Source organism: Sus scrofa, chromosome 1, assembly GCF_000003025.6.
Source record: "Sus scrofa isolate TJ Tabasco breed Duroc chromosome 1, Sscrofa11.1, whole genome shotgun sequence".
Classification (NCBI taxonomy): domain Eukaryota; kingdom Metazoa; phylum Chordata; class Mammalia; order Artiodactyla; family Suidae; genus Sus; species Sus scrofa.
In genome coordinates this window covers 251,803,664-252,034,380 of record NC_010443.5, presented here as the reverse complement: position 1 = coordinate 252,034,380, position 230,717 = coordinate 251,803,664, and the positions used below count along the sequence as shown (strand labels likewise).

Here is a 230,717-nt window from a genome sequence, read left to right as displayed (position 1 = left end):
TAAAAATATATATAAGTAACTTAAAGACAGTCAAGTCTTTAAGTACTGGGGAGTTGTCAAGTTCAAGGTACAGGCACATATTTTCCAAAATTGTAATTTTTGCTTGAAAGCTCAAATTTTGTGAATTGGCAACAAATGCTTTTGGTTATTTTTCTCGACTTGCTTTTTTAATTTTCAAAAAGCTGTCAAACAGCCAAGTCTGAATAAGAATATTTGTCTTTTCAGCTCTTCTTTCTGGTGAAAATCACATTCTCTGGAAGAAAAAGAAAAGTAGCCAGTTCTCCTTGAAACACAGAATTGCACAGTGCTTTTCTTGCAGACAAAACACGTAACCTTGGAATGCATCCGGCTTAATGCATACTGCCAGATTCATTACCCGGAATATTAAAAAGAATCAAGAGTTAATGAGATCAATACTTTTTACTGCTATTATCAAAGACACTGTAAAGCGAAACTGGCTTTTCCCCTTGTGAATATGTGGCAGTCAGGAATGCAATGACTATCGTCCATTTGGAGTTTTGGTGTCCTTGCCTTGATTTATACCAGTAGTTTTACCTGCTATTGCTTCTGTACCATCAGTCCAAATACCAATGCAGTGAAAAAGCCATGATATCTTAGTATCATCACGGCAAGGATTTTGAACTATGATCTTCCTGAACGGGTCTCCCGGACTCCAATGTTGCAGTCTTGGGAAGGTCAAGGCTTTCACGTTCTTGAAAATTTCCACAGTGTCTATGTGGAGCTGCAACAAAATCATAAGAACAATGCCACAGTGGGGGCCACCCATGGAACCCAGACTTATGACCTGCTGTTCTGGGTTTTCTTTATTCCTAGTTGAGCTAAACTGTCAGGAATGGGAAAGTAAGATCCTTATAAAACTTTTTTCCCCCCAGGGCCTGGAAAGATGGGGCAGGAACAGCAGGAGGTGTGGCCTGGTGGCCCTGCCATCATTAGAGAAGCATAACGGAACACATTCCAATGTTTCTGAAAACCTGGTAACAAGGGTTGCCAGAGGGCACTTTGCCTTGAAACTCTTCCACCCACAATTTTGTAGCTTCTGCAGCTCCATTTGGAGATTACAAACCCATCCCTCCATCTGTCAGGTCTATAAAACAACTCTTCTTCCATCCTGCCTCTGTTCAAGGTATTGGTGAGAGCTCAGGGCAGGGTGGCCTTCTTGTATCCTGACCGTCAGCTATGACTGAAGCTACGACTCCAGAGGGCTAGCAAGGTCCTTTCCAGGATGCTGGTGGCCTTACTTGGAGAACAGCATTCTTAGGATTATCAGCAAAGCTTGTTCCAAAGTAAAGGAATGGGAGAGGCTGGGCCTGAGCCCCTTGGGGGTGGAATTCTGAGAGTGTCTGGGAATTGCGTTTATGGTGTCATTCCAAGACATCTCGGCTTCCTCTATTGCTGGTTGAGGATTCACCTTCCTTGAATCTGATAGCTTGGTTATCATTCATCTTTCTGCGCTTTTAGCTTCCAAAAATGTATTTATTATTTCACTGAGTCAGCTCTAGGATGATAACAATGGGCCTCTTTTTTTCCTGGCACCATCATGCCCTATTGGTCATGGTCCATACCTGGACAAATGTGTCATATTTAATCTCTAAAAGGGGGCCCAGGGCCACTTTACATAATTGTGTGTCTATTTGACAAAAGTGCCTGATCCGGCAAGTGAATGGGGTCTGACACCTTGCCCTGTTTTGCTTACCAAACTCTTTTCCCACAGGGTTTTGTCTGTCCAGAGTGGGCATCATTTCTCTCTTGTCTTCACAGAATGGGTACCTTTCTTTAGCTCATCCTAAGGTTCTTTTTTTTTTTTTTTTTTTTTTTTTTTTGTCTTTTTGCCACTTCTAGGGCCGCTTCTGTGGCATATGGAGGTTTCCAGGCTAGGGATCTAATCGGAGCTGTAGCTGCCAGCCTACACCAGAGCCACAGCAACAAGGGATCTAAGCCGAGTCTGCGACCTACACCACAGCTCACAGCAACGCTGGATCCCCAACCCACTGAGCAAGGCCAGGGATCGAACCTGCAGCCTCATGGTTCCCAGTCGGATTCATTAACCACTGAGCCACAGTGGGAACTCCCACCGAGATTCTTCTGTAGAGGCTCTATCAGGACCTACTTTGAGCCATCCTGGATCCCTTGAATGATGTTTTCCTTCCTGTCTGGCCATTGTGTTCTACTTAGAAAGGCCTCTACTATGGCCTTCCAGACACAAGTCCCATTGTTTCTTTCTTTCCTGCTCAAAGTGGCCCCTGGAGAAGTGGGCCAAGAGCTGTGCTTCATCCCTACTGGACAGCTGGGATGTCCAACTAAATTGCAAGGACTGAGTTCTACCAACGAATCTCCTTCCTGCATCCAGTCTAATGCACACCATCTTCCTGGGCAAAAGGAAGGCCTTTGTTATATGTAAATATAGGGAGGAGTGTCTGATAAGCCAGAGGCCAATATGCTGCTGGCAAGCACCAAGCACTCACCACGGAGACCTCGTGAGTGAGAGCAAAAATGTGGTTTTACTCTCATCATGACCAGATGACCCCGACTCTGACAAGATCATACTCAGTCACAGACGTGGCTACGCCTGCTCTTGCTACAGTTCCTGTTGGGCAATCTTTTGTCTAGATCTGCTGTGTGCAACAGCATCTGATACAGATATTTCTTTTTTCTTCCTGGCCCTTCACATCAAAGGGTGTTGTGAGTTTTCTGCATTTGCTTGCCCTGAAGTATCTCCCAATCCCTGGTTCCTTTCGTCATGGCCTAGGTAACTAGTTCCTTTACTAAAAAGCCTTTAAACATTTTCATCTAGGGAGTTCCCATTGTGGCTCACTGAGTAAAGAACCCAACATAGCATCAGTGGGGATGAGGGTTCAGTCTCAGGCCTCGCTCAGTGGGTTAAGGATCCAGTGTTCCATGAGCTTTGGTGTAGGTCACGGATGTGGCTTGGGTCTGACATTGCTGTGGCTGTGGCATAGGCCTCAGCTGCAGCTCGTATTTGACCCCTAACCTGGGTACCTCCCTATGCCACAGGTGCGGCTGTAAAAAGAAAAAAAAATTGCATCTGGGAGTATGGTTGATTTTCTGCCCCTGGCTGGTTCTCACATCATCATGAAATTACAGAACCCTGGAGACAAAGAGAACATCCCATCAGCTCAGAGGCAGAAGTGGGTGGTTGGGAGAAGATGTTGGCAGTGAATGATTCTGGAGTTTTTAACAGCAACAGAGGAAGTTAGAAATCAATGGAGCCATTTCTTCCAAACTCTGAATGGAAATTATTTTCACTGTTGAATTTTATTTCCGGTCAGAACATCAATTAAAGATGAAATAGACTGAAGATATTTTCAGACCTTCAGGATATCTAGGAATTGACATCCTTTCTCAGGAATCTACGAGAGGAAGTACTCCATCCCAGTGAGAGAGTAAACAAATGAAAAGGAAGGCATTCATCTCCATGGGAGATGGAGGTGAAGGGAAACCTTCGGGTGAAGGCTGGCAGGACAGCAGGTGTGTGACAGGTACAGGAAGCCACCAAGCCAGGGAAAACAGGTCAGGGCTCCAAAAGAAGCAATGAGTAGAATATTGAGAGGAGATTTGCAAAATGGAGAAGGGCTTGAAAAGGCATTAGTGATAAATATCTAGAATACCAAGCAAAGAATGCATACCTTCTGGCTTGACTATGGATGATGCAAACACTGACTATTAATCTCAAATTAATATACAAGCATGTTGAGAGTACAAGGGGGTAGGACGTGTTGGAGTGGCTGAGTGTGTGTGTGAGTGTGCGTTAGCTCAAGCGGTGATGGTGGAGTTGGAGGAGCGATGAAGCACCACCTAGGCCAAAGCACTAGCCAACTAGTAAATAACATCTGAAACTGATAAAGCAAGAAAAATTGCTGTGAGCATGGTATTGAGATATATGGAAGTATGTGCTTAAAGAATCAGCTCAGGAGTTCCCATCGTGGTGCAGTGGTTAACGAATCCGACTAGGAACCATGAGGTTGCAGGTTCGATCCCTGCCCTTGCTCAGTGTGTTAAGGATCCGGTGTTGCTGTGAGCTGCAGTGTGGGTTGCAGACATGGCTGAGATCCCGCATTGCTGTGGCTCTGGCACAGGCCCGTGGCTACAGCTCTGATTAGACCCCTAGCCTGGGAACCTCCATATGCCACAGGAGGAGCTCAAGAAAAAGGCAAAAAGACAAAAAAAAAAAAAAAAGAATCAGCTGAAAGACTTGAAAGTGGTTGAAAGTGGTTTTCTTTGGGTAGCAGGAGATAGGAGGGAGCTTTGGCGCAAAGGATTGCTATTTTCATTTTATGATCTATTGTTCTTATAATAAACCTTATAAACTTAAATTATAAGCAGGTCTAATTTTGAATTACCTATTAAAAAAAAAAAACCCCGAACTAAAACCTAAATATGGGAAAAAAAAGACGTGAGAATGATGGGATTTATGTGATTTTTTTCTTTTATCTAATTTGCCTTATTAATAAATAATCTGGGAGTTTCTGTTGTGGCTCACCAGAAAGGAATCTGACTAGTATCCTTGAGGATGCAGGTTCAATCCCTGGCTTCACTCAGTGGGTTAAGGATCTGGTTTTGCTGTGAGCTGTGGTGTAGGTCACAGATGCAGCTCAGATTTGGTTTTGCTGTGGCTGTGGTGTAGGCTGGTAACTGTAGTTCCGATTAGACCCCTAGCCTGGGAACTTCCATATGCCACAGGTATAGCCCTAAAAAAGAAAAAAAATTTTTTTTAAAAAGGCAAATTAAATAAACAAATAATCTGTCACAGTTCCAAAACAAAGACCCAAACTATTGAGTGGGGTTTTTGCTTTTTTTTTTTCTTTTTTCTTTCTTTTTCTTTTTTTTTTTTTTTTTTTTTTTTTTTTTTATGGCTGTGCCCGTGGCATATGGAGGTTCCCAGGCTAGGGGTCTAATCAGAGCTACAGCTGCCAGCCTGTGCAACAGCCACAGTGAGGTGGGATCCGAGCTGCCTCTGTGACTTGCACCACAGCTCACAGCAATGCCAGATCCTTAATCCACTGAGTGAGGCCGGGGATTGAACCTGTGTCCTCATGGATGCTAGCCAGATTCATTTCCATTGAGCCATGATGGGAACTCCAGATTTTTTTATGGAACCTGTGGTATATGGAAGTTCCTGGTCCAGAGATTGAATCTGAGCCACAGCAGTGACAATGCTGAATCCTTAACTGTTAGTCTACCAGGGAACTCCTAACAAGTGAAACAAGAGGTCTGGGCAGAAAAGATTGCTCCCCTGCTACCTTGGGCTGGTTCCAGTACCCATGTAGCTTTGATCTCTGAACTGCAAGCAAAAAAAAATCCCATTTCCTTCCTAAGCATGGTCAGAGCTCTCTGTGTTCCAGTCACTCCTCACTTCTGGACCTTCCTAAGCCTCAACAGTTGTAGTGGGTTAAATTGTGTTCCTCAAAAAGATAGGTCCAACTCTTCACCCCAGGTATTTGCAAAGGTGACTTTATTTGGTAATAGAGGCTTTGTAGATATCATTACATCTTTGGGATCTCAAGATGAGGTCATCTTGGTTTTAGAGTGGGACCTATGATGATGTTCTTATAAGAGAAAAGAGAAGGAAATTGGAGATGCACAGACAGAGCAGAGACAGGGAAGAAGGCCCCAGGAAGATGGAGGCAGAGATTGGAGGGATGCAGCCCCAAGCCAAAGACCAGCAGGAGCCCCCAGAAGCTGGAGAGCAAGGGAGGAGTCTCCCCTAGCACTTTTAGAAGGAGTATGGTTCTGGCAACACCTTGACTTCAGACCTCAGGGCCTCAGCTCTGAGGGAATCAGTCTGTGGTCCTTTGCTGCGGCAGCCCTAGGAAGCAGTGCAACACACAGATGTAGATGGAGGAGAGGTAAGTCTTCTAGCCTCTGGCTTGTGGTTTTGTTTTTTTTGGGTTTTTTTTTTTGTTGTTGTTTTTTTTTTTGTCTTTTTGCCTTTTCTGGGGCCACTGCCGAGGCATATGGAGGTTCCCAGACTAGGGGTCTAATCGGAGCCATATCCACCAGCCTACGCCAGAGCCACAGCAAAGGGGGATCCGAGCCGCGTCTTTGACCTACACCACAGCTCACGGCAATGCCAGATCCTTAACCCACTGAGCAAGGTCAGGGATCGAACCCACAACCTCATGGTTCTTAGTCGGATTCGTAACCACTGAGCCACAATGGGAACTCCCTGGCTTGCATTTTTCAGGTTCTCTTCCCATCAAAGAAACATTTGCTCAGCTCCTGCCATTTGTCAGGCCCTGGGCTGGGCCTTGCGGCTGAGACAGGAACATGGGGGCAGAGGGGTCAACATCTCAAAGCCTTTGGGCTTCATCCCCTGAACCAGAAGGCCAAGGAAGGATTATAAAGTTGAGTTCAGGGCTTTGGAGCGGCCCAAAAGAAATAGCAAAAAGACAAAAAAAAAAAAAAAAAGAGGAAATAGAACTTGGAGCATAGGGTAGTAGGGAGAACGGATTTTCGTGGGGACTTGGGAAATGTCAGTTAGGACCAGGATTTTCAATCAGGGAGCATTGGGCCTTTCACTGAGTCAGCCTGGGCAGGAGAAGCCTGTGCTGTCTGCAACAGAACATTCAACAGGCCTTCTGTTTTCATCCTCTAAATTACAAGAAATCTCAGGATGAGAAAATCTTGGCATGACAAAACACTGTAGGGTGATGGATTTAAAATGATTTTTTTTTCCACCTGCAGCATATAGAGGTTCCCAGGCTAGGGGCTGAATTGTATCTGTAGCTACCAGCCTATGCCACAGCCACAGCAATGCTGTGGGATCTGAGCTGCGTCTGCGACCTACACCACAGCTCACAGCAACGCTGGATCCTTAACCCACTGAGCCAGGCCAGGGATTGAACCCACAACCTCGTGGTTCCTAGTCAGATTTGTTAACCACTGCGCTGAGACAAGAACTCCCAGATTAACATCTTTTACACAGTACAATCGTATACCATCAATATCCTCCACTGAAGGGGAAAAAAAAAAGCCTCTTTTTTCCTATTTAATTTCATTTTGGGAAATCCCTGGTACCTAGCTATGCCACATTTAATAAATGCTTTTATTGGTTTGCTAGGGCTGCATAACAAAGTACCATAGACGAGGTGGCTTAAATGATGCCCATTTTACTATCTCACACTTCCGAAGGCTGGAGGTCCGAGATCAAGGTACCAGCCAGTTTGGTTTTTCTCTGAGGCCTCTCTCTCTCTGGCTTGCAGATGGCTGCCTTCTTGCTGTGTCCTTACTTGGCTTTTTCTTCTGTGTGCATCTGTGTCCACATCTCTTCTTATAAGGACACGAATCACATTGGATCATGGCCCACCCAAGAGACCTGATTTTCACAGAATGACTCCTTTAAAGACCTGATCTCCAAATTCTGTGTTTTGGGGGGGTCAGGACTTCAACATACAAATGTGGGGGCGGGGGGAGAGAAACTTTGGCCCATAACATGGTCTGGGGTCACAAAGATCAGAGCCCTGTTCTCACTGTAGTAAGCCGTTTCTTGAGATGACGGGATCCGTTTGCTCAAGTCATTTGTACCATCAGAATGGAGCCAAAAGTGACTTCACTGTGGGACACTTAGCGAAGTTACCTCCCTCTTCCTTATTATGTGGCCTGTTTCCCAGGGCTGGAGAGAGATTTCAGTCATTCTTTGGCATGATTGCTGGCCATGGGGACTTCTCCATCTGATCTTTGAAAGGGATGAGGACATGGGTGGGTGGAGGTTGAAACTTTGTTTAGATAGGAGTACATGGCGAGGCTGAATGAAATGGTATGATCTCAGAGGGTGTGTTGGAACTGGCGAAAAACGATGAAGGTCAATGCTTTGGGGCTTCTGGAACTATGTCCCCCTTTCCCTAGTGCAACTCTCTCTATGAAAGGTCAGCACACATTCATCAATTTGACATCACGGAAGAAAAGCTTCCTTCCATCATGTTTTTCCTTGTATGACTCAAAGTCCATTTATTAAGGGCAAAGGCTGTGAATGTACATGTCTATTTCCTAATGAAACAAAGTGAGGGGAACATTTTTTTGGCCACATATTGTTTGATCAAAACACATATTTCCAACTAATCAGCTCTCCAATAAAACAAACAGGGTAACAACCTTCTATTGTTTAAAAATCCTCCGCCCTCTCCTCAGTCGAAGTAGTCATTCTTTTGCTCCTCTGTTCAGTGAATGGCTGTCTTTTTTCTTTGCCTCGTCTTTGGCCCCACACTAGAGAGTCTCAAATCTGTATCTACTGTCTAGAATTTCCCCCTGAACTTCAGGAGTTTATTGCCAGTTCTCTCTAGGTCTTGTCACTTGACACTTGTAAAGGAAATCTACACTCTATGTTGAAAAGTGAACTTATTTTTTTTTAATGTGTTTTATTGAAGTATAGTTGATTTGCAATATTGTGTTAATTTTGCTATACAGCAAAGTGATTCAGTGATACATATATACACTTCTTTTTCATATTCTTTCCCAGAGCAGGTGGGAATTAGCACAGATTTTGGATCTCAGAAGGCAAAACAACGCCTCTACCAACATCCCCTAGACATTTTCTGCTTTTACACAAGGTGTATAGAAAGTTCTCAATAACTAGCCCTCATTAATTAGCACCCAGTAAATACCTCCCATTTGTTCAGAATGGTCCTGGGATGTCCTTTTGTCTAGGTGAACTTAATAGAGCATCCCTCTCATTCTCTAAGCTGTCCTTGTTTGGTTGATAAATCATGTTTATCCCAACCCTGGTACATATTGGAGGAAGGAAGGAAGGAATTCCTTCCTTCATCCAACAAAGATAAGTGTTTCAGCTGTCGCATTCTGCATCACATTATGCAGCATCATTCTACCTGGAAGCATAATTCAGCCATAGAAATAAAGATTCAGGTTTTCTCATATGGAAGTAGAAAGGGGTCTCTTCTCTCTTCAGTCCTCTTCTCCTCTCTCTTAACTTTCCCCCTTTTCTTTTTAAAAAAGCTGAACACAGTGATCAGGCCTGACAGACCAATGGGGCTGTCACATTTCAGATGGAGTGACTGTCATGACAGAAACCAAGATCCTACAGATCACCCGATGTCAGGGTTGTTTTCACATTGTGTGTGATTTGAACCTGGTGATGACATTCATAACATGTCTCTGTAGAATTAGCATTGGTACCATTCGACCTGGAATTTGAGTTGCCTTAATCTGTTTCAAATGGAAATAATGTTATTATAGTTATGGGTTGAGTCTGTTTGTCCTTTGATCTTTCGATTTCAGAACACCTAGAGATATGGAAAACAAGTCCTTTAACGTGTGTAAAATCGGCGCCTGCCACCCCCTTGGGAGACTTGCCAGGAATAAATGCACAAGAGAGAAGCTCTTTGCATGAGATTCTGGGACTCCTCTGGTGGGAGGTGTAGGCAGGCTCAGCAGTGTGGTGGAAATCTCTTCCAGACAGAAAGTGTGATCCAAGCACTCTCATTAGCCTTAGTAAAAGCTGTCAAGGCAGGGGACCTGCTGGGGGCTGCAGAAAGCCCTCTAAAGCTGCAGGCCCTGGCTGCTGGGTATTTACTTAACACCCTTGAGCGGAGACAAAGGGAAGTTTATGGGGTAGGATCGTGCTAAGCCAACAAATGCCTACAGAAGGGAGGAAGCTAATTAAGGGGAAAATCAGAAACCTGCTGGGATTTCATTTCCTTAAGTGCTGTGGATTGTCGTGGGCCAGTTTATCTGGCTCTGCTGCTGTTGTCCTGTGGTCCTACTTCTCCCCGGGTAAAGCCCCACCAAATGTCAGCTCCCCCCACCCCTGCATTCGAGAAGGTCCGCTGGGACAGCTGGTGTAATGGGACTGCCAAGCTGAAAACTGGGGCTGCCAGACAATCCAGGTAGAGCTGTCAGAACAGAAAGGAAGGGAGGGACCAAGTGATCTCACTTTTATGTGGTGTCTACAAAAGTCAGCTCCCAGAAGCAAAGACTAGAATGGTGGTTGCTGGGGGCTAGAGGGTGGGGAAAATGAGGAGATGCTGGTCAAAGGGTATGAACCTCTAGTTATAAATTCTGGGAAGTCAAATATACAGCATGGTGACTGTGGTTAAAAATACTCTAATGTATAATTATACTTTGCTAAGAGCGTAGTTTTTTTTTTTTTTTTTTGTCTTTTGTCTTTTTAGGGCCACACCCTGGGGCATATGGAGGTTCTCAGGTTAGGGGTTGAATGGGAGCTACAGCTGCCAGCCTACACCACAGGCCACGGCAACGCTGGATTTCTTAACCCACTGAGCGAAGCCAGGGATCAAACCCGCATCCTCGAGGATACTAGCTGGATTCATTTATCACTGAGCCACGACAGGAATTCCTAAGAGCGTGGATCTTAAGTGTTCTCACCATGCACACCCACCCACACACACTCACACACACAATGATAACTATGTGAGGTGATGGATGTATTACTTAGTTTGACTGTGCTGACCCTTTTACGATGCATACGTATGTCAAATCATCACTCTGTAACTGTGTGCCCTTCATGGAAGACCCACTGGGGCACAGTCTGTGGAGCTGATTCTGCAGACAGGCCTGCTGTGCTAAGGCTGGTCAAAGGCAAGGCTCAGGTGTGACTCCAAGCTTGGAGCACAGGGGCTCAGACTCTTCGTGGAGACCTGCAGTGGGTAAGTACCTGTCTTCAAGCTCTGCCTGACATCCTAAGTCATCGCTAAGGACGTCACTTCATAAAGAAGTAAACTAGGCTCACATGAGTGAGGTCTCCTGAGCTCCTGAATGAAAAGCCAATATCTTTCCAACTCCTGTGGAATCTGTCCTTTGAGATTGAGGTCTCATGTAGCATGGTGGAGTGTCATCATATGACCAACTTGCCTTTGCTTATTTTGATAGAGTGGTCAAGTGAGCATTTGTTGGCACAGTAGTTCTTGAGGAAGAGGAACATAAAGAGGAGTTACAGCCTGGGCTGGGGTACAGACAGACCCAGCTCCTTGTGGCTGCTTTGGCATTTTCTAGACCTTTTCCCATCTGTAAAGTGGAACTAACAGCCATTAGGGATTAAATGAGATTTTTAACCCTGTCTTTACATAGTAAACCCTCCTTCAATGAGAACAAATGGTTTATGATTGAATTTATTAGGGAAAAAAGAATCACAACTACTCCTTACCAATGCTGGAGACGGGGGTCTGGATTTCCCTGTTCTACTCGTTCCCACTGGCTCTGGGGGGTTAGCACTTGGTCACCCGTTGACAGATTGTGGCTTTGCCTGAAAATGCTCCCATCTGTAGGCTCTTGTGTAATAGACAGACATCTCATTAAGGCTCCCAAGACTGATTATGACCCTGAGGTGGGGATGGTGTACATAAGCTCTGAGATATAGGTTATACAAATTCCATCATCATAGGAAAAAGAATATCTAAACTTTTTTTTTTTTTCTTTTTCTTTTTAGGCCACACATGTGGCATATGGAATTTCCCAGGCTAGGGGTTGAATGGGAGCTGCCAGCCACTGGCTTACGCCACAGCAACAGCAATGCGGGATCTGAGCTATATTTGTGACCGGTACCACAGCTAGAAGCAACGCGAGATCCTTAACCCACTGAGTGAGGCCAGGGATCGAACCCTCATCCTCATGGATCCTAGTCGGGTTCTTAACCCACTAAGCCACACCAGAAACTCTTAATCATTTTTGAATATTACTAGGTGCCAGGGACTGTCCTAGTGTTTTTTTTAATTAAAAAATTTTTTTAGAAAAGTCGATTTACAGTGTTGATTTACAGTGTTGTGTCCAAAGGTTTTAAATGCATTTTCTCATTTAAGCCAATAATGACCCTAATGAATTGTCAACATGTCCTCCTTTATTAAAAAAATCTAACGTGCAAATTATCAGGGGATTCTTTTACATTGCAAGCCCTTTTCCCCTGCTATAGTGTTTCTCTAGCTTTATTAAGAAATAATTGACCAAAAGTACATCCGTAAGGTATACAAGGTGATTCATTGTGAAATGATTTCAACAATCAAGCTAATTAACACATCAACTCATATAGCATATGTCTGTGTGTGTGTGTGTGTGTGTGTGTGTGTGTGTGTGTGTGTACAAGGAAGGGAACATAAAGAGGAGTTACAACCACATTTCTTTATTCATCAGTGGACACTTAGGTTGTTTCTGTATCTTGGTCATTGTGAATAATGCTGCATGAACTTGGGAGTGCAGATATCTCTTTGAGATACTGATTTTGTTTTCTTTGGCTGTATATTCATAAGTGGGATTGCTGGATTGTGTGATAGTTCTATTTTTAGTTGTTTGAGAAGCGTCTATCCTATTTTCCATAATGGCTTTACCAATTTACATTACTACCAACTGTATCCAGGGGTTTCCTTTTCCCCACATCCTTGCCAACACTGGTTGTCTCTTGTCCTTTTTTTTTTTTTTTTAATTGATGTATAGTTGATTTACAGGGTCATGTTAGTTTCAGGTATACAGCCAGCACAGTGGTTCAGATACATATGTGTATATGTTGGACTTCAAGGCCTCTTCAAGGAGATAGAACTCACAGCCTCTGGCCAAGACAAGAATTACCAGATTCTTATCATTGCTCCACCTGTCTTGTTGTAATGCCCTCTCCCGCATCCTGAGCAACCTGGCCTACTCCTTCCTGCCCCCTACTAGGAAATGCATGCGTGGCCCACTCCTCACCCAGTGCCTAGAGGGTCAATATATGCCCCCAGCAAGCCAGCAGGTATATCAGAAAACCCCATCTTTCCCCAACCAATCAGCAGGTTAGCAGGTGTATCTCAAGACCTCTCCTCCCTCCCTAGGCTATAAAAACAGATATGACCCTGTACCCAGGGTTGGCTCTCCCTGATTATCAGGAAGTCATCCTGCTGTGCAAGTTGTGTTTCTCTTCTTAATAAACTCTTCTTTCTTTTCACCCCACTAGGAGTCTGGAAATTCTTCTTCCTACTCACATGCATAGACCATGACACACTCTCTCTCTCTATGTATATATACATATACATATCTCTACAGATAAAGATTCTTTTTCAGATTCTTTTCCCACATAGTTTTTTTTTAAAATACTGTATAGGAGTTCCCGTCGTGGCTCAGTGGTTAACAAATCCGACTAGGAACCGTGAGGTTGTGGGTTCGATTCCTGGCCTTGCTCAGTGGGTTAACAATCCGGTGTTGCTGTGAGCTGTGGTGTAGGTTGCAGACGAGGCTTGGATCCTGCGTTGCTGTGGCTCTGGTGTAGGCCGGTGGCTACAGCTCTGATTAGTCCCTTAGCCTGGGAACCTCCATATGCCGCAGAAGCAGCCCTAGAAAAGGCAAAAAAAAAAAAAAAGAGACAATAAATAAATAAATAAAAATACTGGATATAGTTCCCTGTGCTGTACAGTAGGTACTTTTTGATTATCTTCTTTATATATAGTATATATATATATATGTGTGTGTGTTAATCCCATCCTCCTAATTTATCCCTCCCCTTGTCTCATATTTTTGATAATAGCTATTGTAACAGGTATGAGGTGGTATCTCATTACAGTTTTGATTTGCATTTCCCTGATAATTCATAATGTTTTAATAGTGATTCAAAATATCAGTTGATTTACCAAAATTCCAAGTGTGGTTGTTCATACGCTTCTTCTCTGCAAGGCAATGTGCATTGATGGTTTTGGGGTTTTGAATAGCCTTTCAGATTCCAGTGTAAGTTCTGTTTCTTCTAATTCTTAATCTAGCGCATCAGGAAAGGAAAGGGGAGACTTGGGGGACCCTGGGAAACTGCAGTTAAGAGTCTCACTGGTCTCCCTGCCAGGGCTTCTGTCAGGTCTGCACTCAGGCTAGGCAAGATGCTGCTTCTAAAGCAACTTGGAGTTGATTCGACATGAAGCAGCCTGGTAGCAGAACTTGACTTTTTTTTTTTTTTTTTTTTTTTTTTTTTTGTCTTTTTAGGGCCACACCCACAGCATAGAGAATTTCCCAGGCTAGGGGTCAAATTGGAGCTGCAGCTATTGGCCTACACCATAGCCACAGCCATAGCTGTGCGTTTATATTAAAATCCCTTGGGGGAGATTTAAAAAAAAAAAAAAATGTCAACACACGCCTGGGCCACACTCTAACAGATTCTCTGGAGCAGGACCCAGGCATCAGTGTTTTTTTTTTTTTTTAAAGGGCTCTCCAGAGGATTCTAATGTACAGCCAGGGTGAGAGCTATTTCTCTGCAGAATGGAAGGAGGCAACAGAGCAATGCTTCTCAAACTGAAGATGCATACAAGTTACCTGGGGAAATTTTATTAAAGTGGAGATTCTCAATCTGTAGATCTGAATGGTGCCTGAGATTAGCATTTCTAACAAGCTCGCAGGCCTGCAGACCACATTTTCCCTCACAAATGAGTAGAGATCCTGTTCTCAAACTTGGCTGACTCTTAGCACCAGCTGGGAACTTTTTTTTTCTCCCCATCTTTTTGCCTTTTCTAGGGCTGCTTCCCGAGGCACATGGAGGTTCCCAGGCTAGGGGTCTAAACGGAGCTGTAGCCACCGGCCTACACCAGAGCCACAGCAACTCGGGATCCAAGCCGAGTCTGCGACCTATACCATAGCTCACGGCAATGCCAGATCCTTAACCCACTGAGCAAGGCCAAGGATCGAACCCGCAACCTCATGTTTCCTAGTTGTATTCGTTAACCGCTGTGCACGACAGGAACTCCCCAGCCGGGAACTTTACAGTAAGTTGATGCCTGGGCAGCACCCTAGACCAATGAAATCAGAATGTCTGGGAATGGGACCCAGGCATGAGTTTTTTTTTTTTTTAAGCTTCCCAGGTGACTCCATTGTACTCAAGGGCTGGAAACCAGTGCAGGAGAGGCGTGGTAAGTTCATCTAAATCCTAAAGAAGACTGGTTTTAACCATGTTGAAAACCCAAAGGGCAGAAGCCGTTGACCCCTTCACTGATGATGTCAAAATCTAGTATCACTGAATTTTTACATCATAATTTTTTTCACTTGGTAAAAGGGGACATGCTTCTCTCTTGATTCTCCCACACTCCCTCCTACACACCTGCTCTGTCAAACCCTCGAGGTGGGGGCACATGTGCTTCTGCAGTTTCCTTATTCCCAGCGCGGGCCTGGTTATCCTGTCATGTCATGTGACTTTGCTCAGACATGGGCTGTGCTGACTTTCTAAATAAGACATGAAGTTCCCACTTTTAAAACATGTAAAGACCAAAAAAAAAAAAAAAAAAAAAAGAGTTCCCATCGTGCCTCAGTGGTTAACGAATCCGACGAGGAACCATGAGGTTGCGGGTTCCATCCCTGGCCTCACTCAGTGGGCAGGGATCCGGTGTTTCTTTGAGCTGTGGTGTAGGTCGCAGATGCAGCTTGGATCTCGCATTGCTGTGTCTGTGGTATAGGCGGGTGGCTACAGTTCCGACTCGACCCCTAGCCTGGGAACCTCCACATGCTGAGGTTATGGCCCTAGAAAAGAACCCCCCCCCAAAAAAAAACCAAAAAAAGTGAAGTCATAGGAAATCTTTTTTTTTTTTTTTTTTTTTTTTTTTTGCTATTTCTTGGGCCACTCCTGTGGCATATGGAGGTTCCCAGGCTAGGGATCTAATCGGATTTGCAGCCGCTGGCCCACGCCAGAGCTCGGGATCCGAGCCACGTCTGCAACCTACACCACAGCTCACGGCAACGCCGGATCATTAACCCACTGAGTAAGGGCAGGGACCGAACCCGCAACCTCATGGTTCCTAGTCGGATTCATTAACCACTGCGCCATGACGGGAACTCCAGGAAATCTTTTTAAAACAAATCATTTGGGGGAGTTTCCATCATGGCTCAGTGGTAACAACCCGACTATTATCCTTGAGGTCATGTGTTCAATCCCTGGCCCTGCTCAGTGGCTCAGATCTGGCATTGCTGTGGCTGTGGTGTAGGCCAGCAGCTACAGTTCTGATTTGACCCCTAGCCCGGGAGTTTCCATGTGCCCAGGGTGCGGCCCTAAAAAAACAATAAAAGAAAATAAAACAAATCATTTGGTGCTCATGGAAACAAGAAGCTTATTGACATGGTCTAAGAAAGCTGTCTGGAAGGAGTGCCCACAGCTCTCAGTGGCTCTTGGTGATCAGGTACCAGGAGCAGCCCAGCTGGCTGGGGGCACATCAGGGTGATGCCATGGAAGAGCAGCTAGATGGGGAATCTTAGAATCTCACTCTTGGTTTCACTCCACTGGGACAGATATTTCACTTTTTCCTCAGTGATCTAATAGAGAACTTTGATTTGCCAACAAGACCTAAAAATAAATTCATGTACCAGCACTATTTGGCTTGAACTTCCTTTTTTTTCCCCAGCATGTGCTAAATTGGGTCTTGTGTAAGTATTTTACACAGACCCTAGTGCTTTTCTCCTGAAATTATGCCAGACTGGGACATAACCAGGCAAGCCTTACCTAGTGATTTTTCTGTTTCCTGAGGATGTGACATGTAAGCTCTCTGTTTTTCTTGTCTGAGTCCTTTGGGTTGTCTTCCAACAGAGGTCTCAACACTATATTCATAGGTAAGTTTTATAGCTGTTTCTGCAGAAGGGAGGGGGCTTCGTCTGTCACAAGGAGAAAATTCCTCCAATTACCTTTGGAAGAAATTAACAAGCCAGAAAAGGTCTTTTGTATTTACTGCCATGTTTGCCATTTTATTACTACATTTACCATGTTGACTTTTACTGCCCTTTCTATTTTATTGTTTAGATTTACTGTCAAGTTTATCATATTATATGCTTAAGGAATCATTAGGTTCTCAGCTAGAACCACCGGCTAATGTTCTGCTGAATTTCTGATTCTTGGAAAATATCAAACAGTATCTTTTTGTTTACATTGCTAAATTGGATTATTTTGTTCCATAGCCACAGATAACTAATATAATAAGTTAACACAGTTATAATCACTGTTTTAAAGTCCTTGTCAGAGTTCTTGCACAGCAGGTTAAGGATCTGGGATGGTCGCTGCAGTGGCATGGGTTCGATCTCTGAGTGTTCAGGGAAGTTTTTCCATGTTTGTTGGTCAAACTGAAAGGTTTCTTAACCCTGTGAAAGTTCTGGTGGTTGTTCAACTTACAGATCCCACATAAGCTGTCTTTCTGTTACTTGCTTTTATGTGTTCTCACCCTATACACACACAGCTTATTATTTGTTCAAACATTCAAGGTGTGGAGTTCCCGCTGCACCACAGTGGGTAAAGAATCTGACTGCAGCGGCTCCGGTTGCTTTGAAGGTACGGGTTCAGTCCCTGGCCTGGCACAGTGAGTTGAAGGATCCAGTGTTGCTGCCCTTGCAGTGTAGATTGCAGCTATGGCTCCAGATTCATTCCCTGGCCCAGGAATTCCATATGTCGTGGGTGTGGCAATTAAACAAAAACAAAAACATTCAAGGCGATTCCCATGAAGATTTATGGAGTAATTTATCTGGGCACCTCATTCCTTTCTGGTGCTCCATGCAAATTCTAGCCACTTTGACCTTCCTGAACCCTGATCTTTGTAACCTCAGCTTATAGAGACTGCTGTTCTCTGGATGGATTTTTCCTCCTTGTGTTCATGTCTGGTAAATGTCTCCACACAGAAAGCTGGGGTAATCACTGGATTCAACTCACGTGTTTTCCTTCTTTCAGGAGTGACAATCTTGTGCTGCCAATTGTATGGTGTCTAGAAACAGCTGTTTTGTAAATTTTGCCTAGTTTCTAATGGTTTACTATAGAAAGGCTAGGCTGGTATCAGTTATTCTATCCTGGCCAGAAGTGGAATGTAAAGGATTTTTAGGTACTATCTCATAAAATTAGAAAGCTTCTGGAGTTCCCATCGTGCAGCAGTAATGAGCCTGACTAGTATTCATGAGGATGTGGGTTTGATCCCTGGCCTCCATCCGTGGATTAAAGGATCTGGCATTGCTGTGAGCTACGGCTCAGATCTCCCACTGCTGTGGCTGTGGCATAGGCTGGCAGCTGTAACTCCAATTCGACTCCTAGCCTGGGAACTTCCATGTGCCTTGGGTGCTGCCCTAAAAAGACCAAAAAAAAAAAAAAAACAGAAAACATTTGGTAAGCTTCTTCTCCAAAGCTGCCGTTCATCAGCAAACCTCCAGTGCATTTTATCGTCAGAGGTGGGTAATAAATTTGCTATTTCTGAACCAATCTCTTTTGTCATCAAATTATGCTAATTATAAATCAATCACTGTGATGATCCTAGTCCCTGCTTTGTTTAGTCCCCTCAAGAGTCACCTTTGAAATTGAAGGTGGAATCACGTGACCTCAGTATTTGAACTCCTTGGGGGTGGGGTGGGGGTGGGGCATGCATTTCCGAATGAAATGTATGGGTAATGTTAAGATTACAGAAGTGGGGGGGACTAAATTCTGGGGTAAGTAACATCTCCATTCACTGCATCCAGTTTATAAATGATAAATGGAAGGACAGAGAGGTTAGGTGACTGGACCAGCATCTCCGATATAGGATTAGGATGGATCCATTTCACTCCAAAGGCCGCTCCAGAGCACTATGTTTAAATAGACTATAAATTATAAAACACTTTCATATACCTTCTTTCATTTTAATTGTTCCATCAATCTAATGGGTGAGGAAAGCAGATATTGGACCCATTTTACAGATGAGGAAATGGAATCTCAGGGATAAGAATGATTCAAGAATACATGATTTGTGCAGAGCTGGGACTAGAACCCCAGACTTTGTGTTCTTCCATGGAATACAGTCTTTCTCCTGTACTTTTAGTTATTTAGCCCAGTCGGACCTGGCCTCCCTCTGCCTTTTCTCTTACCTGTTAAAGAGAATAGATTCCAGATACTTCATTGTGAACCATTTGGTTTTTGTTTCTTAATTTTACAGTTGAGTTCCTCTGATTGGGAGTCAAAAACCACATAACAAAAGATAAAATAATGTGTTTGTTTTATTGCTTTTCTTGGTGAAAGGTCTTGGCTCATGAGATAAATTCACTTTGCTTGGCAACTTGAGGTAATCAGAAATTGATTACTTGAATCATTTTAATCTCTTTATCATTGAAATCTTTTCATGCAGAATTAAAGATGGTCATAGGTCAGAGACTAGAGGGAGAAGATTGTAATACATGCTTTTTCTAAAAGTAAACAGTTAAAAGACAGTATCTTGGAAAAAACTAGAGCTTTGGAGACTGGGAACCCGAATTAAATAACATCACAGCTACTTAGTTACTTAATGATTTAAAGCCTCAATTTTCTCAGTTATAAAATGGAGATAATAAGAAGTACTTGGAAGGGTCATTTTAAGAATTAAATGAAATAAGGAAGGTTCCCACTGTAGTGTGATCACATAGTTAATACTCATTACCTTAATACTATGGAAAATTCTGGAGCTTTGAGAGTAGTGTACTAACATTTTTATCTTTGTCAGGTCCTTTCTCCTAGGCTCATTAAAATACATCAGTCAGGTAATCAGGGTCCAAAGTCTTAGAGAAACTGGTAAGGCTGAGATAGCTACTTTCTCTTAGCCTGAAAACCTTGAACTCTTGAGTTGAGAGCCATAGTTAAGGGGACAGAACCTGGAGCCAGAATATCTGAATTACTCCCTGGCTGTGTGACCTGGAATATCCGTCCAAGCTTTAAGTTCAACTTCTACAAAATGAGGATGATGATAGAAAATATATCTACTTACAGACTTCGTTTACAATGAAATAAGACCATCCCTGTAACATATTCAGTAACTTACACCTAGTAAGGACTCCCAGAGTGCTGCTCAAATTGGAGAAGGGCCTGGCGTGATGTGGGGAGTGAAGACATTTCCTGCTTCTCCATGAACTCTACATTTAACTCCCAGGACCTAGGGTTTTCCAACCACCCAGAACTATTTATTAGCTTCCCCTGAATGCCTCTACCATTGTCCACCCCCATTATTTAAAAAATCTCTGGAGAATTGGACTGACCCTCTCTCTCTGGAAACCAGATGACAGAGAAGGCTGCTGAAGTGGCCAAAGGGAAATGTTCGGCAGGCAGACTGACTCTGGACAGAGGATGGGGACCCCTCAAGAGAGGATGAGAAAAATTACAGAGTTAGGAGTTCCTGCTGTGGCTCAGTGGTAACAAACCTGACCAGTATCCATGAGGATGCAGGTTTGATCCCTGGCCCTCATGCAGTGGGTTAAGGACCCAGTGTTGCTGTGAGCTATGGTGTGGGCCATAGATGCAGCTTGGATCTGGCGTGGCTATGGCTGTGGCTGGAAGCTGCAGCTCTGATCCTACCCCTAGCCTGGAAGTTTCCATATGCCACAGGTGTGGCCCTAAAAAGAAAGAAAGGAAGGAAGGAAGAAAAATTTACAGAGTTAGAAAATGCTGCCAGCAAGAAAGGAAGGAAGGAAGGAAGGAAGAAAGAGGGAAGGAAGGAAAGAAGGGAAGGAAGGAAGGAAGAAAAAGTTACAGAGTTAGAAAATGCTGCCAGCAGAGGAGGGTGAGGGCGTGGACTCGGGGCCAGAGGAACTTGGAGGAGTATTCAGTGCATTGATGAAGAAGCTGAGAGAGTAATTCTGGGTAATAGCATGTTTCTCGGTGTGAGAATGGAGAAGTGTATAAAGGGACTTGAGGAGGTCAGATAACATATTCCGCTAGTGGCTGCCCAACATGATGCTAGGTGGAAACGAAAGAGTCCCCAGACATCTCAGAGGGGGAATTCCATTCATTGAGCAGCTCTAAGAAGCCACTCAATGTCACATCCGTGTCATCTCAGTTAGTCCTCACAGCAATTCTGTGAGGCAAGTACTATTATCAATTCTATTTTGAATAGACATTCGGTATGTTTCCTAAAGTCACATGACTAGTCAATGTTAGAAAAACCCATCTTCTATCATTCAGTTTAACACAGGTACTTTGCCTTCTAGGAAACCTGGGGAATAATTCCACTGCAGATGGCAACAAGTTTATGTGGGCAAATTTAAGCAGATTATAAAAGAAACACCAGTTCACTAAGAGCCTAAATGCAGCAAAGAGAAATAGAGAAAGTATATTTGGTGCAATGAGAACAGTTCTTGCTAAACAAGGATTTATATGCTCTGTAAATGCCAGCTTGGAAACAATTTAAAATTATTCGATTTTTCAAAGAATAGCAATATGCATTAAAATAATTTTTGTCTTTTTTTTTGTCTTTTGGTCTTTTTGGGGCCTCAACTGCAGCATATGGAGGTTCCCAGGCTAGAGGTTGAATCAGAGCTGTAGCCGCTGGCCTATGCCACAGCCACAGCAATGTCAGATCTGAGCCACATCTGCAACCTACACCACAGCTCACAGCAACTGACCTTGCTCAGTGGGTTAAATAGTGTAAAATATACCCTTCTCTCCACTTCATCCCCCCAATCCTGCACCCTCCTACTCCCCCATAATAAGAGAGTACATCCTACTGTATCTGGATTCTTAGGCTTAACCAAGACATGGAAACAACTTAAATGTCCATTGACAGAGGAGTGGATCAAGAAGATGTGGTACATATACACAATGGAATATTACTCAGCCATTAAAAGGAATGAAATACTGGCATTTTTAGCAACATGGATGGACCTAGAGATTATCATGCTAAGTGATGTCAGCCATACAATGAGACACCAGCATTAAATGCTTTCACTGACATGTGGAATCTGGAAAAAAAGGACAGAATGAACTTCTTTGCAGAACAGATGCTGACTCACAGACCTTGAAAAACTTATGGTCTCCAAAGGAGACAGTTTGGCGGGGGGCGGGGGGGTGCACTGGGGTTGTGGGATGGGAATCCTATAAAATTGGGTTATGATGATCATTGTACAACTACAAATGTAATAAATTCATTGAGTAAAAAAAAAAAAAAAGGAATCTAGGCTTAAGAAGTTTTCTTAGAACTCTTAAGGAATCCATACGGTTCGAGGAGCACTTCCCAGAATTTCTCACCAAACCTCAAGGAGTTCCTGCTGATGACATATGGTGGCTTCTGTGAGCTCAGTCTCTTCCCTCCATGTTAGTCAAGAGCAGATCAAGGCTATTTACTGATTTTTACAATCCACCCAGGTATTTGGTGTGCCTTGGAACCAACTCCTGCCTCAACAAATCCATCCTGATGAGAGAGATCTAGACCAAGACCTTCAGGTCCCCTGCCTCGTGCTACAGGATGTTGGGGGAACCTCACGCCTCTATGACTTTTCATTGGCTCCTTTTCTAAATGACAGCTGGCCTGACCAAGTGACCTCAGAATTGGCCTGAGGCCAGCAGAATACCCTCCCCAGAACAGGATTCAGTCCTCAAGTCATCACCCTCTGTCATCACCCTCTAAAAAGAGGCTGTATAGATCCTTCTGAGGATTTCTGGAGACCCTTGACCAGGCATTTTCCATCTGATCTCACAGAATTCTTGTCTATTAGCTTAGTTTTGCCTCTTTACTTTCCTAGAAGCCATATCAGCTTTCTTTGGAAGATTAACCTACCACTCAACTGAGTTCGGATTCTCCTTTTTTTTTTTTTTTTTTAATTTTTTATGGGCATATCTGTTTCCCAGGCTAGGAGTCAAATTGGAGCTGTAGTCACTAGTCTACAGCACAGCCACAGCAATGCCGGATCCAAGCCGCGTCTTTGACCTATGCCATAGCTCATGGTAACGCCAGATCCTTAACCCACTGAACAAGGCCAGGAATTGAACCTGCATCCTCATGGATACTAGTCAGATTTGTTTCTGCCGATCCACTATGGGAAATCTTTGGAAGTTCCATGTCTATAGCCTCTGCCCTTTGCCTGGAATAGTTTCCAGAACCATTCTCTAATGGCGTTAGATGTGTCTTCAGCTTTTCCATGTCTCTTCATAAATGCTTAAACCAACAGGTAACTTACTTGCTCTCTTAGAGAGTGCCCTCTGAGCTGGGTTCCACAGCCATACTATTCATTTCAGGATGGAAAGCACACCTTTCTCACTCACCCCTTTCTACCAGCTGTCCCCAGATAGGGTTCTCCTAGTATTGATAGCTCTGGGTATTTTCCGCACTTCTTACTTCTTCCTTGGAAAGGGTATTAATTATCACAATATCCCACCCTACACCAGGGTGTTAGTGCAAGGGGAAGAGGGTGTAGAAAGATGCTGTAGGAGTTCCCATTGTGGCGCAGTGGAAATGAATCCGACTGGGAACCATGAGGTTGCGGGTTCGATCCCTGGCCTCACTGAGTGGGTTAAGGATCCATCATTGCCATGAGCTGTGGTGGAGTTTGTAGACACGGCTCGGATCCGGCATGGCTGTGGCTGTGGCCGGCAGCCGTAGTTCTGATTGTGGGTACAGCCCTAGAAAAGATAAAAAGTCAAAAAGAAAAAAAAAAAATGCTGAAGTTCCTGTCTAGTGGGATATTATTGGTCATACTTTTTTTATTTTTATTTTTTATTTATTTATATTTTTATAACCGCACCTGCAGCTTGAGGAAGTTCCTGGCTAGGGGTTGAATTGAAGCTGTAGCTGCCAGCCTATGCTGCAGCCCCAGCCATGCCGAATCTGAGCTGCATCTTCAACCTACACTGCAGCTTGCGGCAGTGCCAGCCCTTTAACCCACTGAGTGAGGCCAGGGATCTAACCCACATCCTCCTGGACACTAGTTTGGGTTCTTAACCCACTGAGCCAAAACGGGAACTCATATTCTTGAATAAATTTCCCTGATACCTGACTTATCTGATGCTGAAAAATATCCAGAGAATCAGCTGCCTCTGCCCCCACATCTCCTACCAGTAAGATCTTTGACCGTCCTGATTTTCTTCTGTAGAGCAGTATTTCCTCATGGTGTAACTCTGAGAGAACAGAATGGGGTATGAGAAAGTTGGGATCTTAATCCCTGTAGCAAACGTGTTTTGTGGAAGCATGTTCAGGACTGGGTTCATTCTCATGTGTGATTTAGATTTTTTTTTTTTTTTCAGGAAATAGGATGCCCTTATGCTTGGCTTATGTAACTCACTCTAAAAATTGAATGAGATTCCGGTTTTGAGATTATGAATGTGCAGTGCTGAGACAGTTCCTTTTGCTCGCTGACCAGTCCCTGTGGGCAGGTTTTCAATTGCCATCCCCGGTGAGCAAGCAGAGGAAGTGAGTAAGAGAAAAAGTGATGAGGAAAGAGAAATAGTGGACAGATTCCAGGTTTCCTTTTTTTCCCCCCCTTCTTCAAGAGCAGGATGGGCGGGAAATAATCATAGTTTTAGAGGTTTATAAGTGTGATTACCTTAGGGCTATAGAGATGGAATCTTTGAAAAATGAGTCAAAATAACCTAAAATAGACATCTTTGGGGGAAATTTCATATGAGGAAAGTACAGAAATAGCTGTAGGAATTTCTTTTCCATTCTACCTGGAATATTCCTTTCCTGCCTTCTCCCACACCTACCAATTCTTTTTTTGTAAGAGTTGATTTATAATATTCTGTCAATTTCTGCTATACAGCAAAGTGACCCTGTCCTACACACACACACACACACACACACACACACACACACAAACCCACGCACACACATTCTTTTTCTCACATTATCCTCCATCATGTTCCATCACAAGTGATCAGATACAGTTCCCTGTGCTCTATAGCAGGTTCTCATGGCTTACCCACTCCAAATGCTATGTTTGCATCTATTAACCCCAAACTCTCAGTCCATCCCACTCCTTCCCCCTCCCCCTCAGCAACCACACGTCTGTTCTCCATGTCCATGAGTTTGTTTCTTTTTTGTACCTGCCAATTCTTTTAAGCCACCCTCTAAGAAGTGGTAAATTTCAAAGTAAAATTATTCACATGCAGAACCGAAAATAGCATAGCAGCATGGCTAAGGTCAAATTTGAGAAAGTTATCCTTTTTTTACACATTCCGCAGTGTTTGGGGGAAAAAAAGAGGAACATAAAAGTGTGGAGAAATAGATGTCTTGGTGTGAGAATAGTTTTAATAGGGAAAAAAGGTCACAGCCTCTGGGGTTTGCTACCCAAGAGGAAAGAAGTCATCTGTTGTCTTCATCTCAGGATCTGGCTCTTCTTCCCAGGCCAGGTGCTTGGCTTAAGTTATTTCCCTCCCAGGAGATGCTGAGGGAAGGGGATGCCACAGTTTGGGAGCTTGATTCCTAGCTAAAACATCTATTCAAAGCTCCCAGCCATTCTCTGCTTTGAGTGTGCTTGGCAGGGGACATTCCTTTGTTAGGGGAAGACCACCACAAACACCTCATTTGGGACTGGGGAGCTGCGAAACCACGTGGTTTCCAGGAACAAAAATCCTCTGCTGCTGCTATAAAAAGTTGACTCCATTGTGGCCAGAGATGGATCTCTGCAGACTGTATTTCCTTTTGAAAAGCGCTGCTTTTCTAAGTATATCTTAGACTGCACTGATATTGAAAATTACACACACACACAACACACACACACACTCACACACACACTCACACACACACACACACACACACACACACACACACAAAGGAGTCCCTATGGTGGCTCAGCAGTTAACATACCGGACTAGCATCCATGAAGATGCGGGTTTGACCCCTGGCCTCGCTTAGTGGGTTAAGGATCCAGTGTTGCCGTGAGCTGTGGTATAGGTCAAAGATGCGGCTCGGATCCCAGGTTGCTATGGCTGTGGTGTAGGCTGGCAGCTGTAGCTCCTATTCAGCCCCTAGCCTGGGAACCTCCATATGCTGCAGGTGTGGCCCTAAAAAGACAAAAAAAAAAATTGTTTTTCTTATGAAATGTGTGCGTGCCTATGTTTTCACAGTTATCTACAGGCTATATATACAGTATAATATATATTTAATATATTGATTTATGCATATGTCATATATTTCTATATATGATATATTTATATTGTACCTATAAAACATAATATGTTATAAATTATAATTATATATAATACTAATATATAACATTATAATAATTATATAATTATTTAAAACAGAATATAATTACATATGATTATATATAACGTAATTATGTATAACATACTATATATTATATAATATTAGGGTATAATTATATATAATTATATAAAATGCAAATATAATGTAATTATGTATAACATTATTTTATATATATATAACATATAGTATATTTTATATTTTCACTTAAATACAATTCTGTAATGAAAATCAGTTGTCAGCTAGGTCATTGAGGGGTCAGGGAGTTACTATGCTTATTTTAACTTATTTTGAAAAGACCTCTAATGAAGATTGACATTTCCAAACCTCTTGGCATAGGAAAAAAAGGATCAGAACTTGGCAAATGGTAGTGGAGGGGAGGGTATAACCTGAGCGGCATCAAAGATGAGTAAGTGAGAGCAGAAGTTCCCGTCGTCCCTCAGTGGTTAACGAATCTGACTAGGAACCATGAGGTTGTGGGTTTGATCCCTGGCCTCACTCAGTGAGTTAAGGATCCGGCGTTGCTGTGAGCCGTGGTGTAGGTCGCAGACACGGCTTGGATCCGTGTTGCTGTGGCTCTGGCGTAGGCCAGCAGCTACAGCTCTGATTCGACCCCTAGCCTGGGAACCTATGCCGAGGGTGTGGCCCCAAAAAAAGAGAGTAACAAGAAATTTAGCTTTAAAAAAAGGAAATGTTAGAAGGGCAAGTAGACTGGTGAGAATTTAAAGCGGGACTCGGTAGATAGTGCCATGATGTGTGTGCAGTGAACCACGTGATTTCTGTAAATGAATAGGTCTGAAGCTTGGAATTTACAGTAGAATTTATGTTTTAAAGCTAGAAGGAAATTTGGAAGGAAAAAGAAAGCTATCAAGCACTGTCTATGCACTGAGCAAAATGCTTTCATACATGTATTTTTAGGGGAAGTAGTAGCTCTAAAGCTAGACAAAGATTCAAATCTCTGCTCTACTACTTTTTTTTGTTTGGTTTGGTTTGGTTTTTGTTTTTCAGGGCTGCACCTGCCTCATATGAAAGTTCCCAGGCTAGGGGTCGAATTGGAGCTACAGCTGCGGGCCTACACGGCAGCCACAACAGCAACACAGGATCCGAGCCATGTCTGTGAACCTGCATCCTCTTGGATCCTAGTAAGGCTCATTAACCACTGAACCACGAAGGGAACTCCCTGCTCTGATACTTTTTGACTTTGTGATCCTGGGCAAGTTCATGAACTTTTCTGAGTTCCAGTTTCCTCATGTATAACAATGGGGAGAGGAAAGCTTACTTTGCAAAGGTTTTGTGTGAAACATGAAAATGTTAAAACTTCCCTGAAGTGCATGGAATGTTCTATCTACTCTATGGGAATTTCTGTCATGGCTCAGTGGTTAATGAACCTGACTAGTATCCATGAAGACATGGGTTCGATCCTTGGCCTTGCTCAGTGGGTTAAGGATCCAGCATTGCCTTGAGGTGTGGTGTAGGTCGTAGACATGGCTCGGATTGAGCGTTGCTGTGGCTATGGGGAAGCTCTGATTTGACTCTTAGCCTGGGAACCTCCATATGTCACGGGTGCGGCCCTAAAAAGATAAAGGACCAAAAATATTAAAAAATTCTATTTACTCTATGAATGTTAATTTCTGTATCCCTTTAACAGAGAGCAACATTGAGTCTAAGTAGATTGGGTGCCATCTTTGAAAATGAGATTTGGCCAAATTTAGGTTTCATTTTCCCTGGTCTGATTTCCTCCCACCCCCTCGCTCTCCCAAGCCCCATTACGCTTTGTCACCACTTGAGTTTGAATGACCTCTACTAGGCAACCTGGACACATCTGGTCATTGCCAGGTCAGTTTCTAGGAAGGCAACTACTCCTTTCTGTTTCCCAGAAAAGCACAAAAAGTAGAACTGTCATGGAGACAGCAAGGCAGATGGACTGTAAACTGTCCCTGAGGGTACAGAACTTAGCCCAGCAGTTAAGTTAGAGAAGGCATGTGAGATCTGGGAGTTCCCTGGTGGTCTAGTGGTTAGGCCTCTGTGCTTTTGCTGTTGTGGCCCAGGTTCAATCCCTGGTCTGGGAACCGAGATACCACATTCAAGCTGCTACACACAAAAAATAAACACATAAAATAAAAATTTCAACACCCTTCCATAACAAAAACATGAAAAGAGGGTGTACCTTTTGTGACTTGGCAGGTTAAGAAACCAACTAGCATCCATGAGGATGTGGGTTTGATGCCTGTCCCTGATCAGTATGCTAAAGATCTGGTGTTGCCTAGAGCTGTGGTGTAGGTTGAAGACGTGACTTAGATCCCTCATTGCTGTGGCTGTGGCTTAGGCTGGCAGCTACAGTTTTGATTTGACCCCTAGCCTGGGAACTTCCATACGCTGAGGGTAAGGCCCTAAAAGAGAGAGAGAAAAAAAAAAAGTGAGACCTCACACAGGAGTAAGAGGCGGGCAGTCAGATCTGAGTGGGACAGTGAAAGCATTTATTGAGGAAAAAGTGTTTCTTGGTGAGCCCCTGGGATGGTGAAGCTAAGCCTTTGGGTTATTCTGGATATAAGGTGAAAGCTAGGTTTTCAGCTAAGAGATACTATTGCCTTTGTCCTTTCCTGGCGTAATTGTCTGGATATTAACAAGGCTCGTGATTGAACTTTGAACTCACCGATGGGAATGCACAGGAAGTAGAAGCTCTGACCCAAGCATGCGGAGGCTCCAGTGTTCTCTTAGTCACTCTGGATGGATTTAAAAGGGCACTAGCCCAACTTCCTTCTCTTTCCCCATTTGTTTTCTATGGCAAAATGTACAAGGATGACCATGTCTGTGTGTTGTACAAGTCAAGAGCCATGTGACTTGTGGTTTTCTGAGCTTAGCCGGTAGCTCTCTTCAATGCGTAACATCCACCCTGCTCCTTGGACTAACCCCTAGGAGCAGATATGTAGATGTGTTGATGTGTAGACATGAGACATAGTACCCTCCACTGAGGCTGTGGTCCTGGTGGACAGACGGGAAACAGACACGCTGCGTGGTTTGTTCTCAGACAGTAACTGGAAAGATTGATGTCATTTTATAGTCCATATTTCACAATAAGGCACTAAGCCCGGCTTTCTCTCCTCTCAGAACTGAACCATGTGCCCAAGCCTTAAAAAGGAAAACTAAAAGCAGAACATGAAGAATATGTTCCATTATAAGCTCAGGAGGGAGGTGAAAAGTTGAAGCAAATGAAAAACAGAGTCGTTGTCAATGGTTGGATATCATGATTCCGCAAACTGATGTGCTCAGCCATGAACCGACTGCCAACTGTCTTTTGGGGGCAAAAGAAAATGCTCCATGCGAGAAGAGAGAGATTTAACTCTTTTTCCTAAGCATGATAAAAATGCAAGTTTTCCATCTTCATCCAGTTCCCATATGCTCCAGAGAAAGAGCTTGAATAAAAAGTGGAAAGAACAGACCCCTGTCACAGGGGCACGAAGCTGGTATAATCAGAAGAGGGAAAAGGCTATATTATTTAGGATAAACAAGAAGGGGAGAGCAATTTAATTGATTCCTGATGTTCAGCATAACATAAGCCAGAGCTCTTAAAACCTGGTGGCTTATTTTTATTTGTGAATAGATTTGATTTTTTTTTTTTTTTAAATGGGTTTTCCATCTGCGTTGGTGGAATTCCAGTCAAGAAACTTCTATCCTGGCTGCTTTGATCTTGTGCTCACCTTTCAAAGGCAGAAAAAGGTCTTCTTTTTCCTTTATGTAAAAGTACTTCCAGCCAATATTTAATATGAAAGAGATGTTTATCAGACCTGGGATGGGCATATTGAAGCTATTCAGAGGTTAGGGCTTTCTCTCCCTGTCTCTTTTTTCTCTCCTACACATGCCCCCCCCACCCCAACTTTTTTTTCTATCAGCTTAGGACCCTTGACTATACTTCCTGTTGTGAGTTTGTACAGCTGAGACAGATAGGGGTGGCGGTCTAAAGTTGCTACAAAAGTAAGTGAGAAGAATAGGAATTAGAGGGGGGGTTTCTCCATAAGACAGAAATGTGCATTAATTCAATTGCAAAACCTCTGACAGACAGCAGGCGTGATTATTTCAGAGAGCTGACAATTTTAGTACTGTCTGTTTGCCAGATCTTGATGTGAAGTCCAGACTTAGAGGCGGTATTTGGAAGATAATTCTCCATGGGTACATTTTTCCCCCTCCTCCTCTCGCTAGCAAAGCTATCTGTCTCTAAATTATTTAAATTCAGCAAATCACATAGGTCTCTTTGTGAACTTTTGCAAATAAAACAGAATGGGTTATTTTAAAAACCAACTGATGATGATAAAACAGACTTTTTTTTTCCTCAAGTGAAAGAGGTTATCTAGTGCCTGGACACAAAGCCTGGTCACCTGAGACAATTCTAGAGCAAACTAGAATTTTTTCAGTCCACTTTCCACATAGTGTTTTTATACACTGTGATACTCACCAGTTAACTTACATATAATGACAGTTGATTTTATGCAAAGTAAACATGTTTCGTCTAACGTTTAAGGCCAAACACTCAGCCAGACAGAAATGCTTCCATTTTAAGAAAAATGGATTTTTTGCAAAATAAGACACAGTAGAATATATATGTGCACGTTGTAAGAGTTAATTTTTTTTTTTCCTCATCTTTTCTAGGGCTGCAACCTCCGCATATGGAGGTTCCCAAGATAGGGGTCTAATCAGAGCTATAGCCGCCAGCCTACACCACAGCCACAGCAATGCCAGATCCGAGCCACATCTGTGACCTACACCACAGCTCATGGCAAAGCAGGATCCTTGACTCACTGAGCGAGGCCAGGGATCAAACCCGCAACCTTATGGTTCCTAGTCAGGTTTGTTAACCTCTGACGGGAACTTCAAGAATTAATTATTTAAACCCCCAATTACTACAAAATTCCTCTCAATTACAGAATATAGCTTAAATAGACTTTTATTAACCATAACTTAATTAATAGGTCACTTTCCAGTAATATCAATTGAAATAAAAAACAGCAAATATGTAAATAATTTTCTTTTAGGTCTTAAAAATAATACATTTCTAAACGGTTTTCTTTTAGCTCTTTGTTTTGAATGAAACAACCACCACGGACTTGGCCAGTATTACCCACCTCTGCTACCGTCAGGTTTTGAAGAGTTTTCTTCCTTTTCTGCTAACACCAGAACTCTAAAACCATGTGGCAGAATTAAGTCTTTTTACACCAGGGCTATAGGATGGAAGCTTTTGCAAAAAATAATTCATAAAATTGTGGTGAAGGATAAAGGAGGCAGCACGTCAGCTTTTAAATATCCATTTATCACTCATTCCAGATGATGGAACAGAAATGCTGGAGCAGTAGGTCAGCTGTTTTAACGCTTCCCCCTGAATCAGAGGGAGGGGACTTTATGGATCCCAGCTGTGCTTATTTTTGGGTTTCCTGGCTCTTTACTGTCCTGTAGGGTGTAGTCTACATGTCCCAAGTTCAAGAGAGAGTTTGGTCCAGAAGCTCTTGCTTAAGTTAATTTTCTTTTCTTTCATTTTTTTTTTTTTTAAGAGTATTAGATATTTGTAGTGCTCAACATATTGCCAAGATCCCTTAAATGGCAGGTCAAGGTGGGACCAGACAGGAGAGACAGAGAGAAGGGTAGGGAGAGACAGAGAGAGAAGGAAAGAAAGAGAGAGGAAGAGAGAAGGAGAGAGAGAAGGAGAGAGAAGGACAGGAGGAAGAAAGACTACAGACCAGACAGTGAGCCCCGGGTGTTGCATTAATTTCCAAAGAAGGAAAGAAGAAAGAGAGAAAGGAAGGAACCAAAGAATGAGGAATTCAGAGGACTGAAGACCTTACCTATTATTTTACTTCCTAAGTTTTCATTCACATCATTATCATCTGGGAAGCTTGTAAAAATGAAGAGTCCCAAAACTCGCTGACAGTTTCGGATGTCTGGGACACAGGAATCTGCACTTTAATAAGAAACAACTTAATAGTCTTTATAATGTGATAAAGGCAGTTCCTCCCAGGTATTACAGCCTGCAAAAGTCACCTGAAGTGAAGCAGGGGCAACAGGTGCCTAAGGAAGTCACAGAAGCAGAAAGAAGAACGAACCTTTCCGAGGGACCCAGGGGAACAGGGCCAGCGAAGTGTGTTGGGTGCTGGACCCAATGACCTAATGAGATGCAGCAAAGAGGGGGTTAAAAGAGGAAGGGAGTACCTACAATGATGCTTTTTATGGTCCAACATCCAGATTTGTCTCATGAGATGAAGACAGGAAGAGGAGAAGAAATAGGAGATGATAAGTTGCTAATTAAAGTGGCCAGAATTTGTGGCTTGATCACTTGATGAGTCCGAAGTCCCAACACTTCTTTTTGAGATTCTTACTGCACAATAGGAAAATCATCAGAAAGTATCGTCGGAAATAAAGGACTGGTGGAATTCATCACCCGTGTTCCCAGAAGTTCTGCTGAGGTGGCTGCCTTTTAGTAGAAAAGAGAGAAGATGGAATTTTAGAATAGCTGAAAGAAAAATTGGATCTAGATGAGATAGGGTCTAAAGTTGCCCATGGAAAGATGGAAGGCTCTGATTCTCTAACCCAGAAAACTTCGAAACGTCAAAGTTTAAGTGTCCACTTTAAGAGTTTAGAGGTCAAATTGGTATCGGAGTTGGCCACTGATGATTACAGAATTTTTACATCTGAGAGACTTGGGGGCGGCAGTAGGTTTGGAAGGGAGCCTGGAAATGGGTTTGTATAGCGCTTTACTGAAGTTTGTGAAAATCAACTGTTCACCTCAAAGGACGAGGGATGATGGATATTATTGGTGGTAGGTGAGGGTAGTGAAAGCTATTTCAGTCCTTTTTTTTTTTTTTTTTCAAGAGCCAGTAATGAGGCTGCTACTCCTTGAAGCAGATTCACATAAAGCCTCACTAAAATATCTTGGAAATCACAGAGAAAATGAACACATGAATCTTTTTTTTTTTTTTTTTTTTTTTTTTTTTTTTTTTTTTTTTGTCTTTTTAGGGCCGCACCCATGACTTACGAAGGTTTCCAGGCTAGGGGTCCAATTGGAGCTGTAGCTGCTGGCTACCCCACAGCCACAGCCACGCCAGATGCTTAACCCACTGAGTGAGGCCAAGGAATCACACCCACATCCTCATGGATGCTAGTTGGGTTCTTTAATAGCTGAGCCACAGCGGAAACTCCAAAACAAGAGTCTTAAGGAGACTGATAAAAGTGTTGCCTGCATTCTGGAGGGGAGTTGGCTAATGACAAAAACCTTGAGTTCTCCCTGCTTAATACTTATCAGGGAACTCTGTGATCCAGTTAAGGACCATGGAAGTGAGATCCCAAAGAATTTTGAAAATCCTTTTCTCTCTGGGCAAAGCCATTTGACAATCAGGAGCTGAACACTGACCTTTCTTTCTCTCTTGCATTCCTGCTGTGAACAGTCCTAATTACTCCTGATCATCATCCAAGTCAGACGGCCCTTCAGAAAAGGAAAAAAAATCGCATTATTTTCAAAAATATTGCTCATGTAAGACAAATGTTTCCCCTGTGTATAATTTTTAAAGTGCTGCTTGTTTTTATTTATAGGCATTTTATTTTTCATTTTAAAAAATATTTTGGGGCGTTCCCATCATGGCTTAGCAGAAAAGAATCTGACTAATATCCATGAGGTTTGATCCCTGGCCTCGCTCAGTGGGTTGAGGTTCCTATGTTGCTATGAGCTGTGGTGTAGGTCACAGACTGGCTTGTCCTGTGTCGCTGGGGCCACGGTGTAGGCCGGCAGCTGCAGCTCCGATTCGACCCCTAGCCTGGGAACGTCCATTTCCTGTGGGTGAAGTCCTAAAAAGCGAATAAATGAATAAATAAATAAATAAATAAAATATTTAAAAAATTTTTATTAGACTATATATTTGATTTACACTGTTGTGTCAATTTCTGCTGAACAGCATAGTGACCCAGACATCCATATGTATATATTCTTTTTCTCATATTATCTTCCACCCTGGTCTATCCCAAGAGATTGGATAGAGTTCCCTGTGCTGTACCGTAGGACCCCATTGCCTCTCCATTCTAAATGTAATAGTTTTCATCTACCAACCCCAAACTCTCAGTCCATCCCACTCCCTCCTCTCTCCTCCTTGGAAACCACAAATCTGTTCTCTAGGTCTGTGAGTCTGTTTCTGTTTTGTAGATAGGTTCTTTTGTGTACTTACAGGCATTTTAAACTGCTATCAAATTCCCTTATTGAATGAGGGGAACAAACTGCCATCTCAGGACTCTTGCACTTACCTCTGCTTCTACCTGGGATGCTCACCTCCACTCCTGCCTTCCCCCCTTATCTGCTTTCCTCAGGTTTCTGCTCAGGTGCCATCCTTACGGAAGGTCTTTCCTGACCATTATATATGAAAGAAGTGCTGCCTAATTGCTCTGTGCTTACTTTAATCCTCTTCATGGCTCTTCAAGCACCTGTATATCCTTTATTTACGGGTTGATTTTCTGTCTCCTCCCACTAGAATATAAGCTCTTTGAGGGAAAGCTCTATTTTGTTCATGCTTCAGTCTCCAAGGTCTAAATGAGACTTAACCACATTTATTAAGATATATTTTGTTTTCTTCTTTGACCTGGTTTTGGGGTGACTTATGAGTAAATTACAAATCACTTTTAAATGGCTAGAAATAATTTAGAGAGTTATTTTGAAATCTTATAATACTGCCATCTATTGTATATTGTTGCTGTTTGAATATTTTCATCTAAAGTTGTTAGTCAATTTTTTTTTCTTGTTTCTTTAGGGCCACACCTGTGGCATATGGAAGTTCCCAGGCTAGGGGTCGAATTGGAGCTACAGCTGCCAGCCTACACCACAGCCACAGGAACACCAGATCCAAGCCACATCTGCAACCTATACCACAGCTCATGGTAACGCCAGATCCTTTACCCACTGAGCAACCAGGGATCAAACCTGCGACCTCATGGTTCCTAGTCAGATTTGTTTACGCTGTGCCACAATGTGAACTCCCAGGATTCTTTTAAAGTTCTATTTAGTTCCCCCCCCTCCCATTACTACTCTTAAGGGTGGCCATTTATCTGGTTTTTCAGAAGAGAACTACTCTTTTTTTTTGGTGGCAGATTCTCTTCTTTCATTTAGTTATTTTTCGCTGTCCACTCCTTTGAGCGAAGGGCTAGAATGATCAGCAGCAGTAGCCAGCATGGGCTTCCTTGAAGAGCTTGTTGGATAGTGTTTAACATCCTTGGTGGTGCTCTTCCCTCCACTTCCTAACTCATCTAGAGCAGGTGGATATAAGGGTTCTGGATGAGATGGGTCAGCTGGACTGGGTCAGAGAACTTTCTTCTTTTCCAGATGTGCAAGCTAGAAGCAGACCTGAGGAACAGTTGCAGGAGTGTCTCTTTAGTGAACGTCCCAAGTGAAGTACAGGCCGAATGATATGCCGGCCATTCTGTACATGGGCCACTCAGAGTGGCTTTTAGCATCCTGTGGTTTGCTCTCTGGTGACTAAGGGATCCTCAACCTGCCACTCACATGACCTTTGCTCATGGGATCCCAGGGACACTAACAGCTGGTTAGAAATGTGGTTGCCAATAGGAAGCAAGAGGGCTTCTTACAATGACTAAGCATGTGTGGGGTTTCATTGATATCCTGAGCTGTCCGCTCCACCTGCCATGTGGTTTTGCTGTGGAAACTTCCATTTAACAGAATTTTTGACTCTACTCTGCTTCAGAAATCAGCTAGAGAGAAGTGTCTGCTGTATTTATTTGAGTTGTCCTTACCAAATAAAGTCTTGGAGTGCTCTTGTGGCCTAGGAGGTTAAGGATCTGGCATTGTCACTGTGGCAGCCCTGGTCACTGCTGTGGGGTGGGTTTGATCCCTGGCTTGGGAAGGGAACTTGCACATGCTATGGGAAAAAACAAAACAAAAACAAAGCCTGGAAATGAACATCATAATTGGCCACTCTGTATGACTTAAAATTCATTTAAATTCATTTCTGTGGCATAAGGGTTCATCATGGTAAGGATTAACCATTACACCACAGTATTATAACACCGTGCTGTGGTGCAATGGCTAATCACAGCTTACCGTGCTCTTAGCCATGTCTGAAGGATATTAGCCTTGCTAATAGAAGGAACAGCCCTGGGCAGGTGTGTTTTGTTGCACAGGAGTCTCCCCTTCCCCATGTTGCAGTTGTCAGGGAGGGGAAAGGACATCTAACCCAAAGGTAGCCAGTCCTACAAGGAGGCCTGGAACCAAAAGTTTCTGTCCAAATGGGGATAGGCTGGGCCCATCAGATTCTCATTCTCAAGAATTCAAATGAGGAAATAGGGTGAGAATCAGGCAGTGGCTGAAAGAACAGAAGATAAAAGTGTGTATGGAGGGATCTTGAGATACTTCAGGGACCATAATCAAGTTAAAGTTAGGAAGAAGAAGACAATATTTCATTTAAGTCAAAGATATACAAGAATTTCCGCTGCGGCACAATGGAATAAATGTTTCTGCAACACTGGGACACAGGTTGGATCCCTGGCCTGGCACAGTGGTTGAAGCATATGGGCGTTGCTGCAGCTATTTCATAGATTACAACTGTGCCTGGGATCTGATTCCCCAGCCAGGGAACTCCATGTGCTGTGGGGCAGCAAAAAAAAAAAAAAAAAAAAAAAATCAAAGATGTACAGTCAAGGTTGATGAATTCAGTTGATAGTGTGAGAGGTAAGAAGACACAGAGAGAACAGAGATTGAAATAGCACTGGAGTCACATTAAAGGCATGCTTTACAGTGAATATCAACCAGGCTGCTGCTCTCAGAGATTCATTCCAGTCTCCATGAGATCACTCAGAGCAGCAGGTGCACCTGAACCAATGTGTCCCTATGACAACTACATCCTTTGCCTTTTGGGGGAAGATGATTGGGTTCTTAATCATCAGATCATGCACATTTCAGAAGCTGAGAAAATAGAAAAAAAAATGTCAGCTACTTTATGGGAAAAAATTCATTTCTTTCCCCTCTACTTGATGCATTTAAAATTGCACTGAAGAGAGAGAGAGTATTTTGTTCTGAAATACTCAGTGAGAGTCATTAGCCAAGTAGGTGAAGTTGTCCTGATGATCAAAAATGACAGATATACCTCTTACAAAATTCAAGCAGGCAAGTCTTTTAGAAATAAATAAAAATGAAGTTTTAATGTTAAAAGGTTTCCCTCAATATATATATATACATATTTTGGTCTTTTTGTCATTTCTTGGGCCACTCCCACGGCATATGGAGGTTCCCAGGCTAGGGGTCGAATCGGAACTGTAGCTGCCAGCCTATGCCAGAGCCACAGCAACGTGGGATCCGAGCCGTGTCTGCAACCTACACCACAGCTCACGGCAACGCTGGATTGTCAACCCACTGAGCAAGGGCAGGGATCGAACCCACAACCTCATGGTTCCCAGTCAGATTCGTTATCCACTGCACCACGACGGGAACTCCCCTCTTAATATTTGAGCAGAGATGTTTTCTCAATATTGGTTGATGAAAGTTTCAGCTTAGTTGTCAGAGAAGAAAGCAATAAGGTGATGGCTGCAATAACTTATGGAACCTAAAGAGAGGCAAAAAGACCCTGCCCAAATGGAGTGCAATTGAGGAGACGTTGTGGAATGGAAACTGTCTGTTATGAAGAATGGAGAAGGCTATGGTGAAAGATTCAGGAAATAGGAATATTAGAATAGACGCAAGGGTGCTATAGGAAAACAGAGCCCCAAAACACAACGGCTTGAATAACATGAAAAATTTATTTCTCTGTCAAGAAACAGTCTAGGGGTGAGTAGTCCAGGCTGGTGGGATGGCTTTCCTGTGTTCAGTCAGTCATTTAGGAACATCCTTTCTTCTATCTTGTTGCTTCTCCAGTCCCTTAAGGGTATTGTCCTCCTTAATTATTTGAAATTGGATCAAGCTAGAAGAGGAAAGTCCAGAGATGGAGAGCAGGCAATTTCCTTTTAAGGAAATGATACGGAAGTTGCACACATTTCTTTCTCTCCTACTCTTATATTTCCACTGGTGAGAACTAATCACACGATCATAACTGGCTGCAAAGTAGGCTGGGAAGTGGAGGCTCTCGCTACTGTCCATGGGGCAGGTAAAATTCCACTATCAGGGAAGAAGGAAAGAAAGACTTTCTGGTAACCACTAGCAATGTGGTTACCAAGATCCTCCCCACTGGTGATTAAACCTTTTGAAAAGGGTGGAAACCCAGGTCAATAATGTCTTTCTGTAAGAACCCAAAGTTATCTTTGTGGGTTACGGGCCCAAAGACACGTCCCTGAAATCTGGCACAATAACAGAGATGGACCTTCTTAGTTGCCACCATAAAATGTCAACTATTGTTTAAATTGTTTTCTTTTCCCTTCATCCCCAAGGATTCTGGGTGAAAGTAAACAATCTAGATTCTCTCTTTTAATGCCCTGAAAGATTAGCTCTGCTCAGGAATATTCTCACATCCCAAACTTTTGTTTTCCCCCAGAGCCTTCTTCAAGGGCTCCATGAAACACAAGGCAAATTCTCTCCAAAGGGCCCAAGGACTCTTAGTTCTTGCCTTCTTTCAGAACTTCTTGGGGACCTCAAAATCTTAAATACATACTGGAATTTATTGACTTATGTAACGTAAAATTCAAGGGACAGACTGGAGGTACACCTTGAGCCAGGGGTTCAATTTTAGGTCATGAAGATAATATCTTACTTCCTCTTGCCTCTCAGTGTGACTTTTCTGAGTGTTGGCCTCTCCCTTTGGTAAGTTTTCATTCACGTTGGCCTCCAACATGTCAGGCTTTAAGTGTCATGGCTCTCATAGTAGCAGGAGAAGAGAATATACCCCTTTCTCTTCAGCTCAAGGAAAATACCCAAGACTGTACATCCATGGCCCTAATAGGATCTCTGGCTCATGTTTGAATTAATCAATGTGACTGTGGAATTGCAGGCTTTGAATGGTCGGCACCACATCTTAGGAAAAGGTTAAGTCAACACAAAACAGTGGAAAGGAATGTCAGGGTGCTGTTAGAAGAAGGCAGCCTGAATGCCAGGCAGGAAAACAACAACAGATGTCCACTGCCCATCCATTTGCCTGTGAAACTGGCAAATCCAAACTAGGCTTTGGATGACTCCTAAATACTTGCCTTTGAGTAAGGATAGTCTTGAAAGCTTTTTAAACTACTTCCTTTCCCTCACTCTTCCTCCAGCAGTCATACTCCAAGTGTTTGTCATTATCGCATCCCCCTGTCCTTTCACCTTGAGGGCAGGCATATGCTTTCCTGCAAGGACCCCTGATCATGACTTATGACACAGTAATTGCTGGTGTGCAGTGCTAACTGCTCAGTGTTTCCACAACCCACTTCTGTCGTCTGTAACTTCATGCTGTACTTTATTTCCAATGAAGGGACCACTTAAAAAAACTTTACGTTCCACTTTAATGTAATGGGAGACACCCAAAGTAGAGCACCCATAACAAGAGTAATTTATAAGGGCTTCAGGAAAGAAAACCTCCTTTACTTCTTGAACAGAATAATAGATTTCTCCAAGGCTCGGTAGAGACTGGCCCTCTTGATAAGTGGTTATACAGCCTGACATATTCTCTAAGGCCTGGAATAAATGTTTGCCACCGTAATATGAAGATCTTGTTCCCTTAATTAAGGCTAAACAGAGAGCGGAGAGTCCAATTTTACTATTGTTCTCTTAGAACAAGCTAGACTAGCTGGGACTTAATGTTGTGTAGGGTGAGGTGGTTAAGATCACAGACTCTTTCGACTCCAGGGTTGAAATTCTCCGTCTACCACTCACTGCCTGTTTGACCTTAGGTAAGTACTTGACTTCTCTATTCCTTAGTTTCTTCATCTATAAAGTGGAAATAAGAATAGTACTGAAAAAAAAAATAGTATGACCTCACAGAGTGTATGTGATGCTTATATGAGTTAATATGTATAAAGTGTTTAGGGGAGTCCTCATTGTGGCTCATTGGGTTAAGAACCTAACTAGTGTCTGTGAGGATGCTGGTTTGATCCCTGACCTCACTCAGTGGGTTAAGGATCCAGCATTGCTGTGGCTGTGGCATAGGCTGGCAGCTGCAGCTCTGATTCCACCCCTAGCCTGGGAACGTCCATCTGCCCCAGGTGTGGCCCTGAAAAGCAAAAATAAAACAATAAGACAATAAATAAATAAATAAAATGTTTAGAATATGATAGTTCTTATGTAAGAACTATAAGAGCTGTGTAAGAACAGGAGTTCCCATCCTGGCACAGTGGTTAATGAATCCACCTAGGAACCATGAGGTTGCAGGTTTGATCCCTGGCCTTGCTCCGTGGTTAAGGATCCAGTGTTGCCATCAGCTGTGGTGTAGGTCTCAGATGCAGTTCAGATCCGGCGTTGCTCTGGCTGTGGTGTAGGCCAGTGGCTACAGCTCCTATTCAACCCCTAGCCTGGGAACCTCCATATGCTGTGGGAACGGCTCTAGAGAAGGCAAAAAACCAAAAAAAAAAAAAAAAAAAAAAAAAAAAAAGCTGTGTAAGTAAAGAGTAAGAACTTTGTTAGGTATCATTATTTCCTTTTTCATGAATATTCAGATACAAATATTCAAAGGAATAAAGCGAGAGGAGTATTATTCAGTAGCTAGTTCCTTGAAGAAACAACTCAAGCACAAAACCCACCTTTTCTTTTTATGAATCCTGCCTAAATTATCCACATCTGAGTAAGAAAGTGGGAATGACACACTAATGGAAAAACAGGCTAACAAGCCTACCCTCGTTTCACATTCAAGGGGTGGAATAATTTATGGGAAAGCTCTCAAGGCTTCTAAATGCTGCAATCAAATCACTATATGGAGAAAGCAACAAAATCAAATTCCAAACAATGAAAGCATCAGTTTCTTAATGGAACAGTTCCAACCATCTGGCATTCATATGTTTGCAGGGCGGTTATTGTGCAGACATAATGACCCAATCCCACCTCTAGGCAAGAAGCTTTCATGAAGGAAGTTTACCCTGGCCATTTGTGGCTGGCTAATATTACCAGAAGAGGTTTTTTGGGTTTTGTTTTTGTTTTTGTTTTCTGTAGCTGTTCCACTGGTAGTGTTTCAAATTCAAACTTTTTTCTTTTTTCAAGAGAACACAAAGAGAAGCCACTTCAAATGCATTTCTAGAGCGCAAAAGAGCCTGTGGAAGATTTCAGCAAATCAGAAATAAGTTTGCCAGCCTACGTGCTGCTGTCGCTGTGGCACAGACTGGCAATAACGTGTTGAGGAAGAAGCACCTCCTGATACCTGTTGGGCTTCACTTTCCAAGGAGAAATTTAGAAGAGGGATATTAGCGGGATCAACCATAGCCTTCATCACTGCAGTTTATCTCAGGATCATCATTGGTACTTTTCTCCCTCCTCCCTCCCTCTCATTACACATTCTAAGTTCCCCTTACCCTCAGCTAACACGTCCGCCAGTCCTGGAAACTTACCTCATGGTGTGAAAACCCACATTCCTCAGGGGTCTGTGACCTTGGTAACCATCTTGGATTCTGATGGCCCCATCTGTCCCTTCACAGTTGCGACTGGGGAAGGGGGTACCAAGAGGCACCCACCTGAGCCATGCGAATTCCACACCTGTTCCTCCCTGTCCCTGCTGAGTAACAGTAGTTACTTCCTGGTGTAATTTACAAATAGTAAATTGTCTCCTGCTAATTATCAGGGTGCATTATCCCTTAAAAATGATGATGGTGGGAGTTCCTGTCAAGGCTCAGCAGTAACAAACAAGCCTAGTATCCATGAGGACGCAGTTTTGATCCCTGGATTTGCTTAGTTGGATAGGGATCCAGCATTGCTATGAGCTATGGTATAGATCACAGACACAGCTTGAATCCCGAGTGGCTAAGGCTGTGGCATAGGCTTGCAGCTGCAGCTCTTTACTCAATCCCTAGCCTGGGAGCTTCCATAAGCTTAGGCTGCGGCCCTAAAAAGATAAAAAAAAAAAAAAAAAAAAAAAAGATGATGATATTTTGTGTCTGCTGGTCTCTAGACACAAGGACCCCAAACCCCAGGGGACTTTTGTTTTAAGACTTTTGATGCTGGTAAGCATTCAGAACCTCTACCTTGCAGATCCCAAATTTGTGTGATGGAAGCACAAAGTCCCATAGTGGGTCATTGAGATGGATGGTAAGTGGGGTCCCTTCGGCTTCCACCCTCTGACTTCATGGATGCATGTATTTTTCCTATCGGTGACAAAGCACCACATAAATGTCTCTGATTCAGTGCATACAGTGCATCCTGAAAGAGAGTCTCCATCCTTGCAGGGTACTGTCTCCAAGTTGGTGCTTCAGCTGTGTCTTCAGGAGGACATTTCGTCCCTCCACAGGAAGCTCCTGGATGGGGCAGTAAACCCACATGATTTGTTCTTACGCCTTCACTGTGAAATGAATACCTTGGCTGAAGGTCGAATGGGATTCCATGCTTGTGGATCAGGCGTTCCATAAACCTCAGATAGTGATGCTGGCTGAGGCCCTGAGGGCAGGGCAGGCAATGCCATATCCAGAATAGGGTCTATTCCTAGGGAAATGAACCACTAACTCTTCTAGGATTAAAGAGGCCCAACCTAGTCAACCTGCCACCAAATTGCCCATTGATCTTCTTAAGAAATCATTCGTACTGGGAATTCCCCTCGTGGTTCAGCAGTTAATGAACCCAACTAGGATCTGTGAGGATGCAGATTCAATCCCTGGCCTTGCTCAGTGGGTTAAGGATCCAGGGTTGTCGTGAGCTGTGGTGTAGGTGGCAGATGTGGCTCAGGTCCCACCTTGCTAAGGCTGTGGTGTACACCGGCAGTTTTAGCTTTGATTTGACTCCTAGCCTGGGAACCTCTATATGCTGAGAGTGTGGCCCTAAAAAACAAACAAACAAACAAAAAAAAAAAAAAAAAGAAAGTCAATACTAGGGCCCTCAGAGTTAGTCTAGGCTTATGTCCATACTTGGGGCTTTGAAGTGGTCTCTGTTGCTGGCAGTTTGGATATTCAGAAGCATTAGAGGGATCAGCTTGGGTGAATGGGAGTCTACACTGTTGGACGTAGGCATAGCCTCTCTCTCTGCCATGGTGGCCACTTTATTCACAAGTCCATTGTGCTGCTGACAAGGGCTGTCTGTCCCAGTGTCCCTGCTTGTGGCCATGAGCAGGAATCCTACCCCTTCCCTCTCCTTTACCAGATGGAAAAATTATGGAAGGAGGAGGAGGATCATGTTCATTCAAGTTCATCTTGAAATAGATTATGACACCTGGTATAATTTCCACTTGCCAAAACCTATCCCTAAAGGATCAGATATATGCTCCCTAGGTTGAAATTTCTACAGGTCAGTTTAGATCTCTTTCTGGGAAGAAAGCCAGTTATTGTGATGGCTGTTAATCTTCTAGAAACCAAGTCCCAGAAATGGGTTTTAGATAACTTTTCATAGACATTTTTTTCTAGATACTTTCTTAGACATTGGAGACAAATTAACCTCATCAGCAAATTCTATCAAGGTTCAACTTCTATCACTTCCTTCCTTCTGATCATCCTGCATCTTCCCAGGGGTTTGAAAGTCTCCAGTGTTACTGAACCCTCTGGAGTCCGCCTATACTCTGCAAATTAGCAGTGGCTTCTGTGAGGTCACCTCTTGTTCTGCATGGCAATCCTCTCAAGCTTGTGGCTGTATTTTATATCAAATCCGTTCCTATTCTAGGGCTTGCAATCTTGTCATGGTACAGGGCAAGGTGGCCAGGGGTTCTAAGCCATCATGGATAATAACTCCATACATAGTGGGTGTTATAGGCTAAATTGTATCGCTTCCAAATTCATACTTTGAAGTCTAGCCCTCAGCATCTCAGAATGTGACCGTATTTGGAGGAAAGATCTTTAAAGAGGTAATTAAGATAAACTGAGGTCATATGAGTGGGACTTTAAGTCCAATAGGCCCGTCTTTATAAGAAAAAATAAGGACACAGACACACATAGACTGAGGGGAGACCAAATGAAACCATGTGGAGAAAATCTCCATCGGTATCTAGGACAGAGGCCTCGGAAGAAAGAACCCTTGATCTTGATCTTCCAGTCTCTAGATCAGTGGGAAAGTGAATTTCTGTTGTTTAAACTACCCAGTCTGTAGTACTTTTTTGGGGGTCTTTTTAGGGCTGCACGCACAGTGTCTGGAAGTTCTCAGGCTAGGGGTTGAGTTGGAGCTGCAGCTGCTGTCTTACAACACAGCCACAGCAACAACAATGCAGGATCCAAGCCACAGCTGTGACCTACACCACAGCTTCAGCAATGCCCGATCCTTAACCCACTGAGCAAGGCCAGGGATTGAACCTGCATCCTCATGGATACTAGTTGGGTTCCTTATGCCGAGCCGCAGCTGAACTCCCCAGTCTGTAGTACTTTGTTATAGCAGTCCCACCAAACCAATACAGGGGGTGATAATCTCCGTCAGTAAACTTCAATTTTTTTTTTTTTTTTGTCTTTACTTGGGCCGCTCCCGTGGCATATGGAGGTTTCCAGGCTAGAGGTCCAATCGGAGCTGCAGCCGCCAGCCTACACCACAGCCACAGCAATACAGGATCCGAGCCATGTCTATGGCCTACACCACAGCTCCCAGCAACGCCAGATCCTTATCCCACTGACCAAGGCCAGGGATTGAACCCGCAACCTCATGGTTCCTAGTCAGATTTGTTAACCACTGAGCCACGACGGGAACTCCAGGAAACTGAGATATTAAAGAAGGATTTCTCTCTATTTTCAGTTAAAGATTCTGGATCTCCCATTCCTCATGGGTGGTGGGACAACACAAACTCTTTTTGGAGTTTTCTTTCATTCTTGGGGAATTATAGTCACACACTGCTATCTAGATCAGCCACCGTTCCAGAGTTTTATATAATGACAACAGGTTGGAGGGGCCCCTCTAGCGTGGATCTGCAGAGGTGGCCTCCGAGACTTCCTTTGTCCACGTCCACTCCTACCCGTAAGACACAAGCATCTGTGACTAAGCGATTCCAGGTTTCATCTACCTAAACACACCTTGCAGTCTTTTCCTTCTAAGCAGCTGGCTGTCTCCCCAACAACATTGCTGGGAAGCAGGACAGAGGTGCCTTCTGTTCTCCAGATACACAGACCTCTCTGTGTCGCCCGCACACTCCAAGTGTATTGTTTTTCCTTCAGGTCTATACATACTGTTTATGACTGTAAGTCCCCTTCTCCTAAGAGCTTAGGCTTTCTATACAGAGTTTTGGCTCTTGTTTTCTGTTTTGCTGCATACTCTCCTGAGCAATGAGCCCAGAACCTATGATTATTCCACAATGACAGAAGGAAAGTGGAAATATGGGGAGAAGAAAACCTGGAATAAAAACCTCACAATGTAGTTTTGTCAAATAATTATTATATCCCACGAAAGTCAGAAGAAACACATACTATTGATTATAGAAATATATTTTACAGTTATAGAGAATTAGGGCACTAGCCATTGAAAATCACAGGCTTTTTACATAGGAATAATCTACTGACTTGCTTATTGTTAAATTTTTTGGACAATTATTTAAGAACTTTTTTAACAAGTGCTTGCAATTTGTTGAATGTTTTGAAAAAATCAAGCTGTACATTTTTATTATAAATTAAAAATGAAGGTCTTAAAATTTTTTCTATATAGTTGATTTACAATGTGTTGGGTTCTGGTCTACAGCAAAGTGATTCAGTTATATATATATACTATATATATATATTATATATATATATATATATTCAGTTATATATATATTCTTTTTCATTGCAGCTTATTACAAGATATTGAAAATATAGTTCCCTGGGTTTTACAGTAGGAACTTGTTGTTTACGCTGACTTGCTTACTGCAAAGTGAATTTTTCTTAGGATATGTGTATAGTGTGTCTTGGTTTCATGTCAGTCATTCTCTGTGCTTAGATGTTATGGTATTTATATATGTTTCATCACAACAGTAGCCTCCAGAGGATGTAATGGCTGACCATGAATCCGTAATGGTTTGTTGTTGAAATACCATTGTATGGATAGATCCAAATAATTACATTTGTGTTTAAAAATATATTATTTAGGTGTCATTTACAAATAACAAATTGCACCAATCTCGAATGTTCCGTTCACAGAGTTCACACAATTACACACACCCAGGTTACCACCACACAAAGCAAGGTATAGGACATTTCCTTCATCCCAGCAAGTTCTCTTGTGTGCTTTTTCTATCAGTCTCCACTTCCTGCACAATCATTGCTCTGTTTCTCACATCCTAGATAAGTTTTGGATAAGGAATGTCAGAGAAATGAAATCATAGAGTATGCACGGTTTTGTGTCTGTCTTCTTTTGTTCAGTATGTTTTCAGGATTCATCCAGAGCATCGTGTGTATCAGGAGTTTGTTCCTGATATTGCTGACTAGTCTTCCACTCCTGTCCATTATTATTATTTTTTTAACTTGTGGAATTTACCCTGCCTCTGCTTCTGGCAGAGTAAACGTTGTCAGAGAAATGAGGAGGGTAGAGCTATTCAGCTAAATGTAACCAGGGCTTTGAGGTGGAGTTTGTGCAAAGACGTGTGACATCTCTAACTTGTCCACTCTAGGCCAGTGCCCACTTCAGAGGACATGTCATCAGAATCTCTGCTTTTCTCAGGAGTTTCCATCGTGGCTCAGTGGTTAACCAATCCGACTAGGAACCGTGAGGTTGTAGGTTCGATCCCTGGCCTTGCTCAGTGGGTTAAGGATCCGGCATTGCCACAAGCTGTGATGTAGGCCAGTGGCCTACAGCTCCAATTAGACCCCTAGCCTGGGAACCTCCACATGATGCGGGTGTGGGCTTAAAAAGACAAAAAACAAAAACAGAATCTCTTCTTTTCTCAGACAACCTACACAACCTACAGGGTGTCATCAAATCCCTGAAATTAGAGTTAAAATGCATATGAATATATATTTTAGCTAAGCCAAGGTAACTGATAGAGTCCTCACATTGAGTAGCTCACAGAACAAAAAAATTCTTTATCACATAAAAGTCCAGAGAGGTGTTCACAGCAGCAGAGAGGCTGTCCTTCACACGACATTCAAGCATCAGGATTTGTGGCTGCCCATCATCTTGCATCCATGGCTTTCAAGGTTGGTGTAGGCATCGCCACCCCAGTCAATAGCAGAGACAAAGCATCTGAGGAAGCATGCATGAGAGGAGTTTTTGGTAGTCCTAGAATCGTATGCTTTATGCTCAAGTTCTGTTGGAGAGAACTCAGTTATATGGCCTCAGCTAACTGCTTCAGAGGCTGGGGAATCTCATCTAGCTGGTTCCCCCCAAAGTGAGACTGGATATTGTAGTTGCCTCTGCTACAATATTCTACATGTATGTGTAAAGTAGTTTCATAGCTTTGATTTGGCTCTGAAAGGGGTCTATATCCAAAAATGTTTCAGAGCCTCCTGCTTGGGGACCACCACACCACTGCTGCTTCCACCTTGCTCTAAGTGGTGTAATAGGCTATCAAAGCAAAACAACAGAAATGACCTAAAATACACAAGCCTGGGGAAAACCCCTGTCCCACTTTTGCCCAGAATGGCACAACACTGCTCATATTCCTTGCAGGACTCATTGATGTGTCAAAGAAGACATCATGTCTGCTACTAGAACTCACAAAAATCCAGCATAGTAGAATTGGTCATATTTTATCTGAATGAAACGAGCAGCCTCTTTTATGGTTTGTGCTTTTCGTACCTTGTGAAAGAAATTCTTCTCTACTCTGAAAAGATGAAGATGTTCTAAAATCTGGAAGTTTTACTCTGCAAATTAAGTCTTCATATCGTGAATAACTTACAAATGCTTACAGTGTGAGGTAGGGATCCCATGTTTTTTAAAAAATGTATTTGGAGGAATTCCTGTTGTGGCTCAGTGGGTCAAGAACCCAAATAGTATCCATGAGGATGTGGGTTTGATCCCTGGGCTTTGCTCAGTGGGTTAAGAATCCAGAATTGCTGCAAGTTGCAGGGTAAGTCACAGATGTGGTTTGGATCTGGCGTTGCTGTGGCTGGGGTGGGGCTGGCAGCTACAGCTCTGATTAGACCCCTAGCCTGGGAACTTCCATATGCCACAGGCGTGACCCTAAAAATAAAAATAAAAATAAATATGTGTATATATATACATATTGGAGAGTGCTAAAGAGAACGACAGAGAATGTCTTTGCTTCACTGATTTGCATTGGTTTCTCTGTCCCTTACATGTGGTTCTATTTCTGAAGCCACTATTCTCTTTCGTGAGATTATTTATCAATCATTGCGTCAGTCCTACCTTGTTTCAGTTGGCGAAGCTTTAAAATATTTTGATATCTGTAGGGACAATTTTCCACCATTACGCTTCTTCAGAATTGTCTTAGTTATTCTTGGCCTCTTCTACTTCCACATGAATTATAGATTCACCTTGTTGAGGTCTATGAAAAACCCTGTTACAATTTGGAGTAGCCTGCACTCCGTTTTCGGAGGCTTCTCCTTCACGAATAAATTATCTACCCATTTATTGAGGCCTTTTCTGTATTTCAATAAAGTTTTATAAATTTTCTCCATACAGGTTCTATACTTTTCTATTAATTTTTATTCAAGTTATAATAAAGATGTGTTGCTGTGATAAGTGAGGCTTTTAAACACTTACTGTTTCTAACGGGCTGTGGCATCTTTGCATATTGATCTTTTATTCAACAATGTTGTGGGAGTTCCTGTCATGGCTCAGTGGTTAACAAATCTGACTAGGAACCATGAGGTTTCGGGTTCGATCCCTGGCCTTGCTCAGTGGGTTGAGGATCTGGCATTGCTGTGGCTCTGGCGTAGGCTGGTGGCTACAGCTCTGATTAGATCCCTAGCCTGGGAACCTCCATATGCTGCCGGAGCGGCCCTAGAAAAGGCAAAAAGACAAAAACAACAATAACAACAACAACAACAACAACAAAAACAATGTTGCTGAACTCTCCTAGTTGCTCTAATACTTTATTAGACTTGCTTGAATTTCTTAGAAGACAGTTATATCATCTACAAATCATATTTTTGTTTTCCAAACTTTATGTCATCTAATTTCTGTGTGTGTGTGTTATTATTTTGACAAGGTGCTTTAGTACAATGTAGAGTAGAAATGGAAAAGCAACCCTTGTTCTGTGTCCAACTTTAAAAGGAACATGTTTAATGAATTAACTAACATTAGGAACAATGCTTCTAGAATTAGGTCATTGGTGGCAACTCTGTGATGTTCAAGAAATTCCTCCCTTTTCTGGTTTGCTAAGATTTTTAAAAAATGAGTGGCAAATTGCATTATATATTTTCTAATATTAAGCCGTCCTTACATTGTGGCATCAACTTTATGTGCTTGTGATGTATTTTCTACTTTTTATTTTTAATTTATTTTATTTTATTTTTATGGCCGCCCTGTGGCATATGGAAGTTCCCAGGCTAGGGGTCTAATTGGAGCTTAAGCTGAGGCCTATACCACAGCCACAGCAACAACCCACCCAAGCCACATCTGTGAACTGTGCAACAGCTTGCAGCAATGCTGGATCCTTAACCCACTGAGCAAGGCCTTGGATTGAACCCGCATCCTCATAGAAACTAGTTGAGTTCTTCTTTTTTTTTTTTTTCCTTTCAAGATTTTCAGATTTTATTTTATTTTTTTATTTTTTTTAATTTTATTTTCCCACTGTACAGCAAGGGGGTCAGGTTATCCTTACATGTATACATTACAATTACAGTTTTTCCCCCACTATTTCTTCTGTTGCAACATGAGTATCTAGACATAGTTCTCAATGCTATTCAGCGGGATCTCCTTGTAAATCTATTCTAGGTTGTGTCTGATAAGCCCAAGCTCCCGATCCCTCCCACTCCCTCCCCCTCCCATCAGGCAACCACAAGTCTCTTCTCCAAGTCCATGATTTTCTCTTCTGAGGAGATGTTCATTTGTGCTGGATATTAGATTCCAGTTATAAGTGATATCATATGGTATTTGTCTTTGTCTTTCTGGCTCATTTCACTCAGTATGAGATTCTCTAGTTCCATCGACGTTGCTGCAAATGGCATGATGTCATCCTTTTTTATGGCTGAGTAGTATTCCATTGTGTATATATACCACATCTTCCGAATCCAATCATCTGTCGATGGACATTTGGATTGTTTCCATGTCCTGGCTATTGTGAATAGTGCTGCAATGAACATGCGGGTGCATGTGTCTCTTTTAAGCAGAGTTTTGTCCGGATAGATGCCCAAGAGTGGGATTGAGGGATCATATGGAAGTTCTATGTATAGATTTCTAAGGTATCTCCAAACTGTTCTCCATAGTGGCTGTACCAGTTTACATTCCCACCAGCAGTGCAGGAGGGTTCCCTTTTCTCCACAGCCCCTCCAGCACTTGTTATTTGTGGATTTATTAATGATGGCCATTCTGACTGGTGTGAGGTGGTATCTCATGGTAGTTTTGATTTGCATTTCTCTTATAATCAGCGATGTTGAGCATTTTTTCATGTGTTTGCTGGCCATCTGTGTATCTTCTTTGGAGAAATGTCTATTCAGGTCTTTTGCCCATTTTTCCATTGATTGATTGGTTTTTTTGCTGTTGAGTTGTATAAGTTGCTTATATATTCTAGAGATTAAGCTCTTGTCCGTTGCATCATTTGAAACTATTTTCTCCCATTCTGTAAGTTGTCTTTTTGTTTTCTTTTGGTAGTTGGGAACTCCTGAATTTTTTTTTTTTTTTCTTGTTAGGACCTCACCCACGGTATATGGAGGTTCCCAGGCTAGGGGGTGAATCAGAGCTGTAGCTGCCGGCCTAGCCACAGACACAGCAACATGGTATCTGAACCACGTCTGCCATCTATACCACAGCTCGCGGCAACACTGGATCCTTAACCTACTGAGCAAGGCCAGGGATCAAACCCACATCCTCATGGGTACTAGTTGGATTCGTTTCCACTGTGCCACAGTGGGAACTTCCTGATTATGTTTTAAAAATAAATTGCATGGGGAGTTCCTGTTGTGGCACAGTGGAAACGAATCTGACTAGGAACCATGAGGTTGTGGGTTTGATCCCTGGCCTCACTCAGTGGGTTAAGGATCTGGTGTTGCCATGAGCTGTGTAGGTTGCAGACATGGCTTGGATCTGGCATTGCTGTGGCTCTGGCATAGGCCGGCAGCTGTAGCTCTGATTCGACCCCTAGCCTGGGAAGCTCCATATGCTGCAGATGTGGCCCTAAAAAAAAAAAAGAAAAATATATTGCATGAGAGTTCCCCTTGTGGCTCAGTAGGTTAAGAACTAACTAGTATCCATGAGGATGCTGGTTTGATCCCTCTCCTCGACCAGTGGGTTAAGGATCCAGGGTTGCTGCAAGTTGTGGTGTAGGTCGCAGACGCGGCTCAAGTCTGGTGTTGCTGTGCCTGCGGTGTAGGCCAGCAGCTGCTGTAGCTCTGATTTGACCCTTAGCCAGGTGTTGCCCTAAAAACAACAACAGCAACAAAACAAAACAAAAAAACCAAAAAACATACAAAAAACACATTGTTGAACTTGGTTTGATAATATATGTTAGAATAAAACATTTTATTCTTTTTAAGATTGGCTTATATTTTCTGTTTTTGCCTGATTTTGGCATCAAGATTTTATTGGCTCATAAAATAACTGGGGTGTTTTCCTTCTTTTTCTATTCTTTGAAATCATAGGAGTAGAAATTATCTATGAAGATTTGGTAAATCTTTCCTACCAAATTTTTGACCCTTTTCTTAGGTAGATTTAGCTGTATGAATTCAGTTTATTTAGTGGTTATAAATATATTCATGCTTTTAATTTGTTTGAATCTATAGAGTTTTATGATTTACATTTTATTAAAAATATCTATTTCAGCCAAGTTTTTAATATTCTCTATTAGAAATAACACTTGAAACTTCATAATTATAATCACATTCACAGTCTTGTTTCTTTTCTCTTTTCCCACTATCAGTGTTACTAGAAATCTATTAATTTTATTATTGCTTTATAGAACTAGCTTTTTGTTTTGTGACCCTATGATTTCTTGATGTTTATGTCTATTTTTAGTTCTTAAATCATGCTCAAACATATATGTTTCCTTCTTCATTTTCTCCCCCGCCTCCACTGCCTTTAGATCAAAGTGTTTTTCTTTGAGTGAGGGACACTTGCAGGGAAAAGGTTTTCTAGCCCTGGATCTGCTTGAGACATGACCCAGATTTTTGCTGTAGAAATACGTGATAAGAAAAAGGTGAGCGGGAGTCACTCTCTTTAGGGTTTTCAGGTCATTGCAACCTAGTCCTCACACAGGGTTTCTGCACACACAATCCCATCTCCCACTCCCTGTTTTCCTTATGTCACTTCTACCCTGAAGAGTGATTTTATTTTTTCATTTCATGTCGTTTCATTATTTTATTTTTTTACTCCATTGGTTTGCCTCACCCACCTCTGCCACTGACCTTTTAAAATAGAAAGATTCCCTAAGGAGAACGATTTCTTTCTAGTCAAGGGGAAGAAACACTGGAGAGGTGTAAACAGCCCATTTTAAGAAGGAAGAAACCTCTGCCCGAGAGGCACCTGAAAAACTTTCCCAAGCAGGCTGAAATCTCTCAGGGTATTGTTTCACCAGAATATATTCCTTACATCAGTCTCTACAGTAATAGACTGGAGGGAACGTTTCCAACAGATCTTTTTGCTGATAGTTTTGAGTACTCTTTAGTAGAAAATTTCAAAGGCTCTTTGCCAGATGGAAGGGAGCATGGGGAGGCAGAGAGAACTGGCATGACCAATGAACCCTTCTGGACAAATGAGAGAGCCAGAGGCAGTGACAGCCAATTTTTCAATCCTAAATGCTTTGCAAATTATAGTCCTTGGACCACTAGATAACATCAATAATTTGACAAAGTCTATGGTTACCCTTTAAGATATTCATGTAAACTCTACTTGATAGAGTCCTCATTCAGCTCCTCTCCATTTTGCTGAAAATACTTTTTCTCCTGTGTGACAGCACCAGCTGTCTTTGGGTCTTTGGCTCTGCTGAAGTCATTTGAAGAAACGGATCTAGAGAAACCTTGCTTGGCAGAGGATAAGAGAGAAGGGTTAGGACAGAAAGCTTTAGGATGCCTATCTAAGAAAGGGAATCCGTTTGAATGGCAAGAGGGTCACAGACAAAAACATGAAAGAAAGCACATTAAGTTATCCTTCTACATCTCTGTTGAAACAACAGCATCTACTTTTGTGTTGGAAGAAGCATGTTCTAAGATTATCTGACTTCAACCCAATAAAATAGACTGGATTAGTATTACCTTCCCATTTTATAGATGAGAAAACTGGCTTGTTTGGAACACAACGCTAGCCTTGATGGATTAATCTCTGTGCTGAACTGGATTCCCTATTGGATTTTTCTTTCTCCTTTTACCTACAGTGGATTTTAAAGTTATTGAACTAAAACTGGCTGCAGAGCATCTCATTCAGACAGGTCCACACGTGTCAGAGGGACAGGTCTGTCCAAGGTGACTTTGTACTTTGTTTTCCATTTCATTTTAGGTCACTGTAGGCCAAATAAAGAGGAAATAAAGTGCTTTAAAGCAAATAACTTGGAACTCCAGGACTTGTCCACTCATGTCTTGTGTGGACAAAACCCCTCATTTGATGTTAGAAAGGAGCACAGAGTTGTTAAGGGAGTTAATATATAATCAAAGCAGAAGGAGCCATTCCTTAAGAGGGAAAGAGGTAAAATCAATATATTAGAAAACATTCAATGAGTTCCTGTCCTTGTGCAACGGGAAACGAATCCTACTAGGAACCATGAGGTTGCGGGTTCCATCCCTGACCTCATTCAGTGGGTTACGGATCTGGCATTGCCATGAGCTGTGTAGGTTGCAGACATGGCCTGGATCTGGCGTTGCTGTGGCTCTGGCACAGGCCTGCAGCTGTAGCTCCAATTCGATCCCTAGGCTGGGAACTTCCATATGTCATGAGTGTGGCCCTAAAAAGCAAAAACAAAAAAACCCCCCCAAAAACATTCAAGCTGAGTGATAGGCAAGAAATACATTTGCACTTTACCTTTGATTTATGAGGAAGGGCTAACTAACCATTGAAATAATTAATTTCTGAATTAAATAATTATTTGATAGTATTGCTATAACTAATACAATAATTTATTTTAAATAAAATTTAAAAATATTTTTTCCTAGATATGGAAGTTTTGGTATTGAGAAACCCAACAGTAAATAAAGAGTGTGCAGTAGGAAGAAGACAGGAAAATTAACTGAGTTTTCTGAGATGGATAGAGCTACAGTTGAAAACAAAAGATCCTTTCAGTATAGTCTTTCTTTTCTTACAAATATACTGTGGACTATACTATTATTTTTCGATTGTATAGTGGACATTTTCCTATTCATCCTTGTATTTTTTTTAAATTTTAGATCAGCTCTCATTATTTGTGTGATGAGAGTTTTTACATGCCTTTCTGTATGCTGTACATGAACATATTAGCCCTGTACATGTATTAAAATTTCTATTTTTTCACCTAGTCAGGATTATTGTAAAATAAATTATAAATTGGTAGGAAAGGAGAAAACGCAGAGTCATTTAAAGTTTTTTTTTTTTTTTTTAAACAAAGGGGTTTTGATAGATTGTTTGAAAAAGGAAAGAGCTTCAGATAGTAATTGACCAGCAGCCAGGGTTTCGCCCTGAGCATCCTGTGAAAACCGCAAGAAGAACTCAGTCGGGGTTCTAAGCAGTCACTAGCGGGACATGGTCAAGTTCTCTTCGAAGAATACCTCTTGAGAAGCCTGAGAAGTTTCCATCTCTTCCAAGAAGTCTTCCCCTCCCCGCCCGCTGCTGCTCGCAAGGACCTCGCTTTTACGCAAAGCCCAAGGTCACCCAGTTACCAGCTCAGCCCTCCCTCGCCGCCGTTCTGCGTTTCTTTCTTGCATGTACTCGTTTCACTCCTGCCAACTTCTCTGCCATACTGCTGTCATGGTCCCCCACGTGCCCTTTCAGGCTAGAGTTTACTTCGTTTTTTACCCTTAAGCAGCTACTTTTGTTGTGTTGTGGCTTTGGCAGTGGAGCGGAAGGCAGAGAATTGCCAACATCCAGGGAAGACAAGGGCAGGAGGTGGTAGGGGGTGGCGCGGCTTGAGAGCCCCCCAGTGGACTGGGTGTTGTTCCAGAACTCAGAGAAATCGCTGTGGCTGCCACTTTTCCTGAGAGCGATCGCCAGGCTTTCTTCCTGCGAGGCTCCCGCCCACACCTCCAGGTGTTCATACCCTCCCTTAATTACTCTTCTAAAATTGATAGTTTGCACTTGCAAAGTTACACTAGGAAAGCGGAAGGGAAGTTTATAATCATGGATATGGAGAACTAGAGGAGCACAGTCACACTTGCTTTGGCCTGCAGACCCAGTCAATCGAAAACTCAGAAATAGAAACGTGTACACCTTTCCGCCAGCAAAATTGACTCCGCGTTCTTTGCAACCTCGGCTTAAAGGCTGCGCTGGGAAAAACTGTGCCTCCCGGAAAGTTTGGAAACTGAACTACCAGAAAGGCCAGATATCGGGGGTTTTGCGGGCCCCGCGATGTTTTCCAGAGCTTTTCAAGTGGGAAGAAAAGAGCGACAAAATGAAAATGCAACTTGTGGGGGAGGCCCCCCGAGTCCTGCGCCGAGGTGAGCGCAGAAGCGGGTGGGGGCGGGGATCCGGAGCTGGAGGCCGTGGGTCTCCAAGCCCGCGGGTGGGTCGGGGAACGTAATGAATGGGAGGCTTGGGCTACCCCTTCGCCCCCGTCCCGCAGCCGGGGCGGGGAGTCCGGCCACTGAATGGGGGAGGAGGAGCGCAGACGGTAGGGGCTCTGGGGGCGTCGCACCAGGTAAGGGAAATGAGCGAGGGGGAGGGAGTCGGAGGGTGCGGGAGTTGCTGACTTGTGCTACGTGGAGCCGGCAGAAAAGAAAGAAGGCGGAGGAAGAAGGGGGCCGGCGTCGGCGCTGCTCCCGCGGCCCTCCCTCCGCGCCCCCTCCCCCGCCGCGCCTGCCAGCGCGCCAAAGCCCGAGCAGTCGGGGCCGAGAGGCCGCAGGCGCTCCCCGAGCCGCGACACCCCTGTCCCCCAGCGAAGCCCGCCCGGATCTCGGGCGGCCTGGGCTCCGGCGCCGCCGAGCCTTCCCCGGCCTCCCGGCGCGCGCGGGACCCCGGCGGGGTGGGCGCAGGGGGCGGCCCCGCTCCGGGCGACGGCCGAGGGGCGGGCGGAGGGCCGGGCTCGGCTGGCCGCGGGGCGGGGGCTGCGGGGATTGACCGCGCAGCCCGAGGCCAACCCCGGGGCGGCGGGAGTAGGACGCGCGGCGGCGGCGGCAGGCGCAGGTAAAGGGACCCGCGCGGCGCGGGGTGGCGCGGGCGGACGGTGTACCCTGGGCGCGGAGCCAGCGGCCGCTGCCCAAAGGCGCGCTCCGAGTGCGTGGTCCCGCTGCAGTTGGGCTTTGTGGCTGCGAGTGCGTGTGTATATGCGCGCGTCTGTGCCGGGTGTGGGTGGGTGTGTGTGCCCGCCGGCCGGCCGGCAGGAGGCGAGGCGCTCCCGGCTTCTCCGACCAACCAGTTGACCGAGCCCCGGCAGGGAAGTTGCTGCAGCCGCCCGGGTCATCGGCCCTCCCGTATCCCCGGGCCCCAGGCTGTGCGCGGTGTCTGCGGCTGGGACCCGCCCAAGTGACACGTAGGTGGTCTCCGGTTACCTGGGTCTGGGTGGGGTAAGAAAAGGCGGGTGAGGGGGGCGCTCGACTCCCCCCTCACCCCCCGCCGCGTCTTGGTGGACCCGGACCGCTGGGGGTCCCGGCGCCCCGCAGTGCGGAGCTCCTGAACCTCTTGCTTCTCGCCGACCGCGCAGCGGTCTCTCCCCGGCTGAGGACTTTAAATTTCCGTCCAGCCGCCTAACACGTTTTGCAAGTAACTGGGGAGTCTAAGGCAGGGGAGGAATCTGGCTTTAAGTTGGTGGTTTTGAAATGGACAGGCTCCTTTGGAGGGTGTGTGCGTGCGTGTGTGTGTGCGCGCCTGTGTGTAAGACTAGTTTGTTGTGAATGGATTTTCCATTTATTCTTGTTTTTCTTGCTGCCATTTGGACTTTGATGTGTAAGAATGACCGTCTCCTGACTTGTTGCCTTCAGTCTGGGGCCTGAGATTGCTGCTCTCTGCTGCTACTTTTCTTTCTTTTTTTGTTGTAATCTATGGAGTTTTCGTGAATGTGGATTTCCAGTGAGCGCTTGCTTGTTAAAGTGTCACTATGAACGCGTTGTTCCCACTGGAATAGATAGTTATGTACAGACTTGAGTCTTGAAAACAGGTAACTGCAGTGATTAGGGCAAAATCTTCTATTCCTTCAGGCTTTCACAGTCTGTGTTTTCATCTCTTTGCCTAAGTGTGGTTTGCCCAGCTTAAGTATAACTGTGAAGCCGGAGGTCTGTGATTCAAAGCTTGCAATTCCGGTTAAAGGGAGACTGCACTGGAAAAACTGTGAAGTTCATTCTCCTAAGGAGCTAGTCCTTTGTCAAACAGAGTAGTAAGCCCCAGGGGAAAAGGGTGCGTATTGGAGTTATGGCTCTTTGGACCGAACTAAATTGCATTAACACACACAGGCATAAGGCCATGTGGTTATTTCTGCCCTCGATTCTCCAATTCTGGGGAGGCCAGAGCATATTTACCCCAAATGCAAAATTGTGAATAAAGATCCAGCACTCTAAGATTGTAAAGCCGTGCTCTTCCTGATTCCATTTAATTTGAGGATAAAGAAACCAAGTAGCCAGAGAAAGAGGTAGTGTGTGCCGTGGGTGGGAAGGCCGCCCTGAGGGGCCAGGCAGGAGGACTGGGCTGTCAAAATCGGAGCCCACAGGCACACCACGTCCCCTAGCGGTGTGACCTTGACCAGTCAGGTCAGCTGTCCTTCTCAGTGTCCTCATCTGGAAAACAGAGGGGTTTGGTGATCTTTGCTGTTCCTTCCAGTTCCCCACATAACTAGAACCTGGTGGCTGGTTATCCCAGGGTAGAACAAAGGAAGAGAGTAAAGGGAAGGGTGAATAGGTTAGTCCAGCTGGGAGGAGGGGTGGGCAAGAGGGCGGAGGAGGTGGAAGAAAACCAGCAGTGGGGTGGATGCTGGGAGTTGAATTGCCCCCGTTTTTTCCTCTCGTCCTGCATCAGGGCCTCAGGACTACCCCTCTTCCCATCAGTCTTCCATTACCCATGTTATTTAAAGCCCGTGAGCCTACTTAACCTTAAAGTGGACTTGGAATCTGTAGTCTGACCTGACCACCTTCCCATTTGCTCCGTTGTCTCTCAAGAGGTGAGGTGCAATGAGTACCCAGCCCATCTCAGTGCCCCTGCCGGTGATGGGAAAAAATACCTGAGATGGGCATGTACATGGCAGCTCTTTCAACACCTGCAGGTTGAAATGTCTGTTTTTATTTGAATACAGTCTTTTCCAAAATGTAGTTTGATTGTAAAAAAAGATGATACTATAGACTTCGCAAGGTTTAGTGGATCTGTTCTATTAGGCAAGAAAGTGAATCTCTCACTTGCTAAGTCTTTTGGATGCATAATGACAAATCAGTCTGAAGTTGGTGATTATTAGGCACAGGAATCTTATTTCAAATGCTTAGTAAGGAAAGTTGCAATCTGGGTGGAAAACACTATCATTTTCACTGGGAAGCTCCAAGTGTTCAGCAAATAACAAGACGTGAAATTTAGTTTAAGGTCAAGATATCTGTGCTTGATGTGTGGCCTGTCTTCCTTTAATTTTAATTTTTATTTTATTTTTTGGTGCCCATATGCGTGCATACTTGAACATGGTTTATTTTAAAAGTATAGTGTGATATAATAAAACTAGATTTAAAGTCTGAAAGTTTCCTCTGGGCTTGTTATCTCAGCATCTCACTTGGTTTCCAATTTTTACATTCCACGCACCCCCTGCCCCCAAGTCCCTGAAATCCCTGTAGTGTTATTATTAAACTCTCTCATGGAGAACTATTATGGATGCTTTAGGAAGTTGGGAGAAAATGAAATTTTCATTGGATAAGGGATTCCTGAATTCCTTCAACAGTGGCAGATACAAGGATGAGAAAAAGTTCTAGAGAGAGAGCTGCAGTACAGAGGGAAGAGATGTAGTGAATTTCAGTCTATAGCAGCTGGATTGCATAACTAGGCAGCAGCTGTAGACTCCAAGAACCCTGGCGTGCCAGGGAAAGGAAAATTAAATTCCGGCTCTGGGGAAGAGCCCACAAAAGGGAGTTGAAAGATGAAAATGATGCTTCTCTTAACAGATGAATGCTGGGGAGTGAACATGTGGTGGGAATGCTGGGTAATGAGGGCTGGAAAGATACAAGATGGTAAATTGTGGTGGGGGGGACTTGGATGTTGTTTTATAGAATTGTGTTCCCTGGGAAGGGAGAAGGGATGTATGATTTAACTCCTGGTACAGGAAGACCCTGAGTCACAAATATTGGGGCATAGGGAGGGCTGGAGTCATCAAGGGGTGCCTGGGTTCTTGTTATATTCCCTTGTAACTCTCGGCTAATGAATTTTAGGGCACTGCTGCCAGTTTACCCAGATTACATAAAGGTTATAGAATAAAGACTATGCAGTTTCTTGCCCCATCTTGTCCCCCACATTGGGAGTGCCCTTTTGAGAAATTTAGTGAAAATTCGTGATGTTACCATGTCGCGTCTGGGCCCTGTGAAGCCCTTGAAACACACGGGTTAAAATAGCTCTCCAGGCACACAGCTACCCAGGAAAGCATTTTGTGTTGTTTTGTGCTTGTTTAGGGAAGGGCCTGCTAGTTAATGCTAATTTAAACATGACCCTAATGGCAACCGCTCTTCTTGACTCTGTTTACGTTTTTCATAGTACTTAACCACAGTGGTTGAATGTTTGTAGCACGGAAGAAAATTATTATTCGTTTAGAGATGGGGTTAAGGCCCTTGTAAAAGGTGGGGGGATGCTGGTGGAGAAAGCTCCCTTGGTGCTGTAGTGAGGGCTAGCACAGCCCTGGAGATCTTTTTTTTTTTTTTTTTTTTTTTTTTGCTTTTTAGGGCTGCACCCGCATCATATGGAGGTTCCCAGCCTAGGGGTCTAATCAGAGCTACCACAGCCACAACAACGTCAGATCTGAGCCGTGTCTTCAACCTACACCACAACTCATGGCAACACCAGATCCTGAACCTACTGAGCGAGGCCAGGGATCGAACCTGCAACCTCATGGTTCCTAGTTGGATTCGTTTCCGATGCGCCACGATGGGAACTCCCCTGGACATCCTTTTTTAGGTCCAGTCTCCAAGAAGCTTGCTGGGTGTTGTAGACTAATACTTCTTTAAGAACTTTCTGGTCATCTGCCTTTTTTTTTTTTTTTTCCCTTCTTTCTCCTAATTCTCTAGAGCTTGTTATAGGAGGAATCTCTATGTGCTCCATTTGGGAGAGACTCTTGGCAATTCTGGAGGTTTCCTCTCACACCCCAGTGGTCACAGGTGGGGGTGGGTGGCTTTTCCGCTGCTAAGTGGAGCTGATCTGAGTAAGTCTTCTAATTGTCCTCGAATCTGGAGGTGCTACCAAGGAGACAGATGATGAAAGGAGGTTAGGTCAGCTGCTTTTTCCTATCTTCTGCATACAATTTGAACTCCCAGCAGCTTTATCTCCTGCAAGGGAACTTGGGTTTGGCATGTTTAATCAATTAATGAAATTTGTTAAGTTGAAAGAACTCAGTTTTTTGGATTTTGGTGGGGTGGGTGAGTAGGTAAGGGAGGTGTGGCAGTGGTGATTTTATTTAAATTTCAGCCCTGCCCCCCCCACCCCCAGCAGGTTAGTATGATTTCTAAGTTATGTTTATTATTATTATTATTATTATTATTATTAATGACTCATAGGGGTGGGGCAAAGACAGTGGTTGGATTTTGGCTCCTGACATCTGATCAGTGCTGGAGAAACTTTGACGTTGATAGAAAATTCAAAATTCTTTCGGAAATAAGAGGACTGTCTTAGTACATGCATGGATTTAGGCTGCACTTTATTTTTGTGGGACTGTTTTTAAAAAGTGATGTAATGACAGGCAGACTCTTAACTCTGGTCCAGTGCTAAAATAAACACGTGTAAGCCTGACTGAGGTAGCTCAGGCTCTGTTTGTTTTATTTAATGTGGAGGTAAAGGAAGATGATTTCAAAGCCAGCTTCTTTCTCTAAAAGAACGTTTGACTAATAAAACCTGGTGGTGGATCTCTTTGGGATGGGGTCGCCAAGGCTGAAATGCTTGTTAAAGAAAAATCGGTTCCTCATGGCCAACATGTGTGCCTCTGCTTCTGAAGGTTTAGGATTCATTGTACAGAGGGTGCGATTGTGAACCATTGCCTTTTAGCAAGTTTTCCTTTTCCCATTTTCTTAAATATCAAAACAATGGACTAGATTTGAGGTCATGTAAGTCCGCCATACGGAGTTTGCTTTCTCTGTTTCAGTGGTTCTCCTTGACCCATCCCTAAGCTGCCTTCTTGCTGAAAGCCGCCCTAATGGAGAGATATTCCTGGTTCTTTGAAAGGACAAATGATTCAGGGGCAGGGGAAACTTGTTCTTTTCTACCCACGCAGCACCAAATTGCCTGTTGCTATCAACCAAGCATTGCACTAGGTACTAGATAGAGGCAGGGAGTGGGGGTAACTAATGCAGGATTCCTACCCTCCAGGAGAAGCTGGGTTTACAGACACATTAACAGATGATTGCCATTCAGCACAACATGTGTGATGAGTGAGAGAAGAAGCACTATGGGAGCACCCAGCAGGAGCACTTGACTCTCAGGGGGGTTGGGTGGGGATGGGAGTGGGAGAAAGAGGATTAGGATCTGGAAGGAAACTAGGAGATAAAGTGAGAGACCTAGAAGAGAAAAAAGGGACCAAGATAGAAGGAATCAGGAGGCTTTTTAATTCCCATATTATTGCTGAATGAGTCAAAGTTGCATTCTTTTTATGTCTGTAAGATAGGAATAAGCACTGATAGAATCTGGTTGCTAATGCTAGATTTTGACGCTGTGTTCCTTAATCTTTAATTTGTTCATTTTTTCCATAGGCAGTAGATATTTGTTGCCCACCTACCATGTACTGGGGAACTATAGGGAACAAGACACAGATGATCCCTTCTTGCAAGGTTCTATCACTCTATGTTAGCGACCCAAGTTCTTGGGAACATCTTTGGATATGGAGCATGTTTGTTGAGGGAGTTCGTCTTCAACGTTAGGAAGGTTTTCTTCCAACGTGACCTCATGTTTTCAGGTCAGTTAGCTTTTCTTAACAAGATGAGAAGGAGACAGAGCCTGGTAGTCTCATTTTCATTTTATAAACTGGGAATTTCTTGGCCCTGATTTACCTCTTAGTTGCCAAGTCTAGGGACAGACATAACGGTGTCTTCTCTGTAGCCCTGGCTGGCTTCCCTCTCGTTTTGTATAGGCTTAATTTGGACCCAACTTGTGTTTGAATTTCTGTATTCAGTATATGACTTGCTTCCTAGAATAATTCAAATGTAGCCTGAGGGAGGGAAGTCAGGCCTCTTTTGAGGTCATGCTACCACCGTGTATCTGCTTTACTCATGCAGTTTACTTACTCTGTTTAAGTCACTCAGGGGCATGAACACTTTAGAGAGTGTTCTAACTGGAAGAAGGTAGCTACATTCATTTATAGAAAAATAAGGGTTTTGTAATGATTCAAATGACATAGATGTGTCTAAAGTAATTGTAATATCTCTCTGCTCTTTTTTTTTTTTTTTGTCTTTTTAGGGCTGCACCTGCAGCATATGGAGGTTCCCAGGCTAGGGGTCGAATCGGAGCTGTAGCTGCCAGCCTACGCCACAGCCACAGCAACTCAGGATCCGAGCTGCGTCTACGACCCACACTCCACTCACAGCAACACTGGATCCTTAACCCACTGAGTGAGGCCAGGGATTGAACCTGCAACCTCATGGTTCCTAGTCGGATTCGTTAACCACTGAGCCACGATGGGAACTTACCTCTGCGCTTTCAAGCTTACCCATCTGATGTAACCAAGCCCTCTGTCATCAGTTTGTTACATAGCCTTTCATACATGTACTTTCCCTTAGACCAACCTACGAAAATGTTTGTGTTCATATATATTGAAGCATGTGGGGTTTGTGTCTGTCCAAGCACGCGCTCCCTCCTGCCTCTGTTGTTTTTAGAGAGGCTGTGGTGGAGGCCGTCGCCACGGGCCAGATGTTTGAAGTCCCAAGAGCCCCCATGGGTCTTCCTGAATCAGGACCGTGTGATAATACTTGGTTCAGAGTTCTTGTCCCGGAGATAGGAAGGTCTGACTCTTAGGAACGGGAACGAAGAAAACTGTTTCCAGCTGCGTGACAACCACAGCAGCAAATATCCTTGCCCACAATGTTACTTCCACCAGGACTCTGCCTCATCCGGGTCTCAGGCAGAGAGAAGACGCGAGTTTACGAGCAAGTGTTCAGCATCTGCGAACCTTTTGTTAGGCGGAAAGCAAGGCAGCTGTGGAAGGTGGATGAATGACTTCAGGGGCAGAGCAGATGTTGGAGGGGGGGGAGTTACTCCTTATCAGCAGGTTTCCCTGTGGGAGTATGAAACCAGGACCCCGCTAGAACTGGCCAATCAGCAGATGATAAGGATGGAGGGTTCTTAGGGCCGGAGCAACACAGCTGAAACAGAGTTGCCTTTTGTTAAGGGGCTGCTTTGCCATGTTGGACTATGATTTGTGGGGACAGAGATTATTGTCATGTTAAGAAAAGGAGGCATTCATTCTGTACCCAGTGTTGGTTGTAGTTCTGCAGAGAACTGCTGGCTTTACTTTCTGAGTAGACACAGAGATCCCAAGGTTCAAAGGCTAGGGCAGGAGGACCTGACTTTTGCAAATTCAGTCAGATCTGTGATCTCCTCACTTCTTCTGAGACCCTGTCAGTTCACTTTCACGGAGCTAAAATCTCTGAGCACTTTGGTGACTCATTCCCTGTGCTCAGCTGAGGACACTACAATGAAAAATTAAAGAAAGAAAAACAAGCACTGAGAAAGTATGGTCCCCGCTCTCAAGTGGCTCATAAACCTGGAGAGCCATGGATACAGATGCCTGAGATGAGGCAGCCAGTGATAGGTGCTGGAAACTGAGACGTAAACAAAGTGCCATCTGAATATCTGAGGATGGAGAGAGTAACTCTGCCTTGGAGTAAAGATTTGCAGCAAAGAAGCTTGTTCCACACAGAAGAGTCATAGACAGACCCGAGAGCTTTGTGTGAGTGATGAATTACAATTTGTGGCCCAGTAGTGGTTTGCTTTGGGTCAGTCTTAAAGAGCCAGCAGAACGGTGCAGGGAGCTGTCGGGGACAGAAAAAAGGGCCTGTTGATGTCATTAATACAGAAGGGGACATGAGAGTATAAGGATTGTTCCAGTGAGGCAGACTGGTTTTAGATGCCACTGGTTTTAGATGGTTTTAAATGAAAGAGGCAGAGATTTATTTTTAGATGGTAGCTGAAAATCTGAGTTTGAAGCTTTTTTTTTTTTTTTAATTAAATTTTTGGAGTGTAGTTGACTTACAGTGTTGTGTTAGATTCAGGTATACAGCAAACTGAATCAGTTATACATATATCCATTCTTTCTCAGATTCTTTTCCCACATAGGTTATTATGGACTATCGAGTATGTTTCCCTGTGCTATATAGTAGGTCTTTGTTACTTATCTATTTTAAATATAGTAGTGTGTTTATGTTAATCCCAAATGCTTAATTTATCCCCCCCCTTTGGTAACCATAAGTTTGGTTTCAAAATAAGATGTGGTACACATATACAATGGAATATTACTTAGCCATAAAAAAGAACAAAATAATGTCATTTGAAGCATCATGGATGGACCTAGAGATTATCACAATAAGTGAAGTAAGTCAGACAGAAAAAGGCAAATATCATACGATACAATTTATGTGGAGTCTAATAAAATTGATACAAAAGAACTTATTTATAAAACTGACACTTCGATGAGAAGCCAGAATGGGGCAGTATTCAGGAGTAATTGTTGTATGTCAGAGTAAATACCTGTGAAATTTATGTGATAAGCTTGAGAGAAGTTTCAGAGCAAGAAGAGTGACATATACTCAATGTGTTTTTAAGAATTATTTAAAAAATTTTCCCCAGGTTCACTGAGTTGTAATTGACAAATAAAGAAAATATATTTACAGTGTACAATGTGACGATGTGATATTTGTGAAAGGATTCTCCTGCATTGATACATGTGCTTGGTGTCTTAACAAGGACAATAAGGCATATTTTGATTTCTCAGGTAATTTTTCTTTCCAGCAGGTGGTTTAAATAGCTTTGCACGTTGTCAGGCATTCATTGAATGTCCATTAAGTCTTGTCTTGCTAAGGTAGCTCTGAGGTGATACAAAGGAGATGGAGCTTCAACTTGATGTTCTGTTGAGATGAATAAAAGCTTCTGAAACAATCCATTCCAGCAAAGGAAAAAAAAAAGTCCTGAAAAGAACTGGTAGGTTGATGGTGAGTTGGGGCCTGAGAGGAACTGCAAATATATAGCTTTAGTTTACTGCCTGGATACCAGCATTAAAGACAAGTGACAAAACTCCTATCCTATAGAGGCCAAAATCTCAGTCTAAAGACCAGACTTTAAGAAACCCCAAGAGGTTTGTCATGGGGGTTTATAAAAGCTGGTCAGGTAAATTTAAGCTTTAACTTCCTGATTAAGGTAAACATAGGATAGAGTAGAACTTTTCTTGATTAAAAAAAAAGATCTTTTCCAATTAAAGACATATTTTCATTTCAGGGAATTCTATTAGCGTGCCCCCCCTTTTTTCTTTTTTCTTTTTTTAATTAGCGTGCCTTCTTGCATGTAAGCCAGAACAAAGGTAAATCTGTTCTCAGCCTCTTTCTCTGTAGGCATTATGATTCTTTAAAATTATACTCATTTCCATTTGAAAGTAAAAACAGGACCTGCTCATTTTAGGATTTGGAAAGTACAGAAGACTCATCCATGGTTCTACTGCTCACTCCCTTATTCCATTTTGGGATAACTTTTTGCAGTTTTTTAAAACATTTGATCTTCCTGAATATTTAGTAGCATTTTGCTTTGAATTGGTTATGTACACATGCCATTAAAATCTTTCATCTTAGGAGTTCCTGTCGTGGCTCAGTGGAAACAAATCTGACTAGTATCCATGAGGATGCAGGTTTGATCCCTGGCCTCGCTCAGTAGGTTAAGGAGCTGGGTTGCTGTGAGCGTGGTGTAGGTTGCAGAAGAGGCTCAGATCTGTGCGGCCTGGGAACCTCCATATGCTGCAGGCAGTGTGGCCCTAAAAAGACCGAAAAAAAAAAACCAAAAAAACCCCAAAAATTTCATTTTAAATTTCCAGCGACCACATGATAGTCACAGTATTTAATAGCTGTCATATTCAGTCATTTCCTATATCAATTTGTTTCTTTTAAGGGTTTGCGAATCTGCCTATCTTTCGGTACTGATGTCCTTACTTTAAACAAGCTCCATGTATGAACTTCCCTTCAGAGTAGACTGTGGTTGTCTAGCCTTTTGCCACCCACTATCTCCTCTTCCTGAAATGCTCTGTTTCCAGGTATTCATATGATTGCTTTGTCATCATTTTCATGGCTTAACTCAAATGTCACCTTCTTAGGGAGGCCTTTTCTAATTATCAGTACATTTAAAATTGTATGACCCTTCCCATTTATCCAGCTTGCCCGATATTTTCTTCTCTGTTGCATTTATTTTCTTTTGACTTCTTAGATGAGAGAAGATATTAATTTTTTTTGTCTTTTTTTTTTTAGGGCCGCACTGGTGGCACATGGAAGTTCCCAGGCGAGGGGTCGATTAATTGGGAGCTGTAGCCACTGGCCTAAGCCACAGCCACAGCCGCAGCCACAGATCCGATCTGAGTCTGCAACCTATACCATAGCTCACGGCAACACCAGACCCTTAACCCACTGAGTGAGACCAGGGATTGAACCTGCGTCCTCATGGATCCTAGTCAGATTCGTTTCCACTGAGCCAAGATAGGAACTCCAGTTTCTTAAAAATTCCTATTTTATTTACTGCTGTTTTCTCCCAATGCTTAGTATAATGCCTTATATGTAGAACTCAAATCTTTTGAATTAAAAATTTGTTTGAACTGAAGCTTTTTGAATTAAGAAAACAGTCTATTTACCCTCTCCTGAGCATCCTAGAGTAAATAAGACACAATCTTGAAGGTAGGAAATTTACAATCTAGGGCAGGAGACAGCCTCTGAATTAGGAAAGCTGGGTGACCTAGAAGAGGCTAACAGGGAGACTGACCTTGTCTTGGAGGGTAAGGAGAGTTTTCTGAGAAAGTGACATTTATATGGAGGCTTGAAAGATGAGTTCAATTAGGTAAGTAAAACTGAGAGGTGAGGATAGAGAAGGAGGGAGCCATTGATTCAGATATTGATGGGGTGACTGGAAAAAAAAAATCAAGAAAATAGAATGCTGGTTCCCACTTCTTGAGTTGAAGTCAGGTCATTTGATTTAAATGACAGGTTAGACATCAGCTTTGTTATCGTTTTAGATATGTGCGAATTCATCTTCAGCAATTTTAAGATAATCAACAGTACTTTTAATTTTGAGTCAGTCGTTATTGAGGGAGGAATTGTCATACCCACATCTGAAAGTAGCAATTAAAAAAATGAAACTAGCTTAACTTCTATGTCTTGTGCTAATATGATCACCGTAAAAGTTTAAAGCAGTGCAGGGAAAATAAACATTCTTGTGAATACCTGACTTTTGGGTGTGCTACTAGTGGTTCTGTATGACTCGGCTGAATATTGCTTTATTGTTTACAAGTAAACATGAATTACTGGTTTTATTTATCATGGTAATTAAGTGAGGTTTGTACAGTTTTTACTTCTTGTCTTTTTAAGGGTTTCCGTGTTCTTATGATTGAAAAGAGCATGGTTTTCTGTGACAAGTGAAGATTATATTTAGTAATTCAGCCACTGTAATAATTTTATTCACATCCTCTGTGCTCTGATTTTGTACTGGAGCTGTCATAGACTGATACTGGGTCTCTCTCTACAAATGGGCTTTTGTCAGTTTCTTTATAGCAATTTCTACATGTTAATGTGATACCAAATACATAAAGGTGACTGTTAGACCTTTATTGTGTGTTTATCAATGTAAAATAACCCTCTATGCATTTGGAACCACATTCTCCTTTTTTCCTGGTATTAATGTTGCCAGTCTTTTTTTTTCTTTGTCTAAAATGACTTCACTCACCCTTTTGATTTTAAACTTTTAGTGTTATTTTGTTTCGTCTATTTTTGCTTGTAAGCAACATTTAACCTGCTTCTTAGAGGGAAATTTACTGCTTCAATGTTTATTGCTATGACCACTCTGTTAAGTTTTTTTGTTTTGAGAGCTACTGTGAAAAGCATTGGTTTGCTTCTTTCCACTAGTATTTAGCTGCATGGCCTTAGATAAATTACATAATGTCTCTAGGTTTATAGAGTTCTTTATTTGTGAAGAAACAACATGCACAGACAAATCTTCAATTAATGCTTTAAAAGTGCCTGGCACATTGAATAGATTAGCTGACATTCTTATTATCATTGTTGATGGATTGAGTCACATAAAATTGTTATTTGACTGCTTTTGACCTATTAAAATGGCAGTTTCCTGCAGTTCAATCTAATAAGCTTTCTGGACTTTATTTTCTGTCTTTTTCTTTGTACCATTTGTTTCATGTATCTGAAATGTTTTTAAACGACTGAATCTAGTTTTCAGCTTACTAGCGATTCTTTGTTTTCCAAATACATTCATGAATCTATGTTTCTCTGGTTCTCAAAGAACTAAATAACTTTTGATCTCACCCTTTGGCACAACAGAGAATTTTGTATGCCTTTATTTCTTTTGCCTTCTTGCCCCTTCTTAATTTCCATTGTATTTGTGTGTGTATATGTGAATATATATTATATATATATATAATATATATATATATATAAAACACACACATATATATATTGCCTTCTTGCCCCTTCTTAATTTCCATTGTATTTGTGTGTGTATATGTGAATATATATTATATATATATATATATAAAACACACACATATATATATTTCAGCTTGTAACTTAAATTTTAAGCATAGACTTTAAATTTTTGTATTCTCTTTTGTAACAAAATCTGTAGAGTATTTTGTATGTGTCTCTAGTTAGTTTTGCCCTTCATTTGCTCTTGGGACTGTTCAGTGCCCCCTGCTTATGCTGGCCTGAAAGATGCCTTCCATGTAGTTGGGGGATGTCCTCACAATTACCTGGTCACTTGTGTCTTTTGCAGTCCTGGGTGAGATCCACAGTTTTTCCCACATTCATCACAGCATCTGTCTTGTTGAATTTCCAAAGGTGCGGTGTGAATCTTTCAGATTCATGTGGTCCAAGAACGACGGTTCTTACCCATCCTTCACAAGGTGTATTTAGTGGAAATCATGCCTTGATTTTCGCTTTTTCCTGCCTCTTTGTAGAACAGTTGCCAATTTTGCCATTTTGTGCACCTTTTTGACCATCTGAGTGGGACGTTGGGAGGAGTTGTTTTGGGACAGTCAGTTCCATGACGTTCAAACTTTTTGGACCATGAACCATAGTTAGAAAGGATCATAAATATATGAAGAAATGACAGTTTCGTGCCACTTGCCACATATAATTAACATGACCCCCCATTTCTATTATAGTCTGTTCATTTTCATTTAAAAGAAGTTCTGGTCTTTTCATTTAAAAGAAATGTCCAGCAGTTTTGAAAACAGTGATCTGGTCATGACTGGTGGTTTGAAAAACACGGATGGGGTCCGTTGTTATATGTAGCTATGGAATGAGGGTCATTCATTATTCTATATAACTTAATGATTTACCCAGGACCAGGTCTTAAGCGAATAGCTGGACTAGAGTAGGGAATCAAGCAGCTGTTATCACTGGAGGCATGAAACATAAGACTCCGGTGGGAAAGGATGATGTTGACCAAATGGCCACCCAAATATGTATGTACAAAATATGATGAATGTTTCAAAGAAAAAGCACAGGAAGTTTCAAAAGAAAGGCAATTTATCTGACTTTGGGGTGATTCAGGATTTCCCGAAGGAAGTGACATTTGATTAGATCTGCAGAGTGTGAAAGGGTTAACGCTGAAGGGTTGAGGTGGAGTGTGTGTGTCTGTGGGATGGTAGAGTCATGGAAGAACTGAGTAATGTAAGCAAAATACTTCCAGAGGACTGGAGGGGGCTGACAGACAGACAGATGGAAGGCAGTCCTTTTTGTCTGATGAGTTGGCGTTTTCGTGATACTTAGCGGGCCTTCCTGTTTGTGTTTGTGTTTTGTTTTCCCACAAAAGTCAAAAGGAATAGGAGGGATATTTTAGGGGAGGTGGGCATGTGTGTGTTTGAAGCAGTTTTGTATTAGAGCAGTTTTTGTGCGTTGCTCAGTAAGCATTTGTTGAAGGTATGCTCTGCATTAGAAACTGTACACAGCTCTGCATAGATACGGATAGATAGTTTTGGTTGGATTAAAAAAGATACTCCTGTGTGGTATAGTTACCAATCTAGTAATCCCTCAAAATTTGTAAGAAAGTAGAACAGGAAGTTAAGTTTCAGTAAGTGAAGATCTGATGATTGAATGAGCCTTTCATAGCTTTCGGTGATTTTTTTTCTTTCTTTCTTTTTTTTTTTTTTTTTTTTGGTCTTTTTAGGGCCAACCTTGCAGCATATGGAGGTTCCCAGGCTAGGGGTCAAATCAGAGCTGTAGCTGCTGGCCTACACCACAGCCATGCCATGTCCAAGCTGCATCTGTGACCTACACCACAGCTCAGGGCAACACTGGACCCTTAACCCATTGAGTGAGGCCAGGGATTGGAATGCGTTTCCTCATGGATGCTCGTTGGGTTTGTAACCGCTGAGCCACGACGGGAACTCCTCGATGATATTTCAATAATCGTTTGGAATTAGTGTTAGGACTTTTATTTTTTATTTCCTTATTTTGCCATAGTTGGATTTGAGAGTTCATTCCCCTGCCTTCTTTTTTAAAAGTCAGGTGAAGCGCTTTAAAATATTTTAAGTTGGAAATCCACAAATTCATTGGGCTCATGGAGACTAAGTAAGACAGGCAGCAATGATTCAAGTTGCAGTTTTCCCACTGCTGTCCATGGGGCCTTCGGTGGTACCCACCCTTTCCAGGCCTCCAGGTGCTTGTCTTAAAATAGAAGATTTGGACTCAATGTGCACAAGTCATTCTCCCCGTTGTATTAGGCAGTGACTTCATACTTTTTATTTTTAACTTTGCTCTGGCTGTTTCATCTTCAAAGAATTGATGTTTTTATGCCCTTGAGCCGATTTAGTCTGACAAGCTCAAGCTAAATGTGGGAGAACTCTGGGGTACTTGCATCCTCAGGTGTAGTGTGAAGGGAGTCTCAGGTGGTACAAATATCCTTTGACATTGGGCACCGCCACTGATACTTCTGGAGACATGGAAGTGGGGGCAAAGATTAGAACGTCCCTGAGCAAATCTTTCTGACTTTAACATCATAGTTTGTAGTTTACCCGCACTTGAAATTGCATTGGTCTTTAACCTTTCCTTTTTTTTTTTTTTGCTTTTTAGGGCCACACCTGCAACTTGCAGCATAGAGAAATTCCCAGGCTAGGGGTTGAATTGGAGCTACAGCTGCCAGCCTACACCACAGCCACAGCAACACCAGATTTGAGTTGCATCTGTGACCTACACCACAGCTCATGGCAACGCTGGATCCTTAACCCACTGATCGAAGACCCATGTCTTTGTGGATGCTAGTCTGGTTTGTTACTACTGAGCCACAACGGAAACTCTTGGTCTTTAACCTTTCAGATTCAGTGAAGGTGAAAAAAAATCATTATTTTAGGATTATTTGGTAGATGTTTGCTTTGGAGGAAATGTGTGGTATTTAAGTTGTTACAGATATAAAACCCACATTTTATGAAAACCTATTGAGCACTGAGTGATGTTCTTTCAAAGAGATTTAAAGGGCTCAGGAATTCCATGGGAGACTAATTCAGTTTTTTTTTTTTTTTTTTTTGTCTTTTGTCTTTTTAGAGCTGCACTCGCAGCATGTGGAGGTTCCCAGGCTAGGGGTCCAATCTGAGCCGGGTCTGCGACCTATATCACAGCTCATGGCAATGCCAGATCCTCAACCCACTGAGTGAGGCCAGGGATGGAACCTGCAACCTCACGGTTCCTCGTCGGATTCATTTCCTCTGCGCCATGATGGGAACTCCGAGACTAATTCAGTTTTGATGACTATTCCAAGTATAAGGAATATTAGATAGGGAAGGGGTTTTCTGTGGAAGGGAATGAAAAGTACTTGGCAATGTAGCTTTTCTTACCAGGGTATTAAATCAGTTGATTAAAATATATCAGTCTTTCGATTTCACTTGTTCTTTTTTTAGTACCCTCTTTTAAAAAATTGAAGTAGAGTTGATTTATAATGTGTTAATTTCTGCTGTACAGAAAAATGACTCAGGAGCTCCTGTCGTGGTGCAGTGGAAACGTGTCTGACTAGGAACCACGAGGTTGCAGGCTCGATTCCTGGCCTTGCTCAGTGGGTTAAGTATCCAGCGTTGCTGTGAGCTGTGGTGTAGGTCGCAGGTGCAGTTTGGATCCTGTGTGGCTGTGGCTGTCGTGTAGGCCGGCAGTTGTAGCTGCGATTTGACCCCTAGCCTGGGAATCTCCATATGCCGTAAGTGCCGCACTAAAAAGCCGGGGGGGAAAAAAAAGGAAAAACGACTCAGATATATATAGATGTATATATATATATGTAATAATAAAAAATGCGTGTGTATATGTGTCCAAGTGCTAGGTAGACAGTAGGACCTTCTTGTTTATTTCTTCTGTATATAATAGTTTGCACCTGCTCACCCCAGACTTCCCATCCATCCCTCCCTGACCCCCACTCATTTTTATTTTTGAGGAAACAAAAGATAAGATGGGAGTTCCCATCGTGGCGCAGTGGTTAACGAATCCGACTAGGAACCACGAGGTTGTGGGTTCGATCCCTGGCCTTGCTCAGTGGGTTAAGGATCCGACATTGCTGTGAGCTGTGGTATAGGTTGCAGACTCGGCTTGGATTCTGCATTGCTGTGGCTCTGGCATAGACCTGTGGCTACAGCTCCAATTAGACCCCTAGCCTGGGGACCTCCATATGCTGCGAGAGCGGCCCAAGAAATGGCAAAAAGATGCATGCTTTTTCTTTTTGAGTGCTACTTAATTCCTCACTCAATGGGGTAACTGTGGGAATCTTACTTAGTGTGTTTTGTGTTGGTTCATCAGCTTCTGTGCTTTTATTTGCTGTTGAATATCTTCTTAAGCTGATACTGTGTGGAAACCTGGCGGGGACCTCAGGCTCCCAGTCTGCGACGAGGCAGGGCAGGTCACACAGGCAGCCTGTGGGATCAGGTTGGGCATGGGGCCAGGCAGGTAATAGGAAGGGATGTTGCTCAAGGCTGGTACTAAGAAATAGGTTGGAGTCATGGGGTTAGGTCAGGGTCAAGGCAGACAGAGCCAAGAAGAGACACCGAGTGTTCTCATGCCCTGACTAAAGGCATTCCAGATAGCCCTATGGGAAGCTGTGTAGACAAGTCTAAAGCTCCCTGGAGGAATTTTATTTTCAGAGTTGGGAGTATGATTGAACAGCTCTGCTTGTTCAAGGGAACCTGGATCCTCTAACAGGATTTTGTCATCCTGACTTGGGGAAGTGCAGTCCCACAAATCTCCAAGTGTTTAGCCATCTTGAAGTAGAGGGACACAAGTCATAAGTTCTTCCTTGATTTAAGGATTAGGGACCTTGAGTTCCTTCTCCAGGAGCAGGAATCTGCTCAGGGTTCCTGTCTATTCCTGCAAGAGATTTCCTCTAAAGCAGATTGAACGTTCTATTAATTTGGGGGAAAATAAGTGTTAATCCTGGCCAGTAGCTGTTATGACAGAGGTTAGTGGGCAGTTTTGGGCTTATTTTGTACAGGGAGAATGCCTAGAATTGTTACTATTATTTTCTTGGCTCCCCCGTGGTGTGTGGCGTTCCCAGGTCAAGGATCGGATCCATGCCACAGCTGCAACCTAAGCTGCAGCAATCCTGGATCCTTAACCCACTGTGCTGAGGATTGAACCTGAGTCCCAGTGCTCCCAAGATGCCGCCAATCCTGTTGTGCCGCAGAGGGAATTCCAAACCCCTTCCTTTTTCATCCCACTTTGATGGTGCAATAATTCAGCTATTAAAAAAAATTTTCAGTCAGCACATCCTAAAGTGTTCAAAACTGTCCCGCTCATTTAAAAATAAGTTTTTATGTAAGACACTGACATTCTTTAAAATGTTTTAAAATTATTTTCAAGACTACATTATGGCAATATTTAAATAAACAAACCCTTCATACTTGCAGTTCTCTAATGTAATATATATTTTTAATCATGTTAGTTTTATGGTCTCTTCCCATTATGGTCTGTTTTATGATCTAATTCTACTTAGAGGTAACAAATATGTTTTTGTTTCTACTCACCGTTTTCTATCTATTGTTATATGAGGCAATATAGTCTGAATCATTGTATTTTTAATAGCTTAATAGTAATCCATTAAGTTGTTAAACTGTTGCTTATTCAACCATTGTCCTATTTTTTGGACATTTAGTTTTATTTCTCATTTCTTTGCTATTTTGGAAAATACTGCACCCGGCAGCTTTCTACTTAATTTTCTGAACCTAAGAGTGGGATCACTAACTTAAGAGTAATATTATTTTGTTTCCCAGTAGATTAAAAAAGGTATTAAGAGGAGTTCCCACTGTGGCGCAGTAGGATTGGCAGTATCTCTGCAGTGCCAAGGTCACAGATTCAATCCCTGGCTAGGCATGGTGGGTTAAAGGATCTGGTGTTGCCACAGCTGTAGCGTAGGTTGCTGCTGTGGCTTGGCTCTGATCCCTGTCCTGGGAACGCCATATGCCGCAGGGTGGACAAAAAGGGAAAAAAAAAAAGGTTATTAAGAGGGAGTTCCCTGGTGGCCTAGTGGTTAAGGACTCAGTGTTGTCGCTGCTGTGATTTGGGTTCAATTCCTGGTCTGGGAATTTCTGTATCGTGTGGGTGCAGCCAAAAAAAAAAAAAAAAAAGATTATTACGACAATCTTTAAAAATTACAAAAGCAGTATATGTTCATTGTAGAAGACAAAGGAAAATATAAGGAAGGGAAAAAAAGCAGCTATGATCCCCACGTGGAAATAGCCATTGTCAACTTTATGGGGTCTTTTCTTCTGGTATTTTCCCTGTACATTTTACTAATTGGTTGAAATCCTGCTGAGTACAATGATTATCCTGTCTTTTGTCTTAATGGTATATCGTAATTGGAGGTGACCTTAATTCTATTCAGTAGTTTCTGCTTCACCGCAGTGAACACCTTGGTGTACGAGGCTTTTGCTGCTTTTCAGATGTTTTGTTTTGGGTAGGTTCCCAGTTATAGAATTTATTGTCTCAAAAGATAGGGATGATTTTTGTACTAGTGGTGAGAAGTGATTAAACCAAGTCCCTAAATAATGATAACATTTCATATTCTTCCCAGCACAGTTTGAGAAAAATTTAAACACAGAAATCTGCGTGAATGAAATGTAGGTTTGTAGAACTTGGAAAATGATTGGAGCAACGGGAAGCTTTGATAATAATCGGTCCTGCATAACACTGAGTGGAACTCATCAGAACGTACTGGTGGATCTGCTTCTTTTCCTCCATGGTGATAGCTTTCACTCCTTTACAGGTTTTTTTTTTTTTTTTTTTTCCCTTCCAGGGCTGCACCTGAGGCATATGGAGGTTCCCAGGCTAGGGGTCGAATTGGAGCTCCAGCTGCCGGCCTATGCCACAGCCACTCCGGGTTCGAACTGTGTCTTTGACCTACACCACAGCTTACGGCAACGCCAGATCCTTAACCCACTGCACGAGGCCAGGGGTTGAACTTGCATCTTTATGGATGCTAGTCAGATTCGTTTCCACTGAGCCACAATGGGAACTCCTCCTTTACAGTTTCACATTCTAACAGAAAATGTCTCGAAGTTTTCCTTGGTCCTGTATTCATCTAGTGCACAGATTTAAATGTGGCAGTAAAATCATTTTGCTTTTAACTGAATTCACTTTCTCAACTGATTGTGGAATATTCCTGGTTACTATGCTTCTGCAAAAGAAGTGGTTAACTACTAGCAAATGGAACAAGTACTCTAAAAATGGATAGGAAAGAAAGACGGAACAGTATTTTTTTGTCTTTTTGTACTTTTAGGGCTGCACCCAAGGCGCATATGGAGGTTCCCAGGCTAGGGGTCCATTTGGAGCTGTAACTGCTGGCCTACACCACAGCCACAGCAATGCAGGATCCAAGCAGCATCTGTGACCTACACCACAGCTGATGGCAACACTGGATCCTTAACCCACGGAGTGAGAACAGGGATTGAACCCGTGTCCTCATGGATGCTAGTTGGGTTCTCTAGCCACTGAGCCACAACGGGAACTCCACGAGTGTTATTTCTTAAAAAAAAATATTTTTGGTAAGAATTGAGAAGCGGTGAGTTCAAGGTTATACAGCTCGATGCTGTATCCTTTCCTTGTCATCAGGTAAGTGTGGAGCTGTGTGCTATGAGTGCCAGCCTCACTAGGTAGCAGGAACAAGGATCAGCCTGTGACCATAGGCGGTGGGAATGTCTACAGGCAGGTTCTGTAATCTTTTCAATTCAAGGAGTAGAAGGAAGAGAAATGAAGGCCATGACATTTTATGCCTTTGGCTGGCGTTTGCAAAACTGGCAGTCTGTGTGCTCAATGAATTTGGCCCCATATGCCTTTTATTTGTTCAGTACAAGGTGTTAGAAGGTGACATAGGCAGCATTATGATTGGTCCTAATCATGTGAATTTAATATCTGTTTTCACTAAGTACTTCATTCATTGCTGATACTTGGTTTGTCCACGGAGATATTTGTGTTTGTGACACCTGCCAAAGTATGGTCACAGTATAGTGTGAAATACGTGTAACTTTCAGAGGCGGCATAGAACAGGTCGTGACCAGTCTGGGTGGGCTGGAGGGTCGTAAAAGGTTTTTCTGAGAGGTGATTCTGAGGCTGGGACAGGAAGGATGGATTAGGTGTTTGCTAGGCATGGAGTTGGGACAAGAGGAAGTGTTCCAGGAAGAGCCAGGTGCATGTGCAGAGACAGTTGTGGGGACCAGCATTATGTGTTAGGGGAGTTCTGAACAGAGCCAAAGTGCTGGTCCCTCCCCTCCCCTCCCCTCTCCTCCCCTCCCCTCCCCTCCCCTCCCCTCCCCTTCCCTAGTGGGAAGTAGCTGGCAGATTCAATATGCCTAGGCCCAAGGAGGCTGGACTTGAGGCAATGGGAACCTGTGAAAGAAGGGTTTAAAACTGAACATCGAAGTGCTAGATTTCTGTTCCAGGAAGATTAATCTCCACACAGCCAAGAGAAATGGTGGTAGGCGGAAGGGGCTTGGAATATCCTGGGGGAGGTAAGTCGGGTCTGAATCAGGGCAGCGCTGGTGGCTTTGGAGGGAGGGAAGCAGATGTGAAAGATGTATAGGAGGAAGAACTGACACAATTTAGTGAATGAGTAGATATGGCAGGTGCGGGAGAGGGAGGAGTGAATGGTGAGTGAATGGTGATTCCATTGACTAAGATGGAGAAGTCGAGAAAGGAGGACATGGGACGTGTATGAGCCATGACATGTGCTGCAGACTGGGTGGCTTAAACAATGGGCAATTTTCTCATCACTGTGGAGCCTTGAAGCCCAAGACCAAGATGTGGGCAGGGTTGGTTTCTTTGGAGACAGCACTTGGCTGGTCGATGGTCACCTTCTTGTACCTTCACATGATCTCTCCTTTGTGTGTGTCTGTGTCCAGATTTCCTCCACTTGTAAGGACACCAGTCATATGGGACTAGGGCCCATCCTAGCACCCTCATTGTAACTTGATGACTTCTTTAAAGACCCCCGTATCTAATGAAGGGGTTAGGACTTGAGCATATGAATCTCTGGGGGACACAGTTCAGCCCGTAACAGGAAGGATGAAGAGTGTAATTGCTACATGTCGAGTTTGAGATGCCTTTGCATCTGGAGTGGTGGTTCTGGAGGGCACTTAGATATATGTGAGAACACAGCTCAGAGAAGTCCTCCAGATTTGGTAGTTAAAACCATAGGAGTGGTTTTATCTTGGACTGTGGTCCCATTCTTATCTTATTTTGAGAATCATCTGGGGGAGCTTTTAAAATAAACCACATGCAGGGGCCCCCCTTTAGACCAGTTGACATCATCTTTGGACAGACACTGTGGCAGCCACCTGGTGATTCTAATGTGTGTCCAGATTTGAGAGGCGTGTCTCGGGCATGTGATGGGTGAGCCAGAGATGTGCAGAAGAATGGCCCAGATCACTCAGTGATGATGAGTGGAAGGGGAGAGAAGGGGAAGGGCAGCATTTAAAGAGGCTTCTTGCCTCATGTCTCCTGATTCCCCCATGATGGATGTGACAGTTACAGAGCTTATTTGAGAGGATTAAGGGCTTAGAAGAGATACCGTAAGAAATGGAAGAGCAAAGAGAAATGACAGCACTAATGGCAGCTATTGTGGGCTCCGCTGAGGTCAGACTAACTGATGAGCAGCGACATCTTCATTTTGTCCGAATGGTTTCTCCGCGGAGCCTTTGGAGGCTGTGAATGGGGGCAGGGCAGGCTGTTTGGAGTTTAATCAGAATTGCGTGTTAAAAGGCAGAAAGGAGTGTGGGAGGTATCAAGGCGGGGGTGGGGGGTGGTGGGGTGGGGGGGGTGGACCTTGGCGTTTATTGCTAGAACTGAGGCTGGACAGGGCTGATGACAGGGGCGGGGGTGGGGGGGGGATGGAAGGGTCAGGAAGCTGGATATTTTGACATCCAAGGGCAGAAATAGTGCATGTGAGTGCTAACAGCTGTACGAATGTACAGTTCCAGTTAGAAAGGGGGATTTTGAAGTGGATCATGGGGAAATTCTGGCTAAGGAGGGGCAAAGCAGAAAGGTCAGATTTGGGGGCATGTTGAAATTATCCTTGCTAATGACTTGCTTGAAGACTGAGTTGTTTGAAGGAGGGAGTGGAGGGTGGGAGGGATTTAACTGATAACCTTTAATTTAAGGTCCCTTCCAGCCTCATGATTTAATAGTATGTCTTTTTTTTTTTTTTTTTTTTGAGCTGCTATCTTTTCCCCTCCCTTTAGTAGTTTTGGAATCAGAATACAGAAATCTGGAAAGTAACCATTTAACAATTCTGCTTTTATTGATCCCCTTATCATTGTAAATGTTTGACAGATTATGGCCTCTCTCCATGCCTTTGGATGGATTCTGTTAATGCATGTTTCATAGAGTTCATGCGGGGTGAAGCACTGTGTTGGTCAGAAATGTCTCCACCAAACGTCTGGCTTCTGAGGCCAATAATGGGCAATTATGACAGGAAAGAGAGGAGTTAGTAAGGTTCTTTTTAAGGTAACATTAGTTGGATTCATCTTTACCACATGGCAGAGGTCATCGTTATGACATTTCCCATTTTGGGTTTGGAGTTTAACCTCTTTATTGTGGATTTGTTGGTCCTGGGCATTTGAGTTTTGTGGTAGGATGTTTTGTCTGCAGTTTGCATCTGTATTTGGACCTAGAATGAAGTATCCTTTTTAGAGCTAGGACCCCAAACAATGGAAAGAATTGTATGGGACACGTTCCGTGTTCAGTGGTAGAATTTCCTGTTGATGTTGGAGCCAATAAATTTGACCCTCATCCCAGCATATAAAAATGACTCTTGAATTTTTGTTGTTGCAGTAAATGCAGACAAACTACTCTGATTTTGAGTTGGCTTATGGGGGGGGAAGAGCATTTTCTAAATCACACAGAGCTTCGTTATTAAAACAAGAAAACTCAAACATTAAAATTCTAAGAGTGAAACTTGAGAGCATTCATAAAGCTGCAGGCTGAATCCAGTTGGCTTGTCCTGTACAGTCACAGAAAGCCCCCTCCTCTGTTGTTGGGGCTTTATTCTTTCTCTCCGCTCATCCCATGCCTTCCTTTTCCTCTCCCCCCCCCCTTTTTTTTTTGGGCAAGTTCTCAAATTGAACAGTTTCTCAGTTTTTTATCACTTACCTCCAAGAATAAAGTGTGAGTGAATAGTTGCTTTAGGATATTTGTTCCCTTGAATTCAGCTGCATCTAATTCTCTGCTGCTCTCTTCATTCACCTGCTGCCTCCCAGATACTCTTCACCCTTTAGGGACACCTTGAACTGGAACCAGAAGAAGCGATTACCAGTACTTGGTTCTAATCCCAGTTGAACCATCAGTTGAAGTCATTCCAGATTGTACTAGTCGTTTTGTTTCTGCCTTTGTGGACCTACAAGAGATAAAGAAAGGGGAAGGGAGAGTGAGAGGATAAGCGAGAATGAATGGATTTGTGTGTGGTTAAGCAATAACCATTTGGCTCTGTAACCATTTGAAGGTAGAGCCATTGGTTTTCACCTTTTGCTTTGTGTCAGAACCACTAGAGTTTTATTTATTTATTCATTTTCTTTTAAAAGTAATTTTTATTTTATTTATTTCTTTATATAATGATTTTTATTTTTTTTCATTATAGCTGGTTTACAGTGTTCTGTCAATTTTCTATTGTACAGCATGGTGACCCAGTTACACATACACGTATAGATTCTTTTTTCTCACAATATCATGCTCCATCACAAGTGGCTAGACATAGTTCCCAGTGCCACACAGCAGGATCTCATTGCCTATCCATTCCAAAAGCAATAGTTTGCATCTATTAACCTAAAGTTACCAATCCATCCCACTCCCTCCCCCTGCCTCTTGGCAACCACAAGTCTGTTCTCCAAATCCATGATTTTCTTTTCTGTGGAAAAGTTCATTTGTGCCGTATATTAGATTCCAGATATAAGTGCTATCATATGGTATTTGTCTTTCTCTCTTCACTCAGTATGAGAGTCTCTAGTTGCATCCCTGTTGCTGCAAATAGGTCACTAGAGTATATTTAAAATGCAGAATCCAGGGCCCGTTCACAGAGATTCTGATTCAGGCAATCTGGGAAGGATCCAGCAGTCCACATTTTGAACAGATTCTACCCGTAGGCCATGTTTTCTTTGAGAAACTTTTGGGGACTTTAATTTTTATAATTCTCCACGTCACAGTAATAGCATTTTTCAGAGCTGGACCTGTTTGAAGTGGCGAGTATGGCAAACTATAGATTTTATTTCTATAGTATGTTCTCTGAACACCTCATATCTGAAAATTAAAATAAGATCAAGTGAGATGTTGGTTTTAGGTGTTCTGCGTTGGTCACAAGCACTCGGCAGGCGTACTGTATTGTGTTTTAGGTGCCACCGTTTAAGAATGTTAGTGCTTGAGTTCCCGTCGTGGCTCAGTGGTTAACGAATCCGACTGGGAACCATGAGGTTGCAGGTTCGATCCCTGACCTTGCTCAGTGGGTTAAGGATCTGGCATTGCTGTGAGCTGTGGTGTGGTTGCAGACACGGCTTGGATCCCGCGTTGCTGTGGCTCTGGCATACGCTGGTGGCTACAGCTCCGATTCAACCCCTAGCCTGGGAACCTCCATATGCCGTGGGAGCGGCCCAAGAAATGGCAAAAAGACCAAAAAAAAAAAAGCTCCCTCAGTGGAGAGCCAAAAGGGGTTGTAAAGGATCTGTGAGATAGGAATTAGGAGAAAGGAAAGAAATAGGTGGGTGACTCAGTCTCTACCTCACTGCCTGATCCACCTTCAGGGGTTGGAAGGATGAGATTCAGTTTGATTATAGAAGAGCAACTGGGTCTCCAGATGGGCTTTTCCACCAGGATGATTTGAACCATATTTAAGAGAATTTCTAGCGAGCAATCTGCCCAAGGACTTCACGGCTGGCCTTGGAAGGGAGTAAGCTTCCCGTCACTGGAAGTGTTCCAACAGATCTTGGAGAATGAGATGAAAGCTTTGGGGAAGAGGTAGAACTAGACCGCTTCAGAAGTTTCCTTCCAATTGCGAGGTGCTGTTTATTTTATGAACATCACACTTAAACGTCTTAGGATACGGGAATCCAAGAGCGAAAAGAAGACTGGGTAAACTCTAGTTGGTCAATTGATTATACACACACACACTCTCTCTCTCTCTCCCTCTCTCTCATGCTTACAAATGATAAATGCCAGGCTAATTTTGAGTTGCCTTTGAAGTTTATTATTTGCAGGTGTAGAAACTCTAAGTTTTAGCTTGTAACGTTTCGAGAAGTAAAGTGCTCTCTTGAACTGTCTTTGATGATTTGATGTTTATACATCAGGTCTGCTGTGAATTTGGAAAGCACTACAGAATCACTTCTTGAAAGATCAGAGCAAGGCTGGAGAGAATAAATCAAAAGCTTTCTCCCAATAGTTTGTATGTTCTTGTTCTTTGGCCAGTGTTTTGCCTTTAGGGATCTGCTTATAGAAAGAGAGGCAGCGTCATGACATTTGGTGTGAACTCAGGAGGCAGCATGAGGTTTTCCTATCATTAGCTAATAACATAGATTTAAGGTCACAGAGATGTATGCTGCCGATGGTCTGAGTTTTTATTCCTGAAGAAATTAAGAGATTAAAATCTGTGGTTTCTAGTTCAAGGATATTGTACATAAACACACAAATCATGTATCTGATGTGGATTTCAATGTCGTTAAAGAGAAGTGGCAGCAGCCAAGCCTTTTTTAGCTTTGCCCCTTTTTTCTTGGCTGCGTTGGTCTTTTGCCCTTGTGTTGAAAGGCCATAGTAAATGTTGACTTTCCCCCTCTAAATGCCAATAATTGTAAATTTAAAAGTGTTTTCAACTAGGTGGTTTTAGCCCCTATCCTTTTTTCTCCCCCAGTTCTCTTGCTTTCACTGCTCTTGTTCCCAAGACTCAAAATTGAGGCCAGATGTGTGTCAACATTGAGAAACCTTGACTGGCTCTCTTGTTCTCTTCCTCCCTGATGTTAATGCATGAAGGAAACTGCGACACAAGGGACCGCCGCCCTTATTAGCAGGCTTCTATTATTCCTTCCGTTTATTCCCTGGCAGATTCTGTTTGAGATCTGTGCCTAGTTTTGTTCTGTGTTTTAAAGTTTAAACATTTAAAGGCAACGCTTGCCCATAACATCCTGTCTCTGAAAACACTGTATATAAATATATGGGTATGCTGCATATTTAAAATTTTGATGATTTTTTTCTTTATCTCTTTACCCTAATATGTTATTTTGATTTTCTTCCTTTTTTTTCTTTTCAAAATTTTATTGGAGTATGGTTATGCTAATTTCTGCTCTACAGCAAAGTGACTCAGTTAAATATATATATATATGTATATATCCTTTTTATATTTTTTCCATTATGACTTACCACAGTATGTTGAATATAGTTCCCTGTAGGAACTGTATATTGTAGGACTGCATTGTTTTGATTATTTTAAAATGAGGTTTTCTTGCACAGAATTTTACCCAGAATCTAAGGCCAAGTGACCCACCTGTGTATGTATCTACAGGCATATGTTAAAAATTGTTTTTGTAACTGTGAAACAGTAAATGAAAATATGTAGAATGTAAGCAATGTAGACGATGTAACAGATGAAAATATAAAAATTATAAAGCATATAACTAAGCATCCATAATAAAACCACTTTCAATGTTTTAAATACCAACTCTTTTCCCCCTCTGCATTTATATATATATATATAATATATTTGTGTGTGTGTGTGTGTGTATATATATATATATATATATAATTTTTTTGGTCACTGATTAGAAACTATAGGGAAAAATCCAAATTCTTACAAACCAGGAATATTAGCTGTTAGTATTTTTGGTAAATGACATATTTAGATACACTGATATTTTGGTATTATTAATCTTTTAGTTTTTAGTAACTTTTCTTATTGTAAAGCAATACCTATGTAATTCAGAACCTTTGGAAAAGATAAAAAGCAAAAATCAAAACATGACAAATATTTCCACTTAAAGATAAACATCCATTTTTAAACCAAATTTTTTCAAGTTGAGTACATGTCTATAAATGCATACTTTTTATAAAATAAAAACACTTGGGAGTTCCTGTTGTGGCTCAGTGGTTAACAAATCCGACTAGGAACAATGAGGTTGCGGGTTTGATCCCTGGCTTTGCTCAGTGGCTTAAGGATCCTGTGTTGTTGTGAGCTGTGGTGTAGATTGCAGACACTGCTCGGCGTTGCTGTGGCTGTGGCACAGGCTGGTGGCTACGGCTCCCATTAGACCCCTAGCCTGGGACCCTCCGTATGCCATGGGAGCAGCCTTAGAAAAGACAAAAAGACAAAAAAAAAAATAAATAAAAATAAAAACACTAGAGAAGACACTGTTCTGTAGGTTTTTTTTTTTTTTGTGTGTGTGTTTTTTTTTCAGCTTAGCAATATATCAGACATTTTTGTCAGTAAATACATTATTAACATTTGTTTTGGTGCGAATTTCTTTTTATTGATCTTGCCTTTTCCTGTATCTGAGGGTTCATGTCCACCAGCAGTTCTGGGGCATTTTTGTCTGTTGTTTCTTTGAGCAACACTTCTGTTCTCACAGTTCCGTGGTTCTGGATCTCCACTTAGATGGTTATGAGACTTTTTCAGTATCATTCCTGCTCTGTATTTGCAAATGTTCATCCCTGAGCCTCTGTCTTCCAGTCTGTGTCATTTTTTTGGTAGGAGCAGTCTCACTAATTTTTCTTATTAGTTGCACTTAATCAGGTATTCATCTCACCCAGTAAGTGAGTAACTTAAAATACCCGTTTTTTGTTCCTAGAAACCCTTGAACCTTTTTTTGAATTCGTGTGATGTTTAAAAATGTACCATTCTTTCAGTAAATCTTCTTTTATTGTTAGGCATATAAAACATTTTAATTTTCTAGTCTGTATCTGAGAATTCCATTATCTGTAGACTTTTGTAGATTTAATTCCGCTATTTGTTGTTTTCTTGATGACTCTGGTATGTGCTGGCTTGCTTCCCCTTGTATTCTATGATTTTTCTTTTTTCTTTCTTTCTTTTTTTTTTTTTTGACGTGAGCTTATGTTTCTAGGAACTTTTTCTCTAGGAATTCTTTGAAAACGTAAGGTGAAATACAGAGAACTTGTATTTGCTTCTGCCAGTGCCTTCAGGGCACCATCAGCTCATGTCCACATCAGCTTAACTACCCAGCTTGAATTCTGTTGGTCGGTCACACAAATTGTATGAATTCAGGCCCCCAGTGTATTAGGGGTAGATGTCTGGGTATAAATTCTTAGTGAAGCTGCCTTCCTGCTTAGATCCAAATCGGAGACCATGGTGTTTCTTTGCTCTCTCCCTGTGTGATATGGGTCAGTATTCCCCCGCCATTCACCTATTGAGGGTGGGATGTCCCAGCTTTTTGCAGAGGTCTTTAATCTGACTTCCACTTCCCACTTGACTTCTGCTTGTAAAAATCAAAACCCGCATTCACGTGGGATTGAGGTACAGCTGGTTGCTAGGTTACGTGTTCTTTTACTTTGCTCTCTGGACATATTTTGGCTTCTTGGGAGGTTCATTATTTTTTTTGGCCAACTTGGCTAAGTATTTTAAAATATAGGTAGGAGAGAGAGAGAGAGAGAGAGAGAGAGAGAGAGAGAGAGAGAGAGTGTGTGTGTGTGTGTGTGTGTGTGTGTGTTTGCATGTTTTCACACACCTAGCCGTTTTAGATGTTTTTGTTCAGGGTATTTTGTCCTCACTATTCCTGGAAAGAAAGTCTACAGTATGACGTTTCAAGAGGAGGGCATAGTTCATCCTTTGAATATATTTTTACTTAAATAATCCCCTTCCTCGGAATCTTAGGTTGCTTTCAATTTTTCTGTTAGAGACGATTTCCTCGTATAGCTATCTTAGCATAGATTTCTGATTATTTCATTAGGATAAATGTCTTGCAACAAAACTGCTAGGTCAAAGGGTATGTTTGTTTTTTTGTAGGTATTGCCAGAGTTATTTTATTTTTTTATTTTTATTTTTTGTCTTTTTGCCATTTCTTGGGCCACTCCCACTGCACATGGAGGTTCCCAGGCTAGGGGTCCAATCGGAGCTGTAGCCACCAGCCTATGCCAGACCCACAGCAATGCGGGGATGGATCCCAGCCATGTCTGCAACCTACACCACAGCTCACGGCAACGCCAGATTCCTAACCCACTGAGCAAGGCCAGGGATCGAACCCGCAACCTCATGGTTCCTAGTCAGATTCATTAACCACTGAGCCATGATGGGAACTCCAGCCAGAGTTATCTTGAAGGATCCAGATAGTTTTTTCACACTGAAACTCCCAAACACAGCTCTTGAAAGTGCCACACTTTGTTAACCACTGTTAAAAATTTAAACAAATCACCAATATATCAGGGGAGATGGCATTTTATTTTTAAAATTCAGATTTCTTTTCTCATTTGAGATGATGAAGCACAACTTTTTCTTATGCTCATTAAGCATTTGTATTTCTCATTAATTTCTAGTTCATGTTTATATTTTTTCTACTAGGATGCTCATGTATAATTTTTTTATTTCTTTAAATTATGTATTTAATATATATAATTATTCTTTTTTGTTTTTTTTTTGGTCTTTTTAGGGCTGCACCTACAGCGTATGGAAGTTCCCAGGCTAGAGGTTGAATTGGAGCTGCAGCTGTCATAGCCACAGCCACATGGGATCCCAGCCATGTCTGCAGCCTACACCACAGCTCACTACAACGCCAGATCCTTAACCCACTGAGCGGGGCCAGGGATTGAACCTGCATCCTCATGGATGCTGGTTGGGTTTGTTACTGCTGAGCCACAACGGGAACTCCTATAATTATTCTTTTAAAAACTTTTAAGATATTAATGGCTTTTCATATAATGTAAAGCATTTTTCCAGTGTGCATTTCTTTATTTTTCTTAAATATGAAGAGACTTTGTTTAGATATTCTCTTTTATCAAGATTTTAGGGGTTTTGCTGAAATTGCTTCCCCTTATTCTAGGATTATATAAATGTTCTATTATGTTTTCTGTTAGGTCTGTTAAGGCTTTATTTTTCATAGAAAATGTATTTGTTTATGTAATGTGAAGATTTGTCTCTCACTTTATACCACTGTGGATTTCTTATTCAGGCTGGTTTGCTGGTGCTCCTCTTTAGAGGTATGATTTAGATAAAGCCAAGTCATTTGGGAATTTCTACATGTTGAGGCTGTAACTTTTGAAAATGGGATTGGCATGATATAGAATTGGTATGATACAGAATTGGAAATGTAAGTGCTTTCAGTGGTGAATTCCAAATTCATGATGGAAGAAAAAGCAAGCGAGTGGGTTAAGGAAGAAAGAATGGGTTAAGGGATATGGTTAAGAAGAAAGTGAACTATAATGCTTAACCCTCATAGGGTCATCTTCCCACCAGTTTGTGTGTGTGTGTGTGTGTCATTGTCCTGATGGCTACCAGAAAAAGAATGTGTGGGATGGACCAGAGAGGCTCTTGAATTGTCAGGGTTTACAGTGATTTGAAAAAGCTGGGAAAACTTTGTTACTAACACTTTGTTTATTGTGTGAAATGCCTTTTTGTATGCAAGGGGTGCTCAATAAATATTTGTTGCATGCATGCCTGCCTGCATGAATGAATGAACGAATGAATGAATGGGGAGCCCTTGGTTAGGAAATAGAGCTGTGTTTAAATACTGTGTCCTTTGGGGTCAACCATTTTTTTGGTTCATTTTTCGTGTCTAGTGTCCCCATGTCTTAATTCATTTCTCCTTTTGTTCTACAAGCCTTGTATGAGGACTGTCTCTGTGCCAGGCACACTGACCATTAGGATAGAACCATAATGATGGTGCTGACTTTGTCCTCAAGGAGCTCAAAGTCCAGTCATTGCCATACAAGTGAGGAGTTCCCATTGTGGCTCAGTGGTTAACGAATCTGACTAGGAACCTTGAAGTTGTGGGGTCGATCCCTGGCCTTGCTCAGTGGGTTAAGGATCTGGTGTTGCCCTGAGCTGTGGTGTAGGTCGCAGATGTGGCTCGGATCCCGCGTTGCTGTGGCTCTGGCATAGGCTGGTGGCTACAGCTCTGATTGGACCCCTAGCCTGGGAACCTCCATATGCCGTGGGAGCGGCCCTAGAGAAGGCAAAAAGACAAAAACAAACAAACAAACAAAAAAAACAAGTGAATAGAGGTTAGTGTGACAAATACCATCTCTTGGGTGCAGGGGGCAGAGGTGATGGCATATAGCAGGGCACAACCAGCTGTCTGCCGAGGGCAATGTGCATGTTGGGGGGGTGACTAAGAGGGAGATTTCTGAGACTTGATAATGAAAGACTGAAAGGTAAAGAGGCGTTTTCCTTGTGGATAGGCTGTGGAAGAGGACCTTCCAGTTAGTGAGAATAGACATGAGAAGATGTGAAATGTGCTGTTTCCAGGAACTCCAAGTAGATGGGTTGGTGCATAAGGAAGACTTACTCTCACAGGAGGCAGAAGCCAGATCCTGGGAGGTCTTGGGGTGTGTGCAAAGGAATCTGAAGGTGGCCTCCTCCCTCCCGATTGTTAAAGACTCAAAGGATTTCTTTTCAGTTAAGTTGTTATGGGAAGTTAACTTGGTGAGAGACAAGGAAGTGAATTAAGATTATACATAGAGGCCCCTGCAATTGTCCTGGGGAGATGACCTGAACTAAGTAAGGGACTATGGGGGATGGAGAAGAGAGAATGGATTTGAATTTATTGAAAAGTATAGTCAACAGGTTTTAGTGACGTGCGCAGTGTAGGAAAATGAGTTGGATTCAGGGTTTTTTTTTTTTTTTAAATGGTCCCACCCAAGGCAAACGGAAGTTCCCCAGCCAGGAATTGAATCTGACCTGAGCCACAGCTCTAGCAATGCTGGGATCCTTTAATCTACTGTGCCAGGCCTGGGATCGAACCTGCCCTGCTTCAGTGACCGAAGCTGCTGCACTCAGATTCTTAACCCACTGTACCACAGCGGGAGCTCCCTGGGGGTATTTTTTAATTGGAGGCGCTGAAATTATACAAAGGTCAGTTGGAGGGTGGGAGAATGTTCGGGAATGGGGGGTGCATATTTAAGAATCATGAGCCTGCAAGTGTCTGTGGGATCCATTGGTATGAGTAAGATGGCCTAGGGAGAGAGGGAGCAGAGGGAGAAAAGGGCTAAGCAAAGGGCTCAGGGGTGCACCAGCTGCTGCTGAAACTTGGCCTCTGTCTACTAGTGCTGAATAAAAATGCAGAGACAGAATTTTGGGTGATGGAGGAAAAAACATAGCTTTATTGCTTTGCCTGGCGAAGGAGACCACAGCAGGCTAATGCCCTCAAGACTGTGCCCTCCCTTGGGAGAGATTAGGAGATGGTTTTGTGGTTTTGGGAGTGGAAAATAGAGCCACAGATAAAGATCAGGGTTGATGCAAGCTTGTACTGCAGTTGGTGTTTAGTGACCCAGGCCTGGGTCTGGTGGTCCTCTTCTCTGGTTTTCATTTGTTGGGGGTTTTAGAAGAACTCAAAGATAAGTATATTCCTTGTTATGTATATTCATTCCTTAAGGAGAAACCAGGACCCTGGCTCAAGGCTGCAAGACTGCACAATTGTTTCTTAACTGTTCCTCCCTGGTCTCTGTATCTCCCCCCCCATTCCCTGATTAGCAACTGTTTGAACCTGACCTGTGGAACTCAGGGAAGGTTTTAGAGGCTGAAAGAGACCTGTTTCCTAAAAACAAGAAATGGGGGACACAGAAAGGCTTTTGTGCCCAGGAGCCCCACAGGGCCCTGCTTGATTTCACAACCTTTCCAGGTCCTCAGAGGAAGAGGATCCTGCAAAGAGGCCTGAGAAAGAGCCATCAGAAAGTTGAATCAGAATCAAAGGAGTGTGGTGTCAGAGCAAGGCAAATTTTAAAAGAAAGCGATTAACTATGTAGAGTGCCATTAAAGAGTCAAGTAACGTAAGGACAGAGAAATGTCCTTATTTATAGAGGAAAGTGATATTTTCTCAAAAATTTTCGAGTAGTGAGGGCAGAAGCCATGGTATATCCTGTAAGGATGCAAAAGCATGAGCATCGCCTAGTCTTTCAATATTCTTGGCCTTGAAAAGAGAGAGAGGATGGGGGAGGGGACAAGGAGAAGGGGAAGAAGCAGAAGCAGTAGTTGGGGTCAAGGGGTATTTCATTCTTTTTTTTTTCTTTTTTTAGGGTCACACCTGCAGCTTATGGAAGTTCCCAGGCTAAGGGATGAATTGGAGCTGCAGCTGCCAGCCTCTGCCACAGCCACAGCAATGCCAGGTCCAAGCGGCATCTGTGACCTACATTGCATTGCAGCTGTGGCAATGCCAGATCCTTTAACCCACTGAGCGAGGCCAGGGATCAAACCTGAATCCTCATGGATACTAGTTAGATTCTTAAACCACTGAACCAAAATGGGACCCCCCTCCACACACACACACACTTTTTTTTTTCTCTGTGTTTTCAGGGCCGCACCCGTCCATGTGGAAATTCCCAGGCTAGGGGTCAAATCGGAGTCACAGCTGCTGGCCTACAGCACAGCGACAACAGCATGAGATCCAAGCCACATCTGCGACCTACACCACATCTCATGGCAACACCAGATCCCTGACCCACTGAGCAAGGCCAGGGATTGAACCCACATCCTCATGGATACTAGCTGGATTCATTTCCACTCCGACACAATGGGAGCTCCCCTTTTCTTTTTTTAAATGGGAATTATAGCATGTTTTTACTGTGAGGGCTGGGAACTGAGGAGAGAACAAAGCTGAAAAGAGAATAATTGAATGAAGCCAGCTTAATTCCAAACTAGACGTGGCCAAGTAGCGACAGGATGGGTGGGAGAAATATCTTACAAAGTCAATCTTGGCCCAAATTGGTGACTTACTACTGTCATCGGAAGGTGCAGGTTTCAAGGCAAGCATTTCACAAATGTTTACCAGCACACAGAACTCTGGTAGCTTTTCTCTTGGGTGTATGATACAGCCTTGTGTATGTCCTCATGATAGGGATGGAGTAGGCACAGGTAGTTTTAGAAGTGCTAGTAAAGGATCATAAATAGAGAGGGAAATCTAGGGGACTTCGGGAGATCACAGTAAGTTAATAAATTGCTCAAAAAAACCCCCTCAGAACAAGGCCAGCTTGCTGGACTAATGGAAATGTGAGAATTGCCTCAGGTCATTGGGTGGGGGATGGGATGAGGCCTGCATTCAGATTCAGACCAAGGGCAGGAGTTTGAGGACCTCCCTTCTGCGGATTCGAATACACACCTTACAGGATGCTAAGGAGGAGCTACTGCTCCCAGAAAGGAAGAGGCAGGCTTTTCCAACCCTCACTCCCCTTGGAGGATAAACCTGAAGCCCACCAGATCTTCTGGGCAGAGCTTCCTTGCCTGCCCACTTGCATCTCTCACAAGGGTCCTATCCTAATAAATCTATTTCTTGCCCATCACGTTGTCTCTTGCTGAATTCCTTCTGTGGGAGACATGAAGAACCTGAACCTCAGTGAGTGATTCTCATTTAAAACTGTGGGTTCAAGTCCCACTCTGGGTTCTGGCTAGATTCAGGCCGTCAATACTGTCAGTTTCACTCAAGGAACCAGTGGTTGGGTGTTTTCTAAGTCTGAATCGTTGGGGTAAACTTTATTGGAAATGTTAATATGATTTTGACACCACGAGCACTATAAGAGTATTATATGTCAGTGGGGACAGTATGCAAAGGCATATGAAAGGGGTGTGTAAATAAATTGAGTTACTTTTGCATTCTTGCTGTCTAGCCTAGTTCTGTTCTCCATTACAATCTTGTTTCTGTAAGCCACCAGAACCTGAAGTACAGTTGAAGGTTTGGGGTATAATTACTAAGGTATGAGGCTCCAGCATCTTACCTTCACTTCCATAAAGACCAGTCAGTTTCCATGCACCAGATGATGTTCTTGGGACAGAAGGAAGCTCCTGACCCCTCCAAGCTGCATGGCTTCCAGGATGCCACTGCCCATTCTGTACCTGCTGCCATCACTGTTTAGCTACTGCACCCCTGATAGTAGTTCACCTTATTCCCCTCCCCACCGCCCGCACCTTATTCCCCCCCCCGCCACACCTTATTCCCCCCCACACCTTACCCTCTCCCCCCCACTGCAAATAGAAGGAATTATTCTTTTTCAGTAGGAAAAGTCTTGAGATCATTTTCAGAGAAGCCTGCATGTTTATAACTCTTTGGCATGAAATAAGCCTTTCTCTTTTAATTTGTGGTACATTCTGTTAGGCAAGTTGTAGGAGGTTTCCCTGGAGCATGGGTTCTAGGATGGTTTGTGGGCTGCCCTGCTGGTCTCAGCTCTTGGCAGCCTTTATCTGAACAAGCACTTGAGGTGTGATGCACCCACGAATGCTGTCCTACCTTGGAGTGTTCTGGTTTGCCTGCTAAACTTCAGGGATTGGGAGCAGCCCCAACTCTGTCCTTCTCCGTTGGAGACTGGATCTCTGTGATGTAAATACTTTCCCATTGAACCACAGGACTTAGGGATTGGAATTCCCAGAGTTCCTCATCTTGGTATGCAAATTAGACTTAGAACTAGGACTTAGGTGTTTTCAAGAGCATTCACACACCCTTAGTACTTTAGACTTTGGGCAGACACCCGTTTCTAGAGCTTGTATTCCTCTTTTACTGATAGCTTTAATTTCTTTGTTCTGTTAGCCTTGGCAGGAAAAAACCTATCTGTGTCTGCAGCTTTAGATCCTCAGGTTTATCTCACCTTGATTAGGGGTAAGAGAATGTCTTCCTCTCTCAGAAGACAATGGACTTTGTTTTATACTCATCCTTGCTATTCCGCCTTTGTTTCTTTACACTGTGTGACATTTTCCCCCCTTTTTTTTAATATGTATTTTTTTATTTTATAAATGATTTTTATTTTTTTCCATTATAACTGGTTTACAGTGTTCTGTCAATTTTCTACTGTACAGCAAGCTGACTCAGTTACACATACTTCTTTTTTCTCACATTATCATGCTCCATCATAAGTGACTAGATATAGTTCCCACTGCTACACAGCAGGATCTCATTGCCTATCCATTCCAAAGGCAATAGTTTGCATCTATTAACCCCAAGTTCCCAGTCCCTCCCACTCCCTCCCCTTCCCCTTGGCAACCACAAGTCTGTTCTCCAAGTCCATGATTTTCTTTTCTGTGGAAAGGTTTGTTTGTATCGTATGTTAGATTCCAGATATAAGTGATATCATATGGTATTTGTCATTCTCTTTCTGACTCACTCAGTATGAGAGTCTCTAGTTCCATCCATGGTTTGCTGCAAATAATTTTTCCCTCTTTTAAAAGGCAGATTCTTTCTGAAATGTATTCTTACTTGCCTCTGGTTTTGTGCGATTACTTTTGATGCATGGTGAATGCCGACTGATAAAATTAATCGCTTATTTTACCTTATAGTAACTACATGTACGTGTTACCATCATTTACTGGTTAGTGTACAGATTGGGGTGTCTCAGGAATAAGTTTCAAAATTGATTTCTCAAGGGAATTCTATGAGGACAGTGTAATAGATAAATATAGATGAAGATGTAATTAGAACTTTATGTCATTTTAAGGAACATAGGACAGCTCAGCACTTCTATGTGTTTGATTTTAATGTATTAAAAATTAGAAAACACAGTGAACAAGAAGGGTTAATTATTATAATTGCCTGTCTTCATGTTTCCATTGTCCTAGATGCACGTAGCTAGATTTCATTGACTTCAAAATGACAGAACTCTCTAGAGACCACATATTATAGAATAACATTACTGCCATTTTAATTGAAAAGCGACAGAATTTTTTTTTTTTTCCACTTCACAGGTTTTGTGGACAGTATGCCAACACTATCCAATAGAAATTTTTTGCAGAGGTGAAATGTGCTGTTTTTGCGCTGTCCACGGATGGCAAGTGACTATCATATTGGACAGTAAAGGCCTTGACTTGGGAGTTAAAGCCATCCCTCAGTTCCTAGCAGTGGAGCTTCTAACTGGTTTCAGAAAGCTGCTGCTTCTGAGCAGACCCAGCTCCACACTGAGGTGCCAGCTGGGCACGTGGTCCAGCGCCTGCTAGATTCCAGCCCTGCCTCTCCCACTCGGCCACATGTCCTTGTGCAGTGACAAGGACCATCCCTCTGATCACCCCCAAGACTTTGCACCTTGATTGCTGAAAGAGGAGAAAACGCTGGCCCCGATTCCCAAAGAAGTCTCCCCAATCCAAGGGGGGCCCATTCTTCTTGCGTTACACATCAATGCTAAGAGGCTTGGCTAGTGACAAGGAAAATGCTCCTGTTAGAATTCTTCCTGTACCCAGATCAAACTGGATTTCTGTTTTCCCATGTTTAGGAGGCCACGAACTAGCCAGTGGATTATTGATTATGCATACTGATTTATGAAAACCCTTTTAGCACAGAACTTGTGAAAGTGATGGGAGAAAGGGGGTAAATGGATTCCTGTCTGGTCTTTTCGAAAAGCAGAGCTGCATGGTAAGGAGCTGGTCCCTGTTGCTCTTTGGTCCCCACCCGCCTTCCTGGAACATGACATAGAGTCGGGGAGTCTGAACCTTCTAACTTACTTCTTCCTGTTCTTTTTCAGCAAGCAAAGCCTTCCCTGGACACTGGTGGCTTTTCATTCAGCTCCATCTTCACTGCACTTAGAGCTATTACACTGTTCTTAATATATGTTATTCCCAGGCTGGTTGCTATTCTTGGTTTCAGAGCCATTTTGAGTTTTTGCCTTTTTGTCTTTCTGTGTATTTTAACTGGAAATTGAGTGGGGACATATCAGGGATGTGGGCTGATGTCATCTTTATTCCGAAGTCCATTTATGGGAACTTACATATGAGTTATTTAATCATAGCTTTTGATCCTAAGGAAATGCCGCTGAGTTGAACTGATTGACCTCAAAGATTTTAGATGTTCATGTTTCTTAAGAAGATTGACACAGCCACCCTGAGAATCAGGCAGTGTAGAGGAAGTACCTTTTGATCAAATTATATTTCCAAATGATATACAACCTATGTGTCCACATCCCTCTGACGTCTTTTAAATTTATAGTTTAATAGCTTTAAAAGACCCCTCTGGAGTTCATGTTGTGGCTTAGCGGGTTAAGAATCCCACTAGTATCCATGAGGATGAGGGTTTGATCCCTGGCCTTGCTCAGTGGGTTAAAGGATCCGATGTTCCCACCAGCTGTGGTGTAGGCCGCAGATATGGCTGGGATCTGGTCTGGCTGTAGCTGTGGTGTGTAGGCCAGCAGCTGCAGCTCTGATTCGACTCCTAGCCTGGGAACTTCCATATTCCATATGTGGCCCTAACAAAGACAAAAAAACAAAACCAAAACCAAAACCAAAGCCCTCCATATGAGTTAGATATTGCCTTTCCAGTAGACCTATAGTGTGATCTTAAGCTCATGAACAGGAAACGAATATAAAAAATCTCAGACGTGTTGGTCCAGTCCTTTTCTAAAGGAGAGTTTGCAGTGGACTTTGTCAAAACTAAACCTGTTGCTTTTGGCAGACACCCTTTTCACCCTTCAGATAGCTGGCAATCAGTAGCTTCACTCCACGAGTGAATTCATGTGATGATGTGGTGGGTACTCATTGTCGTTCTCTTATCCTTATGGATACACACTGGGATCAAGTCCTGCTTAAAAATAGCATGTTCTTTGCAGCTTCAGTAAGTGTGTTTTTAAAGAAGTGTCCAAGGCTCATGCATGGTAACACCTGCCCTCAGATCTTTTCCTTGGAGTTTCACTTAAAATCTTTATTGCATAATTCATCAGCTCCTTCCTGAGAAAATTTCTGTCTATCCTCATCATTGAATAGGTGAAATGACCCTCAATTTTGATTTCACTCTATTTTATTTGCTAGAGAAAATTCCAGATACCTGGTATCAAAAGCACATGAAGCCGGCTTTTAGTTAACAGCACTGACCACTTATACTTCATATACTTATCAGAGACTTTGTTCTTGAATTATCTGCATTCCAGTTCTATCAAAGGCCACATGAGGCATCAGGTTTAATAAATGGACATTCCAGTGAGTGGTTCTCGAGGTGTGGTCCCAGAACTGGCAGCACCGGCATCACTTGAGAACCTGTTAGTAAGTGCAAGTTCTTGAACCCATCCCAGACCTACCACAGCACCTGATTGAGACTCAGGGGGTGGAGCCCAAGCACTGATGTTCAAATAAAACTTCCAGGGAATTCTAGATTTATAGAACTCTAATAAAAGACAATAGCATGTAATCAGAGGTTGCTTCAGAATCTTTCTTTCTTTCTTATCTTTTTTTTTTTCTTTTTTTTTTTTGTCTTTTTGCCTTTTCTAGGGCTGCTCCGGCAGCATATGGAGGTTCCCAGGCTAGGGGTCCAATCGGAGCTGTAGCCGCCGGCCTACACCAGAGCCACAGCAACACGGGATGCGAGCCACATCTGCGACCTACACCACAGCTCATAGCAATGCCGGATCCTTAATCCACTGAGCAAGGCCAGGGATCAAACCCACAACCTTATGGTTCCTAGTCAGATTTGTTAACCACTGAGCCACCACGGGAACTCCCAGAATATTTCTTAAGGAGTTAGGGTTAGAGTTAGGGTGAAAATACAGAAGCCTGGATTCTATATCAAAAGCTTGGAGGAGTGGATGAGGAGAAGTGTTTTTGTGTAGGTTTTTTTCAGTTGATGTGTGAAATGCCCTCTGAGGAGCACGGATTTTTTATTTTCAGCTTTCACTGAGAATTGACTGAAGAAGAAATAATCATTAATATTTCATATTAATATGTCTATTAATAATCATATTAATATTTTGTATTGTATGGTAGCTCTACTAGTAATTAGAAAAGAATAGTTTCTCTGTCCTAATAGTTATTGTGTAACTCTTTTTCTTTTTTTTAAATTTTTTTTATTGATGTATAGGTGATTTACAATGTTAATTTCTGCTGCACAGCACAGTGACTCAGTTATACTATATTCTTTTCCATTATAGTTTATTACAGGATATTGAATATAGTTCCCTGTGCTATACAGTAGAACCTTGTGGCTTATCCATTTTATATATAATCGTTTGCCTCTGCTAATCCTAAACTCCCAATCCTCCCCCCCCCAACCCCCTTCCACTTGGCAACCACAAGTCTATTCTCTATGAGTTTGTTTCATAGATATGTTGATTTGTGTCATGTTTGAGATTCCTTATATGTGATATCATAGGGTATTTGTCTTTCTCCTTCTGACCTCTTTCTTTGGTTGACAGAGAGCTCAGAGTAAAATTGCATACAGTTTTGAAATTTTATCTATTTCCTCTGCCTGTTTCAGTTCCTCCCTATTTTATTGAGATATTATTGACATATCGTGTAAACTCAGAAGACAAAAAACCAAAGCCAAAACCAAAACCCTCCGTATAAGTTAGATATTGCCTTTCCCGTAGAGCTATGGTGTGATCTTAAGCTCATGAACAGGAAATGAATGTAAGAAACCTCAGATGTGTTGGCCCAGTCATATGGCCAACAGATGATCAGAATCATGATATATTGATGATTCTGATCAGAATCATGATCAGAATCATGTATATATTGCAAATTGATAACCACATCCATCATCTCAAAAACTTATGGTTTTTTAGGAGTGGTGATAACGTTTAAGATCTACTCTCAACAACTTGCAAGTATCTTAATTACTCTCACCATGCTGCACGTTAGATCCCCAAACTCACTCAGAGCTGAAAGTTTGTAGCCTTTGACCAATATCTCCCCATTTCTCCCATCCTGTAGCCACTGGCAACTAGTGTTCTACTATTTTTGTGAGCTTGCTTTTTTAGATTTCACATCTAAGTGCGATTGTGTAGTATTTTGTCTTACTCTCTCTGACATTTCCCAGTGCATAGTACATTCTAGGTTCATCTATGTTATAGCCGATGGCAGTATTTCTTTCTCTTTTATGGCTGAATGTTAGTCCATTTTGTATGTATTATGTATATATACCATAATTTATTTATCCATTCATCCATTGATATAATACTTGGTTGTTTCCACATCTTGGATTTTGTAAATAATGCTGCAAGGAACAGGGAGATGTGGTTATCTCTTGGAGATAGTGATTTTATTTCCTTTGGATATATACTCGGAAGCAGGATTGGTGGATCATATGATAGTCCTAGTTTCAATTTTTTGAGGAAACTTCCTACTGTGTTCTATAGTGGTTGAACCAATTTACATTCCCATCAACAGTGTACGAGGGTTGGTTTTTCTGCAATGATGTTGCCAACACTTGTCTTTTTTTTGATGAAAGTTACTCTAACAGATATGAGCTGATACATCATTGTGGTTTGATTTGTACTGTCTGGTATTCATGAGGAATATTTTTTCATATATCTGTTGGCCATTTGTCTGTCTGCTATGGAAAAATGTCTGTTCAAATCCTTTGCCCATTTTAAAATTGGATTGTTTGTTGTTTTGCTGTGGATGTGTGAGTTCCTTATGTATTTTGTCTGTTTAAACCCTTACTGGATAGATGATTTGCAATTTTTTCTCCCATTTGGTAGACTGCCTTTTTATTTTGTTGATTGTTTAATTTGATGTACAAAAGTTTTTAGTCTGATGGTAGTCCTACTTGTTTTTTGCTTTTATTATTTGTGCTTTTGGTGTTACATTCAAAATATGTTTGCCATGACCAATGTCTAGAAATGTCTTCCCTATGTTTTTTTCTATTAGTTTTATAGTTTGAGGGTCTTACATTTAAATCTTCAGTCTTTTTCAGATTTATTTTTGAAGATGGTGTAAGACAGGAGTCCATTTTCTTTCTTATGCACATGGATACCCAGTTTTCCCAACATCACTTACGGAAGAGAGTATTCTATCCCTGTTGGCTCCCTTGTCAAATGTTAATTGACCATATATGTGTGGGATTATTTCTGGTATTGATTCTCTTCCAATTGTCTTTGTGTCTGTGTTTATGCCAGTACCATACTCTTTTTTAAACACTGAACTGTAGTTGGGAGTTCCCATCATGGCTCAGTGGTTAACGAATCTGACTAGCATCCAATAGGACGCAGGTTCGATCCCTGGCCTTGCTCAGTGGGTTAAGGATCCTGTGTTGCTGTGAGCTGTGGTGTAGGTTGCAGATGTCGCTCAGATCCTGCATTGCTGTGGCTGTGGTGTAGGCCGGCAGCTGTAGCTCCAATTTGACCCCTAGCCTGGGAATTTCCATATGCTGCAGATACGGCTCTAAAAAGCAAAAAAATAATTAAATAAATAAAAATAAAAATAAATAAAAAAATAAAAACAAAAAATGTAATTGAACTATAGTTGATTTACAGCATTGTATTATGTTCAGGTGTACGGCATAGTCATTCAGTAATTTTACAGATTATACCCCATTAAAAGTTTTAACAAGATACTGGCTGTATTCTCTGGGCGATTTTATACATAATAGTTTATATCTCTTAGTCCTGTATTCCTAATTTTCCCTTTCCCCTCCCCTCTCTCTTTTGGTATTCACTAGTTTATTTTCAATTCGTTTCTTGTATCCATGAATTTGTTTTACATTTACATACGTTTGTATTATTTTTAGATTCCATGTGTAAGTGAGATACACTATTTTTCTTTGCCTTATTTCACTAAGCATAATATTCTATAGGTCCATCCACATTGCTGCAAATGGCAGATTTTAATTCTTTATTATGGCTGAGTAATATTCCATTGTATGTATACACATATTAAATGTAAATGTCATTTCAGTTACAAATATTTTTCTTTACCTATTTATCTGTTGATGGGCCTTTGGTTGCTTCCATGACTTAGAAATAGCATTGCTATGAACACTGGGGTGCATGTGTCTTTTCAAATTAATGTTTTCATTTTTTCCACATTAAAAACCTGGGAGTGAAATTGCTGGATCATGTGGTCGTTCTGTTGTTAGTATTTTTCATAGTGGCCTATACCAATTTGCACTCCCACCAGCAGTGTACAGGAGTTCCGTTTTCATTACCAACATTTGTTATTTGTGTTTTGATGATAGCCATTCTGACAGGTGTGGGATGATAACTCGTTTTCATTTGCATTTCTCTAATAATTAATGATGTTGAGCATCTTGCCATGTACCTGTTAGCCATCTGTATGTGGTCTTTGGAAAAATGTCTCTTCAGGTCTTCTGCCCATTTTTTTCCTTTCTTTTGTGGCCATCCCACAGCATATGGTGCTCCCGGGACAGGGATCATATCTGAGCTTCAGTTGTAACCTATGCTGAAGCTGGGGCAACATCAACTCCTTAACCCACTGTGCCAGGCTGGGGATTCAGCCTGCCTCCCGGTGCTCCAGAGATATCACCAATCCCATTGTGCCACAGCAGGAATTCCATTCTGCCCATTTTCTGATGTGGTTATTTGCTTTTTTGACCTTGAGTTGTATAAGCTGTTTATATATTTTGGATTTTAAACAGTTATCCGTCATATCACTTGTATATATTTTCTCCTGTTCTATAGGTTGTCTTTTTGTTTTGTCAGTGATTTCCTTTGCTGTACCAAATATTTAAATTTCTCATTTGTTTATTTTTGCTGTTTTTTTTTTTTTTTTTTCTTAGGAAATGGATCCAAAAATTGTTGCTATGGTTTATGTCAAAGAATATTCTGCCTGTGTTCTCCTCTAGGTGATTTGTGGTTTCAGGTATTATATTTAGATCTTTAGTCCATTTTGATTTTATTTTTGTATATGGTGTGAGGAAATGTTCTAATTTCATTGTTTTACCTATAGCTGTTCAGTTTCCCCAGCACCAGTTACTGAAGAGAGTATCTTTTCTCCATTGTGTATTCTTGCCTCTTTTGTCTTGGATTAATGGGTTTACCTGTAGGCTCTCCTCTGTTCCATTGATCTATGTGTTTTGTGCCAGTACCACGCTGTTTTTTGATTTCCACTGTTGCCTTGCTGCTTTTCTGACTGGATGATCTCTCTGTTGATGTAAGTGGGATATTGTCACCTATTTTGTTGTATTGTCAGTTTCTCCCTTTATGTCTGTTAATATTTGCTATATAAAAGCTATTTAGATGCTTTTGCATTGGGTGCATATATGTTAACGAGTGTAGTACTCTCTCCTTGTACTGATCCCTTCATCATATAATGACCTTCTTTGTCTTTTGTTATAGCCTTTGTTTTAAAGTCTATATTATTTGATAGGAGTTTTGTTACCCCTGCTTTCTTGTCATTTCTGTTTGCATGAAAACAAATGAACAGACCACAAAGGAAGAAAAAAGAATTAAAAATGTTTTCGTAGTACGTTTGTGTTTCTTCTTTTTTGGATTTTGTGTATCTAGGGTAGGTTTTTGATTTGTGATTACCACGGGGTTCATATACATTAACCTGTAATTATATCTAGTTGTTTTATACTGGTAGTCACTTAAGTTCAAATACTTCCTAAGAGATCTACATTTTTTACTAACCCCCCCAACATTTTTGTGGTTTTGATGTCCTATTTTATGTCTTAATGCTCATCCCTTTACTGTTTATTGCAATTACAGTTGCTTTTCTAGCTTTCTGTTTTTTAATTTATGTACTGGCTTATTTATGTGGTTGATTCTCAATCCTTACTGTGTATTTATTTGCCTCTTCTCTTGGGATTTTCTCTTTTCCTTTGAGGGTAGGTCTACTATTGATGGACTTTTTTTTTTTTTTTTTTTTTTTTTTGAGTGGTCGCACCTGCAGCAGACTCTTTGTGTTTCCTGTACCTGGATATCTGTTTCCTTCTTTAGGTTTGGAAAGTTTCCAGCCATAATTTCCTCAAATACGTTTTTGATCTCCTGCCCTCTTCTTTTCCTGGAACCCCTCTAATGGGAATGTTGGAACCCTTAATGTTATCCCGCAGAGCTCCTACATTGCTTCCATTAAAAAAAAAATTGTTGTCCTTTCTGCTGTTCTGATTGGGTGGTTTCCATTATTCCATCTTTTAGGTCACTTATACATTCTTCTGTATCGGCTATTCATTCCTTATAGTGTGTTTTTTTTGATTTCAGCTGTTGAAGTATTCATTTCTGACTTGGTCTTTTTCATACTTTCTCATTCCTTGTTCAAATGTTCTGTGTTCAGATCAATTCTTTTTCATAATCCAGTTAACATTTTTATTACCAGTGTTTCGAATTCATTATCTGGGAAATTATATCTGTTTCATTATTTTTCAGGTCTTTTCTTTTGCTCTTTCAATTGGGCAGGTCCTCTGTCTTTTCATTTTGTCTAACTCTATCTCTCTCTGTGAATTTAGGGAAGACAGTTACCTATTGTGGTCTTGAAAAGGGGTGTTCTTATGTGGGAGAATCCCTATACAGATGGCGTTTGGCCAGTGCCTTGGGTGAGAGCCCTGGATTTGAAATGGACTCCAGTCCTGTTTTTCCTCAGGGTGTGCAGGCAGCTGTCACCTTGCTAGGGGGTGGGGCTGAAGATGGGAGGGGCTAGAGTTGGATCCAGGTGTGAGGTGGGTCTTCCTCTCTGCTCAGGAGGCTGTCACCACCCTATCATGGGTGAGGTCCAATCCCACCTTGCTGGGGCAGAAGCCCTGAGGTTTGAGCTCATGATCCCTTTTTTCCCTTTAAGTGTCTATTTTCCCTTCTTCTTGCACTAGGAATTTGCCCCAGAAGGGGAGAGTGCTGAAATGAGGCCTGCAGGTAGACAGGGGTCCAGTGCACAGCCTCTGTGGATGGCTGGGGCTCTGCTCAGATGTAGCCTCAGGTGCGACTCCCCTTTGTCTCTCACACCCAATCATTTCCCCTTTCTTCTGTCACCCCTGCCCTGTTGTGGAACTCTCTGCATGGCTGGCAGGAACCTGTGTGGATCCTCAAGGAGTGTTGGAGGGTCAGCTGTTGGGGGGGGCCATCATCCGAGATCTGGGCAGCGTCTGGAGCGCTGCATAAATACGTGGCAATGATGGCCTCCACCGCTCCATCTGGACTCCTTCCCAAGTCTGAGTTGTCTCTCCATCCCACAGTTGAGCCTTGCCCTTGATACTGGCTGCTGTAGATCCAGTGCCACACTGTGGTGTGGAGTGAATGGGGATGGAGTGTTCCTTTGGCTTGGACTGAGATGCTCAGCCAGATGGTCATGGGAAGCCTGGCAGCTCCTAGAGCAGACCTCTCTCTGTCCTGCCTCTGGGCGATCAGGGCTCATGCATGCTTCTTATGAGTGGAGTCTAGGCTTCTCCAGCCTCTCTGTCTGACTCCGTGGTCTTCCAGCTAGCCAAGGGGGCTTGTCTTCTTTGCACAGGACCCCAGAACTGGGATGCCCAGGCTGCCCAGTCTGTGGCTTGACCCACTCACTCCCCAGGGCAGATGTCCACTTGTGTAATCTCCCTTTTTCTCTGAGTCCCTTCCCAGGGGCACAGGTCCCATCCTGATTGCTTTTCTTCCCTTCCTACCTGATTGCTTGTGTATCTTTCTTACAGCTTTGGTTGTACAGGAGTCCTTCTGCCGGTTTCCAGGTTTCAGTGAGGATTGTTCCACATACAGATTTATTTTTGATGTGTTTGTAGGGGACGATGGCACTTTGTACTCTTACTCTGCCATCTTGTGCTCTCTCCCCAGCTGTTTTGATTATTATAGCTTTGTGTAAGGATGCTTCAAATTAGGAATGGTGATGTTTCCAGGTTTATTGTTCCTTCTCAGAAATGCTTTGGCTGTATGAGGTCTTTTGTGGGTTCCATATCAATTTAAGACTGTTTGTTCTACGTCTTTCTTTTCTTTTATGGCCACACCTGCATATGGAAGTGCCCGAGCTAGGGGTCAGATTGGAGCTGCAGCTGCCAGCCTATGCCACAGCAATGTGGAATCCAAGCCATGTCTGTGATCTACACCACAGCTTACAGCAACATTGGATCCTTAACCCACTGAGTGAGGCCAGGGATTGAACCCACATCCTCACAGAGACGGTGTTAGGTTCTTAACCTGCACAGCCACTACAGGAAATCCTGTTCTGTTTCTGTGAAAAATGCCACTGGGCTTTTGATTGGAATTGCATTGAATCTATAGCTTGGGTGGTTTGGATGCTGTAACAACATTAAGTTTTCTTTTTCTTCCTTTTTTTTTTTTCTTTTTAGGGCTGCACCATGGCATGTGGAGCTTCCCAGGCTAGGGGTTGAATCGAAGCTGTAGCTGCTGGCCTAACCACAGCTCACGGCAACGCCAAATCCTTAACCTGCTGAGAAAGGCCAGGGATCGAACCTGCAACCTCGTGGGTGCTAGTCAGACTCATTTCCACTGAGCCACAATGGGAACTCTGACATTAATTTTTCTGATCCATGAGCACAAATTATCTTTCTGTTTTTTTGTCTTCAATTTTTCTCATCAAATGTCTTGTAGTTTTCAAAAGTATAGCTCTTTCACCTCCTTTGTTAAATTTATTCCTAAGAATTTGTTTTAGATGCTACTGTAAGTGGGATTTTCTTTATTTTTCAGATGTTCATTTTTGGAGTATAAAAACACAACTGATTCCCCCCCCCCTTTTTTTTTTCTTTTTATGGCCTCATCTGTGGCACATGGAAGTTCCTGGCCAAGGGTTAAAATGGAGCTGCTTCTGTGGCCTATACCACAGCCACAGCAACACTGGATCCGAGCTGCATTTGCAACCTCCTCTGCATCTTACAGCAACACTGGATCCTTAACCCACTGAGCGAGGTCAGGGATTGAACCCGCATCTTCACAAAGACAATGTCAGGTCCTTAACCTGCTGAGCCACAATAGCAACTCCCACAACTGATTTTTTTAATGTTGATTTTTCTATCTTGCAACTTTACTGAATGAGTTTATTACTCCTAACAGTTTTTTTTTTTTGATGGAATCGTTAGGCTTTTCTATATATAAGATTATATAGTCTGCAAGCAGACAACTATTTAATTGTTTGCTGTCTCTTTGGATGTCTTTTATTTTTATTGCCTTATTGCTCTGGTTAGGACTTATCTGTGTTGAATAGGAGTGGTAGAGTGGTCATCCTTGTCTTGTTCCTGAACTTAGTGGGAAAGATTTCAGCCTTTTATCACTGAGTATGATGTCAGCTGTCTGTCTGTCATATATAGGTTGAGGTACATTCCTTCTCTACCCAGTTTGAGTTTTTATCATGCACGTATGTTGAATTTTGACAAATGCTTTTCTATATCTACTGAGAGGATAGTATTTCTTTTTTCTTTTTTCTTTTTCTTTTTGCTTTTAAGGGTTGTACCTGTGGCATATGCAAGTTCCTAGGCTAGGTGTCATATCAGAGCTGCAGCTGCTGACCTATGCCATAGCCATAGCAACACCAGATCCAAGCTGCATCTGCGACCTGCACCACAGCTCACAGCAATGCCGGATCCTTAACCCACTGAGCAAGGCCAGGGATTGAACTCACATCCTCATGGATACTAGTCGGTTTCTTAACCTGCCGAGCCACAGTGGAAAAAATTCCAAGCATTGTATAATTTTTATCCTGTATTCTATTAATGTTATATATCATAGTGATTAATTTTCTCATGTTGACCCATTCTTGTATCCCAGAGGTAAATCCTACCTGATTGTGGTGTTTGATCTTTTTAATGTGTTGTTGAATTTGGCTTGCTAGAATTGAGAATCCTGTAGTTTTCGTGTAGTGTCCTTCTTTGGCTTTGGTATCAGGGTAATGCTAACCTTGTAAAATGAGATTTGGGGTGTTTTCTTCTCTACAATTTTTTCAGAGTTTGAGAAAGATTGGTATTTTCAGAGTTTGAGAAAGATTGGTATTGTCTTGAAATGTTTGGTAGAATTCACCAGTGAAACCTTCTGGTCTTAGTCTTTCCTTATGGGAGAATTTTGTCTACTTTTGAAAAAATCTCCTTACTCATTATTGGTCTGTTCAGTGTTTCTGTTCATGATTCTGTCTTGGTAGGTTGAATGTTTTTAGGAATTTATCCATTTCTTCTAGATTATCCAATTTGTTGGCATACAGTCATTTGTAGTCATGCCTCTTGTTCTTTTGTAACTAGTTGTAACCTGGCTGAAACTTGTTTGGAGATAGATAAGGTCCAGAAACAAAGTAATTGATGGAATAACTGCCTTTGCTTTGAAACGAGCTTCTTGTTTGGAGCTCCTTTCCTAGTTCTGGGCCACATTTCCTTATGTCTCTTCCGTGCGATGGGTGTACTGCCATCACCAGTCGCCTGGCTGTGAAAGAGTTAATGGTTCCCAGTACCAGCCACTGACATAGGCAGTAGGGGAAATCTGGCTCACTTTGTTTCAAAATACACCATACCTCAAATAAGTACAAACAGCTGCAGTGCAGGATCGGGGCCAAAAGAAATCCGTGTGGTGCTCTGAACTCCACCCTAGAAGAGTTGATGTAACACGGATCTGAGGTCGGGCTCTAAAACGAAACCATCAGGCCCCAGGAGACGAGTTGAGTCCTTGCCTGGCATTCCCAGTCACCTCCACAACCACCCGTCAGAGAAACTGGCGTGGTTCAAGGTGACCTTGCTCTTTGCCCTGTGGACTCACTTTTTCTGCCATGGGCCAAACACCCTCCATCGAGTTTCTCAGAACCCAGAACTACCGTAGTGTGACATGAAGATGTCGTGGAACCCAAAAGATTTATAGATATGTTAGCAGTTCATTTTATTTCCCTGTCTTGCCCTAAAACAGCCATCATGCTCGCTCTGGCCCTACAGCACACTCTCCTTTTCAAGCCCTAAGAAAGTGTTGGTCAGGCAGAAACTGCTGCCACTGAGTCTGGTTATTTCTTCACCTCTCAGATTTTTTAGGTAATGTCAGTTTATCAAAACATTTTTTTGGAGTTCCCGTCATGGTGCAGCGGAAACAAATCTGACTAGGAACCACGAGGTTTCGGTTTCGATCCCTGGCCTGGCTCAGTGGGTTAAGGATCCGGCATTGCTGTGAGCTGTGCTGTAGGTCGCAGATGTGGCTCGAATCTGGCATTGCTGTGGCTGTGGGGTAGGCTGGTGGCTACAGCTCCGATTTGGCCCCTAGCCTGGGAACCTCCATATGCCATAGGTGTGGCCCTAAAAGGACAAAAGACCAAAAAAAAAAAAAAAGTTTTTTTTTTTTTTTTTTTCCCCTGAGTCCCTTTATATCAGAATTCCCTTTTCATGTTATAGTGCCTTTCTGCTCTTTGGAATGACTGTATAATTCCTTTCATACGAGTTTCTGTATGACACTTCATTCTCTTCATATTTGGGTTTTTCCTGTAATTTTTTTAGACATGCAGGACAGTATCTTTCGGGCTGATGGTTGGATGGCTAGAGGTCTCTCAAGTGGCACCTCACCACTGTTTCAGGTCTCCAATTGGTTTCTAGGTCACATCTCGGGCAGAGGGGCTTTGTGGCTACTTTGTGGTTTTATTATCTCTTCACAGTTTATAAAAAAAAAAAAAGGCTTCTTTTCCTTTCCATTTTCTGCTGCTTTGGTGATAAGCAGTGTCACCCATCATTTCAAGAGATGTCCACTGTTACACGTAAAACCCTTTCATAAAAGGAAAACAGGTGTTTCGAACACCACGCAAGTTTGGGAGGGGAGGGAAGGGCTCCTTTTTGGTTATTTGTTATCAGCGTCATATGTGAATAGAGTCCTTTAATTCCCTTTGCTTCACATTGCTGATTTCCTCAACAAGCGTGATTCATGTTGGAAATGTTACTCACAGCATTGTTCCATCAGGGAACAAGGCCAGCCTTGCCTTCCTGATTTCCTAAGGTGCCAAAAGCACGGTATGTGCATCCTCAGGAAAACGACAGCATTTACGTATCCTCAGCTTAGATGGGACCAGCGCATCCTCTAGCCCAATACGAATCCCACTGTTTGCAAGAGACCCACCCTGTCAAGAGGGACCTCACTGAGGAAGAGCGATGAACATTGTAGTGGGAAAGGGAATAAAATGAAATGCCTCGTTTTTCCCGCGGTGGGTTAGATACTGGGGTTGTATTTAACAGATCTGAGTCCCCTCCCCCCAAACTAGGAGCAGGATGTCTTCAGTCTAGACTTAGACCGTACGCTGATTTTGTTTCTGAAAGCTCTTATCTCTGGTTTAATGAGACGTTCATGAAGGAAACTCGTTTCTTATTTGGCTCTTGAACTCCGAAAGTAAACAAAACTTTCATATTTTTGAATAGCACGTTGTGGGCCAAACAACATCTGGAAGCGATTATGCTCACCAGTTGGTAGAAGAAATTTCATAATCCACCCTCCTCAAAGAACATGGTACCTCGTCACATTTTCCCCACATCCTGGAAACAGAAGAACATCCTAAGATGTTCTTAGGATGCCATTTGTGGGGTACCTGCCCTCTTTGTCTTGCATTGAATGTAAATGTGCGTCTCCGATATGCTAATATGTCGCTAGCTATTGAAAATACAGCAAAATTGGGTGGAGTGATGCTGTTTGGGATCCAGACTTCTCCTTTTTCAAAAGACCTATTTGACGTTTTGGCAACATGCCTCTTCTCCTCTGCCATTTGTCTGAGATTTCTTTTCCTGTCTTCTCTAAAATTAGGCACATGTGTGTCTGGGGTAGTCATGTCATTTGTAACAGTAACTTCTAACCAGATTAAAACAACTTTTTGGAAAAAAAAATGCAGTTTCTTCTTGGGCATGTTGATTCTTTTGGTTCATGGTGACACATGAGCACTGTCTCCTGATGAAACACATTTTATTTGAGAGGATGGGGCTTCTTCTCCTCTTGTCCTTGATCCTGGCTTCCTGCTCCCCACTCCTCCTCCTTTCTCAAACTTACAAAAAAGTATCCAGTACAAGTACGAAAATGCACAGTCAGTTAAGAATGAATTCCTTAACTGATAGGATTCCTTAACCACCCTCAAGATGTTTATAATGTATTTCCTAAACACAAGGACCTTCCCTCTACATGGTCCAAAACAATCATTGGATTTCAGAAATTAGCATCATCATCAAACTATCATCAGCTAATTTTCAAAGCCATGGTTTTCCCCAGTTGTCTCCATAATACCCTTTATAGTGAAGGATCCAGTTCAGAATCTGGACTAGTTGGTCATGTCTGTTAGTCTCCTTTAATGTGTGTCAGTGTCTCCGTGTTGTTTCAGTCTTGGTTTTTTCTTTTATGACCTTGGTCTTTGAATGCTCATAGGACAGTTATTTTATAGAATGTCCCTCAGTTTGGATTTCATCCATGCTTCCTTTTGACTAAACTCAGATTCTGAAACTTTGGCAGGAACATCACAGAGGTAACGCTGTATTTTTCTCAGCACATCCTATCAGGTGGCACGTAATGTATATTTGTCCTAATTCCTGGTGATGTTTACTTTGATTCCTTGATTAACACAGTACCTGCCAGACCTTTCCACTGTAGAGATACTATTTTTCTTTGTAAGGAATGAGGATTTGTGGGAAATATTTGAGTCTAGGCAAATGCCCTGTTTCTTAGCAAACTTTTACTGGTTTATTTATATTAAGACCAACTCCTAGATTCCTGGTTTATTCAAAGGGCTGTCTATCAATCTGCTCGGTCATTTATTTTGAAGCACAACATTATCCATTTTAGGCCAGGGAGGGGCCCTTCAAGCTAATTTCCTTATTCTTTTAACATGTCTTCATCACTCTTGAGTGCTGTAGATCTTTCTGGCACAAGAAGATGTTCCAAGTTATGGTGTACTTCCCTGAACCCAGCTCTGGACTCACATTTCTCCAGAAAGCCTGGGGCTTTTCAGTAGAGAGTGGTGCTTAGAGCCCAGGACCTAAGGGCTAGGCGAATCATAGTTATTGGGGTGTCACTACTCCCAGGCCTCTGAGTTGTGTACAGACACACACACACACACACACACACACACACACACACACACACTCCACCACACACACGCTTAAGCCTCTATTTTTATTTCCACAGCTATTAAAAACCGTGAGTATCTGCCTCTCTCTCCCCCTCTTCTGGATGCTTCCTTACATTTCAGGCTTTGATACGTGCTTTTGGCTGACTCCCCACCAGACATCCTCCTCACCTCATTTAGCCTCTGATGCTCTGCATTGGGCTGCCCTGGCGTTGTTACAAACACACGATTTTATATATGTATATGGTAATATATAATGTAACATTTTATATATAAAATCATATGTTTGAGACAGCTCAGATTTTCCTGTAAGCCGGTGTTTTCCATTCAAGGAAAATGTTCTTTAAATACTGTATTTAAAAACTCTATAGGAGTTCCCGTCGTGGCGCAGTGGTTAACGAATCCGACTAGGAACCATGAGGTTGCGGGTTCGGTCCCTGCCCTTGCTCAGTGGGTTAACGATCCGGCGTTGCTGTGAGCTGTGGTGTAGGTTGCAGACGCGGCTCGGATCCCGCGTTGCTGTGGCTCTGGCGTAGGCCGGTGGCTACAGCTCCGATTCAACCCCTAGCCTGGGAACCTCCATGTGCCGCGGGAGCAGCCCAAGAAATAGCAACAAAAAAGACAAAAAAAAAAAAAATACTCTATAAAATAGCATTTCTTCTTTATTACACGACTTAGGCTTTCTAGTAATATTTTTCATTGAGGACATACATAAACTGCACATATTTAAAACATACAATTTAGGAGTTCCCCTTGTGGCTCAGTGGTAATGCACTTGATTAGTATTCCTGAGAACTGAGAGTTTGATTCCTGGCCTCACTCTGTGAGTTAAGGATCCAGCATTGCCATGAGCTGTGGTGTGGGTCGCAGACGTGGCTTGGATCCCACATTGCTGTGGCTGTGGCATATGTTATCTGGTCCCTGTTACTCTTAGTCCTGTACACTATTCTTCTGTAGAAAATTAAAAATGCCCATTCCACCTCAGAGCACAACACACACACACACACACATATGTACAGTCTTTCTTTATGTATATGTTTCTCAAACGGGAAAGTATATAGTTACATGATTTCAATAGTTTAATTTTTATTGGCTGTATAAAACTAAATTGCATGTAAACATTGTTTTAGCAACTCACCTGATAGGAATTCCCATCATGGCTCAGCGGAAACGAACCCGACTGGTATTCATGAGGATGCTGGTTCAATCCCTTGCCCCACTCAGCGGGCTAAGGATCTGCCATTTCTGCAAGCGGTGGTATAGGTCTCAGATGTGGCTCAGATCTGGCGAGGTTGTGTCTGTGCTCTAGGCCAGCAGCTGCATCTCTGATTTAACCCCTAGCCTGGGAACCTCCATATGCTGCACCTGCAGCCCTAAACAACAAACAGACACACAAACAAAAAACAAACTCAGTTGACAAATGCTGTATTATTAGTTTGTAAAATTTTCTAGTCATATATGATATTGCTTTATGCCCCCTTGTAGCAAAATGTTTGTCCTTAATTCTTTCCAAAGCATAAATTCCTAGTTGTAGAATTGTGTATCCCCTAATGAAGTTTACTTTTTAGGATCTTGATGCAAACCGTACACACGTACACACACACCTCCAGATTGTATTCAAGAAAGGTTGTAAACATTTTGCACCAGAAATAAACTTGAGTGCCTCATTTTGTTACATTTTGGAAAACACATCAGAAAACCATCTTTCAGGTATAGCCTTTTTATGTTGTGGTCGTTTTCAATCATGCTTCTTCAATTCAGGCCCTCAGAATTGATTTTGACTTATTTTCTCAAAGGCACTTGAAGTTTAAGCTCCTGGACATCTCCAGTAGTGGAAGATGCCTCTGTCAGCAGAATCCCGCTGTCACCAGCTGTTATTCTGGGCTGAATACTTTTCTTACCCCAGCCATAGACTTTTCTGCTCCGGCCAGCTGTTTTGACACTTTGCCCTCCGTCCCATTTTTCCCCTCTTCTTCCCCTCTTTCCATTCCCCTCCCCGTCCGTCTCTTCTAAGCCATTTGGCAGTTACTTCTGCTGGTAGAACATGCACTTGCTTTTAGAAGTGTTGCCCCCAAACTCCTTCATGGGCTCAGGTTGAAAGAGTCTAGCTCAGCCTGAGTGTTGGTTATAGAGGTTGTAATCTTCTCCTGAAACCTGTAGACTGCAAACACTGCAGCCCGGTTCACAGGCTCCCTCCAGAAACATTCCTCCATTGAAATGTATCCACCCTATGCTTCAGGATATTTACTTTCTAGGTTGGAACTTTTGATTACTGTTAGTCTTTGCACGGGTCTGGGTTCTTAGGCAAATGGCTTGGTGAGGTGAAGGCTTGGAGATACTAAAAAGATCAGGAGTTGAGACACCATGGGTCTTGGGCAATGGAAAGAAACTGGGTAGTAAGTCTATCTCTTATTCAAAGAGTAATTCTTTTGGTTGTCCTGTCTTCCGAGAGGATTTTCTAGGTCTTTTGAGTTGACTTCTCTTCCTTTGTCCTCATCTCATCTTCTTGTTCTCTCGCTTTGTCTTTTATTTTATTTATTTATTTATTTATTTATTGGTCTTTTTGCCTTTTCTAGGGCCACTCCTGTGGCATATGGAGGTTCCCAGGCTAGGGGTCTCATTGGAGCTGTAGCCACCGGCCTACGCCAGAGCCACAGCAGCGCAGGTTCTGAGCCGTGTCTGCGACCTACATCACAGCTCATAGTAATGCCGGATCCCTAACCCACTGAGCAAGGCCAGGGATCGAACCCGCAACCTCATGGTTCCTAGTCGGATTCGTTAACCACTGAGCCACAACGGGAACTCCTGTTTTTATTTTATTTAAAAAAATTTTTAATTGTTAAAATTTTTTATTTTTTAGGGCTGCAGGTGCAGCATATAGAAGTTCTCAGGCCAGGGGTCCTAGCGGAGCTGCAGCTGCTGGCCTACGCCACAGCAATGGCAGATCTGAGCAGCATCTGCAACCTACAGCACAGCTCATAGCAGTGCTGGATCCTTAAGCCACTGAGCCAGGCCAGGGATTGAGCCCAGGTCATCATGGATCCTAGTGGGTTTCCTTATTGCTGAGCCAGAATGGGAACTCCTTTGCTCTCTCCCTTTATGATTGAGGACATTCAACGAGTTCATTTTTCTTTTCTTTTTTTAAACTTTAAGGGTGTGTTTCTCCTTCTGCCCGATATCTGACCCATTATTCCTAAGCTTCAAAATGTTCACATTTTCTAAGAAGTATAGCACAAACTAGCTTGAGCTTAAAACTCAAATGGAGTATGGCCAAGACGTCCTTGGCCCTCGTGGGGACAGCTGTTCTGAGACTTTACCGAAAATTTTGCTTTACAAATTCCTGGTTATTTTGACATATTTCAGGATAGCATCTTTCCCCAGCAGGAACACTTTCCAAAAGGGAAAACTGTATGCCAGTCATACAGTCTTTGACATCAGGACAATGAGTTTTCTTTAAATAGTTTTAGCCACTTTCTTCCATCTGTAGCATACTGAACTCTGAACCATTAAAAATACATGTAAAGCAGTGTGACTGTGGTGCGAGTGTTTCTTTCCCTCGAGCAGTGTGAGCTGGAAGGGCCAGCAGTATTCCTTCCTTTGAATGCATCAGCTGAGAGCCATATGGAAAGAGCGGTAGACTTTCAGGCCAACTGTAGCAAAAAAAGGTCCGATTGGAGAGCTGGAGAAGCAAATGGAAAAACTGATCCTATATAATGTGGAAAAGGAATGATTTAAGAGCATGAAATAGATTGTCTTCAGTGAGTATACTGAAGCAAGAACTTGGGCCTGATCCTTTGAAGAAGTTTCTGCCACCAGAGGTAGACGGTGGTGTTTTAAAGCAAAGCATGAGGAAATCATTTGGCCTCTCAAGGGCTGTCCTACCTTTGTTGTTCTCAATCTGCGTGTGAAGCAAATGGACTCTGAAAATGATCACAGCTTTCTCCGGCCCAGCTGGACCATTTGCCTCCCTGGTTTTATGGGATGCAGTGCTAAGGATAGGATGCTCAGATAAAACATGCATGGCTGCCATTCTTTGTCACCCATTTTTTCCTTTTCCTGTTTTCGTTCTTTAAATTTGGCCTGAAATTCCTGTTTTATCCACATTCGAAAGAGAACAGTGTTGACTGCCTCTCAAAAAGTGAGGAATTTTTTCCTTTTTCTTGAGATTTCCTGGAGGTCTTTTTTTTTTTTTTTTTTTTTTTTCCAATCTTCATTCATTATGAAACTTAAGGCTTGAACCTAGCCAAAACCCAGATCGGGACTTGAACCCGTGGTTTTTCACTCTCCTGGTGTCTGGGCTTAACTGGGGTTCAGGTTCTTTGTGCCTCAGTGCAGAAAGAATTCAGCAAGAGACAAAGTGATAGGCGGGAAATAGATTTATTAAGATAGGATGCTTGTGAGAGAGGCCAGTGGCGGGCGAGGGGCCTCTGCCCTCAGGATTAGGTGGGCTACAGTTTTATAATCTAAGGGGAGTGGGCGTGGGAAAATACCGCCTCTTCCTCTTTTCTTTGAGTAGTAGCTCCTTCTCCTTCTTCTTGGTATCTAGTAAGAGAGTATTTGACCCTATAAGGTCAAACTAGGACTGTCATTGTGTTTTTTCAAATCAGCTGAAGGGTGGTCCTTCAACTCCTGCCCTTGGTCTGAACCTGAATGCAGGCCTCACCCCATCCCCTACCCAACGACCTGAGGCATATCTCCTGCCTCCACTAGTCTAGCAGTCCTGCCTTGGTCTGATAGCTTTCTTGAGCAATTATTAACTTGCAGTGGTCTCCCCAAGTTCCCTAGGTTTCTCTATCTTATGGCCCCTTGTTGGGTCTTCTCCAACCACCTGTGTAACTATCCTGCTCCATCCCTATTGATTAGAGTTAAATGCTTTTCAGCCAAATAGCTTCTTTTAATAGTTGTAATAGCTGCATTTTTGGGTCACCATAATTATCACAGGTGTCGTTCCTAGACTCTCCTGAGCACATTATTTTGATTTGTCACATGATTTCAGGGTGAATTATATCCTGACTATATTTAATACAAGTGCCTTGTTCTTGCTTTTGCAAGTAAATGACAACTTAGCTGAAAGTGTGCTTTTTGAGTCATTCCATATTTTTGACAAAGTCTTGTCATCTGCTGTGGTCAAGCTGATGACTGTCCAGTGTAAGTTTTTCCTTTTGTGATTTGATTTTTTTTTCCTCTCTTAGTTTTTTTTTTTTTTTTTTTTTTTAATCTTTTTATGGCTGTACCTGCGGAACATAGAAGTTCCTAGGCTAGGGGTTAAATCGGAGTTGCAGCTGTGACCTCTGCCACAGCCACAGCAACACTGAATCTGAGCTGCCTCTGCTACCCTTTGCAGCAGCACCAGATCCTTAATCTACTGAGTGAGGCCAGGAATCAAACCCTTATCCTCATGGACACTATGTCAGGTTCTTAACCCACTAAGCCACAGTGGGAATTCCCCTCCTTAGGTGTTTTTTTTTTTGTTTTTTTTTTTCTTCTTTTTTATTTTTTTAGTATCTCGTTATTTTAATTTGATTTTCTTCTGATAACTGAGCCCCTTAGTTTTTTAATGATAATTCTTTTAATTAAATTTGCTAAGTTTAGTAACTTAACAAACCTGTGCCTCAGTCGTAGATCATACAGTTCCTGTTTTTCTTGGAATGAGCTGTTTCTTTTAATTATGGCAACATATAAATGACATAATTTACTGTCTTAACCATTTTCAAGTTCAGTAGTGCTCAGTATATTCACATTGCTATGAAACAAATCTTCAGAACCCTCTTCTTCTTGCAAAACTGAAACTCTCTACCTATTAAACAACAACTCCCCATTCCTCCTCCCTGGTAACCACTGTTCTGCATACTGTCTATGTGAATTTGACTGCAGTAGGTGCCTCATACATGTGGAATCACAAAGTATTTGTCTTTTTGTGACTGGCTGATTTCACTTAGCACCATGTCCTCAGGGTTCATCCATGTTGTAGTGTGTGCCAGCATTTCTTTCCTCTTTAAGGCTGCATACTATTCCACTGTATGTATACACTACGTTATGTTTATCCATTCATTTGTCCATGGACATTTAGGTTGTTCCTCCCTTTCAGTCTTTTTGAATAATACTGCTCTGAACAGGGGTATACAAATAACTCTTTGAGACCCCGCTTTCAGTTCTTTTGGATATATACCCAGAAGTGGAATTGATGGATAGTATGATAATTCTGTTTTTAATTTTTTGAGGAGTGGCAAGTCTGATTTCTGTAGCAGCTGATCATTCCTACTAGCAGTACATAAAGGGACCAAATTCTCCACATCCTTGACTCTTTTGTTAAACAGCTGTTCTCATGGATGTGAGGTGTATCTCATTGTGGTGTTGATTTTCATTTCCCTAATGATTTATCGATGTTGACTATCTTCTGATGTGCTTTTTGGCTATTTGAATACCTTCTTTGAGAAATGTCTATCCAGGTCTTTTTGTTTATTTTTATTTATTAATTTTATTTATTTTTAAGTTGGGTTGTTTGATTTTGTTGCTACTGAGTTTCTTTATATAGTCTGGATATCACCTCTTTTTTTAGATATATGATTTGCAGATTTTTTTTTTTTTTGCTATTTTAGGGCCACACCCAAGGCATATGGAGGTTTCCAGGCTAAGGGTCGAATTGGAGCTGTAGCTGCTGGCCTGTGCCACAGCCACAGCAATGCTGGATCCATGCTGCTTCTGCAGCCTAAATCACAGCTCATGGCTATGCCAGATCCTTAACCCACTGAATGAGGCCAGGAATGGAACCCACATCCTCATGGATCCTGGTAGGGTTCGTTAACCATTAAGCCACAAAGGGAACTCCTGATTTGCTAATATTTTATCCCATTTTGTGGATTGACTTTTCACTCTTGTGTGTTTTATTTATTTATTTTTGCACAGACATTTTAAATTTCAATTTAGTGCATTTGTCTATTTTTTTTTTGGTTGCTTGTACTGTAGTGAGCTCTTTAAGACTAAGAACTTAACGTCTTTTAAAAAAAGTTTACTTTTATTGTTAAATAGTGTCTGTTCCATTGGCTTTTTCTGGGTGTGCCAATTATTCTTATATTGATTCTCTATTTTCTGTGCCTCACAGCCATAATTTTTTTTTCTTTTTATGGCTGCACCTGTGGCACATGGAAGTTCCCAGGCTAGGGGTTGAATTGGAGCTGCAGCTGCTGGCCTGTGCCACAGTACAGCAACACTGGATACGAGCCCCATCTGCGATCTATGCGACAGCTTACAGCAATACTGGATCCTTAACCCACTGAGCAAGGCAAGGAATTAAATCCGCATCCTCACGGAGACAAAGTCGGGTTCTTAACCTATTGAGCCACAACAGCAACTCCAACAGCCATAATTTCTAATCATTCTAATAGCTATTATTATTTTATAAGCATGTGTGATTTTTTTTTTTTTTTTTTAAAGCTCATCTTCCTTGGCATCAACTTGGTTTTCTATAGTGGCCCTTCTGTCTGTTGTCACTTGAAATACAGACAGAAGGGCCACTAGTTTTAGGAGTAGTATGTTTTTTTTTTTTTTTTTAAATCTAAGTTCTCCGTGTTGTAATTTAGAGTGTCATATAGCTATATGAGATTTGCTAAGAAAAAGGAGTTCTTTTCTCCCTCTCTGCCACTGGACCTTCTTCGTAGCTACCGTGTTCATCTAGTTTAGCTGTTTCATTGGGTGTGTGCATTGTGTCACTTAGATTGTTACTTGTATTTTTTGATCTGTCAATTTCAAGAATTTATAGCCTTAACCGCTTACAAGATGTGCTGAATACGTACTCCCCTCCTGTTCCTTTTCATCCTAACAGGGTTGGGTCATGATTTTGTTCGGGCCGTTGTTCATTGTTAATGTTACGATGATCTCGTGAATGTTCGCCGTGGAGCCATCGCAGAGTCTACGCGTCCTTTCCGTCTTCTGCAAATTCTTTGTTCTCCTTTCAATTTTCATTAGTCTTCCTATGTTGTTTGCTTGATTTTTCTGTGTGCTTACTATTCTATTCTGTGTGCTTAGGATTCTGCATGCTCATTCTGTCTCAAACTCTGTCCATTCTGGAAATCTCTCAACATACCCAGACAGACAGTTATTTTGTCATACCTACTTTGCGAGTCTTCTTACCTGTCATTCAGCAATGTCCTTTCACAGTTAGGCCAAGAATTCCCTTTAGTTTTCTCCTAATTTGAACTCCTGTTCCGGTATCTCATGCCTTCTTTTTGATTGGTTTCCACCTGTTTTGCCAAAGAATACCCTGGAATGGGATGGTCGATTGTAAATCGCTTTGCTCATTGTTCATTGTCTTCCAGCTTCTAGATTGCTGTTGAGAAATGCAAAGACTTTCTGATCCCTAGTCCTTTGTTTACGAGCTCCCCCCATCACTTTTCTGTCAGGATCGGTTACAGGAATTTTTAAAAATCTGTGTCTTTTTTTTTGCTTTTTTAGGGCTGCACCTGAGGCATATATAGAAGTTCCCAGGCTAGGGGTCTAATCAGAGCTACAGCTGCCGACCTATGCCTCAGCCACAGCAACGTGGGATCTGAGCCACATCTGCAACCTACACCATAGCTCATAGCAGTGCTGGATCCTTAACCCACTGAGTGAACCCGCATCCTCATGGATCCTAAGTGGGTTTGTTAACCGCTGAGCCCCGAAGGGAACTCCCCAAAAATCTGGTATTTTTTAAAAAAAATCTTGATGATGTGCTTAACATGGGCATATTAAAATCAGTACAGGTGGACATGAGGGTCTTAGGACCTTTAAAGTCAACAAACTTAGGATGTGTCCCTTTAGGAAATGTTTTCAGTTAGTTGTTTGATTACCCTCCCCCAAATTTCCTTTGTTTTTTTGTTCCAGAATTGCTTTTATTTGGCTATTAGATCTCTTGGACTCATCCACTACTTTTCTCATTCTTACTGTTCTATTTTCTGTATTTCCAGTGTGTGTGTGTGTTTTTCTTTTCCACCTGCACCTGTGGCATGTGGAAGTTCCCGGGCCAGGGACTGAATCCAAGCCAGAGCAGTGGCAGTGCTGGATCCTTAACCCATTGCACTGGGCCAGGGATTGAACCCATGCCTCCATTGAGACAGTCTAGATCATTAACCCACTGTGCGTCCACTGCTTGTTTTTCAAGTTTCCTGTTTTTGTTTCAGTGGGTGCAGTATCTTCTTCCTGATGTTACCATTGTTAAGGTCTTTCCATCTTAGATTCCAGAGAAGAAGCTTCCAATCTCAGGCTTTAGATATAAGGCTGGCTTCAGATGTTATTTAGCTCTGGCAGGGGAATAGGTAAATACTGAGAAAGATAAGCCATAGCTCTTACCTTCGTCTGTCGCATCATCATGTTCATCCAGGTTTGAGATTGAAAGTTTTTTTCCTGTTTGATTTCTGCCAGATTGTAGAACTCTCTGAAAAAGGATACACAAATTTCAAATCTGAAATATTTTCCTACTTGACCTCAATGGCTCTATTTATGTAACATTTTGAGGATAAATTTTATCCATTTCTGGTTTGAGCATTGATGACTTCTTTCCTCTTTTAGTACTTTTTGTTCATCTGTTCTATTTGGGGATGGGCACTTTGACATTTTTACCTATGTAGGTCCCACCCTGAGCTCTGGTTTATCTTCTGTTTCACTAATACCATTTTCTGCTGTTTTCTACCTTATCAACTACCTTCATTCAAGTTTATAAATCATTAAGTCTTTTGTTAAGGCTGACTCATTTCTGATCTTGTATCTTTCTAAAGTTACCTAGTATACCTATGTATAAATAGGTATACCTATTTCTTAAGTAAATATTTGCTCTGATTCTAGAGTCTTCCCTTCTCTTGAGCCTCATAATAGTTTCCATTTGCCTGGTAGATTTGGATTTGTCTTAGAAGAAGGTATGCATACTCAGTATCAGGTATTGCCCTGTATTCTCTCAAGAGGCTGAAATAAGTCACTGTTTGACTAAAGTCCAGATGAAGGAAAAAGGTTGAGTTTAGAGTAGAAAAATTTGCCCATTAGAAATTCATCTTCTTATGAGGCCTAGGGAAGCAGCCAGCTTCAGCTCCAGAAGTAATCAAAGGGAACATTGGCCTCAGAACCAGCTCCTTTTTTTCCAGGCATTTGGTGTGACACTCAGTAATTAGCAAGATCATTGTCACTTGGCATGGTTGCCCATATCAGAAGCCAGCTGGTAGTGTTTTTCCCCCACATATTTTCTGGGCTAGTCATTATGGCCACATGTAAATTAGAAGTAAATACAGCCAGAGATTACTTGCTTGGTTGGAGCCAGGAACCCCTTCTAAGGACTTGAGTATATTTTAAATGTACCCTAATGCTCTCTGGCTTGGTTCGCTGCAGCTCTTGTCCCTCTGAACAAGGAGTATCATTGCGAGTCTATTGGGGCCCCGTGTAATTGCAGTTTTCTATGAAGGGAAAGTTGAGCCTTAAATGTTCTCCAACCTCCCATATTGATTCTTTCCAGTATATGTTTCTGGAACTTCCCACAATAGCTGGTATCCCTCTGTGGTGCCTATGGTTGGTTCAGGATATTTCCCATTCTTATATTCATTGGTTATTTCTCTAGGAATCTAGTGCAGACGCGTGAGCCTATGTAGCTTTTTTACTTGTAAATTGTATTGTATATATCCATTTTGAACTATATGGAGGGATGCTACGGTAATTCATACCCAGTGCCTGTAAGGAAATGGGTGAAGGGGCAAGTAAATAAGCGACAAATCTCATGTTCTGCAGGTTCCTGTCACGGCTCCGTGGAAACGAATCTGACTAGTATCCATGAAGATGCAGGTTCGATTCCTGGCCTCGCTCAGTGGGTCAAGGATCCGGCGTTGCCATGAACTGTGGTGTAGGTTGCAGACTTGACTCAGATCCCACCTTGCTGTGGCTCTGGCATAGGCTGGTGGCTACAGCTCTGATTCGATCCCTAGCCTGGGAACCTCCATGTGCTGCAGGTGTGGCTCTAAAAAGACAAAAAAAAAAAAGTAGTTCTGTGGTTTTGAGAAGAGTGATAGAGAGTAGAAGGCATGCCTATAATGGAGAATGGGGATAACTAGGGAGGAGGAGAAGGGGGAATAGTAATGGCAAGGGACACCTGGGGTTAACGGGGCCAACTCACACTGCCTTGTGGATTCCTCCAGCTGGAGCTCAAGCCAAAGGAGCAGAGAGTTAGGTTGAGGGCAGGTTCAAAGAACCGCAGGACAGGTATCTAAGTACTTGGAAGATTTCAGAGAGGGATGGGTTTTTTTAAAAAAAATTTTGTGCAAGTCTGTAGTTGATGGGGCTCAGGGAAAGCTGGAGACAAGTATGTCAAAATAATCCAGCTTACTTGGCGAAAGACTGAATGGCATCCTTTCTTAGCATGTTGTCTTTTTTGTCATCAAGTCTGTTCCTCCATGATTTGTACAGTTTTGTAAATAGGTTGGGAAGTAAATAGGTTTCATATGTAACTTTAAGACATTACTACTCTTTGAGGTAGCCTATTTATTTTCAGAGTTAGGTAACTATATCCCATCTTTCGTGAATCTTCGAGTATTACACACTGTTATCTCAGAAGTAAAGAGGTCTTCATCTGGAAAAAAAGAAAGGTTTTCATGAAAGCCTCAAAACTTGATTTGTCTCAAAGGCAGTTCATTTTCTGTCTTAATTTTCTTCTTCAAAATATGAAACTAACAATCTCTGTTATCTACTGTGTAGTTTGGGGATATGTCACATAAGTCAGAACACATCATTAAAGTTTAGGGATCATCATTTAGGGACACATCATCAAAGTTTTATATGGATGAGAGCAGCCCATGGTCCCCTATTTTACGGTTTGGGGAAATAGTTACCCTGCATGGCATCTGACTTGCATCCTGCTTCCTTCAGAACTTTCTGACTTTTTTTTTTTTTTTTTTTTTTTTTTTCCTTTTAGGGCCTCACCCACAGCATATGGAGGTTCCCAAGCTAAGGGGCCAATTGGAGCTACAGCTACCGGCCTACACCACAGCTACAGCAACTCAGAATCCAAGCTGCGTCTGTGACCTACACCATAGCTCACGGCAATGCCAGATCCTTAACCCGCTGAGCGAGGCCAGGGGTGGAACCCGAGTCCTCATGGATACTAGGCAGATTCTCTTCTGCTGAGCCATGATGGGAACTCCCCTGACATTTTTGCTGTAAAAAAACTCCAAGCATTTTCTCTCCCTTAATTTACATTCACTTTGAGGGTTTGGCTATGGAAGGCCCTGGAGTGGGTCTTGGTTCAGGTCTTAGGCCCATCATTTCCTGGCCATGTGACTGGGCGTGATGCATAACCTTTCAAAGTCTTGGGTTTCTCATCTATTAAATGAGTTACTGCCCAAACTGTATGTGAAACGACTGGGCCAGCATCAGCATCCGGTAGGTATCTGTTAAATTCCATCTCCCGCCCTCTCCCCTTTGCTGTCAACAGTGATGCCATGTGGCATATTTGTCATACTCCTTCCCCATCTGAGTGGCCACTCTTTTGGGCAATGCCATGTACTCTGAATATTGAATACATTTTAAGGTTATGTTGCTTCATGACTTAGCTGGGCAGAAAGAAGATTGGACCTGCACACACAGTGTGAGTCTTCAAGAATAGAATCTCACTTGCCTGCATCTTTTGGTTTTTGGTTATCATGCTATTAATATATTCATCTATCCATCCTACACATGAAAGGACAAGATGATGTGAATTGTAAATATGTGGAAAAAGGAAAAAGAGAGGACTGGGGGGTCACACAAAGTGATGCCAGGAGTAAGTGGCGTACAAAGCAGGGCACTGTGGGGCCCTGTAATTTCCCAGGGTAGCCCCGGCTGCCTGGCAGCCATCCTGAGAGAAGAAAGGCACTCTGTGTATTTATGCCTTTCTCCTGGGCTGTTATCTAAACTTGGGGTGATAAACAGCAGCTCTTTTCCCTCCTAAAACTGGGACCAAAGAGAACATCACGGTCATCTCAGGGTAGCTATGGAATTTTGTGTGGAATATTAGAACAGATTGGCTTGAACGCTTTACTTCTTATTTATCAGTAAAAATAATTGCTTTAGGAATTCCCAGGTGGCTCGGTGGGTTATGGATCCAGCATTGTCATTGCTGTGGCTCCGGTTGCTGCTGTGGCACTGGTTCAATTTGTGGACCAGGAAATTCTGTGCGCCAGGGGTGCAGCCAGAAAAAAAGCCACTCCAACAGAAAGTGAGAGGTAGAAATCAGGAAGCTGCCACGGTTCTAAAAAACTGAAACCGAACGTGATTGCACTGGGAAGGATGATAACACGAAGACAGGAGAAAAGTCAAAATGTAAGGTTCATAGACATTGCTGCCAAATCTAGATTGTTTCTTAGGAAACAGTTCTTTTGAGGTTGTCTGACGTGCCCAGCATCATCCAACTACTGGAGAATAGTGCCAGAAGATTTGGCGAAGACTTGGGTTAAATATCCAACTCCACCCTTACTTACTGCTCAAGACTTGATCTTGTGATCCTGGTTCATAGCTTGTACTATTATGAAGCGTATCATTTCCCAATAGTTTAAAAGTGTTCCAGCATCATCTTGCATGCTGGTGAAGCTAGAAAGTATATTTACAGACAGAAGCTCCTTGTAGGCAGCTCATTTTTATTCATCATGCCCTTACTTCACTTAGAAGTCCCATAAATATCTTTTGAGTAAAACGGTGGTATTAGGTGGTATGGAAACAACCCAAAAATGAATTTCTTTTTTTTTTTTTTCCAGGGCCACACTACGGTATATGGAAGTTCCCAGGCTAGGGTCGAATCAGAGCTGCAGCTGCCAGCCTACACCACAGCCACAGCAACACCAGATTCGAGTCGTGTCTGCGACCTACACCACAGCTCATGGCGACGCATGATCCTTAACCCACTGATCGAGGCCAGGGATCGAACCCGCAACTTCATGGTTCCTAGTCAGATTCATTTCCGCTGCGCCATGACAGGAACTCCAAATTTTCTTAAATGAAAATATTTTCTTTAGTTTTGAAAATATTTTCTTAAGTACTTTTTTAAATTAAAATATAGTTGACTTACAATGTTGTGCCAATTTCTGCTGTATAGCAACGTGACTCAGTCCTATATACATTCTTTTTGTTAAAATATTCCTTTCCATCATAGTCTATCCTGAGAGACTGGATGTAGTTCTCTGTGCTATACAGTAGGACTTTATTGTCCATCCATTCAAAATGGAATAGCTTGCGTCTGTTAACCCCAAACTCTCAGTCCACCCTGCGCCTTCCCCCTCGGCAACCATACGTCTGTTCTCCATGTCTGTGGGTCTGTTCCCATTTTGTAGACAGATTCATTTGTGCCATATTTTAGATTCCACACATAAATGATACCATGTGGTATTTGTCTTTCTCTTTCTGACTTCACTTGGTATGAGAATCTCTAGCTGCATCCATGTTGCTGCAAATGGCATATTTTGTTCCTTTTATGGCTGAGTAATAATCCACTGTATAAATGTACCACATCCATTCATCTGTCAATGTCTTGGCTATTGTGAATGGTGCTACAGTGAACATAGGTATGCATGTATCTTTTTGAATCATAGCTTTGTCCGGATATATGCCCAGGAGTGGGATTGCTGGATCATATGGTAGTTGTATATTTTCTTAAATTTTTTAAATGAAAAAATTCTTGGAGTTCCCGTTATGGCGCAGTGGTTAACGAATCCGACTAGGAACCATAAGGTTGCGGGTTCAATCCCTTTCCTTGCTCAGTGGGTTAAGGATCCGGCGTTGCCGTGAGCTCTGGTGTAGGCCGACAGCTACAGCTCTGATTCTACCCCTAGCCTGGGAACCTCCATATGCCGTGACTGCAGCCCTGAAAAGACTAAATAAATAAATAAATAAATAAATAAAAATAAAATAAAAAATGAAAAAATTCTCCTGTCTGGACTAGATTGCAATGTGGAAATGATTACATCAGTATTTTGATGGAACTTAGGCCATGCTTTACTGCAAGGAAGTTATCATACTTGTGAGTTATTCTTAATACACATTTTAATAGTGGAAGTTTTGGTTATACTTTGTGCTTATCCAGCATCCTCTCCCTAACGATGTTGAGGGGAGTTGAGAGACATCCTTCCTCATACACACACTGACACGTGAGGAAGTCTGATTTTCAAAGCCTCTCTTCCTGCCCAGTCCAGATACTTGACTACTTCTTGTGACCAACTCTGATAGCCTTGGGGCAGTGTCTTGCCTTTCTTTAATTCTGCAAGTGGTCCCAGGTTCCCTAAGGAAACGGACACATGGAACCCATTTCCTTATGCCTTTTGGGGGACTGGGAATGTTTGATGCTCTAGGGCTGGTTCTGCCTTTGACGAAGAGTCTGCTTCTGTCATCGCTCTTTTCCAGTTCTCAGTTTTTTCATCTGCTGATGGGCAGGGCTGAACTGGGTGCTCTCCAAGAGACTGGATGCTAGCAGTCTCCTTGCCTTTTGTCTATAAACTGTCAGCTCTTAATTGGGAGCCCCTCACTTTATGACTTAGTGACAGGATGGCCTTTCCCCCCTGCCTACACTCCCCATCTTCACAGTTTGAAATCACCTGCCCAGAACATCTAGCTAGCATGCCGAGTGGGATTCAGACTTAGGAAGATCCAGCCACATAATGTGGTACAGGACTCCTGGTGTTGGGGCGTTAGCGGCTCTCTCCCAGCTTCCACTTTTCACTAAGTGGGTAGTTGGCATTTGGTATGGGGGATTTTCACTTCCTGTGGCCAGCGGTACTTCCCTCCCAAGTGCTCATCCTCTCAGGCTAAACGTGGGTTTGCCATCCTTTTCCAGGTACAGTTGCCCCTAGCATGACTGCGATCTGATCAGCAACCACCAGAACCTGACTCCTGTGTCCGGCGCCTTAGTCCTGGGGCCTGGTCACTGCCCATCACTCCGGACCTGCCATGGCTGCTGCTTTCACGTCCATGCCTGTCATTTCACAGCCCCAGGTATGTGATTCAGGACCAGCATAGGTTTGGGCTTGTCATTGTATTGTTGAATATTTCAGTTGAGTTTCGGAAAGTGTGTTGGATTCTGGAGGTCATGTGTCTACAGAATGATCATTTGGTGGGGATTTGGGTAGGGGAGTTTTTGTGAAGGGGGTGCTTTTGGTTCTCAGTGCCTGGGATGTCTGGCTGCCCCTGTAGGCCCCAAACTTCCCATCAAGACAGCCAATAGTGTATATGTGTGAGTGGGTTGCTTTGCTGTACAGCAGAAATGGACACAATATGGTAAATCAACTATAATTAAACAAAAGTACTGTTAAAAAAATGGAGTCTTTCATGTAAAAAAAAAAAAAAAAAAAAAGACAGCCAGTAGCAAATCCTGCTATTTTCCCTCCTTTGGCTTTTTTAGGGCTTATCTCAGAACAGATCTAATCTTCCAGCAAGTTTTCTGAATATTGTCTTGATGTCCTCCTCTTATAATGATGATTATTTTCCCTGGATATGTTTGAGTAACTTTGAGGAGAAAAATGCAATTCTAGAAACTTCTGAGCAGCGGTAACATGAGTTCCTCTTTCTGTCCAGGGAAGAACAGTAACATAGCAGGAGCACTGTTCTGTCTGTTTTACAATCTGACCTCTTCAAGTATTAACAGACTCTTGAGTTTCAGCAGGCTCCATGGTACCCTGGGGAAGCAGACTTTGGAGTTCTTAGGGCTGCGTTCACATCTCAGCTGCTGGCTCAGGGGCCTTAGTCATGTTTACCTTGCTCGGTTTCCATTTCTTAGGTCATCGTACCTCCCAGCCTGGTTATAGGGATTGAACGAGGGTCTCTATGCGAAGCACTCAGTAGGTGTTCAACAAGTATGGTCTCCCATTTGCTCTTCCTTTAGCATCTTCTCTTCCTTAGAGTGTGACCTCCTGTGTCCTTGATGAGAATTGTTTTAGGCCAAGTTGGAAGGAAAAAGTACACCTTTGAGAAAAAGCCACAGTTGAAATTTGAATCTTTGTGTTGTGAAATGTTGTTCCATGCTTTTTTTCCCACTGCATCATAATTTGCGGGATACTAAAGTGTGTGTGTGTGTGTATTGTATATAAGTTTTATGTGGTATGGGAGCCTTCATAAGGAAATGGCTATCTGAAGTAACAGACCTATGATTTTGATGCTGGTTTTGTTTTTAAAATTGAAGTATAGTTGTTTTTCCAAGTTGCGTTATTATCAAGGGTACAGCAAAGTGATTTAGTTATGCATATGTGTATTTGTGTGTATATATACATATATTCTTTTTCAGATTCTTTTCCATTATAGTCTATTTGGAGATACTGAATATAGTTCCCTGTGTTCTACAGTAGGTCCTGGTTGTATGTCTTTCAGGTAGGGGTATGTATATGGGTGTGTGTGTTAAGAAGGGGAGGAAGGGAAAGGAAGGAGAGGGAGAAAGGGGCATTTCTACTTTTATTTACTAGAAATGCTTTTCTTCTCTAAAAGACCTTGGCATTTATCATATGGATGCGGTCCTTGCTGCTTCCTAACACTGTAAAGTTTTTAGCCTCATTTTTCAGGCTGTTTAGTGTTCTCATCATCATATGTATTGTTCTTCTCTGGTAAATGGATCATTGCCTTTTCACCACTTCATTTACTTTGGGTGTTTGGTTTCCATTCCCCTCAATATTGTTCTTGGTGCCCGAGAGACATGGTGAAGGGGTAAAAAGATTTAGTGCCGGTTACCTGAGGTCACCATTTCAAAGTCTGCTGCAAGTCCCCTGCTAAGACTAGTCTTGGCGTTTTATGGGGGTAAGTTAGGCCCTAATACAGGTTTTCTGGACATTTCAGCAGCCCAACCTCACACTCTCATTGGTCGGCATTTCCAACAGCATCATCTTTTTTTTTTTTTTTTTGTCTTTTTTTTGGTTTTTTTTTTTTGTTTTGTTTTGTTTTTGTTGTTGTTGTTGCTATTTCTTGGGCCGCTCCCGCAGCATATGGAGGTTCCCAGGCTAGGGAATCGGAGCTGTAGCCACCGGCCTACGCCAGAGCCACAGCAACGCAGGATCCGAGCCGCGTCTGCAACCTACACCACAGCTCACGGCAACGCCGGATCGTTAACCCACTGAGCAAGGGCAGGGACCAAACCCGCAACCTCATGGTTCCTAGTCGGATTCGTTAACTACTGCGCCACGACGGGAACTCCCCCAACAGCATCATCTTATCTACACATCTTCCCTCTTACCCAAGCTACTCTCAGCCGTGATTAATATAAACACTTTTAAATGACTCATTTAATGAAAATGTTTAGCACCGCCCTAGGTAGAAAGAGGTCATATTTAATATAAACTCTTGGGGAAATGTGTACTCTTATAAGTTCTGTGTGAGAAAGTAAATTACAGTCATTCTGGAGAGTAACTTGAAAGTATCTATTAAAATTAAATATAGAACTACCATATGATCCAACACTCCCACTCCTGGGCATATATCCAGAGAAAACCACAATTCATAAAGATACATGTACCCCAGTGTTCATTGCAGCACCATTTACAATAACCAAGACATGAAAATAGCCTCCGCGTACATCTACAGAGGATTGCGTAAAGACAATGTGGTGCATATATACAATGGAATATTACTCAGGCATAAAAAAAATAATGTCATTTGCAGCGACAAGAATGGACCTAAAGATTTTCATATCGAGTGAAGGAAGTCAGACAGACAAATATCATGTGATAACACTTATATGTGGAATCTAATAAAAATGATACAAAAGAACTTATTTAAAAAACAGAAACAAACTTACAGATTTCACAAGCAACCTTATAGTTGCCATAGGTGAAACTGTGGCGGAGGGGAGGGAATAACACATACACCCTAGTGTATAAAATAGGTGGTTAATGAGAGCCTACTGTATAACACAGAAAAGTTGCCTCAATAGTTCGTAATAACTTCCATGGGAAAAAAAGAATGGCTATGTTTATATGTATGACTGATTCACTTTGCTATACACCTGGGACTAATACAACACTGTAAATCAGCTCTACACTAATAAAATAAAATTTAAAAAAATTTGTGTACCTTTGTACATACGCTGTTCCCATCTTGGTACCTATGTTAGAAAAGCATGAGCCCAAGGAGATGTACGGGAAGATATTCATTGAAGGCCAAGAAGTCCAAAACTTGATAATATTCAATAGTAGAAGGACTTTAATAAAGTCAGTTACGTTGATATGATTTAAATATTATTCAGTAGTTAAATGATGGATGTCCGTCTATCTCAACACAGCTCTGTCTCCTCTAGGTGTCCAGTAGAGGGGGAGAAAAAGCAAGATTCAGACTAATACTTACAGGAAGATGTCATTAAAACTGTAAAACGGGACCATGTGTTTTTAGGGATAAGCGTTAATGTAAATGCGTAGTGAAAGGTCTGGAACGTATACTGTCAGTGGGAGTGATGTTGCCCCCAGCAGGGCAAAAGTTGGATCTTGGAAGATGAAAAAAATCGCTCCAGAGCCTAACCCTGCCTGATGAAATCCTGTTCCTTAGTATTTAATTTCTCATGAGGGAGAATTCAAAGTTAATCAACATTTTTTCCTTGAGAGTCACCAATAGTTAAAAAAAAAAAAGTAAAAAAACATGGGTTTAGAAGGATGTACAGGACTCTCCAGTCACACTACCTGGGTTCAAATTCTGGCTCTAACAGTTACTAACTGAGCCTGTGGGGGAGGGTGGGAGAAGGTATTCCTTCTCTCAGTGCCTCAATTCCCTCATCTGCCAAATGAGCATCATCATAATAAAACCAACTTCATAAGGTGGTTTTAAGGTTGAAATGGGATCATGTGTGTAAAAAACTTAGTATCTGACATATTGCTCAAGACATTGCTGTGTTGTTCAGCAAGCACAGTGGCAGGCCTGGGGATGCAAGAATCCGTAAAATAAAGAAGGTTTTTACCCTGTCAGAGTTTAGAAGTGTGGTGGGAAATACCAGAATAAGGAAACAAAAAATTACAATACTGGGTGACAAATGCTATGATATAGAAAGTACAGGTGTCCAGGGTTTAAGTGGAACGCTGGAAAAGAGGATCAGAGAAGGCTTCTCAAAGGAAGACTGCCAGGTTGGGAACTTAGGAATGAGTACGAATTATACCAGTAAGGGGGAAAACATAGCCTGTGTAGGTTTCAGGTCTCCCAAGGTGAGCGAGTACACAGCATTTGGATGTTAGTTGAGGGGTAGCTGGAGTAGAGTGGGGTGTGAGTTTGTCAACAGTGATGTCTAGAGCCAGCTCTCCCAGCTCACAAGATCTTATTGTTCAACTTTCTCGTGAGCCCACTGACTACATGCTTGTAGCTTGAAATCAGCCAGCGTGGAGTATTTACACCACGGAAATTGGCAAACACAGGCCCTCATTCCTAAGAGCCCATTGTTAAATATTTATCAGCCTCCTTCTGGCTGTAGAGGAGGTCGGTGAATGGGTTACAAGGTTGTAGATGATTTTGCAGGGCCTCGTGGGCCACGTTAAAAGTATTTAACATTACCCTCAAAGAAGCCTGCATAGCTCTGGGTTCAAACCTTGACGTTTGACAGTTTTGTTGAACTGATTCATGAATGAATCTTGATCAAGGAAGTGAATGCCTTCTTTTTTTTTTTTTTTTTTTTTTTCCCTCATCAGATGATGGGAACAGGAGTAGTCTCTGATGTTAGAGGAACTCAAGTCCTCTCGGAAGGAGTCAGCTATGAGCTGGGCTGTGGGGGGGGGGGCGTCACAGAGAGAGGCAGCTTACTTTTCTGGGAGATGTGGATCATTGGGTCACCTGGTTCCCAGGATCCTCTTGTCAATGAGGAGCCTCCTGATTATTTGTCCACGCTTCACATGTGATTTGTGCAGTTAGATTTTAATCCACGGCTGATTTGCTCTTGCCCCCAAGCCTGTACTCATGTATTCTCTCCTATTATCAAGGGTCCTCCCCCCCCCCCCCCCCCCCCCCCGCCCCGTTCAGAGAAGGTAAAAGTAATTCAAATACAGCATCTCCTTAGGCAAAGCATAATAAGCAGCTCGCTCAATCAGTTTAGCCTGGTATTGTCTGGCACATCAACTTGCATTCTTTTAGGGTGAATTCAGGGACGTGGGCAAAGATAAGCCCACATTCAAGTGTGAAAGGCCTGACAATCCTTTCCTAAGGCAAAAACAACAATTAAAAAAAAAAAAAGCTTTTGGTTTTGTTTGTTACTCTATTCATTTGGTAACAAAGAGCATTTTTCTAAGCAAGGCTGCCTAATACTAGACATAAACTAATTAATATGAACCAAATAGCTGGTGATTGTTTCCAGCAATAATAGGGAAGAAAGCCTTCATTGTCACTCCTGCTGGAATTGCTGTTTAGTCACTGAAAGATATGCCTTGTGCTTTGAAGTGGGGCGAGTTTGTATTCCCTGCTTTGCTCCTGCCCAGACTGTAAGACGGATTTTTGTTTGCTCAGGCAGAGAGAGCGAGCACCTTGTTCTTCTGAAGCCAGCTGAATTCCAAGGAGAAACTGGGCTTGCAGCCGCAGGAAGACTGTGTTTGTAGCTGCTGTGTAGTTGTGCTGGTCCATATAGAACACCCAGAGGAAGCTCCGGAGATGTCTGCAGACAGGACCTTGCTCATCATTAAGTTAAACTGATGTGCTCTTACCCTCAGGGATGGGAGGATGGAGAGGATGGAGGTAGACTAGGTCACCAAAGAACTTGCCACTTTTTTTTTTTTTTTTTTTTTTGGCCACCTTGCAGCATGTGGAAGTTCCCATGCCAGGGATCAGACCTGCACCACAGCAGCGATCTGAGCCACTGCAGTGATAGCACCAGATCCTTAACCCACTATGCCACGAGAAAACTCCAAAAAATTGCCACTCTTCGGGGCTGCTTTCTGTTTTTCAAACTCTTTTGCACGACTTCAAGGGTGGTTCACCCAGTTACTGTGGGTAGAATCTGGATTAAAAGCTTTCTTTTCCTTTTGAATGGGTCACTGGTTCAATCCATGAATGGGTGGTTTGGCCTCTCTCAAACCCAGGGCTGGTATTGGAGACCAGAAAAGTTGTCTGAGAATTTCTAAGGAATTTGGATCTCACACCTGCCATTCCACTAAGGAAGGAATCTGCCATCTGTGTTTTACAAGGTATTTCATTCTGCCTCGTTTGCTGAGTGGCTATCTTGGTTTTAAGCCAAGGAAATGAATGTATTTTGATCTCATCAAGTGATTTCCTGTAGTTTTCATTAAAGACATGAGGTAAGATCCTCAGTGTCTTAATTAATTAATAGATTTGTTCCCCTAATTCTTACCCAGTGTTCTGACTAACAAGTAGGTCTCTACTTTGTGTCTGTTGGAAGACAGGTGTTTTTGAGCCTCATTACTAATAGGTTTTTTTAATTCCATCATATTTCCAAAATCTATGTTTTTAAAACCTCTAAGTTTTTATTTCTGATATTAGAGAGTGGATACTTATGGATTAAAGTAGTTGAATTCCATGTTCAATGGGTTGTGTTTCTTGAGATTGAAAGACTTCTTTTTTTTTTTTCTCTTAACTTTGTATTATGCAGTTTGCAAACATTCACAAACATCAAGAGAATATAAAGAATGCCATTGTAGCCAATCAGCTAGATTCAGCAGTAATTAACATTTGTCCATACTTGATCACTTTCTCGCATTTTGAGGGGAATGAAATAAAACAAATCCTTGGCATCCTGTCATTTTATCTTAGTCCTCATGCCTCCGTGTGGATCTCGAAGGAAGAATTCACTTGTGTCACCACAGTACCATTCTCATATGTCACAAAATTGGAAACAACTCTTTGGTATCATTTTCTGCTCATCCATATTCAGAGTTTCCAGTTGCTTTTCTCAAGTGATTTTTGCAGTTGGTTTGTTAAGTGTTATGTTTTTAAAACTTTGATTAGATCAATTTATTTTTTTGCCTGAAACTATTCAGTGACTTTTTTTTTTTTTTTTTTTTTGCCTTTTAGAGCTGCACTCACAGCATATGGAGGTTCCCAGACTAGGGGTCAAATCGGAGCTGTAACTGCCAGCCTGTGCCACGGCCACAGCAACGCAGGATCTGAGCCGCGTCTGCAACCTACACCACAGCTCACGGCAACGCCGGATCCTTAACCCTCTGAGTGAGGCCAGGGATCGAACTTGCATCCTCATGGATCCTAGATGGATTTGTTAGCCACTGAGCCATGAAGGGAGCTCCCTTCAGTGACTTTTTAAGGTTTATAAAGGGAGTTGTTACAGTTGTTAAAATCGTCAGTCCCCAAAATAAGGAATCGTGTCTGTGTTGACTGTACTTTCTTTTGGACTAAAGTGTGAGCAGTTAATTGCAGTATGAAGTATGTTTCTAAGGTCACCCAATGAGGACATGATGTGGTCTGGCTTTGCCGCACATGTAACTGAGAAAAGAGAATGAATGATCTTAGATCCAGGTGACTTTTGGTTCAAATCTCGGTTTAATGGAGTTCCCGTCGTGGCGCAGTGGTTAACGAATCCGACTAGGAACCATGAGGTTGCGGGTTCGATCCCTGCCCTTGCTCAGTGGGTTAACGATCCGGCATTGCCGTGAGCTGTGGTGTAGGTTGCAGACGCAGCTCGGATCCTGCGTTGCTGTGGCTCTGGTGTAGGCTGGCGGCTACAGCTCTGATTCGACCCCTAGCCTGGGAACTTCCATATGCCATGGGAGCGGCCCAAGAAAATGGGAAAAAGACAAAAAAAAAAAAAAAGCAAATCTCGGTTTAAATCCCGTAGCTAGGGGATCGTTCAGTATAGGTATCTCTCCAGCTAATTTTTTTTTTTAAATCTCTAGAATTCAGTAGTACTCACTGTGTTCACAGATTTAAATGGTGAAATATCTGTTAAGTGCTTTATACAGTATCCATCTCTTAATAGATCCCCGACATATGTTAGCTCCTTCCTTTTCCCTCATAATTATTCTTGGAGTTTCTGTACAGGGAGAAAGTGATTACCTCTGCATATGGGCTGTGTATATGACGAGCTTATGTTGCATGCCAGAAGGTCCATCAGAAGAAAGCCAAGTTAGATAAACACTCTACAGAAAACTCCAATGTATTGCCAGGAATAAATGCATGTGGAGATAAACATTGAGATTTCTGACTTACTCCATCGTGAACCATGTTTCTATTAGAAGTTAAATTTGTTCTCATATTGCAGTGTGAATTCATCTATGCCCCCTTCTGTGTTTATAAACTCGGAGCTTGAGAGGATATCTTATTTCAGAATCTGAGGGCACATTTTGAATTTTCTGTTCATAAGACGAAATTGTACTGGGCTACCTACGGTAAACTACAAATGAGACCTTTCACGTTTGTTTCTTTTTCTTTCTGATACATCCTTTCTAATTGGTTTAGTGTTTAATGATTAATGGTGCTAACTCTTTATCCTTCAAAGGGATGTGGCTTCCTCCCTCTTACTGCCCATTAGGGTTCTCCTCGCCTGTTTTCCTCTTGTCATGCTTAGATTCTCCAGCTATTTTTCTTTGAACTTTAGTTGCTGCTTTTCCATAAATAAATGCTAAGGTGGGATGATGTCCTGCACTTTTTACCAGCTGAGGAAATGATAATCATAGGGTCTAGGAGATTTATGTCTTTAGAGGACACAATGCTGTCATTTCAAAAAAAAAAAAAAATCAGGAGTTCCGATTGTGGCTCAGTGGTTAACAAACCTGACTAGTATCTGTGAGGACATGGGTTTGACCTCTGGCCTCGCTCAGTAGGTAAAGGATCTGGTGTTGCCAGAAGCAGCTTGGATCCTGCTTTGCTGTGGCTGTGGTGTAGGCCAGCAGCTACAGCTCTGATTTGACTCCTAGTCTGGGAACCTTTATATGCTGAGGGTACAGCCCTAAAAAGACAAAAGACAAAAAAAAAAAAAAAAAAAAAAATCAGCCTTCGTTTGCTGCGTGATGATACAGCCCTTTGGTAATTGCGTGGCATCCCTTAAAGAACTGCCTATAAGATAGACTTATTACATGTTGTAAATGCTTATTCCATGTAGTAAATGATTATCCTAGGCAGGCTCAGGCTGGGCAAGAAGTAATAGTGGGTTGTTATCTGCTCCTGAGCATCAGATAAAATGTTTAGGAAAGAGCCATGGAGGAGATGAATTCCTGAAAGGTGAGCTATTAAGCAACTTTCAGAGATCCAGATAGCTTTTGGGAGCTAGAGCTCCTGTCCCGTAGGCAGAGGTACCCCTTCTGGGTGTGGGTGTTGGTAAACTAGAAGATAACTGCTTTTAAAAGTATTTGCACCTTGGAGTTCCTGTCATGGCGCAGTGGTTAACGAATCCGTCTAGGAACCATGAGGTTGCGGGTTTGGTCCCTGCCCTTGCTCAGTGGGTTAACGATCTGGCGTTGCCGTGAGCTGTGGTGTAGGTTGCAGACGCGGCTTGGATCCCGTGTTGCTGTGGCTCTGGCGTAGACTGGCGGCTACAGCTCCGATTCGACCCCTAGCCTGGGAACCTCCATATGCCATGGGAGTGGCCCAAAGAAATAGCAAAAAGACAAAAAAGACAAAAAAAAAAAAGTATTTGCACCTAGATGAACTGCCACCAGCCAGCGCAGGGAGGTTTGAAACCTTAGTTTAGGCCTGCAAGGAAGAACCATTCATCTGGATTCATGTTTGGGTCCCAACTCTAAGGGATTTGCATCTCCTAGAACCCTGTTTAGCTAACCCTAATTGTGGTTGATCAGGTGACCGAAGTCACCTGGCAAAACCAGTGGAGGGGAGGGCCCAGGAAGTAGCCGAGGCCTCTGCCCTGTTTTCAGGGCTTACGTCTGACATGCTGGTTTGTACATGGGGGTCCAGTGGGTCTTCAGCACTCAGCAGTCACCGTCAGACATGCGTAGATGCATCTCCGAGTGACAAGTCAGGATGGAGAGACTGAGCTGCTGGCGAGGTCCCTGTCTCCTTCAGGACTACCTTGGAAAAGTAGGACAACACAACCTGCAGCTAGAAATTCAGCTCTGTCTCAGTGGAGAAAGAAAAGGTAGAAAGAACAAGATGGTGAATGATAGGGAACTTGGTGAGGTTGTAGTCCTAGGTACAGCAAGATATTTAATTCAAATGATATATCAGGAATATATGCTTATAAGAACATTTTTTGCATGATTTTTTTCCTCAAACTTATTCAGGTTTCATCAAATATTTAAAGTATTGAATGCTGCCTGTTTTTGGTTGCACATCATTTTGCTTTCCTCCAAGCTGGTCACAGAGAAAGCATAGACAAGCTGTTTGTAAGAAGAGAAGAATACAGTAAGTATAAGATGTAGAATACACCGGCGTTCCCGTTGTGGTGCAATGGTTAATGAATCTGACTAGGAACCATGAGGTTGTGAGTTCGATCCCTGCCCTTGCTCAGTGGGTTAAGGATCCGGCGTTGCCGTGAGCTGTGGTGTGGGTCGCAGACGTGGCTTGGATCCCGCACTGCTGTGGCTCTGGTGTAGGTTGGCGGCTACAGCTCCAATTGGACCCCTAGCCTGGGAACCCTCCATATGCCTCGGGAGCAGCCCTAGAAAAGGCAAAAAGACAAAAAGAAAAAAAAAAAAGTGTAGAATACACCAAACACTTACAGCAGAGGTATACAAATCTATTTTTAAAAAATCGAACACCTGAAACTAATACAATGATATATCAGTTATATTCTCAATTTTTAAAAACTCTTAAGTGAGAAAATTACCCCAAGTTGCTATATAGAAGTGTGTTATAAGTATCAAGTACTTAAGAATAACTCTAATAATAGAACTGGTGTAAGAACTCTGAGATTATTTATAAAACCTTATTAATAGACGTTAAAGAAGTCTTAAAGAAATACCATGTCAACATATTGTAAGATTTCATTGATTTCATGTCACTTCTCTTAAAACATATCTCTAAATCAAATGCAATCACAATCAAAATTCCAGAAAATTGTTTTGAAACTGCCACCCTGATTCTAACATTTATATAAAAATGCAAAAGGTCAAACCTAGCCAATATAATCTTAAAGAAGATGATCTAGGTGGAAAAAATTGATCTTCCAAATAACAGAATTGTTGTAAAGTTATAATTAAAAAGTCACTGTGAAAGGGATAAACCATTGGAAGAAATAGAGTGTAAACACCAATCCAGGGAATTGCCATTATGGCTCAGAGGGTTAAGAACCTGGACTAGGATCCATGAGGATGCAGGTTCCATCCCTGGAGTTCCATCACTCAGTGGGCTAAAGGATCTGGCATTGCCATGAGCTGTGGTGTAGGTTGCACATGAGACTTGGATCCCAAATAGCCATGGCTGTGGCATTGGCTGGCAGCTGCAGTCCTGATTCGACTGCTAGCCTGGGAACTTCCATGTGCCGTAGGTGTGGCCTAAAAAAAAAAAATTAATTAATTAAAATAAAATTTCAAAAACAAAAGAAAACAACAACAGAAAACACCTATCCACACATACCATTGTAAGGAAATTAATTTGAAACAAAATAAACATATTCTGCTGTTAGTCTATGGGGGGAAAATGCAAATAGAAGTGTTTTGTTTTGTTTTTTTTTTTTAATTTTCTTCATACGAGGAATTATTTGTCTTGTTTTGATCTCTGATTTCAAGAAGGTTGCATTTTAGGTGTGGTGTTTGGTTTATAAAGGTTTAAGCCCTCTGGGTTACTTAAAAATTTCAGGAGAAATAGATGTTACAGAAACTGAATAATAACTCAGTCCTTAAGAGAAGGTGGTGTTTATCTCATTTTACAGATGAGGAAACTAACTCCTGAGAGTGTTAAATAGTGTTGAAGTCATATTAGTAAACAAAATAACTGGAATTTGAACCCAGCTCTCACTGATTGTGTGGTCTAAGCTCTCAGGCTCTATCAATCTGTAACGTTATCTCGTTATATCAGACCTTTTGCCGTCTGCTGGGAAATTGAAATGTTAAATGATGCATCATTGTGCATTTCAGGTTTTATCTGTTAATCATTCTTTGGCCCTGGTGGAGCCTAGCGATAGTGCTTCCTACTCCTCCTCACCTTCCTTCTCCTCTCTGCTCTAGTGACAACGGAACCCACTTGCTTGGACTCAGACTGATTAAGGCGTTTTTTTTTTTTTTTTTTTTTTTTTTTTTTTTTTTTTTTTTTTTTGCTTTTTAGGGCTGCACCTACGGCATATAGAGGTTGCCAGGCTAGGGGTGGAATCAGAGCTCCAGCTGCTGGCCTATGCCACAGCCACTGCATTGCAAGATCTGATCCACGTCTGTGGGTGGCCTAGAGCACAGCTCATGGCAACGCGGGATCATAAACCCACTGAGTGAGGACAGGGATCGAACCCACAACCTCATGGTTACCAGTCGGATTTGTTTCCCCTGTGCCAGTGGGAATGGAACTCCGGTGTTTGTTTTTTAAATATGTTAAGCATACAGAGAAGTGTAGAGAGTACTATAGTACAATAGAATATTGATTATACCCAGCTTTGTAAAATTTTAACATTTTGATGCAATTGTTTCAAAACCTTTTGAGTGAAGGTGGGCCAAAAGTATAGACGTCCAGTTACAAAAAAAAAAAAAAAAATTGCTGGGGATGTAATGTGTAGCACAGTGAATATAGTTATTAATACTTATATTGCATATTTGAAAGTTGCTAAGAGAGCAGAGCTTAAGTTTTCATCACAGGCAAAAATATTCTGTCATTATGTGTGGTGGTGGATGTTACCTAAACTTCTTATGGGGATCATCTCACAATATATACAAATATTGAATTAGGATGTTGTACACCTGAGACTAATATAAAGTTATATGTCAAATATGGCTCAATAAGAAAATATTTCGGGCTTTAATAAATAAAACAAGTCATTACAGATCAAGTTGAGTCTCTTGTAGTCCTTTACAGTTCTATTAACCTCCCTCTGGGCTCAGACCACATGTTGATATTTGTCATTTCCCAAATGTATTTGTGAATATATACGTATATTGAGACAGTGTTTAAGTAATATATAGTATATTTCAGTAAATTTTTAACATGTCTAAGAATGACGGATTGCTTTAGTCATCACCATACATAAAGCTCTAGTACGAGCATTTTGACTGCATTATAGTATACCCTTCTGGTTATTTTGTAATGTATCCATTCTCCAGTTGCTTCTGATATTTTGATATAAAAAAGGGGCAATGAATATTCCTATATACATCTCCTTAGACTCATGCGAGAGTTTTTCTAGGGTTAGAATCTCTCAATCATGTATATATGTCCAATTTAAGTGGTTTTTGCCAAACTGTCTTTCAAAGCTGTTGTACTAAATTTTATTTCCACCGTAACTGTGCGGCAGTCTTCGCCAACTCTTGATATTTTCAGACTCCTTGAGTTCTGCCCCCTGATGCAGTGATTAATTGGATCTGACTCCAGTTTGTACTTGACTTTCTCTGATCTCCTGTAAGGGTGATTGTCTTTTCATCCGATGGTTGGCCATTAAGGCTTCCTCTCCTGTGAATTGCCTGTCCCCATCTTTGCCTACTCTGCTATTGGATTGTTTTGCTTTTTGCTTTTGATTTGTAAGCTTTTTTTGTGTGCATTGCTAATAAACATTTTACAATTCTTCAGCTTTTCACTGATGGGAAAGTCTTTTGTGGCACAGGAGTCTTGAATTTTTTAATGTTGTCAATGTTTTTGTCTTGGTTAGAAAAATCCTCTTTTCATAAATTATAAATGTATTCTTTATTTCCTTTTTACAGGCCTTTATATCACCTGAAATTGATTTCTGTGTATGTTATGTCATAGTCAATTTGTTTTTTCATATAGATGAACAGTTACACTATTTACCCCATTGGTGGGTAAACCCATGTGTTTTTTTGTTTGTTTGTTTGTTTGTTTGTCTTTCTGCCTTTTCTAGGGCCACTCCTGTGGCATATGGAGGTTCCCAGGCTAGGGATCAAATCAGAGCCGCGTCTGCAACCTACACCACAGCTCACAGCAATGCCGGATCCACAACCCACTGAGCAAGGCCAGGGATCGAACCCGCAACCTCATGGTTTCTAGTTGGATTCATTAACCACTGTGCCACGACAAGAACTCCCCATGTCTTTTTATATCAAGTTATCATGGAAGTGTGTGTTTCTGGTTATTGGCTATTCATGTTTTTCTGTGCCCATATCATGTCTTACTGCTATCAATTTAAAATAAAATATGCATTCTTTAGGGCATCTGGTTCTTTGTTTTCTAAGTTGGATGCTCTGGTTCTTGTGTACTTCTGTAGCAATGTTCAGGGAGCCTGTTAAGCTTCATGAAAAACCCTTTTGTGGTTTTCATTTTATTGCATTGAATGTATATATTAATTTTGGGAAAATTGACATCTTAATATCTTTTTCTGCCCCTGAAGTATTATGTCTTCAGTTATTTAGGTTTCCTTGTAAGCTTTTGAATCTTTAGACATCTTCCTAGATACCTTAGACCTTTTGTGGTCGGAAATATGCTTGTTTTTGAAATCATAATTTAAAATTTGTTTCCAGAGTTTCTGTAGGAACACAGTTGGCTCATATCACTTGATATTTAACCCAGCGAATTTGCTAAACACTGTTAGTACAGTTTATTTATAAAGTACCTTGTATTTTATATGTAACTGATTAATTGTTTGTGAAAAACAATAGGTTTTTCTGTTCCAATTCTTGCTATATTTGGCTGTGATCAGCTGTACATGGTAAAATCAGCTGGTGATCAAATCAGCTTTGTTTTGTTTCTGTCTTTGAAGGGGAAATACTTTCATCAAATATGACAGTTGCCATACATATCATATACCTTTTACCAAGTTAGAGAAGTTTCCTTCTAATCCGAGATTGTCATATTATCCTGAAAGGGTATTTAAGTTTACCAAACACATGTTCCCATGTCTCGTGAGATGATCCTTGGCCTTTTTTCTTTTCTTGAACATTTTTGTGTGGTGAATTCTATTACGAGATTTTTAACTTATAATGTCAACTTTGCACTCTGGAATAAACCCTATTTATTTTTTGGCCACATATGCAAAGTTCCTGGGCCAGGGATTGAATCTGAACTGCGGCTGCGACCTTAGCCATAGCTGTGGCAACACTGGATGCTTAACCCATTGCACCTGGGCTGGGGATCAAACTTGCTTCTCAGCAGCAACCTGAGCAGGGGCAGAGACAAGGCTGGATGCTTTAACAACCCACCCTGCCCCATAGCGGGAACTCCTGGAATAAACTCTATTTAGTTACACCTCCTCCTCTTTCTCCCCCATATATCTAAAAATAGATATATATTTTATGTAGAAACCCTCATTTATATTCTTAAATAATACTGGTTGATAATTTATTTCACTCCTAATCTCCTTTTTGTTTTTATAACATGGGTATCCTGGTTTCATACAAAGATAACCAAATAGGAGTTCCTGTCGTGGCACAGTGGTAATAAACCTGACTAGTGTCCATAAGGACACGGGTTCAATCCCTGGCCTTGCTCAGTGGTTAAGGGTCCAGCATTGCTGTGAGCTGTGGTGTAGGTCACAGATGCAGGCGGCTTGGATCCGGCGTTGCTGTGGCTGTGGCGAAGGCCGGCATCTTCAGCTCTGATTCAACCCCTAGCCTGGGAACTTCCATATGTCACAGGTACAGCCCCAAAAAGCAAAACAAAAACAAAACAAAAAGAAACCAAGATAAGCAAATAAACTGAGACTATAAAATCAAAAGAGTAATATCAAGTAATTTTAGGTAGGTTTCAAAACAGATGGAAGTAAAATATCGAACCATAGTAAGATGAGAGCAGAGGCATTGGAGTGAAAGCTTACCAAGGGAAGAGGATTGCCTTCAGACTTCAAGTCAAGTTTGCATGTTAAAATCTTAAAAATAGGAGTTCCTGTCGTGGCTCAGTGGAAATGAACACGATTAGTTAGGAACCACTGAGGTTGCGGGTTTGATCCCTGACTTTGCTCAGTGGGTTAAGGATCCAGCGTTGCGGTGAGCTATGGTGTAGGTCCAAGACGCAGCTCGGATCCCGCATTGCTGTGGCTGTGGTGTAGGCCAGAGGCTACAGCTCCAATTAGGCCCTTAGCCTGGGGACCTCCTTATGCTGTGGGTGCAGCCCTAAACAGACAAAAAGACACATACACACACAATCTTAAAAATAAGCCTTAAAGAATAGACTTAGAAATGTAACTGAAACCGGTAAAGGTGGAAAGGGAGAATGCAAAATCTCAACCAGTTCAGGTTTGTCTTTAGTCTGACATTTTTGGGTCCAGTCCTCTGTGGACTCTTCTGCCGATTCTCACACATGGTATCCTTCCTGTGTGTTTTTATTGTTTGCGATGATGAATTCCCCTTCAGTGGGGCTGATCTGAGAGAATCCTGCGTGGCTGAATTGGAGAGGTTTGATGCTCGGTAGTGCCAGGCCCTTGGACGGGAGGGGGTGGAGATATCACAGGCCAAGGACTGTGGTTTGTGTTGACTTCTCTTTCTGTGGGTTCTCAGACTCCGTCTAACTTCACATCCCCTCGGTGCATGATTTACAGGCTTGGAGTCTTGATTTCTCTCCCCCACCCCTTTTTTGTTGCCACCCTGTGGCAAATGGAGTTCCTGGGCCAGGGACCAGATCCCAGCTGCAGTTGTGACCTACACTCCAGCTGTGGCAGCGTCAGATCCTTAAAGTCACGGTGTTAAAGGATTGAACCCGTGTCCCGGCAATGCAGAGACGCTGCCAGTCCCATTGTGCCACAGCAGGAACTTTGGGGGCTTGATTTCTGATGGAAACCTTTTTATTTATTTGTTTCCCAATCTGGAGCCTAAGCTAAAACAGACAGACTTCCTTGTTTTCTTCGGAGCAGTTGGGTAGCTTCCATTTTTCAGGAAATGATGTGGGGATCCTCCAGATTCCGAGCTTCAGGACTGGGTCTTCGTCCTAAGTCACTGTCCCAGTCAAGGCCAAGGACTCATCTTCTTTTTCCCTGAAATATTTAATGCCCATATTAATTATGGACATATTTAATGACCATAATCTTGACAGTCTGCCGCCAGAGCAGCCTGTCACCCTAGTTTGTTGTTCCCTTTTAGCTCAGCAGCGCATCTAAAACACTACTTGTATTTTTCTCCAGCGTGTCTTAGTGTTTTTAGCGTTTTATTTTTTTCTCCCATTTCTTCTTGGGACTGACTCAAAATTCTCTTTGGAAATCGAGCAAAGATGATGTCACTCACTCTGCCTGTTACGAGGGACTATAATAGATACAAAGCATTTTCGTTGATTTAGTTTATGTTCCATAGTGTCTTTTTTACGTGTATATACTCTATTCATGTACAGTGTTTCTTTATAGAAGCAGCATTTTATGTACTTTTTCAGATAAACTTAAAAAAATCTAGAAGCTGTATATTCTTCGGCTACTTTGAGGATTCTTTTCTTTTCTTTTCTTTTTTTTTGCTTTTATTAGGGCCACAATGACGCATATGGAAGTTCCCAGGCTAGAGGTCGAATAGGATCTGCTGCAGCTGCTGGCCTACACCACAGCCACAGCAACGTAGGATTCCAACTGAGTCTGAGACCTACATCACAGCTCATGGCAATGACGGATCCTTAACCCACCGGGGATCAAACCTGTATCCTCATGGATGTTGAGTTCATAACCTGCTGAACCACAGTGGGAACTCCTGGGGAGTCTAACTTTAAAATATTTTTAGTTTGTCTCAACATTGTTCTGTGGCCTCTTTTTTGGTTCTACTGGCAAATCATTCCTTTTTTAAAAATTGTTTCTAATTTGAGGCTCTAAAAGTGCGAGAACTATTTTTCTTGTTAATAGAGACTTAATGGCGTTTCATAAATTCTGCGCTGTCTTTTTTTTTTTGTGTGTGTGGTAGATTTTTCAAAGTAAAGAGAATTTAATGCAGGCAAAATTTGGATAAATTGGGTATGTAAATGAAGAAGAATTGAGAATCTGTTTGAGCAATGTAATGCAATCAGTTAAACCAGACTAGCAAAGGTAGAAAGCTCGATGGCTAAAGGAAAGGTGGGAAGCAGTCGGGTAGCCAGAATCTAGATGCCAGGCCACATCACCCAACTGCCCAGCGGGATTTGAGCCACGAGGGAGTTGCAGCTTCTTCTGTAGGCTATGAGGCAGAGCAAGAAAGAGAAATTACCTCTTATCCTCCAATTCTTTTCCAACATTCCTGTTGCAGAACTAGTCAAAACCCAGCAGTCAAAGGAGATTGAAAAAAAATATTTTCCTAAAATACCAAGCAAAGCAGAATGAAGCAGAAAAAGGGAGCAACACACAAATGAAAGGCACACTTGTCCGCATACATCTATGCCTTCACATTTTCCAGCTATAAATCCAGTTACTCAATAGCTTTAATGAATGGGGAATGTACAACTCTGATGTCTCAAAAAACCAAAGATTTCTAGGATACAAATTTTCTTCTTTAATATCAATATTAGTGATATTGATAGTGCTAAAGTAATGTTACTGTATTATTGTAACTGAATAATTACTTATTACTTTTAAGGAAAAGCATGAAGTCCAACTACAAAGCTCTTCATGACCAGTATCTTGATGTTTTCTCTTTGTTATTTCCTCTCTTATTTGTTAGCTATGATCCTGTCTTTAATAGCTGGATTTTAAGGGTCTTTTCTTCAAGATATGTGATGGTACCGTTGTACCTGTTTCTCCCGTGTTTCCCTCTCTTCTAAGGAATTTCCTCATCTTAAAACATTTCAGGATGAATTTTTTGAAAACAGGAGCTAAGGGAGAGGGAGGTTCCATGGCTGGAGTAGAATCTGGGAAAGGGCAGGGAGATGCCAGAGGAGCCTTAAACACTTAACACTTAAACACTTCCTCAGAGCCGGCCTTCCAGATCCAGACTAAGAAGGGAAAACCTAGGCCATCTTCCACAATTCTCAGTGAGACTGAGAGTCATGGAGGCCCTCTGTTCAGAAACTGAAGCCTACTTGCTGTGCTCAGCAGAATGTGGCCCCAGAGATGACTAATGATGATGTCATTGATGCAGAATACGAGCTGCCTTCTCCTGACAGATCTAACTCCCTGGGCTTCCAATGCAAGCATGTTAAAACCCCACCTCCTTCTCTCCCTGGACTTGTTCTGATTTAAGAGGCATTTTGCTTGTGTTTAACAAATGAAAATTGTGCATGGAATATTTGGTTTTCGAATAGTGGTACACATAGCTTAAAAGGAGAAGAGACTTGTGGCTGCCTGATGGGAGGGGGAGGGAGTGGGAGGGATCGGGAGCTTGGGCTTATCAGACACAACTTAGAATAGATTTACAGGGAGATCCTGCTGAGTAGCATTGAGAACTATGTCTAGATACTCATATTGCAACAGAATAAAGGGTGGGGGAAAAATGTAATTGTAATGTATACATCTAAGGATAACCTGACCCCCTTGCTGTACAGTGGGAAAAAAAAAAAAAAAAAGGCTCACCAGTGGAGACAGTTTTCAAGAGGGAGGCTACAAGAAAAGTAAGGATTTATTATGTTCCATAGAATAATTTTAAATATGGAATATTTTCCTTATAAGCATTTATTCACCAAAGCTACCTGAAAGACAGTCATATTTTATTTTTAATTTTGTTATAAAATAATCAAGTTTGAAATTGTTATATAAACATGTCAATTAATCCAGAAAAGTTGAAAGCTGTGTTTGGGATCATTTGTGTCTTAAGTGATGCAGGTGTTAGGTGGAAAACACTTAAGTAAATATTAATAATATTTAACATACCTAATCTTTCTCAGCTTTCCGGCACTCTTGTATATAAAAGGTGGTAAATTTCCTACCTTTTTTCCCCCTACTATTTCTCTTAGATTTCTGTTTATCTGTCTTCTCAATGTACAAATTTATCAATCTAGGTCAATGACTATGGTCTTACTTGGGCAACAGGATGAATTATGATTATTATTGTTATGGCTTGATAGGCATTTGAGCGGTGCTTTCCTGTGAAGACTTTATTTTTTTATTTTTATTTTTTATTTATTTATTTTTTTACTTTACATATTTATTTTAATTTTTTTTCATTTTTTTATTACTCAAATGAATTTATCACATCTGTAGTTGTATAATGATCATAATAATCTGATTTCACAGGGTTTCCATCCCACAGCCCAAGCAGATCCCCCATCCCCCAAACTGTCTCCTCCGGAGACCGTAAGTTTTTCAATGTCTGTGAGTCAGCGTCTGTTCTGCAAAGAAGTTCCGTCTGTCCTTTTTTCAGATTCCACATGTCAGTGAAAGCATTTGATGTTGGTGTCTCATTGTATGGCTGACTTCACTTAGCATGATAGTTTCTAGGTCCATCCATGTTGCTAAAAATGCTGGTATTTTGTTCTTTTTGATGGCTAAGTAATATTCCATTGTGTATATGTACCACATCTTCTGGATCCACTCCTCTGTCGATGGACATTTAAGTTGTTTCCATGTCTTGGCTATTGTAAATAGTGCTGCAATGAACATTGGAGTACATGTGTCTTTGCGAGTCGTGGTTTTCTCTGAATGGATGCCCAGGAGTGGGATTACTGGATCAAATGGTTGTTCTATTTTTAGTTTTCTGAGGAATCTCCATACTGCTTTCCACAGTGGTTGCACCAATTTGCAATCCCACCAACAGTGTACGAGGGTTCCTTTTTCTCCACACCCTCTCCAGCACTTATTGTTTGTAGACGTTTGGATGATGGCCATTCAGGCTGGTGTAAGGTGGTACCTCAGAGTGGTTTTGATTTGCATTTCTGTAATAATGAGTGACGTTGAACATCTTTTCATGTGTTTTTTGGCCATCTGTATGTCTTCTTTGGAGAATTGTCTGTTTAGATCTTCTGCCCATTGTTGGATGGGGTTGTTTGTTTTGTTGGTATGGAGCTGCAGAAGTTGTTTATAAATTTTGGAGATTAATCCCTTGTCAGTCGTTTCACTTGCAAAGATTTTCTCCCATTCTGTGGGTTGTCTTTTTGTGTTGTTTAGGGTTTCCTTTGCTGTGCAGAAACTTTGAAGTTTGAGTAGGTCCCATTTGTTTATTTTTCTTTTTATTGTCAATACTCTAAGAGGTGGATCTGAGGAGATGTTGCTGTCATTTATGTCAGAGAGTGTTTGGCCTATGTTTTCCTCTAGGTGTTTGATAGTGTCTGGTCTTATATCTAGGTCTTTAATCCATTTGGAGTTTATTTTTGTGTATGGTGTTAGGGAGTATTGTAATTTCATTCTTTTCCATGTGGCTGTCCAGTTTTCCCAGCACCACTTACTGAACAAGCTGTCCTTTCTCCATTGTATAGTCTTGCTTCCTTTGTCATAGATTAGTTGGCTGTAACTGCATGGGTTTAATTCTGGGCTTTCTATCCTGTTCCACTGATCTATATGTCTGTCTTTGTGCCAGTACCATGCAGTTTTGACGACTGTTGCTTTGTAGTATAGTCTGAAGTCCAGGAGCCTGATTCCTCCAGCTCCATTTTTCTTTTTCAGGACGTCTTTGGTTATTCTGGGTCTTTTGTACTTCCAAACAAACTTTAAAATATTTTGTTCAAGTTCTGTGAAAAATGTCGTTGGTAATTTGATAGGGATTGCATTGAATCTGTAGATTGCCTTGGGTAGTATAGTCATTTTGATAATATTAACTCTTCCAATCCGCGAGCATGGTATATCTTTCCATCTCTGTGTCATCTTTGATTTCTTTCATCAGTGGCTTGTAGTTTTCAGCGTACAGGTCTTTTGTTTCTTTAGGTGGGTTTACTCCTAGGTATTTTATTCTTTTGGATGCGATGGTAAACGGGATTGCTTCCCTAATTTCCTTTACTGCTTTTTCATTGTTAGTATATAGAAACGCTATCGATTTCTGTGTATTGATTTTGTATCCTGAAACTTTGCCAAATTGCTGCATCCCATAGGTTTTGGAGTATCGTATCTTCGTTGTCATTTGCTGCTAGGTATTTTTTAATTTCCTCTTTGATTTCTTCAGTGATCCATTGGTTGTTTAGTAGCATGTTGTTGAATCTCCACGTGTTTGTGTTTTTTTGCAGTTTTTTTCTTGTTGTTGATTTCCAGTCGTATTGCATTGTGGTCGGAAAAGATGCTTGATATGATTTCAATTTTCTTAAAGTTACTGAGGTTGGATTTGTAGCCCAGGATGTGATCAATCTTAGAGAATGTTCCATGTGCACTTGAGAAGAATGTGTATTCTGTTGCTTTTGGATGAAATGTCCTATAAATATCTATTAAGTCCATCTGGTTTAATGCTTCATTCAGGGCCTGTGTTTCCTTATTGATTTTCTGTCTGGTTGATCTGTCCATTGCTGTAAGTGGGGTGTTAACGTTCCCCAGTATTATTGTGTTATTGTGGATTTGTCCTTTTAAGGTTGTTAGCAGTTGCCTTATATATTGTGGTGAACCTGTGTTGGGTGTGTAGATATTTAAAATTGTTATAACATCTTCTTGGATTGATCCTTTGATCATTATGTAATGTCCTTCTTTGTCACTGAAAATATTCTTCAAAGTCTACTTTGTCTGATATGAGTATTGCTATTCCAGCTTTCTTTTGATCCCCTTTTGCATGAAATATTTTCTTCCATCCTCTCACTTTCAGTTTGTATGTGTCCATAGAAGTGAAGTGGGTCTCTTGAAGACAGCACATATATGGGTCTTGTTTTTGTATCCATTCAGCCAGTCTGTGTCTTTTGGTTGGGGCATTTAGTCCATTAACATTTAAGGTAATTATTGATATGTATGTTCTTATTGTCATTTTATTAATTACTTTGGATTTGTTTTTGCTGCTCTTTTTCCTTTCCTTCTTCTCTTGTTCTTTTCTGCCTATAGAAGTTCCTTTAGTATTTGCTGTAAGGCTGGCTTAGTGTTGCTGAATTCTCTCAGCTTTTGGTTATCTGTGAAGGTTTTGATTTCTCCTTCAAATCTGAAGGAGAGTCTTGCTGGGTAGAGTAATCTTGGTTGGAGGTTTTTTCCTTTCATCACGTTGAGTATATCATGCCACTCCCTTCTGGCCTGCAGAGTTTCTGTTGAAAAATCTGCCGATAGCTTTATCGGGATTCCCTTGTATGTTATTTGTTTCTTTTCCTTAGCTGCTTTCAAGATTTTCTCTTTGTTTTTAATTTTGGTCAGTTTGATTAGTATGTTTCTCAGGGTGTTCCTCCTTGGGTTTATTTTATATGGTACTCGTTGTGCTTCCTGGATTTGAGTGAGTGATTCCTTCCCCATGTTAGGGAAGGTTTTGGTTATTATCTCTTGGAATATTTTTTCTGTCTCCTTCTCTGTCTTTTCTCCTTCTGGCACCCCTATAATACAGATGTTGGTGCATTTCACGTTGTCCCAGAGTTCTCTGAGACTCTCTTCATTTGTTTTCAATCATTTTTCTCTTTTCTGTTCTGCATCCATAATTTCCACTAACCTGTCCTCCACCTCGCTTATTCGTTCTTCTGCCTCCTGTATTCTGCTGTTAGCTGCTTCTAGTGAATTTTTTATTTCAGTTATTGTATTTTGCATCTCTTCTTGCTTAAGTTTTATATCTTGTATCTCTTTGGTCAGTGTTTCCTGTAAGTTATCCATCTTTGCCTCCAGTTTATTTCCAATGTCTTGCATCATCTTCAGCATCAACAGTCTAAAGTCTTTTTCCTGGAGGCTGAGAATCTCCTCATTGCTTAGCTGATTTTCTGTGGTTTTTCCTTTCTCCCTCATCTGAGTTATAGTTCTCTGTCTTTTCATTTTTATATGTTTTTGGTGTGGTGACCTTCTTACAGGTACTAGAGTTGTAGCCTCTCTTACTTCTGATGTCTGACCCCCTGAGGCTGAAGTCAGTATGGGGGCTTGCTGTAGGCTTCCTGATGGGAGGGGCTGATGCATGCCCCCTGGTAGGAGGAGCCAATTCTAATCCCTCTGTGGGTGGGGCTTAGTCTCTGGATGGTATTAGAGGCATCTGTGTGCCTGAGGGGTCTTTAGGTAGCCTGTTTACTGAGGGGTGGGGCTGTGATCCCTGCTGGATTGTTGTTTGCCCTGGGGCTTCTCAGCAGCTGACTGATGGGTGGGGCCATATTTTCCCAAAATGACCACCTCCAGAGAAAGGCACTGCTGCTGAATATTCCGGAGAGCTTTGCTTTCAATGTCCTTCCCTCACAACAAGCCACATTCACCCCTGTTTTCCCAGGATGTCCTCTAAGAACTGCAGTCAGGTTTGACCCAGATTCCCTTGGAGCCTTTGCTTTGCCCTGGGACTCAGTGCACATGAACGTCTGTGTGTGCCTTTTAAGAATGGGGTCTCCATTTCCCCCAGTCCTGTGGAGCTCCTGCACACAAGCCCCACTGGCCTTCAATGCCAGATGCTCCGGGGCTCTTTCCCCCTCTGCCAGATCTCCACACTTGAGAGTTTGATGTGGGGCTCAGAACTCTCACTCCTGTAGGTGAGTCTCTGTGAACCAGTTAGTTTCCAGTCTGTGGGGCTTCCCACCTGGGAGATATGGGGTTGTTTATATCACGAAATTGCCCCTGCTACCTCTTGATGTGTCCGCCTCTTTTTCTTCTGGAGTAGGGTATCTTTTTTAAGGTTTCCATTTGGGTGAAGATTGCTCAGCCTTTAGTTGTGCATTTTGTTGTTTTTAGGAGAGAAGTTGAGCTCCAGTCCTTCTATTCCGCCATCTTAATCCCATTTCGAGTGCTTTTTCAATCTTTTTGCAGGGGAGGGAGGAAACGTATGGAAGGTTTGATTATTTTAGATTCAAGAAGTAGAATGGAAGAGTTCTTAGAGGTGTCTTATTTTACAAATGAGAAATCAACACTGAGAGCAGTTAGGAGACCTACTGAAGGCCAGATTAGCTGGTGAGCGTCAGGATCGGAAGGAAGTTCTCACCCACTCCAGTATTGCACTTTCACAGAGGTGGGGAACCAAAGTAGCTTGATTTATATCTTTTTACGGGTCCTTTTACCAGCACAGGTGAAAATCTCTCTTTAGGATGTCACTGGAATACATATTTGCATTCTTATCTAAATACTTACTAAACCATATAGTTTTAATAACCAGCTGGTGAGCTTGTGCTAAGTGTTCCCTTTCCACTTGGCTTATGACTATGTAGCTGTCTTTCGGGAGCTACCAAACCACACTGGATGGACTGTGCATGGCCCCATAGTTGGTGCCCGGGTGTGTCATTTTGTTTCCTTTCAAGGCACAACCCAGGGCAGTGCCATGGCCATATCTGGCATTCCAGAAGTGCTTGTGGATATGCCAGTTGAATGAATGAAGTGCATTGCCAAGGAGAGCACCATCTGTGCCTCTTTAGAGTTCAGGCTTGGCACATTTGTTATGACTTCTTTTGAGATCACATGATAGGGTGAGGTAAATTTCTGAGCTTTGGAACATCCATTCTGTGGAGCAGCTAATGAGTTCTCCTCCATCTGCCCCCTTATCCTGAGATGTAATTGGTGGACGTGAAAAGGGCCTGAATGTGGACTTCTCTTTTTAGCCTTGAGGATAATTTATTTTTTGAATCATTCTGTTTTATTTATATCTTTGTTTCTTGGGCAGGGCAGACTTCTGTAACTTATTTTAGAGAAATTTCTAATTATAATGATTTGGATTTTAGAGTAATAGACTTTAAACAAATATTTATTGAGTTTTGTATGATTATGTTTTTGTTTTCCTCCAAATTTCTTGCAGCAAATACCACTTTTCTAAGGAAGAAAAGACATCATTTATAATCTTAGCTGAATACATCTCACAAATTGTTCTTCTGGCATCATTTATGTCCCCCCCTGCCATTTTTTACTCTATTTTCCCCAGTAACATGAAAAGTAGTCATCCCACTTTTAGTGTATTAACTACTCAGTTTGGTGGTTTTTGAATCCCCATATTTAAACATTTTTGAAAATTATCATTACAGTTTAAATGAATGTTTTGATTCATACCTGAGTAGTAAGAGAAAATGAACGGATATTTAATACTTCGGTTCCATTTTTAAATTCTTATTGATACAGGGATTTTAGTTCTAATGTATTAAGTATACTTTCAAGAGTTATTTTTGATATTTGCTTTGTTTTATAACTATATGAAGATCGGTTGCTTCGACTCAATTAGGTTTTGTGTATTTTCGATGCTTGCTGCTAGTCGTTTTATTCTATTGTGTTTTTCATTTTTGTTTTTTTTTATGGCTTACTTGAATTTGTATTTTTTTAGGAAGGAAATATAGATAACGATCTCTCCTATCTGTGGGACTGTTCTGTATTGTCCTCAAATGAGAACATCAGTATAGATGGCTGAGGAACTTGAATTTGAATCTCAGACATTTTCTCCACATAGCAGAGATTGTTTTTTTTTTTTTTTTAAATTGAAGCATAATGAAGATTTTGATGTTTGTGTTCTGTCCTTTGGAATTCTACAGCAGAATCTTAGTGATACCTTATTTTCTTTCTTTCTCTCAATATTTAATTTGTTTGCTTTTTAAAAAAGTACTTAAACATTTTTGAATGATACCCTTGAAATGCCAGAATCTAAACTAGCTATATCTGAATTTCAGTTGATTTTAATTACCTCTTCTGTAATTTGTAGAAACTTAAACCAGTAACCTGAGGTCTTTATCTTTAAGGAACAACTTTTCACGTACTTGAGGCTGTGTTCCTTAAGCTTCATCCTAGTTTTACTTGGAAAGCTAGTTACATTAGGGATTTTTCCTGTGCGTGTCTTCTTTACTTTTATTCTTATCTTTGACCTTCTTCTCGAAGTGCTGAGTGAATTTCTTAACTATGTTTTCTACTTGCCATTTCAGTTTTCTGGGATTTTTAAACTTCATTGCCTGAATTACGGTTTTTAATTCAGTTTTTCACCTCTGGGCACAATAATGGAGTTCTAAAGATGTGCATTTCAGTGTACTTAATCTTGAAACCCGTGAATATGCTACTTTACATGGCAAAAGGGACGTTTCAGATGCAGTTAAGTTCAAGATTTCGTGATGGGCAGATAATCCTAAATTATCTGGGTGGGCTCATTGTAATCACAAGGGTCCCTAAATGCGGAAGATGAAGAAGTGTCGGTGTTGGAATGATGCTGTGTGAGCAAGACTTGGCCGTTGCTGGCTTTGAAGCTGGAATGGGGCCAGGTGACAAAGAATATGGGCAGCATGTTGGAAAAGACAAGAAAGATTCTCCTCTAGAGCCTCTGGGAAGGAATAGAGTCCTGCCAACACCTTGGTGTTAGCCTTATGAGCCCCACTTTGGACTCCCGACCTCCAGGACTGTAAGATAATGAATTTCTATTTGTAAGCTACTAAATTTGTTAGCAATTTGTTGCAGTAGCAATAGAAAGCTAATATAATCTCTGTATTTTTTTTTTGACTGGAGTTTTATTTATTTATGTTCTGTCTTCATAATGGCTTGTTCTGTTTTCTTTCTTGCTTTTTTTTTTTTTTTTTTGTTTTTTTTTTTTTTTTGGCCATTTCTAGGGCTGCACCTGCAGCATATGGAGGTTCCCAGGCTAGGGGACTAATCGGAGCTGTAGCTGCCGGCCTATGCCAGAGCCACAGCAATGCCAGATCCGAGCCGCGTCTGCAACCTACACCATAGTTCACGGCAACACTGGTTCGGATCTTTAACCCACTAAGCAAGGCCAGGGATTGAACCCACAACTTCATGGTTCCTAGCCGGATTCGTTACCCACTGAGCCATGACGGGAACTCCTTCTTTCTTGTTTTTTAAGGCTGCACCTGTGGCATATGGAAGTTCCTGAGGCTAGGGGTCAAATTGGAGCTACAGCTGCCAGCCGTACTTCAGCCACCGCAGTACAGGATCCAAGCAGTGTCTGCAACCTATACCATAGCTCACAGCAATGCCGGATCCTTTAATCCACTGAGTGAGGCCAGGGATCGAACCCATATCCTAGTTGGGCTTGTTTCCATTGAGCTACAATAGGAACTTCCTGGCTTTCTGTATTTTCACTGCTGGTGCCCTCACAAAACAGTTTGAGAAGACCAATCAGAAATAACATGTCATCATTTTCATTTTACCTTTGTTTCCCATAAATCTGCTTCAAGGGAGGTGTTTTATTTATTTATTTTTAGAATGATCATCTCCTCCTCTGAGATTGCTTTCTCTCCACTGTGTTTGATACGTTTTTTCCTGTTTGCTGTATCATTATAGCCGTGACTACCTTGAGTTGTTTATAGTCCAATCATTGTTGAATTAGATTCTCCCAGAGCTTGATGTAGGTTTTTGCCTAAATCCCTCAGGTCCCGAAGAAGTAAAGAAGCCCATTCAACCAGTCTTCTGACGGCCACATGACTCTAGATGCTGCTAGAGTCTCCCTCTCTTACTCTCCAGATCGGTTGCATTTTAGATGGTAGAAGAGGGGATTTAATTCTTCTTTCAGTTCAGTCCTGTTGTACTGAATCTAGCTAAAATTCCTCTGAATTTTTTCTCAAATGTATTCTACCCTTATAAATGTTAATTCCTGGTACATTTTCTACTTGATCCTTACCCAGAATTTTCTCAGTATAGGATTTTACCTACAAAAGACTTTATATATAGTTTAGTCCTGTTTTCTCCTTTCAAAGATGATGAAACCAAGGTTTAAAAAAATTGTGTAAGTTATATCATTAAATAGGGTACAGTTTTTATGGTATCACTACTCAATTTTTGAGAGATAAGATGGTATAGAACCAGGTCACATGCCATTTGCTAAGTAAACATACTGGATTCCTTCAGAGAAAATTTGTCAGTTTTATTCATCTTAGCAATTGGCTTGGAAAGATAATTTAGGAGTTCTCACTGTGGCACAGTGGGTTAAGAATTCAACTGCAGCAGCCCATGTCACTGCAGAGGTGTGGGTTTGCTTCCTAGTCTGGCACAGTGGATTAAAGGATCCGGCATAGGTCACAGCTGCAGCTCGGATTCAGTCTCTGTCTGAAACCCAGGAACTTACGTGTGCCACAGGTGTGGCCATTAAAAAAAAAAAAAAAAAAAAAAAAAGACAATTTATTTTTTATTTTTTCATTCTTAACTGTATAGTTTTTCTCAGTGGGAAAAGCGGAGAAGCTGTACATACCACTGCTTTTGTCGGCAGCTGGCATTCCAACTTTGGAATGCTGTGACATACTATATGCTTCATGTTTGATTAAGCAATGTCTTTGTCCAGAGGGCTAAAGGAAATAACAGAATTTTAATTTATGTCTATGTTTTTTTTGGTGTGTGTGTGTGTGTGTGTGTATCCTTGCAGAAAGGAAACTTGTGAAATGTGAACGTTTTTGAAATGATCTTTAATTTATTAAAGCAACCTGTATATTTAGCATCTAATCTAGTCGATGGTGCTATACAACAGTGAGTGAACAAGAAAGCTAGAATCTCTGCCCTCACAGAGCTTACAGCCTAGTGTGGGGAGGTGGCAGTAGAAAATTAAGCAATTATTAGTGTGTTAAGTGTTGTTACAGGAGTAATGCAGGGAATTTTGGTTGGAAGCACCTTGTGTAGACGTGAGATGATCCAGGGAGAATGACTGGAAAGAGTGGTGTTTCAGCTGGTACATGAAGAATGAGTATACGGTGAAAATCAGGGGAAGAGTGTTCTAGGCCCGTGGTCCTCAAAGTACAGCATCAGCATCATCTGGGGCCCTGCCTCAAATCTGCTAAACAGAAATTTGGGGGATATGGCCACCAGTCTATATTTTACAAACCCTCTGGGTGGCTGCTGCACAACACTGCTGTTCTCACTGATGGCCAAGAACAAGAGGTGAGAGAGAACCCAGTACATTAAATGGAGCGAAAGCAGAGACCTTGAAGTCATTAACAGCTTGAGTTGAGGCCGGAGAGGCAGAGGAGGCCTGATACGACAGTCGGAGAGTTTAGATTTTTATCCTAAGTGCACTTGCTTACAAGCCACAGAAACCTTTTTAGTAGAGGAGCAATTTGGGCAACTTTGTCTTCTAGAAAGATCACTAGAGAAGAAATTGGTGCCAGACAGAAAGGACACTTAGGAAGCCTGTGTAGTAGTACTTTTGGGAGCTCTGAGGACGGAAGAGTAGATAGGTTGAGCAGGTACTTAGGAAGGAGAATTTACAGGGTTTTGGTTATTGCTTAAATGATGAGAATGAGAAGAGAAGGAATTTCCAGGTTGAGCACACAGGCCCCTGGAAATTTCCAGGTTCTCTAGCCTCTGGAAACGAGAACATGGGAAGAACAAGTAGGGGCTCATGAAGAAAGTTATAAGTTTGAGCTTGATTTTGAGCAGAGGCAGAAGAAATTGTGGGGTAGTCCATTTGATATAACCGTGGGCAATTTGATATTTGCCTAGACCTCAGGAAAAAAGCAGGGGCTAAATATAGAAATGGGAATATTACATATATATATATATATATATATATATATATATTCATAGAATTCTTAGAGGACACATTAGAAAACTCTGTGCAAGCGTGTTGAATGAGGATATAAATAGTGCAGAAACAGTGATGTTGCTCAGAGGATGGGGACCCTCAAAAATGACCGAGAAGGACCAGCCAGAGAGAGGGATCATGACCAGAAGAGTATGATGTCATGAAAGCCAAAGAAAGAATTTTCTAAGAGTCTCCCCAGTCATGTGTCTAATGCTTTGAAGCCTTAGTTAAGATAGAGACTAAAACATTTCCACTGGAATGGCCACCGGATTGTCGTGACTTTGGAATGTTATATGAACGTCAAGAATTGACTAGAGTGGGGAGTTCCCATTGTGGCTCAGTGGTTAACAAATCTGACTAGCATCCATGAGGATGCAGGTTCAATCCCTGGCCTTGCTCAGTGGGTTAAGGATCCGGCATTGCCATGAGATGTGGCGTAGGTCGCAGATATGGCTCGGATCCTGCGTTGCTGTAGTGTGGGCCGGCAGCTGCAGCTCCGATTAGACCCCTCGTTTGGGAACCTCCATATGCTATGGCTTCAGCCCTAAAAAGGGCAATACAAAAAATTGGCAAGAGTGGATTTGATGGCAGAATGGAGGGAGAAGCCATACCACAGGTAACTGAGAAATTTATGTGTCTCCAGTGAGACATTAGAGAGCAGTTGGCTGTGAAGGGAAAAATAATCCAGGCCCGAAAGGCCAACATGAGGTCCCATGGGGCTTTCTTGTGTGTCTGTCTTTGGTAGAGATTAAATTTATTTGACTATCGATAGGAAAGGTTCAAGGGAGAGGAGAAGGAGTGAAGGGGGAGGTTTGAAGATACAAGGAAGAGAAAGGAAATAATTTCCAGAACAAGGTTCTGGAAATAGTAGGAATAGATAGGGTTCAGAACACTTGGATGGCAAAGGAACACCTTTTCTGTTGTGATGGAAGGGGAAGAAAGGATGGATTCTTGGATAAGTAATTGTAAAGATAAAGAAGTTGCAATCCAATGATACCTAATTTTCCACTTCTGGCAACTGCTAATGGAAAGAGGGGAGATGGGAGCTCAAAAGGGAACAGTAGATATGTTTAAAATAGTCATGATGAAGAAGATACAGAATAATAATTAGAGAGGAAATTGACTGCATGTGGCATTAAATTCTCCGTTGAGGCCAGACATCATGACTTTATACCAGAATTAATCTTCTAGATAACTTGATTTTCTCTCACATTTCTCAGAAACCTTGGCATAAGTTTTGGAAGCGGGAACCAAATGCATTCATCCAAGACTGGTGTCATTCTAAGAAATTGTCATAGAAGTACAGTGGAGCAAGTAGCTTAGAAGATAAGGTCTCTGTTTACTTACCTGAAGTTAGGAAATTCAAGAAGATCTTAAACCTGAAGATTTTTTTTCTCAGTGGCAAAACTTGATCTGGATGACTAGATGTGAAGCTACTTACCACCTTTATTTATCAAATTTAGTGCATACTTTTAGAAGTTTTACCTCAGAGATTAATATGTATCACTATGGAGTGCTGCCCCAAATTTTGATGGGGCTATTGTTTTACCTCATATATCAATTTTGTCCTCTGTAACTGTTTTTAAAACGAGAAGATTTTTGAATTCTGAAGAAAACGTGTTGCTGTGTTAGCAAAAAAAAAAAAAAAAAAAAGAGAGAGAGAGTGAGAGATTGAAAGGGTATATTATGAAATATAACCTGGCATAGTGGGTTAAAGGATCTGGCATGGATGCACAGTGGCTTGGATTCAGTCCCTGGCCCAAGAACCCCCATATGCCATGGATACAGCCATTTGCAAAAATAATAATAATGGTTAGAACTGTCATATTTACTAAAAGTAATTTATTAAGGGCAATGTAAAATAGGTTGGATGTGAGCTGTCTTCAAGAAATCTCCTCTAATTTTGGGAGTCACAGACAAACTTAAGGCTTCCTGAAGGGTGATTTATTCTATTTGCTGTATAATTTTCTGGTTTCTCCTTTATGTTACTTTTTCCTTTCTGCTTTCATTTTAGTAGTTACTGACTGCCTATATTATTCTATTATAAACTTCCTCGATCCTTTTTAGATTCAAGTGAGTATAAACAATTAATGAGCAAATTTATTCTAATTGGTGATGTTGAAAAATAAGAAAACACATAATGAAACGTCACTCCATATTTTAGCAGATAGACTTTATCTGAGTATACCTTGCTTTTTTGGTAGAGCAGTGCTATAAAGTGTCATGTGCTCTTTGGAGATTACCTTAAGCAACGTATTTCTTATGTGCTCAAAAAGAAAAATTTCTCACACGTCGTAGATTGGTTGACAAATGCTATTCTGGGGTAAGGAGTTGTGGGGATAGACAGGGCTGACCACAGGAATGCCAAACAGCAAAGACTGGCTTTGGGCAAAGAAGCTTTGATGCGTAGTGACCTCGCCGAAATGTTGGGACTGATGGTCCACATGGGGACTTGGTTACAAGATGCCCAACACGGAGGGAACGTGCTATGTGAGAAGAGAAATGCAGAATAATAGGACAATAATACCCTATCTGTAAACCAACTATGTTTACAGATGCCCTAAATAACAGGTCAAAATAGATTTACTATGGTAAATAGTCCACTTGCAGTGCTCTGCAAAATTCTCATCTGTCTCGTGTATTTTAAGCAAGATTTCTGGGTCATGTGGCTTTTCCAGTCGGCTGCAGTGATGTGCAACCACCAAGCACAGACCTTGTCATTTATTTCATTTCGACTGTCTTTAATCTTGAAGACAGTAAAACAGTGAGAAACTTTGGGGTTTCGACATAATCATAGAACATTAGCAGGACCAGATTTTCAAAATCTTTGCTTTTAGCCTGTTTTTTTTTTTTTTTTTTTTTTTTTTTTTTTTGCCACATTTACCATAGAAGCCTTGTGTTATCTATGCATCTTCAAATTTGGATCTGTGGTTTTTCTCTTTTTTTCATCTGTCTTCCTTTCTCTTTAGTTCACAGCCATGAATGAACCGCAGTGCTTCTACAACGAATCCATCGCCTTCTTCTATAACCGGAGTGGAAAGTACCTTGCCACAGAATGGAACACAGTGAGCAAGCTGGTGATGGGACTTGGAATCACCGTCTGTATCTTCATCATGTTGGCCAACCTCCTGGTCATGGTGGCAATCTATGTCAACCGCCGCTTCCATTTTCCTATTTATTACTTAATGGCGAACCTGGCTGCCGCAGACTTCTTTGCTGGGTTGGCCTACTTCTACTTAATGTTCAACACAGGACCCAACACTCGGAGACTGACGGTCAGCACGTGGCTCCTGCGTCAGGGCCTCATTGACACCAGCCTGACGGCATCCGTGGCCAACTTACTGGCCATTGCAATCGAGAGGCACATTACAGTTTTCCGCATGCAGCTGCACACGCGGATGAGCAACCGGCGGGTGGTGGTGGTGATCGTGGTCATCTGGACCATGGCCATTGTTATGGGCGCGATACCCAGTGTGGGCTGGAACTGCATCTGTGATATTGAGCATTGTTCCAACATGGCGCCCCTCTACAGTGACTCGTACTTGGTCTTCTGGGCCATTTTCAACTTGGTGACCTTTGTCGTCATGGTGGTTCTCTATGCTCATATCTTTGGCTATGTTCGCCAGAGGACTATGAGAATGTCTCGGCATAGTTCTGGCCCCCGGCGGAACCGGGATACCATGATGAGTCTTCTGAAGACTGTGGTCATTGTTCTCGGTGAGTTGTGCCTCGACTCTAACTTACTTTACGGATTCTCAGTATCTTAATATAAACCAGAGTAGCTTATTATGACAGGGGCAAAGTGCAATATGAACATCCAGTGGGTATGTGTGCAGGAATCAAGGAAGGACAGGGCACCTTTAGAGCAAATGTCTCTGCTGAAGTCAGCATCCAGATCTTTCTTTATTCTTTCTTTCATTGTTTCTCTGGGACCCATACGGAGTTGATCTCAGGGAAAGAATATCTCAATGATGTGAGAGAAATGTTGATGACGTGGATGATGTTGTGGATGAGTTTGGCTTTCAAATATTGAAAATATCTCCTTTGGAAAGGTTTCGTTACAGCCCAAATTGTGGCACTTTTGCCTGTGGTCTCTTTATTACAGATTCTCCGAAAGTGTTTTTTACTGTCCTCTGAATATGCTTTCATATATAGTTCCTTTTAATGAGTCTATTTCTACATCAGGTATCTTTCACACTGTGTAATTGTTCCCACATACATGTGGGTAAGTATATCAAGATTTTGCATATACATTTACCTGCACAAAATGGGTTGGAATTGAGTACCATTCTGTGATAGTCATCTTCGTGAAAACTTACTTTCTTCCATTCATTTTGTTTGTGGTGGTGGAAGTTAATTCATATTCAAGGTGAAAAGCAAGATTTTGTTCTTTTATGCGATGTATATACAAATAACTTTGGCCTTGAAATAACTGTTGTTTTTCCTGGATGCAGAATGCATGGTAATGATCATGTATTTATTTATTCATTTATATTTTCAGCAAATAGTTAACGAACACCTCATAAGTTCTAGGCCCTGTGCTAACTCTTAGAGACTTGCCCACGACGAAGACGCTCAGAACATTTCTCTTGGAGCTCAGAGTGCCTGGCTGAACAGTTCTCCAATGAGCATTTTTCAAAATTTTATGTTTTCTCCATGGACTGTATTCATCTTAATGTTTGATTCCATTTTAAAAAAATAGTTAAAAAAATCATTAGTGTTTCATCTTTCTCCATGGAAAGTCAGTGGCAAGTTCCTCTATCACTGTTTTGTTTTTTGTTTTTTTTTTTGTCTTTTGTCCTTTTAGGGCTGCACCTGCAGCATATGGAGGTTCCCAGGCTAGGGGTCTAATCGGAGCTATAGCTGCCAGCCTACACCATGGCCACAGCAACGTAGGATCTGAGCCATGTCTGCCACCTACATCACAGCTCATGGCAATGCCAGATCCTTAACCCACTGAGCAAGGCCAGGGATCAAACCCACAACCTCATGGTTTCTAGTCGGATTCATTTCTGCTGCGCCATGCTGGGAATTCCCCTCTATTGCTCTTTATTCCAGTTTGTAAACAGCGTTGAGTGGTTGCAACCTGGGATTGTGTGGCTCCTCTGAAACTCTGGGAGCTACTTTAATTGTAGCCCAGGGAGGAGAGCCCTAATTATGACTAGAAGAATAAAGACCAGGCCTGGGCATTGCTAACACAACTCAAGCTGGAGGTAATATCCCCACTGAGGCCAGCATCACCTCAGATGTGATTCCTATACAACAGCTTGGAAAGTCACTGGCCACAATGGCTGCTCTTCTTCCAACCCACAGAGTACAGGAGAAATACAAAAGTGCTTTCCCCTCTGTATTTACTTAGCAACCAAAGCCTTGAAGATATCTGGGGCTCAAGTATACATTCTGCACGATATGGAGGAAACCCATCTTCCATGGGTGTAAACCCATGAGTTTACCATGAGTGCTATTTTTACATCAAATATCATGAGATATTTTACTTCTGTATTGACTCAAGTATTTGTTTGCTGCTGATCTGAATGTTGGTTGAAACTTTTCATATGAGTGCACTTTTAAAATGATCTCAGGTACTGCTTATAGCTCATAGAACCACCAGCAGAAAAATGACTATGGACTATGAACCTGCCAAGTTCTTGTTTTAATTTTGACCTTTGTATAATGCCTGGCATTTTTCCGACGTGTGGTATGCTTAATGGTTCCTATAAAATTAACTTTTGTGCCTCATTGGGTAGTTTTGCAGGTTAAAGAAGAAATATTTTGAGTTTCCGGAGCAACAGTTTCAGTGTTCTGCATCCCTAAGTGCCTCTTCTGCCCCACCACACCAACCCCAAACTTGACAAATAATGCTGCCCTCTGAGGTTAAACAGTGGACTCTATAAAGATTGAATACCTGTAACTGTCTCTGGAATAACCAGGGTTATTTCTATAGATGGGTGATGGAAGAAGTGTTAGAACATGGAAAACTTCAACTAGGGTGATGGATGAAGAAAGTTGGTGAGGCGAGATGTGTATGGAATTGTAATATAGGAAGAAGAAATTGCATAAGTGGATGTAACCTTCAAATATTTTTTTAAATTGAAGGATAGTTGATTTACAGTGTTGTGTCACTTTCAGGTGTGCAGCACAGTGATTCAGAGACTCTTTTCAGATTCTTTTTCTTTATGGATTATTACGAATCATGGAGTATAGTTCCCTGTGCTATATATCCTAGGTCCTTGTTGATTACGACTATAGCCTTTCTGAGAAAAGCAGCGAGAATGGGCCGGTGGGTGGGGGTCGGAATAGATAATTCTCAATCCTATACTGTCCTGTGGTTGTCCAGGTGGCGCCTGGCACCATTCATACCACATATGCCCCTGCTTGAATTCTGTGTGATCATAACTGCCTGGAAGAGATGGGTTGGTCTTGTAGGAAGAAGAATTCTAGTCTCCTTGAAGCTCTTCTCCTAGTAAATGAGTTGTTTGACGATTAGGATCTGGGGGTACATGTTTGGTTTTTAATACGTCTTCTCTGCCAGATGGCAGCTTTGTGACCACTGGCAGGGATTGTAATGCCGTTGTCCATTTTCTCCACATTACCTGGCATAGGGTCTGGCACAAAAGTAGGTGCTCATCAAATAACTGCTGTATAAATGAATGTGGTGACAAAACCAAGTTTGCGAGCCTTCAAAACTGAGGTCTGGAGAGAGCCATGGTGGATTCACTAACTCGGTGCCAGTTTATTCTGTCATGTGGCAGGAGCCACACTTACCTGCACTCCTGTCACATCTCATGCCTTCCAGCCAAATATAACAACTTGGGAAGTGACTGGCCACAATGGCTGCTCAATAAATAATGCATATTTTATTCATTTATTCTGAGGATGATTACAGTTTGATTAACTGTCCGACCTTCGGTTTCCGTTTCACTGCATGGAAATGACCTCTGGGTTTTAGACCTATTCAGTCATCTTGATCAACAAAGAGATTTGTTAGCATAAAATCAAGGGTTTTTTTGAGATTTAATGGTGACAATAGCAATAGCATGTTGGAGATGTCTTTTTTCTGTGTGTTTTTTTTAGGACCATATCCAAAGCATATGGAGGTTCTCAAGCTAGGAGTCTAATCGGCTACCCCACAGCCACAGCACCGCCAGATCCGAGCCACGTCTGTGACCTACACCAGAGCTCATGGCAATGCCGGGTCCCAGACCCACTGAGCAAGGCCAGGGATTGAACTCGCAACCGCATGGTTCCTAGTCGGATTCGTTTCTGCTGCGCCATGACGGGAACGCCACAATAGCAGTTTTTAAGTGCAAGGTTGTTATAAGCTGTTTTTGAGTGAGGACTGGGTCTAAATAATTTTTTTATTTGTCAAATCCATATGGCATTAATCATGTGCCCAGCACTACTCTACCTTAGAAATTAGTATTTATAAAGAGCAACCCTATGGAGTCTAGGTACCATTCTCTATTTGTTATCTTCATTTTGAGGTTGAAAACTGAGGCACAGAGAGGTTAGGTAACTCACCTAAGGTCGCACAGTTAGTTATGTATAGGAGCTGAGTTATGTTTCAGGCAGTCTGGTTCTAGAGCCCAAGTATTTTTCACCTCTATGCTATGCTGACTCTCTATAATAAAAACAGCTACCAGCACATGCGGGATTTTGTTATAATGTTTGAACAGCACTGTGCTATTAAATTGAAACCTTGTGATTCCCTCTCCCCATTTTTTTTCTCTGTTGATAACTGCCTAGCCGCCTGTGCTTTATTTCCTGAGTCGGAGACAGCTTTAAGGGAGCATTCCTTTCCCCCTTTTGCTTCTGAGACTGATGCTTCTGACTCTCATCTCACGGGCCCTTTTCCACTGGTTGGTGTTGGAGCACCCGTAACTGAATGCTTCTGATGGAGGGAGTGTTTAGTTCAAGGTGTAGTTAACTTGAGGTCTCATTGTCCCAGCGTGAAGTCATGTAATCCTTCCCCAGGCTTGAATTCTCCCCCCTTGACATTTTACCAAGAATTCCTTTTGAGTCTGTTCCACGGTTGAATCAGAGTGGCAGTCAAGAAGTTCTTCCTTATTTGACCACAGTCTATCTTGAGTTGCAAGTCCTTGCCTTTCTCGCTCTGCTCCTTGTGATGACACTCCTGTTGGGGATAATTAGAGAAGAGAGAAACCAGGATTTGGAAAGACAAAGCAATGGTTATGGTGTGGAGGTTTTTTGCATCTTAATCATGGGAGAGAATGAGGGACATAAAGCGAAATAAAACCAGGTGGGGCTTCGCTCTTTGGGAGAAGACACTGTTTTTTTAGTTTGATCTGTCCTGGCCAGAAATGATCACTGCTGAAGCTAAATTATTGCTCATCACCTGTGTGCCCTGTGCTAGGGTCAGTACCTGACACTGCCCTTCATGCACTGTTTCTAATTCCAAGGAACAGTGTGTTTTCCCCATTGCATACTGAGGGAACTGAGTTAAGATAGGGTAACTTGTTCAGGAAAACTTATTTTGTAAGTAGCAGAACTGGTAAACCATGACCTCCCGTCATAGGATGCTGTTCACAGGTCCCGCAAGAGACTGTGACTGGTATGAATAATAGTAGGTGGGGCCAAATGACTTTATGTTCACTCTGATGAAAGACAATTTGGCTAATAGCCTGTTAGCAAATCTTTATGTACTTCTCTCTCTCTTTTTTTTTTTTTTTTTTTTTTTTTTTTTTTTTTTTTTTGCTTTTTAGGGCTGCGGTTATGGCATATGGAAGTTCCCAGGCGAGGGGTCAAATCAGAGCGACAGCTGCTGGCCTACACCACAGCCACAGCAGCCCAAGATCCGAGCCGTGTCTGCCACCTACAGCACAGCTCACAGCGATGCCAGATCCTTAACCCACTGAGTGAGGCCAGGGATCGAACTCTCATGGATCCTACTAGTTGGGCCCGTTACTGCTGAGCCACGACCGGAACTCCCGTGCACGTCTCTTTTCAATTTAATTCCACAAACATATATGTTGAGTGCTAATTATGTGCTAAGGGATAAAAAGATGTATAAGGTAAACTCCATTCTTTTTTTTTTTTTTTTGTCTTTTTGCCATTTTCTTGGGCCGCTCCCGCGGCATATGGAGGTTCACAAGCTAGGGGTCTAATCAGAGGTATAGCCACCAGCATACGCCAGAGCCATAGCAACGTGGGATCCGAGCCGCATCTGCAACCTACACCACAGCTCACAACAACACCAGATCCTTAATCCACTGAGCAAGGCCAGTGATCGAACCTACAACCTCATGGTTCCTAGTCGGATTCGTTAACCACTGCGCCACGACGGGAGCTCCTCCATTCTTTTGTTTCTTTCAATTGAGATGACAGTGGTTTATAACATAAGTTAACATATATGTACAGCATGGTTTCTTCAGCCTTCTCACCACCAAAAATTGAGTCTCCTTCCATTAACATGCTGTTGATTTCCTTTATCCATTTCACACTCCTCCCCACCCCTCCTCTTCTGGTAAGTATGACAGTGTTCTCTGTATCCACATGCTTGCCTTTGGTTTATTCATTTATTTTATTTCGTTTTGTTTGTTTGTTTTATTTCACATATGAATGAAGTCCCATGGTACTTGTCTTTCTCCGACTTCTTTCACTTGGCATAATTCCCTCAAGGTCCATCTATGTTGTTGCAAATAACAAGATTTCACCTGTTTTTATGGCTGAATAGTATTCCATTGTGTATATATACCACATCTTCTTTATCCAGCCATCCATTGATGGGCACTTAGATTGTTTCCACATCTTCGCTATTGTAAATAATGCCATGATGAACATAGGGCTGCCTATTCCTTTTCAAATCAGTGTTTTCATATTCTTTGGATAAATACTGAGAAGTGGGATAGCTGGATCATATGGGAGTTCTGTTTTTCACTTGCTGAGGAATCTCCATGTAGTTTTTCATCGCGGCTGCACCGATTCCCATCACCACCAACAGTACAGGCGGGGTGGCCTTTTCTCCCTGTCCTCGCCAGCACTTGTTATTTCCTGCCTTTTTGATAACAGTCATTCTAATAGGCGTGAGATGGTATTACATTGTGGTTTTGATTTGCATTTCCCTAATAATTAGTGGCTTGAGAATCTTTTCATGTGCCTCTTGGCTATCTGTATGTCTTCTTTGGGAAACTGTGTATTCAGCTCCTCTGCCCATTTTTAAACAGTTTTTTTTTGTTTTTGTTTTTGTTGAGTCATATGAGTTCATATATATATTTGTATGAACTCCTTATCGGGTATATCATTTGCAAGTATCTTCTCCCATTCAGTAGGTTGTCCTTTTGTTTTGTGGATGGTTTCCTTTGCTATGCAGAAGCTTTCTGGTTTATTTTGGCTTTTTAAACTCTGTTCTTCACAGAGGTTATGGTGTACCAGGGGAGACTCAGGAAAGTTGCAAAAGCCGTCGGATCCTATGCTAGTTGATGTATGGGCAGAGTGGAGGGAAGGGAGGCTTGGTCTCCTCTTGGTGGTATTGAGTCTTGATGCCTGTGGAGGAGCTTGCCATCCTGTAGGGGGAGGGGGGGTAGAGGAGAGGCTAAGCACCTGCTCACCTTTGGGGAACTGAAAATAGTCAGGTATGATTACCGTATGGTGGGTATGCTGGAGAGAGTTGGGCTTAAAGCCTTCATAACATACTAAGGAGCTTGGGTTTCTGCCTGTAGGTGACCAGAGATCCGAAGGATTCCTTAAGATAAAGAACACCAGTTCCTTTTAGGGGTCCCTGTATAAATTATCATGCAAACTGAGACACTTTTGGGAGTGAACACAGGCACTCACCAGGACACTGGAACAACGCAGGACTTATCCAGAATGTATGGTCACCCTCCTTCTAGGCTCTCTTCCTGTTTGTTTATAGTCTTCCTACATTTTTTTTTCTGTTTTTTTAAATGCAGAGCTCAACACTGGACTTGTTCCACTGTAGAAAGATAGTAAAGAACAACTTTTTTCCCCTTGTTAAACCAAGGATCTGTTCAGATTTAGAATTTTAGAGCTGAAAGGGTCCTTTGAAAAATCACACTGTCCAGGGAGTTCCCATTGTGGCTCAGTGGGTTACAAACCTGACTTGTATCCGTGAGAATGCAGGTTGGATCCCTGGTCTTGCTCACTGGGTTAAGGATCCGGTGTTGCTGTGAGCTGAGGTGTAGGTCTCAGACTTATTGCTGAGGCTGTGGTGTAGGCTGGACGCTGCAGTTCCAATTAGATCCCTAGCCTGGGAACTTCCATATGCCGTGGGTGTGGCCTTAAAAAACAAAACCAAACACACACCCCCCCCCCCCCGCAAAAAAAATACCGGACACATGTTCCAATTTCCTAATGTTACAAATAAAGAGACCAAAGCTGCCAAGTTAATTGAGAAATGCGGGTCTGAGTTAGCTGATGGCTCAAACCAAGAACTAGGCTTGTTACCTCCCAGAGGGTGCTATTCTTACTGCCTAGGCCTCCACCTTCTTCGGGTCCATCCACACTTTCCATCATTTTCTTCCTCGTGAATATCAACATGTATTTATGTGGCTAACCAGGATTAGGTGTAAACATTGTGGCTATAAAGGTACCTGGAACCCATCCAAAGGGTCCCCTTGAATTTGGCCTTGTTATAACTAACTGGTGATTTCTGAAATGAAGCTTTGACAAAAGTCATTGGACACTGAATTACTAATTATGTAGTTTTTGCACGTATCATCCCCTTTCCTTTCTTAATAGCAGGGTTGTATTAGTTTCTCTTTTATCTTTTTAAAATTAAGTTTATATTTTACTGTGTGTGTGTGCATGTGTGTTTGTGTGTGTGTGATGTGTGTTGCTATTTACATTCATTGAGGCAGGATGCCTGTGGGTCTACTTCCGACTCTACTAACTGGTGATTCTGGGCATGTTACTTTCTCTGTGCATTAATTTCTCTGTACCTCCATCTCTAGGATGGAGTTGGCCGATTTGATTTCTAAGATTATTTAGAGTTCCACTCATAACTCTATAAATAAGATAAGGACATAACTACTGTGGATCAGCCATGTAGAGATTTCTAGTGGAAAGCACAGCAGGAGAACTGGAGTAAGTCCAAGGGCCTATGATTTTTCTCCATATCAGCTTCTTATTTAATAATTAGCTTTAGATGTACTATGCCCCTGTTAAGGGAGTGGTCCATTTAGATTATCAAAAAATGCTTAAAAAAAAAAGTACTCTGAAATAGAGAGCTGTTTAGGGAGGGTTTCCCAGTTGGCCCTGTTGCTGGGGGAAGGGAGTGGACACAGGAGTCTCTTATTCTCTGGCCACAGGTGACCAGCTGCACCTCCTGGTGCTCTGGAGAGGAACCCAAGCTACCCTCGAGTCTCCTCAGGTCCCCGTGGCATCCTTCTGAAGGCCTCTTTGAGGAAGAACCTGGGAGACCATCCTGAGAGCCTCCATTGTTGGGCCAGCCCAGAGGCTGGTTGGCACGGCGGGTGTGGTCGGGAGAGACGCCCCGTGCAAGCCCCACGGTGCTGTCCAGACCCCGGATCCTGGGCCTGGTCAAAAGAGAAAACAACCCTCAAAGACCAGCTCTTTGTGCCTTTTTTTGTTGCCCGACTCCATTCAAATATTTTTACGCCGAAGAAACTTTGAGACAGAAACAGAAAACAAAAATACCACACTAACCTAACAGAGTTCCTTCTGAGGTGTGGATGGAGCAGCCAGAACATGAAGCTTATTTTAGGTCTGATGAGACGGATTCAGCCCTAGTCTCGCTGAGACGCCTGTCGGTCCCAGCGTGCATGTCACACAGTCATTTGTCCTTAGCCTTCAAGGTCACGAAGGATGCAAAGGCTTCCTGAAGGAGTCGTGGTCACCTCTGGGCATCACTGCTGCTCAGGGCTTGAGAGGTTCTGTTTGAAATAGAATCGGCCGGAGTTGAGAATTTGGATCCTGACTTTTCGCTTCTTAGATTCATAGCCTTGAGTAAATGACTTAACCTCTCTGAACCTTGGCTTCAGAATTAACAACATAGAGAGACTAGGACCTTTCTCATCAAGTGATTGTGAGCGTCGAATGAGGTAATTCATGTCAAGCACGCTTGGCACAGGATCTGGCTAATGTCAAACACTGAATGGTAGCAAGTATTGTCATTACTCTGAAGTCTTGTCCGCATGTGCATTTTCTGCCCCACAGCCCCCCACGACCCCCCCCATCCTTTCTCTCTCTGACATGTCCCCACTGATCCACACCCCAGCACACATACAGTAGTGGATTTGGTGGCTGTGATGGCTCTTCATATCTATGACGTGGCATGAAAATATTGTTGTGATTTAGCAGCTGTTGGTTCTAACAACAGGCTGCAAATTTTATTTTGAGCGGCCTTTGCTTTTCCTAAGATACATATGTACTGCAGAGTCGCCTGCACTTTATTTGTTGAGCCTCAGCCCCATGTAGAAGAAGTCCTATTAGCACCATAAGAAATGACGGTTTTGACCTGGTAACTCTCTGGAGATGATCAAATAGTGTTTGACCATTAAAATGAGTTCTGAGATGAGGCAGGCCACTTTGTCCATGTCTGTTAGAAGGGCTCATCCATTCCATGTCTGTTAGAAGGGCTCATCCATTCCTTCTGGCGGACCAGTCATGCTTAGGATGCAGCTGACAACCTGGTCACAGTTTAGGGCTCCATTTGATCCACAGTGAAGGACTGTGTCTGGTGAAAATGAAAGACATGGCAAACGGACAGAGTCATTGCTGTTCCCTATCAGTCCTGGCTTTACAGTGCGACCACCTCTGATTCCTTCACGCTGGGCACCATCTCTGTCCACCTGGAAGCAAAAGGAAAATTTCACCCCCCTTCTCTTCGCTCACTGCTACTTCATGCATCGCTTTGGAGTATTCTTATGGCCATTTCATGATGGCAAGGCTTTATCTTATTTCCCAGCATCTAGAACAGGGCTCCACACTTGGAAAACCCTTTTGTTGAATGAATAGATGAACTATACCTTTTACTCAGGATGGAGTTTTACAGGTTCCCTAGCAACAGTAGAAATATACCTGTGTAGCTTGAAATTCAATGGAACTTAGCAATGAGTCTCATTCAAAGGAATATTTATTATAAGGTAGTTATAAAAAGGCACTTCCACGTCCCTCCTGTCAAGGGCATTTCTTTAGGTTAAGTTCTAATGTGAGCTTGTTAATAGTAGTGTCTTTTGTTTAAAAACATGTATTGAGTGTCTCTTGGGTCCTCTGTTAAGGGGTAGGGGTGCAGAGATTAGTGAAAATAGGGACCTGGTCCTCAAGGGGCTTTCTTTTAGTAGATCGTGATAGATAATTTAAATAAATACAGTATAATTTGATAAATAAAATATGCACGGTGCTTATGGGAGCGTGCTCTTCTAATTGGGCAGTGTCAGTAGAGGCTTCATGATGAAGTGACGTCAAAATAACATCTTCGGTGATGTGTAGGAATTTGCCATGTGAACCCAGGTCAAGAAGCGATTTCTGTTATTCTTTGCCCCCTGAATTGAATTAAATACTCAGTTACTTCCTTGTATTGCAAGTAATACGTTACTTAGATATGGAATTAACCCATTAGGTTTTTGTGGGGGGTGGGGATGGGAAGGGAAGCTTGTGTGATTTTAAGACAGCATTGTGCTTATCATTTTTTAGCCTGGATTTTACACTGGTATGATTCATTTTTTGACTTGACCACAGTTATTAGATTCACATTAAATTGGTCATGAAGTAAATGAGTTTGAGTGGCTACTGACCTATAAGGAAAGGAATGATTTTCTGCATATGCGCATTAACATCTCATAGAAAGTAAGAAGTGCCCTATAGTAACATGTATATTTCAGGACTTGAAAGATCATTGACCATAGATGTGGACATCTATACTTAGGATAAATACATACACACAGGGTGATTGCCAAATTTAGAAAAATAGAAGTAATTGCATGGGACATACGTAAGTTAACAAAAGTATTCAGGAGTTCCCGTTGTGGCTCAATCGTTAATGAATCCAACTAGTATCCATGAGGACAGGGGTTCAATACCCGGCCTTGCTCAGTGGGTTAAGGATCCGGTGTTGCCGTGAGCTGTGGTGTAGGTCACAGACACGGCTCAGATCCTGCGTTGCTGTGGCTCTGGTGTAGGCCGGCAGCTGTAGCTCCGATTCAGCCCCTAGCCTGGGAACCTCCATATGCTGTGGGTGCGGCCCTAAAAAGACAAAAGACAAAACAAACAAACAAACAACCCCCAAAGTATTTATTGTTTATCTGAAATTCACATTTAACTGGCATTATGTGTTTTATCTGGCAATCCCAACACCCACAGCATTGGATGAGAAATGAAGCATTTTAGATGGCAGTCAACTCTCTACAGATTTTTTTCCTCGTCTTACAGATTTCTGTATTATCCTGGAGATCAATTTAAGTACACATGGATTTCATTTATTTAATATTTCTGATTTTTGAGTTGTCTAGAAATAAAGGGGCATATCTGCTTTGTGGAATCTTATGTTTGTTTCACAAAACTATGTATGTTTATGAACAGGTAATATATACCTCCAGTTCAAAACTGAATTTTTCTCTTCTTTTGCATATACTTTGTCATGCTCTTTGAAAACAGCATTTTAGCAATTTGTTTTTCCCTATAAATATCTTTTCCTTGTGTTTGTACCTTTGATTTTTTTTTTTTTTTCCTTTGAGGTCTAAACTAGGGCCTTATGCTCTGAGAAACTACTTTTTATTCATGTATTTTAGTGAAGATGATACTGTCTAGACTGAGTGTGGTCATGGCTTTACTTAAACCCTGGCAGGTCTCCTCTGCCAATAGAGGAGTTATTATAATGATCCAAAGCAAATACGAAGTTCTCATAGGGGTGACACAGCAATAACAGGGTCTTTTTCAAGAAGTGGGGTTTAGTCTGGCATCCAGAGACTGGAAATTCATGGCTTCACCTATTTATCCTGCCCAAGTAGACTTTTGTTGACACAAAGAACACTGCATTTTAAGTAGGGTTTTCCATGAGTTCATTCTTAATGGGTATTTCTACACTTCGGAAAGCTTCCCTTCATGTGGCAGGCAGGAATTCATTTGCTCGGGTTATTTTCCTTTCTTGGGGTGGGGGGGGAGACAGAAGATAGCTGCTTAGGAGCCCAGCCTTCCAGGACCTGCACAGGAAACTGATGAGGTGAAAAGCTGACAAGCTTTTGCTACAGCCAGCAAGTGATTCACCATGTTATGCTGGTGGGATTTGCTTCGCTAACCTTGCTGTGCATGCGATGCCCGGGAATGAACCTTTGTATATTGCCCCAGCCCCAAAGGAGGGGCCCAGCTATAAATCGAGGCACTGGAATCTGAGTTTCTGAACGAAAACAGGGGAAGCCTGTGTTTGGACATCCTGCAGAGCTCATATATAATGATCAAATAAACAAAAGTGGGAGAGATTAGAGCACTAGCTTTATTTAATTTGGCAGAGTCTTATGTCTTGAGGAGAAAATGAAGATGCTTGCATTAAAAAAAAAAAAAAACACTATTTCTGGAGTTCCCGCTGCGGTGCAATGAATCGACGGCGTCTTGGGAGCTCTGAGACATAGATTCAATCCCTGGCTCAGCCCAGTGGGTTAAGGATCCAGCGTTGCTGCAGCTGCCGACTTAGGTCATAGCTGTGGTTCAGATCTGATCCCTGGCCCGGGAACTCCATATGCCATGGGGTAGCCAAACAAAAACAAAAATGCAAAAAAATCCCCCACTGTTTCTAAGGCACTGTGCATGTATATTCTAGCTTATTTACAACTATTAATGCATAGAACATTTTATTTAGAATGGAAGAGAATGCTGTAGAAACCAAATTGGAATAATAAGTCTAACTGCAGTAGGGATTATTACATTGCTAGGCTAGGATAATAAGGTTGATATAATTCCATAATGAAATTTCTTAATATATTAGTTCCATCTGAACTGGTTCTACTGCTTTTAAGGCAATAAATCTGTCACTAAAGCATACATACGTTTGCAAGACATCAGAAAGAGGAACAGAAAAAAAATTCGAAAATACATTCATCTGTATGCATTGATATTTCTATAATATATCAAATAATAAATAATTTACTGGCATTACATTACAATGCATTTGCAGTGTGTTATCCTTCAGCAACCACTGACTTATAAGCTCTATTCGTAGTAGCTTACTGAAGTTATCGGATGTTCGATCCATTATTTTGAAAAGGTTTTGAGGATATTTTTGTGCCATCTTTATAATTTAACTGAAATTTTCATGGGAATCAAATGTTTTTGTATAGATTGTAAGACGAAGACTTAATTTATTGGTTAGTTTTTGGTAAATATATTAGATTGTAGCAATTTAAGTGTCTACCATTGTGAATTTTTATTTTTCCTCTCACATTTACTTTTCTTTGGCTTTATTTTACAAGCTAAGTTTTACCAAAAATATTTTACTTTTTCCAGTTTTATTTGTTTTGGTTTTTTTGGCCACACCCATGGCATATGGAAGTTCTTGAGCCGGGGCTTGAATCCGAGCTGCAGCTGTGGCCTACAGCATAGCTGTGGCAATGCCAGATCCTTAACCCACTGTGCCACATCAGGAGCTCTTTTTAGGTTTTAATATATAATAAATTTTGTGTGTTTGGCTGTTAATTTTATTTTCAATTAATTTTTTATACCAATTTTAACTTTTCCTAGGTAAGTATTTACAGTTTTGAGAGTGTCTAAAAAAGTGAGGATGATATGGTTAATACTGGAGTGTTTACTAGTCATCAGATTTCATTAAGTCTTACTACTTTGCCCCAAATTTATCTAATATAAAAATTTTAGCATGAATTTTAAGCTCTCTACATTTCAGTTCCCTGCTATGCTAGATGTAGATAATATATTTTTATGATGATCATGTATGGTAATTATTGTGAGAGCTCTTTTTATAGGAAGTGTCAGATAAATTTATGGATATTTTTGCAGCTGCTGCTTATAGAGTAGTGACCCCCAAAAAAGGAATGCTAAGCATGAAATATGATGTAGTGTCATTGCAAAGGCATTAACCATGTTCTAACTCCACATTTGCCGCTTCCTAGTTGGTGTGACTTTGGGCAGTCCACTTAACCTCTATGGCATTTCTTCATCTGTACCAGTGTTTCTCCAAGTGTTTTCCAAGGATCGCCTGCATCTGAATCACCTGGGGTGCTTGTTTAACAGGTTGATTCCTTGGTCCCAGCCCAGACCTACGGAAGCAGAATCTCTGTTGGTTTCCAGATAGCCATAGTTCAGTTGCACAAACCTAGCAATTAAGCCTGTCCTTGCTCATTTCTAAAGTCTGTTTTTCACCTTTCCCACCAAAATGGACATATGATTGGTATTATTTAAACAGTGGGTGAAGGAGATCCTGCTGTGGCTCAGTGGTAATGAACCCGACTAGTATCCATGAAGACACGGGTTTGAACCCTGGCCTTGCCCAGGGGCTAAAAGGTCTGGTGTTGCCATGAGTTGTGGTATAGGTCAGAGATGCAGCTTGGATCTGGCATTGCTGTGGCTGCAGCGTAGGCCAGAAGCTACAGCTCTGATTCAGCCACTAGCCTGGGAAATTCCATATGCCACAGGTGCAGCTCTAAAAAGACAAAAAAAAAAAAAAAAAAAAGAAAAAGAAAAAAACCCAAAAAAACAAAATGGGTGAAGACCTGTGATCTCCCTGACATGTGTGTGTTTGTATACCTGCTTTTGCAAGAGGATGAGGAAAAAAGGTAAAGGAAGGTGGAATTAGGGAGAAAATACAATACTACTACGATAAAGTAGTTTATTATTAAGGAAATTGATATTTTTACACTAAATAAGCTTTCCTCAACATATATGAAATATCCATGCTATTATTGTCACCCAAGGAAAGTTTGTCACCTTTAATTTAGTGCTTGAAAAATGTGACTGACCTGTCATAAAGATACCTTGAGAAATCATGGCATAAAACCTAGGACTTTTTTCAGGTAGGCATGTGACTATATTATTCTAAGGAGGAACTTTTTATCCCTTGCTCCAAAGAGAGGAGATAGAGCAATAGTGTTTGTTTTTGCATTAACCTAATACAGTTGTATCATCTACATGGACATGTTCACAGAATATAAATCAGTCATTTAGTTCATAGGCTGCATGTCTCCCCTTTCCTTCCAGAGGCAGCATGCCATAACCTAAAGAGCATGGGATTAAGAGGTACATTACATGTACATGGGTTAAAAACCTGAAGTTGACTGACATAGACTTTGTTACCTTAGGCAATATATTTGACCTTTCTGAGCTCTGTTCCCCATTGATGACTGGGGAGAGCAGTATTTATTATCACTCTCCCCTCATATGGGGAGGTTGTTGTGAGAATTAAATGTATCAAAGTGCTTAGAATGCTGCCTGGCACTTGTTACAATCAACATGAACTTCTCATGCCTGACCTATTGCTCTGTGTTTATGAAAGTACCACCTTTGACCAGTAGCAATTAGCCTTTGAACTATTTTCCCAAGATAGTCATTTCTTGGAGCCATTTAGCCTCTTTTATTGGCATATATGATCAGTAGTGGCATTTTCCCACTGTTTGCTCATAGAAATGGAACTGAGTGTCCTATTATGGGGACTCAACTTGCATTACTGTGGTTTGTTTATTCATCCATCCATTCATCTCTTAATTACTCATTTAACTAATGAATGTAAAATCCTAGAAACCTGGTGTGGGATAAGATTATAAGGATTATGACATTCCTACCCTCTTCCAAAGCCAGGCTTTCTTGTCTGTGCAATAGTAGGGCTCTCTGGTCTTCCATGGTCTTTCATCCTTTCCTCAAACATCTTGGGTGCAGGGAACATCCCGTCTCCCCTCTCCCTAGAGGCCAGAATGTCTTCGTGTAGATGGACCATCGTATATATTGAGCCAGATCTGGGAAAGAGCCATTTTTTAGGGTACCACCCACTGGATCTCGTGTTTTCCTTTTGGTGCTGTGAGGAACACTGCAACTGTATACAAACCAATTCAGTTCAAGGGACATCTCATGCCTCTTATGTATTGGGATAACAAATACCAAAATGTACAGTCATTGCTAATTTACAGATGTGACTAAATTATAAGCTAGAATGGAACTAAGGCTTAAGGCAAATACAGTCACAAAGCAGAAATGGTCCTGCCATCCTAAAGCCTGCAGTCTGGTAAGAAACATGCCATGTGTACAGAGATGATTATTTTGAAAGACCAGAGGTGACAAAAATACCAAAAAAGAAGTATGGATAAAGCTATCTGGGAATTTAGAGGAGAGAGAATCCTATCAGGAAAGCTTTATGTAAATGAGTTTCTTGAGTCTCCAGTGTTGAATCCTAGGTGATGTTTTAGGAATGAGGTAATCTGTTAGACTGCATTTACCCCCTTAAGTACTGAATCCTGTTCTAATCACCAAAGGAATGCGTATTTATCAAGAGGAAAATAGGTGAAATTATGAAAGAAAAATTAAGAAAATTTAGAATTCTAAACCATTCAGAGAAAAACCAAAATATTTATTAAAATGAGTATGCTATTTCTTTCCAATCCTTTGTTCTGATTAGTAGTTTACAACTGAGACCCGTATGGTACATACTTTTCTTTGGCATGATTTTTAAATCTCTCTTCGGCATGTTAACAACCATGCCATTAAGTGATCTTTGAAAACATGAGTTTTCCACACAAAGTTCAGTACAGCCTAGTGATGGGGTATTATATAATCCCTAGGCAGTTGAGTTTTATCTTACTCCCTCTCTCTTTTTTTTTTTTTTATAAATAATAGCGAGATAAATATTACCTAGTATGAATCTCTGCCTTCTTCACTGAGACTTTGTAAATCTTGATTAACTCTTGTTTAATGTTCTCTAGAAAGTTTGTGCCAGTTTACGTTCTTAGCACAAGAGAATGAGAATGTTTTGTTATAGTCATGCCAATATTGGTTGGGTGGCTTCCCCCCCCTTTCTTAATGGTGCCACATTGTAACCCTTGACATTATTTTTGTTTGTGAAAGTGGGTATTAGTAAACCTAGAAAAGAGGTGGAAACTTTTCTGGGATTTAGAAACTAAGACTGAACAAAAATAGAGATACATTTAGTCCCATTTAAATATATGTATGGCTTTGAAGTACTTTGTCCCATGCAAAAGTCAAGTATATTTATTTCTTTAGAATCTAAAAGCCTAACAGCTGAACAGTGCAGCACAGGGGTAACAGTGTTACCTCTGAAGTGCCAGCAGCTTGGTTCTAATCCTAGCCCTACCGCATACCAGAGGAGTCAGCTTGGAGTTCCCGTCGTGGCTCAGTGGTTAGTGAATCCGACTAGGAACCATGAGGTTTCAGGTTCGATCCCTGGCCTCGCTCAGTGGGTTAAGGATCTGATGTTGCTGTGAGTTGCGGTGTAGGCCAGCAGCTATAGTTTCAATTAGACCCCTAGCCTGGGAACTTCCATATGCCGTAGGATCGGCCCTAGAAAAGGCAAAAAGACAAAAAAAAAAAAGACAAAAAAAAAAAAAAGAGTCAACTTGGGCAACATATTCAGTTACTCCAAGCTTCCATGTCCCCGTCTGCATGATGAGAGGCAGGGCAGAAACAGTAAAACCTCAAAAAATTAAGTAGGGTTATTATATAAGATGCCAGGCATGTAAGTACTTGGTAGATACTATTGTGAAATAGGTAACGTGGTGTTTTCCTTGAATGATCGTATTGCCGTGTTGAAACCCAAAGTCCCTGGATTAATCCTCTCTGTTGTAAATCTTCATTATGTTGTGAGAAGAAGGGTCAGCCCAGAAGGAACAGGACCCATCCTGCTTCTGGGATTCCATAAGATAGGTTTTCTTTGGGCTGGGCGGTGCTGCCATGTCAAGGGATCCAGAATGACTCTGAAAACCGAGACACAACTAACTTCTGAGAGCCCCACGTGTCTGTCTTCTCTGATCTAGATGTTTCCATAATCCCTCCGTGCCCTTATGATCTCAGTAATTTTTTTCACAGTGCTTTCAGGCCCAAAGAAATACTTAACAGTTTCACTTACTAAGTGGTTAAATAAACTTAATGAGCTGACAGGTCCTGATAAATGAGTAGCCATTTTAGAAAACAAAGCAAAAACCCATACATCGAAAGGAAGAAAATCATGTTTCATTCTTAACAGCAGTGACTGAGGGCCCCATGTGTGCCTCGTCAGGCCTCATCACAACTTCTCAAAACCTGGACTAAGAGTGGCCTCTGCCATCCCCATTTCCTGTTCCCCACGCTGATTTTTTGGCAGGATTTGATTTTTGTCACAGCAGACAAACTGTAGAGATGTGATGTCACGGAAAGGAATGTCATGCCATCTAATGTTGAAACGGTGAATTACTTCAAGCTCGCTGTTCAGGGGTTTCTGACAGATATTGATACCTATTCTTCTCCCCTCGATGTCTGTCTGTTTTTCTGTCCATCTTATCTGTCTGTCTGCTTCTGTTCTTTTAAATTAACGGGAACCCTCAGGTGCCATGGGGCACAGTTTGGGAACTAGAGCCCCACTATGTTCCTGCTTTCTGGCTGTACTTCAGTTCTGTTTTGTTTTCTTTGGGCTACTTGACTTCTCTTGTTCTCTGGTTCCTGTTTTTAGTCCTGTTCTTGGTTCTCGCTGTCTAGTTTCCCTCCCCTTTGCCCCGAGCCATTCTCTGCTTGGTCTCCATCCAGCCGCAGCCATCTCTGGAGCCACTGCCCCAGTTCTGCCGCCCCAGAGGTCCTGGTGTGGTTTGGTAGCTGGCTCTGGATCAGTCACCATCCTCGAAATCTTGTCAGACTTCTGCCATTCGAAACTCCCGGGAGCTTCATTTCCTCTGCAGGCTGCCCACTGGTATCCCCGGGAGGTACTGTTATCTTTAGATCCGTCTGCAGAGGTGTCCCTGCCACAGGGGTGGGCACACTCTCCACACCATGCCTCTCAGTTCACCAGAGCCGCTCTTTGCCTTAGAGCAACAAGGACCTGTCTGGTCCACGTCTCTCTCACTGTCCCTGCCCTCTGCATGTCGATCCAGAAAATGCGTTCGAAGCCATTGCGTTACTTGTGGTCTCTGGATTAGCCTGCTTGCTTTTGTATCCTAGGTTTACCACTTATTGCTTAATTTCCTGAAACGTCAGATTCCTCATCTGTAAAATGAAGATAATAATGGACCTGACTTTGTATAAAAAATAAGAAAATGAACTGAAGTAATAAAATAAAATCTGGTGCCTTTTAACACAATGCCTGACATTAGTAAGTGTTATTAAAGCAGTTAATAAATATTAACCATTACTATTTTATTTTCCTGGCAGCAGCCATAAAATTTACTTGCAAGTATTTTGATTTTTGTTAGGAATAAAGTTACAAACCACTCATTTTTAAAGTTTAGTTATCTGTCTTTTTGCCAATTTCTGAGCAAGAACATGGATATTAAAATGAGAAAATAAAACCACTTTACATTCCTATAACATTTGGTTTATGTAATTAAAGTATCTTAACAGACATAATCTCAAGATTTTCCTGACATAATTGGCATATACTTTATGACCTTTTGCCCATTTTAGAGATGATAAAACTGAGGCTTGAGAAATTATGTGTATTGCTAAAGGTTTGCTGGAACCAACACCCCAACTCCAGATTTGTACTTTCAATGCCGGGACTCCTTACTTAATCTCTTACTACCTTTAATATTTAAAACCTTAAAAATGAGTGAGGAAGGAAGAAAAGGAAAAGGAAAGATGATTGTTATCTTCTTTGATTTTTTTCCCCTAAGCAATGAAAATTTGCTGTTTCTGCTGTGTCTAGAAGATTACGTTACAATAGTTTTATTAATTTAGTGTATAAGAAGCAATAACAGCTTGAAAAAATACTGCCGATGTTTTGTTAGAAATAATTCTGAAAGAGAAAGTACCTTGTGGCCTTGGTTAAACTACGTGTCCAAAACGTTGTATTTATCGCTCAAAAGATATAAATGTTTTTTAAGCTCAATCTCCAATTGACAAAAAAGTGCTTCAGAAAGAGAAATGTTCTCTTCCCCCATTCTGCTTTTTTCTAAACGTTCACATGACTAACCCTTTCACCCATGTCAGAGCCATCACTGCCTAACCACTTTCTGGGCACAGTGGCATGGAAATACATCATCAGTGTATAATTTTGCACACAGCAGAGAGAACATGCTATTATGGAACTGAGGCTCAGCTGAATAGCCTGGCCTTGGACTATGTTTTGGTCTCAGTGTAAAAATGGAAAAATGAAACCCTGGCTTCTCTCTTCAAGTCTGTAGGGAGTTTGCTGGTCTTCTACTTGTTATGTGGTTGTCATGCCCAAATAGATGGTGAGGGGGCGGAGTTCCCCTCATGGTTTAGTGGTTAAAGAACCTGACCTAGTATCCATGAAGATGCGGGTTTGATCCCTGGCCTCCTCGTTCAGTGGGTTAGTGATCCAGCGTTGCTGTGAGCTGTGGTGTAGGTTGCAGACATGGCTTGGATCCCACATTGCTGTGGCTGTGGTGTAGACTGGCAGCTACAGCTCTGATCCAGCCCCTAGCCTGGGAACCTCCATATGCCGCAGGTGCGGCCCTAAAATGGCAAAATGCAAAATAATGATGATGATGATGATAATAATAGGAGTTCCTGTTGTGGTGCAGTGGAAATGCATCTGACTAGGAACCATGAGGTTGCAGGTTCGATCCCTGACCTTGATCAGTGGGTTAAGGATCCGGTGTTGCTGTGAACTGTGGTGTAGGTCACAGACACAGCTCAGATCTGGTGTTGCTGTGGCTGTGGTATAGGCCGACAGCTGTAGCTCTGATTAGACCCCTAGCCAGGGAACCTCCGCATGCTGTGGATGCGGCCCTAAAGAGTCAAAAGACAAAAGAAAGAAGGTGAGGGGGGAATAGATGGTCTTGTAGCTTTGAGGTTGAAGGTCAAAGGCATTGACTTCCACGTACTGAGTTACTGTACGGATGTTAAGATGTAGCCTAGTTCTCTCTTGCGTTATTAGAAAATTGTAGAAGTCACAGGCTAGCAAATTAAGCATTTCCTGGCCTACCAGAGGCAAGTCTCTTTGGGCAAGCAAGCACTTAACTCCCACAGTGACTCAGCACGGTGGTCCTCTAGTCAAGCATCATGGGTGTGGTGGCAGCAGCTTTAAGTATCTGGAGAATTTAACAAGAGAGCTTGGCTAGGTATGATGTGAGTAGTTAAGAGTCTGATGTCAGTCTTATCTCAATAAAGAGGTGTAAAAAAAAATAGGTGTTCCTGTTGTGGTGTAGCAGAAACACATCCGACTAGTATCCATGAGGATGCAGGTTCAATTCTGGCCTCGCTCAGTGGGTTAAGGATCCTGTGTTGCCACAAAATGTGGTGTAGATCACAGCTGGAGCTCAGATTTGGCAGTGCTGTGGCTGTGGTGTAGGCCGGCAGCTGTAGCCCCGATTTGACCCCTAGCCTCCAAACTTCCATATGCTGTACCGGCAGCCCTAGAGAAAAAAAAAGTAGATCCTATGTATATAGAAACGCGAAAAAAAAAACTTCCATTTTTTTCTGTTAATACAAGGCAATGCTCATGCAAACTGACTATCTTTAGACGTTGCCTTAATGTTCTGTGCTGTGTAACCACTTGGTGGTAAAACACTCATTTACTCTCCCATAGGTCCTGTAGGTCAGAATTCCTTATTGAGTTCTCTGTTCAGGATCTCACCAGGCTGAAATCAGTGAGTTGACTGGGCTCCTTTCTCATCTGGAGGCCAGACCAGGGGACTGCCTGCTTCCAGGATCCTTCTAGTAGTTGGCAAAATTCATTTTCTTGTGATCGTGAAATCATGGTAGCTTGCTTGTTCAGAGTCAGTAATGGAGAGAGAAAGTCTACATAGCTTCTCTGACCTCTAGCTTCTTTTTGGAAGAGCTTATTACCTGATTAGGTCCTACTGCCTCTGGATAATTTCCATTTTGATCCATTTAATTACATAAATAATTATATTTATTTAATTACATATACAGAATCTCTTCACCTTTGCCGTATAACCAAACCATCAAGGGAATGCTGCATAACCATTTCTGTGTTCTGTTAGAAGAAGTTACAGGTTTTTCCCACACATGGTGGGGTAGGGGGGGGAACTATTCAAGGCTGTGACTCATTGGGGGAGGTCACCATAGAGTGTGTCCACCATATATGTGCCATATTTGTTTTTTATAGATCATGGTTTAAAATTTTTTCGTTGAAGTATGGTTGATTTACAATGTTGTGTTAATTTCTGCTTTACAGCAAAGTAATTATTATATGTATATATTCTTTTTTCATATTCTTTTCCATTATGGTTTATCAAAGAATATTGACTATATTTCCCTGTGCTATATAGTAGGACCTTGTTGTTTATCTATTCTGTGTATAATAGTTTGTATCTGCTAATTCCAAACTCCCAGTGTTTCCCTCCCTCCTGGCAACCAGAAAAGTGTTCTCTAGGTCTGTGAGTCTGTTTCTGTTTTGTAGATTTGTTCATTTGTGTCATATTTTGATTCTACATATAAGTGATATCATGTGGTATTTGTCTTTCTCTTTTGCTTAATGTGATAATCTCTAGGTCCATCCATGTTGCTGCATGTGACATTATTTCATTTTTTATGACTGAGTAATACTCCATTGTATGTATAGACCACAGCTTCTTAATCCAATCATCTGTCGATGAACATTTAGGTTGTTTCCATGTCTTGGCTACTGTAAATAGTGCTACTGTGAATGTAGGGGTGCTTGTATCTTTTTGAACTATAGTTTCATCTGGGAATATGCCCAGGACAGGGATTGCTGGATCATGTCATGTGCCACATGTTTTAATATGAGCTCAACTGCAAGAAAAAAATTGGCTTTGAAAAGCACCATTTTAAAAGGAATCAACGTTATTAGATGGACAACTAAAGGGTGGGAAATTCTGTATTTAAATCTACATTAAAAAATATTTACACCACAAATATTTGTCTTTCCTTAAAGAATGCATCATTTAACACATCTTGAATTCTTCTTTTCCATTAGCTGCTAAGTTGTTACTCTGTCCTGTTTCTCCTGTCTCTTGCCTCATCATCCATCTACTGTTTTGGAAATGTCACATCTTCAGCCTGACATTTCCCTTTGTCTCTTCACTTCAAGGATAGCCGAAGTCTTGTATCCCTGACTACTCTCTTCCTGAGCACAGTGGCTTGGAAACACATAACCATGTTGGAATAGTGACCCTGCAGATAAGCCAGCAACTGTGTTGGGGTCACTTGTAATCTGTCTGCTGAGTGGCCGGTAACCTCAGACTGGACCTCACTGTTAAAATAGAAATGAAAACCTATTTTCTCCTTTTTGGTTTGTGGGAGACATGCTGATTCCATGCATATTGGGTGATTTTTATGACATAAACAGCCTCATAGGCTTGTGCAGAGTATCTGTCTATGTTTGTTTATATCTCACCTTGAATTTAAAAAGAAGGATTTAAGGCAGCTTAAAAAGATGGATACAGTTCAGAGGACAAAGTTGAATTAAAAATAAGCAAGAAAAAGGAGGGAAAGGGAAAAATAAATGTAAGAAAGTGACATGGGGCCAGGCAAGGATATACTTTCTTGTGCTTAAAGCAGACATAAACCCAGTTGGACCCATGACTTGCTGGCTGTAAGGTAGAATCAGGAGCAATAGCACTTTTGGCTGCTGAGTCCAGAGAGACACTGCTCTCATGGGTCGTCATCTTTGATGGACACATGGGCCATGGTGTGATGGACTGGACAGCCCACCACGTTCAGCAGGGGCAGTGCCGCAGCCCATAGGGCTGTTTTGTTGTTGTTGTTATTTGTTTTTTTTTTTAACCAGCATTCCTTCCTGAAGGCCAGTAGTCTGCTGCCAGAATGCAGCTCAGGGAAAGCACCTCTGTGGGGCTTGACTCTCTAGTATGTTGGTTAATTCAGTCTAGAGTGAAGTTCATTAGAGTATTTCCTAGACTGTTTAAAACCTGTTATCCTGTACCTTGAACATTTAAGAAAATTGAAATTTTTTCCCCATACCTTGATTGATTGATTTTTAATTTTTATTTATTTATTTATTTTTTGTCTTTTTAGGGCTGTACCACCCACGGCATATGGAGATTCCCAGGCTAGGGATCGAATCAGAGCTGTGGCTACCACAGCCACAGCAACCCAGAATCTGAGCTTCATCTGTGAACTACACCACAGGTCATGGCAATGCTGGATCCCTAACCCACTGATCGAGGCCAGGGATCGAACCTGTGTCCTCATAGATACTAGTCAGATTCGCTTCTGCTGAGCCATGACAGGAACTCCGGATTATGTTTTGAAAATAAGCTTTTTAATCTTCCAACTATAAAGTTGTTAATAGCATTAAAGCGAATATGCCTAGCACTCAGAATGCTGCTATAATCTTTCTTGCAACAGCTCTTAAGATTCTTTATTTTACCTTAATTAGAAGAATAAATTATGCAGTGAGCCATGCATATTGTATTATATAGTTCTTTTTGCAAGGTTTCATTTTTCAGATTATATTACCTGATAGCATCTGAACCACTGTTATGTTAACATTTCGAGTAAGTATAGAATATTTGAAGTCAGTGGAGATTGTTTTTTTTTTTTCTTGGCAGGGGTGGGAGGTGAGGGTGGTAACTGACATTCTCTAGAGAAAACCTGAGGGGCTCAAGCAGATACCTGTCTTGTTGGAAGACTGTACCACCTCAAGTGCAAGGCAGGAGGAGGAGAACCGTAGCCGTGGCCAAGTCCTGGAGAGTGAAGCATCCACACCTCTTGGCCCCCAGTCACAAGGGCTGCATGTGCTGTCTATTTACTCTTCACTGATTTATGCTGATTAGCAAAGTAAATCAATCCAGTATCAGTGCTTTATAAAGGACTCAAACTTTTAAATAAGAATAGAAATCCATCCTACATCTGACCACCATCGTTTGGACACCTTTCCATCCAGTGTGTTTTTCCCTGTTGCAGTGTAGTCTTGGGGCTTGGAACCATGGCTTCTTCAGGGATTAGGATCTGGACTCTGATTCTAGCGCCACCATTTTTCCCCCTTTTTTGGGGGGTGGTAGGCAGATGGTGCACCTGCAGCATGTGGAAGTTCCTGGGCTAGGGGTCAAATTGAAGCTGTAGCTGCTGGCCTACGCCACAGCCGCTGCAACGCAGGATCTGAGCCATGTCTGCAGCCTGCACCACAGCTCATGGCACTGCCGGATCCTTAACCCACTGATCGAGGCCAGGGACTGAACCTGTGTCCCCAAGGATACTAGTCAGATTTGTTTCTGCTGAGCCACAACAGGAACTCTCTCAGCTCTATCTACCATTTCTTAGCTGGGTTGCCCAGAAAAGCTTCGTGAGCTCTCTGAACCTCAACTTCCTCATTTGTAAGACAGAGCCGGTGGGAGTGTCATCTCCTGAGGTTATTGAGAGAACTGCTGAGAAAGTACACGTGCTAAGCTTAGCATGGTCCAGGGCATATGGTGGCTGCCTTCAGTAGCTATTGCGTGTGTGTGTACATGCATATAAGCAGAACAGTCACGTTATAAAATTCATGTCATGCTTGATACTGCTTCCTTTACCTGTAATATTTAAAGGCTGCCTAGTATTTTCACCATAGGGTTTACTTCATTCTATGCCTAACCTGTTTGCTTTAATTTGGTCATTCATGTTGTTTCCATGGTTTGATAATTGATCATTTATTAAATTATTTTGATGACAGAGACCTGGACGTAAACAGGAAGAGGAAGGCAAACTTGTTCAATCTCTCTTCTTAGGGAAGGTGGTTACATCCTCCCTGATAATAAGTATAGAAAAATAAGCAAAAAGCTACATCTAAAGACGTTAAACTCTTCGTATCCTTTTCTGTCTTTGTACTCCTAAGAATTTATTCCGAGGAAAAAATGTGTACAAAGAAATGTGGGTGTGTGGTTAGACGTATATGTGTGCATGTACATATATTGACACATAGATGCCATTCACAGGTTGGATCTCAGAAGGAATTATAAATTTTGTTACATATTTCATTTTCACGGGTTCTACATTATATAAAACTCTCATGATCACAAAATAACACTTAAACATTTTTAATGACAGAAGTTAAGAAAAATGATAAAATCCTAAACACAGTAGTTTAAGAGTACAGTTCTATAGACTTTAAAAACCATCTAGGAGTTCCCGTCATGACTCAGTGGTTAAAGAACCTGACTAGTATCCATGAGGACGTGGGTTTGATCCCTGGCCTTGCTTAGTGGGTTAAGGATCCAGCATTGCCGTGAGCTGTGGCATAGGTCGCAGACGCAGCTTGGATCCTGCGTTGCTGTGACTGTGGTGTAGGCCAGCAGCCACAGCTCTGATTGGACCCCTAGCCTGGGAACCTCCATATGCCATGGGTGTGGCTCTAGAAAGACAAAAAAGGCAGACAAAACAAAACAAAAAAACCCATCTAACCTCTCCTTGAGGATGAAGTCTGCATCTTAAACATATGTCCCATGTACTGCACATTGATGTAGTAGGCACAAAAGGTGCCCTCATCATCATTATCATCATCCCTGAATTCAGACTTGTGTTTTTAACTTGTGAAATCTGTTTCACCCAAGTTCCTATGCCAGCCAGGTGGCCAGAACTAAGAACAGATTCCATTCTCAAGGATTAGCAATGGGCTTTGCTGAAGAGGTAAAATATCCCTTCTTAAGGAGAAATGAAACACAGAAGTAGGCTCTCAGCAAGCAGAATGAAGCAAGCTTCATGAGTCATTAGTGAGGAAAGAAGTGGAAAGAGAGAGAGGACTCTTGTATTTGTGCTATGTGTAGGCATCTTCCATGTAAGCATCTGGGAATATCCAGATAAGCCTCTGGGAGACTTACATGATACAGTCTGGGGAGGAAGAAAACCATGAGTTATTCTCTCAACCAGGATTGCTAGATGTTTGGTAGAAACATGTCTACTAAACAGATTTGTATACTCAGTGATAAAACAGTTTAAAAGTTAGGGAGGCAGCTACATAAGAAGACAAAGGGGAGTTTGTTTAGAATCCAGTGGGAGTTCTGTATGTTCTTGGGTGTGGAGCTTGCTTTACCCTGGGGAGAGGCAACTTTTGAGATGATAGCATCCTTTGTGGGCAGGAACCAAGGGAAGAAAGCAACGGAAAATGTCTTTTTGTTCCTCATCTCCTGTCAGAGATAAAGGGCAAGGGTACTTGTCAAGCTTGGACATGTCCTGTTAATGCAATCTAGAAACAACCGGCCTCCCTGGGCAGGAGTGTAACAGGTACCCAACTGAACTCTGTAGCCATTCTGTCCACTTTCAGCATCTCACCATTCCGCTCCATCCTGCAAAATAGTCACTTTGATCAGCAATTCAAATGGGTCATCCCCAGCCTAAGAAGGAAAGCTGAAATCTCTTACCCTAATATTCTCATTCTCCCCAAATCATCTTGCAGCCCGCTCTTCAGACTTATTTCCCATAATTCCCGCTCACTTACTGTGTTCCATCCAAAATGGGCTGTTGTTTCTTGGGTGTATCATGCACTTACCTAACTGGTCTAATCTCGTTATTATGTGGGTTTATAATGTCTAAAGCTAAAAATGGACATACTTAAAATGTATATAAAACACCTTTCATCAATACTTTTGTAAAACTGACTTAAAGACGTTTAGAATCAAAGGTGTGTGTCTGCCTGTGTGTATTTAATAACACATTGGTGCTAATTTTCATTTCAGGAAATTTTCATTTCTGATTTGGCTCTAGGACTGACTTGTAATAGTGGCAAATATTACTTTTGCAAACCTGTACCTCATGTAATGGCTGCTCTAAAAGTCTGACTTTCCATGCAGCATGGTCTGGTAGAAAATTGCCTTGGAATGGGATAGTTCAACACTTTTTTTCCATAAATGTAGGTAAGTAGGTAGGGAGATAGATATATATAGATAGATGGTACCTCTTACAGGCCAGATGAATTTCTGGATCTGGGAATACGTTAGAATATCTGGATTTGAACACACACATCAATTTGAACGGTGGTTTGCCACATTGATTACATTTGACTCTAGGTTCCTCATTGGGAATGAGACCCTTGATTCTTCTTAAAACACTGTGTGGAAGAGTAAATGCAGAAGGTTCTGCCATGGAGTCCTTGTTCCTGAGCCAGACCTTCTTGTTCCTGAGCCTCGGACCTTCCCAAGTTTGACCAGTTGCTCAGTCCAGTTGAGGCCAGCCCTTGCACTAATTAGGGCAATCCCCAAAGAGGCAAGATTAGCAAGCGCCCTGTGAACTAAAAGGGGCCAGTCTCATCTGGAGGTTTGAAGAAGGAAGGACAGGGTCCTGGTGACATTTAGAGTGGAATTTCTAGCCCTTCCCTCTGGGCACGGTTCCTGAGTAATGCAGAACCTGTGATGTTGAGACACTGTCTTCAGCAAGCAGCATAGGGCTATATCATAATTATTCAAATTTAGACATGGCTAGTTTCTGTAGCTGATGAAAGCCTGAGCATCCAAACACTAGCTCCATTAATACAATTTCAGTGCTGTCTGAATGATGAATTCTGAAAGTGGGTTTTATTATGAACAGAGAGGCTCGCTTAATCTTGCCTCTTCTCTCTTTGCTTTTAGAAGTAGAAACAATTAAATGAGAACTCTGTAGTCCACAAACGGGCCTTTGACCTCTCTTGATTCCCTTTCTCTCTCTCTCTCCCTTTTTTTTTCTTTTTTGTAAACTGTTATTAAAACACAAGCGTTTTCCCTTTTTGAGGTTTTATTTATTTTTATTATTATTAGTTGGTTTTCGTTTGTTTGTTTTTTGCTTTTTATGGCCACATCTGTGGCATATGGAGGTTCCCAGGCTGGGGATGGGATTGAAGCCGCAGCTGCCAGCCTGCACCACAGCCACAGCAATGCCAGATCCAAGCCATGTCTGCAACCTCCACTAAGCTCATGGGAACCCCAGATCCTTAACTCACTGAGTGAGGCCAGAGATCGAACCCGTGTCCTCATGGATCCTAGCCGAATTCTTAACCTGCTGAGCCACAGTGGGAACTCCTCAAAGTTTTATATTTCATCTCTGAGTCTGGGATCAGACATTTGCATCTGCAAAGAGGTCAGAATGGCTTCTGAGGGTGGTGGATTTTGGCAGTGTCCAAGTTTCCAAGTGCCAGGGTTCTGTGACATGAATTTCTGCTCATCTTCGTGGGGGCAGAACATCACCGTGAAGAGGCCTGGCTTCATGGGTGGTCAGGAGTGGGTGTGTTTGGAAAGAAGCGGTGTTTTTTGTTCCATTTTCTATTATTCAGTTTTGAAGCCCGTGATTTAGCGGTTTTGCTTCGGCATCGCTTTTGTGCTCCCCTCTCTCCCTCCCCCGTCCCTGGTGACCCACATGGCTTTGCATCTGTCTGTCCACTTCCTCTCTCACTCTGGGTTTTCTGCCTCTGAGGTTTTCTTTAGACTGAGAGAGTGTCTCTCTGGCCTTTCTGCTTTCTTGCTGGCCCTTACTTGTTATTATATATAAGATACACACACACACACACGCACACACACTTTTTGTGTATTATTAAGTGTTTAATTCCAATCTCAACTGAGAAAGAGACGGTACCAGGAATATGGGGAAGGTGTGAAAAGGAGTCCGGATCATGCAGCTCTGTACCACTCTGGTGTCTAGTCCGTGGTTCTCTTGTCCTTTCTGAATTGGAAACGCAAAATTCCATAGAATTTTCCCTAAGCATAGAGCACACCACCTATCCTCAAGGGATTCTGGGCATGCCTGTCCTTGCCTTCAGCCAGGGTCTTCCCGCCACCCTCAGGAGCCGCTTCTGAATTGATCAGGCTTTCTGGGAAGTTGTGCCCACTTTTGGGAGTTTCTGGTCTACAGAGGAAAAGGCACTGCTTCACCGTATCTACTTAACCCTACCACCTGATGAGTTTCTTTCTCAGAGACTAGAATGTTCTATTACCTGTGTTTATCCTCTTAGGTTATTATTTTTTAAAATATTTCCCTCTGGGTTTCCTTCAAAGATATTATGTGGTAAGGCATTCATTTATATGGGAGTTTCCTAGTTTAAGATGTTAATAATTAAACTATTATATTTAAGGTATTTCATTAGTAAATTTAATGGTAAAAATACCCTCTGAATAATAACTTACAAATATCTTATTAAGTATTAATAAATCATTGTAAAATTTTTTAAAATAACAAAAATATTTTACAGTATCTAAGTATTCCTAAATATTTAAAATATTTAAATGTAATAGTACTTTAATTTCTAGTTAAAATGGAAAATGTTCTTAAAATAAGCTTAAGGGAAGACAGGAAAATAAGAAAAACAGACTGATTAGTTACTTCCTAAGAACAAGTAAACAAGGTGCAATAGATGGAACTATTTAGACTGGAAAAGAGCTTAGCCCTTATCTACTATAACTTTTTAACAAATCCATTCTGAAATAAGAGGTTTGGTGCCTGTGTGGTGTGTGTTTTCAGATGTCTTTTATTTATTTATTTATTTATTTATTTATTTTTGTCTTTTGCTAGGGCCACACCAACAGCATATGGAGGTTCCCAGGGTAGGGGTCCAATCAGAGCTGTAGCCGCCGGTCTACACCAGAGCCACAGCAATGCCAGATCCGAGCTGAGTCTGCGACACCACAGCTCACGACAACACTGGATCCTTAACCCACTGATCGAGGCCAGGGATCGAACCCTCAACCTCATGGTTCCCAGTTGGATTTGTTAACCACTGAGCCATGACGGGAATTCCTAAGATGTCTTTTTGGAGGATGAAAATTTTAGAGTGATTAAATTGATATAAATCAGAAACCTCAAATATTCTTTGAAGAGTAAGCCATCCTTCTATCCTCTGTGATGCTTGCGTCTCCTTCTTTTTTTTGGCTGAGTCAGAGTTGTGTGTATATTCCCAGGCAGGGATCAAACCTGCACCACAACAGTAACAACGCCAGACCCTTAACCCACTGAGCTGCAAGGGAAGTCTGGTTCTTACGTCTCATTCTACTTTAATCTCTAGTTGTTATTAATGGTGTTTATTTTCTTCCATTGTAAGGTAATATATTATCAATACAGATAAACTGGGAAATATTGAAAAGGAAAGGAAATAGTCACTTATATAGACCTGTCATACAGAGTACCTATCCTTAATCCGAGAGGATCTTCCTCTTGTCCTGACATGTAATGACAGGAGAAAATGTCGAATTAATGGATCAGATGTTTCCTACAAACCCTTAGAGATGTTGCTTTACTGAACCTGGTTTAGAAGAGTTTGAGGTCAGTCTGATTATTCTCCCTTTTGCAGATAATCTGTTTATTTCCACATAGGTAGGTGTGTGGTTCTTTTCATTGCCGTTATACTTCTGTCTCTGCTCTCTCTTCCACCAAGGAGCTGTTCATTGGAAGCCTGGAACCTTTTACCCCACAATGCCAAGGGGATCAGATCATTCTAGGTAGTCCTCCACCCATGTCCATTAGCCTCAGTTTCTCTCGACCTCCCCCTCGATGGTTCCATGATGATATTTGCTGGTAGAACATTATCAAGAACATTGATTATCTGTGACATCATTGCCATCAAATTCTTAAATAAGATGGAATCTCTTCTTAGATGGTGTTATTCTTTTCTCATATGCGTGTCTCTTTGTGAAAGTGATATGAGGAATGCATTTTTAATATTTTTAAATGCATGTTAGCTATGGTGATTCGCTATCTACCTTGTAATAATAGAAACCGTACAGATAGTCGTAGAAGTTCTTTTATTCCTAATTTTAAGGTTTTTTTAAGTTACAAAATTAAAATATTATTCCAAATCCATTTGGCGTCAGTAAAGGATTGCTTCATATCATGATTTTCGGAAACTTCCTTTATCCATAAGTTGGCCCCTTAAAGTTTATCTCTCAAGAAACTTTGGACTTACTTGTATTTCATATGCTATATCCATTATATTTTGTATTTTCTAAATATGTTCGTTTGTATTTTTTACATAGAAATCATTTTGATTTAAAAAAATCTTTTCCTAGGGGAGGCCTAGAAGAAAAACAGGCCTTGTTAACTGTTTTTAAAGTACTTTGATAACTGGCTCTCAACTCTTATGGTTGTGAGGGTCAAATCCAAGGAAAATACTTAAATATGAAAAAAAATTCTACCACAGAATGATTGGAATGTATGCTTTTATTAGATCATTTTTTGAGGTGACTCTTTGGCATCCACTAGTTGGTTTTAAAAAAGGGAAGATAAGCATGTGTTTCTTGTACAGGCTAAAGTCATAGAGGTGCTTTTTTATGTGGAGGTTCCCAGGCTAGGGGTCGAATTGGAGATGTAGCTTCCGGCCTACACCACAGCTCATAGCAACACTGGACCCTTAGACTATAGAGGTGCTATTTTTAATGATTACATGTCTTTACTCAATTTTCTCTCTCTCTCTCTCAAAAAAAAAAAAAGGCTCGAAATAAGATTTTTTAAAATCACCAGTGTTGCAGTCATATGAATGAAGTATCCTATTCTACGGACCATGTTACCTCAAGTGTGAGAGGAGGTTGCCATGATCCTAACATAGGAGACAGAGGGCTAGTCATGTGGCAAATGTTCTCAGAGCCCCAAACAGGAACCCAGGAGAATTTTGGCTTCTGAGGTAACCTCTCTAAGAACTTGTTTTGTTATGTCGTAGCGCTTACTGATCTGACCTCTCAAAATGCTTCATTTTGTTTCCAAAATTATGTCTACCTCGGACAAGAAAGTTTACTATATGCCAAGCACTTGGTATCTGTAACTTCATTTGCTTCTTAGAGCAATCCTGTAGAGTATGTGAATCTTTTTTAACCAGTGATTCAACTGAGACTCAGGATGTTAAACTAGGACACTCAGCCAGCAAGTACACAGATCAGGATGTTTTCTAATCCAGATACACCTGAGAGCCAAGCCCAGTCTCTTAACCACAAAGCTAGACAGCCTTGTTGAATGAGTCTATCTGATTGTCTTGAGGAACAGTAATTCACTCTGGGTCACAGAACCTAAGAGATTGAAAGAAGTTTATATTCTTTTGAATCTTTCCACCTTACCGATAAGAAAATGGAATGCTTTTAATCTTTATGATAAAATTAAGGTGTTTATACTTACCTATAAAACATGGTGAAGGCAAATTTTTTTGGCCATGCCCATGGCGTGGGAAATTCCTGGGCCAGGGATCAAACCTGCCCACAGCAGTGCCAACACCAGATCCTTAACCAGCTGAACTACCAGTGAACGCCACTGAAAGTGTATTTTTGTATCAAATGTATTTCTTTGTCTAATGTAACAAACTGTCCATGTAGGATGCAGCATTTCCCAAAGGCAGATTGTTTTTGGACCACTGATGCAGACTTGGAATAGGGTAGCATGGCCAGCTGAGGGAGAAATGAAAGCATGCTGAGTTGGTGTACTCTGATGGGTATCAGCCAGTTTTCCCATAATCCCTTTGGTTTCAGAGATTTGATACCACTTGATCTAAGAAGAATGCTGAGTGTCCAGCAGTAAAGAGATGAGTCTGCCTTGCTTACTTACTTTTCCTGCCAGTGGTGGGAAAGGAATGAATAATTCTTCTAAGTGGAAATGGTCTATGCCCCAATGGGAAGAAAATTACATATGAAATCTCTTCTTCCTCTTACTTCTTCTCTCTACTTTGTAGATACAAATAAAATAGCTTTTTCGCTGGTAGATTTTCTCACAGTTCTCAGAGCACTTTTAGAGACATCTGAATCATAAGGAATAACACAGGGTGGGTGCTAAGATTGAAGATCCATAATTCATAGAATAATCAAATTTTAGCCCTGAAAATGCCCCAGATGGTCTTCTATACCTATTTCTCCAGCCACTTCTATTTCAGTGTAGAAACTGAGGCCCAGTATGTTCTGGTGATCTCCATTCCCAGGTACATTCAGATCATACTCTAGTCTAGAGCCATTCCAGAGTGAGGTCGCCCCCAGTCCAGGGCTTTTCCTTAAATGACTTTATGCTTTTGTATACCTTTAGACATTTTATATACAGATCCCATGTAGATATTCAGGATTGCTTTTAGGATTGCATCTTGATTTACAGTGATTTTGAATATGTATAAATATATATAAAATGCAACTTACCACCATCAACTGATATTTCACCACTTTGAGGTGTGGAAGCCTTATTTCCACTTAGGTCCCTTTACTTGCTTTACTTTTAAATATAACTGTCTTGGGTATCGGGTGGTATTTAGTGTTTGTTTCAGTCATCTCAGGTGTTTTCTAAAACCCGTAAGGAGAATTGTCTATTATATGTAGCCATATTTCTGTTCCTTTTGTTGTTCTTCCTTTTTTTCTGATGCTCTAAGATTCCTTCTTTTACTGTTTCTACTTTTCTATCATCTGAATATGTCAATGTTTTCCTTTCGTTCCTAAAGGATAGTTTTGCTGGATATAGAATTTGAGGATGACCAGTTTCCCACTCCTCCCATCCCAGGACTTGGAAAATGTGCCGCTTTCTTCTGGCCATCATGGTTTTAGATGGGAAATTTGCTCTTATTTGAGTTAATGTTCCTCTATGGATGCTTTACATATATATGTGTCTGTGTATATATATATATATACACACACATACACGTATATATATAAATATATATACGTATATATTTATAAATATATATTTCTTCAGTTCTCAGAAATTAGTTGTGAAATGGCATATCTTGATGTGGATTTCTTTACCTTTATCCTCTTTGAGATTCATATTCTTTCCTGAATCTGTAGGTTTATGATTTTTGCCAGATTGGGATATAATAAATCATTTTTTTTCTAATTTTTTTTTAATCTCACTTCCTTTGTCCTATCCTTCTGTGACTTTGATGATGTTGGGTCTTTTGTTTTGTCCTCCTTTCCACTCTGTTTTTAAGTCTGTTTTCTCTCTCTTGTTCAGATTGAGTAGATTCTATTGATCTGTCCTCAGGTTTATTGATGCCTATCCTCTGTCACCCACTGTTTATTCTTGTTATTGCATATTTTAGTTTTAAGCTTCCATATGGTCATTTTTTATAACTTACAGTTCTTTTTTTTTTTTTTTTTGTCTTTTTGCCTTTTTCTAGGGCTGCTCTCACGGCATATGGAGGTTCCCAGGCTAGGGGTGGAATCGGAGCTGTAGCCTCCGGCCTACACCAGAGCCACAGCAACATGGGATCCGAGCCGTGTCTGCAACCTACACCACAGCTCACAGCAACACCGGATCCTTAACCCACTGAGCAAGGCCAGGGATCGAACCTGCAACCTCATGGTTCCTAGTCGGATTTGATAACCACCAAGCCACGATGGGAACTCCAGATATTTCTGTTTTCTCATTTGTTCTAAAGAATTTGCAATTGTATGTTGAAGCATTTTTATGATGGCTCCTTTAAAATCCTTGTCAATAATTCTAATTGCTTCACCTCAGTGTTTTCTTCATCAGGTAGTGATTTTCCTAGTTTTTGATGTGATGGGTGATTTTTTTCATTGTATCCTAGACATTTTGGCTATTATATTTGAAGATTCAAAGTGCTATTTAAATCTTTTATCTGGCAGCCATCCCATTTAGGCTTAGCCCACAGATTCTGTCCTAACTTTCTAGGCTATGCTTCCAATGACAATTGCATTTTCAGAGATTTGTGGTGCTATTTTGGTGGACCTAGTTTATCTGGGACTACCTGGGATCCCACTGGATGGGATGGAGGAGTTTCTGTGGGTTTGGCCTCCCAGTGTCTCGGATGGGGTTTGGGAGAGGAATTCTTTGGTCAGTGAGAACAACACACTTACTGTGCTATAATCCTCTTTCCTCTCTCTGTTTCCCACTTTGCAGAGAAGGAGAACACTTCCCAGGTGGAGCTTTTTTGGTGACAGGATCCTCCTTGCAGATGCTTCCAGCTGCCTGGTTTCTCTCACTAGGGGAGGGGAGCCTTAGGCCTGGTGAGAGTACTGTCCCCAGCCACGTACTGTCAGTGGAGCTCCTGATCCATTCCTTCTGCCAGTGCTGCTGGCTAGCCTGGTTGGGTTGGTGGTACCTCTCCCAGGTGGTACCTGGTGGAAGGAATGAGGGTGGGCTGCCTTTTATTGCTAGGTTGGGGAATCTGGGCTTGGCTTACCTTCTTTTAGGACTGGGATTGCAAGATCATTTAGTCCTGGGGTCTCTAGTCGACTCACCTTCCTTTGTTCGCATTTCAGCCTCCTCTTGGTTGCCTCTTGTGTTTTTTCCAGGGCTTATATTTGTACTTGGAGCTGCAAGGAGAAAGTAATCTACACCATCTTGTCTGGTCCAGAAGTCTTATTCCCAAATTTTTGGTAGAGGGAAACCCATAATAGAAAAAACAAATTTGGTCTCTGGCTGTATTTCAGCAGAAGGTAGTCTGTTCTGGTACATTTGTACCTCGTGTAGTTCCCCATAAACAAAACAAGAAGACAGTCTCTTCCCCAATCTTCCCTCCACTTCTGTAATCGTGCTGCCAACCATAGGCTTCTATGAATGGAAGTTCTTGTGTCTTTCAATGTGCAGAAGAAGAGTTAAAGCCTCAGTTTCGTTTGCCAGCTGCTGTGGTGGGAAAGTGAGTCAGCAAATACTCTATCCTTGGGCCACCACTTCTCCCTCCACCTTCCTCCTTATCGCCTCTTGTCAACCTCACCAAGCTTAACTTCCCAAGACTGGGAAAATGGGCTTTTAAAGACAGTTTGTCACATCTTATACATTCAAACTCAAAAAAGGGAAAGAAACCTTGAGTATAGCTGCCATCTGGCTTTATTTCCTCTTCATCGCCCATCTCCTTCAGCAACTGTTGAACAGATGCTGCCTTTTACTCTAAAGAGCAGTTTATAGGAAGAGATTGAAGATTGTTTTCAAGGTTTGTTTTTTTTGTTTGTTTTTTTGGTTTTTTTTTAGGGCTGCACTCACAACATATGGAGGTTCCCAAGCTAGGGGTTGAACTGGAGCTGCAGCTGCTGGCCTACGCCACAGCCAACAACAACATGGGATCTGAGCCGAGTCTGCGACCTACAGCATAGCTTGTGGCAACTCTGGATCCTTAACCCGCTGAGCGAGGCCAGGAATTGAATTTCACCCTTATGGATACCAGTCAGATTTGTTTCTGCTGAGCCACAATGGGAACTCCTCTTCTCAAGTTTTTGAACAATAATTTGACCTAATTAATGTAGTCACTAATTATTCTATAACTGAAGATGCCCTTGCCCTTGGCCCATATGAGCAAAAGTCTAAAAAATGCAGAGAAGCTGCTGATGAAGATACTGGATGAGGGTTTGGAAAACCAAATTCTCCTTTCATTTCTAACTAAGGGAAATAGTAAAAAAAAATTGAAAGGAAATTTAAACCATTAGTAAATATAACAACTATAATCTGAATGTGTCCCCCTCAAATTGAGTGGTTAAAACCTTACCCCAAGGTGATGGTCTTGGGAGGTGGGGCCTTTAGGAGATGTGTAAATCCTGAGAGTGGCCCCCCCCATAAATGGATTAATGCCTTTATGTAAGAGACCCCCACGGAGCTCCCTAGCCCCTTCCATCATATGAGGATACCATGAGAAACTGGCCGTCTACAACCCAGAAGAGGGCTCTCACCAATCCCTGACCATGCTGGCACCCTGATATTGGACTTACAAGCTACCTAATCCATTGTATTTTATTATAGCAGCATGAATGGACCAGGACATGTATAGATGGAATTCTCAAATTCTCAAAAGAATCCAAAGATCTAGAAAGCAATGGTATTTTCTCACTTGTTGGGTGTTAAAAATAATACAAATAAAAATTTTATACTAGTGATCTCAGCAGAGTTGGGGAAGCATGGGAAGTTCATGAGAACTGTCCTAGTAAAAATCAAAAAACTGGATTCTTCCTTCAGTGAATTTATGTGTGAATGGAAAATGCAATAAAACGTTTTCAGATAGAAAATTACTTGCAGCACAGAATAAAATAATTTTCTAGAACTGTGGGGAACAATTTTAAATTATTTTAGGTATGGAATTATTTACTGCTTTAAGTTTTCCTTTTAATATTGGAGGAGTGAGAAAAGTAACCCATATAGGATATCCATATTCTTATCCCTGGAACCTGTAAGTCCCCTTACATGGCAAAAGGGATTTTGCATATGTGATGAAGTTAAGGACCTTGAGATGGGGAGATTATGCTGGATTGTTGGCTTTGGAGATGGAGGAAGGGACTGTGAGCCGTGGAACACAGTGGCCTCTGAGAGCTGGAAAAGTCAAGGAAATGGGTTCTCCCTGAAGCCTCCAGAGAGATATCCAACCCTGCCAACTCTTTGAGTTTAGCCTATCTCTAAATACAAGATAATAAACTTATTATCTTGTTTTAAGCTCCTAAGTTTGTGATTATTTGTTGTTATGGTAGCAATAGAAAACTAATACAAGTTCCCGTTGTGGCTCAGCAGATTAAGAACCTGACTACAATCCATGAGGATCTAGGTTCGATCCCTGGCCTCCCTCAGTGCGTTAAGGATCCAGTGTTGTTGCAAGCTGTGATGTAGGTCACAGATGTGGCTCCGTCTGATCCCATGTTGCTGTGGCTGTGGCGTAGGCCTGCAACTGAAGCTCTGATTTGACCTCTAGCCTGGGAATTTGCATATGCTACAGGTGTGGCCTGAAAAAGAAAAAAGAAAAACACATACACAAAAAAACAAAAAACTAGTGCAAATACCTGGGTTATGTTTAAGGATGTTTTGTTCTCCTCAAACGCCTTTCCATATGAAAGTATTCTCTAGACCACTGTCTTGGCCGTCCTTCTCCCCCACCCCAGTTTGGCAGTGTCCACAGCCATTTTTTAATTTTCATCACTAGGGTTGGTACTACTGGCATCTAGCGAGTAGAAGCTAAGGATCCTGCTAAATAGCTTACAATGGAAAGACCAGCCCCGCATCCAGAAAGCATTATCCAGTCCAAAATGTCACTAGTGTCCAGGTTGAGGAATCCTGAACTAGGCTGATTTTCACACTCAAAGTTTGCAGGAAGTTGAGGCCAAGCATGCAGTTTGCTCTCAGTTAACTGCATAGTCTAGACCTGAACTCTCCAAAAGGATGGCTGTTAGACACATGGCTATTTAAACTTAACTTCATTAAAATTAAATAAATTTAATTGAAAAATGAGCAAAATACCCGAATAGATATTTTTCCAAGGAAGATGTACAGATGGCCAACAAGCGCATGAAAAAATGCTCATCACTGATTTTTAGAGGAATGCAAATCAAAACTACCAAGAGATACCACCTCACACCAGTCAGAATGGCCATCATTAAGAAGTCCACAAATAACAAACGCTATGGGGGGTGTGGAGAAAAGGGAACTTCCTGCACTGTTGGTGGAAATGTACGCTGGTACAACCACTATGGAGATCAGTATGGAGATACCTTAGAAATCTGTACATAGAATTACCATATGACCCAGCAATCCCACTCTTGGGCATATATCCGGACAAAACTTTCCAAAAAAGACACATGCACGCACATGTTCATTGCAGCACTGTTCACAATAGCCAAGTTATGGAAACAACCCAAATGTCCATCGACAGATGATTGGATTAGGAAGGTGCAGTGTATATATACACAATGGAATACTACTCAGCCATAAAAAAAGAGCAAAATAGTGCCATTTGCAGCAACATCAATGGAACTAGAGACTCTCATACTGAGTGAAGTAAGTCAGAAAGAGAAAGACAAATACCATAGGATATCACTTATATCTGGAATCTAATATATGGCACAAACGAACCTTTCCACAGAAAAGAAAATCATGCACTTGGAGAACAGACTTGTGGTTGCCAAGGGGGAGGGGGAGAGAGTGGGATGGACTGGGAAATAGATGCAAACTATTGCCTTTGGAATGGATTGGCAATGAGATCCTGCTGTGTAGCACTGGGAACTATGTCTCGTTACTTATGATGGAGCATGATCATGTGAGAAAATAGGATGTGAACATGGATGTGTAACTGGGTCACCATGCTGTACAGTAGGAAAAAAACTGTATTGGGGAAATAACTATTAAAAATAATAATAATAAATTAAATAAATTTAAAATGAATTTTCTCAGTCATACTTGTCATATCTCAAGTGCTTTCTGGTCATAGTGCCTGGTGTCTACTGTATTGGATAACTGATGTTGAACATTTCTATAGTTGAAGAAAGTTCTAGTAGGTAGCACGGGTGTTCCACATCCCTGCTACCTGGAATGTTCTGTATGGACAAGTAAAATCAGCATTTACTTGGGAGCTTTTTAGCAATGCAGATGCCCACGCCCCACTGCAAATCTATTCAATCTGTATTGTAATAAGGTTCCTATATGATTTACACTCACATTCAAGTTGAAGTCTCAATGACTTTCTCTTGCCTTGTCTTTTCCCTCCCCTTTGGTGCTCCTGACTCTTCTATTTCCCTTTTAAAGACTACACAAATGCCCTTCTTCTCAACTTTAGTTTCCAGGCTTTTCAAGCCAGAGTTATGTCTTATTTCATCTCTGTATTCCCAGCCCCACCCAGCCAGAGACATTTAGTACATTGTCTTGCACAAAATAGTTGTTGGGTTATTATTGTTTCTGGACTTAATTTTATTGAAATAACTTCTCAACAATCTTAGTATAGGTCCTTTTGCTTTTTACCAAAAGGATGGCTGTTTTTTATTTTTTTAATTTTTATTTTATTTTTTGCTTTTTAGGGCCACACCTGCAGTGTAAGGAAGTTCCAGGCTAGGGGGTCCAATCAGAGCTGCAGTTGCTGGCCACAGCCACAGCCACAGCCACGCTGAATCTGAGCTGTGTCTGCGACCTCCACCACAGCTCATGGCAATACCAGATCCTTGACCCCCTGAGCAAGGCCAGGGATTGAATCCGCATCCTCATGGATACTAGTTGGATTCATTTCTGCTGTGCCACAACGGAACTCCCTAGGATGGCTATTTTTAATCTCTTATTTTATAGTTTAATTTGGGCGTTTCCTTGAGTTTTGATTATGAAAAAAAAAAAAAAAACCTTTTCAGATATCTGGGAATTTCATTGTAAATTAAGGGCTCCTAGTAATTCTATGACGTGAATGAAGAGAATGCATCATAATATACCATATTGAGTCTTTTCTGTGTAACCAAATGTGGCAGCACTTTTTAATTCTTAATGTTAATTGTGAAGCTCTCTGGAATCACCGTATATTCTAACAGAATGATTAGCATTACACTAAAAAAAATTGCCTAATGTTTTTCTGAGTCATCCGAGAGGATTATCAGGGTTTTTTTTGGGCGGGGGTATCAATCAAAATTTGTTACTTTATATAATAGTTACACTGTAAGGAAGTCAACCTGGTTCTTTCTTTGCACAGATGCAATGAAAACATTCAGAAAATATTTTGGCGTTGCGGTGACATACGCTGCAATGACTTGATATTCTGAATGTTGGAGTTTGTAGCATACCGAAGAATTAACTGCCGTGGAAAATGGACAAATTAAAAATTGTAGTTTAAGTAGCCATAGATTGTTCAGATTGTTAAGGATCTCCTTCATTTTGCAAATAAGGAAACGGAGACCCAGAGAAGTCAGTGTTGGGCAAAAAATGATCTCATTGTTTGTATTTGTGGAAAGGGCAACTTTGGAGACCTTTTTTTTTAGACTTTATGTCTTCATCTCATAAATGCATACAGTGAACCAGAGGATCCTTGAGTGCCCCTTGCAACTTTGAAAACATTTTTAATCCAGTTCTTATTTTTAAAGTAATGTTCTTTTTATAGTTTCACACTGCCTCTCTGTAGACTATTTCTGTCTGGGGTGGAAACCCTCCCTTCAATACTCGTATTGAAGTTAGATTAAATTCATGTTGCTTTGCACCTATTAATCTCCATAAAAAAGTTTTTGCTTCATACACAGATGAATAAAAGTGCCAAATTATATTGATTCTCAGTCATAGTTCTGTAATTCCAAATCTACTAGACAAAGTCAAAGAGACCTTAAAAAGAATTCCTGAAAGCACAACTAGTACTGGAAAAAATAATTTGGTCCAGAAATTTGGCGTGGATTGCCTAGAATTGTAAGCAAAAAGTTGTTTTAGGACACTTTTTCCCCCTAAGGACAGAGCATTGGCTTTCATTGGACTCTGAGAGGGGCTGACGTCATCGAAATGATTAAGAAGCACCAACCTTTTCAACTCCTCAAATATACATTTATTGATGTAATATATGTCATATATATATGTATGTACATATGTATATGTGTAAAATCTGAAGGCCAGTGAGAACATGACTTGTCCAAGATTGCAAGTTTTATTAGTAGGATTTCTTTTTTTTTTTTTTTTTTTTTTGTCTTTTTGCCATTTTCTTGGGCCGCTCTCGCGGCATATGGAGGTTCCCAGGCTAGGGGTCGAATAGGAGCTGTAGCCACCAGCCTATGCCAGAGCCACGGCAACGCTGGATCCGAGCCGCGTCTGCAACCTACACCACAGCTCACGGCAACGCCGGATCGTCAACCCACTGAGCAAGGGCAGGGACCGAACCCGCAACCTCATGGTTCCTAGTCGGATTCGTTAACCACTGCGCCACGATGGGAACTCCATTAGTAGGATTTTTTGAATCCCCTATTTTCCCTTAAATGTTTTCTTTCTTCAAAAATTATATGATTGAGGACTTTAGGTAACTTTTATGAAACAATCCCCAAATGATGAAAATTCAACAGCAGTGGTATAGAGGTGACAAGGGCAAAGTAGGTATCTGCTTAGTTAGAAAAAAAATATTATATATATATATTTTTTGGTCTTTTTAGGGCCACACCCATGGCATGTGGAGGTTCCCAGGCGAGGGGTCTAATTGGAGCTGTTGCTGCTGGCCTACACCAGAGCCACAGCAATGCCAGATCTGAGCCACATCTGCAACTGACACGGCAACACTGGATTCTTAACCCACTGGGCAAGGCCAGGGATTGAACCCGCAAACTCATGGTTCCTAGTCAGATTAGTTTCTGCCGTGCCACGATGGGAACTCTGAAAAAAAAAATATTTTTAAGCGCTTATTTTAGTCAATACCCAGTCTCAGTGTTCCTCCCTATCTTTCCAGTTGTCTTTTTTCTTCTACTTCATGTCTTCTAATCATCAGTGAAAGTATTAGGGGGGTGTTCTCATTTGGAGGACACAGGTGCCTGTAACTTATGCTAGAGATGACACTAATACAGAGGTTTTTCCCTATGTGATCTATCTGCAGTTGTGATCCATTGAAGCTTTGCCAGTATGCTCAGGGCGTTGGAGGGTAGGAAGGCAGGATGCAGGGAAACAATTTTCTGCTTGGTTCAAAAGTTGCATATTCTTGTTTATGGCTGAGTAGTATTCCATTGTATATGTGAACCACATCTTCTAATCCATTCATCTGTCAATGGACTTTCAGGCTGTTTCCATGTCTTGGCTATTGGGAATAGTGCTGCTATGAACGTACAGGTGCATGTATCTTTTTGAATTTTAGTTTTGTCTGGATATATGCCCAGGAGTGGGATTGCTGGCTCATATGATAGTTCTATATTTAGTTTTCTGAGGAACCTCTGTATTGTTTTCCATAGTGGTTGTACCAATTTATATTCCCACCAACCGTGCAGGAGGGTTCCCTTTTCTCCATACCCTCTCCAGTATTTGTTATTTGTAGACTTATTAATGATGGCCATTCTGACCAGTGTGAGATGGTACCTCATTGTAGTTTTGAATTGCATTTCTCTAATAATTAGTGATGTTGAGCATTTTTTCAAGTGCCTGCTGGCCATTATATGTCTTCTTTTTTTTTTTTTTTAATTTCCCCACTGTACAGCAAGGGGATCAGGTTATCCTTACATGTATACATTACAATTACATTTTTCCCCCAGCCTTTCTTCTGTTGCAACATTGAGAAATAATGGTATTTGCAGCAACATGGGTGTAACTAGAGATTCTCATACTAAATAAGTCAGAAAGAGAAAGACAAATACTATAGGATATCACTTATATGTGCACTTATATGTGGAATCTAAAATATGGCACAAATGAACCTATCTGCAAAACAGAAACAGACTCACATAGAGAACAGAACTGTGGCTGCCAAGGGCAGGGCAGAGAGAGGGATGGAGTGGGAAGAACTGGGAGTTTGGGGTTCGTAGATACAAACTATTTCATTTAGAATAGATAAGCAATGAGGTCCTACTGTGTACCACAGGGAACTATATCCAGTCTCTTGTGAAAGAGCATGTTGGAAGATAATATGAGAAAAAGAATATATATATATGTACAACTGGGTCACTGCTGTACAGCAGGAATTGACACAACATTGTAAATCAGCTATACTTTAATAAGAAAAATTTTCTAAAAAGTTGCACATTCATATACAAGTTACTGACTCCTACACCTAATTTTTAGGCCATCTTTAAATGTATTGTGTATGTGATAAATGTTTGTGTGGTGCTTGACTCTGGAAATCTTCAAGCTAGCAACCTGACTTTTTTTATTATACTGTTTTAACAATCATCGTTCCATCTTACTGGAGCTTTCTAATTTTGTTATACTGTTCCATCTAATAGGACAGAATGATACTTTTTTTTGCTGATCCTTTGCTATCTTTTCCTTAACCTACTTCAATGTAGGGTTACTTTCCACGTTGTACCATGGGACACAATGAGGAATTAAAAAAAAAATCAAATATTTAAGTGCAAAGTGCAAAATGAGCTGTCAGTAATCAGTCTAAGCAACTACATTTCACACTTTGAGAAGCCTTGTGTATGTACCATGTATGGGTTGCCCCTGATAAGTTCAATTGTACATTAAAAAAGATATCTTGTAGAAGTGCATTTAAAAGGGATAATTGTACTTTAAGACTTTAGATAGTTAAAAATATAGTAAAAAAAAAAAAGCCACAAAAGACTGGAAGAAATAGCAGGTGTCTGAAAAATAAAGGTTTATTAAAAGGAAACCATCAGTAGTAATTTTTGAAAAATGACAGCCCTAGAAACTATCAGCAGGGTTTAAAATCTTAAGAAGCAACAGGACTAATTACAAATTAGGCTAGAAGCTCCTCCTTAGCATCATAGCCCTTGATGAAATCAAGAAAATCCATTTCTTTCTCCAGTTATAAACTGGAAGCAGATATTGTGCAGCTTGGAACACAGGGTAGGAAAATTTGAACTGCCACAGCATGTATCTTCCCGAACAAAATTTTCTCTCTGTAAGTCTGGTCTGATTTTTTTTTTTTTTTTTTTTTTTGTCTTTTTAGGGCTGCACCCGAGGCATATGGAAGTGCCCAGGCTAGGAATTGAATCGCAGCTGTAGCTGCTGTCCTACGCCATAGCCACAGCAATGCCAGATCCAAGCTGCATCTGCAACCTACAGCACAGCTTACCACAATGCCAGATCCTTAATCCACTGAGCGAAGCCAGGGATTAAACCTGCATCCTCAAGGATGCTACTCAGATTCATTTCCCCTGAGCCATGATGGGAACTACAAGCCTGGTTTGATTAAGATCCTTGATTAAGAAATATATATATGACAGACTGAGTCTGATTTGGTTAAAATGACAGTGTTCCATCCCTGGAAAGACACAGATTATAGCGTCAAGCCATGTCCCACCCCTTGGAGGATAAATTGAACATGCACTGCAGCTGTCATGGAACAGGTGCAGAGTGTTGCATAGAATTGTACCTTCACCAGAGAACACAAAAGAGGCAACTGATTGAAAATAGGTATGAAATTAAGCCCCTGCAGATCTTTTTTCAGATTGTTTGAATATGTTTGCACATCATTTTATTTATTTTGAGGAGTTTTCCAACCCTCAGTTTGGGATATAATAATAAATTATTGAATTGAATGGGGAGAGAGAGAGAGAGAGAGACGAGGAAGAAAAAAAAAAAAAAAAGAAAGAAATGTATATGAAGTGGGTGGGTAAATGGAGCAAGAAAAACAAGAGAAATGTCCGGGGTAGCTAAAGCATCCCTTCCCTGTTCTTACAAAAGCAAACACGCAGCTCCTCTCGACTTCATTTGTTCTTAGGAAAATTATTTTTTGTTTTATCTGTTTTCTTTTCCCCTTTAGCCAAAACTAGACTGTGATGGTATTCTCTCAGCCCTGGCCCTTTCCCAACAGCCCAACTGTTTCAGGAGGGCAGGATCCCATCCTACAGAGCTGGCTGGAGCATCTGGAATGGCCGGCCGACCACCCACCTTCAGTGCTTACAGGGCCTGACCTGTCCCCCCACCCCCCAAGCTGTAACTTTGTGAACAGAAATGTGAGGCCTGTGTCCACTCCGTGAAGAAGTTCCTTCTCTGCCTTATCTGTTTTCCTCGAATGTCTCAGCTGAGTCAGGCCCTGTCATTAAAAACAAGTCAGCGTCACCCAGTTTCCCAGCCCAGAGGGTGACCTGGCCTCTACCTTGGGCCATAACCGGGGGGACTCAGTCCTGCCTTTCCTGATGGCGGGGGCCCCCCAGTGCTGCATGGCAGGTCCCAGTGCCTGTCCCAGAGAATTTTGGAGCAAGCTGCTTGGAGACCCTACTGGCTGTGCCAGCTCTGAGCAGGCTCAGCACGTCTCCATTCCCAGGCTCTCCAAAGCCAGGAGGGTCTCACCCTTTTCCAGAATACCAGAACAGCAGAAGGAGCTAAAGTAGCCCCTTACTCTTTAGAAATTGGTCCCCTCTGCCTGCAGCATTGGAAAATCACGGCTCACGTAGACTGTGTATTAATTCATCTCTTACTGCAAATCCTTTTTCATAGGAGGTAGGATCTGAATGTAAGAAATGAAAATAAACCACTCATTTTGTTTTCAACTGAAAGCAGAAAGGAGGCTGACCCTTGGAACTTAAGGGTTTGATGAGAGCTGGTCAAGAAACACTGGTGGTGGCTCAGAAGGTTCTCAAACTGAGGGAAGACAAGCCCGATGGCCCCTCTGTACCCAGGCAGATAGCGTAAGTGAAACACAGCTCCTCAATTTGCTGTCTGTAGGTTGGGAGAACCAAAAGCTGTTTGCCCCAATTATCCTATCCATATTTCTTGTAGATTTATTCCTTGGGTTTTCCCTGAAGGAGAAGGAAAGGGGAAAAAAATGCAGATGGCCCCTGCTTTATATTCTGTCTGCAGCGTCTCATTCTGCCCTGAAAGTACGTAGCACCCCCACTTGACAGCGGGGGAAACTGAGGCTCAGAAACATTGACTAATTTGTCACACTGCTAGTAAGGCAAAGAAGCAGTATTATGTCAAAGACAGCAGGTGTATGTCTTTTCTCCTATAAAATATGAATGCCGTCCTTTAAAACCCTCCACTCATGCAGCCCAGGAGATTAGTAGAAATTTTATCTCCAAGAAGCTTCAATCCATCTTCTTCCTCATCCTGTGTGCCTGTGTGCCAGACTGAATAAGTATAATTGTCTATAATGCAATCATACTCCTTCTCTGCACTCACTGGGGACATTATTATATAGATCAAATCAATCCAAAATGAGAAAAAAACAAGATAATATTTAAAGAGAAAAACAATCACAAAATAGTAAGGTAAGAGGTTTGGGTGTGATGTGGGCAGTTTCTTGTTTTAGGATATATGGATTTGTGTAATTGCTTAGGTTCTTTTTAACACTATCTGCTAGAGCCATGCTTCAGTGTTGGGCTGTTTCTCTTATTACATTATTTTCCTGTACCAGGTTAGTTAAAGAGGTAAGTAAAAGATCACAACCTCAAGTCTATAATGCATAGTAATATTGAACACAACAGTTTTCTTAACCCTTCTATACATATGTGTGTGTGTATATGTATGAATGTATATGCATGTATTTTGCATATATTTTACATTCTGTACATATATACATATGTGTGTATGTATATGTATGTATGTGTATACATATGTATGTGTGTATGTATATATGTTGGGGGTTTTTTGTGTTTTTTTTTTTTGTCCCACCTGCAGCATGTAGAAGTTCCCAGGCCAAGGATCAAACCTGTGCCACAGTAGCGACTCGAGCCAAAGCAGTGACAACACCAAATCCTTAAGCTGCTGACCCAACAGGGAATTCATAAAATACAAAATTTTTGTAACTTTCTGAAACAGATGCATTCCATTTTTGAAACAATTGAAACAATGTGCAGAAGCTTGACATTCAATTCCCGGCTCATTCTCTTTCTTAATTTCAATCACTCACACTCTCTCTCTTTCTCTAACCCCCGCTCCTTCCCTCCCTCCCTCACCCTTCTTTCTCCCCTCCTCCCTTTATTGAGGTATAACTGATATATAACAGACCACATGTATTTAAAGTATACAGTTTACATGTAATTGATAATCATTTTCTGGTATAGCAATCTGAAATCTGTACATATATGAATATATGTGTGGAATACACACACAACACACACACTCACACAGAGTATAGACCTATTCTTAGCTTTCTCTTAACCAACTTGATTGTTAATGAAAGCTTTGTAAAACATCATAATTCATGCCCTTAGCCACTTTTATTTCCTTCACAGCAAAATTACCTAAAACCTCCAATTTTTCTCCTTTTCACTCTCAAGTTGCCTGCTTCAGTCAGCCTTTCATTCTCAAGACCCAATGAATGGTCCCCCGTGACCTCCTGGTTGCTAAATCCTTTCTTTCAGTTGTTTACAGGTTTCCTGACTTCTCTCTCCCCAGCACCCAGTTGGTTAGCAGATGATATCAGCTTTATGATCCACCTCTATCTGTGATCACCACTTCCTCATGTTCAGAGTTCCCTTAGCTTTTCGTCTGGGTTACTCTCTGAGCCTCTAGCTGCCCTTCTCCTTCCTCACTTACTCTCCCATAGTCTCCAAATACTATCCCTTCTAAAAGACAGTTTACTAAAAGATAGTTTACACTTATTTTTTTAGTGGTCTTTCACTCTCTTCTTTAAACCTAAGCTCAATGAGGGGAGAGAGTTTTTTCTGTTCAATTCACTGTGGTATCCTCAACACCTAGAACAGTAGCTGACATATATCGGATGAATTTTTTTTAAAAAAGGAGGGTTAGTAGACCCTAGTCTTAAGGCCAAGTCATTCAGCTCTTGATAGGTACCAAGAATCAATTGTTTTTGCTCCTAAAGCCACCTGTGCAGTTATTATACCAATAATGTAACTAGATAAATATCACATTATCCAGTAAAAAATGAGTGCAACAAGAAAATGTCTCTGGCAAAACGAAGGGGAAGGCTTTGTTCTTCAGCATTCAGTAAAGGCAAGTTGCAAAGAGAAATCACTTCTAAATTTGCTAGGGAGAACAACTGTCCCTGTGGGGAAAACCATGAAAAATCTGTAGGGTTTTTGTACTCAAGTTGCTTTGCAAGAATTTTAAGTTCTGACTCCACTTGGAAGAGCCAGTTTGGAATAGTTACTGTGTGATGCTTAGCAGTGTGGCTTGGCTTGGAAGGTGATGTAGAACTTGGGTTTACAGACCCATATTCAAGTACAAAGCCTTGGCTCTGTGTTATAGGATCGGCAAATGAATACAAATTGGTGTTTTAAATTCAAAGCAAATATTGGAGGTATCATTTTTGTAGTTTTGTGTTCTAAATATTTTAAAAATTAATTGACTGTTAGCCTCAACTGAAGCGTATTATAGGGTGTCTGTGTTTGTGTGTTCACACGCTATTTTTGTCCATATCGTTAAAGCATAATTGATACCATATTATACGTATTTTTAATATTTTCTTCCTTAACAGTGGATCTTGGAGATTATTTGGTAAGTATAGAATATCTTAAGAAACTTTAGAGAGTTGTGTAGAATTCCACTTTATGAATCCAACTTTACTTCTCTACTTGTGGTTACCTAAATTATTTCCGATTGTTAAAAATCATGCTGCAAAGAATTCCCTGCACATCCGTAATTATATTGTGTGTAAATATATCTATAGGATAAATTCTGAGAAGAGAAATTGTTAGTTTATTTTGATGGCTTTAAAACAGATTGCCTTTGGTTCAGCATTTATATGTTAGAATTTGCTTTGTAATATTTTGTCTCAGTTTTGAGCAAGTGCTATTTGACTCTGCAGTTAAACTAGCGAGGTAGAAAAATGTGTTAATGATTTGCATTTGGAACTTGTTAGCCGAAATACCCACTTCCCGATTGAATAATCATTTTTATAACTTTAAAAGAACATTTTAATAAAAGTTTTTGATAACAAGAGATCTTAGGCCCACAGCTCTCATATTATTGCAGAACAGACTGTACCTCCCTCCTACTCTGCCAAGAATCTGTGCTTTATAAACATCAATCCAAGACATTTAGCAACTGTAACAGGCATAGCCAATCTCAGAGCAAGTCAGCATATTTACAATTTCTGTCCTTCTTTTTTTCATGTCTTTCAGTCATCAAAAAAATATATATACACACATATAATCTTTTAATATTTTTAGGTTGCAAAAATGTTTCTAAATTTGCTTTTGTATTAAATTTTGGTTTTCTCCCCTCATTTTGTTGTTAAAATAATTAATTATATATGAAATGTCCAGGAGTTTTGTGCTGTAGCAGGTTAGGGATCTGGCATTGTCACTACAATGTCTTGGGTCACTGCTGTGGCACAGGTTCAATCCCTGGCCCAGGAACTTCTATATGCTATGGGTGCAGCCAAAAAGAAAAAAAAAGAAAAAAAAATTCCATTATGTTTCTTTGTCCTTGAATTTTGTCTTCAGAATGACACATATCTGTTGATCCACGCCAGTAGTTCATGAACTGCAAAGAGTATAATCCCCAAGATTCTGTCATCAGCTGTATTCTGTGAGCATTTTCAGCCAGATTTTAGTACTTGTGTAGACTCATACCATTTGGGGGAGTCTCAATTCATGGCTGAAAAATTAAATATGTTGCAAAACCAGTTATAAATTCCCTGATTATGTTGAGCTTTTTCTAGGGAAAGATTCTGGGGTGGGGCAGAGTTTCATTTATCCTTTAAAGGGATAAATATTATTCACATCACCTTGGTAATAGCTAGACCACAGTCATGCAATAGGTTTAGTATCACTTTCTGAGTTAGATGGTGTTGGTCTGTGGTTGACAACCCCGACTTTCTATGAGATTTAGGATTTATTATTTTTAAACTAAGGGAGAGAAATCTGGTTTTTAGAAAATTTTGTAATCACTGTTTAGGAAGCCAAACAGATGTATTCTGAGAATGGTGAATTATCTCCTATGTGAAGAATATGTAAGTGGCGTTATCCTTTCTCGTTGGCTCTCGTGTGAGAGAAAGTAAATCTCATTGTCTTTTGTGAGATGCTAAAATGCAGTGACAGTTTTGAATGTGAGGGGATATGTATATATATATTCATAGACACATATATGTTAACATATATGTGTTATGTGTACATTTATATAATGCAAGTATGTGTATATGTGTATGTGCACATATAAAAATTATATATGTGTTTTTAAGTTTAAAATTTATCTTTTCCTTGAAAGTGGAAAGGGCTTATAGGAAAATCCTTTGGCACACATCCTTTGGAGTACATTGTCTTTTAGTTATAAGTGGTATTTTTTGATTATATGCTGTGGTGAGCCAGCCTTAAAATCTAGTTACTTTGCTCCAAGACAGAGATGGGTGAAAAATCAGAAAACATGATTAGGGAGGAAGAGGAGAGGCAGTGACCCATCTTTTAACATGGCTTCACACGCACTGGTTTTGTGGAAAGTAAATTAAAGCATTTCCTGTTTTGTCTGCTTATACAGAGATCTGGGGTCATGTAACACTCCAGGAGAACATTAGCTACTATTGGAAGTGGAGTGTGCGGGTGTGTGTGTGGAAGGACATGTAACTTAGCGCGTCTTGAGTTTTCTAGCTCTCTTCATTTCTTAGAAGTTGGAGCCAATGAGAATGGCCAGCTATTTCTGTATCATTTGAGCATTCCTGCAACTTCATTTTCTCTAGCCATAGAAACTTTCAGAGCATCACACGTTTCTCCATGTGATTGTCTAATATAGTATCTTGCCCACTCATGAGATGGCATCACCAGATGCTGGCTTTGGTGGCAGTTCACTGCCCTGTCATCTTAGCGAGTTCCCTATTCAGGAAGGTCTTCTGCACAATGGCCAGACAGTCCTTGACCCTTGGTGCCCCCTCCCCCAACCAGTGTATGTGTATGTATTGAATCATCTTACATGGAAACAAAGGTGGCATAGCTTAGAATAAATTGCAGTGAACATCGTCACAGAATCAAGAGGATATTGCATTGACCAAATTAGGACAGATGGCTATATTAAAACCACCAAAAAACATTTCAAACACCAAAAACATATAAAAATAGGAAAAAAAATTATTCCTGATGATAAAACATATGATTGCCTGCTCTCTCTTACCCATAACTGATAAACAGATCATCTTTCAGTGTTGATTTCATATGCAGTTCAAAAAAGGGGCACGCATTTAGAATGAAGAGAAACACTTAAAAAGTGTGTAAGGTTGTAACTAAAAATGTCTCAAGACAGCAGGATTATAAGCAACTTTTAGTTTTCCTATTTATAGTTTTCTGTATTTTCTAAGTTTTCTATAAGAAAGAAATAATAATTCAAGGAATTAGCTTCATACCATCATTCAGACATCTGTCAGTGGAAGGAAAGCAGCTGAGACACCATTCTGGGAAGAAAAATGAGTTTAAGAGAATTATCTTCTCATAAATTATAAATGTTCCTGAGTTAAGAGAACATTATTACAAATCATCAAGATGTAAATATATGAAAACAACTCACCAATTTGAGTCCCTACAAAAAATCAAACTTGAAAAAAGTCTTATGAATACTTAAACTTAGTAGTAGAGATGGACATTGGTAATGTTTGATGAGTGATTAAAACTATGTATTTTAGAAAATGGTAAGATACCTGCTGGAGGGGATATATTCTTTCTAGCTGCGTTCTGACAGCTGGACCATTGATAAGAGACTACGTCATGGTGAGTTGGATGTCCCTGAGTGGAACTTTGAATTTTGAGAGAGTAACACAAAGGTATAGTGGGTCAGTTAATGTGATTTTTCCTGGCAGCTATGACAGAATACAGGGTCTGATGGGGAGATAGCATCCTACTAAAATGATTCCTTATATGGAGTTCCTCTTGTGGCTCAGAAGGTTGCGAATCTGACTAGTATCCATGAGGATGTGGGTTCGATCCCTGGCTTTACTCATTTGGTTAAGGATCTGGTGTTGCTGCAAGCTGCCCTTTAGGTCACAGATGCGGCACGGACCCAGCCTACTTCTCCCCAGCTCAGTGTATTCCGTAGATAATCTGATACCCATCAGACTTAGAAACAATAGGCTAGTTTTTTGCTACAGTAACAAATGTGTAGATAATAAGACGTTTGCACATAGGGTCCACCTTGTGCCCCTTTGACTGCCTCCTAGCATCCACTTGAAGACATTGCACATTGTGGGTGTTAATGTTTCTTTTCCAAACAGAATTGAGCGACTTTCCTACTAATTAATTTTCCTTATTTTCTATGTGCCTACCAGGCAGTTAGCTGTGATTTGCCAATTCCTTCAGCAGAAGATATGTTGAGTATCCCCTCTTTACCAGCCATTGTTCTAGATGCCAGAGATACTGACATGAAAGAGATACCATTCCGTCTGTTATGAAGCGTCCCTTCTCACGGAAGGAAGACAGAAAATAAACATAAGAGCCAGTAAATAAGATATTTGGGGGTCTAGATAAGAGATACGAAGATGATAAAATGGGATAATCCGTGGGGGAGGGGTGCTACTTTAGTTAGAATAATCAGGTTTGGCTTTTGAGGACATGGTATTTAGTAGTAAGTAAGTAGACATGAAGGTCTACAGAAAGATGCTCAGATGAAGGAATTACACGTGCAAAGGTCCTGAGACAGAAATGAGGTTGGTGTGTGTGGCTAGAACCCAGTGGAAGAAGGGCAAGTGGGAAGAGAGGCGGTTGAAGATTCTGGCAGGGTCAGTCACGTAGGGCATTATGGACCCCTATAAGGATGTCAAATAGGAAGCCTTTGTAGGACTTTAAGGAGGAAAGTGCTGTGATGTGAACTCATCTATGCCTCTGAGAGATCATTCTAGCTGCTCCGAGCAAGCTGGACTTGAGGGAAGAAGCATGGAGGAAGAGGACTTGGTCAGGAGCCTGGCACCGATGGTGGTTTTTAAGAAGTAGTTGTAGCAAGCAAGCCATTTCAGCACGTGCCTTCCAATGTACCATTCCGGAACATGGTTTAGAGTCTCTTGTAGAAAATGGAGCGTGTGCATATATGATACTAACTGTTTAATGTGTAGGAAAATGTAAAATGTGAGAGGAAGGCAAGGTTAGCATTCTCTTATGTGTAGGAGAGCCGGCATTGTGTTGGTCGGGGCAGTATGATGGGGCTGAATCTTCCGCCCAGGAATAATGCGTATTCTACACTGCTTTGGAGATCTGTGTCTTGTCAGTGCCCTTCTGTAAAAGATAAATGTTGCTCTCAGGGGTAAGTGATAGAAACACTATTTTTTTTTTTTTATTGTCTTTTTTGCCTTTTCTAGGGCTGCTCCTGTGGCGTATGGAGGTTCACAGGCTAAGGGTCGAATCAGAGCTGTAGTTGCCAGCCTACGCCACAGCCACAGCAACGCGGGATCCGAGCTGCATCTTCGACCTACACCACAGCTCACGGCAACACCGGATCCTTAACCCACTGAGCAAGGCCACAGATCAAACCAACAACCCCATGGTTCCTAGTCTAATTCATTAACCACTGTGCCACGATGGGGGAACTCTAGAAACACTAAAATTTATCACACAGTGAATGAAATCATGAAACTTGAAATGCACAAAACATTTTCTATAGCCATGAAGAAGTAGAAGCGCTGGACACGAAATGAAGTAAAATTGATACGATAGAAATGATTCATTATGGAGCTATCTCAGTTGCATGAATAGCCTCTTCTCAATGTTAGGGAAAACAGAGTTTATAATGAATCTAGTGTATTCATTTAGAGAAGCTCTCATCTCCAAAAGCCATTCACATACATCTCTACTACAGCGATCCCTTGACCATTGGACCTAGAGATAAGCTTTGTATCTGTGGTCTGTTACCTGTCAGTCTCTTTTAAGATTTATAGTTTAGAATGATTTTCCTAGCAAGCCCTATGTGTACCTTAAGAGCAGAAATCACATTGTAACTGTGGAAATGAACCAAAATTGGATTGGATTCTGGGATATCAAGATGAAAGAATAGAAACTTTACTGGCAATAGAAAAAGGTAGTTCATGGATTTGAATACTTCTTTTCCTTTTTTTTTTTTTTTAAACAGATTTTTCAGATATTTATTTATTTATCTTTTTAGGCCCATACCCATGACATATGGAGGTTCCCAGGCTAGGCGTCAAATTGGAGCTGTAGCCACTGGCCTACACCACAGCCACAGCAACACAGGATCCAAGCCGTGTCTGTGATTTACACTACTGCTCAGGGCAATGCCAGTTCCTTAACCCACTGAGCGAGACCAGGAATTGAACCTGCGTCCTCACGGATGTCAGTCAGATTCATTTCCGCTGAGGCACGACAGGAACTCCTGAACTCTTATTTTCCCATTTGATTTCTACCACAAGCCTCAGGGCTATTTCTGAGATCGGTGTTTGAGAAACAAGGAGAGGTTAACTGGGACACCGCCTCTGCATAGAATTGATTCACCTTGACTCATCTTAGATCTGTAGGATGTCTAACTTTTTTTGTCAAAACACAAATTGGCCGGCTAGACTGGAAATACTTTCTGTTTTTTTCATTAAAAACCTTGGACTCCCTCCCTAGAGGTCTTCTCTGTCAGGCATTTGTTTCTCTTTAACTTTGGTTCTTGTATTCCATATGTAAGCAAAGTTCAACTGGTTAGGAAAAAGTCATTCTAGGAAAAAAGCCTCTAATCGTGAGACCGGATGGTAAGCTTTTTTATTCAGCCTCATGGGGGTGTGTAGATTTCAGGGATGGCTTGGTAATCTGATCTTGGTCTGCAGCTGTGACCTGTCCTTCCAAAACAGCCTCCTTCCTCCCCACCTTTTGTATCTACATTCCAGCACCTCTCCTTCCACCTTCCTGCACAGTGGGGCCCTCACAGATTGACTTGACAGATGTAGAAGAAAGGAATGAAGCTTGCTTGAGGAAGAGCGGCTTCTGCCCTTTATCCCAACCCACAGATACATTTGAATGTCCTCCTCCCCCATGGGACTTGTAATATTGGCAAACCATGCCGATCATAAGTACTCTTGTTCAGCCCACTGGAATCTTTCCAGGATTGCTATGAGCCCTTCAGGCTGTCTTTAAGCCCTCTCCATTGGAATCCTGCAGGTGCCTCAAGCTAAAGAGCAATAAAACTGAGAGCACCATCTGTGTTATCACCTCCGCTCAAAAAACACCAAGCAATGCTTTCCCCTGTGTTTCTTCCTTCAGCGAATGGTAGCGCAGTCTTCCTTCACCCAAATGGAAAATCTAGGAAATCATTCTAGACTCTTGCATCTTTCTCATCCGTTCCCTGCAGTCCATCTCCTAAATACTTTTCCAGTCCTTTCATACCTCTCTTCTCCCGTTACCACCGCCTCTCATTATTTCTCCTGTGGAATTTGGAAATATCTGATGGTTTTACCTTTATTTTTATCCAGATCATTTTCTTCTTCTTCTCTTATATTAAATGAGACTCTAACCAAAAAGGCCAGCGAACTTACAGTCTCATAGGAGGAAGGGTAGATGAAAATTATCATTTCTTATATGCTCTGCAGGCTATTGTGGTATGTGGCTGGGGCTGAGAATCAACGCTAGACTAGAGAAATTTCAAATGTCTTAGCCAGGCTACATACAAGGTCCTTGTGAACTTGGGCATCCTATCTTCTGCCACTTCTGCGGGGACTTTACAATAAGTAACCATAAACTACTTGTGCTTCTTCTTTCTTTCATGCTATTGCATATTATTCCTTGGTTTTATGCTTTGGTCCATGGGGATTCATCCATCAGAAATGTTCTGGAAATATGCAAGCTACCTAAGGGACTGTCCCTGCTGAGTCCCACATGCTTTTTTATGCACCACCTTGGTAGGTATTGAATTGGCCCATGAGAAACTCCAAAATGGTTTGGGGCCTTGGTGCTTCTCTGCGTTCCTCTCTTTGCCTTATTCTCCTCCTCACATCTCACTGCGAGTCCTAGGAACCTCTTTGGATGGTATCATCTCAGAGCTTTTGGAAATGCCGGATCTCTTTATGGCTCTGGAGGGAATCTGTCCCTGGTACTGTGCTCCACACTCTGCCACGCTCGATGGCAGTGGGTAGTGTAGTCAGGTTGATGTGCCATGTCTAAGGGGCTTTTTATGTTTTGTGGCTCAGTTTGAGCCTCCCCACACCCTGTGGAGTAAGCAGAGAGCTGTTACCTCTGCATTTCACAGATGTGGAGAGGAAAAGTTCTTTTTATTCTTGTCAACCTGCCTTAGAGGTGTGCACTCGAGTCTCTACAGGTTATGCGTTGATAATCTGTTTTCAGATTACAGATTGAGGGTTCCCAGGGCACATCTCAAGTTCTGTGACCTGACTGGATTCTGGTCAGCTCCTCTTTGCTAAAGGAGCGTGGGTGTTGTTTTGATTTTTAGAGGCTTGGTGGTAAATGCATCATCTGAGCAAACTTGATCTCATCATGTTCAGTCACTATTGTTTTAAAGCCTGATCGCCTTGGGATTTTCCAGGGCCCTTTTCCCCTTTCTTTCCTTCACTTGCTGCTTGGCAGTTCTGCGAAAGGGAAGGGCAGGGAGAAGGGGAAGCTCCAGGTGATTGGTTTTAGATGTTGATCTTTGAGGCGGGTCCCATGAGTCCCTTAAGCTACTCCATTACGTCTTGCAGATCCAAACACACAGTGTTGGGATGGTGTGGTTGGGCCTAATTATAGTCCTAGAAACAGTTCCTTTTAGTGAGGCAGGGAGAGGACGCAGAGTTCCACAGTGAAGTGTCCCTATGTGTGAGCTCCTGGTCAGGCCCTGGTGTTCCCACTTCTGTCTCCAATCGTGCTAGGTCCCTTGTATGGTTGCTAAGGCCCACTGGGCCAGTTTCGTCAGACCACGGCTTGTATCGCAAAGATTTTGCTCTTTCTGAACTGAAAAACCAGAAGAGGTTACAGACAACAGATGACGGCATTTGAATTCTGTCCCTTTTGAACAAAGTCACGCAGCTTGAGCAAAAGACCCTGAGAAGAAGCATGTTCCCTTCTGCTGCCTGGAAGGAGAGAAAGGTCATTTCATTTGAAGTTAATCTAGTCATCTATTGAGATGCATGTTGCTGGTATCTAATCAAGTTCTGAATTTGAGCTCAGTTAGAGCTTTGATAAAAGAAAGGGGACAGGAAACTTGAAAGAATGCTTGCCCATTCATGAGGGGCCTGAATGTTTTTAGTTTCCAAGTCAATGGAATAATGGCGCCATGCATTTTCCACCCAAGCATTTTCCACCCTGAGAATAATTCCCTTCCTGGCTTCTCAATGAATAATGCATTATTTCTGAAACTGAAGAGGCATTCCTTTGATTTTTCCTTTATGTTTAGCTTTCTGAGTGATTTTCAAGCAGGGAAATTCAAGGACTTGGAATGAATGCTTTATTAACATTTTTACTTGAAGTTCAAATATCTCCTTGGCCATTATCTTCTGACATTTGAAATATTTTTCTCTCTAAAGAAAGTCTAAGGTATTGTATTTATTGCAAAATGAAGCACCTTGGACAGTCTTCAAAGTGAACAGCAGTTTAAAATCAATACACATTTGTGTTTAGAACAAAGAGCTTTATGGGGGTAACTTCACTCCTTTCTTTATTTTCATTTCCCTGCTGAAAAGTTTCAAAAAAGAAAGCTCACATTCAAAACTGGGCTGTTTGGAGACTAAATCCCGTGTGTTTGCATTTTGTGAAACTCTTTCCTTGAGGCTAGGCAGATTTGCAACCCCAATCCAAGCAGGCCTGCATCCACCTAGGTCAGTGCTATTTAAATCAAAAGATTCAAATGCATTTCTGGGACTATCCCTACTTATTCTCTGCTCACTGTGTAGCCTGATTACACAAGGGGCTGGGAAATGAGATAGGGGATATGATGGTGCCCACTGGTTCTCATTCTCTTAATCAAGAATCCCCAGTTCGCCCTCGGGTAACACAGTGGTAGATTTTAATACTGTTTCACAACCTCCACTTTCCCTGGGAGTAAAATGAGTGGTTTCAGAAACTAAAGAAATTAAGAATATAATCTGTATTTCAATTCCTTTACAGTTCTAGAAAAGCCTTAATGATTCTGAAGAGTTGGGGAGGAAGAGATTCTAAATAGGAAAACATCCAAAGCATAAAGTTTTTGGTTTAGAATATTTAATTTTATCCATTAAAGTTTAAGAAGTAGGAATATAACATAGTATTTTTTGGAGCGTGGGCTCTGGAGCCAGCCTGTAAGAGCAGAAATTCTGAGGTCTCATCCTCTCTGTCACTTCCAAGGACCATGGCCTTGAGCAGGTTACTTTAATTTCCCAATTCTCAGTTTCTTCCTCTATATGATGAGATAATAGTTCATATCTCATTATGGCTCTGTTGCAGATTAAATGATTTTTGTAAAGTATATAGAAAAGCACCCTTTAAACGAGAGTTTGACTAAAAATAAAAGTAAGTATACATCTTATGGTTGGAAATTGCTATTTCCAAACAGGCCCGGGTTACTGAGCAGAGAATAACAATATTGTTATTATTGGTTCTGATAAGATATACTGATTATTTCCTTAGCACTCATTTACTCCTGCAACAAACCAAATGAGGTAAATATAAACGTTTCTATGTTTCAGAGGAGAAAACTGAGGTAAGAACGTTATTTGCCTAATGAGTTCATTCAGTTTATTATATAGCAAAGCAAGGACTTGAGTCGTCCAGTCAACCTGAATCTAGAAACTGTGCTTTTAACTAAACTCAAAGGGCAATTGTCACAGTGCTTTTGCCTGAGAACAGTCTTGGGGGCCGCTGGTGTTCTCACTGTGCTGGCAGCAGAGGATCTGCCTGAAGGTGGCGCTCATCTCCTTGTCGCGGTAGGAGTAGATGATGGGGTTCATGGCTTGAAAGGTATATCCGGGATGTAGGATGTCTCCGTATCCTGTCTCAGTTTGGCAAACTCTGTTTTGCTCCAAGTAATCATCATCGGTGTCTCAGAAGTACTCGATTTTAGTCGGGTCCGAATTAATGAGATTTTATTAAATTGCTTATTTTATCAGCAAAACAGATGTCTTAAGAAAATGGACATTTTATTTCAAAGGAGGATCTGGTGGCTTTGAATCGCAACGTTTTTTTTTACTTTGAACTGAAATCATTTCACTTGCTGGTGGCTTGCTTCATCATTCTCTCTTTTTGTTCTTTCTCTTTTAATCTATCCGATCCCCATCCCCATCCTTGCAGGCGCCTTTATCATCTGCTGGACTCCTGGACTGGTCCTGTTACTTCTCGACGTGTGCTGTCCACAGTGTGACGTTCTGGCGTATGAGAAGTTTTTCCTCCTGCTGGCCGAGTTCAACTCTGCCATGAACCCCATCATCTACTCCTACCGCGACAAGGAGATGAGCGCCACCTTCAGGCAGATCCTCTGCTGCCAGCGCAGTGAGAACACCAGTGGCCCCACCGAAGGCTCAGACCGCTCAGCTTCCTCCCTCAACCACACCATCTTGGCTGGAGTTCACAGCAATGACCACTCGGTGGTTTAGAAAGGAAACTAAGATGAGACGCAGCCATCATCTATTGAGGGATGAGCAGCCTCCGCTACCCCAAGGCCAGGGCAAGGTGGGGGATATGAGAGAGAGAGAGAGAGAGAGAGAGAGCGAGAGAGGAAAAATACACTCATGTACTTAATAAACACTAACCCATGGCAGTATTTCTTCGTAGACCCAACAAGACTTGATACATATTGAAAATTAGCTTCTGTGACAACCTTCATCCTGATCCCCATTCCTTTTGAAAGTAGAAAGTGGCGATTTCACGATGGAATTCATAAACAGACTCTGGAGTGTCCATTTACACTACACTAACTAGTCTTCAAAAGATTTTGTGTGGTTTGGTGCAAGTCGGAATAAATTCTGGCTAATGGAATCCACAACGTCATTTACATACAGGCTTCCCTTTTTTTTTAATTTTTAAAGGATACATGTCATTTAATAAACCTGTTTATGCTTCTCAGCATGCTTGTGATGGATAAGACTATAGACTGTTTTTAAACTATCATAACTCCATTTTGTTCCTTATGTAGGAAAACTGTAAATTAGAATTACTTTTTTAGAAAGCATGCATGTAATGTATGTATGCAGTATGCCTTACTTCAAAAGACAAAAGGGTATTAATTTTAAGTCTTCTAGGAAATAGAAGAACCTAGATGTCAAAGCCAGTATTTGTTTGGGTTATGAAACAAACAATGATCTAATCACAATAGTACCTTTTTTTGTTCAAGTGTTGGAACATGTATAAAACAAACAGGAATGTAAGTTTATTATCAGAAGAATATGTACTCTATAAAAGTTATAGAAGATGAGAGCACAGTGGTATCGTTCCCACATATTTATAATACCCAAGTACATTCTAATTATCAGTTCGTCAGAAGAATTTTTTAATAACCTGTGTTTTTCTATATTATTATACATAGTCGTTGTAGAAAACTTGAAAAAATGCAGAAATGTATAAAACAGAAAAAAATACTGATGATATCACACCCCAGAAGTAACCACCATGAACAGCTTTTTCCCCCTGTATAGGCCTATATGTATATTATATACCCTTTTATATAATTGGGATCATACAATTTTATAACTAGTTTGCTTTTTCCATTGAAGAATTGCCGCATTTTCCTATGGCATTAAAAATGTTACAAAAACATAATTTTAATGACTATATAATATTCCATTTAATGGACACCACTCAGTTTAACCATTCCCGTACTGTTGACTACTTAGGCTATGTCTCATTTTCACTATTATAAATAATGTTGTGAAAAATTTTATGTACATACAACTTTGTCCATATAGTTGATTATTAGGACGCATTCCCCTGAAGGATTTTTTTTTTTTTTTTAATGTGAACTATCTTTGTATGCGCTTACTTTTTATAAAAGGGGATTTCCTGCTTTTGCCCTGCATGGGTGGTAATTGTGAGGAAAGCCAATTAAATTACCTTTTTGTACAAAGGAAATGCAGTGGTTACTCTAATTGAGAGTGACTTTTTTTTTGTATCACAAGATGGATGAGAAACAGTCAGCTGTCACAAATTATCAGGATACCCCAAATAATAGGTCTAGCAATTCCAGATTCCACTTGAGAGATGGATTATCCAGCTCTCGATAGCCACCACTGTAATGCAGAATTGAAGAAAATGCAAAGAAATCAAATCCACCGAGTGAATAAAGGATCATCTTCCTATTAAGTATCTTGGGACCCTTCGGTAGCCAGTGGGTTGAGTGCGTCAGTACGTGACTGGATACTGTGTATTCTCTAGGGTCACCCTCAGAGATGCCACCATATTAGATGATACCTGTTTCACAGTCCAGGAAACTGCACCAATTTTTGTAAGAAGTAACCAATAAAGTCCCGGTCACGAAGCAGGTGTGGGCAAGTCAGAAGTAGGTTTAAGAGAGAGATGTCCAGAAGAAGAACGTTATTTCGGAAGGAGGAAGGCAGCGTATGGTCACCATTTGAGCGGAGGGCAGACTCAACAAGTGCCCCAAGTGGAAAGAGTCTGGGGAGCCAGTTGGCAGAAAAGCGTTTGCACAGACTTTATACAAAATAGAGAGCATTTTATAGTGGAAATGAAAGAAAGGAAGTTGGGTCTTTACTCATGTGCGTTTATTCTGAAGGAGATATGGACTATTTGAAAATTAAAAACATACTAATTGGACCTTAATAAATCATTCTCAATCAGTGCTTGATAATGTGTGGTTCTGGTCCATGCTGTTTCTCTTGTTGAAGAGTCTTCCTCCTGGCTGGCACTGCCTGGTGCCTGCCACCTGTGACCTCTCTTCTGTCCCTGCAAAAAGGGCTTCTGCACTCAGAGGTGAAGCTGCCATATGCTTCCCCATCTCAGAACTGCCTTTTTTTTTAGCCTGAGTCATAATTCTTTGCAGTGTCCAAGAAGTTGTGGTTTATGTTGCATGAAAGGAAGAGATAACATCTTAGGACAGTACTTTACCTCAGCAGTATAACTATTCAGAATTTCTTTTGGCAAAACTGATGCTATAAAAACTTGAAGACAACTTTATGAAAAACCCTCACTTGGAGTTTTAAAGGTTACAGTGGTCTTTATGATTTTAGATTTATAACTCACCACATAAAAATGATAGGTGTCTTCCAGGTATATGCTAGTTATATTCTTTTTAATATATTGCTAAAATGTTGGGGGAAAAGAACAGTTTATTCGAGTGAATGTCTCAGTGAGTATTTGGAATAGAATTCTGAACCTTTAAATTTAGGTGGTTGTAAGATTGTTAGAATGCTGAATGTCTCAGAATTCTTCACAAATGAACTATCCTTCATATAGTACCTTTTTTAAAAAATGAAACCATAATTTCCAAGACTCAAAACCTAAGCTAACATTATACAATTGTCAGTTTTCCCATCCTTTTTTTCCAGTTAGCTCTTGCTTTAGATTCCACTGTTCATCACCTTTCTAATTTATTCCATTAGTCTCTCATCATCTGAAATGGAATTTTGAGATATTGTTTCCAGTCCTTCTTCTTAAGCCCAGAGAGTGACTTGTGCTGGATAGAAACCATAGAAACACGTCTTTGTCAGGTCCCTTCATGATGCCAAACCAAGTCGAACATTTCCATGTGAAGACAAATGGCTTATTTTTTTTTAACACCAAGGGAGATTCACCTGATCCCACACCCTCAGAAGGCTTGGGGTTGGTTTGTGTGTTGGGATGGGCTTGAATTTACACACCATCTGACAGAAGATACGTGTGTAACTAGGAACCAGATTGGGTCATCAGTCTTGCGATGCAGGAACTATTTATTCTGTAACATTCATCTGTATTCTGTATAGTCTGCATATATATTCTCTAATCATGTTCACAGTCGCAGATTACTTACAGCTAATCTGTTTAATTATACGACATTTACAAATCTATGGCAGAGGTTGGCAAACCAAGACCAATCGGCCAGTGTTTTTGTATGACCTAAGAGCTAAGGGTGGGCTTTACATTTTTAAGTGATGGGGGCGGGGAGGAGTATTTTGTGAAACATAAAATTATATGGAAGTCAAATTTCAGTGGCCGTAAATAAAGTGTTAACTGGTACACAGGCACACTCACCAGGCTATGTATGGTTTGTGGCTATTATTGTACTGCAACAGCAGAGTGGAATCGCTGCAAGAGAGACTGTCCCTCGAAAGTCTGAAATATTTACCATTTGACCCTTTACAGAAAAAGTGTGCCCATCCCTGACTTAGAGAATTGCATTTTCATTCATTCTCCTCATTTGACTCTGTGTTTATTGGAAGAGAAAGGAGAAATTGGGCACACCATGATCTCTTGCACTCTAGACTGCGGAGAAAATTGTCAATTGCTTTTTTTTTAAATAATAAATAATTTTTATTTTGAAACGATCTCAAGCTGAGAGAAAAATTTGCCAAATTTATAGAACATTCTTCTTGAACCGTTGTTTTGTTTTGTTTTGTTTCAGTTTGTTTGTTTTAGTGGCCACACCTGGGACGTGGAAGTTCCTGGGCCAGGGCTCGAATGGGAGCTGCCACTGCAGTCTACGCCGCAGGATCCATAACCCACGAGCAAGGCCAGGGATTGCACCTGCATCCTCACAGAGACATGGAGTCTTTAACCCACTGAGCCACAACAGGAACTCCTCCTGAACCATTTGTAAGTTGCCAACACAATGCCCCATCATTCTTGAATACTGTGTAATTCCTACAGACAGGGATATTCTCTCTTAAAACCTCAGTACAACCATCAACGTCAGGAAGCTACCACTGATAGATGAACTCCCCTTTAATTTACAGACCCCATTCCAGTTTAACTTGTCTTTCCAATCATGATTCTTATAAAAGAATCCAGTCAGGGATCAGCAGGTGCATTGAGTGGTTGTCTCTCTTGAGTCATCGTCATTCTGGAACAGTCCCTCTGTCTTTTCTTGACCTATATGACCTTGTCATCGAAACATCACAGGTTACACTCATTTTCTAGTATGGGTTTGTCTGATGATTTCTTCATAATTAGATTTGTATTATTTATCTTTGACACAACAACACAGAAGTGCTGCTGTGGTTCTCAGCCTCCTGAGAGCCCATGGTATTCACTTGTTCCATGACTAGTGCTGTTAACTTTGATTACTTAGGATGATGTCTGCCAGATTTCTCCATGGAAGAAGAACTAATATTTTCCCTGTGTAGTACACATTTTGTAAGAAATATTATGTTCCTTGCGTTTTTTCTTTTTTTGTCTTTTTATCTTTTCTAGGGCCGCTCCCACCGCATATGGAGGTTCCCAGGCTATGGGTCTTATCAGAGCTGTAGCCTCCGGCCTACACCAGAGCCACAGCAACGCAGGATCCGAGCCACGTCTGCGACCCACGCCACAGCTCACAGTAATGCCAGATCCTTAACCAACTGAGCAAGGCCAGGGATCGAACCCACAACCTCATGGTTCCTAGTTGGATTTGTTAACCACTGAGCCACAACGGGAACTCCTTTGTTCCTTATCAAGTTGTAACATCTAGTTTTAACATCCATTGATACTCCTTGGATGAATGAATCATTGCTCTGATGGTTACCAAATGATGAATTTCTAATTTTCTTTTCAAAATGTATTAATTCTGTCCTGTGAAAAGTCTTTGTCCTCTCCATTTTTTTATTCATTGATTTATGCCAGAATGGGCTCATGGGTTCTGTTTTTTTCAATTGGTTATAACGTTGCTATTACTTTATTTATGTATTTATTTTTTGCTTTTTAGGGCCACACCTGAGGCATATGGAGGTTCCCAGGCTAGGGGTCTAAACAGAGCTATAGCTGCTGGCCTACACCACAGCCACAGCAATGCCAGATCCGAGCCACGTCTGCGACCTACACAACAGCTCACGGCAACACTGAATCCTTAACCGACTGAGCAAGGCCAGGGATCGAACCTGCAACCTCATGTTTCCTAGTTGGATTCGTTTCCACTGTGCAATGATGAGAATTCCACTATTACTTTAGAATTAAGCTTTTGAGATAATTTTAGATACATAGGCAGTTGTAAGAAATAACATGGTGAGATCCTTTTACCCCGTTTCCCCCAATGGTGATATCTTGCAAAACCAGTGTGTGACATCACAGGTGGGATATTGACATTGATACAGGCTAAGGACAAAATAGTTCCACCCTCTATGTTGTTGGTGGATCCCTCCTGTTACACTATCCTGATCCCTAGATCTGATTTCCTGTTACACCACCCTGACCCCCTGATCTATTTTCCTTTTTTTCAATTACATTTAAACTTCTTTTTCCTACTGAACTTCCAAAAGAAAAGAAAAAAAAAAAAACCCTTTTATATAACAACAATGTTAGAATATGGGGGCTGATACATCCAGAGAGAGAGAAGTTTTGTGATTATACAAGCTACCCAAACTTAAACATACTTCAAGGAATACAGAAATGAGTAAAGTAAAAAATAAGAATCTCTCCTGTAGGAGGGAAGCTAGACTACCGATCTTTGTTGAGCACATTACCCATCAAACATAGATTTTAGCAAAGGATTTTACATTGTGTTCTGTTTTGTGAAATTCTCGGTGCCTTTGCACTGGCGTCAGGGGAGCCAGGCTTCAGATTTGCTGCTTGTTTTGCATCTTATCTCTTAACTTGCATCTTCCTTTTAGGAAAGGAAGCTTATTTCACTTTATATTCTCCATTTCACATAACACAACACTAAAGAGTATTTAATACTTGCTTGTTTAAGTGAAAGAAAATGTGGGAGCCGTAAATAAAGGCACTCTGGACCAAGAAATGCTCCTTACTTCCACAACCCTGAGAAAGGTTTCCCTTCAGGTTTGAGAATATTGAGGCTGATAATATTAAAAAGAAATGATAGGATGTTTTATCAATATTAGCTTGTGCTGAGTGTGTATTGTTTAACTCATTTTGATCTTTAATCTTACTGTACGGTGAATCTAATGTTACCTACAGCTTACAGAACACATTCATATAATTCGTATTTTGATCTTTGCAGAGACTTTGCTACACATGAGGAAACTGTATCAGAGGAAAAATTGTGGGCCTAATATTTGTTGTCTATAGAGTTTTTTGGACCCAATTATGTCTTCATATTGTAATTCATAGTTCCTCATATGTGCTTATCTATCGCAGCTCTCCAAAAAAAAAAATGCGAGTTCCTTGACTAGTGTGATGTATTACATTTAACAATTCTTTAAAAAAACCTAATACAGTAAAAGTAACAAATAATGTGGTCATGAGCAGGCACATGAATTGTTCTATGTGGAACTTAACATTGTTGCAGGTGTGTCTACATCCTGAACTATATCATAGGAGAGTTTCTGTTGTGGCTCAGCAGGTTATGAGCCCGAATAGCATCCAGGAAGAGGCGAGTTTGATCCTTGGCCTTTCTCAGTGGGCTAAGGATCTGGCGTTGCCATAAGCTGTGGTGTAGGTCACAGACATGGCTCAGATCCCACATTGCTGTGCCTGTGGTGTAGGCTGGCAACTGCAGCCGCAATTCGACCCCTAGCCTGGGAACTTCCATGTGCTGCAGGTGCGGCCCTAAACAAACAAACAGACAAAAAACTAGATTATAAATTCTTTGATAATGGGATAATCTTGTATTTTCCACCTCCTTTTAATGATTCAAATGACAGGAACAAAACTAAAACTATGGTGCCATTTACTAAGTGGCTCTTGACTGAGAACTGTAAGACCATGATTAGGTGTTGTCACTCATTTTTTAATTTATTCATCCCAAGGGCTTTTTTGAGAGCCCTCTGTATACTAGGCCCTTAGGAAATTTGGAAGATTTTATTTATTTTTTTTTTGTCTTTTTCTAGAGCCACACCCGCACATATGGAGGTTCCCAGGCTAGGAGTCTAATCGGAGCTGTAGCTGCCAGCCTACGCCAGAGCCACAGCAACATGGGATCTGAGCCACATCTGCGACCTACACCATAGCTCACAGCAACGCCGTATCCTTAACCCACTGAACAAGGCCAGGGATCGAACCTGCAATCTCATGGTTCCTAGTTGGATTCATTAACCACTGAGCTGTGACGAGAACTTCAGGAAATGTGGAAGATCTTTAGTGGAGCTTAGAACTTAGAAAGAGCGAGAGAAAAAATGAGGAGAAATAAATAAGTTAAAAATAAAATTACAAATTGTATTAAAAGCCATGCAGGAAATCACATGACATAGAAATTAAAGGAAAATAAAAGGGATAAAAAAAGATGGGGAGAGGAACTACCTTTGAAAGGATGGTCTAGAAAGGAAGGCTCCCTCTTAGGATAGGAATTGTCCTCTCAGCACCCTCACCTTGAGTTGAACTGCATGAAGGTCTCTGGTTCTGTCAAGCTCTTTAACTTGCACTCACTCTGGTCACTAGTACACATCAAAACAACCCATTAGAGAAATGGACAGGAATCCAGCACAGGCAGATAGTAATTCCAGGCAAGATGTGTCAATTCTTGGTGAGAGATTGCATGCGTTTTGGAAAGAAGTGCAATATGAACTGTGAGATTGAGGCTTGAAAGGCAACAGACATAATGTGTTGAGTGATTTTGCAAGTTGTTTTTATCCTGAGAAATAAGAGGAATGAGTTAAAGGACTTATGTAAAGGAATGGCATAGTCTGGTTGGTGCTTCAGAATAAGTTGAAGAGGAGGAAGCCTGGGGGCAAAAGACAAGCTCAGAGGTTGTCTCGTTAACTTAGGTGAAAGATGAAGGTGGTTGTGGAGGTAGAGAGAAAGAGATGGATGGATTCAATAAGTGTTTGGGACCTGGTGATTCTGTGCTAAGGTTATACCTTGGGCTATGACCTTGGCCACTGGACAGGTGGGAATGTGATATGGTGCAATTATGGGACATAGGGTGAGGAGCAAGTCTGCAGGAGGAAGCTGTGGAGTACACTTTGAGATATCTATGAGCCACTCGAGAATTTTACAGTAGGGAGGCAGTGATGGGATACATGAAGCTCAGGGTGCATCTCTGAATCAAAAAAATCTAGATTTTAGGGTCCAAATTCTTCAGCTTTCATCCTGCCACACATTCCTCCTTGGGATAGAAAACACAGAGCCTTTGATGTGTTTGAATAAGAGAAAAAGGAAAAGGAAATGGGGAGAAATAAAGGAACAGACCTTAATAGCTGAAAATATTATCCAGAAAATGTGGAGATGATTCTTTTCAACCAAATAAGTGTAATTACATATATTTGGGGTTTTTTTTTACTTGATAATACATTATAGAGATAGATCCAAGGTTGATAAATATGTGTCTGCCTCACTGTGTAGTTGAGGTAGAGATGCTTAGAGCCTATTGATAATCTTGTTTTTTTCTCCTTCCTGGACCTTGGGAAAACTAAAATTATGTTAGGCTGGTCCATGTGACTACTTATGGCCAGTAGAATGTGAGTAGATGGGACAAATGCCATTGCTAAGCTGAGGAAGTGGAAGCCCCTGCCACTCTCCAGATTTTTTTCCCCCTAAAAGCCAGACACAGAGATGTGAACATGAAGAGAGTGAAGTCCCCATTGGCCTGGGGCCTTGAGTGACTCTGTAGAGCCAAATCCCTGCCAACTCATAATGAATGTAAAAGCATGATCAAGAAATAAACATTTGCTGTGTTTTTGGTGAGATTTTGTGGTTCATTTTTTTTTTTTCTTTTTTTAGGGCTGCACCTGTGGCATATGGAAGTTCTCAGGCTAGGGGTCAAATCAGAGCTACAGCTTCTGATCTATACCACAGCCATAGCAAGGCGGGATCAAAGCCATGTCTGCAGACTACAACACAGCTCATGGCAATGCTACATCCTTAACCCATTGAATAAGGCCAGGGATCAAACCCGCATCCTCATGGATACTAGTTGGGTTCTTAACCTGATGAGCCACAGCGGGATCTCCCAGAATCTTGACTATTGTATTTAAGTAGAGTTTACTTATTGGCAATATCTGTAACACACACATATGTTTTTCAAATGTTTTCTCAATTTTATTAGGTTTTAGTTCAACTTTCTCAGGAGCAGAGGAGAGCGTAGTGCCAGTTGCTGTTCTTGGACACATCAAAAAGAAGTATGAAGTCAGTAGTCAGGCGAGTCCGTTTTATACTTAGAGTTTTCTCTGATGGAATGCTTGGAAAACATTTGTCATTATGTATGTCACACAGAGGAAAGTGTTCAGAGTTGAAACTTCAAGTAATCAAGATTATGAATATTATCAATGAATAATTATATTTTCTTATAATATGAACTTTCCAAAAATTCAGCATGCGAAGTTCTAAGTACCAGAAATGGGAATTTTCCCCAGCAGTGTCTGACATAGAGATTTGTAAATGTGAGGAGTCTTTTGAGTCACTAATAATTAACACTCAAAGTAAGCATAAGCTATCATTTGAATATGAGCATTTGGATTAGCCAAAGACTTCTGACCAGAGCTACTCAACATTTGTGAAAGTGATTTAAATTTTTTTTGCCAGGAAAAAAAAAACATATATTTGGGTAATATATAATGTAATTTTTTTGCCAGCAAAAAAAAAAAAAAGAAAAGAAAAATCATATATTGGAGTAAGTTATGGGTTTTTAAAAATTTAAGAAACATGACTTGTGAATGTAACTGTTCTCATTTTTTTAAGACTAAGACTAATTATTTTT

General features: G+C 41.6%; 1 protein-coding gene across 6 annotated transcripts; it reads left to right on the top strand.

The window, feature by feature from the left end:
- LPAR1 (lysophosphatidic acid receptor 1) lies at positions 54,553-222,798 on the top strand. 6 transcript variants are annotated; one of them, XM_021069121.1, is made up of 4 exons: positions 54,553-55,544; positions 125,519-125,676; positions 158,960-159,707; positions 220,295-222,798. In XM_021069121.1, the coding sequence occupies exons 2-4, from the start codon at positions 125,632-125,634 to the stop codon at positions 220,594-220,596; spliced, it is 1,095 nt and encodes a 364-aa protein (XP_020924780.1). In that variant the 5' UTR covers positions 54,553-55,544; positions 125,519-125,631; the 3' UTR covers positions 220,597-222,798.

Excerpts from the sequence above, each read along its gene's own strand:
- LPAR1 (XM_021069121.1), top strand. The coding sequence starts at position 125,632 with ATGGCTGCTGCTTTCACGTCCATGCCTGTCATTTCACAGCCCCAG. Across the intron at positions 125,677-158,959 it reads CTGTCATTTCACAGCCCCAG|TTCACAGCCATGAATGAACC; the intron begins GTATGTGATTCA and ends CTTTCTCTTTAG. Across the intron at positions 159,708-220,294 it reads GACTGTGGTCATTGTTCTCG|GCGCCTTTATCATCTGCTGG; the intron begins GTGAGTTGTGCC and ends CCATCCTTGCAG.